The sequence below is a fragment of the Ciconia boyciana genome, chromosome 8, assembly GCF_034638445.1.
Source record: "Ciconia boyciana chromosome 8, ASM3463844v1, whole genome shotgun sequence".
NCBI classification, from domain to species: Eukaryota; Metazoa; Chordata; class Aves; order Ciconiiformes; family Ciconiidae; genus Ciconia; species Ciconia boyciana.
Genome location: NC_132941.1, coordinates 52,318,651 through 52,533,020, shown reverse-complemented (window position 1 = coordinate 52,533,020; position 214,370 = coordinate 52,318,651). Strand labels below are relative to the sequence as shown.

The 214,370-nt window shown below is 46.0% G+C and overlaps 5 protein-coding genes across 14 annotated transcripts; 1 reads left to right on the top strand and 4 right to left on the bottom strand.

Moving 5' to 3' along the window:
- Positions 1-779: 779 nt before the first annotated feature.
- Positions 780-129,656, bottom strand: CNNM2 (cyclin and CBS domain divalent metal cation transport mediator 2). 5 transcript variants are annotated; one of them, XM_072869817.1, is made up of 8 exons: positions 127,915-129,656; positions 31,017-31,160; positions 23,572-23,709; positions 21,296-21,465; positions 17,833-17,926; positions 15,267-15,332; positions 11,298-11,482; positions 780-9,074 (listed from the first exon to the last, which is right to left on the bottom strand). In XM_072869817.1, exons 1-8 carry the CDS (start codon positions 129,476-129,478, stop codon positions 8,865-8,867), a joined length of 2,571 nt encoding a protein of 856 aa, XP_072725918.1. In that variant the 5' UTR covers positions 129,479-129,656; the 3' UTR covers positions 780-8,864. The 5 variants fall into 5 exon arrangements, 4 of the variants coding, with proteins under 4 accessions (XP_072725918.1, XP_072725919.1, XP_072725920.1 ...); XM_072869818.1 differs by lacking the exon at positions 15,267-15,332; XM_072869819.1 differs by lacking the exon at positions 23,572-23,709.
- A 4,534-nt stretch (positions 129,657-134,190) lies between these two features.
- AS3MT (arsenite methyltransferase) lies at positions 134,191-138,509 on the bottom strand. Its single transcript, XM_072871034.1, has 11 exons — positions 138,472-138,509; positions 138,090-138,130; positions 137,467-137,594; positions 137,208-137,358; positions 136,999-137,135; positions 136,627-136,696; positions 136,306-136,387; positions 136,089-136,220; positions 135,824-135,966; positions 135,271-135,405; positions 134,191-134,381 (listed from the first exon to the last, which is right to left on the bottom strand). Coding segments are annotated over exons 1-11 (1,119 nt in total). The 5' UTR covers positions 138,473-138,509; the 3' UTR covers positions 134,191-134,282.
- A 493-nt stretch (positions 138,510-139,002) lies between these two features.
- BORCS7 (BLOC-1 related complex subunit 7) lies at positions 139,003-142,966 on the bottom strand. 2 transcript variants are annotated; one of them, XM_072871035.1, is made up of 5 exons: positions 142,784-142,958; positions 142,032-142,094; positions 141,548-141,591; positions 141,091-141,111; positions 139,003-140,624 (listed from the first exon to the last, which is right to left on the bottom strand). In XM_072871035.1, the coding sequence occupies exons 1-5, from the start codon at positions 142,922-142,924 to the stop codon at positions 140,573-140,575; spliced, it is 321 nt and encodes a 106-aa protein (XP_072727136.1). In that variant the 5' UTR covers positions 142,925-142,958; the 3' UTR covers positions 139,003-140,572. The 2 variants fall into 2 exon arrangements, with proteins under 2 accessions (XP_072727136.1, XP_072727137.1); XM_072871036.1 differs by lacking the exon at positions 142,032-142,094 and having other exon boundaries at positions 142,784-142,966.
- Positions 142,967-143,700: 734 nt separating this feature from the next.
- On the top strand, positions 143,701-147,247 carry CYP17A1 (cytochrome P450 family 17 subfamily A member 1). The gene is made up of 8 exons (XM_072870565.1): positions 143,701-144,012; positions 144,532-144,670; positions 145,229-145,458; positions 145,687-145,773; positions 145,882-146,091; positions 146,349-146,518; positions 146,601-146,704; positions 146,941-147,247. The coding sequence occupies exons 1-8, from the start codon at positions 143,701-143,703 to the stop codon at positions 147,207-147,209; spliced, it is 1,521 nt and encodes a 506-aa protein (XP_072726666.1). The 3' UTR covers positions 147,210-147,247.
- A 6,276-nt stretch (positions 147,248-153,523) lies between these two features.
- Positions 153,524-213,898, bottom strand: WBP1L (WW domain binding protein 1 like). Of its 5 annotated transcripts, XM_072870952.1 has the most exons (5): positions 213,761-213,868; positions 196,125-196,271; positions 168,358-168,460; positions 157,304-157,465; positions 153,524-155,854 (listed from the first exon to the last, which is right to left on the bottom strand). In XM_072870952.1, the coding sequence occupies exons 3-5, from the start codon at positions 168,443-168,445 to the stop codon at positions 155,115-155,117; spliced, it is 990 nt and encodes a 329-aa protein (XP_072727053.1). In that variant the 5' UTR covers positions 168,446-168,460; positions 196,125-196,271; positions 213,761-213,868; the 3' UTR covers positions 153,524-155,114. The 5 variants fall into 5 exon arrangements, with proteins under 5 accessions (XP_072727053.1, XP_072727050.1, XP_072727051.1 ...); XM_072870949.1 differs by lacking the exon at positions 196,125-196,271 and having other exon boundaries at positions 213,761-213,898; XM_072870950.1 differs by lacking the exons at positions 196,125-196,271; positions 213,761-213,868 and adding an exon at positions 195,984-196,040.
- Positions 213,899-214,370: the final 472 nt, after the last annotated feature.

Below are 214,370 nucleotides of genomic sequence, written 5' to 3'. Positions count from 1 at the left end.
CGTCAGAGCCAGCTCCGAAGTCTGCCTTCATATTAATTCTACTTAGACCCTGCTTGCAGCATCCCATCATCCTCCACCCGCTGCCAGGGACAGGCACACGCAGGGGAGCAGACATCCTCACGGGACCTGCCACTCTCCCCGTCCTGATGACACGACCTTGGGGAGCAAGGTCCAAGGGGATGGGGCCACCCCGCAGCACAGGAACAGGGACAGTGGCTGCACTGGGTGCAGCAAACCCCCACAAGGCTTGAGCAGATGCTGCCCAACTCGTTCAGCAGCTCAAGAGCTGAGCAAGGAAGAAAGCTCAGTGCAGGGAGAGCAGCTGGGTGAAATGGCTGCGAGGAGGACAGGGGTTGAGGAATGGCAGACGCATGAAATGGGTGCATGACAGGGCTGTATCTGGCACGCAGGAAAGGGTCAGCCGTTCCCCCGCCAGCATGGAGCTAGAAGCGATGCTGGGCAGGGGACTAAGCACAGGCTCGCGCTCCTGCTCAGAAATACATCTCTGTCACAGCAGGCTCCGCACAACGCTGCTGCCAAAGTCCCAACACTGGGGAACAGGCAGCAGCACCTAATGCAGGGGGACGGACAGAATCGCTCCACCAGTGGCTCCCGTCCAATGGAGCTGCCATCACCACCAGCCACGTCCCTTGCTGGTGACCCCCAGTCACGCACCGCCTGGCAGGAACACGCACTACAGATGGACAGACAGAGGGCATCTACGCTTCCGGACAAACAAACATGCTATATGGAGAGCAGGTTGTAAATAAGGGGTTTTTATTAGTGGAAGAAAAAGGCCCTCGCCCTTGAGGGAACTTCGGAAAAAGTCAGCTGCTTGCCATTGCCACCAGCTTCCCAGCTCCTGGTCAGCAAAACCACCAGCACAGCCCTCCCCGGCTCGAGGACTTACAAACCCAGACCCACCAAAGCGAAGAGCAAGACCTGGCTCTAAGGGGAACAGGATCCGGCCTCTCCGTGGCTCTCTGCAGCTGAAGTGGAGATTAAAGACCGCTGATGTGCCAATAGCAGAGCTCTGGGTCCGGGATCACCGGCATCAGCCCCACCACCCGCATGCCAAAGTCCGTCCCTTGGAAATGAAGGGGGAGCATGGAGGAGGGAAAAACGCATAAACTGGAATGTTCAACAGAAAAAAAATCATCATTTATCTAAAAAGAATAGAAATAAACAAAATGCTTTTAAACAAAATCACAAAATATACAAATAAATCTGGTACAAAATAAATAGGAAAGATTGGAAATCTACAACAAAATTGGAATAATTATAAAATTCATTCGTATGACAATCAGTATATGAAACGTATACACTTCATTCAGGATTTCAGTTGTGCTTATTCAGGTTTATGTACACACATGGAAATACTGTAGTCAGAATACTACAACTCTGGAAACCCGAAGTCATGTACAATATGATACAATTTGCAAAGACCATGTACGATGGCAAATAAGACACAGGGAAGAGCTGGCTGGAGTGGCTGAGCGGGTTCAGATAGCCACGAAAACGCACTGTGGAGGGAGAGCCGCCACGCTTCTGAGCGGGGGGGACCGAGGCCGAGCCAGCAGCGGCCGGGAGGAGGCTCAGGGTGGCCAGGAAGGACCCGACTGCAGGAGAAAGGTTTGGTGTGAGATCTCCGGCTGCTGAGCACCAGCCGCTCATGGCTTCCAGGAACGTTTCTCAAGTATTTGGGTTTTCAGATTCAGTGTGTTTGGCATCCGGGTGCCTGCCCCGTGATTCGGGTATCGAGGCTGGCTCTGCAGCTGTGTGTGCTGGAGAATGCACACGCCAAGAGCTCTGAGGTCCCTCACCAGGGCCCAACCCTGCCCACTTGTAGGCCACCCTTGTGCTTTGGAGAACGTGGATCAAATGGGACCGGAGCACTGGTGCTGGGGTCCTGGTGGGTTTCCACTCTCCAAATTTCACGCAGTCTGCAAGGAAGGCAGAGTCTCTTGAGCAGCATCTCCTACCCTTAGCATGAGGAATGAAGACAGGACGGCTGCAGCATTGCCCATTCCCGACTGCTGCACCTCCTACTCTTGCCTTCCTGAACAGTCAACCAAACCACAGCGAGAAGAGCAGAGGAATGGCCGCGGCTGATGCGAGAGCAGCAGCCACAGAAAGCCACATTGCTGAATCCAAGCCAGCACAATGCAGAAGGACAGAGCACGTACCCTGGGTAAAAACCCGCCGGCCAAACCAGCCCAGACCAGCCTGCTGGGACCTGAGACTTGAAAGCAGGGACGACGCTAGAGCTGATCTAGGCCCAGCCAGTCTGTCACTTCCGTGAACAGAGGAGCTCACCGGGAGTCCCCTCCACTCTCCCACATTGATCTTTGGGTGAATCCAGAAGGCATGCATTCAATATTGGCACTTCCAACTAAAAGCCTATGAGCCAGGCTACTCATCTGACACCTACAAGTTTCTCACTTGAATTTGGAAGGATTTAGTACAACAGGGATGCCCAGAGGATAAAAAAAACCCCACCTCCTTTTATAAAGCTCTGCCATCTCAAAACAGCTGAAATGGGATGCTAGATGCTTTGCCAAGCACTAAATGCTGGGACAAGCCCTTCCTCCCCAACAAACCCTGCTACCAGCCAACTGCTGCACTGCTTCCAGGAGAAGACAACAGAGACATCAAATCCACCTCTGGAGCACCTTGCAGCTTGTTCCGTGAGCCTTGTTGGGCTCACGACAGTTGCTAAGCCTCAAGCCCGGCTCTATGACAGGCAGCTTCTGTCGAGAACAGCCAAACCTCTCCTGCTTGGGGGAGGATTAAACATCAAGCACTTTGTTAACCAGAAATCTGCGCTGGAGGGGCGAGAGCAGCCAGGGCACCGTCCTCTGCAGGATCCCAGTGATCAGCCCTGCTCAGAGGAAAACAGAGCCCGAAGGAGAAACGTCAGGAGAAAGCAGAAAGATGTTTTTCAGCTGGAGACAGAAGACCAGCAGCTTTGAGTACCATATTTCCAAGATGCAGAACCTGAAAACACTATAGAGCCTGACCTCAGAATAACAAGAACAAGAAGATGTCACTTTGACTGAGTTCAGTGCTACCGATCTGTGAAACACCTTCCTCTGCCACCTGTACCATGCCACAGGCTGGAGGCAGCTTTCTGGCACCCCCTTCCCATCCCTGCAGCTCAAGGAAGGGCACTGGGATAACCTGGCATCCCAGGCTTTCTCCTAGGGAATGCTCTGGCCTCCCCAGGTTCAGCATCCAGCTTCTAACGGAACAGCAAATATGCACAACCAAACCGAAAAGCTCAACCGTACCACCCTGGACCCACAGCAACAGCATCCCCTTGCCTGGACATGGCCTCAAGGATGCGGCCGTGAAACTAACCGTGGAGAAACACAACCCAGCATGAAGCCAGGCTCCAGGACAAGAGCAAGACACCACGCGGGATTGTCTGGGGGGCTCTGTGGGAAGCTGTGGATGTCTCCGAGGCCCCCATGCTGCCAACGCATGGGAGTGAGGCCAGTATCACCACAGAGATTGCACCGACAAGAGACCTGCAACGGATGGACCAAGTATAACAACAGAGCAGGGATGAGGGTGGCTTCCCAGCCCACCTTGTAGTGTAGAGATTGTCCTCTCTGCTGGTCAAGTCAGGACGAAGGCTGCTCTCTCCTCCATGCCATGAAAAGATGCCTGGCTTTCGATCACGTTAGTTAAGCTCATCATTTCACTGTTGGGCCAAACCAACCCTCAGTATCCAAGGACCAGGCACTTCTTTGGGTCTATTTAGAGTCCCAGTGTAGAGCCAGGCAGCAGGGTGGGCAGCAAGCCCAGGTCCGTGCCACACCGAGCCTTTCAGCACTTGCTGGTTTTCTGCTTTGTACCAGCTTCGCACATGGTAGCACGCAGTACAGACACAGGAACCCCTCAACACTGGTTGGACACCGTTGGGATGAAGCCTCAAGTCAGCATCACAACAAGAGGTACTCTCTGCAGCATCCTTCCCCGCCCCCCAGCCCCAGTTTTCTACTGGTAATCCAGACACTGGATAACTTGACAACTGGTACACAGGTACTAGTTTTAAAACCACAGACGTGTGTATTAGGTATCATATAAAATATGGTACATCTTTCATGTGGGAATGGTTTCTATATATAGTGTATTTCAGCACAAGGAAGATGCATGTTCCAAGGGGTCCTGGAGAATGCGGCTGTGTTCTCCATCATGTAGGATACTTACACAGGATGCTCGTGAGGAGACAGCGCTGCTCTTTGCCATCCACACCCCCATGCCCCTCAGCTGAGCTCTGCAGAGATCACAGGAAGCACCACCGCTGCCCAAGCAGCCCCTCACACAAAGCTACCTCTTTGGTTTTCTTTGAGCTGATTTGAGCCAGAGCCTGACGCCACCAGTGCCAAAATCTCGTCCTCATCTGAGCTGGGCCCTGAAGGCTGAGAAGCAGCAACGGGTGATGTCCGTGGGCCATCATGGGCAACTCGCCCTGCTCCCCCTGAGCTTTCTCCAGGTCTGAGGTGAGTGCAAAGGGCCATATCCTGAGACTCCTACTCTTGCCAGCTCCACCCGCACAAAAAGGCACTTAAAGAAAAGAAGAAAAAAAAAAAAACAACAAAAAAAATAACCCTGCGGTGAGGAAAAGGGGCATAAGTCCAGGAGAAGAGAGGAGGAACAGAACAGCAAGCACAATGTGAATGAGTGACTAACCCCTCTTCCAGCGAGGCCCAAGAATTGCAAGCCTTGAGCTCCAGCTGCCCCACACAGGTCTTGGCATCATCCCATCCCTGCTCAGTCCAGAGCAGGAGCGTGCGTGGGGGCAAAAAGAGCGTGAGAGGGAACTACACAGGACTAGAGGTTCCGAGCAGAAGTGGAGAGCGGTAGAAGGACCTGCCCTGCGGAGCTCGCTCTGCTGGTGCAACTGGATGGGGGAAGCAGCTCGTCCTGCCATGCCAGCCTCAGGGCCCCTGCCCTCTGGCCAGCCCGGACCCCTGCCAGCATCCCTCGTCCCTCTGCGGGATACCTCGCCCTGAGCTCCTCCAGGGCAGCAGCCTTCAGCTGCACAGGGATTTCAGGGAGTGGACAAGCTGGGAATAAAACAACAAGCACTTTGTAAACTCTGGAGGGTCTGAGCTTGGGGTCTACAGAGAGGCCGAGGTTGGTTTGCTAAGCCCACCCTGAGCCCCTCTCCACTCAGAACTAGCGTGCTTCGTATGATCTCCACGTCACCAGAGTCAGTCTCGTTTGGAGAAAGATTCTCATTGGAGAGCAAGAACATTCCTTCACTCTTTACAAAGATTTGGCAATACACAGAATTAAAAAAAAAAATCATAGTTACAACAGATTCAGGTTCATTTCATTTAAAGGAAATTCAACCAACAGGAGTGTAAAAGTTATAATTCACAGTTGTGCATTTAAGATATTAGTGTTGAAAACCTCACTTCAAAGAACTCTTGTGCAAAATTGTATTGACAGTAGAAACCATGGCTAGATGCCCTCCCAGCCTCCCCCGGCCAACAGGCCATCGTCCACCCCTCTGCCTGCACCTGGAGGCAGACGGACGAGGGGAACAAAGGCGGCAGTAGGAGTTGACATAGGAAGATGCAGTATCCTTTCTATGAGTCAAAGCTTTGCCGAGGTCTGAGGTCAAGTCCAACGATTCCCAAAGCCACCAGCTGGTGCCCTGCGCCGCGGCAATGGCCGGCAGCCCTGCCACGCGTCCTTACGGCACTGCGGCACAGCATCTGGCATCTGAGCCCACCTGAATGCAGGCGGGCAGCCAGCGAGGCAGAGAAAGCAGACCTGCTCTGGCAGTACACAGACTCAGACACCATGGCATCTCCATCGCAGTCGGGAAAGCCAAGCCCCGGCGCCAGCAAACGCCGTCCGGAGGCTCAGAAGTGATCCTGAGCTGGGCACCGGGCTCCTCTGCTTGTGACGGTTCCCACCACGAGGGCTGGGAACCCCTTGCATTTGTTAAACAGTAAAACTGTAAATACCCTGAGAACAGGGAGACTGGATTTTTTCCCCTCCAGGGAGAGGATCATGCTTTGCTCTTCAAGCTAATTAGTAGTAGCAGCTCCTAACCCCTCTGGGTCAGGTACATATTTTCCATATGAAACACATCTATAATCAACTATTTTTATGGAAATTATTTTACTTTCCATTATTGGATCTGTACAAATGATGAAAAACAGTCATGCAAAAAATCGCCTGCAAATTTTGGAACAGTGCAGCATGGGCAGAAGCAGGAGGTATTTGCTTTGGGATCACATGGCTTTGGTTGGAAAATTCGGCGCTTTTTTTGCCCTTTTTTTTTTTTTTTTAAGGGGAACAGACACTGAAACAAATCCATAACCTGCCATAAGAAGCAGAATTCAGATCCAGCAAGCAACCTCGTCCCAGAGAGAGAGCTGCCTTGACTTGAACCTTCCCTCCTTCGGCAGGTTTGACAAAACGGATACTGCATCTCAAGTTCACCACTGTGTCAAACACTTCTGACAAACTTTTACATTCAGCAACGCTAGATAAAAACTGGCGAGGCAAGTCCCTCGCCGAGGACAAACGCTGTAACATCTCAACATTTTGCTTTGCGAAAAAGGTGCAATATTGGCAGCTCTCCAGGAACGAGCAGGGCTTAGGTCGGCCCATGCCGATGCTGAGCCGTGTGCTCTTGGTGGTGGCAGGCTGGTGCGCATCAGAGCGAGAATGGAGACTAAGGAAATGCTTTTCGATGGGACTCAAAAAAAGTTAATATGCTAAGTGTGAGAGCAAGGTTTTGGGGGCCCCGGTTCCTCCTCACTGGGTGCACAAGTTAGATACTGTGCAATTTCTACGCCCCCTTGTGGAGACTTCATCCTCACGGGTGGCTCCCAGGAAGAAGTGCACCCTTCCCATCAGGGAGGACAGCAAAAATCAGGGCTGCTTTCTGAAGCCGAAAGAGAGAGGAGGAGACACGCACACAGGCCCAATCGGCTCTGACACCATGCACTCCATTTTCCTGTGGGGAGATCCTGCAGCAAAATATTGCACCTTTCCAGCCACCGTTTGCAAAGACAGACCGCGGGAACTTGCGGCGAGTGCCTTCCCCAGCCCACAAGCAGGAGAGACAGGGCAGGCGTGCAGGCAGAGAGCTCTGGCAGTTGCATTTGAGGCTGGGGGCTTCTTTGAGGGTCAGATGAGATTATCTGGGTGTAAAGAAAGGAAGGGAAATGCTTCATAGCCAGGGGCCACGGAAGGGTCTCGAAACAGAGAAACCGCAATGCCTGGTTTATTAATCACTCCAGATACCGAGAGCAATGTTCACATTTTGCTTGAGACAGCACTGAAAGGGGAAGAGGATCGGGGTACACACTTTTTTTTCATTTGAGGACTTACTTAGACTCCCACTGTGGGAGTGGGGAATGTGTGATGCACAACTGCCACGAGGTGCCTCTTGCTTGCACCCAGTCTGCATTCAGGTTTTTGGGGTGGAGGAATTGGTTTCTGCTGCCTAACACAGGGTGCCCTGCACTAGCAGCAGCTGGGTGGGAGGCTCTCTGCTCTGCTACCATGGTAATCCCTAAAATGGCTGTTAAAAGGGGCAAGAGAGAAAGAAATGCACTAAATCCACTCAAAGGAAGGAATGTGGCTGGGAACAGCCTGGAAACAAACCTCTCTGAATCCCTGAAGTGCAATACACTCGCGTCCAAAAAGTTTTGTCAGTTCTTGGAGAGGAGAGGGTGGTCCCGACTCCTCAGCAGAGCCCATCCTTGCACTGGCAGAGGTTTACTGTCACCTGGAGGATGTACTTTGGGCATAATTGTAGCAGCATTTTTTGTGTTAATACTAGAGATTGAAGGGGGGACGGGGACTGATGTTCTCTGTTATTTAGCAAAGACTGCACATCTGCTCGGGCCAAGGTAACAGTGCAGGCCGCTACAGCACACAAGTGCTTAAAAGCTTGTCATTTTGGGGTGCGCACATTACTTCACCATGCAATTGCCAGGAACATCAATGAAAAATCACCCAGTTACTTCACTATGGAAAATTACGCACAGCTTTCATGTCACGAGACTGCAGTTCTGCTAATTAACTCCTTCCTCCCAGTATCATCTTCAACATACACAAAGTTTTTGGAGGTTACAAAACTGTAAGTGTAACAATGCTTTTGCCTGTTTTACAAAGAAACCTTCTGAAATTTGAGAGATCATTAAATACCAAAGTAACAACTCCTTCCCTGAAACTTCACTGGAAGAATGTAATAATACTCATCCCTTGGCCCTCCAGGTGGCTGAAACCAGAGGTTCCTTGAAGCTTGCTCATTCTTAGGACACAAATAACATACAAGTACCAGTTACTAACTTCTTCAACAGGGCAACAAAAAGGACCAGAGGGGTGAAAAGAGGCCTAAGGACATTGGAGCCAATTCACAAAACCACAACAGAGCCCATTTGAGGTTCGGGAGGGACAGAAACAATTTAAAACTCTGCAAAATACTTTTTAAAAACATGATCTCTCTTGAAAAAATAACTGGAGGAGCTTTTAAACTTCTCCATATGTGTTTGAGGAGGAAAAACCCAACAAGGATCAAAAATACAGATAAAAAATAAACATGATTCTACTTTGCAAGAAGTATTTTCATCGTTCTCAAGGGTGGCTCACCATTCCCAAAGTACGCTTGGGGCTTTAGTCTCTCTTGCTCTTTGCTCCTTTCTTCCTGTTTCTTCCTCTTCTGCTCCCAGAACGGACGCAAAAGTCTTTGGTCTCAGAACACTGGATGCAGCACAGTGTTGCAAGCACATACTAACGGTGTTCACACTCGGGGAGGAGGCAGGAAGAAGCGAGGGCTGGTCCTGCTGAGGAGATGGGATGGGTGGGTTGTGGGGAGTCAGCTCCTAGATCGCTCCTTCACTGTGCATACTGTGGTTGGGCTTGTTGTGAGTCACACAGTTCTGTTCATTCAGCAGGTTTGCTGTCTCGTCCGGCAAACCATCATGCAGCTCCGTAAGAGTCAGTTCGATTTTAGTGTTTTCACTGTCCGAGGACTGAGGTGTTTTGTCCATCCGGGATGCCATCAGGGCATTTTGGTACTGCTGTCTTGAGATCTGCTCCAAGAACAGAAGGAAGCAACAAAAACAGCCAGTCACACTTTTGTGTCTCCTGTGGGACACACTGAGAAAATAAAGTGCCCTCCCTTTCCAGATGATCACACTGCAAGCCTTATTTACCTGTTTCTATAAAACATCCCTGTGCTTTGCAAGCCTAGAGCATCCCAGCTCAACACACAGCATGGTGACATTTCCAGACAGGGTGGAAGCACAGAGCTGTGTGATCACCATGCTGTTCAAAGGCAGGGATTTATTCCTATGCAGAGCCAGATCTCCATTTCCTTCTAACCATGCACATTTTTAGGGCCAGAACTAGAGTTCAGTGAAGTTTTTCTCCCAACTTCAGCGAGCTCCTGGTGAGGCTCTAAGAGTCCCTGTAGAGGCAGAGGGTACAAGCCTTACTGCTGTTGTCTAGGCCAGCAAACGCAGCAGGAGCTACAGCCTTATTCTGATACATAAGGACACTGGATTCTAGAAAAGACTGGGATCTCCATAGAGATGAGTCCAAATTAGCAACCCATGAAGTCTTCCACTAGTCTCTGCAAGAGGTGGCTGCACAGTCATGCACAGTCTGCATGCACAGTCTGCATGCACAGACAGCAGAACAGTCATGACAGGAGCTGGCCTAGAGCACAGAGTGTTACTGCTCACGATGCCCCAGAGGCAAGAAGCCTATAGCCCCATATATCTGCATATGGTGGTAGAGGGGAGAATTCCTCCTGGAACTAACCAGCCCCGTAAACTCCTCCAGGTCAGCCTTCTCAGCCAGGACAGGCAGCAGGATGCACGTGCACTGGCAGCCCCGTGTGCTACAACAGCAGTGGGTTATCTCAGCAGGCAGGAAGGTGGAAAAGGTGAAACAAGACTTTTAGAAAACCTTAAGTCTCAGTAGCAATGCAAGAGAGGGACTGGAAATGGAGAGAGAGTCAGATGGACCAGGTCACAACTCCAAAAGCAAAATCCAAACATGCACGAGCAGGTCACAACCCTGGTTTACAAGGTGTTAATTAAATAAATGCCCACATGGCACAGTGAAAACACTAATGTTGAGTACTCTGCCCTATGTGTAAAGCAGAGTGATGCAAAAGAGGTGTGCAAGTCTGATTGCAGAGACACCAGACAGTTTAGCATTCATTAGCCTCAGTATGAACACAGTGAGAGTTGGAAGGACTCCACATAAACCAGCATAAGATGAGCAGCTGCTCTGTACAGCAGATTAGCCATTGAAATCTGTACTGAGAATCACTTGCCCAGTGATAATATTTACTGATCTAAACCTTGAAGGCCTGAACCATCGACCAGTACCCTTGCATCTGTCAAGTTTTGAATGCAAGACTGTACTTCCCTTTTAAAATTTGGCTACAGAATAATAGATTTAGCATTATAGTATTTCTACTCTATTCCACATTCTTAAATATTGAATTAACTTTGACAGAAGTTGAGTTCACAAATCATTTGAGTTGCATACAAAGAAACTGTGAACGTGCACTTAATTTAAGAACAGCATCAAGGTCAGCTTCTGGCCATGGGACGTCAGCTTCCCTGGACTCCCAGCTGGGCTGGAATTGCTGCCAGCATTAGCTGTTCCTCAGCTCAGCTATATTTCCTATCCCACAGGACTCGCACACATTTCAGCGTGGGATGCACCATGCTGGGGGACAGAGCTGTATTCATGCAGCAACTCACTGGTAGTATGAGACATGAGCCTAACATGTGAAGTTAAGATAAAGAGAAATGTCCAAGACTTCTCCAAGCAGAAGAAGGATGACAAGTCGGAAAGTAAGATCAAGAACCCCAAACTGAAACCAAAATCAAAAGTGAATAAAAACTGCAACCAGCAGAACATGTTTCATCCTTTAGAAAAGGATGCTGTCTGATAATGAAGGATCTCCATTTCAGATGGCTCCAAAGGCTTCACAAGGATACATCTTTCATTACTAAAAGCAGAGAGAGGTTATTTTCTACAATCTTTCCTCAAGGGACCTGAAATCCAGAAACTTATGTGACCAATCTACTTACAATCCTAAATGAGAGGAACAGTGAAGACAAATCAATGGACAGCAGATATTGGGAAAAAGTAATTTAAAGTGATTTTTAAATGTCTGCTTTCGTAATCTTATTTACTCACAGAGCAATCTAGAGGGACCTCCCTTCCCCAGCCTCTCCATTCTACCAGCCAAGCCCAGCTTCCCAGCGGGGCCTTTCCAGCTTTTTTCCTACCTTGACAAACTGAATGTCTGTGAGTGCTTTCACTGAGTAGTCTGGAACATACACTTGGAGGAAAGACGCGTTCAGCTGGTTGTTGCTGCTCCCTAACGTTGGTGTCACTGCATCAATGCGATCACTTCGGTTTAAAGAGTCTGAGTGATTCAAGCCGCAGGGCCGAGGTGGAGACTTGTTTTCAGCTGAGAAACGGGCAAGAGTGAGAGATTTCTTAAATCAAGTAGAAAACATTTAAGTCACCAGTTTCAAAGGGACATAATAAATTGCGATGCAGCACAAAAGAACTGCAAATACTTAATCCACTCATAACTAGACATGCAGCTAAACAACCAAATTACCCTGAAAAAGAGTACATTTTGAGTCCAGAGCTGGTAGCTGACATCACTGAGTATGCCTTAAACAAACCTGGTTTTGTTTATGCTGCAATGGATGTGCCCGGTGCGCAGTTGGTCACAGTGCTTCAGCTGATGAGTGGTAACCACCAGAGAAAGGTAACTTCCCAAGGCTCCCTTACAGGAGCTCTTGATACTCAGACCATGCTTAATCGATTTTTTTCTTCCTTGATTTATAATCGTAACTCCATACCAGACCTTTCACCCACAGTCAGTCCCAGCTAACCCTTACCCCTTTTTATTCCAGCCGGTACCCGACACATGCCTTGTTCCCTGAGTTAGAGCAGACATTTTCAAAATCATACGAGTGATGGAATCCTCAGTGGACCAGAATGCAGTCCACTTGATGATTACTTCAACGTTTCCTCTAATACCTCCCAGTGCTTGAAAGGGCAAAAACTCCATGAAGGAGACCAAGCTCCATGTGGTACATGTCAGCCAGCAAAACAGGGAAAACAGTCCATGCTACAGATAAAAACCTGTGCCCAGGAAAGGAGTAAACTAGAGACATCATTTTCCATCACTGGCCTTTAAGCATTGCAGGGTTTCACTTGAAAACCTCACAGCTGTCCCCTGCAAGTGTGATTGCCACAGTTTATCTCAAGTAAACATGCTTTCAGGAAGCCACAGACATTTTGCATCCCTAGCTTCCACCCACACAGTGACCCAGAAGACAGGAGGGCAGAAATGCACCCCAAGCCCTCCTGCAGATGGGCTTCTCCCTGGGTGCGCACACAGTACATACTGATCAAAGAGCTGTCTTTGGGACTGGTGAATTTTTGGATCTTAGTGCAGTTAAATTCCATTCAGCTAGCCCAAACTGAACCTTGATGTAAGCTATGCTACTCACCATGTGACCCCCATTCTAGGCTGAAAGATCATTTTCATATAGTCTTAAGATACAAAGCCTCTTTGAGCAAATCAACAACAGTATCCTTGCAAGCTTTACAAATTCTTTTTTGAAGACTTTTCTATATAAACTTATTTCTAAAAAAAAAGCTCCCTAAAATTCAACCCTACCTCTGCCACTTAATCACTATAAATTTAATCTCTTCTTGCCCAAATGACACAGCCTGTTCTACAACTCTGCATCCAGCCCTTCCTAAACCTAACACTTTAGATACTTCTAGATGCATGGCAGAATTGCCCTGTTTTTTATTTCCCACTTAAAATCCCTCTGATGTTGTCTTTCCTTCAATTTTAGAAAAGGGAACAGAAAAACACAGGTTCTGACAACTTGGCAATTTTTCTGCCATTTCTGCACTATGGAATTAGTATGGGTCCCTGTGGCAACACCAAGTACAGGCTTAGGGTGAAGCACTCGGAGCCCTCCAAGGTTTTCCTCCATACCAACTTGCCATCTTGAAAGCCACAGCAGACTGCAATAACTGCTGCCAGGAGCCAAGTCTCTATCTGCACACAGGGCTTGATGCTGTAATTCGCACTGGAGAGCAAGGAACTGCAAAGGCTGAGTGAATTTGTCCTGTCTTTCCCACCTGCATACACAAAATACGGCTGTGTGTGACAAGAACAGCATCACTGCTGCCCGGGATAAAGGTTTCCATCTGGAACAGCTTTACACTAGCGTGACTTGTATCTGCCCTTTCTTTTCACCAGGATTCTTATAGTACATTACTAATAAAAAAAAAAGAAGGACAGAGAGCAACATGACAAAGCATATATTTAAAAAAACCAACCAAACAAACAACACAAAAAAGGGACAGGTGAAATGAAAGGACAGAACAAAGAAGTAAAAGTACTAAAAATCTGAGGGAAAGGACATCACTTCTGGACCACGTACAAGTCAGGGAGGGAGAAGAGAAGTTAATGAAGAAGGAAGGATACAGAGAAGGCAGACGACAGAAGAATACCAGGCAGGTCCGTGTTTGCAGAACAGCACCCTGCCAGCCCCCTAGCAGGCCAGCCCACATCTGGACAGATCTTTTCTACCCAGGTTTTCCCATACTCCTCACCTTCCTATACAGGGGATAAAGAGCACAAACCACAAGATAAACATCAATATAACTGTATTATGAATTTGGGGTTAAACAACAGGATCCTTTCCAGAAGGACCCAGTAGGAGACACGAATTTCATCAAAACTGGTACCACATTGTCATAGTGACCAGGCTTACCACATCAGTTCCTTTCAAGGGAGATTCTTCCCATTATCATTTTCCATTATTGATTTTTTTTTTTTAAATTGAGGAAAAATCTAGGAAAATATGCTTGGCATTTATATTGGAAACAACTTGCATGTGCAAAGCGTACACTTATTTGTAGCAAGGAAAAGGAAAAAAAAAAAAAAAGACGACCTGGAAAAACAAATGAGCCAAGCTAAAAAAGATAATCAAAGCCGCTGAGCTTATAAAATAAAGCCATCAGGTACTTTAATTAAAGAAAGATTAAACTTCTCCCCCTTCTTTGAAGTTTAACAGCAGGAAACTTTAACAGGGCAGGAAAAAAATCCCCTGCAGGGCAACAACCTGTAGTTTGTTTGGAATGTGCATGAGACTAATTTAAGGACTGATGGTGAAATAGATTTTCAAAAGTGCAAAAAGAAGAGAGGGAAAATACAGGAAGCAGATGGTGAAAGTTTATGAAACGCATGATATGTATTAATGTTTAGGAGATGTTTCACTTAAATATGCATATCATTATCTCATTTGCTTTTAGGTCTAGGGAAAGACATTGCATCCAAAAAAGAAAACTTCAAAAGGAAGAAATATGTTCACTGTGGCCCAAACTATTTTAAGATTCTGCTCTTCCTACAGACTTTCTTGATGGGTTTCCATTTTTCTCAACTACTCAGTGTCTGCAAAGCTCAGTTCTTGACCCTTCCCAATTTTCAACCACTCAACCACATCTCAGAGCTCTTTTTGGCCCAATTTGTTCCCTCCTTGGTCTCTGCTCTCCAAAGGGATTTCTGTGTCAGTCAACTTGGTTATTCAGCAAGGAAAAGTCTTAAGCAAAATGGGAACCAGAAAACCCCACAGGAGGTCCCACAACCTTCTTGCACATTCCATTGCAAATCCATCCACTCAGTAAATCACTGTGCTGGTCCATGGCATTAACCTCACTGAGAAAAAGCTCAAAGCTTTTGAGGAATTGAAATGGCCGGACTATATACAAACCATAGAATTTACCCGTATGAGAATATAAGAATTCTTTCATTAAAGAAGTTCTCCTTTTATGGCAGTTTAGCAGCAGACATTCTCCTCTGTCAAATGCATTTTCTTCAGAAATTTTTAAGCCTCAGCTTGGGGAAGAATACCTTCTTTTAAAAAATCTCCCCCCCTAATTTTCCACCAGCATACACGTGAGAAACAAGAACAAGCACACATTACCAAAGACATTTTCTTCAACATGTTTTTAGTTCTTCCCATTTTGATGACTCTGTCATGTTGCTACCAGTTACCATAAATGAAAGTTCAGGATACCTACCTGCGAGGCATAACTCTGTGCTGGACTTCTCCCTAACGAGCAAAGGGGTCAGATAAATACAGACTGCAGCTGAGTTTTTATGGCATCAGGGCAGTCACAAGAATGGTGAAAATAGAAGCATGCGGATTTACCTGGAGAACCTGCTGCTAACAACTCTGTTCTGCTGACAACAAAGGTACGAGACAGGGACAAGGGAACTAGAAGAGGGAGAGAAAAAGGATGAGATCACGACCAGAAAGGCAGCAGCTATCCACACTCGACAGGGGAAGGAGCCAGTTCACACACTGAAGAACTAAAACCAAAAGTGCAAATCAACTGTGAAAAAGTAAAGGGTTAAAACAAAAGCAAAAACAAAAAAGACAATTAAACAATTTTAGGAATAAACCAAGAAACAAGCCTAAAGAATTACACTGAATTGAACAATTTTCACTTGCTAATTTGAATGGTTATCCAGCACAGAACAGTCCATCAAGGTACACTCAGTTTTAAAATAGTTCAAAAGGAGCAGTGGTGCCCACTCCAGTCTGGAAGGCAAAGAGTTAAAACAAGCCAGAAAGCTTTCACGGGTGCTGTTCCTTATGGGAGTCAGACAAAAATAGAAATAAAACCAAAGGACACTTCATAGTTCTTCATGTTTTCAGTAAAATGTCAAGCGAGGCTGTGATTCTCCAAGCGCATCCCTGTCAGGATGGGTACCGTCCTGCTCATCATTACTGCAAATCCCTCCTCAGCCGTACTTAAAGAAAAAAGCTCCACTCTCTTGCTAGGGGTTTTTTTGGTTTTGGGTTTTTGTTTTGGGTTTGGTTTTGTTGGGGGTTTTTTGTTTGTTTTTTTCTGTTTGTTTGTTTTGGTTTTTTTAATGCTTTGCTCTCCTGTTACTGACTTCACATTCCAGGTGGGGAGAGCAGGCAGATGAAGTCTAATTAGGACACACAGAAGAGCAGGAGTTTTCTCTTGTTCTGCAACAACTTATACTTTCACTATGCTTTCCTGCCTACACAGAGCAACAGGAATTTATTTTTATGAGCTCATCCTAACAGAAATCTCAGGATGCTGCAAGACATCATAAAACAAATTCTCTAAAACCTGGAGGGAAAGCCAGCAAAATGAGGGGTTTGCTACTGGTAAAAGCCAAGCAGTTGAAGGTAAACAAATCCAAAGCTGGCCAAGATTTATTTAAAATAGTGTATATCCTTAAGTTTGACATGACAAAATCCAGGATGGATTTCAGGGCATGCGAAGAGGAGATCATTTGACCTCACAGGACTTGGGGTAACTGGCACGGTTGTGGAGAGCGTTAGCAACACACACAAAAAAAAACCACCCACATGAAAATATTCAAACTGAACAATGCTGGCAAAACAGAGATGCCACAAGTGATTTCCAAGTGTAGGTCTGGTAGGAGAAGTGACCATGCCTAACCCAGCTCCGTGCCTGGCCCGCATTGCAAAAGCTGAGCTGCGAAGCTGAGGGTATGATGCAGCTGTACACATGTGCATGTCACGATTCCTCGTGAACAGTGCTGCTATCGCCCAGATAAAATCCACCCAGTGCTCTGCACACTTTCAAATCTGTAAAGCCTCAAAAGGTATAAGCTAGACTGATCGAATTAAAGTGCACATAATTAAGGAAGAGTTAGTCTTGCCTGTAAAAGTGACCTCACACGTCCAAGAGAACTGCTGTTGTCTGTAGAGTTTAATAAAGCTATACTCATAACTTACAAAATAATTTTCATTCCAGCGCCGTTCACTAATGTACATACACATAGGTACACATACGTAAAGGGAGTGCTCATGAGTGTACAATTAAAACAAGCTGCCTCTCAAGCAGAACATAAACCCTGCTGCGACAGGAGGACCCAATTTCAGCGTGACAAACATCTCTCCCTGCAGCTGAGCAAGTGGCTTTGGGTCAGCAGACAGCCAACGCCAGCACCAGCACCCCAGCTCTCCCCAACGGGGCTGTGGATTCCCAGTTGAGGTTGAGATCTTAGTGGTGACACTGCTGGCACCAAAATACATCACCAGATGTTGAAATACAGCACTGGAGCCTACTCTTGGTGGATTATAAGACAATCCCCCAACCTGCGCCTGTGAGCTGGTGGCTTGTGTGGCTACTGCTTGTGTGCCAGGAACAGGCTCACACCTCGGTGGGAACTGGCTCACACCTCGCCCTCAGACACCAGCTCTGCCCCCTTGCCGATTTCTTGGTTACGTTTCCACACAAGCTGCCAGAAGCAATCGCTTTTCTTGCACTGCTGCCCTCCTTTTCCTCTAGACGGCTTTAGAAACAAGACTGGTAAAGTGAACCATCCCCAACTAACCGGGCGTTGGTACTTCGCACCACTAGATGTCCCTCTGCCACTAATTATTTATTCCCATTAATTCAATCCCTGTTACCCTACCGTGAGCAAAACTACAAAGCTGTCCTCCAGTACCAAACACATCACTGGCTAAGGCCAACACTCGCATCCTCCGGGAGCTGGCAAACGGCTGCCAGCTGCTGGGTTCCAGAGTCAGAGCTGCCACCGGCCCGGTCCCCTCCCGGGGACGCTGTGCCAGGCAGGCAGTGTCGCTGGCAAGGAGGTATCCTTTACATCGGCCCCACGGACACGGCGCAGCCTCCTCCTGCCGCACTCACAGGACAGGCAGGCTTGTGCAGGAGCACATTCCAGAAGCAGAAGGTAAGAGGACATACCTGGCGATGCTGTGAGGGCCATCACCCCATAGTAGGAAAAAGCACCAGCTTCAAACTTCATCCCCTCTTTCCCAGCCTCCACTTCCACTTTCCCCTGTTAAGGAAAAGGAGAGAGAGCTGCAATTAAAAGGGACCATAGGTCTCGAGACACAAGACCAGACTTGAGCCCTGAAAGCTAGTTTTGCCTGACATTCCTAAGCAGTGTCATGGTCCCTGGGGTTTGTAACGGTGCCTGAAAAGGGACAGACCCTGGAGGGCAACACGCTCTTGTACCCTGAGCTATCCTGGTCTTTGGTGCCCTGTGGCCAGCGTAAGTCCCTGCAGAGGAGTGGGATCACCACAGCACTTTGGGGTGGTACTACTGCCCTGCTCCAAGCACTGCCAGGCTGCTCTCCCTCAATGTGGAGTGAAAAAATACTCCCCCAGTATCACAACAAGCTTATATGTAGCACAGTCATTTTGGGCCGCAGCTCACATTCACACGAAGAGTCCCCTCTAACACAAACATAGGAAAGGGAGATGGGAGACAACACGCGAGGAGGCTGTCTGCCTTCACCGATGAGATTCCCACAGAAACAAAGCCCTTATTCCTGAAGGAACAGTCTTGGGGCTACTTTGGTTTTCTTGGTTTCTAGCAGTTTTACATATTCCAGCACCCTTAACTTAAGATCCTGCTCTTTCGCACGGTCTTGCTTAGAAGGACCCTCAGTGCTTCCCAAGCTGTACAAAACCACACTACCACACAAGTGCACCCATTTCTGATGTGGGCTGAACCAAAAGTTTAACATCATGTCCTACAAAGGACTCTTGAACAGAACCCACCATATCAAACACAGCTGTAAACACCCCAGTTACTTTGGTACACAAGTAGCCAAAAATAACTGGCTTCTTAGTGGGGTCTGGTTTTCACATCCATCCATCCTTACTGGTACTGCACTGAGAGTTACCGCACACCACTGCAGACACAAGAAATCTCATGCAGTTTTCAGGCTGAACTACACAAAGGTTGGGATTTCAGGCAAACAACGTAATTACCTGCAATGCTTTCCCTCTGGCTAGGCTGTAAAGGACAGGCAGACTGCCCATCCCATGCGTACTAAGTAGACTGAACATCAACTAGACACAATCAGGTCAAAATGAGTCCAAAAGGTAGATTTTATTTCTATGTATTTATTTCATTAAGCACCATTTAAAATAAATAATCATGACTTTAACTTTATAGTACTGTACTGGGGCAGAAAAATGTGGAAGTGAACTCAACTTGCATGAGCCCTGATACCAAGTCAGTTTGTCAACTGTCCCAGATGAGGAAAACCACAAAATCTACCTAGCAGGAAGAGAGCACCTAGCTCACAAATCCACTTTCCTGCTATCACAAGCAACGGCTTCATATAATCCCTTTTAAAACCAGTTTCACTCCACAACACAAATAAGTAGCTTATTTGTTCATTATAAGCCTTCCAAAAGGTACAATTTCGTCACCCAGGCAAACACTGGTTATGAACAGAGCTCTCAACCTACTTACTGCTAGTAGTTATTCACCAGCCAAGACCAGGTCTCCAAAATACATACGCAACTGGGCTTTGATCTTCATATACAGTCAGTCTGGAGTTAGTAGCTAAATACAAACTGGTAATTAGTAGTAGGAGTTGAGTTTCAGTTCCAAGACCATTGCTCTATCAGCACACGCAGCACCTCCAAGCTTCTCAATGGTGGCCATATGAAGACCAGGCATGCTTGGCATAGTCACAGCAGCTGAAAAGCCATTAAGAATTCCCCATGCATGCTATTAGATGTGTTCTGCCCTGTTTAAATGCATGCACATGTGGTTTCTGGTTTTCCACTGTTTAATGTTCTAACAGGAAATTTGAAAAAACACCGTGACAAAAACAAATCTCAAACTGCTACAGAAGAACTTCCCATTAGCTAAGAGAAAAGCTGTTGCAAACAGGTGACATTGCAGCTAAAACAGTAACTCTACAGAGATTGAATTGGTAAATTTAATGCACAGAATATACATTTAATTGTGTTCTGGCATGTGTTTACTGTGAAGGCATTCTTGATCTCTCGACATCAGAGAATAAATCCAGGTCCATTTAAGTAACAGAAGAAGAGTATTTATCCCCTCTTGATCCTTGCAGAACCAACCTTGTTACCATTTTTATAGTATGTACCTACTGCAAGACTCACTTCTCCAAATACATTATAGAGCTAGCACATTATGTTTACTAAATATTTATTGATTGAAGAAGAGCTCAGAAAGAACTGGTTGTTCTTTTGTATCACCCATGTCCTCCATTTACATCTTAGCAGCATTACCTCATTCGGGAGCATTAGCTTGCCTCTGGAATATTTCAGATTGCAACAATTCAGCACATAAGAAAGAGCAGTTAAAGAGCTACCAGTGGCTTCTCAAACCCTTGAAAAAACTGATCCTTTTTTAAAAGAGAATTATGTTGAATCCAGAATATCATATTCCAGCGGCTTCTTAATTGTTTATCACTGACAGTGTTTAAAACCCCCTCCCCCCCTTTTTTTTTAAGGCCATGTTAAGGAAGATTTCAAACCCTGTGTAACAACTTTAGCTATGATGCTTGTGTTTCTATAACCAAAACTGATTTCAATTATGCAGGACAGAAACATAAGCACCTTTCTAGCAAAATCTCTCTTAAAGGATTGTTTCTGCACAAACAGTGCTAGATGGAAGCTAAGCTTCTGCGTAAAGCTTTACCCAGCCATTCAAGCATTCCTGTCAAGTAACAAAACCTGGGAGATATCAGCACTGGAAGCAATCCTGTACAGAACAAGCAGACAACAGTCCTTCCACACCACCTAGGGCTCCAATCTAAAAACCACCCAAATGCAGCAATCTTGGGGTAGGGCGAGTGCTTGGATGACAGGGTGCCCAGGAACCGCAGGGGATGTGGCAGGAGTTGGCATTGGTTCAGTAGATGGCACAATGCTCCCACTGAAACCTGCGCTTCTCACACCACCAAAGGTACAGACTTCAAAATTGCACAGAAAAACATCATTTCTCTAAACTGTCAAACTCCCCATGCCTCCTTTTGCAAAAGGAAAAAACGCATTAGAGAAAGCGTCCTGGCCAAACTCCTATGGCATGCCATTTTTTGCACCCCTATTTTCCAAGCAATGCCAGCTGTACACAGGGATTCCTTTGCATCGCCTATCCTAGTGATACCTAAAGCATAAGTAACTTTCAACGGATGACTGGAAGTGGGAAGTGCTGTCTACCCATCCCAACTGGTTTAACTGAAGCTAAAAGCAGCTGAGTGAGCTCGTCAAGGTTGGCAAGGTCATAAAGGAGGCAGAAGCAGTTCCCAGGAGCCATAGTTCCATTCCCATGTTTGAAAGAAGACAAACTTCAACAACTGGAAGAGGTATAGAGAGGGATACGTCAGGAGATGAAGGACTTTGTACATATCTACATAATCACATGTCTGACCTGTAAAATGAGAACAAAGTAGTCGACAGGCTTGTTTCGCTGGTAGAGGTAGTGTTCTGGGGCTTTCTTGTTCTTCTCATCGTATTTCAGCTCCTGGATGACGTTGGGATGTTTTAGCAGCCTGAGAAGAATCTTCTCTGACATCTGGGATGGACCAAATGCTTCTACTTCTATAACACAAGATACAACTTGGCATTACACTTCATATGCCTGGCAAGAAGTTAGCAATACTCGTTAATAAGCATTTGCCTATAAAAGACACACAGATGCAGAGAGATCCATTATGGAATTGCAGGCTTCCTGTCTTTTGAGACTGTTAGATTTGTAAGGGGGGAAAAAAAAACAGGAATGCCCCAACTTTCATTACTGAAGTATTTTTCAAAACAACAAAAAACCATGTCTTCATCTGAAAGGGAAAAGAAAAAGGCAGTCTTGCCCTCTTGAGAGTTCAGAGTCACAGTTGTATAGGCTCATTGGAGAGTTGTATAAATGGAAGAGCTTTACAATTGGGGCACAGAGAACCTTTGAATTTGTATTTTCCTTCCTCAAAAGGTATTAAAGTTACTGCATTTATTGTGCTTTAAAAAAAAAAAAAATCACTGTTTGGGGCCTAGAAAGTTGCTCTAGATAGGTGTTCTACATAAATCAAAGACACAATTGGGGCTGCCACGGTTCATATGGGAAGAGTTACTCAAAGTGAGAGACAGTGCAGGTCAGTTCAAACCATGTGGGATTAATGCCTGACACACAGAACACATCCCCTATCCACTTGCTCTTCAGTGTTCCCAACAGGAGCTGTTTGAAGCGGAAAAGCTCATCCTTGTGTGGGAGAGTTAAGCCAGGGACGTCGAGATTTACACATGCAAACTGATAAGCTTTCCTAACACCTCATTTCAGAACAGGACTGTTAATGACCCAGTACCTTTCATCTGCTAAAGATACTATTCTCAATTTAGAACAGAGAAACCAAAACTGTAGCTTTCATCTTATTTAGCAGTGGCTTCACAGCCAGACCTGGATTTAAGCTACACAATCCTTTCATCCACAAAACAAGTAGAGAAGCAGCACTGTAAGACTATGTCTGTTGAGCAGGTGTTTAGGGAACTCCATCGAGTCTTGTGCCACTACATGAACAACGCCTTGCTTGCTGTTAAATCCGCATCTTCCTGTTGAACTGCTTCCTTTCACCAAGGACATGCTCACATGCACATGAGCTGTAGGAGTCCAAGCCTTTTAAGGAATTACTGCCCCTCAGCTGAGATGTGATAACTGATCACATACATGTTTCTTTCAAGTCACAGAGGCAAAATAAAACATGAAGGCAGACTAGGAGCATCTAGGCAGGCAGTTACTGCATCTTAGAGGAGGGGAAGTACTAATTTCCAACTGGAGCTGGCAAACTTGAGACAAAACAACTTTATCATTTTCAACCCATGAATATATGTTGAACATAGCAGTGAAAGACGCCCGTCTGAAAGGCCTGCATGTGAGAAGTCTTTATATGTCAAAGAGAGACAGCACAAGCAATAGGAAGGTATGTTTTCCACAAGCTCTCCTGTTAACAGGTCTTATCTCTGAGGTGAAGGGACCAACTTTACGACGAAAGGCAATATCAGCTGCAAGAAACCATTCAAGGCCCTGGCCTCTCTGCCAGACTGCCCACCCAAGGGCTAAAACATCAAGGTGTTCTGGGATGGAGACAACTGTCCTCTGAAACCTGAAGTCATCAACGGAGGTCACACAAGCCAGCCAGAAATCCATTTTTAAAAGTACAGTTCAACCGCCTGCGCAGTCTGCATTAAAGTGTCAGGAGAGTTTTTCACTCGGAGTCAAAAAGTCTCATGGAACAGGTTTAGACCTTCCTGCAAAAAGTCCAGCATCTCTTTCTGGAGAAGGCGCCAGAGTGCAATTACAGTCAGCTGGCCAGTGGTATCGAGTCCTCTTTGGTTTGTTCCCTGAGCTCTTCCTAATGGGGTGTACTTGCTAGTCGTTAATCTGACGGACTCTAGACATGCAGTGCGGCACTTGGCATTCATCCTTACCTTTCAGACCAATTTAAAGTTACTGGTCCACCCCTGGTAAATGTCTCAGAGGGTTCATGCCGACACTGAACACAGGAGAGGAGAGAATTTAAAAAGAAAAACACAACAGTGGCATTATTTGTCACCCCACAATCCAGCCTCCCTTCCCGCCTGCACTGTCCCACCCACCTCACCGGCCTTTGCTGACAAACTGCCTCCGAGGCTCTGGCACGATCGCAAAAAAAGATAACTTGCCTGTTGCCAGGAACCGGTGCATTGCCAGGAGGAGCTGCGGTGATATTTTAACCTTCATCTCGCTGTCTGTCTGCTTGAAGGCAGAGAAGTCCTGCTTCCTGTCCCGATGAGCTACTTTCTTTTTCGTCTTGTTATCAGCTGGGGAAGGGAGGGTGGGAAAAGAAAGGAAGGAAGTGATTTCTGTTAGAACGGGGTTCAACATGAACCGCGCTGGATGGAGTCAGCCAGGACGGCCACCCAGAGCACAGGGTGCAGACAAACCCCTACTGCAGTACATGCAAAGCCCTGCTCATCGGCACGCAGCACAAACCAGCAACAACCAGTGAGCTGTGCTGTGGGCTCGTCTGGCCGTGAGCCCCTGTCCTGCAGAGCCAGGCACCCATGGTCTCTGTCACTTCACTATCACCTCAATGGGGGGAAAGTCTCTGCTTGCAAACTTCTAATTGCAGAGCGGCTCTGCATATTACACAAGGTGTGTGCGCATTTCTAGGTGGGGAGGAGGAGCCCTGCTCAGTGTTACTAATGATCAAAAGGTGTTGTTCTACAAGAATATCTGTGCTAGCTACATTTTTCATATACATTCCTTAGAAAATTCTCAGCAAGTACATAGACTAAATATACAATTACTTATTTCTTATGCTGTACCACGGCTTCACTGACTCTTCACAGCTTTGGCAAAATCCGCATGCCTTTGGTCCAAGTAACTCCCAATGTCTAGTGTATGCAGTTTCTTTTGTCCTGTCCAAACTTCAGCAAAGGCTGGCAAGGTGTACAGCCTGGAGGTAGGAATCTCTGGCCACTTTATAGGCACTGAAGCCAGAATGAAGTATAGAGTAGTTTCAGGAGTTCAGATATGGGAATTCGCCTGCCTGTGATCCTGGACTCGTGTCCTTTATTCAGCTAAATACTTGCCACTTGGGTTGTCTGTGTCTTAAAACAGCCTCTGTGGTGGGAAATCCCCATTTGTAAAAGACAACGTGACAGATGGAGTTGCAAAGGCACAAACAACCCACCTATTATCAACCACCCACTGAGCTAATCTGTTAAAATGTCTAGGAAACCAGGTAAGCAGAGAGCATGTTGGTGTACGGTATACATCAATTCCAGGGAGAAGAGGTCTCTGCTCAGATGGCAGGGTCTTACTCTTCTCTGCTGACACAGTGCGTAAGGTGGCATTGGCTATAAGCAGCAGAATGCTGTCAGACAGCTCTGAGCTCCACCGTGTATTGCAGGAAACCCAAGTCCTGAGGCAATTACTGTTAGCCCCTCAGACCTGAGGCACGGCTCAGGTTCTAGGGCCTTAGTGAGGAAAGATACTGAAAACACTATACCTACTTGTCTATCAGACCCCTAGTCATTGGTTTAAAATGACTGGACTTTTGAGGGACCACAGGCAGTTCTGGTACATTGATTCACTGCAGAGAATTCGGGCAAGCACACAAAGAGGTGTAGGTGAAGCTAACACTGTGGAATCTCACGCATATTCCCAGGTAGCTGTTGCCAGATTTTGGGTTATGCATGCAAAGATGATTAAAGTGATGTACCATAGCAAGGAAGCCACTGAGATCTGGAGTCCTGTATGTGTCCAAATATATGCTACAGAGTACATAAGGCTCAGAGCGGATGAGTTTGGGGCTTGGAAATGCACAATACCGGTAATTAACAGATTTCTAGAAAGATTTTCCCAAGTCACCTAGCCTTTTAGATACAAATACATTTAGATCCTGAACTTCCCATGGACAAGCCTCCACTGTAGGACTATCACAGACTCAACAGCAATACTGTACTGATAGTAATGTATCTACTCTAGATATCTAAAGCTCATTCTGTGAGCAGTGCAAATCAGAAAATTTGAGATACTTGTTCCCAAGCACATGGAGAAGAACGATGACGACCCATGCCCTTTTTCTTCTTTGAAACCAGAAGTCTCTTACCCTAGTAGTACTTTACCCAGGACCTGGACTACATCAGGGACTGCAGTTTCTCTTCCAAAAGCAGGAATAGAAACCACCCAAGGGAGTGGTTACAGACTAAAAACAATCCCAGCCTTAGGAATATAGTCTGAGACAGACCTTATCTGTACTTGCAGTTAAAAGAAAGATGGATATCAAAGCAATAGAAAGTGAACAGGACAAAAGTCTCCCAGAAGCTCTCACTAGGTCCTACCTCTTGTAAGGGGTAAGAAGAACAGAAACTGTGCTTTTTCTGAAAAGCTCAGAGAATGCTATTTTTCACAATACTGTGGCTGAGATGCTTTCTCACAAGGAGCTCCGTCATTGCTCTCTACAGGGAGGCAAAAATCACCACAAGTACAAGTTTTGGCCCTGGGACAGGGAAACATCTCTTCAGCAGGGCAGTAAAGCACCTCTGTATTTCTCCTGTGAATGAGCTGTACCACCGCAGGCTTCACACTGCACTTCTGGTACCTGAAAACAGGGCCAGCATCACACCATGGGAGGATGCCTTAAATCTTTCCATCTGCATCAGTCATCAAGGTGAGAGACCCAGGCTCTTAACCAAATGATGGGTGATTTCAACTCTTCCTACTGTTTCCTTGGCAGGTTGTCCAGAAACCTTCCCCCAAGAAAAATGTTACACAGTGAGAGCAGAGCCATATGGCTTAAAGCCATTATCTTGGGTTATTTTTGTAAGGGATGGTCTTAATTGTTCTTCACTATCCAAACAACTTCTGAGCTTCTCGTAAGACATAGGAACCAAGGATTGGATGCTGACATAAGTAACTGAATCTGGACCAGGTATTTCCTGTCTGTCCTTTCTACAATAAGTGAGATGGAGACCTGGGCGCTGAAGTTACTTTGGCATGCTGAAGCGATCTCTGCTTACAGACTGCCGTGACGCTGTTTGGTTCTGCAACATGAACAATGTGATGCATGAGGGATACTGTCAGTATAACTTTTGGTGAGACATTAACAAATATTACAACTATCTTCAGTAGGTTCTGGGAATATTAAGACTCTTCCTTCAAATCAAAGGCAGAAAGGCTGACCGTGAGCTCCTGGGCCGAGGGAGAGAACTCAAGAAGAGCAGGGGTCCAAATACAAGTAAGGTTGTGATCTCTCTTGTAATATTCCTGAACTTCCAGGCCTGATGCAGAACACCACAAATGATTGCATGAATTTCCTTGCAGGAGCCAGTTTGGACTGGAGACAGCTACAGAACAGGGAGTTCAAACCTCAGCTCACCCGTTCAGTTGGGTGGGCAGGCAGCAGGCTGACGGGCGCTGCAAACGCACCCAGACAACGTCCTGGGAAGGTTCTTGTTCTCTTCCTGTGCTCCTTTTTGTCCTTTTGCCTTTAGGACAGAGTAGACATCTGCAGTGAGCTCCAGACAAGAGAATGAGGACAAAAATATTTTATCAAATGGAAGTGTGGTTCTGTCTGACGCACACGAACTGTACAAGGACAGAGACAAGCAACTGCTTGAGATGTGCATCTATCAGATACTCCAGGAAAAGAAAGTACAATTCCCAGAGGACTAGACTCACTGACCCTGTGCCCATGCCCAGCACCAGGATGCCCAGCTCAAAGGCCAGAGTCTCACTCAGCACACACCCCACATCCCCCTCTCCCTCATCCCCCCAGTGATGCACACACCCAGGCTGGCAGCCTGTGCCCCACACACTGCACAGGTCTTTTAAAGATTGTGAGTTTCTTCCATTTTAAAAGAAAGGTTTAGGAATTAACTAAGTTAGTTTTGCCAGTTCTTTTTGTCCCTAGCCGGGAAAGCCAGGTTGCCCTGTCTATCACGCATGTTTTGGCAACTGACAGAAAGTCAGTAGGACTAAACCTGAAGCTCTTAAACAGCCTAAAATAGCTTCCCATAAGGATGCAGCTCTTGCAGCCTACAGGTGCCAGACAGCAGAAGGTTAGCAAGTCCACAGTCTTAATGGTCAACAAGGTAAAAGCATCATTTTCTAAGGGGTGGCAACCACCTTGGTATATCTAAAGATTAGATTCCAGCCACACAAAGCTCTGCTCTCCATGCTCTACACCATGCCAATATCTGTAGGTCTTGCCAGACAAATCGGTGTTGCACAACCTTTTCTATGTTGCTATACTTTCACTGGATGACAGTGGAAATACTTATTAGGGCAAACAATTTTTATTCCCATGGCTCCATGGTTTAAATGGGAGAAGTGACACAGAGTTTACTAGCACATATATTTAACATACCTGTTTTGACAGCTGTTTGGAAATAGGAATGTTTGGGTAAGATGTGGTCTTCCCCTTAGGGAAGTGACTTGCCAAGGCTAAAAAAAAAATCATTAGGTGAAAGCTATTGCAGCTGCAGCAGTGCAGCTCTGTAAAAAATGTGCCCCATGGCCTGGCACAGAACGTCCCTGAAGCATGGGCTTGCCAGGGGTCATACTCGCTGAGACAGACTGCTGAACAGCATGTGGGTGAGGACGTAAAAATGCAATGTAAGCTGATGCTTACAACCAGACTATTTATCTGCAACATGCAGGACACCTTAACACACCCTTGTGCATGTATTTCATTTGTAGAAAAATCCCAGATTTTACATGAGGCAAACCCTCTCTGAATCTGTATGAGTGAAAAAAAGAGCAGCACTCCAGTTGCACTGGAGATGATTAAACTTGTCTTCAGTTAGAAAGAGCTAAAGAAGACAGGCCACCAGTCAAACCCGGGTCAGAACGGTGAACTCCATGTTCCTCAAGCAGATCCGTGGTCCAAGGCCAACGCAGAACATACAGCTTTCTCTCTTGGGCCTCTGAGAAGGTTGAGAAAACCTTCTCCCATCATGGCTAGGGCCATGGGAGTGCAGGACAGATTCCTGTAGTGCATCAACCATGAAAAAATGCTCCAACTTTCCAATACTAAGAGCCAAACACACTGACAGCTCTTCATCGTGACACTGGCTGAGACGTAGTCAGAGCCTACCTGTGTCATGACAGAAACCTCTTCTTTCCACCCCACTGGCATCCCCAATACAAAGTCTCATGCTCAGAAGTACTCCATCTATCCAGATATTGATGTCAGACATATTTAACAATTTTTCTTGCTCCTATCTTCTCCTTGCTCCCAACATCTCTGCAAGCCATAAGACATAGCAGACTAGAGCAATCTGAAGAAATACCACACGTTTATTGCGCACGCAACCCTCAACAAATTCAGCTGCAGAGCTTCAGCAGAGAGCAGCTTTCAGCAAAAACTGTAAATATAAAATTGCTTCTACCCTAACACAGTTCAAATGGATTTTCATGGAAACAGCAGAAAGGCACAGCTCCAACACGAAGGTCAGCTATTTCATCAAATTTCAAGTTTCCATCAAAGCAAAACAAAACATTTTTAAAACTTCAGAACAAAGGCGTAACAACACTGCCAAAATTCTTCATAAGGTCTACTTTTAAGTAAACACCTAGCATAGAGCAAATCAGTCCAAAGGTTTCAAGTTGGCTTGGTCTGAGCCGAGCAAGCCAGCTTGGTTTTATAACTTATAAACACACAGCTTATAACACACAGCACCAGAGAACTCTAGTACTAGATGGGGTTACTAGCACTGACACACTGATATCAACATGAAAAACGAGCTGCCTTAACATATCGTGGACAATAAGGAACATTCACATCACTACACCAATTGGAAGTGGTTACAGCACATCAATCTGCCCAAATCCAAAACCTATGACATTTTCTGTGATCCTCGCAGCTTCTCTGGATTTCTGTTCTCTCCCTTACTGCTACAGTTTCCTTCAATCTAAACAGTGGAATAAACTCCAGTGCTCCATAAAGAAACTAGAAGTTCATCTTCATGGTACATAGCAGGAGTCACTCCCCAAAATTTCCTGCATCCTCCAGGAAGCCTAGGAAATGAAGTTTCCTCCTGTTCTGAACCAGGACTTTTCAATAGTAAAACCTTCCCAGGAAGGAGAGTTTCAAATGAACTCATGTTCACCAGCTCTATTTTGTTAATCTAGGAAGTCTTCAGATAGTAAAATTAAATTCTCATTTCCTTGCCCTCTAACATGCTATTAATGGTCAAAGCTTTTTTTGTCCTGAAGAACAACACAGCATGATCTATGTGGTTTCTCTTCACAAACAAGGGGAGAAAAAAAACATTGAAAAGCATATTCAATGTCTTCTCACTTGTAGAAACATGGAAATATCTCAAAGGTGATGAGACAAAGATAGGATCTTTTTGGAGTATAAAAGAAAGTCTGAATTCACCCTGTAAAAGCATTATGTTGTAACTGATTAGCCCAACAATTCATTTGTGAAGGTATGAAAAGAAATCGATACTAACTGGACTTCTGTGATTTGCATAGTAATTAGATTAGCATATCGTAAAACACAACTGTGATTTACATGAACCTTTGGGCACATAAATACTGGTAAAATTCTGACCAGCTACAGAAAGTAGTTCAGGCAATAACAATCTATTAGGAAAAGTAGAAGTATGTCTATCCCACAGTGTAAAGTGCTCATTTGGTATTTGGCTTGGAGGAAGGATAGAAGAAGCTTGCATTGGCCTGAAAAAGATGCTGTAGAAACATTCAGATTCCTTTCATGAGGAAAGAAAAAGAAAGCAAAGGACAGCTGAATAGTGTTAAAGATATTTAAAATTATTATTTCTCTTACAATAGGATCTAGAGACATCCTTGTGCTACAAGTGAACACATAGTAAAAAATAGCATCTGCCAGCAAGTGATCAAAGCACAGATAAGACAGATGAAGAATGACAGAAAGGAAGTCCCGTATGCACAGGCCAGATTGTGCAGATGGGAAGGGTAACTGGCCAAAGACCAGACAAACTCTAAACTGGGAAAGAAAAGCGTCCAGATCTCTCAAGTCCCAGGTAATGGCTGACCGGCAGCATGATCTCCCTTGACATATGTTAACACAAAGGAAGGAAGGAACTGTACTGAGCGATAAAAAGAGGAGTAATTTAGGATATGCTGGTTTTCAGCCCTGAAGACGACTTTCCATTCTCAGGTTTTCTGAATGAGTGAGAGAGAGAGACTCTGAAGAGACTCCATTCCCCTTCCTTGAGGCATGGTATTTGCCTGCCTTCTTGCTAAAGTATGGTAGTACATGGACTACAGGCTCTTGAGGCAGAGAGAGGTTAGGGGAAAACGTGGGACTGTAACAAAAAGGTTTAACAAGGCCACTCTGGTGGAGAACAGCTAGCAGGAGAGACCAAATTGTTGCAGGTGTAAACCTTCGTGATGGAAGGCTCAAATAAAGAAGCATGTCCTGTTTCTGAATTAATACAGCATGGGGTGAGGTGCCCATGCTGCAAAAACAAAAAATGCTTTGACCATCTGAGGGATCTGCAGGTCATTTGACCATCGAGATTTTAAATCAGCAACTTAACATCTCTCAAAACACAGCTATTAAACACAACTGCTCCTGGATGGAGTCTTCCCTCTCGTCTATACACAAAGTGCAAATATTTCTACTCACTGTATAGATCTGTTTCATCCAGAATTTCAGACTTGATGATCTCTTCAATCACATCTTCTAAAGTGACAATTCCCAGGACTTCATAAAAAGGATCCCCTTCTCCTTCATTGTTTACTCTTTGTACTATAGCCAGGTGAGACTTGCCTGCAAGGAGACAGATCAGCAATTTAGACATTTTAGAAATTCCAGAAAGATCAGAAATTATAGCAGAATTATAGACACACAGGTACAAATAAAAAGACAAAAAGGTTGGTGTCAGGCTTCAGGAAAAAAGAGGCAAAGTTTAACAGATGCTTAAAATCATAATCTGATTTCTGTCTGAGAAATGCATTCTTGGGTCACATAAATCCACCTAATGCACTAAAGGAGAACGGCTAAAGGGATCAGTGTTCTCCTTCTAATGTCTTTCCCAGTGAAACTGTCACCCTGGCATTGAATTCAACATATTATCCTGTTGATGGTTGTTCCACTTCTTGTCTCACGCATTGGCAGAGGACGGCCAGGCTGGAGCTCTCCTTTGCAGTGAGCTCCCGTGGATGTTCTCCCCAAGCTTGGAAACAACACTAACAATGGCCAAACCACAGAAGCACATGGACAGGGCAGAGCTGGGGAGAAGAGTTCAGCCCAGTCCATGAGTTTCTCTTTTTCTTCTCCCTCCCTCAAAAATAATTTATTTAGACATGCTCCATACAGGGGGGGGGGGTCTTTTTTAGAAATTAATTAATTAAAATATTCAAAGCGACAGTGTCTGACGAACAAAGAGAAAAGCTAAGATGAGATATACTAGTGGCTCTAAAGGTCCCTGAGCTGTGCATCATTCACAGTGTATTCTATGATTCCTAAAGTCCTTTCTGCCACAGGAATAATAATATCATGACCCTTCGAATCCACTTTGATATCCTTGGTTGCCATTTTCCTTAGCTGCCACTGAGAGCTGGTCCTTTGTAAAGCTGCATTAAAAGTAACATGCATTCAAAGGGTTCACCACATACAAGTGGCATTTTGAAGTATAAACACAGAGATATCAATATGCTTTCTGAACTATCAGGAGGTAAGCAACATTGTCTCACATTCTTCTTTGCTAGTCTCAAAAACGATACTTATCCCCATCCATGGAAGATAACCAAAATAGTTCAACTTTGCTTAGACCCCTTTATAGGCAATAATGTCTGCATGTTTTAACATTCAGATTATTAGACTAACAAGCATTCAAACTATTCCACCCCAGACTTACTCATGCTTAAAGAATGAAAATATCCCGAACAAATTAGACGAGGGAGGAAAACTTATCAACTACTGATATAAACATTGCATCAGGTCAAGTCAATTCACTTTGGTAAGTTTTTCACATCTGCTTTCCCAGGAACCCAACATAAGCAGTTAAAAACAAATTCTTGGTGAATGCTGTCTGTCGAAAGTTAAATTCTTTTGCTATTCCCAGCTTGTGATCATTTAAAAGGAATTTTCCAAAGCAGGGTCTAATATTAGACTCAAAATGAAGTTTCCATTCCACTTAGGCGATATTCTCACCAAAGTAACTACTGCATAATCTGATTGTCTTGGAGCTACTCGTTTAGATGCAGATGGACATACTTTAAATACCAACTCCACAGCACTGCTGAGTCTTATCTTGAGGAGACCTTATTCTACAGTGAATTAATAGAAAGATGATTTGTGATTTTAAAGGATCAACATTCATATTGTACTGAAAGTCTTTAACTGTGCCAGGTTTTATTTCTTTGCATTCCTTGCAAGACTTCCAGCTCTTTTTACCGCTCAATGAACAGCATTTCAAAAAAAAAAGATGACTTCATAAAAACATGAAAGATTTAAGTGCTATTATCACTGCTGTCCCCCTGTAATATATTACTCCAATTATATCCTTTCAATGTAACAATGTTCAAGAAGAACTGTGGCACAAAAAAAGTCAGATGGACAAACTAAATATTGTAATTTATTTCCCAGCGCCTGCTCAGATATTAGTATATTTGCTTTCCAGTCAAAAGGCATAACACTTTCAAGAGCCATTTCTATCACAGACCAGAGCAGCTCATTTGCCCATGCTCATTCAGATGCTAATTCCCAAGGATCACCATTCTCACACATTAGTAAGTGGTAAGAGTGCTCAGATCTGTACAAGTGGGTAAAATAAAAAAAACAACAAACAATGCTATCAACTCGGTGTTTCAGCTTTGATCAGAATCACCAAATTACAGCCTTCTCCTCCACTTCTGTACTGCCTATGATAAAGCTGAACTAGGTGATAAAATTTTACATTTTGAAAAGGACAGTCTTTCTAACACTGGAGTCCTGGACACATCTCCAAGCAATGGGAGAGATTTATGGAAATGTATTGGGGAAGGACCTGAGGGGCTGTAATACCGTGGGAAGTTGTGCACGACTTTCAGCCACAAAACCAGTTACATGCCCTTTCCATTGAGGTGGTCACCACCAAGAACTTAGGATCACTAAAATATGTTATGCTCTCCCCATTTTAGCAGCCGCAGCGCTCTGATCTGACCAACAGTACCTAATGTGAGACAAGTGACCAAAATCTGTACCAGCTACTGCTCTCTTATGCAAAGTGAGCTGATAAGGAATTAGTTATGGATGGGTATTGGACATTTTGCACTTTCTACAATGAAAAAGTAGGCTAGAAACATTTTTTCTGGCTCTGCCATAATCTCCAATTTTTAGGTTTTTATTTATCACCCAAAATATCGGGACCATTGAAACTTGTCATAGTCTCAAATGTCATTGGACTTTTTGGTGGGTAGCATCAATGTTCAGCTCTACCGTCATTATTAAAACTATATGTTGCAGAGAGTTTATCTGTTGAAAATAGATAAATTATCCAAACGCAGGCTGACACTAACCCTTCTTCCCTCTTGACTGTCAAGTTTTCCTGTTCCTGACTTTCATAAACCCATCACTTTGCTGGGGTCAGATGAATTTAAGCCAATCTAATTGGGCTGCCTCTAAAAGGCTGCCTTTTGCTCCCAAAGTCATCTCCTTCCTGTGCGTTGGCTCCAATGCTCATGCAGTCAGTTGATGAGACGGACCAGAACCAAAAATTACATTTCTTGGGTCTTTGCAAGTTAATTTTGATCCAGATCCAACAATTTGCCAGAAGTCATCACACAGTGGAACAAGCATCGGTGCTGATGATGGAGGTGTCATAAAGATGCATTCCCGGACCGGCTGCCCTCTCAGACTGCTGCATAGATGATTGCAAAATACCCTCCACGTATGGAAGTAATCAAGTCAGAAAAGGCTAAAGGAAAAGCAGAGCAGTGCAAAGACTTCTTTATACATCATAAAAAAGCACAACGCAGCATGTGCCCAACTTTAAAAGTGGCCTTTGAGTAAAATAATGACTCCTCCGAGTATTTTAAATAGAAATTGGCTACAGCTTTATTCAAAGACTTTATCAGGCCACTGGTATTTGTCATACTGTTTTATGCAACTGAGAAAGAGGTTTCAACTGTATTTTCCACTGCTAAGGACATACAATACATATCCAACAAGGAGCTGAATAAAGTAAACCTCCAGGTAAGGAAACCTGGACTGTCGATAGTATTCCTAGGGCTTTGAGAGCAGAACACAAATTAAACAGAGAGAGCAAGTGTGCATGGAAGTGATATAAATAATTTCTATACTTCACTGATTTTCTGGCCATGGTCTCTAACCACACTACATCTATGACATTAATCTTTCTTTAATCACTTGTTTTAAGTGTCGATAAAACAAGATTTAGCAAGCAGGCAGCTCTGCAGCACTGCCAGATCTGATGATAAAGGCAGAAATGACCGGAGCGATGTGCAATAAGCAGCACCAGGAGAGAGCTGTGGGCAGGGCTCTGACCCACAACTCCTCTGTGGCCATAGGCAGGCAGCGCTTGCTTTCTGCCTCTGCTTCCCCCATCTACAGTGACGGTCAGTAACATCAGCAAGAGCCTATGGAGCTTATACGTGTACATGGCTTGAGACACAAGTTGTGACAAATGCTAATCTCTCAGTTACATTCACGGGCAACTAAAGGACCAAGGAGTTTTGTTAAAAGAAAATCCACTCTCATTCCACTGCTCAAAATCTTGCCACTCAGCTTGGATTTTGCTCTGTACCACAACTTCTGATTAATTTATTAAGCTAATTAAGAAACATGAAGATGCTCAGTGAAATCTGCATGAGTCAGTGAACCTAGAATGAGCTCCTAGGAGTCCATGTGATTGACTGACCATGCAGAACAGCACTGGAAGAAATGCCTGAAATACTGATTCTCTTACAGTACCTTGACCATTCCTTGAAAAAGATATGGAAAGAAAATGTTCACCCGTTGATCCTAACTGAGGCATTTATACATTTAGAGCAAGGTCGTCAAGAATCTTGCCATGCAGTTCAAACTAGAGATGAAAACATCTGACGAAGTTCGACATCTACTCTGGTCAGTACAGAGGGTCTTGTCTACATGAAGAGTTTTGCCATACGAATAGAGCTGTACCCACCCCACTCTCACATGCCACTTCCGCACAGACACACAGGCGGAAGAAATGGGCTGACAGGAACGTTATGAAGTTCAATAAATGCAAATGCAAAGTCATGAACCTGGTACAAAATAACGCCCATGCATTGGTACTGGGGACTGACTGGCTAGGTCTGCAGAAAAGGACTCCGTGGTCCTGGTGGGCAAGCTACACGAGTCAGCAGTGTGTTATTGCAGCAATGAAAGCTAACTGCATACTGATGACATTAGTACATATGCAACTAGCAGGTCAAGGGAAGGGATTATTCCCCTCTATTTGGCACTTGAGAGACCGCACCTGGAGTACTGGTGCCCAGTTTGCAGTTCTCCAGTACAAGAAAGACATTGACAAACTGAAGCAATTCCAGTGGATGGATGCTAAGATGGTCCAGGGATGGAGCCCATGATGCACAAGGAAAATCAGAGAGCTGCATTTGTTCAGTCTTGCAAAGAAAAGGCTAAAAGAGGAATCTTAAAAGTCTTTACATACCTCATAGTAGGCTACAGAGAAGACAGAACTAGATTCTTCTTGGAGCTAGATACTGATGGGACAAGAGGCAATGAACACAAGTTTCAAAAATGGAAACTCTCCTTCAATAAGGACAACTTGTTCCTCATGAGCGTGGTCAAACACTGGAGCAGGGGCCCAGAGGGGCTGTGAAATCTCCATCTTTGGAGGTATTCAAAACTCAGTGACCTGAGCCAACTTCAAAAGGTAGCCTGCTCCGAAGAGGGGGCTGGACCAGATGATCTCCAGAAGTCTCTTCCTAAATTATCTTGTGGTTCTAAGAGACTTTGAAGGGAGGCCTGACTGAAATCCCAGCCCAAACTTCATTTCTAACTTTTCATTCCTGAATTTCTGCTTAGGAACCTAGAAAAACTGAAAGATTTTCAGTACATAAGGACGATATGTAAAGACAGCAAGTAAGTTTTATTGACCTGGAATGCCACAATATGGCCTCATATGTGACCAAAAGTAAAAGCAAAATGACACTACTAGCCGGACTATGCTGCAGAAAATTATAATACTGCTGGCATAGCTTTAAAGCAAAAGAGGGATCTCAGGAAGTAAGTGGTCCAACAGCAGAGGTGTAACTCAGGGGCTCTGAGTAGTGAGCAACAACCTATATGTGACTTGTGTAAGCTTCTATCACAAGTAAGCAACTAGAGATGCCTCTATTTCTGCAGAAGGAGGTTTATGAACTTAGTAACTGGGAAGATTTGTATGTTATTTCCCCCGCACAAGAAGCAGATCTCACTAAAGGCCCTCAGTTAGCTTTTATTAACAAAAAATCAGTGCTAAATCAAAGCTATGGTAGACATTTATAAAACAGAAGATTCCTGTTAAGTAATTTTGTGGTAAAACCAGAATCAGGCTAGTCCATTTTTGTTAAAACCAGTGATCTGAGTCCATTTGCTGTTGGTGAGTGCCCTGGAACATTAAGCTATAACCTCTTTAATATGCCCACAATGACATGGAGAAAAATCCCAGGAGGTGTTTAGCTGCCCTTGAATTTGCTAACTAACGATCTGTGCTTCTGAAAAATCTCCCAGTTTATTCTTATGTGACTATTTTGGTTTTGACTGATTTCTACAAAGGTAAACAATTTGGTCTGACAGTGAGATTCACAGGTTCAACAATACATTATGCAAAACAATCAATTTTAAAATGTGTTGTATAATTTAACCATTAAAACCATCTCCCTCTAGAATAGCACTGGCTTGCAAGCAATTATACGTAGGTAACAAGTGTTTTCCTAAATTTCTTTTCTGCAGCACAGTTCAAGGACATTAAATCTCTCTTCTATTAGCAGAAATTTGCATTCATGCTGTTTGCTTTTGCACTTTGATTATTTTCAATGGGGAAATCTACTTTCTTCCCCACTACCACTAACTGGTGTACGCTGCCTTTGGGTTCACAACGCAACACCATTCACAGAATCAAGAGAAACCCAAAACTTCTGCACAAACATAATCTAGATTTAGACTAAGCTTTTTAGATCCTGCTCTTTTCAGCAGCAAAACACGCAATTTTTTAATATATATTTGGGAAGGGAACCCAATAACTAACATTCATTTAATACAGCCACATGAAACTCATCCAGACCCTCAAGGAAACGAGTGAAAGTATCAGCGCAACCACAGGGAATATGGTGATTCTTCGCCTTTAAACCGGAGAGCTTACAGCCTCGTACAAACATTAACTAGAAACCACATCAGCCTTCACAGGAAAATAAAAAAGTAGCGCTTTAAATAGATTCTTTGTGTTAAAGCTCATTTTAGTGGAAGGACACCAAAAAAAGGAAAAATTAGGGAGAGTTTCAGAATGACTTCCTGACAGTGAATTGTATTTGTAAGGAATACTTTCCCAAGGGAAATGGCAGAAGCTCAGTTACTTGCAACTTTGAAAACTCGACTGGACGAAGCTCCTAGAAAGGACTCAATAATTCTCCGCTGCCCTGTGGCAGATGGAAGAGAAGCGATGAGCTAACATTTTCCATCTCCAGCAGCCTATCACTCAGTGTAGGCGCTCCAACTCAACTGCTGCTGCCTACTCTTCAATCCGTTCTGGTCAGACCTTCATGAGAAGCACGCTGTCAGACTTAATTTACTTTGCTGCTGCTTCTAAGAGTGAGAGCGTAGCTCTAGAAAGCTGCTACCTGCTGCAGCTTTACATGCAACTGAACTGAACCTGGCAACAAACTCGGATGAGAAGCTGAGAAGTCACCATAGGTCCATGAGTAAAAGAAATTAGCTGCGAACCAGAAATAACTTGAGAGTAAGGAAAAAGGTCATTTCAACTCAGAGCTCTGCTATGAAAGTGGAAATCTTAGGGAAGAATCAGGAGAAGTGAGAACATTTAGGGAAGACTATTACCAGGTGTAGGCAGGCAGCAAGACTGAAACTGAAGAGCGGCAAGGAAAAGTTTCAGAAACTCCTTGTACGTTAGTAATTATTCCCTTGCCATGGACAGTGTGCCAATGCTTCCCAGTCATGCAGTCCTTATCTGGTAGGGAATTTCGGCTGGATATGGCTGGGACTGACAACAACCAGGGTCCACGGGGGTATAAAATGCACACCACTAGCTGGGCTGCTCTCAGTGTTGGCCAGAACATTTGATTTCAGCCTGGTAAATGGACCCATTTGGGAAGCTGCTTCCCAAAACTGGAAGTTAATGCCCTAGAGAAGTGTTCGCTGGATCCGAAGTAGGAGACGAAGAGATGGAAAACGTAACACTTGAGAGAGAAAACCCTCCCGAAAGCAAAGTGTTTTTTGACACTCCTCTGAGGCTCTAACCTGAGTACAAGGTTGTGATATCAGGACACTGGTGGCTTGAGATTGAGAAACAGGCTGGAAGTTTAAAAAACAAATCAAGGAAGCACTTCAGGGAGTGCAGCAAACTAAAGTTGAGAGAAGGGGTGGCAACAAGAAGAGAAAACATTGAGTCTGGAGAGAGACCTATCACTATTTGGACTAACACAGAAAAAAAATTCAGATAAAATTTAAGGCAAGCAAACAGAATACTGAAGTCATTCTTGGTCATGGTTCAAGTCTTCCACACTAGATTCAAAAGATACTGAAGTGTGACTTTCGCTGATGTGATTTCCCTTGTGCCTCCACTTCCCAAGGCAAGTAATGACCTTTTGGAAAGAAGTATAAGAAATGCATCTCCTTACTGACTTGCACCTCCACAGCATGGTCAACAAGGATTTTTTCTTAGTGTTCAAGGACCCTAAAAAGGAGCCATGCTAATTTTACTACTTCCCTGTTTGTTCAAGATTGTCCCCACTGATTTCAGCATTCCTTCAGGGATGAAGAGCGGGCACCAGCCAGCAAAAATGCAGCCAGCAGAGGGAGCACAAAACCTTGGGTTTGCTAAACTAAAAGCTCCAGGTCCTCCCCAGACCTCAGTCCAGCAGCGAGCAGATGGAGAGGAGAGGTCCTGGATGCTGGCATTGGTGGGCTCTGGGTGCCGGCCTGCTGCTGAATCCGGGCAGATCTCCTTTGAGAGATGTATACTTCAGCCTGGGACTCCACAGCAACGACCAACATCTGCCATGGCCTGTTCAGTGTCTCCTTCTGTAGTTTTGCATTGCTGCTATGACTTGCGCCCACCCCACCTTCCTTCCTGTCCCCTACCCTAGGGGGGGAAATTTCTTGAGTCCTTTGTAAGGGCGCAGGAGAGAAATTGTCACCTCCCCCATCACTCCACCTGTCCAACAGGCTGCTGCTGCTAACCAAGAGTTAATCCACTAAAAAACAAGAACATCAAGAGATGTTTATGAGCAACAAAAACAGAAGTCGACCCAAAACAACGAACTCAAATGACTTTGATGTTCAGGTAACCAAAACACGACACCAACAGAAACAACAGCCTTGTTCTGTATCATCGCAGCCAAAAATCCTACTGATGTAATCCTCCCTCTAATCCTGCCTCCCTCAATTCCTAGAACAAACTGAGTTTAATTTGGGGAGCTTCTAGATTTTGGCATCTACACCATGAGATTTTAAATCCGACAAAGGTAAAGTCCTAGAAGGCACAACAGAAACATGTTTGGACATTAGGAGGAGGTTAGCTGAGGCCAGCGTGCTTACATAAGGACCTAAACTGTGCTGAGAGCAAAGCGTATGAGCTGAAAAGGAAGAGCAGCATCTTGGGACTGTGGGTTGTAAAAGGAACCGGGGGCTGGATATAGCCTCTTTTTTTTTTAATTACCATCATCAGCTCCTATAGTTTACTTTTAGCTCACTATTTAGGACATACATTTAAAAGGGTTCTTGTGTTACCAGCATCTTAGATCATTAATATTCTATTTTAATGACCTGTTTTACTTCAGGCCATTTATATCACATGCAGTTTGCAATTCCAGCAGATCAAAACCCTGGCTGGTCGATGGCACCATCAGATTTTTCAAGCTCAGCGCAAGGCTTTTGAATTTATACTGAGGCAGGAGCCAGGGGAAGCTTAACAAAAAGCTACCCTGTTAACTTTCTAAACTGGTGACAACATCCTTTACCCAGCAGGATTTATACAACCCCAGAACCACTTACGTGCGTGCGCTTCCACAGCAAGCGAAGCCGTGGGATAAACAGGCCCGTAAACACAACCAGCGCCAGTGACCTTGACTTCGCACGAGTGCAGGATCAGGGCCATGTGAGCACTCGCGCTCTGACACTCCACATTTGTTTCTCCAAAACATAACACGGGGCGCACCGGTTCACGGACTGTGCTGGGGTAACTGCCATTACAGACCAACTTCCAATCTCTTCAGCAGAAAATGAAGGATACCGCAGCAATTTGAAGGCACAAGAAACACAACCACCTTCTCCCGCTGGTCCCACGAGGTGTAACGATGCAAGAACGGCTGCTGCAGAACTGTGTTTCACACTGTCAGCAAATTCAACAGGAAGAGGGGAACATCCTCTGGCTGGAAAGTGACTCTTTCAAAGACTAAAGGTATGGCACATCTAAACGCACCAAAGTGTCAAGACAGACCCAAAGCCACGGATCAGAGAACCTCAACTGGAGCGACCACTTCAACCTTCTGAAGCCGCCAGCAGCATCTTCACTTTGCTTTGGTGCAATTTTAGCTAACAGCAGAGCTGAATCCTGGACCCGTGCCTCTTCATCGAGAACATGTAGAGATCAACAGTTACGGGGGCAGGGGGGGGATCATTTAAACCACCCAAAGACATGCTGAAACTGTCTGACACAACAGCAAACAGACAGAAGAGCACCTGTCATTTCAGAACTGGGCACTGCAGATACCTAACTGCCTGCAAACTGCAGTTTTTTTGCAAAATACTAATACAATAATGTATACAGGGGAAAACCCCCATGATTTTGCATTTTGCTAAGGATTTAAGTAGATTTTATCTTGATGTCATGTTACTTTAAAAGCCTATCATGCAAAGAGGCCAAAAGAACTAGTTGAAATCCTGACTCGGCATCTCCAGGAAAAGGAAAGATTACAGTAAGCTGCCTTGTTTGAAAGAGTGACAATACTGATGGTATATTTGAATGCATTCTTAATATTATTGAAGAACAAATGTAGAATGACTGGCTTTGTTCCTAGGAGTTTTCAATTACTGATATATGTAAGATTTTCAAGTGAACTAGTAATACAACATCATCTTTCCATCCACACAAGGCAAGATTAATTTTCTCAAAAATGGTATTACTGGGTCAGATTTTAGAAATGGAGACTTCAAAGATCAATCTCTGTGGCAATTACACTATGAATATTTGTAATTACTGACTTTATAAAGCAACTTCTTAAAGTTTCTGTTTGTGAACAACCATCTAATTGGTGTTTCTTTGGGCCACCCTGCATAGCCCTCTGGTAGGCTGAGTTTGCCCAGAGCTCTTTAAGGAGGAAGGAAGCTTCTCAGATGGAACACCAAAGCCTTGCTCCTTCAGCAACAGCCACTGGAGAGAACTGGAGACAAGGTGAAGAGGTAGCCTTGCCCCTTGAGCAACAAGACACTGGAGATAAAATGAAGAGGAGAAAAGGAATCTGAAGCAGGAGATTGTGAATTTGTGAACTTGCCACCACTGGTTTTGCTGTGATGAAGAGTTCTTTTACTCCAGAAGATTAAGGTTCAACAGGATCTACCCAGATTGTGAAGAAAATCAGTTTGGAACTGAGACCACAGTCCATAATGAGTAACCAACAGCAGCTGCCTTTCATAGGTCTACTTTACTATTCTTTTAAGCAACTCCTTGATTTATTCCAGGTGAACCTGTCCCCAAATTTTACTAAAATATTTTGCTACAGTATTTATCACAATTTTCCTAACCCAATGACAGAGACATTAAGTATGGCATTTGAGGAAGCAAGACAACAATAAAAAGAATTAGTGGAATGGCTGCTCACTGTTTTATTTTAAAATTCAAGCCAAAATTATTTCAAAGACGGCACATAAATCAGGGTAGCTCAACAGCTTTCCAACTGCTGGGTGTGGGTGACAGGGGACGACATGTGACTCACACCTACATTACAATATTATTCAAATTCTTCTTGTCAAATATTTACAATAAAGTGAAGAGATGTGATATTTTAGTGATGTAACAGGAATTCTGCCAGGATGGTATTTCTTTCATGATCTGCCTGTTTAGCTCAGGGAAGGTGTAGTGGAGCCAACCCTGTCTTCTTTGGTATTCTGCAGAAGTCTCTATCATTATTTTAGCCCCATCCAAAATGAATCTGAACGTATTTGCTCCGTATGGCTACGATCCACTGACCTGATGTACCCAACTCCTTCTGCAACACTCTGATGAGAGTTACGGTAAAGCACAACTCTACTAGCTAGGGAAACAACCTCAATTACCATGGTTGAACCCACTCGCACAGGTCAAATTAGCCTCCCTTGTGAGGGCAGAAAGTGAATTAGAACTCAAACAACCCGTACAGCTTTGCCCACAAATCTGCGTTCACATTAAGAGCGTTCGGACAGTGCACAATACCAGCATCCCTGCATCCCTAAAACCCTCTGACCATGGAAATGGCCTCAGAGCAATGGTGTCCTATTGTTGTGACTTCTGCCTTGCATTTGTTTATTTTTAGCTATGATTAGGCTGAATTCTTCTACATCCCCATAAACACTAAAGTAAACCAGCTCTAACTTCTGCTATAAAAGACATGGGCAACTAGGTCACGCAACATACATACACACATTTCACTGTTATTTTCTGTGACCGCTTGTAAATCCAAACATTCTGGGTATGCCCATACAAAAACATTAACATGAACCCCAACCAGAAAACCAGTCTACTAGGCTCTGAGGACTTGCCCTTAAATCTATAGTATAAACAACAGTATTTGTCTAGCATATTAACGATAGCAGAACGGATGTGTGTCACTATGTGGTTCACAGGAGAATATCCAAGGACTGGGGCATGAGAGAGTTTGGAAAAGCTAAAGATTCACAGCCATATATAAATATATATGTGTGTGTGTGTATATATATATATATGTGTGTGTGTGTGTGTACATATATATGTGTGTACATATATATGTGTGTGTGTGTATATGTGTGTGTGTGTGTATATATATGTATATATGGGGGGGGAGGAGGGGGGTGTTTGGTGTTTTGGTGGGTTTTTGTGTGGTTTTTTGTTTGTTTGTTTGTTTGTTTGTTTTTTAAAACAGATGGGTCTAGCATTTTGTACCTTTCCCCGCTGTAATACCCTTACCTTCCCCTGTTGATCTCCTACTGCAATAGCAACACATCTGCACCTTTCCCCAGACCCTTTCTTGGGGTCCGCAATGCTCTTGGGCTTCTTCCTGCATCTTCTGCCTCCAAAGGTCCCTCCACAAATGCAGCTACTGGCCAGGTGATGCTGCCTTCACAGAACAGGTCAGGGCTGAGCTCTTATCTCTACCTTAGAGGGAGCAACAGGAAAAGTTTCCTCTCTTATGCACACACTGCGTTTTCATGAAACTTACAGAAACATGGTATTTCTGACTTTTCTAACTCAATGACTTTCAAAGCTATGGAGGACTAGGACAGGTAAGGAAAAAATAAACAACAAACTGACAAAAATCAAAACAACAAAAAAACCTAACCAACCAACAAAACCAACCAGACAAAAAAAAAAAAAAAAAAAAAAAAGAAGACAACAAATCCCCCCCAAGCAACCTCCTCCACAGCAGTTAATAGTGCAGACCCTATGCCAGCCCTCCAAATGACAGGAGACAACAAACTTCAAAATATTTCTGTAATTTCCACTTGCAGGAAAGAGGTTGTCATTTCTTCATGACAAAGTAAAGAAAAAAACCCCAAATCTGCTAGAAAGCCATGAATAAAAGTGATTATATAAAACCCTACTTTATACTGTGCACAATTTCTTTACTTGAAATACCATGTATTTCCAAGTAGAGCTCAAATACACACTTAGTCTAATAAGATGGACTACGTATGATCTACTGCTCTGCATCTTTACGCACATCAGGTTAATACACCCGAAGGTCCCCATCCTTCCAGGCCTTGCAGAAGCCGGGAGCCCAGCTACGCACGCTGCATCGCTGTCCTTACAAGGGTTAGACAAACAGACCAGCAAACCCTGGCGAAAAGGAAATGCATTTTGAGTTCACAGTGGGGCTATCACTTGGCTATTTCTGTAGCGCCTGCATCTAAAAAAAGATCCAGTTCACACAAGTAGCTATTTTACCTTACTGTCCCACAAGATCTAAATGCATTTTTTCCGATTACACTTTCCCACCATAAAATACACGACAAAATGTGACAAATATTTTTAAATATTCCTATGAAAGCATTTTGCATATATATAGAAACACGAGTATATATGGAAACATACAAAACTCTGTGTTTATATATAGATGTCTCCTCACTGTATAACTAATATTAGTTCATGGAACTGAAGTCACACACGACAAAAAAAATGAATTAAAGTTCCAGTAAGCTTTGCCATAAAGTAGACAAAGCAGAAAAAAACCTCTTGGATTTATGATAATCTCTGTATGAAATGCTGAATGGTAAATTCCCTTGAGAACTTCTCTGACACAAGAAATACACAAGAAAATAAACAAACTAGGAGATGAGTCCAAGACACTCACTGAAGAGACATCTAGTCGACATCCTTTTTTTTCTCCTCCACTCCAGCAAAATCTGTCATGAACCACAAGAGAGGCACAAAGAGGTCTTCTTGGGGCCTAAAGCCCATCTCCTGGGAAACAAAAGACCATCAGCTTCACTAAGGTCCTGGGCATTTAAAGCTCTTTTAGGGGAAACATTTCAAATAACTACAACTGCTACAGTTGTGAGAGTGCTCCACACCGTAATGCGCCTCCTATATAAAAGAGATATACTTTGATAGCTACATGAAGGTGATAAAAGTTCTTCATAAGACTTATTTGCACAAGTCTGAGGGGTTTGAATTTTATGCTCTAATTACTCCTCCATGGTTTGGTGTCCCAAACACCACATTTCTTGCATTTAACCAAAAGAGAAATGTAAAATTGACTAATCTGTTTCAGTGTTTAAGATGAGGGAAACAAAACAAGCAGAAAATGAGAGACTTTTTTTTAACAGATAAAATTTAAATACTTTTTCCATGCCCCCAAGGGAATTAGTAAAATGGATGAAGAATAAACACCCCCCCCCTTTTTTTAAGTGAGCAACTCTCAATCCCATCGCATCTGTTCAAGCACTATTCTAAACCATGAGTCTCCATTCACAGCACTTATACTATAGTACTTAAAACTGTCACAGGAGCCTGTTTTAACATGCAGCCAAACACCCCTGCTTGAATGCCTTCCTTGACAAGTACAGAATCCTGGTTTTCATGAAAAGGAGAATTTTCAGCAATAAAGGCCAGGTACTTTTGTAGCAGTTTCACAACAATTACCATCAATAAAAAGAACCCTTGGATGACCCAGACAATAAATAGCTCAAGGTTCTTTCTAAAATACAATAAAGCTACTGATATAACAGCATACCCAGCTCTGAGTCTCAGGATTACAACTTTGCATAACGTGGTGGAGTCAACCAGACAAAGCAACCAAGAGAGGGGTCTGAGCGGGGAAAGGTTGGAGTAGGCACTGTCCGTAGAGCTTAGTGGAAAGCCTCACGCAATAGCCGTGTATAGCAGGAGTGGCAGATGGCTTTCCAGAAACGAAGATTAATTACAGGAACAGAATTTGCCTCCTCTCAATCTTTAAAGGCTGGTGGCATCTTGCTTGCTTACTTCCATGGCAACTGGATTCCCTTCTTATCAAAAAGCTGTTGATGTTAAGCTCTGTCTTCTCTCCTGCCCTGTAACTCCTGTTGCATCAAATACCCAGAAAAGCAAATGGGACCAAGGATGAATAAATTCAATTGCACAACTGAAGCAGTAAAATTTCAAAGTTTTCTTACAAAAACTTTACAGATTTCTGTCCCACTTCACAATATCATCACCTTCTTGCTGGCTGAAAATTAGCAACCATGTAACAGGTTCAGCCACACAGTACAAGGGAAGGATACCACCCTCTGATCTAGAACAAGACTAGATCAGTGTGGTGACCACAGTGTGACCACGGAAGACGACTAGTTCTAGGTCCTGGGACCAAGAACTCTAAAGCTACCCCACTTCACAGGAACATCAAGTTCTTTTACGACCACAAGTGATCAGATCTATTATTCATTGAGATGATGACATGTCTGGCAGAACAAAAGCTCTTGGCAGGACTGCAAAATATTTATGCAGTGTAACAACTCAAAGGAAATGATTTGCCAAATTGACTGCAACAATAATCTTCAACCTTTTTCAATTTGTGGACTGCTAAAAATGCTCAGTGGGAATGCAGAACTCTGTACAGCTGAGCTCTGTACTGACAAGAGGTGTATTGTTTTTAAGATACCTTTTATTGAAGAAATAGTCCTTGGACACAAGCTTAAAAAAAAAAATCATCACCAGAGCACATTTTTTTCTGGAAGTTTTTCATCCAAATATTAAGCAATCTTCCTTACTGAATACAATAACCAAGACTTAAAAGCCCGAAATCAAATTGTTACAGGTCCCTGCAAAATAAAGATATTCTTCCTAGTGACATTAGCAAGAGCTTACATGACAAATATGGAGACCAAACACCACAAAGTGGTCAAATGACAGAACTCAAAAGCTGAGAAGCCCCCAGGCCAAGGAGAGCACGGAGTGGTGTATCACTGAACAGAGCGCTCCGGGCTCCTCCGGGCAGAAAGTGAGAGCAGATGCAACCCTGGGAGGGACCCTGAGCGCTGGATCCCACACGGGTGTATTTCTAAGGTTGGCGACAGTGGTTTTTTTAAAGGCAGCATTTAGAGACTTATCAACAGAAACAAAATACAGGGAAGGGGGAAGAGAAGGAAAGGGAGGAACTCTGGGAATTGCAAATGAGATTCATGTTATTTCCACTGTGGTAGCACTTGAATCAGTGCTCAAACCACCATCTCTACCCCAGCTCATTAGACTACCTAGTAATTTGCCTGCTCCTGCACGGTAACCCACAGTGGGAGCCATGGCGATGCGGGGACGAGAGAGGCCAGTGTACCCCAGCCTTACTGGGGGCAAGGGAGGAGGAGGTAGAAGGACCGGGGAGATGATGGCAGGGACAGTATGACTGTCTCAAGCACTGATGTGTTTCATCAGATGTACCATTTCAGTAGATATAAAGAGCGTCAAGTTGGCCCAGTGGTCTGGCCATTGCAAAATGGCTGTTTCCTGCAGGTATCACAACAGAGGTGATCTGAGGGGAACACTTTGCAGATAATGCTAGGAAACGTTTTACGGGCAAAAGGAGCAGTGCTAAAGAGCTTGTGGCAGAAAGTGCAGCTGAGGTCGACACTGCTCTAGATGTGCAGGGGCGAGACATTTAAAAGGATACAAGCACAAATAGGAAGCTCTTGCCCACCCTGCATCTCACCTGTGATGGCAAGACCTCAGTTTCCACCCTCAGTCGCATGCCTTAAATTCCTCACTGCATTTGAGGCAGCATCACACTCTACCCTCACGCTTCCCACTTTAGCGCCTTGCTATGAAACACCCTTTCAAAAATCAAAACTGAAAACGGTTCCTTCTCCCCTTGCAATGGGTCTGAGCCAACCTCAGATGAGAGCAGAGAGCACAAAGTCCAAATCTTTAATCAAGAACAACCATTGATTTGCAAGCAAATATTACAGCAATTTCTTTGTCAAAGCTGGGGGAAGATGTGTTTTCCAAACACCAAGGCTAGTGAAACTTGATTAGCGTAGGAGGTCTGAGAGAAGATGGTGGTGCTCCTGGAAATTGGTTAAAAAATGGCATGGGAAAACATAGACAAGAAGAAAGTAGCTTGAGAAAGATATTTCACTGATCTGACAGGAGAAAAAGACATCTTAGGGCAGCCTACTGTTCTCAAAGGAGATAGGGAACACCTTCAAATGTTGAAGGGATTATGAAACGGTGACTGGAATGAAAGTGTGCAAACCTAAGGTAGAAAGGATAGCATGAATACAAGTGAAATGATCAGAAGTGCTAATTTCGGTGTGCAAGTTACACCAGAGGATGAACATAGAAAGTACTAAGAAGGAAGGCAAGAGCACACTAAGACAAGAAGGTACAACTGCTGCAGCAGTTATGTGCTGAAGCAAATAAGATGCTCCAGAAACAAGAAGGGGGTTTGTGCACAGAAATCCCCCTGGTCATACGAGAAAGTTGACCAGGGGGTTACACCAAGCTGTTCGTGAGAAAGTCTCCTGAACCCTGTGAACAATGAAAGCAGCCCTTTTTCCATCCATCTCTCCCAGAGTATTTAAAGATTTGAATTTTCCCATATCATTTTTGGTTCGTGTCTCTCTTCCTATAAATAGAGAAGCAGCAGTGCATCCATCTCTTCTTCATCTTTTTTGGTGGTCTAGCATTGCACACATGCTGGAATGTTTTTCTAGTAAACGATAAGCGATGGGAACAAGTCAAAGACAAAGGACAAGAGACCTTGAGCTCAGACAAGTAGGAGAGATGGGAGCCTTCTCCTCTTTCCCAAGAGGCAGGTATCTTTTCACTGGACCAAAGGGTTTTGTTTTGGAAACAAACGTATCTATTTCTGTCACTTCCTTTAGACATGTAGTCTTCGTGGGGCTGATAGTAAGACTGACTACAGTGTCTGAGAATGACAATTTGGCCCCCAAAAGAAAGCATTTCTAACCTAAATATGAAACCCAAAGGAAACACGCCCCTGCTGCTAAGCACACGTCTCAGTGGACTAACGCTGTGATCTGTGCTCTGCTCCCAGAGCCTTTACTTTAATCCAAAGTCCAATAATCAAGTTAGCGCTTTGCGAGGAGAGCTAAAGCCCCTGGGGTTTCTGCTGAGCGGCCGGCCGGTGGAGAGGCTGGGCGGGACATCAGCAGGTGGTCCGGCTGCCATGGGAAAACAAGCATGGTGTGGGCAGCCGGACAGCTGAGCGAGGAGCTGCAGGAACGCCTGTAGCTCTACCCTGACCCATAGGAGGTCAACCACACCACTGGATGTTCCCAAGAAAAACAAAAACATGAACAGGAGAGGAAGGGCGAGCCATGGCAAAGGGAGAAAACGCCAAGACCAGGCAGTTTGGGCTTGGAACTTGCTTCATAAGTCAACAAAGCCCACTTCTGTACTGAGATGCTTCAGCACAACGTGAAGGCAGCGCAGGTATCTCAAGCTGCGGCCCTGATGTACCACTGCAGCAATGAACAGGATGAGCCAGCCACGCTAACACAGCAATGTCTCTGATAGATGGGGAAGGAGCTGGGGAGGGGGTGGGGGGGGGGTGGGGGAAGCTAATGAATTCCAGAAGATCACGGTCTTCCATCCCTGCTTAAAAATAGGAACTGCGGTCAGGGGTTTGAGACAGAGAGAGTCAAACCTCAGCATTTGGATCCAGATTTTGAAACCACAAGAGGTCAGAGTTAATTGACGGTTGGTCATTCAGAGGTCCTGGGACAACTTAAGAATCAACAACGTGCTGTAAAGTCTTGTTGAAATTAGGCTCCTATCTCCCCTCCGAAAGACACAAAGATATCCCTGAAAACAGCAGCCCTGACCAGCATCCTTCCTAGGCTTACCTGCTCAAGACTTGGGGGAAACGAGCAAGCTGCCAACTCGCAGCAGGGTCAGGCAGAGACTAGTTGCAAGAGCTGCAAGAGGGAACAGCTTCCAAAGTAGGCAGCAGTGGGCAGATTCTTGTGGAGCTGGCAGGGCCACTGACTCTGGGATAGCCTAATCTCCTAACAGGTAAATCCCCTCCACAAAACATTCCTTCCTGCCTGAAAAGACTTATTTGGCAACCAAAGCCCCCTGCTTTAGAGTAAGAGCTGGGGAGGAATGTGACCTGTGGCTCCTGATGGGAGAAGGCCCCAGCACATGGAGTACCAGGCTGAAAGCCACCCAAGCCTCAGCACGTGGGGCTCTCCATTGAACTGTCCTGACTCCACAACTGTCCTGACGTACGAGATCGTTGCTTGGCAGGCCAGACACCGGGCGCTGAGTTTTGGTGCTTGCTGTCCTCTTTAGATACATGGACTAGATGACCTTTGAAGGTCTCTTCCAACCCAAACTATTCTATGATAAGGGACTATCTCTCCAGACAGCTGTATCTGCAGGAAGGAGGAATTCTGGTGGTTTTGGCAAATGTCATCCCAAGCATAAGGGTTTGTCCTCCTAACTCTGATGAGGACAATGCAGAAGGGAACTCAATGGCCTAAAATGAAAGGCAAATGAGAGACTTCTGCTTTGGACCCTGCTTCAACATGCTCCTACATTGCTCCTAGACATTGCTCTTACATGGAGTGAAAGTCCACGCTAGGGTCTTCAGGCAAAGAGAGAGAGGGCATTACAACTGTGTTATTGCGAGCTGGCCAGCCCTGGGATTCTCCTAGCTTATCAATTTTTGTTCTATGAAATGCAAGTCCTGTCTAACACCACTAGGTTAGCAAACCAAACAACTCAAATTTCACTACTGAGATTACTGAGGCAGAGGAACAGATCCTCTCTCTTATCCACATTAGAGTAGATGAAGTTTGGCACATATACTAAAACCAGGCAAAACAGAAAATGCTAGAAAATCCCACCTGGGCAAGTAATTTTTATCAGACAGTTTACCCCAAATGATGCAGAAAGATGCCTTTTGTTTTTTAAGTTTTCCAACATTTCTCTTCGCAGCTTTCTAACTGGAGAAGGTTTTGAATGCGGGGATATGACACACTGCACTCTAGCCACGCTGCTGTCCTTGAACGGAGAAGTCTTACTCTATGCCGAGGTACAGATTCACAGTGGTAAAGAGACTGCGGTCTGGTGTGGCATGTGCCCTGCATGATCATGCATTCATCATCCCAGCTTGTACCAGCACGGGCATCAATTCAAAGGCAGGAGCACACAGATCTGTCTCGCAAGATGTGTTGGACAGTCATGGTGGTTTTGTTTACCTGGAGTGATGGAACAGCCCCTTACCAATGCAAATGTGTGGTAAGAGTAGTCGCTGGACCTGCTGCGGCTTCTCAAGTGTGCAGAGATAAGCTTTGTTATCAGACCTAAGTCAGTATAAGATTCAACTGTTTCCCTAAAAGAATCTTCACTCATTCAATTCCACATCTCATCTGTTAGTTCACAGAATCACAGAATCGTATAGGTTGGAAAAGACCTTTAAGATCATCGAGTCCAACCGTAAACCTAACACTACCAAGACCACCACTACACCATGTCCCTAAGCACCTCATCCAAACATCTTTTAAATACTTCCAGGGATGGCGACTCAACCACTTCCCTGGGCAGCCTGTTCCAATGCTGGACAACCCTTTCAGTGAAGTAACATTTCCTAATATCCAGTCTAAACCTCCCCTGGCGCAACTTGAGGCCATTTCCTCTCGTCCTAGGAGCTGATGGCAACACGTTACTCCCCACCCCCCAAATGACATTTCTCAAGTGTTGAAAAACCAAAACAGAAGAGATTTTAGATTCTCCATCATCTGTGAAAAAAGATCACTGTTTTGACCCACCACTAAAATAGGTATGGAAAAGTACTGGGGGGAGGAGCAGGGAGAGAAGAACAAAAAAGGAATTTGATAGTTAAATCCAAAAAATATAAAGAGGACCCAAGGGTAGAAGTACACATACAAATACTTACAACCAGCCATATTTAAAATCGATGACTTCTCTTTACACATACCAGAATTGGATGCTGGTTTTATATTACTGTTCCTCCAAAGGAGGACATGTGGTAAGCTTGCAGTTAACCATTACCAATAATTTCCTGTATTATTTTAGTATCTGGGAGCACCAGACATGTACCAGAGGTGGTTACCATTTGCTCTGTTGTACGCATAAGATGCAAGTCCTTGTCCTCTAACAAGCTGAAGGAACAACTAGGGCATGCTTAGGACTCTCTAGCTTATGGGTACCTGCAGCTGCCAGAACCAGTGAATTAGAGAAAGACCTTCGGAGGGAAAACCCAAGCTATTGAGACAGAAACCCTTGGAGATCCAATTCAATCCACTACCATGGGTTTTGGCTTGGTTTTTCTGCTAAATTTTCAGGGAGAAGCAATCTCCATTTGGGGCTCTAAGAACATTCAAGAGCTGATGAGAAATCTACCATGGCTCACTTGTCTCTAACAGGATTGTACATACAGCTCCTGATTTTTTCCTCCCTGTTTTGGGGAATTTGAGCTGCATGTGAATTTCCTCTCCTTATAATCCCTCACTGGAAATGATCAGTACTGCTTCTCACAAGCCTATCGCATGGGAAAAAAACCAAGGCACAGAGGAGGTGGAAACTTCACCTCCCAGCAACAACGGTACTCACTGAAGAGGGTGCGAGGAGACAAAAGGAAAAGGGGGCTCTACTTGAGGGCTTGCAGGTCACCTCTTCACTTTTACTGTTGCCAATAGCCAGGCTAAAAACTGTACAGCTGCTCATGGTAAAGAACACACCTAAAGTGATAAAAACAGTCACACTGGATTAAGGGGAAAGGAGAAGAGACAGAAATCAAATAAAGGAGAGAAAGATCAAAGGAACAAAACCAGGAGCTCTTTCAGCTAGCTCCACTTCTCCAAAAATAACGCATCCCCCAGGTAAACTGAGATAGCAAAAGAAAGCCTCTAGTCTGCGTGAGAGTGACAGCACAGGAGATCAACCAACACAAACGCTCATACATTCCCTTTAGGAGAAATAGAAAGTAACAGAGATTTTAAGCAAGAGTACGTGTGCGTGTAAGTTTGCTTTCCAAATCCAATTTTCCTTCCGATCCCCTCATAGCTTCTCATCAGCAGTTTTCTATTTCTACTATGAAGGGCTCTAGCGCAATTATACTCAGTTACTGAAAGCCTCTTTACTCTAATCCTCTTCTTAGCCTCTGAAAGTAACAGCATCAACTGATACCTGTGAGCTTAGCCTCCTCCATGGGAAATACTCTAGAGTTCACAGCAGAGAAAAACACCCTCAGGCCATACCCATCTATGCCAGCTCCCCTGTTCACCTTACCAGTGCTAAATACCCGATCTTCTAACTGGGCCAAACCAAATTTTCAAGGCCAAAACTGATAATTTTGGTATTTTAAAGAAGCAAGCTCCAAGCAGAAAACGGATGGGAAATCTCAACTTGTCACGAGGACACATACTGCTTTGTCTTTTTTTTTTTTTAAATATATTTTAAATTATTTTAAAAATGAAGTTAGTTGCCATGAGGCTGGTGGGAAGGGGGTGCTGAAGAGGGGGCACTGTGCTGTTTGTTACATTTGGCAGGGCTGTTGAAACCAGGCCCTAACATGCATAATTATGGGGTAGACTGAACACTTCCCTGGTGAGTTTTCATCAACCATGAAGCTAAGGGCAAACTTAAAGGGAAGTATAAACAATTCTGCTTCAAGCAATGGAATAGAGACAAGCAAAAGTTATAAGCATCTTGGAAGTCCTTTTGAGAGGTATTAGACCTATTGAATGACTGCAGTTTTCCCTTTAATTCAGAGAGAGCTGCAGGTTTTTAAGTCCAGCTGTTTAACCCCTGCAATGCACAGCGACCTTTTTATTTTCCATTGCTCTTGCAGTTTTCCAGCAGTTTGAGCTCATTTGGGCTAATTACCTCAACATGGAGCCGCAAATGGAAAATGTTGCCGGTAAGTTGTTCCATTCACAACCATTTAGTTTTGCACCGCTTGCGTCAAGGTGCACTACCTGTTTTCCCTGTCTCCTTAGGCGGCGAGGCTTCAGACCTGGGGGCCATTCTGCTCCAAGTGGTCACGCAGGCTCTGAGAAGTCAGTGACCTTCCAGCCAGAGGACTCCACCCCGCGCACGGCGTCCGCATGTGCACCTTCCCTTTGCAGCCCGTCCTGTGCCGAGATCAGGTGAGGGACGCTGTGCCACAAGGCACAGGGACCACACTCCTTGACCCACCGGGGAATCTACACTCCTTGAATCTCACTATGGAGGAACAGCAGTCACTCCAGAGCCGAGATGTCACTGAGTTTCCATCATAAACCTAAGCTGACCCTTTCCTGACCCCATCTTCCAGAAAGTACCAATTTATGCAACATCCCATCAACTGAGAAATTGGTAGGTCTGACTTGGTAAAGGAGAAGAAAAAGCCCTTTCCCATGCAGATCCCAACCTAACTTGAAAGCCAGCTTTCAAAAAACAGAGTCTGTATGCTCAAATATCTAATTGTGGATTTGGACCCAACTTTGTGAGATACGTCATTAAAACACAGAATCACTGATGTTTTAAACTAGTATTTCTAAGCCCTTCTTAAACTAAGATGGAAAACAAAATACCATGGTAAGGCTTGCCTACCACCGACTGCTCAATACCAAGATTTCACTAAGGCGCAGTTTTGAGTTAACAGTATTACAGGTACCCTTGCCAGAGCAGTAACTTTTGGGTAATCTCAAGTGTCAAAAGAATAGCTAGAAAATTATTTTTATTTTATTTTCCTGGAAGCTAACAGTCTTCATCCTTCCCCTGAAGAAACTGAACCAAAGCATAAGCAGACTTCTGTCAACAGAAAGAGCCCTCCATTCCCACCCAAAGAGCTCCCACCTAATGTTTAGTCACCTTTACTTAGGGAGTAGAGGATTTCCCCCAACTGCTTCTGCTTCTCCTTCCACAGGAGTTTTCTGACGTCCACATGAACTCAGTCCTTCAGAACGCGACTCTGCACAAGGGTTGACACTGCTACACAAGGTGCAAAACTCCTCCCTTGGAAGCATCCGCTATCAGAGACCTTAGGAGAGCTGAAAGGGAAAGCAGGGGGTCCAGAGCTATCGGCTTCAGCTGGTCCTGCAGAGGTCTGGAAAAACAAATGCTCAATTACCTCACAGGGTCCAGGGGAAAGTCCTTAAGAGCTCTGACAGGAACTTGTCTGAAGCCACCTCAAATTCTCCAGGAATGTCAGGCACAAGAACTTATTTAATGAAGACAAAATGTGCCAGCTCAGTGCAGGTCCAGGGGACAGAGGGCTGGAGTCAAGCAAGGGGGAAGGATTGCCATCTTCAACACATCAAACATTAGAGAGCCAGGAAACCTGGGGTCCAGACAGCACCCATCCAGGTACTTAACTCCACCCTCAGCATGAGAAAGGCCATTTCACTACTCAGAGCAATTGCATTTAATCAGCAGCCACACAACTTGAAATGCCTTGGTTCTAACTGTAGACCACAGAGGCTACTCTGCAGCCTTCTTTACAGTTACGCACTGTACAAAAATTAAGATGACAAACTCCCTGTAAGACAAGACTACAAACAAAACAGTCATTTCCCAGGCCTTGTTAAAGAGTCCTGCCTCTCAAAGTGACGAGGGCATTTAATGCACTGCTTAGCACACTGGGACCAAGAGAACTCTTTAAATGGCATTAGACTTAAAGCTAACGTGTCTCTGTATCAACGCTTCACGTGCCCCGATCACGAGTTTGGAGGGCTTGCCTGAAAAGCTCTATACTTCTTGCTAGAAACAAATCTATGAGATACGGGTCATATTTGACATGTGTTTTCAGAACCTCATATGCAAAGACAATAAATAGGAAAAGAAAGCTGGCATCTGGGCAAATGAAAAAAATCAGGCATATTGTCTGGGAAGTACAGTCTTAACCTTCCTACATACCTATATATCTGAGGGGAAAGGGGAAAAGAAGTTATTTAGATGGTTGATATTCTTGAAAGAGAAACTCCGTCTGTCACTCGTGGTAGCAAAGCAATTTTTATTTCCTGTGTTGCTGACGATTTCAGCTTACATTCCTCTTTATTTAGCATCTTCTATACTTGTCGCAGCAGCACCAGGTAGAAACTTTCTTCCCTGGATTATTGTACCCATCAAATAGTTACAAACAGCCCTCAGATGCCCACTCAGCATGGACCTGCAAGGTGAATCAAAGAAACATGTGGGCTGTGTTCAGGCTCAGCTATAGGAACAATGCCACAGTCAGGACCACCAGTGCTGCACGGTCACTTGGGGGACCTAGCACACATATGGGGTTTCCCAGGGGACTTACATGCTTTTGCTAAGTTCACATCAGAACCCAGGCAGAGAAGTTAAATCTTTGCTATACAAGCATTTCACTTAAGTTATCTACACAAATAATTTGTTAATGCAACTATAAGTACTTAGGACTTTCAGCCTCATTTATCAATGCTTCAGCTCCTGACCACTTTGTTTTAGTTCAAGTTGGCTGTTGGGCTTTCACGTACCAGGGGCCAATAGGGGCCCCTGCTATCCAGGGGTATCCAGGGGTATCCTGGTATCCCAGGGTATCCAGGGGCCAATGAGCAGCACTGAGCCTAACAAGCGCTGCTTGAGGATAGGAGCGTGGTTCACTCCCACTAAAATCCAAGTGTGGATGTAATACAATGGCTGAGTGGGAAGCAGCAGGACATACTCCTTACCATCCGTATACATTACGTTACCTACACAGTCACTGCAGTTTATGCCTTTCTGTGCTTCTTTAACTACTTCCCTACAGATGGCACTGTACCACTATCCAAAATACCCCTTCAGGAAAAAACAAGCTTAAAACAACTTAGATTCATGCTGAGCCACCAAAGAGGAGCTAAGTGACCAGCAAAGTTCCTGCTTTCTCATCCAGAAGGCTTTCTGAGTAAGGACAGCAGCATCAAACAGTGAGAGAGCACAAGGCTTTGTACATCCAACCTTCTCTACTGTAGACCAGGATGGGATCTAGTGGGAAGATAGGTACATACAAATCCTTGCTCCATGTTTCCCTGAAGCATTTGGTCCCTACCACTCTTGAAGATGGAACGCTGGGTTGGACAGACCTCGGGTATGAGCTTGTCTGGCAACTCCTATGGGATGCAAGTGAGAAACCTCACAAGAAGCCAGTGTGTGTCCAAGGATTTACAATCAGGGCTGCAATGTCAGTAATTGGATGAATGCAATAAAATCCGCAGATTCCTTTTCCTCAGTCATGTGTGGTATTTCTATTACTTTCTCTGCGACTGTTTTACATCCAATAAAAACACACTGAATAGAAAATACAGTAGTAGAAGTTACCCTTTGCTCTTGGTAAGAAGAATAATTCATTGGTTTGGCACTTCCCAAGGCATGCGTGAAGGGGAAAAGTGCTTGGCTCAAACAGGCTCATAATTATTAGCAGCAAATTCAATCTATGGTGCGTTTCACCAGCTGCTGCTTAATTTCATTGCCTCTCAGCTGCACAGATTTATGTGATGAGCATTTCATCATAGCATCCCATAACTACTGAAATCTTTTTGCGTTTGATTCACTATTCTCATTAGTGAAGGGTGAAATTTTGTCCTTAGATGCACATACAGAATTTCTGCAGCTTTCCAAACAGAATAATTATGGCCAAGGCTTTTAAGTGTTGAGCTTGAGACCTTTAAAGGAAAATGAATTTCAGAAAGTACTAGAGGGACCCTTAGAGATATCTTTACCTAGTTGAATATCAGAGCATCACAGGCACTTAAATACTCCCGCTTTTAGTATTGCTCTCAGTATCTGCATAAAAAGCAGCAGTTTCCTGAACAGCGCCCGTCTAGGCTGTGCAACGGGTTATTATGAAGTGGAAACAAGAATGTTATCTACTGAAACTAGAGAAGAAAATTAGGATAAAAATGAGATTAGTATGTGGTTAGGATTAACAGAAATGCCTAAAAATTACAATCAGGACTTCCGTTTCAATCACCAGGAAAGAAGACCTCTATCAGCATTGTGTCTGCAACATCAGCACTGGCTAAACTTCTGACCCTGTACTCAGAGTAAAATGAGGGGGAAAATACCCACTCTACCTCCACAGCTCTGAGATTACTCTTGATCAGAAATAACTCTGCTCAGTTTTAAAAATCTAAAGACATCAGGACCTAGTGATTTACATCCACAGGTACCCTGGTAGTAACATCACAGCCTACCACTGCTTTCAAGAGGCTTTAGCAACACAGGTCAGTGGCCATATAGCCACTGCGCTTAATTAAGCAATACTACACTTACATTATTAAATACAAAAATCCATTCAAATTAAATTCCCAAAAGGCATTGTAATAGAACATTTTGCAGCACCTGGCCACCCTGCCCAGTTCTGTCTCATCACCTTCAGTTTGCCCAAATTTCATCCCAGTTCGTATAGATCAACAGAACTGGGATACGATGTGGTTTTATGCCTACACAGTAACCTAATTCACCACATTGTAAAACAAACAAACAAAACACACACAAACCCACAACCAAAAAAAACCCCCAAAACAAACAAAAAGGGGTAATGGTTTTGAACTAAAAGAGGGTAGATTCAGACTAGATATAAGGAAGAAACTTTTTACGATGAGGGTGGTGAAACACTGGCACAGGTTGCCCAGAGAGGTGGTAGATGCCCCATCCCTGGAAACATTCAAGGTCCGGCTGGACGGGGCTCAGAGCAACCTGATGTAGTTGAAGATGTCCCTGCTCATTGCAGGGGGGTTGGACTAGATGGCCTTTAAAGGTCCCTTCCAACCCAAAGCATTCAATAATTATGGGGGGGGGGGGATACCAAAAAACCCCGAAAGAAACCCAACCCAACCCAAACTCACACAAAACAAAACCCCCAAACATGGTATTGATCTTAATTATATATCCTTTTCATATAAACAGTCAAAAGGGAATGTAGCCCTTTTTCAGAGCACTACATAGATACTACTACTTCCCCCTCATAATATGAGCCGTACCAGAGTTACTAGACCTAATGAAACACGACTCTATGGAAAACCAGGCACGTTTCCATACATCCCCTTCCCTCACTGCTTGCCTCTGGTATTTTCTATTTCACACTCTCCCTCTGCTCCCTTCAAGTACTTTCCGATCTATATTCCAAATCAATATCTTCATGTTCATAAATCCTCCAAAGGTGGGAAAGGAACAGCATGTGCCATGGCTGTCTCAGAAATGTGGGCACTGGTCTGACAGCCAGTAAGATGAGCAGAACAAAGTGAACAGACACATGATAAAGTTGATGATGCCACCTTTACTCCAGAGGAACATGAAGTCTGCGGTTCCCCCTGCCCTTCCTTACCTCAAGCTTCCCAGAACTTGTAGGAATTTTACGGTTTGGAGACCTTTTTTCACCTACCAAATCTGCTAAAACAAAGAGTTTGAAAAGTTATTGGACAGAAGGTGATAAAGGATGAGAGAAGGGGATGAGAACAGCAGAGTGCCTTTCTCCAGGAAATCAGACTAAATGCTCTGATAAAGAAAGAAATCAGGTAAATTCAAAGCCTATGAAAACAAAAAAGCAACATTTTTTCAGACAATGAACAACTATATAATGAAACCCACTGCCACATGGCTCTCTAAGAACAAAGCTTTATCAAGAGTCAAAAACCAGGATGGATGCTCATCTGCCCAAGCAGAATATCCAATAATGTTAGACAGTGGTAATGCAAACAATATTTCAATAACCCAATACTTCAGCATTGTATTTATCACCTATTATTGCTATCAGCATAGTGAAAGGGGCAGGTAATTGTACCTCTACCTTTTACTAGGCTCTTGCATCCATCTCAAAAGGGTTTTAAGTAGTAATTACAGATGACAGGCTATTCACCTAGGCAGGACCCTGAGCCTCAGCTAAAAATGTGAGCTTGCTCCTACCTAGGAACTTATGAGCAGGTAATAAAGGAGGAGTAAGTGAGAGTATTTCCCAGCTCCTCCTTGGTAGGAGCAATAGGACCTTACCCTCTTCCTTCAGTCTATTGTTATCCACTGCTTGTGATCAGCTCTTCCTTTTCCAATATAGCTAAATTCAATGTTGGTCAACAGCTGCTTTTCAATCAAAATAATAATGCCTGAACCAAATGCCCACCAGGGAATACTAAATGAGCCTTGTCTTCCTAAGCGTTTAATCGCAAATATCACAAATGAATAAGCAGCCAAGCATAGCTCTAATGAGGTTGTGTTTGTCTGGGTATGCAGCTCACCCCTTAAGTAAAAAGACTACTCCCCATTTTCTAAAGTGATAACATTGCTCTAAAGACTGATTTATTTACGACTTATATCTTAGCTTCTCACACCGTAGCGGGACTGGAAAGGCTATTGTGTGGCATTTGCTACAGACAAATTGTTTTATAATCCCTTTCATAAGCACCATCGAACACCATCTTGCTGTGTTCTTGTTCCCGTGACTGACTGACACGCCATTCCAGGCCTGACTGCTGTAATGGTGAAGGAACCTTCCCCTCACTTCCAGTAGAAATACATCCATAGCCACTTTATACCAGCTCATTCTTGCTCTGTATTGTCCTTTACCTTACGTAGCTCTTCTCTTTTCTAAGGTTTAACCTTCTTATTCATTACGGAGAACAAATATATCAACTCTCACCCTTTGTTTAGCTGGACTAAACAAGGCAAGCTTTTAAGTTCCTTCAGATGAGATCATCTCTCCATCCCCACGGTCACCATGGTAATCCAACAGAGGCAGGCAGGATCACCAGCCACAGCTGCCTGAGAGTCACAGACGAGTAATAGATCCCTGGAGTGATGGAGCTGGGTAGCACTCTAGATCCCCCCACTAGATCCTGAAAGTTGCTTCTTGGGAACTGTCAAATCCTAAATCTAAGTTATTTCAGCTTATGCCAAAAAAATTGTGGCTCTTTAATGGAAAGCACATTCTCTTGGCACTGACTGAGATGGGGACAACCTCCATGCAATTAACAACTGAGTGCAAAACTGGAGAAAGCTTGTTTCTTGAATAAACTCTTGGGAAGATACCAAACCTGCAGAGCAGTTTATTCAATAGGAAGGGTATGCTTTCCCTATGTGCTTGTCAGTGTCTATACACTGACCACAGTCTAAGCCTGTGCCCCCCTACACCCAGGTGCAGTTGGCATTGGGATTTGCTGAACAGCAGCACCACCCCAGCTTTAAGCCTAAACTCTCCATGGAAACTGGGCTACTTCCAAAATTTCTCTAAGTACGTACTATGTTGCAACCCTAATTCCCTCTCACCACAGACCGTACCTATCTTTCTAGTAACTTCAGAGTTCAACTCTCTCAGCTCCGATACATCACTGCCCTTAGAAACCAAATTAATGTGGGTTCTGACTGCTCTACTGTGACCGGGTGAAATGGGAACGGCACACACTGGAGTGTACTATTATCCCCACATCACATTCCTGCATGGTGATAGCTAGCTCAGAGCCCATCACTAGGTTACTCTAGATCTTTCCTCAGTGAATTTAACCTGACAGTTTATCACTCACTATCACAAAGTCCCTCTGCATCGCTGTCAGATCCTGGTTTTTACTGTCCTTGATTAGAGGAATATTCTCAGCTCGGGCAAACAGGAAACTTCACTAATAACGCCTCTTCATTGAGAAAACCTATCATTTCGTCTTTACCTCTGATTCTTTAACTAGTTACGTAGCCATATAAGGAATCCCTTTTATTCCGCCGCCACTTACTACTAATAATTTGTTGTTTGTAAGACACGACTTCCCTTCACAAAAGCTCTGCAAAGCCTCCCTAACACACGCCATCCATCAATGGCTCTAGCTAGTGCAGTCCTTAGTTTCTTATCTGCCGGGGGGTTTTGCAGTTTTCAGAATCACGCCCCAATATCGATCTTCTCCACCCCATTTAGTTACCACTGGGTAACAAATCTGCTGTTACTCCTGCATGCCCTATCCTTGCTGCCTCTTCCACCTTCCTCGGCATGTTGCAGCCACTCTCACAACCACCTCTGGGGTAACTCTTACGCTACAGTTTCCCCCTTGAGAAAGTTACCTAAGGAAAAGGATGTATATGGGGAAGAAATTTTCACTTCCAGGAGCCTGGACCAGTGAACAGCGTATGTGCATGAACCACCACTACCTGATGCACCAACTCAGCTCTTCCAAGAGTGACATGGCCCAGTACTGAACACCCAGCGTGACACACACTGACAGCTTCATTGTCTCCAACAGGGCTGCATCATTTCTGAAGCTGTAGGAGTTTACTCCCATCTTTGACCCAACAGCCCTCATCCTTTAGCTCTGACGGCAAGGATTTACTCTTTAAAATGCAAAACTGAAGGATCGTGCAGTGACAGGTGTCAATAGAGGCTATGTCACTTAATGAGACACGAGTGCCCTGCACATTAGCTTTCCAGGCAAGAGGCTGAGATGACAGTAGCAGAGATGTTCCTCCACGGTGATTTCCACCCTCCCAGCCCCTTGCCACAGGCTCCTGCCTTTGCATGGCCCCCATCGCTGTACCGGTACAGAGGGCTGTGGGGCAACACGAGGAACCGATCGCACTTAAAAATAACCATTAGAGAGGGAGATTTTGTAAATCCAATTCCATTCCCCGACTCAGTTCGCAGTACAGCCCTACAGACAGTGATATTGGCACAACCAAGCAGACAGCAATACAGGCTACTGGGGCAGGCTTCTTGTCTCACTCTTGCCATTGAGAGCGGTGTCTCAACAACAGATGGTAGGACCTCTAGAGTCCAAGCATCAGAGTTGGGTCATGGTCAATTACCCTAACAGTAGGTGAAGTAGACTGAAAACAGCAACTTCATTTCCCAAAAGAGTCTAGACAGAGGGAGCTCGGTGGGGTTATAATTGCTTTCTCTCCAGTCCATTCTCACTGCAGTTACTTGCATGTTGACTACACATATCAGCCTCAAGCCCTGACCTCCTGTGCCAAAAGCTGACGGCACCATTACAGGATATATCCTTGTATGGACATTGAAAATGTACTTGCTTGAACCTATTATAAATCGTGTTGTAACTTTCAGCACACCTTCCCTGCACCCCATAAAAAGAAACCCATGCAAGCCATTGCATACCTCAGAATGTAAAGCACCAAGTGTTTCAAAGGGAGGCTGAGGAACATAATGAACACACTTCAGCAAGGCAGCACTTTCTGAAATAATTTTAACTAACCTTGCATTATGCATTTCCCTTCCAGAATGTCTTAAAGATTCAAGCAGCTCATAAAGTCCAATAATGCATATGGCATCGATCTTCTTACTCAAAAGCACTTTTACAGAATGCTTTCTGCTCTGCTAAAGCTTCATTAAGACCTTCATTTTAACAGTGGGGGCTCTAACGCAGCTCTGAAAGTTAATTTTACATCACTGACGTTTCTTTTCTTTTCTTTTTTTTAAATGAAGAATTTATCATTACTAACCTTGGGCTTTTTATTTCTTTGTAAGAACTCTTTTAATAATATTGAGAGGGGAATAAATTAATGGCACTATGTCTGCTAAAAGGATTTACGAGTGAGTATATTCTCATTCCAGCTGCAGTAGGTTTATGAAATAGATTTGGTGAAGGATGTTTAGGTCTCCTGATTTTTCTCTTTCCCTTTGATATCGTTTCAACTTCATCTAGAGAAAGAAACTGGACAATAGTCTAACAGTCCTTCCCAAATGACATCCGGCTTTGCTCACTGAATAGTTTGTCTCCTTGGATCCAAAAGGGCACCTTAAAATACAAAAGCACTGCCCTCCATCTCCTCCCATCCCTAGAGGGGAAGGAATTTCAAACAAGGCTCATATAACAGGTGGTCAACAAAATGGTGCCAAGCAGAACAAGAACAGGCACGGATGGTCCAGAACATTTATCTTTACACGCTGCCTTTTACAGATGTAATTTGTTGAGCTGTCAGAAAAACAAGTGTTTTAGTGAAGCTTAACAACTTCAAATTCTGTCCCAGCAGGGCTGTCAAACCATGCTTGTAGCCTGAAGATGTTATGATGACAAGTTCATGCAACTTTGCAGGAATTTCCTAATTGCAGGATCCTGTTTTAAATTAACTTTAATCCAGTTTTATTGGCTAGTGTTTTCATTCCACTGATGGGATCTGTCATTTTCATACATCTGAGGAATATTAAAGATTTTTTTGGGAACCTATGCAAGCAGTTGCCTTCCACTTCCCTCCCAACTTATTCCAGATAAATACATGGTTTAAATGGCTGGGGTTTGGAGATGCAGATTTTGCTGTGAAACTGGAAAAAGGGGTTTTCATCACTGAATTACATCAGAGTTATTAGTTCTGCAGCATTTCCAAAACACCTAAACAGGCATATCAGTGAGAAATTAATCCAGTGCTACAAGGCAGGTTTTCAGCAGTAAGCAGTCTTATCAGCACGGTTTTCTGTGCCATCTTCAATCATGGAAAGCGTTCACAAGTCTTTCATTTACCAGCCTTTGTCTCACTAAAAATAAGATATAAGCATGGGACCATTTTTGCACAAAAGTTGCACTGACTCACTGTACGCGTATATTTTTGAAGCAACCTAAGCACTCCTCCCAAACCCAGACGGTGTTTCTGAAGTAGTCATTTCAGTAAAAAAAATTCCAGCGTGGGATCAGTAAAACAATTTCATGTAAGTCAGAATGGGGAGGGAGGAAGTCCTGACATTGTTTCAAAGCTCTTTTGCAATATTACAATTCCAAAAACCAATTTTTTCCTGCTAACAGAATATCTTTTGCCTAGTTAAATACACATGACTGACCACAGGAATGAGTACTTATTTGTCAATTTTGTTACATTAGTCCTACGTGTCAAAATCCCACCATGTACTTGCTCTCACTGAGTTTAACGAGATGAGTACAAAGGACCGTGCTACGAAGGCTAAGGAAGCTATGTTCCCAGAGCTGGAAGTCCCCTGCTCCTCAGCTGGGACACAGTGACCGACCCCTACACATTCCTACTCCATTACAAAGCAGAGCAGTACGGGTCTGATAGCCTGCAGAAAAAGGAACATGAAAAGGACTTGAGCCCATAGACATGCTGCTTTGGGTCTCACCAGGAAAGAAAAGAATAGGAGAGCACTTGTGCTTTTGCCTCTGGGCAATTCATTTCTTTTTGTGGACAAAACGGTTTTGAATGGAGAGGCAGAAGATAAAGAGCAAAGAAAAGAGCTTACAGGTTTCTTACAGGCAAGCCAGGAACACCACATGTGAGAGCAACGCTGCAGGCCTTATGGGCCTCCTACTTAGCAGCATCATTTATTCAATGCCTAGTGCGGAGAAGCAGGGTTCTAGTTACACATCAATTTCTCTGGAATAACCACAATACTATGGGCTTCAGTTACCACACATTATTCTAACCCCATGCACCCCAATCTGCAATCTAAGACCCCGAAGGAGATGGAACAGACGGAAAGGACCCTGAGAGTATTGGCATGGCTTTTTTGGTTTGGGGTCTTCTAGGTATAATATCGTCAGTGTCAAACATGGATGTTTACAACCAGGAAAGCTAGAAGCTCTCTCAGCAAGATGTAAATGTGCATTAACAGTGCAAAAATATTCCTCCAAGTCCCACAAGTAATAATCGCATGCTCTGCAATCACTATCCAACATTCCTCTAGGTTGCTGAAAACCCAAACACACAGCAAGCAGGCACAACACAGTCTGAAACTGCGGTTTCCATGCGTACCCTCCCAGAGGAGCTCTTCCAACAGCAAAGAGGAACAAGTTAACAGAAGAGGTTGTCTAGAGAGGTCTCCTCAGAGGTGTAGGACAAACACTTAGAAAAGTAGCAGTGCTCTTCAGGATCATTTAAAGTGCTTCAGGTCATGACAAAAAGACATCAGACCTTACAATAAGGACATGTTACAAAGCATCTTGTTCCCCTTCTGCTCCACAGTTGAAGCAGATCAGGATTTTAGCAGACACCTTGTGAATTGTTACAATTTGAGATCAATGTTTCATACTATTTGGAAGCTGGGATTTCAGAGCTGCTTTCAGAGACTATAAAGCAGGGGTTTCTGGCTGCAGCAATTCACAAGGTATCAGCCACTATAATCAGGTTGGACTTCAGACAGAGAAATAAAGGTATGTAACTTAGAACTAAAATTCCTATTAAGAACCCCAGGAATTGAAACTTCATCTTCCTCGAGCTAAAGAAACACAGATATAACTTTTTCAGTAGAAAACTAGGTTCCTGTCATAGATGCATAGTATTTGCTTCCAGCCTGGTTGGCATAAAAAAACCCAAACAAAACACCTTGATCTTTAAAACTACTGGCAAACCCTCTGGCTGCGGTTTCACGTTTAGCAGCAGGGACAGCCAGGCTGAGCAGCCCTGTCCCTGTCCCTGTCCCCGTCCCCGTCTCCTGGGCCGGTTCCTGTCCCCACACTGCCGTTTCAGCATGCCCGTTCAGTGATAACACAAACCACATCTGTTTAAGGAACACGATAACCACACTTTACTCCTCCTGATTTCTTCTTGTGTTATGAAACAGTGTTAGGTGTTTGGGTTTTTTAAACATACATACAATTTGTATCAAACTAGAGAGAAAGTGGGCTTGAATTTACATGCGAAAGATGACAGCATTTAAGGTTATTAAAATAACTCATGTTTTAACTATATCAGATAAATAGTTTTTAAATGTTTAAGTTCACCTGGACATGATTTGCATTTTAAAACTGTTCCATCAAAGAGGAGGTTTTGTCTGCAGGGAAGGAAGTGAACTTGTCTGAAGTGTATGATAATCAGCTCTTGGAACTAGCAGATGCCATCATCTCACTCCTGCTCTTTTATTCATGGATGGGCTTATTTTACTTCTTTTACCCTGTTTTTTCAATTCCCATCTTGATTTCATTTGGTCATTAAAATTCAGAAATTGAAATAGTCTCTCTGTATTTCTTTATGTACCCACCTATGATGTTACGGTCATCAAAACTTGCTTTACCACTTCAAACAAATTCTGCTTCTGAGCACTCAGCCAGTGACCGCTACAAATTCAGTGGATGACTTTAAAACTTCAGCAGGATACGTGGACTATTTAATGAGCATAGATCTCATTAAGACAGCTACCACTATTTGAATATGCTGGACCACAACCAAAAATCCTACTTAAGTGCAACATGAAAGATTTGACTTTCAATTTTTTTTTTTTTAATAATATTTATGCAGCCTGCTCTGAATGCAATACAAACATTCTTTAATGAAAAAGCGCTTTATATAGAAAAATCCATCAGAACAATACCACAGGCAGGCAGCCAGCCACAGATTTGGCATATATCTTGGCAGAGTTCAGCAACCCTGACACTGCTGCATGTTGGTAAAGCTCCTTAGTTTGATCCCTCTACTCTAGAAAATCTGCCAGGTTTTTGCATAATTCCCCCTTCTCTCCCAACTATGCTGCCCTCATTCTCACTCCCTTGGTTAATTTTACGTCAGCCTCCGGGAGAAACAATGGTGAAACACCAGTGGGCCACAGCTCACTGCGATCACCGCTCCAAAGTGCCCAGCAATTAGCAGTTGACAAAAAGTTCAGTTCTGGCACCAAATCCTTTGATTAATGTAATCTTCTAAGGTACAAGGAAAATAGTAAAGTTGTCCAGGATGCTCCGCTAAGGCTTGCAACAGGTATCTCCTTGGAATCGAGAAATCCAAGTTCAAACATAATATCTTAGTTGTATAGGAGGGGTCACTTTTACCCCTACCTATCGTAAGTTTGATTGCAGTGCCCTAAAGCGTACTTCACCAGAAGCTTCTCCACAACGCTATCACTGCACAGAGCAAGGCACGAGTTAATTTTCTCACTGGAAGACTGATTCTTCTTTATTAGCCAGAAGAAAACTACTTGCTCCTCAAGGCCTGGGTGGTTTAGCCTATGCAAGGTGGAAGACAGCAATAGCAACTCTTGCACTGAATTCATTTTTAACTTACTAAAGAAACATTAACTCTTCATGTAAACATATTTAGTGTACCTGCAAGACCATGTACCACGTGTGTGCATACACACACACAGATGGATACAACTGCTGGGCACACACAGTGGCTGATATGATTCAGCATCCGTCTGGATTGAGACAAGTTAATGGTAAAAAAAACCCAAACAAAACAAAACAAAAACCCCAAACACGCCCTGTTCAGTTCTGTTGCAGAGAGGATAACAGGCGTGGCTACCCACAGACTGATGTACGGACATCTACAGCCTACTTTCAAAAGAGAACAGAGGTAATGGGGAAAGGTGATGTGAAGAAGGTGGTTGTGATTTACAACACTGAAAACATTTGACTTGAGTGAGAGACGAGAATATGCCATTCAACACCCTTGGTCTCCCCTTCAGCAGAAGTTTCAGCAAACGGGGCAGACATTTACTTGTCTGACTGCTCAGAGAAGGCTGGGTTCCTCTGGGTGAAAAGGAAGGCAGAAAAGGCTCAATTTTAGCCTTGCCCATCGCGAAAGTGTGTTTAATACCTGTTCTGTTAGCCTCTACTCTTAAGGCCGAAATGAAGAGCCTTGGTGGGGGCCAAAAGGTGGCAGAGCATTCCATGAACATGATGGCAATGGGGCAATACTCAATACTGAGATATGGTACTGACCCTTTGGAGATTTTCAGGGTCTTTTTGTTGAAAAATATATTTTTTTTCCTGCATCAAGAAGGATGGTCACTACAAATCAGAGAACTGAACTTTTCCACAATCCCAAAGAAGCTCTGACTCAGGGAAGAGCCCTTCCCCTCTCCTGGAGGGCTGGGCAGCACACAGAGCCATGTTCCCAGCAGCCGGGCAGCTTGCAGGAAGCATGGCTCTGGCTACAAAGACTGGAATGTGTAATTCCATGAGCTCTTTTGGAAATGAAGTGGGGGGTGGATATCAGTCATAGTTAAAATTCCCAAACAGATGAGCTCTACAGGATTAAAGTGACTCAAAGCTGGATTCATACATGCAATCATTATAAAAAATGAAGAGGGGATGGTCCGGCAATTAGAACGAAGGGCAGAAATCATGGGATCCTAGCTCTGTTCCCACTTTACAGATGATTCATCATCATCCTGGGGCAAGTCTCCTCTTCCCCAGACCCATGTTTTTCTGTCTATTCAATGCACCAATACCAACTTATCTTAGTACAGAACGTCACTGAACAGCATTCACAAGCTTGTGGGAGAAGTACCAGAAAATAGAAAAGCCTTAAGTCTACACAGGTGCTTGCAAGCTTATAGCCTACCCAAGGGATATTTGTAGTTGGCTAATGAATGAACAGTCACACCTAGCACTAACAAGTTGTCACCTCCACTGCAATATTTACCACTGGGACTCTCTCCTGACGGACGTGGCACCAACTGGATCAGTTATACCTCAGGGTCATTAGTAATAGAAGAGGAGAGTAAGCACAGGCAGTGTTTCTTTTGCTATTTAAATATATTAATCTTCTAGATGTATTGATTTCAGACAGGCCAGCGAGCCTCTCCCCCATGATAAATACACTCACTTCCTCTTTCCTTTTTTAAGGACTTTAAACATAAAAGACAGACCACAGGAACATATTCCGATTAACAAGGATTTTACTACAGGAAAGTAGGAAGGTTAAATCCAAGCACTGTTCCAGTCAATTAAATACTATTATTAGTGATGCTCACACACTAAGTTCTTGAAAGGTTCAACTGTGTAAGGTACAGAGCAAAGGAGTGAATCACTCAGCATCTCACAGGAGCATAGGGCAGCTTACAAAATTGTGGCCATGAAGACCTGCAAATGGGTTAGGGAACGCTGTATCCCCACCGGAATCACCATTCATTTTAATCAGCTGTGCACTATAATAAGATTAGAGGTGATTGGGTTGAGTAGGGGGATTAAACCCATCCACTAATCCCCAGAATTTACTATTCACAGCTCAAATGCATTAGCCCTTCAGAGCAGAATGGGCTTCATCCTCCTCTTGAAAGATGCAACATTCAGAAGTGGTATGAGATATTTGGTAAAAGGAAAGTGATCTTTAACACCGTTAAATGAACACCATTGATTCCTGCTTGCAGAGTATGTGTCACAGCTCAGTGGCCCATCCTACCAGGAGACTGCACAGAAGAACAGTGAGGTTTTACCTCCGACCTGTCAAAACTAACCAAACAGGCTGTTATTGAGAGGGAAAGCTGTCCATACAAGAAGATTACAGAAGTTGTCAGGAACAGGTCGTGGATACTTGTTCTTGTGCAATTTTTTTTTGCCCAAACATTTAAAGATTCCTTGAAGGATGAGGGTAAAAACAGAAAAAACACAGGCGCATTCAGGAAAATTTGCTGCAGTTGCTGAAGAAAGAGGTGACAAGGTACTGTCTACAGTAGCAAGCTATCCAAAATAATTCTGTATACCAAAACATGAAGAACCAGTAGGAAGGCATCTATGTAGAAATATAGAAATATTTTACAAACATAAGAACTTGTTTGTGAGATGGGGAAGAAGAGTGAATGGTTATATGATCAGTGAACCAGCAAAAAGTGATGAACCAAAATAGCTACCAAGAACACCTTCAGGCTGTTCCTCTAGCCCTTATCAAAATCCCTTCCAGTTACTTCACTAAACTATTTATGCCAACATATATCACTCCCTTGCCCCCACCCCCTTCCTGAACAGGAAAGGTTTAGCACCTTTTTGGGATGCCATCCAAGCACGTATTTCCTGTAGGCAATCACCTGCTCTCTGTTTCCTCCCTAATGAGCCACTAGTTATCACACTATGGAGTCATTTCCATGGTCACTTCTTGTACTGAATTTTCTTCAATTCTCCAATTATAAATATTCACTGTATTTTCAAAATACTGGAGAGCCTCAGACTACCTGGAGCAGAAGAATCATGCAGGATCCCTCAAAATAGCTGTTGTTATTTTTGCAACTAGACTGGCAGAAAAAAGTCTGAAGATTTACAGAGAAATAAAGCTGATTAAAAAAAATCCTGCCTCTCTAACATTATCAAAAAGATCTCCAGAGGGATAGTTGCACATACCAGCATTCTGCATTGTCCAATTTCCTTACTTTTCTTGGAACACTGTGCTCCTTTTTTGGCCTGAACTGCAGAGTCCTGAGAAGGCTAAGACAGGCTACTAACAGAACAGGTATGAAACACATTTCCAAGAAACCCACTTGGTCTGCTGTTGACCTTTCAACAACGAAATCTTTTCTTAATGCAATCAACTTTCATTTGGCTGGTGGATTGAGTGGGTGACACTGACCTAAGGGCCTTTATAAGGACATCAACAGAGTTTGAAATTTCAGGAACTAGCAGAACTCTTGCCTCTGCGTGAGTCACTGAGGCTGAAGGAGGCAGTTTGGGGCCGTTTTGTGCTCTGAAGACTGGGAAAGCAGGGCCTCTAATGTGGTTATTGCTGAGACACAACAGAAAATGCAATTAGCGTGCACGCTTTTTTCCTTTAAGTCAAAGGTTTATCTTAAGTGTCAAAGGTGCCTCCAATATTGCACGTACTGAAAGCTCAGAGAAAGAACCAGAGACATCGAGTATAAGCATCTTCCCCAAAGCCATGTAAGACGGGGTCAGAACCCAGCTGCAGAGATTGCCTCCCATTTTCTGGATGTTTCCCATGTACCAGTGCCTTAAGGTCAGTCTATAAGGCACAGACCAGGACAAAATGGCTGGATTACACAGCCTTTTCACATTATGGTTTTCAGGCTATAATTAGGGACAAGGTTCACAGAGCATGAGGACTGCAGGACTGAAGTTCAAGTCTCTGTATCAGCACCTCCTCCTGCAGCACACACTCTTATTCCGTTAACAGGGGAGCAAGCACATGCTCGTGCTGTTCCTCCAAAGGCCAGCCAAATCCAGCCCTGGGCACAACCACAGAGCCCACCACATCCAGAGAAGGGCACAGACCACTCAAACATACATTCTTGCACACAGCCAGCCTAATAAGGGAGGAATTAAAAATATGACACATTATCACGTTGTACAGCTACAGAGTCACAGGACAGCTACTCAACACCGCAGAGAAATGGAAACTGCTAACCTTAAAGTATAAGGTGCTGTTCACATTAATTATTTATTCCAGGGAGGTTGACAATGGCAGTTTGATTTTGGTACTCACCAGATCCAGCCTTCAGCACAATGCTCTCCACACCCCACACAGTTGCCATTGACAGCCCTCCATGCCTTTTCAAGACACTTCTAAACTCTCATTCAAACACATATTGTGAAGGTAAAATGTCAGTAAAACACACAAGCCCTGGCCTATCCTTCCAGCCCATCATTCCCTGCATGCAAAATCTCAGCACCCGGAATTTGTCACTCCAGAGAGTGCGACGTCTCCCCTACAGGACAAGGGGTCCAGACTTGGCACCCAACATGCCTGAGCACAAGAGGATCGCAGAGCAGCCAGCCTGGATCTCACGACTTCAGTAGGTCCTTCAGATCCCCAGCATTTTCACCCTCTGATCAGCAGTGTTTGGTCAGATGCACTAAGTCAATGATCAGTGGGATTTTTTTTAATTTATTTATTAAGAAGACTTTTCAAATTGCATCTCTGTAACACTGAAAAATTTCTTTCCTTTTCAGCTAGTCCAAGACCTGACTTAATGTCGCTACCTCTGCTGTTTATCTCCTGTATCTCATTCAGACTGAACAGTGATTTGCTTTTTGCCTGACAAAAACAAATGGCACTCAATAAAATAGAGGACCCTTGACAGTGAGGATAAATCCTATTTTGCAATTTGGAAACTGCAGCACCGAAACCACGTAACTAATTCCAGGTCAGGATGCTTAGAGGAGAGAGCTGGGAGTCTATTCCAACCCTTCTAAGCTAACCACCACAATACTATAGAAAGCAATTAGTTAGAAACTAACAGACAATTGGCATTTTAAAAAACCCAAAACAACTCTTCTTTTCAATAAAGTGACTCTAATGCCACTCGTAGACCAGCCTCCCTTCCCACAGGCAGCAGGCAGGCAAGCCAGATGGGCACCACTCGGGTTTGCACCCTCTGGGATACAGCAACACTCCCAAGCCATGGGTACTCATTCACCATGGAAAGAAGCTGACTCCTCTTTTGCTGCCCTCCAGAAGGGATTTGGCAGATTGGGAACATCGGCATTCGGTGGCTTGCAGGTCCAGGCCAGCCAGCCACAAACCTTAAGGCAACAGGAAGCGCAGGGATTTCTTTCCACCCCTCTCCCCCTGTAACACTGTTTTTCTTTCTCTTTTAGCCCTCCCTCCCTGAAAGCTGCACACCAATCCAACTGGAGCAGGGGCTGTGGTCTGCAGCCACAGCTTACAGCCGATTAATACAGGAGCAAGGGAAAGAAGTTTTTGGCCACTAGTTCTGTGTCAGCTCATGCCTGATGGCTTAACTGCAGTGTCACCAAGACAGCGGGGAAGAAGAGCGAGCAGCCTCCCAAGACAGCCCAGCTGCCCTCGCCATGCTTTCCCCACCTCCCGAGGTGTCCTGTGCTCGTGTAGCACCAGTAAGATCACTCGCCGATGACACGAGCTCTTTCGGAGATTTTGCACACTGAAATCCTGAGTGGTTCAGATGATCCAAACCAGAATGGAGCTCCCTGAAAGGAGATGCTTATCCCTTGAATACACAATGCCAAGCCTTTTACGTGGAAAAAAGCTGCTGTCAAATGGTACTACTCAAGAGCTAGAGATACCACAAGCAATTATAGGAGAAATTATATACTATAGGTATTTCTAGTCATTATTGTTAAATTCTGGTGCTGTAGAACATGCCTGGAGCCCCTAGCCAGGGACTGTGATCCTTCTGAGACCTCCAGCTTTCTTCTCCTCTACCGAAGTAGGTTTCTATGCAGTTGGCCACACGACAGATACCGCAGGACTTCTCCCCTGCAGCATGACTCAGCCTTGCTCACCTGCTGGATCACAGCTGCCCTGGGCAGGGAGGGGGTGAAGGGGGTGTCACAGAGCAGGAACGTGGCGGGGATACCCACCTAGCTGTCACGTTAGGAGAACACAAGGTAGAGCGAATTAGAGCACTTGTGCTCGACCCAAGAGACTTGCCAGACCTGCCCATCACACTAATTACTGGCCAGAACAGAGAAGATAAAGTCCTCATCCCCCAAACTTTCCAATTTCTTTATAATAAGGGGAAAGAAAAGGTGGTGGGAGGAGGAAGAAACAGCAAAAGTATTAGGAGAAACACAACAGGCAACAAACTTGCAGACAGTGTCAGTTGTGGACACTTCAAATTCATTGATTACTAAACAAAAGTATATGAGGTTTCAGCTTTTTAATCACCACAGTTACAGCTTCAGAGCACGTGTCATTCTGCCAGTCAGACTCTTATCAGTACTGCGTAGCACAAAGGCACAGGGAGACAGGCAAGATGTAGAAAGGGACCAGTTAACAAGACAGCAGCAAGGCAACAGCCACTGGAAAACACCAAACAGGAGTATATTAAAGGGCAGGGTTAGAGAATAGAAAATGCAAGGAAAGATGGAAGGTGTAGGAGTTAGGCACGAAAGAGATGGGAACAACAGTCCCAGAAGGGAAAGGCTGCAAAAAGCAATATGATGTTAACAGCAGAACTCAAGAAGGGCTGCTGCAGCTCCTGCAGGCAGGTTTCTGCTCAAGAGTTCATTACTTATCCTGAGTTTATTTGGCAGAAGTGAGGCAGAGCCACAACCCCAGCACAGTTCTAGACAGCAAAGCAAATCCAAATTTCTTCCAGAGGGCCACTAAATTTGCTAAAGAGATTCCACCCCCTCCCACCCCACCCCCAAGATGAGCTAGCACTGAGGTCAGATCCTCCTCCCATGAAGTTAACAAGCTCCAGCAATCCTATGTCCTCCCCCTCAAACAGAGTTCCTCTCTGCAGAGGAGGGGAGGAACCGGACAAGGCACGCATTCATCCCAGCCTACTTCTAACCTACTTCTCTTGGAAATGGAATGACCAGAATGAGGAATTTAGTCATAATCCAATCTGTATCTTTTTGCAAAGCTAGTCACTAAAGCCAGTCTGCTCCAGACATCTTTCAAGCCTGGTATTCTCACCAAAACATCATGCATGCAAGATCCGAGGCACAGTGAGGCCAGGCTAGATGCCACCTCAGATTCAGAGGCTAGTTTGAGAATATATACATGACCCTGCATGCAAAATGAGGGGAGCAGAGGTGCATGCTGACACTGAAAGGTGTCCCTTGCACCACATGTTTAGCCCAGACAGGCCATATGCATGGGCATCCCTGCGCTGGTGTGTAGGAGGGAAGGAGGTTTGCTATGCATCTCACTCCAGCTATCATCGGACTCTGAACGGGATAAGCGAGACCACCTGATGGCTCCATACAAGACACCAGGGTGTCCTGGCACCTTCCCTCCTCCCAGCCATGACAGACTGCAGAGAGGAGCTAAGCGGAGCCAGAGGGCAGCTGAGCAGAGAGAGGCAGAAGGCAGCAGCAATTCAGACAGCTTCACAGCTTTGCTTCTACTTTAATTGAACGCAGTGCCCTCATCTTTGCTTGTCTGCTCTCTCTTCTCACGTGATCAATCTTTCTGACCCTCCACCATCCCTAATTTTGATAACCATTGCTCCGAAAAGCCTCCTCACAACTATGGTGTCAAATATTACTGCCCTCTCCCCAGACCACTGAGATTGTACCCTGGGGAGCCAAGGTAGGTCACTACCCTGCATGCTGTACCTTTGCAGCATGAAACCTTGTCCTAGGGTAACCAACCCATGCTGCTGTAATAAACATGGCAAAGGTGCCCTCACAGAGGTCTTGGGCTCCTGACTTCAGCAATCCCTCCAGTATGGCTCTCAGATGCCAGGTAGCGAACCCAGCAGCAGCAGAACAAGTACACACATCGAATCAGGGGAGGTCTCAGGTGCCTGAGAACAACAACATGCACCTGGAAAGGTACTGTGGTCCAGCGCTGCCTCACGAATAGCTCTAGAGATAACAGAACTTACCTGGTCCAAGGCAAGTTTTCCTACTGAAACATAACCTATCTGGTGCAGAGGCCAAGCATCATCTTTCCCTTACATGCATCTGAGACCTCCCCCTTCTGCTTCCAGTGCCCGTGTTCCCCTGATGCTAAAAGAAGTTTACATACTTAATGTTGCAGTAGCTGCCAGAGGATGAAATAACATCCCGACAGCAGAATTACTACAAAGAACACATTCAAAATCCACAAAGAAGGCAAAGGTTGCTCAACAGAGGTCAAAGTACCCTGGGATCACGCGTATCATTCAGGGACAATGCTAGAGAAGGTGAGCAATAAAAGCACAAAGAGCATAGTATAATTTTTAAAAAATTTTTTAAAAAATTAAAAAATATATGCAGACATCCAGAATGGACAGGAGCAGGCTACTGTTTCTTCAGAAAACATAGATAAAACAGTCATTGTCAACTTTCACCAGAATGATATTTCCAGATAGAAAGAGGAGACATCTTTTGGGTTGCCCTGACTGTAATGTATGCTGGGTAAAAATACACAGCAGAAATGGTCAGCGAGAGCTTGACCAACTATCACCCTGAAAAATGTAGGATGGTGCCAGGCAAAGCAAGAGACAAATACATCTGATAACACCCACAGAAAGTTTATTCCCAGATCTTCAAGACGGGAAGTAGAGAAGGGTCCGCTGGAGACTGAAAACAACCATAAATTATTAAACTTGTCAGAACTTAACCCTCACTTTGAAGTTCATCAGAAAACCACAGGGAGACACAAAGTCTTGGGGGAAAGAGATGAAGGGAAATCATCATCACCACCTGCCTCCAGCCAAGAGACAAGCCCTACAACACCGTACTCCCAGTTGCAGATCCTATATGTAGACTGGAAGTATCCATGAGGCACGTGCAAAGAGCACGTCTAAAGCAGAAAACGGGCTACAGCGCAGAGACAACTCAACCCATGACAGATCTGCAAGACCCTGCAGCTTATTAGCCTAAGTACAGCAGCAGATTAACGCAAGTAGATTGGATGTGCTAGCTTCAGGCCCAAGGCAGTCACGAAAATCTCTGCACTGGGCTCTCCTGTATTTTGGGTTTTTAAGATTAGCCCAAGGAAAGTCGACTCAGCTCTCTCTGTAACTGCTGGTATAAAAATATCCCATCTGCTGTCAAACAATACATAACTAAACCCTGTTATAGGTTGTGTCATACTCCCTTCAACTATGGTCTTATGTCCATGGCCTACATGTTTTAAGGCAAGCAATTAAGTCCTCCAGGAAGACAATGAAAAGAAATAATGGCTAAGCAGGGAGAAGAATTTTTAAAATCAACTAACATTGATCTTAAAAGGCATGAAAAAAAGAAGGGGGAAGGAAATGAGTAAAAAGGGAGATAGTACTTATGTTCTTTTCAGAAAAGAAATGTTAATTTAGTAAGTGGAGTAGGTGAGGAGGAATTCAGCCAGACAAGCCAGGGTGGTCATGTAACTACAGGTAGACTGAATCAGTACAACAATGCGTACTGTTTACCTTAAATACTGAAACTACTCATGTTTGGATATTTGTTTAAAGCACAGCTTAGAATTATTTCTAAAATAACATTTTTCCCACATTCAGTGGTAATAGCACAGATTAACAAGGGAATCTAGCTGTCCACTACAGAGGTGTAAAGAAGCAGGCACTATACAAGCTGCAGGCTGAACCTATCTTGAGCCAAGATAGCTCTGTCACTTTAGATTACCTCCAAACCCTGCCTTCCTAAATGCTTTTCTGAAAGTAGTCCTATTTCTCTGGTGTTATTAAAATAAAGCATGCTGTAATTATGGTTACAGAAACAACATGTGTGATGCAAAGCATTAAGCCAATCTAACCAGAGCATCATTAGGTAAACTGTGCTCTCACTCTCTGAACTATGTAACAGCCTTCCTACCTTCTGAGTTTATCAAGGTGTTAACAAACCTTGTTTATTGTACCTCTGAGAACAGAGAGATACAGTTTTCAGGGGAGATTCCTCACAGGGGGAAAATATGCCTCACTGACAAATAGAAGGGACCAGCTTATTATGAAAAAACCCCACCCCTTTAATATCTGCCTCTACCTGAGGTCTACAATGCAGAGAGAAACAATCTAATCAGGCAAATGTGATACCATTTCCATCTTCCTACTGATCTCATCACTTGAGTGTCCTCACCTCTCAGTGCTGTCCAAAACTTCCCTAATTAACCTATTCCATTGCTCTATCATTACTTTTCCCTAATATGTAGTCTGAATCTTCATGGATTACATTTAAACCTTTTACTGCCTGCCTTAGGAAGAGAAATATATTGACACCCTGTTCCTCCAGCACAGTTATTTCAGGGTGCAGTCTGCCATTTAAAACCTCCTCTACAGCTTCAGGCCTCCATTATACCCTGTTCCTTATTCTGTCCTGGATGCAGTGTTGTTTTGCACTGTCAAACAAGCTTCACAGTTTAATAAAGTGAGAACAAAAAAAACATAAAACCAGGTAAGGACAGGGAACAAGAACCTGACAGAAGCAGCCAACTCCTGTGGTCAGCTGGTGAGTCACAGTTTTGCTGGTCCAGTTTCTCACTGATCATATGGTTGCACCATACCATCAGGATAAGCAGTTTGAATAAGCACTTCCAGATTCATGCTGGCTTCTGCAGGTCTATAAAAGCCAGTGACATGGAAAAAAGTAGAAAAGAAAGCATTTCTCATGCTCTTCTCCAGCAGAAATGATAAGGAATATGAACTGATAGCAAGGTCAAAACAATCAAGGAGGTAGCCACACTCACTGAAGCTATGGATGAGAATGTCTTGGCACAGGATACTGTGGGTGATAAAAATAAGCGAGTTAAAATAATGAACTGGATGGATTAAAGGAAAATAAGTAAACTGAAGGCTACTAAATACAAGGATGCTGCTTCTGCTTCAGGAAAGTCTGCAGCCACAGGTGCCTGGAGGTAGAGAAGGTGTAGTGGGGATGTACTACTATACACACACCCTGCTCTTTTATTCTCAAGACTTCTGTCCTCTGCCGTTACTAGAAACAGGACCTGAGCTGGGCTTCTGGTTTGACTCAGCAGGATGGCTGTTCCACACACCAAGACCTGGGAACATCGCAGCAGGGCAAACACATAAGATGCGTCTGACTGGATCCAGCTTCATCCAGCCACCCAGATTTATTAAACTGGTCCTAGTGGTGGTGGAGCCAAAGGCTGCAGAGGAGCTGGTCCCAGAGGCACAGAAGAGCACTTGTGCTTCAGGAGTGGGTCAGCTACAGAGCAGATGGGAACTGCAAGTTCACACTTCGCCATTCAACCAGATCCAAGCAAACCACTGCAACCCCCGGGCTACTGCTATCCTCCCCTCCCTCATCACCACCAGACCCTTCATCCTGGTTTTGAAAATCTTTTCCAATAAGGTTGGGAAATGTGATTTCAGCCTATTCTCATGTAAAAAAAACCCAGACAGTTACCCCAAGCTCAATGCAGAGTTAAGTAGTCATACCTAACCAGGCTTAAGAAACAGTCTGTGTCCCCACATGAAAATGATGAGTGCGTGTTCTTAAATCAGGCAGGTATTAGAATATGTGTTGCAACAGGCATCCTTCCTAGAAACAGGCATGTAAAGCTCTGGAGACAGAACAGTGCTACTTAAAAGGGGAAAAACGCTTTGAATCAGTCAAGGATTCACTGCTCTTTAAATAGGAACAGGATATAATATAATCTTGCCTGCTGGCAGAAGACAAATGTAGACTTCCATCTTAAAAAAAAAACCAAACTGTTTTTAAGAAAAACTGTCCCGATTGCAACAGAACACAGCTCTCCTAGAGAGGTTACACAATTAGAGCCATCGGAAGTTCAAGACGACCAACAGGCGACAGGAACAGTTTAACACCAGCAGAGGGTTTTATCTCGCCCATCAGCGAGACTGAACTCTTTGTGCTCAGAGCCCGTCAGATGCAAACCAAGAGCTCCTGATGCAGGGTACAGCCATTCCGATTGCAGGCACAACAGCAAAGCTACCTCTGCCCAAACCACCAGGTTTGCTGCCAGCTGCACTTAATTAACAAGTTGAAAGTGGCTGAAGGCAGCCTTTATTTTCAATGGTAGATAAAGGAAGGGGAGAGGAGGAGGAGATATCAATGATCAAAGAATACAGTTAGGAAACTGGCATGAATAATCATACCCAGCATGAGACACATCATGTCAGGGTGCTCCCACGTCATCCAAAACACAGTGTGAAAAAGCAACAACAGGTTCCCTGAGAGACTGCTCAACTTCAGGGTTAGAAGTTGTGGCAGCTTCCTCTTGTGAAGCAGGTATGACAGCACACATGCTCCCTCAGCATCTTGAAACCCCCACCAGTAAGGCACACCAAGAAGTGTACAGGCAGCAGATGTCCAAGACATCTGGCTAGAGCAGAGTTTAAAAAAAAAAAAAAAAAAAAAAAGGCTAACATAACACTGTGCTGGGAACTTGCAGGGAGATTGGTAGTGGTTCAGACTTGATACATGCTACTTGCAACATCATTCTCATAAGTCTATCAAAAAGGCTAATGTACACACTGACAGAAGGGCTGTGGGCTATTGCACAAAGCAGCAGCACAGCATTGGCCTTTCCCATGCTTATCAGACACTGTTGACACTAAGTCACTGACATCTCTGTCCTTAAGTTGCCCCTTCTGGTCATTTTCTAGCCGCTCTCCTGGCTCAGGACACCTGATTTGCAGACAGCTAATCCAGAAATAAGTGAATAGCTTACTCCGGGTTTAGTATCTTGAACTTACTTGTGGAGGCTGAGAACGGACTAAGTGGGATCCTGCAGGGACAAGGTGGGACTCTGGCGGGACCATCTCACCTTGCCTTACAAATTTGATCCTTCAGGGAACCGTGGTCTGAGTCCCAACACTCCACTAGGAGCTCCCCAACAGAAGAGCCACATACGGTCAAACCAAAAGAGGTCCACCTAGCCCAGCACACTCCTCACAGCAATGGTCAAGAGGTAACACCGAGGGATTGGTATGTCTTACCTCTTACTGATATTCCCCAGAACATATCTACAACTTAGGGACTTTCCTAGGAAAAGCTGGCATCCTTGTGAAGTGGGTACTATGGAAGAATTCTGCTCCTTCAGAAGGCTTTGCAACTGAAGATCTTGCCCCAGCCTTCTTCGTGCCAGCACTTAGCCAGCTGACTCTTCACCCCTCCCTCATCACAGCTTCCCATCTTGCTTTAGTACACTTGGAATAGTTTTCCCTGAGGCAGTGGGCCTGAACATTTAACAAAACATTTTGTACGCTTGGTCAGCACCTTGAACACTATGTCCAGATTGAAGTATTTTATATGAGTGTTAATACACTTTTTGCCTCTGAATACTGAGCAGGGTAGGCTATACATACAAAGCAAGCAAACCAGTAAATCAAATCTGCCTACAGGTTTAAATATCGAGTAAATAGAACCATATATTTTTCACTCGTACTTCCAGTTCCCAGGTTGACCCACTCTGCCTGTACTACTTGCAGCACTAGCACAAGATTGCAAGCACCAAGTTATCCAAAAGGAGCATGTGCTGCTTATTTTGCTCTTAATTTTAAGCAGATTCTGAATAGATTTTGAGAGACCATTAGTCACTTGCCTTGATCCTGCACAAAACAACAGTTTCTTGATGGAGAAACAGGAATGGAGTTGGGTTCTGCTGAAAGAGACTCAATTCAAATTTGAAGGTACCATTAGATCGACAAGCAGGTACTGCCCCAGGAACCCTGATGAGTTTGCCACAGCTTTCAGAGAAAAAATGGCATGCTTTTAAGAAAATTACCCTATAATTGAAAAAGGAATACACTGCTTCTTAGAACAGTTGTGACTCATATACAGGCTCCACTTTTGCATCAAGCTTATTACGCTATTTATTTTTAACAAATCTGGCTATCCTTGACATCACTTTTTTCTTTGGTGCTTTCCATCATCTGCCCTTGATATCTGGGCTACATTAGCCAGTACACTTATAAGTACGTAACAGAGTTTTAAGCATCTCACCTGCCCTGGGATTCTGATTAGTTTTGCTAAATAGACTTCCCTGCTGTGCAAGAAAAGTCTAAAGTCTGAGCTAAGTAACAAGGGTTCCACTTCAAACAAAGTTACTCTGTTCATATGAGGGTTGTTAAAATGCACAGACATGAAGATCCAAATCACCTACGCTAGAGACTACTCAAACTGGTAGTTTAATGGACTACTCGCATGGTATCATCATTATTCACATCATGCATGTGGCTTGCTTCGGAACAGGCTCATTTTAAGCACCAGAATCACAATTTTGATGCAATATATTCAAAAAGGGAAAATGTCCCTAAATGCATTTAGTATTCTGTTTCTCATAACAGACAGCAACAAAAATTACAACATGAATTACGAGGTGAACAAGTTTCTTCTATTAAGAAGGAGTAATCAAATGCATTATAATAAACAGCATCCTGAATAGCAGTCCACACCCATGCATCCCACTATATCCTCCTCTGATTTGGAAACCCGTTTTCTCATTAGCCCAATAAAGGCCTCTCAAAATAAGATATTTTTTAAAAAAAACACAACAAAACAAAATTAAAACACCCCACATGACAAAAGCCCAAACCCCTGCCCATGGCAGATTTTCAAACACGTGAAGAGTCAATATAGTACTGTAAGAGGGTTTTTTTATGTACAAACATATATTGTGACTTGTATTGATATTACAGCAGTTACAACATAGCTTCTAACACAGCAAACACCTAACATAGCTATGCTATTGTAGCCACAGCACAAATCCAGCACCCTGTGCAACCAAATATATTCTTACAATAAATATCAAAGGAAGAGGGAGTTCTGAGATGTGGTAAACTGCTTCTTCACACAAAACTATGCTTTTAAACTTAATGAAAGTGATCATTTCCCCTTCTCTCACCTAACAGATGCCCTTAAGGAGCTGCAATGATAAAAAGGTGAATTTAGCAATTCTAGGCCAAAGCTTCGTGTTTCGGTTAAAACATATACACCAGGAACTGAATTTCATTCTAAGGCCTTTTTGAGTTTTTAAAAGCATGTAATAAGTGGTTGTACTAGGCATTTGGCCTTTCTTCTTCTTAGCTATTTTATGTCCTAGAATTCTTTAGCCTTCAACAAGAACAAAATAGAACTGGTTTAAAAAAAAATGAAATCCAAAAAAGGTTCCTTCTTTTTTAAAGCTTTTTACAAATGAAGACAGACAATGCTTTTATGCATTCAAATAGGCAGTCTGGAATTCCTTCTGAGGGTGAATACCAACCCACGTCAAATTTAGGGAACTGTAATAGTAACTTTAGAGACAGACAAAATTAAAAAATTAAATTATTCTAAATTCACTCAGGGACAAGTGACTTCCATATGTCTGGATTGCATTTCCAATTTTTAAACCTAGGAGTATGTTCTGTTTAATGGTGTAGGATCAGAAAGCTCCTGAAGTTCTGCAATTCACCTACGTGCACTCTAGGTTTCACATAAAAAGAGTTTTTAGTTTTGAACTCAAGAATATTGTGACTGGGAAACAAAACTCAACATTCATTAGTTTAATGACATTCTGGAGCCAAATTTACTGTCAGCTGTTATGTAATCTTCCCTTTTGATTTCCCAAGGCAAGATGACATGTGCAGTCTGCCAAAGACAAACTTTCATATTACTTAACAGCTGGAATAATCCGTATGACAGGGATTGAAGGCAAAAGAGTAAATTAGCTTTTAAATGAAAAATAATAATGGAATAGAAGTTAACAATGGTCTCTGCCCGGCAGGGAAGTGTTGAGTTCTCCATGCTGAGTCACCAAAGAAAAGGTCAACAAGCAGAGCCCCCTCTCAACCAACTGAGCACCAAGGAATTCTTGCCTTAATTACATGTGAACTGAATCAAGTTGAACAAATCTTTACAAATGAGACCTTCTACAAAAAAAGGAAACTGAGAACTTGGTGCAAAACCAGCCACTGGCAAGAGGTCCCTTGACACGTTCATATTGGAAAACACTACTGTTGCCTGAAGACATCAAATCAAATATGCCCTCATTTGTTTTACAATAAATTTGGAAATGACAGGATGCAAAGCTCTGTCAGCACACAAAAATTTGACTCTGAAATTGTTTAGAGACTGTCAGGCTCACTTGGCCAAGCTAGACAACACTAAGAAAGATTATGAATGTTGACAATAAGTGTACTTCTAGATATCTCAATTGTAAACTTTTAAATATTGTGCTGTTCATAACAAAGTCATCCTCATAAAACAGCAGACCTTTAAAAAGAACAATCAAGACAGATGCATGCATTTACTGTGGCAGTGCTGTACCAAATGCTTCTGCAAGTTCTTCTGGTTACTCTGTCACTATTGCACTCGGGTACCACTTCTAACTGGAAACATTTTGCAGATTGGTCTCTTAGGTTGGGGGTGATTTAAGATTAAAGTTAATAAACCCACTTAATTCTGGCTGTAATTTTTTCAGAACACTAGAGACTCATTAACCAGTAGTGCAGTAATGAACATTTGTGCCGTAACTTGTTGCCTAGGCAACAAGGGACTGTATTTATCAAGCGTGAAATTAGCATTAGAAAGTAGCTCCTATGGAAATTAAGTAGAAGCTATTGTAGCACTGTAGCTTCCCACTGAAATCTGAACAGTTGTTGTGATGCCCTCTAAAAAGAAAGTGAATGCTTGCGGGGGGGATCTTTCCTCTGTTGCAGAGGTGAGTCAGCAGTAGCGCCCATTAAAGCAGTTACAGTCACAGTGGTGTAAATTCAGCAGGAGAAATGAATTAGTAATTCTGTAAGAACATACCATAATTTAAACAGTAAGTGAGAGTCAAACTGAAGGTCTGGAGGGGAAGGGCTGGAAGGGACTCAGTTTCTGTATATTAGGACAATCTATCATACCTGCTTTATCTTCTTCATTTTCCCAAACACCTACTCCTAGCTGAAGTTCAACACGTACCTTGCTTGAAGGCGTATCTGCAGGTAGTCTAGCAGGAGGATTAAAGCGTTTTGGCTAATTAGGCAGCGACGCTCTTAGCTCTTTTCCAACAGGGAAGCTTTGTGAACTTCCGCAGCAGAAGCCTTGCACATGAGAACCATTTCTCCATCAAAACACAAGAAATAGCTGAGCCTGCCCTGCTGAAGAATTTCATGGTTTGTCCTTGGCCCACCTCCAAGAGACTCAATAAAAAGCTCACATCAACTGTAAAATGAAAGACCTCTCAATTTCATCTAATTTTCATCGTCCCTTGGAAGTTAATGTCATATGCTTAATTCAAGACACAGACACAAAAAGCTCTATCTCCTTGTGAGCCTTTCATAGAGGACCTGCTTCTAAACCCTTCAACTTTTCCTAAGCATTCTTGGTTTCAGCACTCTGTGCCTTTCCTGATCCTAGATGACTCTGGGTCCTGCTCTTCTTCTATGGCTGAACTACTTGCCTGTTCGGATTTGTACTGCTGCCTGGCCAAATGCACGATCAGACTACAGAAAGTGCAATGGGGTTAGTTAAGAGGGGGGGGGGGGGGGGGGGGAACATTAGTGACTTCAAAACCTTCGCAGAATAGTTCTTCTCATTACTAACCTACTTGCAAAAAACCCCAAAAAAACTACGCAAAAGCCCCACACCCCCAAAGATACAAATCCCCCAGCAAAACAACACACAGGAACACAGTCTATAAAGCTGGACAAGTAGGCTTTCAAAATACCACACAGATCTGACAATAACTTGAAAGCCTCCACACATGCAACCAGACATAATTGTGGATGAACACTGCATACACCCCAACAGTCCTAGATGTTTCTAGATGAAAACACATTGCATTAAATGCATACAAAGTTAATATATTGTGGTTGTAGATGTCTCTCTACAGCTAGGAACCAGAATCACGTGAACTGGTAGGAGCAACAATTTCACTTTTCGCCACCAGGTCTGAACTGGAGTAGCAGATAAACATCTGCATTAAATGTTGTTAGGAAAGTTATTTTCAGTTTCAGGTAAAAGGGTTTGCTCGTTTGACAAAGAGGGGCTAAGAGGGACTTCTCATATATAAACCTAAAATTATTAAGATTGGCTTTAAGCCGCACCAAACATTTGTGTTTCTTGCTAACAAGTATGATCATATAGTCATGTAAGGGGAATACTGGCACAGATGTGACCCCAAAGACCAAAGAGTTGAGAAAGTCATGATGCATGCTACACCGATAGAGTCGTGGTGACACAAGCAATGAACTACAAGCAAGGTAGGTGTGCATTCACAGCTCATTAACTCCTCTGCAGTAACTGCCTATATGGAAACTCTTACCTCGCAGCACACACAAGGCAGCCAGCTCCACTTCTGCTGAAGGGTCAAGCTGTGTGGCAGTTAGCATGTTATTTATCCACTACGCTAGCTGCCTGTGTAGGCCTGCCATGTAGAAACAAAAGCCAATGTTGCTCTTAGTGTAACAGCTCAGGGTAGCAAATGTTGTAACATAAGCAAGATCAAACACTTTTCATCCTGTTCAACGACTGTTTGGCTTCAGTTAGGGATGTGCCAGATAGACCTTTTTTAAAGGAGGCAGCAACAAAATGAACACTTTTCCACAGACTTTGTTTAAGGAAATGCCAACAGATGAAGCAGTTGCAAGCAAGATAATTACCCACAGATGGCATGCACAGAGAAGGACATGAGAATTGACATGACAGACTTTAGTCAGAACGGAGCATGGCGATTACGGTAGGTTAAAGATGCATCAGAAAGGGCAGGAAACAGCTATTACTGCTCCAGTTGTGGATTCTTATTTAATTCCCGTGTCCTCCTCTAGAAAGGCAGCAATAATGAGCAAACCACCCCTCTTCTCCACCTGCACTGCCATCACAGCCTTATTTAACAAGCACATAACATCACTTTTAAACCACAATAACAGAGCAGAGTTATGCCTACAGCTTCAGCTTAAGCAGAGCTGAGTGCTTTCTCTGTAGAAATAGCTGTAAGAGGTGAGATCAAAGATCCCCCAACCCAGAACCTCTTCTCTTCCCAGGTCCAACAGCAGATGCCCAGGGAGCAAGAGCACACAGCGAGCACTCAGCAGCCTTCCCAAGGATGCTCCTCCAGCCCCCAGCAGCTCAGTTCACAGGCCAAGGTGATGTCTGGCTATTAATAGAATAACCCAGCCCACAAAATTTCTCCTGTTCCTTTCTGTAGTGTATTGCAAGTGGTAAGAGCAAATGCAGGTTCAAAATGCATGTTGCAGGCTAGCCACTGGCCAACACAGGTCAAACATCCCCATGCAGACAGCAATGGTTAAACAAGGTTAAAATATTTTAGCAAAAATTAGAAGCAAGACGTACAATAATTTCATTCAGTAAAAGCAATGACCACATCCATAAAGACTACCAAGAAGCATAATGACAAATGCAAACAAGGACCACTCCAAAGATATTCCACCAGGATTTGCTCAGCAGGGCTTGGCATCCTCATTTTTTATTAAAGTACACTGTTTTATGATCTATTGTCATGGGACTCCTTTCTCTTAACCACAGTAGTTATGCACAAGTTTTACAACAGAAATACTCCTTAGCTACGCTGTACTGAGAAGGCTTGATTTGATTCTGAGATCCAACCAGAATCTCATTTACTGAAAAGACAACACTAGTAAAACCTAGCAGGTGTTAAACAGATTTCAGTTTTGATCATTTCTTCCTCATCAACAATATCACTCTCCGAAATCAATAGGCTCATTACAGAAAACAATACAAATCTATTCTCTGCTGGGCTTGGGCTCCATCACGTTGTGAAGAACTATTAATCTAACTGCCTGTGATCAAGAATAGCAATAAGCTTACCTTTATTTTCAGGAAACATTAGCTTAAAAAGGAAACAAATCTAGGCTTAATTTAAAATCACAGTTGCCCATCCATACCTAGATTAGATGTGGCAGATACCTTCCACCATCACCAGCTCTCCATCAGTTTCCTTCCTGGTGCATGCATAACTATCCAACTAGCCTCATTTCAAAACACCACCTTGCAAGCAGCCATTCAAGTAATAGTCAGGGCTTAGATGGGCTTAGATCTTTGAAGCTGCAACACTGCTGAGAAATGCGTGCTCATGGGCAGGGGGAAGGGAAGGTAGGTAAGAGTACTGCCTGACAGCAGAAGGAAACACTAGATGCAAAGCCACGTTCCAAATATCAGGTAATCGCTTGCTTTATTTAGGTCAGGGGAATCATCTCAGTCACGTATTGTGATCCTGCTATTTTTGTACAGACCAGCTTTCACACTGAGCAAAGACACTATGCTTCCTGGGTTTTGTTTTTTTAAAAATAATCCTTAAGAAGACACTGATGCCAATTCCAACACTTAAAGCCTTACACAGGTCAGACCATCTGTTTCTTAACTTGGAAGGGAAGGAGAGAAGACTGGATAAAAACACCTTCCCCTACGCTCTTACGTAAATCTAAAGCAGACAAAGACCTTGCAATAAAAACCAAATTATCTAACATACATCTTCTGTGTTTCCTCCTATATCCCACTACAAAACACATTTAAAGAAAAGAAATTAACAATAATGAAAGTGCCTCAAGAATTTGCCCAAGAAAATTACTTGTCAAAAAGCCAACTTATAATTCAGTTTTTATTACCTCTGCAAAATTAGTTTGTCACGGTTGGGTTTTTTCTTTTCGTGGTTAGACAGGTACTGGGAGAGTTCTCAGTAAAAATCAAAAGACGAGCAAGTGGAGGGGAGGAGGGAACTTGTTGGGGAAAAAAGCAAGCCTAGCACCATGGATTAGTCTTCTTGTATCCTTCAAAACCTAAGTCTAGCACAAACAGAGTTTCTCATGGACTGCACACAAAGCAGGGTCTACGAGAGGAAGACAAAGCTTTTCTCATCATGAAAGGACAGGTAGCAAAGGGTAGTACTATTCTTCCCCAAGCAACAGCTCTTTTTGTCAGACATCAACAATTCAACACATGCATTAAAATAGCTCTTGCTTTCTCACAATTCATGACCAGAGAATTATAAAAAGCAGTTATCCTGTTTTGGGTTGTTTGGGGTTTTTTTTTCCCCCCCTCTCCTTTTTGTTGATGAATCCAGTGGTCAAGAGCTATTCATCCCACATGGTCAGAGACCATTTCCACAGCAGAAATCCAGAGAGCCCATAATCTCTACTAGCTCTCTAACTGGAGTCCCTGCTATCCACTCCGTCTTGCTTGATCTCAACAGCCACAAGAGGCTGTTAGGAGCCTTCCAAGACCCCTGGTATACAAGGATCCTGTTTATTTGAGCGGTGAGCAAGCTCATCCCACATTAAAGAGGAAAAACTAAGCTCCGCTGAATTAAAAGGAAGATTTGCTATCAACTTCAATAGGAAGAGATTTAATTTGACTTCTTAGTCAGGTACTGCTGCTTGCAGAAAATCAGGAAAACAACACTGGAAATAAAGCCAGCACCAGTGACGCTGAGCTGGTAAGACTGTCCTGTGTAAACACGCTCTTCTCCCCCCCTCCCCCCGGAAGATTCAGGTCAAATAATTTTCAAGTATATTTATAAGATGATCTTAAAAGCAGGGCCTTTTGAAAAGTAGGCTCCAAAGTCCTTGCTTCAACCCATTCAAACAATCATATTTAAACCAGATTGCTTAGAAAGCAAGTGAGCAGGCCATTTTTCCCACAGTTTTACAGACTGCTATGCAGGAACTCAATAGCATCTAGGAGGTTAAAAACATGTTTTCCATACACTTCTCTGCAACAACAATGAGGGCAGTGCAGAGCTAACCCAGGGCTGAACAGCAAAACAGTCATATCTGCAAACGTGCACATTCTTGGCTATAGCTGTTTACAGGTTTGTGATTCATAATTAATACCCTCAATGAAAACAACTACTCGTGTCTGAAAGCCCTAAAGCCACAACGAGCTAATTACTAATAAAGGCTCTACAGTCTCTGTTAAGCTGTGGGAATGTAACCAGGCACAGCAAATAGTGCAATGGTGAGCAAAGCTTAAACACTCTGGGTACTTTTTGATAAACTAGCTACAGTTCTGCCTCTTCCCCTTTCCTTTCCCCACAAAAATAAAACACCTTGCTCCCCAACACAACACATGAGAAGGAAGACAAAGAGACAGTCCAAACAGGAAAAACAAAACAAAATGCAAAAAACTCCCCACACCCAGGTTTCTCACCAGGACATTGGGGAGCTTCAGTGCAGCCATCACCTGTTGTCAGGCTCGCAGCAGCAGCGAGCTGAGCAAGCACAGCCACTATGCAGAAGGCACGTCGGACGTGCTTCTCTCTCCACGATGCATCAGGCAGGACACATCAAGATGTGCTGTGCAGAATGTATACTTGATCTACATATTGCTTTTTCCAGGAAGAGCTGACAAACTGGTTTGAGAGCTACAGATTTTGGTTTTTTAAAGGACTGTTAAAGTCCATTCTCCAATGGCAGAAAAGCCTTCCTGGTAGCACCAGAAGTGAAACAAAGACCTCCAGACATATTTTTCCTCAGTCTCTCACAAACCTCAAGTTTCTCACAGCACAAGCAGATAGTACAGTAAGTTTCCCCGCAATAAAACCTTGCTCAAATGGCCTTTTAGGTTTAAAAAACCTACCAAGATAGCTCTTATATCAGTAACCAGCTAGAACTTTGTTTAATTACCTGAGACTTCTCCTTAAGGGATCTGACAAAGTTAGAAACTGTATTTCACAGTTATATGGTGCAAGCTTAGGTGCTGTCTGTACACCACGGAAGTCTACTCCACTCAGGCTGCGATTGGGACTAATAAGCCACCCAGCTCCATGGCATGCCTTGTTGGAAGCTCAGCACACATAACTGGAACATAATTAGGTTTATAAAGATCAGTACGGTAAGAGTTTCAATGCAAGGTTTGCAGAGATTAGTATCTGCTGTCTTTATGTTACTGGGCAGTCAATCTACAAAGAGAATACAACAGCATCAGGATCATCTCCCACTTGGACTCCCCTTTTAAGCAATTTTGGCACTGAGAGAAGTGAATGGGAGCACGCACTCATGTACAGGGATAGCAAAGTATTCTTATCAACCATGAACGGCTGTCAGCATCAGGACACACTTCACTGAGCACACATCCCCGCCGCAGCACTCTGCTTAACCGAGTTACCAATTAGCAGTTACGTTGGCAGAGATGTTCCAACCCACCATGAGATGATTATTACTGCTAGATCATACCAACAGCAACTGTGTCAATTAACAATGAGGCTGACTGGAGGTGTTTGTTCTGAAATTTGGAATTACAAGGTCAGGACAATGCTCTATTAGCTTCAAATCTCAGAGGTCATCTTTACTTCCCTGCTGGCTTGTGTATGACCACTGCCAAGCTGGAAAGCAACGGTGCTCCCGAGGGGTCAGATTTGTACTTCAGTGCTGCTGCTGAGTGTTCGGTGGGCGAAGAAAAGGAGTCAGGAAGTAACATCAACCATAACTCTTCACAAAATTCAAATGATTCACAAGAACAAGCTGCTGTGTTTGGACGTACAACAGGGACAACAGACCAGATGCGACTAGTGAATATTCATGGAGCTATTTCTGTTTAAAAACAGGCCCTTAAGCACAATGTAGGTTGAGTGACTTTGATAAATTCCCCCCCTTTGGAAGAATAACCATTTCTGACATTTAAGAAGTTAATCTTGACCACTGAAACATTAGGACTTCTTTTCTTTTTGTTTTCTTTTAATCAATAACCATTGCTTCATGAAGACGAGCTGCTTTAAGTGTTTCAGAACATGCACATGAAGGGGGTTTTGTAAGCTGGGTTGTCAAAATGGCATAAGCTTGGGCAATCACAACAGAAATTGTCACCACAGCAATGTCAGTTATGACTAAAAGGCCTCCTAGCACAATAGGCTATGACTATGACCAGATCTAATTCTCTACCAGAGGAGGAATTTATGGGAATGGAGGGAAAAGAGCAGGTGGAACCTCTTGCCTAAGACACAGCATTGCTACACTCCACTCTGAGTAAGGCTTAACATTGAAGTATCCACACAAGCCTGTTGCTCATTATCCAATGAAAAAAAGAAGTGTTGTTTTTATTTCTCAGGAGCACGAGAATTTCACAAGCATAAAATTAACAACCCCTTTTCAGCAAGTGAGGATGTCCACGGCAGAAGGCAACAGAGCATTTTGACACGGCTCCCACACCAACTACATTTAGAACCCACGTGTCGGAAGTGAAGCCAGTCCAGAAGCATCAGGGCGGAGATTCATCACCTCCTTTCTCTTGTGCACAATCTTAAAATATGATCAGTATTGATTTTGCCTTCAAGTCAGACAAAAATTCAGACCGTCTCCAGGCTCCTAAGCAAGAGAGACCAAAAGAGCCAATCCCCTAGCTGCTAGAAATATAACTACTTTGCTAGTAGTTGTATTTCTAGCAGCTTCTGTCACAGCAGATTTTCAGCCCTGTTGAAAAAGAAGGTGAGGAGATTCGCTGTACTTGTGTTCAGAAAGGCATGAAATATGCCTTCTTCTTTGATGTGAGATATCAAAGCAGGGTTAATTTGCAAGTTGCCCCAACAGAATATGACCATGATCATGACCCCAGCCCAGTCCTAAACACGAGCACATGTGCATGACTGACATAACTCTGAGTGGTTTGAAAGAGCAGAAAACTGGAAGTAGAGAGAAACTGCCCTTATTCCAAAGTGCTGTGAATAGATGCAAGTCTTAATATGTCCTTCAGCACTTTTCCCCTCCTCAGTACTGACCTTCCCATTGAAGCATCAGAGCAATTTGGAAGAGCTGCCGGAGACAAGCTGTTAAATCATTTGGAGAACATCCCAATGAGTGAAGTACACAAGGTTTCACTCTCTCCCACCTTCCTACTCAATACAAGTTTGCAGGCAGTTTTTCACTGTGCAGGAGGGCCAGAGTGAAGCCATAAAGAAATCTTATAGGATAAAGAGAAGGAATAAATAGTTAAAGAGGGTCAGTTTTCCCTGTTTATCCCTTATCAATAGTCAAGCTGTAAGTTAAGGAGATGCACCCTTAACCTGCAGAGGTGACTGCCAGACCTTTTCCATTCTGAACTCTAGTGTGATTATTACATGAACTCATTCCTTAACATCATAGATACTATGCAGAAATAATCACTTCATTTAAGACCGCTTTGCTTTTTAGTGACCTTGCAGTCACTTGCTCTGCTTGCAGGAAATGACGTGAAAGTAGATTATCAATAGTCTGACAAATTGGTGACATTGCTATGGCTTTGATACTGTTCTTGTATGACACAATGCAGATAAAACAAATCAACAAAAATCCCTCATTGTTCTTAAGTACATTCAATTCCAGTTAGAGTTTATTTTTTCCTCAGCTTAGCTTCACTAGTCAGCATATTTTATAATAGGAATGGTTAGTGGTTGATGAGCTACTTAAAGGCTGCCTATGGAGTTCAGTGTGTTTGGCAAGAAAAAAGTTTGGACACTGCTTGGCAGAGACCTGATTGTGGTGTTCAAACAACACCCACCAAAAATTAAGACATAAATTGCATGCTATACTTTATTCCCAGACAAAAGAGAAAAAGTGAGTTACTTCTTTGCATTATTTTTAGGATGAAAAGGGAGTCGACTGACTACAAAACCTAGAGCAGAAAGATACTTCTGTTGAAGTATCAAAGACAGAACTTTAGTTGAAGACAATGAAGAAGTCTGCTGAGCAAGAGCAACTTCTTCATTCCTATGGGAGGTCTGACTAGCTGTACAATCTGGGGGCAGGATTAAGTCCCATTATTTCCATGGATGGGCTGATTATTTGCACACGCAATTCCATGAAAACCCTTGACCATATGATGGTCCCCTCCTACCCGGCCTTGAATTCAGTGCATGCCTTCATCACTGAATCAATGCATGCAGTTTACAGCACAGAAACTGTATAGTCTCACAGTAATTTTCCACATCCCCAATAAGCAGATGTCTTCCAAGTATTCCCCAAGCTCCTGCAACTTGCTCCGCCCCGCCCCCAATATTCCGTCTTGTATCCAGGATTAAAGGTGAATTTAAACCTGCAATATTTACTAACATTTCTAATTAGGCTTACCTAGGACACTGGCAAAGATCCAAGATAAGCAATTGGATTAAAACTCTGAATTATTCTGTCTTAAGTGGAATACATTAGTGTTTATTTATAGCCATTATATCAATTTTATCTGATGATTTATAGAAATCATGTCTGAGTCATCTCTGTGGAACTCAGAGTCAGCATGTATGTTATCAGCTTTGAACTTGCAAAAGAAGGACAGTTGAGTCAGTAGGGTCAGTACTTGCAAAGCAGAGTGCCAAGATGCTTGCTTTCTAGCATGGTAACAATTTAATAGGTGTGCTTCTTCCTAACTTTAGCCAAGGCACCTACAATGTTACACCATTTTATAGCCACCAAAGAATTTGTAGCAATGACCAGTCACAGAATGGTTGCCCCAAAGCAACAGGATTCCAAGTATTTGCCATTACAGAGGGGCAAGCGCCTTTTTCCACATCAGCAGCTTTTCACTCCAGTTCAAAGTAATTTCTGAACACTTCTCGTATGCATCAATTGCTGTGAAAGAGGCAAGCTGTACTCTAAGCTTTCACTTTGCAATGGAGTTGTTTAAGCCATATCAGAAACTACTTGCGCTGTACAGGATGCAAACACAAAAAATGCACTTTCACCCTCACTTAGACCCTGCAGAGGTCAGTGTTTAAGGAAGCAGTGTTAACTGGTATCATTATCACATAATTATACACAGAACACAATAATCTGAAGCTCTGGGAAAATTCCAAATACCAAGAGACAATCTTGCAAATAGGAAAAAACCAAAAGGAGATCCCCCTCGCAGCGACAGACGCTGCAGTACCACGGCCATTTCAATGGACTGCTGCATGTAGTTCAAACAAAACAGGCTTGTCTTGGTGCCAGTTTGTCACCTCTGCCAATCAAAACCCTGAGGCTTGACCTCTTACCATTTTGACTGGACCTACAAGCTGGGGGGACAAGGGACCATGCCAGAGCTGTGTAGGGACTGCTGCTGGCAAAGGGACAGTTGAATACCAATGGCTCAGAGAATATAAAATGGTTAACCCTGACAACAGGCTTTAAACCAACTTCCACCTACACGGACAACTTGCTTGATCTGTTTCCAAATAAGACTCATTCCAATACAGGACAGGAGAAGCACACTCTACAGGGTAATTTCAGCTAAGCATCCCTAGATGGCCAGCTAGCCAAGTAAACCAAGGAATACAATACATCTAACACAGAAAAAGCTTTCAACAGAGCTTAAGAGGAATGAATTTTAGAGGACACCTCTTCAAAATAGAGGCGAGGGAGCAGTTCAGTGAGAGTTCTAGTTTATGCACCTCTTTCAATTTCAGGTACGACAGTACCATGGCAAAGGCGTCGGGCAGTCTCAGGGCAGAAGAGTTACTCAACACTAGCCTGTGGGGATCACCAAAGAGAAGAATGAAGCCACACAACACCAGAGCTGCTTAGATCTCTCCATAGCAAAGAGGAAAGGTGTGTCAACACAACCTGACAACTACAGAGACAGCTGACAAGAACAAACAATACAAGAACGGACACCGGATCTCCACAGACTGCCAGGAGAAGATAGTTACATTTAGACGAACAGGCTCCAGACTACACCCAGGTCAGTGCTATCCGGCAGGAGCCAAGGAAGGTTCAGACATCAAGATAATCTCCCCACTGCCTTAAAAGGAATGGAATTAATGACCACCAGCACAAAGACCATAGCTTTGTGAAAGGTCAAACACATGCTTCCTGCCAAGCAACGGACCCTGCCCTCTAAGTGACATCAACAGCATCAAATGAAGCTTCCCACTAGTCTTTCTCTGCTGTAACAGGCCCAGTTCCCACGGGGTTCTCAACTCAAAGACACAAATGATACACGAGATGACATCTCCCATCCACCCTGAAAGGTCAGCTAAACTTATGCTAGCCACCAACGTGAATTAAGGAGAGGACACTCTCCTCACAATGTTGCTACTTGGCCCAGCAACCCTAGAAAGATTTAGTTCCTTCTCAGCAACACGAGAAGGAACCATTGGTGCACAGTTTCTCTAATTCTCAGTAGTCTTCTGCACTACTCAAACCACACAGATAAAATAACAGCACAGGCTAAAATAAGGGAGAGGAAAAGGCAGCTTTTCTCATTGCACCTTAAATCACATTGTTCTTCTATACTAGCCCAAGAAAAGTTTTCTTTGGGTTTTGTGCTTAATTTTCCTGCCACATTATGGTAACCACCTGACCTCAACTGCAGTTGCTGAATCTGCAGGCTCAGAGCTGTGAACGTGTCCACCTGAAGGATATCCTTGACCTCCAGGACTGTATCCCACAGCACAGTACCCTTTGCATTGTGGCTTTAGGTGCTTACTGGATATGTGCCTATTCAGAAAAATGTTTTGCTTACTTTCATAAAGGTGCTTTGCTGGGTATCTTGAGGGACAGAAATGTGCTGGATTTCTGCCTGAACCAGCAAGTGCTTCTGCAGGCCGTGGTCCCTGTGGACTATGTCTCTGCACTAACAGGAGCAGCAGAGAGCAGACATGGATGTCTGTGAGCACCAGGTACCACACTGGACACAGGCAGCCCTTACAAAGGACAGCTAGAATGGCCATTAAAAGTAAACAAAAGTCCAATGCATGCTTTTAAAAGTATCAGCACAGCTAAATAACAAAGGTGGAGATACTGTGCCAGTTTCTGTGCTTCCTTCTTATCTATAGTCTTAGAAAGAGGCAGGGAAGTCAACTGGATGAGAATCTTATTCCAAAAGCCTCTTAATGCTGCTTAAAAAAATGAGAGGAAACATAAGCAGAGACACTGTCAGACATCTTGAGGAATCCCCATCTGACTCAAACTCTTCTAGTATTAATTACCCACCTGGACTCAACTTTTGACAGGGTTTGGCAGAATTGTGACAGACAGTGAATTAGATCTCCTAGGTTAAATGCTGTGTTCAGTTTGACATTACAGTCCACAACAGCATTTCCAGACATTTAAACTATGTAGAAAAGAACAGCCCAGCATGCATAAACCTTCCTTATGTATTTTCATTGACCTTCTCAAAACTGGGACATTTGTGGTCTGATAAGTCACAGTAAGCCACAAACACAAACGCTCCTTTGGCAATACTAGGCAGCTGCATGGAGCTTTGCACAACTGGACATCCAGCTCTCTCAAAAGAAATGTGAGCACATTAAAACACTTTTCCCATTTGACAATCCATGCATCACCTGGCAGATGGAGGTCACAGTCCTGTTGAAGCACGCATTGTGCAAGGGTGTATTGAGAGCTGCTGAGTGTTGTGCAGGTAGCATGCTACAGCAACACAGATGAATATTTGCTCTGGTCAAGAAGTAGCAACAAGATCACCATTGCTCAGAGTAATGCTTTTGTTGTTGGGGGACTATCCTCAGTTTAAAGAAACCAGATAATTCTTGGCTTTGCTTTTATATTTTTCATAGACACAAAGAATTTAAAGTCAGAAATTGCTATAAAGTACCCTAGGTACGAGAACTGGAAGAAGCACTAGGTTGAGAGTATCTCTGTGAAGGAACTGAAATAGAACCAATACATAACCCATGCAAGTATCAAGTCTAGTTATTTATCTTTAAAACCCACACTTTCAGTAGCTGCACCCACTCTCTAGCCTGTAAAAACAGACAGGTTCCCCAGGATAACAGGTTCTGTCTATTTTAGATAATGGTTTATCAAACTAGATTGTGTCTGCATCCTCATAGGATATCCCCTGATCTCTCCCAATCTACCTTCTCCAGAAGAATTCTGACACCCAGCAGCAAAAAGCATGCTTCCTGACTGGTTGAACTCAGAAGTCCAGAGGCTCCACTCTGGTAAATACCTGAAGAAACAGAAAAATGCCTCTGCAGACCAGAGAGACTGCAGGAAGGGAATACAGCTCACAAATGCAGTGGCATCGATGGGGACGCAGAAGGTAATTCCACGCTTCTGCCTCATTCCACTGCAAATTCTCTTCATCAGCTAAATCCAGAGTGCAAGGACAGAAGACAGATAGTAAGAGAGAAGTCACGGCTGAAAGAAGATGCACCACAGAGGAACATCATGCCACGTCCGACTAGAAGCCTGAGTTTCCTTTATCCTCCAGACAGAGTGTCTACCTTCCCCTCCTATGTGGCTATGAAGGGATGGAAAATATTGAATGCATCACTGTAATTAGAGAGCACGTGATGGAGTTCTCTACCATGACTGGTATGTGGAGAGACACAAGGCAGACCTTCAACACAAAGACTGGCTACTCTACTCAGAAAAGGCATACCAGCAGAGAAAGACATGTACTCAATTCCTTCCTTATACACTAGAACGGCTCAGTAGAAGTCTTATCAACATACCTCAATAAGACACAAACCAAACCAACTGCACTAAATATTAATCTCCTCCCCCACTCTCAGGATTCAAAATTATTTTGATTTAGGAAAAGTCATTTGTAACAAATTGTAGAAGTCACTTAGAAACCCCAAGGCTCTAAGCACACAGTCATGACACCAGTCATTTGGCGGATTAAGGCATGCAAATACATAAAGTATGAACTCTCAAAATCCCTGCAAGAGCCTCTGTTTGCAAGGAACCAGAAGCACAGCATCTAAATAATTTGTATAAATCCTCCATCACCCAGCTATCAAACAACAAACCCAGCTATCTTAGTTTCAGCTGTGTGCTCTACTTGGCTATACAGCAGCAGTGTTTCTGTATTCAGGATGCCTGAATTATGAAGAAGAAGCAATCAGCCTTGAACCAAAGTCTGTTTCTTTCATCAGTTTCTAATTAATGACTACAGATAAAACAGATGGAGAGCAGCTTTTATCTTCATGCTGTGTTCGTCCCCCTCTGGTGAAGGCAACATTAAAAAGTTACTTTGATAAGCTAACAGAACAGACAGGGTACTGGGAGTCACACTAGGATCTCTTTCCACCAGGGGTCTTCCAATTGGATTAGAAGGACCAAGCACCACCAAAACAGGCCAAAACACCATCATCCTAACATAGACAATACACACACACATGCGTTGTCTTCTGCTCATGGACTAATGAGTCCAGGGCCCATTTCAGCAGTTATGCTGGCTTCAGTTGTCTCAAAACAGACATTTGGCAATAATCTGGGAAAGTGGCAGCTCTTTTAAATAGGCTTTACGTTGAGCCAAGTCACTTGACTGATAACTCAAGTTTTCAGTTTAGTGGAGGTGGCAGAGCTTGTCCTTTGCTGCACCGCTGGCTGTTGCTGTTTTGACCACAAAGGGATCACTAAATAGATGTCACATTCTTTAACATCTTTCCATTTCATGTTTAGGCATGTTTTCATTTTCACCTGAAAAACATCTGTATGAAACCTGATGCATCAAGAAAACCAGGTGATGCCTGCCCCCTTCCCTCAGTCTAGGAAGAAAGTTGCATAACCATCAGCTGAAATTCTGTCATTTCACATGGCAGACTTGCTAAATGTGTTGAGACCAACAAGGCAGTCTTCAAGAGATGGATTCTTTCTAAGACAATTCAAATTCTGACTCCTGCATGATTCACTTTGCACCTTTCCAGAAGGGCTGATTATATCACAATATACAGCATCATTATAAGAGACCAGATTCTAGTCCTGAAGTCCAGTTGTTTTAACTTCCTTATGAAGCATGCATCATTCCAGCTGAAGCATTCACAGAACCTCCCAGCCTTCTTTGAAATTGAGCTTCATCTGAGAATCAGCAGCATCCTGCAGCCTACCAGGTCCAGAGAGCCATCACAGGTTAAACGTAGCTTAACCACACGTCTGTTTTGTGCTTGCAGCTCACTAGTGGGTCTGCCTTCAGCTGCAGACCTGGTTACAAGCATACATCAAAGCCAAGAGTGATTGTTTGACACATCAAAAAAGAAGCCTTTGTCCATCATTTCCTATACACCATTTTCAGTTTCATAAATCATCCTCTGTGTTGTGCAAAACATCTTCTAGAGGAATCCAAAACAATGCCCTAAATATGTTATTTTAAGGTACTAACATCTGTGATGCACTTTGTTGTAATTTCAGTATTACAAATCAAACATCTGCAGGCATAAACAGTGGCATTCTGGCCATCTATAGAAGTTACTGCTAATTAGGAGCTTTTATGAGTAGCTATGTGACAGCTACTCAATCTATCTGCTTTTAGCACCTACCTTCTGATAACCTAAAGTTTTATGCAATAATATTCTTGATCATGCTTTTTTCTGAGAACTTCAGGACATTTCTGTAACTTTGTGCTGTAGTCAAACTGTTGTCCACCACAGGCAAAGTGAAAAGTTGTTTGTGAGGAGGATTTCTTATTTTATCCTTTTTAAACAGCAGCAGCAGGGCTATTTTGGGAAGGAAAAAAAAAAAGAAAAAACCAAAATAAAAACACAACACCCAAAAAACCAAACAACCAGAGTTACACAGGCAGGTAGCTGTACCACTGGCCAAGTTAGTTTCTCAGATTTCAAGAAAGTCCCTTCTTGTACTGTGGCTCATTTTTCAGATGCTATCCTGGTTGTTCAAACCGACCCCTCACAGAGAGACAGTCTTCCAAGCGTTAAGCACTTCCTGAAAACCTGGTACCTTTACTGGTTCATTGGACTACCAGAGACAACCAAAAAACGTCACTTGTCAAAATCCTGGTCTCCATAGTCCTACACATTCACAATGCTCAATACGTTTCCTGGTTTCTGAAATGTGCAGATTGCTTCCATACTGGTATTACCTCTGTTTACAATTCACAGTGACTCTTGTTAGATTGCGTTACTCTTTCTACAACACAAAGTGACAGATTAAAGTGATGTGTATCTCATTTCCTTCTCCTTGAGGTATGGTATGTTTGCCAGTTCACCACAACAGTTTTAATAATTCGTCTAACAGTATAATGCTGTACTGTTAATGTGAGAAAACAAGAGAAAGATGTGTTTTCCAGAAGAGATTCTCTGTGAACAGAACATACATAGCTGAGCCAAACCTTCTCCACAAGCGCCTTAAACCTTTTAATACAGCCACATTTCTTACTTGCTTGCCAAAAAAGTATCCGGGATGACAGAATTAAAAAACCACTATAAGTCTTTTAGCGAAGCAGGAAACTCACAACATATTTTTAGGACATCTGAAATCCTATGCTAGGACTTCCAAAGGCAAAATTACTTAAGCTATTAGTGGAGGGAAAAGAAAAAAAAAAAAAGAAAAAACCCACTAACCTCAGTGCACAATTTGTCTAACCCTGAACCTTCATAGTACAGGGTACTGACTATTTTGGCATGTTATCTCCCAAGAGGAAAAGCAATGGGAGGAAAAATGATTTGCTCTGTCATGCACGATGAAGCAACTGCTCATCTCAGGCAGTCACATTTTATTATGCTCTATCAAAGTGTAACGCTGCATTTTCAGCATGAAGAAAACCTTTCTGCTCTACTTTAAAGAGCCAGGAGACTCAGTCTTTGGTAGCCATGTGTTTAAGTGTTCAATTTAAGCCACGAAAGGACAATATAGAAGGCAATTAAAGCATTTTGGAAATCAGAAAGGATCTCCTCTCTGACATAAGGCAGATTAAAGTAATGTTTCAGGGTCAGACTATGATGTCTAACAGTGTTTGCATTTGAAGAGGACAAAGTAAGGACAATCCAGTCCTCAGAGGGAATTCTCTTCTGTGGCTATGTACAGGACCAGGACTTGGGCTAACACCACTCCACAAAAACATCTTCGTAGCAAACCCACTTCAGGATGCACTGCTCCCTTCAAAGTCCACGGGAATCAGGTACCTAAAGATTCTGTGTATTTGGAGCCAAGTAACATTTCAGAGAGCTTCCTCCCTCCCCATCTTTACTCATGCTCTGGCAGCGTGCCTGTTGTTTATTCTTCTTACTCCAACATAAGTGCTTTACCACAGGCAGCAGACAGGTATCGTGGGCCCTCCACTAGGCAATACAGAGATGCAGCTCAGTAAGACCCAGCAGAGTATAATTCAAAGTATAGTGTCAGCCATTCTAAAGCACAGCAGGGGTAACATCAGGTATAACTTCTTGCATGAGGAAAAGATCAGGGAATTGTCTCATGCCTTCCTAACATGCCATACGCACAAAGAAAGGAAAGTACCAGTATCAGACACACAAGATTAAGTCCACTGAGACCTTAAAGGTGACCAAAACTTAAGTTACAAGTTTTCTCTCATAAGCTTATGGAGGATGCAGACAACTGAGGTTACACTGCGAGGCAAGGACATCCCCATCCCATCCCTCCCAGAGCCCGCCTCTCAGAACACGCTCTGGCCATGCTGAGAAAAGCCTGAGCTGTGCCCTCATCTTTCACACATCCAGAATTCCTCCTAGGGATGTCAAACCCTGCAATAAAATTTGGTGGCAGGATGTCTGGAAGCCCAGGACCACAGAGCAGTTTAGAGACACAGAACTGAAATGCAGACTCCAGAGGCACTGAGCCGTCTTGTCCCCACAAAGACTGAGCCTACACTGCAAAATGTTCACAAGTCAAAAAGCTTTTGCAATGATCCCAGGTTTTATGTAAGTCTAGGTAATTTTACCAGAAATTAATCAATTGTGGGAGAAATAATTCTTCTCAAAGTGAAAACTTTTATAGATGCCACCTTCATGAGCCTAAAGGATTCCTGACTGTTTGCCGATTTCAATCATGGAATACTACTGATTTTTAATATCTGGTTAACTTAACTTTCCAAGCTATTTGCCTGTTGAAAGAAGAATAGTATTCTTCCATGAACAGCTAGTTTAAAAGAGACAGGATTTCTTTGCATGGCTTTTAGAATTCACCTATTCGAGGTGAAATTTGTCCAAAAGGGAGGGAGGAGGAAAAAAAAGAAAAGAAAAAAGATTTAGACTTTCTCCGTTGACTTAAGCAAAGCTAAAGACAAGTTTTTGCGTTATCTTTGGCTGTTTAACTTGTTGAAAGGCTGTGCTGATCTCTGTCCTCCTACATTAAAATATATGCATCTTCTTGGCGTCTAAAAAACTGAAGTTCTTAAGGACTGTTTAAGTGCAACTTCTCTATTCATTTATAAAAGGACTTTTCACTACGCATAACTCTCCTGTGCCTTTCCTGAGTTTCCAAATATAATTCGCTCTGAAGAAAACACAAATAATGTTAGTATGGCAGATGCTATGTGGCTGAAGGCAAGAGGGAAAGCATTTGAGATTGAGGCAGGAAAACGGAAAACCAAGTAAATTTTCTGAGAATGTTGTTAGCTACTGATAAGTACATGAAAAGAGATTTAGTTTTTCAAGTACCATGGAGGTTCAAGTCTAAAAATCAGCGGAATGGCAATAACATGATGCTAGAGAAAGTACTGAACTTTTTTTTTTCCTCCAAATAGGACCTTAAAAATTCTTCTTAAGAAATAATCTTACTGAAGACTTCCTGGCTTAGTCACCTGGAAAGGAGAACTGGTTCCCATTTTGAAAGGTCTCTTTCTCATATCCCTCATCTTGCTTCCAAATGGGAACAGACTACACTGCTCCAGCCTAACATCTACATCTTTGCAACCCACCACTGTCTCAATACTTATTTGGGAGGTGCAAACATATTGCCAAACACATTCACTGCTGATTCAGTCCGTGGCTTCCCTGCTCCTTCTGGGACGCATCTACCATCCAGTCCAAAGGGAGCTGATGCATTTCCCCGAAACTGCAGGAGCAGGGCCCAAGCTCCAGTGCCTAAAGCCTTTGCTGCCACTGACATGCCGTACAAAGATAACCTCCACAAGCTGCACAGTACCCAAACAGTTGCAGCACACCGACTGCCAGATCAGATACGTTCATCTCTATCACAGCCACCCACACGCAGCAGCCTGCTTCCAACAAACCTCTGACCAGCAGAGTAACATTTCCCTTCGTTTTAGGCAAAGCGAATAAAACGACTGTGTGCCATTTTTTAAAATATCTCTGTCCTTCAGCAAAGCCTGGGGAAAATTTAGGCTCCTGCTTGCGCAAATACAGGTGTGTGCAGCACTAGCAATGGCATACGGGGCCCCATGAGAGCACAGAAATGCAAGGGAATATGCAGAAACCTTCTCAAACCCAACCGTTATGAATGGCTTGCTGGCACGGGCACACGGGACTCTACAACCTCAGCTCAGCGACAGGCCTCCTGAAGCACCCTGAACACACCACAGGCACGTGTGGATGAAGAGGCCCAGAGCTCTGCTGACAGCTGGAAAGAGCTCAGGGGGAGGAAGGAAGATGGGAGAGGATGGTGAGCTGGTGCTGGTCCCTGACACCCCCTGGGGATTGGAAAGAAAGCATCAATTCCCCTACAATCTGGGGCATGCTTAAAAATTTTAGGCCTTGAAACAACTGGCAGTCCCACCCCACTGCAGTACCCGGCTCTCTGCAAAGAAAAACCCGAGCCGAGAACCGCCCTGGGGAGCAGTGGGGTCCTGCTGAGGCGAGCTGGGCTGAGCCGCTGCTGCAGCGGCCTGGCAGAGGGAGCTGGGGGGCAACCAGCCCTCAGAAGCAGCTCCAGCCCATTTTAATGGAATGTCCAGACTAACAGGGAGTCATAAGGGTAAAGAGAGGGTACAGCTCAAAATGATGCTGTCTTGGCCCTGCTGATGATGCAAAGAGGAAAGCTAGGGCAAGGAGCACACTGCCATGCTCACCTGGTTTTCACATTTCTGGGGCCTTCAGCAGGTCTCTGCTCTGCCCAAATCCTTTATCCGCAACCACTCAATACCCTAAACTGAAGCAGCCCATCTGGAGTTAGCAAAGCCTTTGACCAGCTTAGAGACAGTCTTGGCTGTTACATCTCCTCATTCCAGAATATTTCCATGACATTATTCAGTTATTTCTGCTCCTAACCATAAAAATAAATATGGGGCTGATCTCATTAAAGTCTCCCAGAGCTTTTGATGTAATTTTAATATATTACCACACTTCTGTTCCTACAGCTCTCTTGGGCTGAAGTGACACAGTTTTCCGACTGCTCTACCCAAAGCAGCCTGTAACACAGGTTGGCGTGAGTCAGCTTCTCCTTCCGCACAGCTTGGCTAATAGAGAAAGCGAAGCAGGGTGATCTTTTTTTAATGTTGTGATTCTCAACACAGTCTTCTCTGCTTAAAATTCACTATTTCCTCTATTGGGGAATAACAGCTGCAGGTGCTTTACCCAACAGGCGGCTATGCAAGAGCTAAAATCCTGCCGCTGAGCTGCTCTTTGCCAGCTTCTTACAGTGCCCTTCTTCTGCACGCCTTCTCACACCCCCCTGCAACTCTCAAAAGCATCACGGTCACTCCCTTCCCTTAGAGGGGAAGCGTGGGACCACAGCAAAGTATGAATAACCATGCTATTAGCCACTTAAAGGCAACACTTTGGGACCTAACCCTCCCCAGTTGCTCTGGTTGAAGTCAAATACGACGCTGAATGAACACCACTGCTTTGGAGCATTTGTATTCAGTCACCTTTTGCATTCTGCTTTGAACGCTCTGGAACACAACGTGGCAATACTCCACAGCTGTTTCTCCAAAAAAAACTTCTGCCAGAGGAAAACAATTGAAAACACCATTGGGATTTAACTGCTCTGAAAATGCAGTTCTCGCTTGTCTCTTGCAAAACATCTACCTTAAAAATTGTATCTTACTTAAAAGTAAAGACACCCTACAGGTGATGCCTAGACCATCCTATATCCCAACAGGACTTTAAGGTGAAAACCACACCTAAGGTTAACACACAAAATATAGTTTTGTGATATCAAAAATAATTTTTAAAAATCATCACCGGAAAAATACCATCAAGGAAACATTTTTAGGAAAAAAGAAAAACAACAGCAAAAGCTGACTTGCAGGCTAGCTAGCAAAGTCACTCATTGCAGTGCCACCCAGAAGGTGTGAGTCTGGGGGGAGGGAAAGATGCACATTTACAGAACTAGTTTGTTTGACAGACTGAAAGCATCACAATGCACATTTTCTTCTCCAGTTACAAGGATACAAGCGAGAAATGTTATGCTTGTTCAATTTACTTGATGTCACATCCCGCTGTTCAGTCCAGTTGTTGTCACTGTGGGCCATTACATCCTTCTAATTCCATTCTGTGGCTTGACAGTGGCCTGTTCTTCAGTTAAGTTGGAGCAAGGAGGCTCTGCAGTAACAAGACATTACCACAGTTTCCTTTTCTGCAAGGAAAGCAATCAATATTTCATGATGAAAATTCCTGGCTCCCAGTACTATAGCTTTGTACAGTTGATCTTTGCAGCAGTTCACATACTGATGCTGTTTCTGATTCCCAGTCCCTGTGAAGGGCAGCTAAATGTGATCTATTCCACATTTTTCAAATAATTCGGAATTATTTACTTGGGCTTCCATTCTGTGATGGGAAGCCATAAAGCCTCCAAACTGTCCAGATAGAAAATGATTCTAGACCTGAGGAGCAATAAACCACATCTTTTTTGGGGGTCTGTGAACAAATGCTCAGAAGAAAGAGAAGAAAAGAGAGAAGGGCTGACTACATGCATATGTGGAAGAGGAATCATTTAGCCAACAGATTGTTATATATCTGTTAAATACCCCTGAGCCTTGTCCCTTGACACAATCACGTCCATACTACCGAGGATGCAGCAGCATGGCACTGTGTGTGCCATATTCTAAGCCTAGTCCAAGGATGTTTCAATCCACAACTGTCCCGAGGCTAATGCTTTCCTGGTGTTGTTTTAGGGCACTGCTTCAGTTCAATTCACCTATGGCTTCTCTACATGTGACTCCTAGCTAGGGCTCACAAAGACCGAGGGGACATGCAACTCATCAGTAAGACCGCTCTTACGCTGGCTGAGCTCAAGCCAGATCTCTAAATGGAGAAAACGGAAACATTACAAAAACTTTGCTCATCTAACTGCATTTACACTAGCACAGACAAATATCATGCTGACCAATTTCCCATCACCTCAGCCTGACATGAAACATTAGCCACTTGCTAATGTCAACCAAGCTTAAAAGGTCACCAGTTACTTCCTCTGCATTTAAAAGGACCTCAAACATTTCACAAAATATTGCCATGCCTTCTCCACACAGCCCAGTAATGCATCAAATTTTAGCCCTGACACAAGATTTCAGAAGCAGGTTTTTTTGTTGCTGTTGTTTTTAGACAAAGGGTTCTTCAAGCAGAGATCACGCAACCTGAAGAAAATTATGAGCCAACAGAGGGTCTTCAGACTCAAAACACTGTTCACCCTCACTTCCGAACCAAGTTCTTCGGCTAAATCTCTGGACCCTTACAAATTTATTCTTCTACTTAGAATTGTGACAGAGTGATTTCCTCACGGTATTTTTTTTTTTTTTAAATAAAAAATTATGGAGAAGAAATTTGTACAAACAGTATGAATCAAAGTACCGTTTGGAGTTGTCAGCCTTTTCAGCCAGCTCAAAAAGGTTCAGCAGGCTTTCCCTGGAGCCACACTCCCAAAGGTTTCTCAGGCTTTAGCCTCTTTTCCTGCCGTGCCCTCCACCTTACCCCTCTGAGCTGCTTTTCTGCTCAGATTCTGAGAAAAATACTCACAAAAATAACCAACTAAATCTCTACATGTTGCAAGCCAGGGCATGAAGTTGTGGAGAGGAATCTGGTCACCGTCATGCAACTGTTTCCAGAAAAGGAACTGGATTCTTATATTTTAATTCAAGACCAAACTGTTACTTCCATCATTGCCACCCCTCCAAGTGCTCCTACAAGGCAGGTCAAGCAGGTCTGTACACAAAACTTTGTGAGCAAGAAGTTTTCTTCAGCAGCACCAAGGAGAACGAGCTGTAAACAAGGCACATTCTGCAAACCTGAGCTCCCTGCTCTTGGCACAGGGAGAAGCAGGCAAGGAACATCTTCTACAGATCAATGCAACTGGGCCACAGAAGCTAAAGTGAGGAGAAGCAGTTGAGCAGAGTTAGGCAGAATCATAAGACTGGAGGGCAAGAGCTCATTAACAACTCTGATAACTTTCCGATCCTCAGAGACGCAGAACGGGACCGACTCATTACTTCCTACCTGCCTTATTCCAAATCTCCCACGCCCAAGGAACCGATTAACTCTCACTTGGAAAGGCAAAAATCCCTACAAGGCAGGGAATGAGCTGGGGGAGGCACAAGTAAGAAAAAAACACAGATGGCTAGAGTCAAGTGGCCTACATGCGGATGAGATGAAGGTAGAAGTTTTAATTTTGCTTCCATGGATTTTAACAGCAGCAAGAGCCAGGGCTTACTCAATTGGGATTCCTAAAAATAGCACTTGCCTAAGTAACCACACAGGACCACATGGGGCTCTATTTTCCTTAACTAGCTTTTGATCTAATGGAATTCTTCAGTTAAGTAAAAGAAGAAACAGGGTCTTTGTGGTGAAAGCACATGACCAGGAGTTAGGAGAACTGGCTTCTCCTCCACACTGCTACAGATTTGTTGTTTAGTCTTTCATGCAGAACAATGCAGCTCTTAAAGTACGCTTCCACCTCAGACCAAAACCTGTGACTGCATTTAAAAGCTGAAACATCCGTGCCAGCTTTGCTCCTTCCAGCAAGCGAGCCAGCAGTGCAGCCAGAGCTCAATGCGAGCTGCAAGCTCTGTCCATGAGCCAGACAAAGACCCAAACAATTAGCCCGGTTGCACTCCACACAGTCATAGCTACACTGGCTGCAGCAGAGCTGACATTAAGAAAAGCTTTTGTACATCATTTGTTCTTCTGCACTGTGTTGTAGCACTGACCTCTGTACTTCACTTGCCTCACAAAGGAAATGCAAATAAACCTCCTTATAGATCTGCAGCATAGTACTGGTAAATACTATTAACATTAAGTACCGGTAAGATGTTCGTCTGTCAGCCAAAGATGCTCAAATACTGCAGCAAACCAATGAAGTTAATGCACCCAATGCAAGAAAGCAGAGCGGCAGTTCAGCAAGGCCGGAAAGTGCAAGAGCAGAGCGGAAGCAACACATGCTGGTACTACAAACAGCCAACAAGCAAGTAACCTGGTAAGACCTCCGAGACCTTGACCAGGATAGACAAGCTCTGCCCTGCCAGAATCAGCTGCTTTCCTGGGTTTGCAGAACCCTACCCGCTTCCCGCACCAGGGAGAGGGCTACAAAGGACGCACAGCTGAGATGCTTCCTCCCACCCTGCAACCTGCTGGCCAAGCTTAACACATTCCCCAAAGCACCCTTCCACCCTCCGCAGCCACAGCACGGGCCACTGCAGCAGAGGGGTCAGGAGCTGGGATTCCCCATGAGAGCGGGTTTAAGCAGAAGAGACTGGACAGCAAGACACAAGCTGGAGCAGACTGTAACAGCAAGTTAACCCCGTCTCTGGCTGATGGGAAAGTGAACCAAGGCTAGCACAAAAGGAGGAGACATTTCAGCAGCCACATTGCAAAGAAAGGGCATAACACACCTGGCAATACATTTAAACAATGTAAAACATCCTTTCCAACGCCTGCAGCAAGTCAGCTCCTATCCTAAAGATCTAACACACTTGGGCCCACAAGCACTTGCCAAGTTGTCAACATGGCCTTTGATATCAAAAAGCTTTGAAACCCCTGCCTTAAAGGCCAACACTTGTTTCTCCACCCATATTTGAAATGCAAGATGCCTGAAAGCTATAGAACTATTTTAACACCGAACATGCAGGAGTCTACGCTGCAGAGCGGACACGTTCGCTGGGAACTGCAGTTGGAAAACTAACAAGTCCCCTACTGCTACAATAACCGTAGCTGCGTAACGGAAGACGTGCCAGGGATCGCAGGAAGCTCAAGCCTTCCAGCGCTTTCTGTGATCTCCATGGAGAGACCGGACCAAGGAGCACCTTGTTTAAACCCATGTTAAATGCCAGGATAGCAAGGGATGCGGAGCAGGGAGGATAAGTTGCCAGTTCTTTTATTAAAAAAAAAAAAAAGCTTTAATCAAGTTGTACACAAAATTGAGGCCTTATTAGTGTTTTTTGTTTTCCTTTGGGGGGAGAAGAAAAGTCAGTAAAAAGTTATTTCCCCACATGTCAACACAAAACCCGTGCATCCCACCCTGCAACCCCAACGTTACAGCTAGGGGAGCGACCCTTCATGCATTTTTCACCTAGATGTAATCCATTCTCTATTTTACTTTTATTTCTTTTCTGGGGGTAATGTTGATGTAATCGTGATTTTCCAAAGTCAGAGCACATCTTCTCTGACCCTATGCTTTCTGAATTTCCCCCCCCTTGACTTCACAGCTGGTCGCACTACATCCCTGGCTCTTCTTCAGCACAATTCAGGAGGACTCCACAGCAGCTGAGACCACATAATGTGCCACTATCCACTGGCTCCTACCAGGATGGAGCCCCAGGGCACCAGCCCTCAAATTTACAGCCACTAACTGAAGTAATGATTTCACTCCACACACACCAGAACTATTCACCAACTGCTTAAAATACCCTTCTCCACAGACACGTACAAAACAGTCGCAGCACGTGTTTCAGTAGGAGTCTAGTCTTCCCCCTTTGGCACAGTAATTTAGGAGCTGTAAGACATGCATTAAGGCTGGCCTGATCCAGACTTTTACAAGCTTTACAATTCACGCTGATGTTTATCAGCTAGTAAATCATACACACTGCAAGCAAAATAATTTTTTTATATGCTTTTCCTGTATGTGTTCCTCAGAACTGAGTGTTCTGGATACATTAATTGTTTTCTGTCAGTCATCTTTCCAATTAAGATCTGCTCCTTCCATCCTAATTTTTCCAGTATGTTACACAAAATTTAGTTGCTGACATGTTCCAACAGGGACAAGAGGAATGATCAGTAGAGATTAAAGCATGCCATGCATTAGCCAACTTCTCAAACAACTGACAAAGGAAACACAAAGCATCTTAAAAGGAAAGGTTTACAGTGATGGCAGCTCTCTTATGATGGTTGGTACCAAGATCATCACCATTTCTGCCAGTTGTCAGAAGTGTTTTATGGTTGCATTTAAAAGAATGGCAATGAAATCCCCAAACACACACAAAAGAAGAGCCCCCAAATGCTATCTCTACATTTTGTTAAATCAAATCTGAGCAAGACCAATTGCTTCTTATAGGGTCATCTTTAATGTCTACTAAATAGTACTACAGGAGCTCTATTCCAGGTTACGCAGGGACAGGATCATCAATAAAACTAACATGAAGACAAAGTCAGTCGTGCCCTTAGCGATTACTTTCATTAACACAAGCATCCTAGCTGTTTTGCAGTCCTTATGCACAGGTATTTGTCAAGGACTCCAAATCAAGAGCTTGTCTAGTCATATACATCTGGGTATAGAGTGTGCTATTTCAAGAGACCAGCACCTATCGCACAACTCCAGATGAACAGTAAATGAACCATCCACTCAATCCTCAAACTGAGTAGCTAGTGGTAGGTTTTGTTTTTAAATAAAGATGCTACTGATTATACATCAGCAAGAAGTCAAGTTGCAAGGCATTAACTAGTATGCTCTCATCTCATTTTCCCACCAGCAACAGGATTCTCAGATCCAAGTTTTATTGCTCAACAGCCACAGCTTCTGCCAAAAATCACAAAGGAGCCAGGGGGAGGGGATGGCAAATATGAAATGGGACAACAGCTGTCAAGGTAATTTGATAGCAGCGATGGCTTCTTGAACCAGTGGACACTCTTGAGAATGTGAGCCAAGGCCTCCAGGCATCCACAGAAAAGCCAAGTAAGATAAAGAGCTCGGTGAGAGAGCTGATACAGATGCCTGAGACAGAAGAAAGAACAAAGAAAGCCAAGGCCATCTAACTTCTAAGAACTTCAGTTTTCCAAACAACAACAACAAAAAAAAAAAAACTCAGAGCAAGTGTCCAAATGAACCCTCCCAGCCATGAAGACAAACCATCTTTTGTTTCAAAAATGTTTGCAAGTTTTCCCAGTACCCTTTCCAAAAACATCTCAAAACTACAACATCCAAACAGAAAACAGGAGTGAAGAATGAGCTGACAGATTAAAAGACCAAGTCAATCATCTTCTATAGGTTCAAATCTAGCTCAACTTCCACTACCAAGCAGTTACCTGCGTTACAAGGCTCACATAAATTAAACTCATGACTACAAGTCAATTGCTAATAGACCAATGTCCACAGTCAAAAGTTTCCTTGCTGTGTCCATAACACAAAAAATATCCAAAGGAAATAGTTATCACTGGAAACCCTGACAATTTCCATACTTTTAGTTTAACTGCTCCACTAAATGAACCATCACTTCAGCAATGAGTCATATATCCTTTGGTGGAACAGTAAGAAGAAAGCTCATTTGCCTGTGTCTATGTGGCACCTGTTTTAGTAACATTAAATGGATCACCGAGACACACCAAAAACACAGGCGAGCACAAACAGCAAGTCAGGAACGTGTTAGCTGTGACAAGAGCAGCAGAGGGAGGTCAGATACTTCGGTGATTATTCTCATCAGTAGGTTTTACTCTTTCTACTTTTTTTTTTCTCCTATTTTTCTATGATCATTTTCATTTTCTGTATTTTATGCTTTAACCTTCTCCCATGCACTGAAAAACTGGAGTTCTCTCACTTTCCTTCTCTTTCCAGAGCTTCTGGATTCTCCTTGACCACCCCCATACCCAAGCTTGTCTCAGCAGTCTCGTAGGAGTTTGCAATAGCTGGAAGAAAAGAAAAAAGAAAAAAATAGAAGCAAACAAATGCTCATAGCTTTGTTCAGTATTATTGTCACCTGCTACAGCCGTGCTATATACCAAGAAGCATGATCATTGCCAAGATGCATCTACATGTACATGATGCAGATAAACTGTTTCTTCATGCTGAAGTCAGCACTTTGATGGACACTAATGCAGTCAGGTACTTATGTTAAAAACAGCTTATTCTGATAGGGAAAATAAGAAACACATGACTCTTGACTCCAAAAATTTAGTAGCAAATTTTAAATCAAACTGCAAACCTAGTTTAACGTTCAATTTCTCTAATAAGATCTTCAAACACTGTACTGAAGCACCCTCCCTATTGTGAGAAGTCACCAGCTTGTTCAATTGTGTGGCTGCACATTTCCCCACATGCATTGCAGCTCCCTTACCTGACCCTGGAGGCACAATCTACCACTAGTTTTCTAAGCACTTTACTAAAACTCCTCGCCCAATACAGGAGCTTTTGCCTTAAGCACTGGTCCTGCAGAGTGGACACAGGAGCTTTTGCCTTAAGCATTGGTCCTGCAGAGCGGACATCAGACCTGGGAAGAGGAGAGTGGCTTCTACAGGCCTCCTGACCCTCACGCGTGCAGATAAAGAGAATCCCCAGAATGACTGCCTCGAAGCCAAACAGGTTTAACAACCCTTCACCATCTCTGAGGCAGAAGGCAATTTGCTTGGTATGTCACAGGTAAAAATGTGCATGCGTTGGGGCAAGGGTAATGAGACATCTACCCCATGCCACTTCAAAAGGTTAACAACTCAAAGGTTGCGACACTCCCATCTCTCCCTTGCACAGCCTTCAAAGGCTGCCCTACCTAGTCCTACCATCACTCCCTTCGTCTCCCTGTTCCAACACAAAGGGATTAAAAATTAAGGAACAGTAATTTTCTCTGAAACTAGAAATCTATTTCTGTCACTTCTGGTAGCAACTTTTCCAATGAGATTTCTGAATTCACACTTTACCGGAGCACACCATTCACTCACCTCTTATTTTACTCAGTCAAGGGAAGAAGGATGAATTAGTCCCTGCCCACCCCTTCCCTGCACAAACTCCCAGGAGAGGGATGAGAAAATGGATCATGTCTTCACTGTTCCAGTCACATCCATTTTCTGAAGGGGACAAGCAGCAAAATTGTCAGCTCCTCCATCCTGTTCCTACCTTCTATGTCAAAGAAAACAATAAAGAACCAGGATGAACCTAGACGGATCAATATGATCACAACCGCAGCAAAACTCTTCACGCTAGCACAACACAATGGTGCCCTTGATTACGAGTCCAACACTGAGCTTCTGCAGTAACAGACACTTTAATCAGACGTCAGTCATTAACGGAAGCATGAAGAGACATAGTGATAATGGTATCAACAGGACACAGGTTCTTTCAATTCTGTGTCATGGAGACGAGTCCAGCCTAGACCCTGACCTGCACATGGGCCCAACACAACCATCTGCAGTGGCAGAATCCAGTCTCTGCCAATACACTCAGAAAAAGCAGGATGGAGTGAGTGGCATACCGAGGAGGTAGCCTGCACCACCCTAGAGCAGGGGTGGACTATCAAAAGGACAGATCTTGCACACCCCCTTAACTGTTGACAAATAGCAGGTTGGTGGGCTGCTACTTCCCCATACACACAGCATCACACATGGCACACACGACATCACACATGGCATAAGGGGAAAAGCCCAACTAAGCCATCCTTTTCATCCCAAATTTCACCAGCAGCGAGAACAGACTTGGATTATGTCACTGCATCCTTCTTACCCAGCTTGCTCAAGACTCCTTGGAATGGACGGCAATGAGGAACACTGTTGTGTTAGCCTCTGGTGTAACCAACCTGTCCATGGTGCAAGAACAACTTTCCAGCTGCACCAGGAACACAGCTCAAGAATTCCTGTCTCATGAGGGAGCCAAGGTTTTTAATCACACTTTGGTTACCACCTTGTCACGGACAAGAAAAAAAGGAGAGCTACTCGCATATTCCTCAAGACTGGAAATTTAAGCAATAACAGGCATGCCACTTAAAGACTTGCCTACTAGCTTTTCAGCCCAGCAAAACAGAAAAATATTTAGGTCATAATCAATCCTAAACTGGACATTACTTAAACTGTCTGAAAACAAAAGCCAAGCAGCATAGGATAAAAGGATAAATGGCACCTCTGACATAGTAATGAAAAAACAACAGATTTAAAACTCCCTGTGTCAGTAAGAGGTTAGAAAGCACCCGACTTCTAACTGTAAATGAACTTTACAGCAGCAATTTTAGTACCCATAAAACTACACAGAACAAAGCATTAACCAGTGGGGCATTCACCTTAACTGTGTCTCCACACACGTGTCTAGTGGATGGCCTCATCTCATCTGTTGCTACTGTCCCTAGTCTCTCTCGGATTTTCCTCACCTTCTGCCAACAAACAGTGCCAGGAGAACTACACATTGATCTGCAGAAAGGAGAGTGAAAACACTAAATAAAGACACTGACAGCCAAGGACCTCAGCGCAAGAGAAACAAAATCTGAGTCATTGGAGGGACTGTCAGTCTAAAGAAAGTTGCAGTTGTCATGCAAGGAAGCTATTACATGAAGATTAAACCAAACTCCTATTATATACCTTAAGTTACAGGAGAAAAGCTGAAACATACTGGCTCCCACAAACCCATCCAGTTGATACAAGGGAAGGGGACAAAAATTAGTCCTCATTCTAGAGCAAAGTAACTGAAGCACAAGGAGAAGGCATCACAGTCTATATGCAACTTTGGACAGCACTAGGAAATCCAATAGATCAAACCCTCAACTTTATCCTTGCCCAACTCTCAGCTCACTTGAAGCAGTTATGCCCTTGATTTCCTTGGGTCATTTTTCCATTTTGGAGAAAACAAACAAACAGGAATAGGAAAATTAAATCTCCTGTATGCTTTAAACTTAGTTTTATGAGGTTAAAAAAATAATCTGTTCCTATCTGCATCCTTTTGCATCCAGTCTTGTCTTCAGGTTTTTACGTCCCAATCCTCCTCAAAGCCACAGAAAACACCGAGAGATGCGATTCCTTTTGTTAGAATTGCTCATGAGCATTACCACAGCAAGAGGTCTTGCTCCCAGAAACTGCATGCTGCCTCTAGCTGTGGGAGTACATGTTTAATCACAGTACACACTCATTCCTTGTCACAACTACTAGCTGCAGCACTGGAGAGGATGGTTAAGAACCTCATTTGTTAAAAGAATCCCTTGAGTTTAAAGCACCTCATTCCCTCCTGAAAGAATGTTCACACTGAAGCTTCCTCTAAAATCTGGCAGGACACTGCTGTTTTAGTGCTTTTCAGAGGAAATAGATGTAGACCCAGGCTCAGCATAAATGCCACCCAAGTCCCCAAGCCTCCCAGCTTCCTCATGGTGGCTCTTTGCTCAGCATTGTCCTTTAAGTGTTTCAAGCACTTCTCAAGGCACTCAGCTCTTTCTACTAATCAGGAGGTAGATGCAAATAGAAAGCAGGGTACCTGGATGCAGCCTCCAATACTTCCAAGTGTGTTTTCAGCTAGAGGTTAACTGGACAGAAGGAAAATTGGCAAACTACAGAGCATCATCAATATAAACTTGGGAAATAAGAGACATTTTGTTCATTTCTCTACTCTACGCTTGGATTAAGATATTCCAGCATAGTTATCAGTTCCAGGATGGCTGCATGTCTATCTGAAAAAAAGAACATACTGATCTCGCTGCAAAGCCCAATAGTTTAAATGCAAAACTGTCAGGGATACAACTAGACAACTTCCCCCTTTCTGAATATTTTCCTTGGAACTTTTTGGTTGGAGCCTGTGCATTGCATGGGGCTGAGAGGGCTATTACTCTTGGAAGCTATACTCCCAAATTCTTTCCTTTACTGGAAGATGTGAGGTTGATGATTTGCATAGAAGAAATGTATTAAAGCCTCTTACCACTGGACCATGTTCAAGCAGCAGGCAAGCAACAAGTTTAAACCCAGTTTTCAGGCCAGGAATCAGAAATGAAAATGCCCTCGACACTCAAATGCATGTGCGTCTTCCCTCCACCCCACACCCTTCCCCAGTCTCTCTCTCAAAATAAAAAAAAGTCTTGTTCAAAGATTACAGAAAAAAATGGAAAATTCAAAACAGCTGTTCTGGAAAACAAAAAAAAAACACTAACAGAATAGAGCCATTGACATCAGAGCTCTCCTGGTAGACCTCTCATCCTATGCACAGCAGGCGTGCCCCTGCAGAGAGGAGGACGAGAGATTGGGATTCCCGTCTGTGGTGCATCACACAGTACAGGGAAGCCTTCATCCCCACCCTTAACCCTAGGGGCATTGGAGAAAGCAGGAAAAAAGAAAGCTACTGTATTTGCTTGCACATTGCCTGCACACACTACAACTGCAGTCACAGGTTCAACCCTACCATTGGCGTCAAGCAACAGATTGCTGTAGTTCTTGGAGACTGCATCCATTATGTAGGTAATTAAGTTTTTTCACTGCCCCAGCTGCTTTCCTTAAGCTCTAACCTCGGGGGATTCCCACGTTGGGAAGCTTCACCCCCCACCGAGACTGCCTACAGGGTGAGCTGTGCAACTTCTCCATTTCCAGGTTCTCCTTGGGAGCCTTCAGACAATACAACACAAGCTAGATGAAACCAGTAAGCTACTGGCAAAGCAATTCCACATTAGTGATCGTAATCCCCCCTGGGCCTTTGTCAACAGAACATAAAGACGTACAAAACTGTCAGTCCTGCTTATGATAGAGAGGCAGGCTCCATCATATGGAAAGGGAATAAAGCTTTAAGCATGTTGTGATCTCTGTAAGGGTCACAGGAAAACACAAATATGCCAGTATAGAAGGAACAGAAGCAGGCTTTCCTCTACACGTGATACAAGAAAGTCTCTCATTTCTCTTGCAAGTGAGCACTTGAACTTTTAGTAGCTGATGTTGAGTCTTAAGTACACTGTACAAGATTTTCATTAAGAGAGAAACAGACAATGATTTTGATAGGGATTTTGACTTCTCTGGGAGAAATCCCATTCACATAGCACAAATAATTCTTCAACACTACAAGAAGAAAAAAAATACTCCCAGTGAGCAGTGTGAAGTTCGTGAATTTAGCTACGGAGTTACCAGTGTTTTCAAGCCTAACCACTCCAAAAGGCTCCAGGCAAACTAGAATATCAATGAGAAGATAAAAGTTATTCCCCATGAGGGCAGGGAACCAGCATGCAACAAAGACCAGATCACACCTGAAGAGCAGCATAAATCCCATTACTGCTACAACCATGTAGTCCATATAGTGAGCTACTCACAGGACCACTGCCCCAGCCTCCGGTGAGGCATCCCTTACTCCTCTCTTCTGCTGGAGGAAAAGCAAGACCTAGGCAGCAAGTCTTCATATAACTGGTACCTTGAGAGACACTTCCTCCCCTCCTCTCCCCATACTACATCGAGACACTAAAGTAAAAGCTGAAAGTCAAAAAGCTTTATCTGTACACATACCTCAGTTACGCAGCAGGGGAAAAAACCCACACAAATTCACATAGCAAAACATATCATACTAATTTATCCACCTTGAAGCAAAACTTAGCAATGTCCCTTGGCATTCAAGTTAGAGCTACTGAATAGCTCTAATTCACAATTCAGGCCTACCTCAACTAGTTCAAAATTTAACTGAAGCCTCTTATTGGTGCCCTGTAATACCAACTGAAGGCCCCTGTCTGCACTTGCTGTGCACAGGAATTTTAACTGTAAGAGCTGTGCTTGCTTCCAATGGAAAGATGTCCCAGGCTAGATAGGAAGAACTAAGCCTGCAGCTTGCCTAAAACCCACAGCCACACCTACTTTCGATGCCAGATTGTAAATTTTTATCAAGAACAAGTTCACACGGGCAGATTTTCTTCCTTTTTTTGTAGGAGTCTAGAAATTGCTGACAAGCAATTCACAAGCAATAAAAGTGGGCAACTGATCATCCTTGTCCTCACATAACTGTTGCATGGAAAGGGGTCCTGCAGGCTCACTTTCAGCCAAGGGCTGCACTTTGAACCCCCCAGTGCAAAGGGCAGGCAGGACAATCTTCTGAAAGTAGGAGGTGGAGTACTGGCAGGAAACTAGAAATGGCAAGATCCTTCTTAAAATTGTTTGCTGGCAGCAGAGTATCCAACTAAGGCAGAGTCAGCATTTTGTTGCCCTCATTACCCATGGACAAGTGGGGAAAATAAAGCCTTGTTCACCTCTACAAAGATCAACAGTCATGGATGGCTCCGTCATATCACTGTAAGAGATTATACCACCATAAAAAACTCACTATAAAAAAAAAAAAAACAGCTTTCATTCACACTTGCTGCAGGAGAGAACCTCAAGCAAGTGGGAGCCCGGTCTTGATGGCATGGTTCACCCTGCAGAGAGCAATGTTACAACACCCCTCTCATTTGAAAAGCAGATCCTTTTAGGACTGCCAGCAAAAGAATGGTGCAATCCCAACGGAAAGCATTACAGAAGACAAAACTGTACAGATCTTTTGTACTAAATGTATGTGCTCATCTTCTGGCCCCAGTTCCTTTGGCTGGAGCAAAGCTGTTGCTTGGTTAATTAGTAACTGCAGCAAAATCACGTTAACTTGTAACTCTTGAGGCCTCAATAGTCATCAGGTTTCAGTTCCCAGATTGACAGGCATCACACTTACTCTGCCCTTCAAAGTACAATTCCTTGATGAGAAGGGCTGTTGCTTCATATTTAAACACTGAAATTATTATACCCAACAATTTACAAGCAAAATGCTTCAATACAGAGAGACAACAAGTAAGTCCCATTCACACAAGCCTTCTTAGCTTTGAGGTTTCTGTTCAATCTAAGGCCTGGGTATTTCAAGACAAGTTGGTTACAGGACAAGTTGCTTTTCTAGTATTCTTTCGCTAGTCCTCTCAAGCAGATATCATCACCACTAGGTAAAGAGCAAGTCTGACTCATGTCTCTAAATCACAAAAATAACCACAAACACCCATGTAAGAATCCTAATTTCCAACATGCCAGCCAACCCAGACAAAGTAACATCTCTTGCATTTACAGGTTGTGTACTAAAACAACACAGTCAAAGACAGACAGCCCATAGGATGTCCCATAGACAATACAGAAGTGTGGCAAATCCTGAAAGTCATTCTTCTTTTCAGTGAAAACTGGCTGCCTACTAAAATTCTGGAAGGCTCCCACGCAATTTTAACACAAAACACGAGAACAATGGCTCAAAGGTCTCCAAGGGCCCCTACTCATGACTCTCCAGAGTGGAAATCTACTACAGACAGAGCCATAAACAGGGAAGAGAGCACTTTTGACTAAATGAGGATGAAAAAGGAAAGAGTTAGTGGAGACAAGTTTGGAAAGAATCAAAGCCTCTTTGTTATTGGGGACCAGGAATGGAAAGATAAGCTGAGCCAGTCACTGTGTTACGCACACCAGTGCATGCAACTCCAGTGGCAAGTCAAAAGAACATCCAGTTTCTCCCCAAGCATGACGGATCTCTCTGCCATCTATCCTTCTCATATTGCAACTTCACATTTCAAGTTGGAGTGTCAAATAGGGACCTGGTTCCTCCAAGTCCACTTTGTGAAAGACACAGTACAGTTGCATGTCCTGGAGTCATAACATTAGTGGGGGTTTTGGGTGGGTTTTTTGTTGGGTTGTTTGTTTTTTTTTTAAGAAGCTATGGGAAAATTTTTAGTAGACTTCAGTTTCTCTGCCTCAACTCATAACAATATGTTTGGAAAAATCAGAACTTCATTACTCCATGTTGTACAAAAAGCCATTTAGAACACCAAGGCGCTTCTCAACTTAGCTGTTCCAGGCCATCCCTTTCTCTTCCCTACACCTACCTCTCTGTAAGAAGACCTACACTGAGGTGACTAGGTCATCTCTTCCCCTTATAGTTCCTTAACCAGCTTTACTTTTCATGCCCTCCTCACAGATGCTTTGTATACCATCACACTTAGCCCTAGTTTATTCCCAGCATAGCTTCTTCTACCAGCAACTATTGGGCCATGCTGATTTCTAGGCCAAGGGAAAAGGTGGATTCCACCAGAAGAAGGTTAACGACAGATTTATGCATCTCTTTTTCTATGATTATATATTGTTGAAAAGTGAAACAGAAACCCATCACTAGACAGTCCTGAAATGACTCAGTGACTTTGGCAGGAGCCAGGCTGGATCAACCACCTGATCTAGGACTGTTAGCCATGTTCTGTTGGCTGTAGCTCATTAGCACCAAGTATTTACACTCCTCTTTGTAGCTTACCAGCTGTATTTCAGGACCTTGTCAAATTAACAAGAGTGCCGGGTCATGCTCACCAGGGTATGGTTCAGAGTACTGGAGTACTCTGTGTTGAGGGCTAGTTTTACAAGCTCCATTAGTGAAATTGGGAGGGACTCAATACTAGAAGTGCAATTGGTCTACCTAGACTGGCAATTGCACCACAGCTCTGTAGAGGCACACAAGCTAATGAAAAAGTGAGCTCTTGTTAAGTATTAATGGAAAAAGCACAGCAGGATGAGACATAGACTCATTCAACACACTGCTCGGCCACTCCTTTCATTCTAGGCCTACTTGATGGTGCCTAAGCAGCTGTAAAATTGACTTATGACTCTTAATATTAAGCATACATTGCAAAGTGTTTAGAAGAGGTGAAGTAGTGAGACTTCAAATTCTCCAGCTCTTAGTTCCTCTGCACTAGAATGTCTGCCCTCCAAGTGAGCAAGACAAAATCTGACATTAGTCAACGCTAGGAAGATTAGTAGATCTTGTCTACAGTTTAACGGCATTGATACTCCAAGCTAAGTGATCTAGTAACCCCCCCCAATACTCCCACTCACTATAATGATTCCTTCAATAAAGAAGGGAGGGGACTGGGGCTCATAATATGTATGAAGTGTGAGGTGGCTAACTCCCTCATTTCCTCAATTACCAGCTAGAGTGATATCACAGCCTGCCAAAACAAAACCTACCTTTGGATGGCTTCATACAGAAGACACAATCAGAAATGCAACCTTCAGGTCCACCTTTTCTGCCACCAGCACTACAAACCTACTGACAGGAGATACCCCACTATTGGTGTTTGTCTATGTGCAAGAGCTGACAAAGGTCCAGTGTTCATTAGACACTCACAGAAAGAAATAAGCATCTAGGGCTATTTAATAAAGACAGTATGTTTAGTTCCAGAACTTCTTGAATCGCAGCCTGATGAGATCAGTAAGCTTCTGTGGGGAGCAAAATAAATTTGTTCTCTTCTAATACCTTCTCTAAGCAGCCATAGCCATTGTCAGACACGTACTACTGCAGAGGATTCGCTGTCATTGTTCTTACACCCTTAGAGTCAACTAAAGTTCACCGAGAACATGTTCTGCTCCTCAGAACCTCATGTTGGCAGAGAAATACTGAAACTTAAAAAAATGTCAGCCCTGGAAGAATACTGCAATGGTTAAAATACCTGATCATTTTCCTGCACTACTGAATTTGCTCAGAAGTTGACATTCTGCCTCTTCTCTCTATTCTACTCCAAAATTGGCGGTGAAATGCCGCTGGCTGCACAGACTGACCTGAAGTTTACATCTGTGCCTATTACAGATAACCTTTACAGACACAGAGAAAGCAGATAGGAACGTGGTTCACTTGTGGTGGAATTCACTCCCATCAGCTTCAGTGCAGGAAAGCATTTGCTAACTTAGCAAACAGTTGAGGGGAGGAAAAGGCAACTTCTTGTCTTTGTTGAATGACAAGAGTTGCTAGCAATTGGTTAAAAAGCAATCCAAGAATCATACCCAACACGAGCGTCAGATTCAAACCTCTACTGCTCAAGCCATTTAGTTTACTTACTCCTTTCCCTGCCAGCCACCTGAACCACGTGTTTCTTTCTACTCTCAGAAGCAGAACGGAGCCTCCAGCTGGGCTCCTCACCAAGGCCAGGGTGAAGAAGCACTGCTGTTCTCCAGCAGCGTCTCTTCTCCTGGTCCCTAAAAAAGCTTCACAGTATGGAGCCCAGGAAGAACTAGAGCTGTTGTCCGATGCATTTCCCTTGACGCCTCCCCCTCAGCATACCAGCAGTATGCCTGCAGTAACCCACATCTGCTCCTCTCCAGTGGAATGAGCACACATCCCCCAGGAGCTCTGCAAGGCCAGCAAAGCTCTTGGCAGCGCAGTACCTGCGGGTGCTACGCTGTCAGACAGCCAAGAAACAGTTTGTCACGAGGCAACCCCCACCCCCACATGCAATTTTTGTTCAGGGAACAAATCTGCAGGCATATCATGCTAAGTCTTCTGTATCTTGGTCGCAAATTCCCTCCCACCTACCACTCCTCTACTCTCTTCACACAAAAAAGTCTCCATGCTGGACCTCCTCAACACCCTCCCCTTTATATGAATTTCCCCGAAAGGATCAGAGGAGGTGCCGTTTGTTAGCCAAGCAGCCTTGAAAACGATATTGTTTTCCAAGAAGGAGTTTTACATGCCTTTGATAATCCCAGAAGGGATTTATGTCGTTTCTTCCAGTTTCTAGTAATGCTGCAGTCACAGGCTTACACAGACAAATGGCTCAGGAGACAGACAGCCTGCTAGATAAACTAAAAAGTGAGCATTCAGATCCATTAAATAAAGGTTATTCATGGGAAGTCTGGACTCAGATTCAGCAGGATGGGAACCCACAAAACCTGAAAGGGACCAGGAAAGAAGCCATCTACAAGCCTGGTTTAGAGCTGTACCAGAAAGGTAAGCGACCTAATAACAGGAAAAAAACCTCAGACCAACAACAGTAATGCAGAACTTTGGATCCTGGGGCTACCAATCACTTGCTGTCCTACCTGCTTCCAAAAAGAGGATCTATGTGCTCAAAAGAGGAGTAAGTAGGTCTGGGTATTCTTCTCTGCTCTCTCAAAAGTAAGGGTTTCAGGTTGCTGGGGCTTGGTTTTCTTTGGAGGGGGAAGAGGAACTAGAAAAGAAATGGACAAAGTTTTTCTCCAGGTCCTACGTCCACACTAAATATAGCCACCAAACATACACACTATTAAAAACAGACAACACAGGACCAACAGAGCATGAAGAGAAGATCATCAAGTTAAATCTGATAAGGTTTTTAGGAACGAAAAATCTTTTAAGGTCCAGTTGGCAATTATTTTAATAAGGAATCTAGGAATTTTCTCAAGGCTGCCATGTGATTGAGAAAACAAGAGCTCTGAACTGCTGCACACAGTTACTGTGACTCTTTGTAACGGGTTATTAACTCTGATCTTTAGTATAACATAATAGTGGAGACAGATATAAATAAGATCAAAACATATGACTCAAAGTCCCCAGATAAGGAGGACTCTGACTGAGAAACTGCTGCCCTCCGAAGACATCCAGGCCACCAGGAAAGCAGCTGTACAATGGCTCGTAGAAAGTGGGCCAATCTTAAAATATTAGTATTACAACATGAGGCTTTTCAAGCTGAATTCTTGTAGCTCTTGCAGGCAGGGAGCTAGAAATAGAACGCTTTGGATTTAGGATCACACACGCAGAGATCTGCCTGTGAAAAATACCAAAACCAAGTGCCAGAGACCATTTGAGCAGAGATCTAGGAAAACCATCAAAAAGGGGAAAAAAAAAAAGGCAAGCCCACACACTTGTCAACAAGAAAAAGGAGACCAGTGGAGACAGTTCACTAGCTTCTTTCCAAAAATGACTGTGCCCCTCATTCACTCCCTGCCGCAGCTTAGGAGCCAGGACACAAATCAATCCTAGAACAGGTAACGCCTTGCTCCCCTTTACAGCAATGGCCAACGTCAGATTAGCTGGGAGTGGACTTACTTCAAATGAGATATCTCTTTGCACTGAGCAAAGTCAGGCAGGTCATTTACTAGGCCAGTATAAAGGGTACCTTATACCTCCTTGCATTAAATTTGAATGATTGAATTCAAGTAAGTTAAACACTCAGTCTGCTCAACTTGTAGGCAAATAGATTTGACAGTGCTGGTAGAGGTTTAAGGTCTGTTGATGGGAATAGAAAATTGCCTCTCTTTCAAAAGCTGTTTATCTGTAAGTAAACAACACTTTTTAGAAGAGAAGCTTTTTTGCAGACTGCTTCAGAAATCATGTTTATTCACACTTTAAGAGATTACAGCAACAAGGGAGTGGGAATGTGCTGCAGCTCTCTCTTAAAATTACATTTCTTGCCTAGCAGCATAGAAGTGAAACAGATACTTACTTTGCAATTGTGGGTAAAGAACATTAATAATAGGCCCACCATCAAATCCTCCAGCTGTTCAGCCTAAGCACCAGAAGAAGTACAGAACTACCCATTTCATCTTCCACAACAGCGTAAGGACATAGATCCTGCCATGCTTGATGTTTAATCTCCTCCTCCTAAGCCTTAATTCTGTGTTTAGGTTAAGTATGTTTTGCTCCTGCCCAAAAAACGAGCTTCAAAACCCTACCTACCCAGCTAATTACCAAAATTCTTAAAAAAAGCCAAGCCTCTCTCCTTAAACCAATTAAAGCATTCAACTGACAGCACTATCACACAAGCTGCCCGTTGCACTGAAAGGTGGTAGCAGGGACCTGGGTTGGAAAAAAAAGACATACACGTGAGTTTTGAAGCAAGCCTACTGCGGCAGAAGGTCAATGTGGTGGGAAGGGAATGATTAAAAACTGTAAGCTTATTTATTTTCAACGCTCTACCAGAGAGTAACATGCAACTTGATTCTCACCCTTAATTTGTACATTCTCACGGGAATTTGGCAAGGTTGCTCTGAATAAGAAAGTTTGAAGAACTCTTGCAAAAGACACCGCGCTATGCCAGATCAAGCAAGCTATCAGTTATTTACACCCATTTCAAAGGACACAAAGGAAGCCATTTATTTCTACCATATCTGCACTTTTAAAGAGAAACCAGTTAGGACAGAGCTGGAACTAACACCAGGGCCTGTCAACACAGACCAACTGGCGTAGGTATTCTGGAGTAAACATTTAAGTATGATGAAACTACCCTGAATTAATTCAGAACTACAGAGACTATTCCAGGACACAGCGATCTCAGGAGGGAACGCACATGTTAGGAATTCATCCTAAACATGTGCTACTGGGACACTTCCTAGTGCAGGCAAGGGGAGTCCTCCAGCTACCAGGGAAAGTGATCTCCAGTCTGCACCTTCTAAGCCACCCAGGAGAATTTTTAAGAAGCCTATTTTAAGCACAAGTTTCGGGAACCGTAAGGAGGCATATTTGGCTTAGCCACACTTGCAGGATTAAAATGCGCTCCTAATTCTCCCAGCTATTAAATAAAAGGACTCCTATGTTAACACACAGGAGTGCATTTCATCTCTTTCAGACAGGGGAAATAAAGACACCAACATAATATTCATTTATTCAGACACATTGCTACAAACAATACTAGAAAAAACACAAGTCTCACTACAGGTTAAGAACCCCATCATGCTATCTGGAGTCTGAATAATGGGGGGGACAGGGAGAAGAACCCTATACCCGCTCATGCAGCAACATCCATCTTAAACAGCCAACAGTTAAGTGACATAATTGAGTTTCCCAGATCCGAGCTGCAGATCCCACAGCGGAGAAACCACAGCCGAGGGAGACTCTCCCTCATCCCTCCTTCAACAGCTCCGAACCCAAGTAAGATTTACGCATCACTACACAGAGGCAGAAAAAGATATAGAAAACCAGTGCTGCTCTGGTCAGTAAAAAGCAGGAGTATGTTCACCTTCTATCCATTAAGATGAAATAACAATGAGGAAACCAACAGGGTAACTCTCCAAATCCCCAAAACTGAGTTAAGCAGGAAGAAAGGGATCAAATGGCATGCTGTCAAAGCTCCGCATGTGGACAAAACAGCACCTGACATTTAAGTGGTAATTTAAATTTATTACCTAGAAAGATCATTCACCAATTTACAAAGTTCTTTCCAAGGTAACTTTTGCAGTTGGTAAAAGGTGAACTCAAATATTCCCCTTTAGCCTAGCTCTGGGGTCAGTACAGCTGTAAAGATCCCCTCTTTCAGCCAGATCATCTCCCAGGGACTGCGCTGCTCGGCAGTACTTCAATCAGATCTCCCCAGGTACAAACAGCTCCGTGGCACTCCAACGGCCTTCAGTTTTCCAGCACGGGAGTCCACACATGCAATCTGTTCAAAATTTCACTTAACTATTTCTTTGAAAGCACTTCCCTGCGCAGGCCACATAGCTTTATTATTTGGCTTGCAGAAAGGAACGGATTTAAAGAGAAAAACAAAAAAAAAGTTTTTTCCTTTCTCATAAGCAAAAGCTTCTAACAGGAATTAAGATGCATTTGTCAGGTCAACACCTCCTACAATTAAGATGGGGCCGGAAAGCCTCGGTCCTGTTCTGATGCAACTAATACACACGCTACACCAGAGCGGTAGAAAGGGTCACATCTTTGCTGAGCCTGTGGTCCTGGGGGCAGGGGGAAGCCTAGGGAAAAAGACCTGTAACTCCAAAGTGCAGCACCAAGAGGTGCTTTTGAATATATTTTAAGACCCTGAAACTATTTATGAGTTACAAGATGAAAGCGTCAATCAAAATAACTGGAACACGAGCACAGAGCTGAGGTCGGCCAGCTGAGCCTATGAATGGAGCTAAAATGCCTTGTTTATCTCAGCACGTGTGCGTGCACTAAGGCTGAGAGATACGGGTGACCCACCCGAGCAGCCCACCCGCTCCTCACTGTCAGGCCAGCTGAAAAAGCACGGAGAAGACACAGCCAAGTAACAGGCGCGGATTCCCGTCAGCGGTTCTCACTATAATGGACAGATGAGTGGAAAAAGCAAGAAAGAAAACAACCTTGCTTGGCACCATGCCCACACACACATCCCAGTGCAGTGGGGAAAGGAGGCCGGGGGCACATACCAGCCGCGTATCAGCTTTCTGGCCCAGGGAACGGGCAGATCCGGCAGATGCCTAAACACAGGCCACTCTCTGTCCCAAAGGCACCTTCCCAAACCCCTCTGCAAGCAGGAACCCGAGAGGACCTCTCTGCAGAGCTCCCTCACCTTCCCGGCCAGCTCGCCGCAGGAAGGTAGATGCTCACTGCCACCAAGCAGCACCCCCACGCCCCCACCACGGGCACGAGCCCACCTTTCTTGAACTCCTCCAGCATGGCATCAAGCTTGGTGTCATTGAAGACAAAGTGCAGCGGATGGTTGTAGAAGCGGGTGATGGTCTTGAGCGGAGTGCAGTCATCAGGGTCCACAAAAGCCAGGTCCTTAACAAAGAGCAGGTCCACGATATTGGAGCGGTCACCCTCGAAAACGGGGATGCGGGTATAACCGCTCTCCATGATCTCAGACATAGTGTTGAAGTCGAGCACAGCCTCGGCAGCGATCATGAAGCAGTCTCGGAGGGGAGTCATCACATCCTCCACTGTCTTGGTGCGCAGCTCCAGGGCTCCCTGGATAATGTTGAGCTCCTCCTTGACTAGATCATTGTAAGGGTCGGTGACCCGCAGCATCTCCAACAACTTCTCACGGTTATAGACCGTGCCGATCTCCTGGCCCAGGACACAGTCCAGCAACTTGCTGACGGGGTAGGAGGCCGGGAAGGTCATCATCATGAAAAACTTGGTGAGGAAGATGGTGTTGGCGCCCACGGCCAGGCCGTGCCGAGAGCAAATGGCCTGCGGCACGATCTCGCCGAAGATGACGATACCGATGGTGGAGACCACCACGGCCACCAGCCCGGAGCCGGCGATGTCGTCCAGCAGGATGGTAAGCGTGGTGTTGACCAGGACGTTGCCCAGCAGGAGGGAGCAGAGCAGGTAGTTGCCCTGGCGCCGCACAGGCTCAATGCGCTTGGCGTAGTTCTTCTCTTTGTCCGTGCCACAGTTCTGCACGATGCGCAGCTCCATGGGGTCCAGGGCCATGAGCCCCAGGTTGAGGCCGCTGAACATGCCCGAGAGGCAGAGGAGGAGCGAGATGAAGATGACCTGCAGCCAGAAGGGCAGCAGGAACTTCTTCTCCTCGCCCACGATCATCTTGGTGTCCTCGCCGTCGTGGTAGATCCAGGTGGTCTCGCCCCAGGGCGGGGGCCCGGCCGGCCCCTCGGCGCCCGCCAGCCCTCCAGCGGCCCCGGGCCCCAGGGCGGCGGCGGCGGGGGCCGAGACGGAGGTGCACAGGTAGTAGGACTTGCTCTTCTCCGTCTTGCGCAGGGGCTTGATCTCGATCTCGATGATGCCCGAGGTGCGGCGGTTGAGCACGATGTGCGGCAGGATGATGATGTCCGAGGTGCGGATGCCGCAGCGCTGCGGGGCGCCGCCGCCCGCCGCCCCGCCGCCGCCGCCGCCGCGCCCCGCCGCCGCCGCCCGCCCGCCCCGCCGCCGCTCGTGCTCCGTGAAGGCGATGCGCGACCAGGTCTCGTTGTTGATGTTCTGCCCGTAGACCCGCAGCTTCACCCGCGTCCGCTCGCTCACCCGCAGCGCGCCCCCCTCCATGAAGGAGACGTCGTCCGTGTCCTCCAGCCGCAGGCCGATGATCACCGTCTCCTCCGCCGCCGCCGCCGAGGGGGGGACGACGGCGGCGGCGGGCGGCGCGACGGCGGCGGCGGCCGGGGGCCGCCGGCCCAGGCAGCCGCCGAGCAGCAGCAGCAGCACCACCCGCGCCCCCCGGCCGCCCCCCGCCATGTTCCCACCGGGCAGCGCGGCCATCTTTAGTCAGGGCTCGGCGCCGCCGCGGCCCCGCATCGCCGCGCGGCGCCTGCGGCGTGCCCCGGCTCCCCCGGCGGCGGCGGTGGCGGGCGCGGCGCGGCGGCGGCGGGCGAGGCGGCGGGCACGGCTGCCCGCGGGACCCGACAGGCGGCGACTACCGGGCCGGGCCGAGCCGAGCGCCGCCTCAAGCCGCTGCCCTCCCCGCCCCTCCCCGCCCGCCTCGCGGGGGCGGGCCCGGCGCAGCGCGCCGCCAATCAGCGCCCGCCCCCCCGCCAATGGCGGCCCGGCCCCGCCCCGCCGCCCGCCACCGCCTCCCCAGCGCGGGGGGCGCGTGACTCCGGTGTGTACTCCAGGCGGGCGGGGGCGGGGCCGGCCGCGGAGCCACGGCCAATGGCGGCGGGGCTCGGGGCCGGCGGGGCGGAGCCTCGGAGGGGCGCGACCAATGGGGGTGCGGTGCGGCCGGCGGGCCGGGGACGGCGCGTGCGGCGCTCGGCGGGGCGGCTCGCGAGCCCCGCGCCGGGGGACGGGGCGGTCGGGACGGGGCGGACGGGACCGCTCCCCCCGCCGCCCCTGCCCGGCCCGCTGCAGCTGCCGCTGCCCACGCACCCGCCGCGCCGCGCCGCGCCGCGCCGCGCCGCTCGCCCCCCGCAGCGGTCCCGGTGCGCCGCTCCGCGTCCCGTAGTCGCCCCCCCTCCCCCGCCCCCGCCGCACCGGTCGGCGGTCGCGCAGCGCTCCCTGGTGGCCCCGCGCGGCGCGGCGCAGCCCGGCCCGGCCCGGCGGGGAGCATCCCCTCGCCCTCCCGCCTGCGCCTTTCCGCCGGCAGCGGGCCGGAGGTGCTCCGCGGGGCTGCCCCGTGCTCGGGGCCGCGTCCTCGGCACCGGGGCTGCTGGCGGCCGGGGGCGGTGGTTCTCCCGGCACCGTCCGGCCGTGCCCGCTCCCTGCTCTGCCCGAGCCGCCATCGGTGCGGTACAGTGCAACGATTAAAGATTCACCCGCCGCGCTCTGGCCCCCGGGCACCCTCCGCCCCGCCGGGCACCCCGCCCCGCGCCCCGGCATTTCCTTGGCTTTGTCGTTCCTGCCAGCGAAATTCAACATTAAATATTAAACATTAAATACTAAATATGGGCGAGCCGCGCTCCTCTCTCTCATCTCCGCCTTTTGCTCAGCCACCCGGGGCACCTCCAGCCTCATCAAATTAGACAAACCCCACGCCGAGACTTGGCACGAGTGGGGCCGGGGCTTTGGAGCTCCCGCCGGGGTGTTCAAGGCCTCCCCAGGCGCTTCGCTCTGCTCAGCTCGCCCTTACTGCGTGGATGCGCTTCGGGCTGACGGGCCCCGATTCAGGACAAGACCCGCAATTTAAGCGTGTGCTTATGTCCACCGTCCCGAGAGCCGGGCTCTTTCCGAGGCCTCAGCTGCTCTGCCGCAATCCCAGCGGGGGCAATAAACGCCCCACGGCCCAGCCATCATCACTCCATCAGCCATGAGCAATACACAGCGCAGGATGCAGTTTAACATCCCAGACAGCCAGAGACGAACTGCTGTGGGAGCATCCAGTATGGCTCGTGGAAGCTGAGACCGCAATTGCGTTCAGGGTGACCCTTTGGAGGAGGTAAAACAGCCTCCCCTCCATCTGAGTGCTTGGAAAATGGAAGAGTGGAGGATTGCGCAGGACAACCCAATACGGCGGGGGAGCAGAGCACAGTGCTCTGGGGCCATAGTCACGAATTTTTCCTCGTCCCAAGCCTCATTCAGCTCATCCTGGAGCAGTTCTGCAGGTGTGCTCCTCCAGGAAGGGGACAGGTGCCCCTGAGCCACAGCGACTCCCTGCTAACCACAGTGAGCAGGGACTCAGGAATCACTTCCCTTTCACTTCGGGGTGAATCAGAGCACCACAGCTTACGCATCGTCCTGCCCTCGCAGCATCCTCCCTGCCTGCAGAGGGAGGACACCGATGCTGCACAGCTTCATCACACTGGGAGAAGGGGATTTGGCCCATGTCTACAATCACCAAAGCACCCAGACCGGGGGGTTGGACAGATTGGTTTGGGGTTCCTCACGCAGGGTGGGGCTGCACGACCACCTCTTTGCTTGGGGGCTGAAAACCCCAAGGCATGCAACAAGCAAAGCCAGGCAGACCAGACACCTCCACATCCACATCCTGGTGAGGACCCCTACTCTAATACTCAAAATCAAAGTCAAATGCAAGGAAAAGTCCTCTCAGCTGCTTCCGCCCCCAAATGCTGAGAATTTGGGAAAAAAAATAGTGCTGTGCAAATGCAGTGGCATTTAGCTGTAGCCTTTTCCGTATGCATGCGAAAGGGGGACCTCGCTGTGGGCACCTCTCTCGCCAGGCAAGCCGAAAGGCCACAGCAGGGACTCATGCCTTTTTAATGAAGGGGTCTGCAGGTAGGACCCCCTGCCCCATCTGCTCTTCCGTTCACACTGGGAAGGCTCTCTTTGATAGCAGGAGCTAATTACTGCAAACTTCCCGGCATGGGCTGTTTGAGGACTTTGAGAAAGTCTTTGTAAGTAATAGCAGAAGAGGGTTATGCAGTGGATGGGGAATTAAACAGCACCTTGGCTGTGTTTGTGGCAGGTCCTTCCTGAGGTCCTTCCATACAGTTTCAGACTCCTCTTGCCTGCTGGGTCACAGCCGCCCCCAAGGCTGGTCTGTCAGGGAGCCCTACCTGAAGCCAGCCAATGCATGCCCTGTTGACTCCAGATAACACCAAGGATTTTTTTTTTAAATCATGTTATAGCTCTAAACCCAAGAACTTACAAATTTTTGTACAGCCAATAGGCCAGACTCATAGTCTCATCCAAAGCCAAAAGGACGGGGTGGCAAGGCAACTTTCCAGGAAACCATATTTATGGGCATCATTTATATGTTTAATCTCTAAATTGTGAATTAATCACTCCCCTGTTTTGCTGATGGCAGAGGGCAGGTTAAGCAGTCCGGAGCACATAGGAAATCCTTCAAAACCTTGTAATTCTTTTTACAATCCTCATTTTTTTGTAATGGTCCAAATTTTGTCAGGAGTTAACACCGGAGGCCCGATGAGCGTTCCTTGTCCTGGTACAGCTCTTGCTGGGAGCCACATTTACCAGGTATTTGAAAGCTTCATATACAAGTAGAAACCATCTCATGTCTCCCTTGGGACAGACGGTAAACTGCCTTTTCTAGCCATGTCACCCAAGATGGGGTATTCTGCAGTTTTGTTTCCATCAGAGAACAAGGAGAGCTATTGAACATCTCTGCCTTTCACATCTGTTTCTGGATTCCCTGTCTGTGCTTCAGTCAGGCGTTACCTAACTGCTCACGCTTTTCATTCCAGATGTTCAGGAAGTGCCTCCTTACTACCTGGACCCTCCTCAGTCACTGCTACTGCTACTCCAGAGCATCCTTGGCACTTGCCCATGTTTCTTTTTGAACCCAAATATTTTATTTTTTGCTCTTTATCTTCCCCCATGCCACAGCAAGATGCTGTTTAAATGGCAGAGAAGGGAAATTGGGTCCCTCCTGGAAAATCATCATGTGAGGAGGGGTGGAAACAGTCCCTCATTTCTAAGCTCAGCTGCTCACCCAAGGGCTCAGGCACCACTGCTGTTCAGCAGCCCCCAGCCTTTCCCAAACAGCCTCTGCGGGCCGGGACGTGCAGGATTCACATGGGGCGGCAGGAGCACAGCCCATCGCCTCCCACCGCAGCCTCGAAGCCCTCGCTCCTCGCTCCTCACCCTCTGCAGGACACAGCTGGCCGGATTTCTGGCTTTCCAGAACCGCTGCATTTCTCTGCAAAACTCTGCAGGTGCGACGCTTGCAGGGGACTTGGGGCTTTCCCGCTAGATGGAGTCCGGGGGAAAATATAAACTTAAGTAGCTATGCACAAGGGAAGGGAGAGAAAATACCCGTCTCCTGGAACGGGCTGTAGGGCTGCAAGCGAGACAAGGCATGGGGAGCTGCGCTTGGGGCATCCCCCGTCCTGAATGCAAATAATGTGGACATCCCTCTGCACCCCATGTGCCACATTGAGTTCTTCATGGAAAAGCAGGCCTGGCTGAGCCCTGGGAGGTGACTGGTCCTTCTCGCCCACTGCCTTGGGGAGATGGCCATTTGCAGCCACCTTACTGAGCTGCTCAGCCCGCTGCTGGGAGCTTGCATAGGATTTGCGTGTTGGATGCTCATGGTTCCTTGCATGTGGAGGGTTAGCATGGGGAGATCAAAAGAAGGAAAAAAGCAACTGGGCTGCTTATTGCTGTGTCTTTTGCTTCTCAGAGGCATTTGCATCTGGGCTGCGGGCTCCCAAAGACCTCAGATTGGAGCCGGGCTCATGCACAGGGGTGCATGCTGCAGGGTCAGGGCCTGCATGGCACCAGGGCCTCCTTTCGCACCCTGCTCTGCCAAGCTGCCTTCTGCAAAGGTCTCCGTCTGCTCCGTGGGCTCAACACCAGCACACAGCTGCTAGCAAACCCATGCCAGACCTGCCGTCCCACGAGTGGGGACCCACGACCCCTTTCCCACAGAGACTGTCCCAGCCTGTGTGTCCGAGCCATGTGGCCATTGCCAGCCCCATAGTGAGGGGACCCACAGGACAGCTGCCTGTCCTCACTGCAACCGGGCACAACCTGCCCCACCACCCCCAACAGGGAAGCACAGCACCCCACGGGCCCCATGGGCCCCATCCGTGAGCACACAGCCTTCAAGCTCAGCCATTTATTTGCTCTCCGGTGGAAGGCACACGCTGCTGGGGCCACATCCTCCTGTCCCACTCGCATCTGCCAGCGCGGGGGCATCGCTTGCCACTCAGCAGCACCCTGGGCCACCACAGGTGCCACCGGGACGGCAGGCAGGAACCGGGGCTGCCAGCTGCTCCAACAGCTGGAAGGGATCGCAGATCTTCTCCTGGAGGTCAGAGAACAACCCGGGGCAGGATCAGACCAGAGGGAAGCAAGAGGGAAAAGCAGCATGTCCCCATCACTCCCTCCCTGCTAGTGGGGCAGCCCAAGCAGACCCCCCCATAGCTAATGTGGGGGCAGCCCCCAGGTCACTCCAGCTGCTTTTCCCTGCTGCGAGGAGGACGCCAAGAGCTTCTCTGGGACATCAGCTCTGCTTTTATCTGAGAAATGCCTCCTGCTTGGACAGGGACCCAAGAACATTTCCCCCTCCCCAAGTACAAGGTTGTGTTTCAGGGACACGCAGCTGCAGGGCGTTATCTCCCTCATGTACCAATGATCCCCGCTTCCCAGCCTCTCCTGGCCTATCTGCAGGCTGGAAGGACCACCAAGGGGAGGAGGACAGAGGCTTCCAGCAGATAGAGGTGCTTTGTGCTGCAGGGTCAGGGCTGGCAGCCAGGGCCAAGCTCACATCAGCAGCTGGGAGGTGCTGGGAGAGTGATAGGGAGGAAGGAGCTGTGGGGATGGGCCATCACCTCCCTGGGGCAAGCTCTCCCCAGCCATCTCCTGGAGGAAGGATGTCTCCCCTTGGGAGACATCAAGTAGGTCCAGCTGTCAGCCTCGGCAGCCCCCATGGACACGTTGGGGGGACAGGGGGCTCTCACGCCTGGTGGTTAGAGCAGACCCCCCGTTTGGAGGGCTCCAACCTGTGCTGGGGTGCAGTTGCCCAAACTCAGGCACCAAGCACCACCCTCGGTGCCCCATGGGCTCCTGCCCAGAAGGACTCAGGTCTCTTGGTGTCATGCCATAGCCCCTCTGATACCCCAGGGCAACTCTGATGGCACAGGACACCCATGTCCCTATCCTTGAACCCAGCTGTGGAGCTGCCTGCTACCAGCCTTCGCCCTCTTGCGACAGCAGCCCTGTGGTGCATCAGCACTGTCCCCGCCGGCTCGGATCAGGAACTCCTCCGCAAACCTAGAGCTCCGCAAGATCGCGGCCATCTCGGCATCCACATCCACCACCTCTCCTTCCTGGGGACAGAGGGACGGTCACAGGGCTGGGGTCCGGGATACGTGGCTCAGGGGACCCCAGCCACACAGCCAGGTGATGGGTAGGGGGCAAAAGCAGGGGCACAGCCTGACCCAAAACCTTGAGAAAGACCCACAACAAGCAAGCAGCTGACTCCAAAGCCCCTTGTGAAGGCACCGCGGATGTCCTGCTCCCACCACCCCCCCAATGCAATGCATGGGTCTGACTCCCTTTCCCGTCCCTGTTTGCAGCTCCCCTGGTTTATACAGCCCCTCTGCTCCCACCCACCACCCCATCTACTAAAGCTTACCCCCAGAATCACAGAGGACGCTGCTGAGCAGCACTGCTTCATCAGCTCTGCCTCATCCCCAGCCCTACAGACCAGGACTGCCTGGCATCCTGGGGAGCCCCACCCCGCACCTTGAAGGTGAAGTTGGCGTCAAACACCAGCTCTCGCTCGTGCCCCACGATCCCACCATTGTAGATGACCTGGCCCGGCCCGGCCCGGCTGCTACCTGGCACCTTGAACAGGCGGAAAGTTGCAGAGACGAAGCGGCAGTCACCTGCAAGGGAGAGCTTGGTGGGTTGGGCACCAAGTGCCTGGGCTGGGAACCGGCAGAACCCAGGATCCCAGCACATCTCCCCATGGCTGCTCGGACCCAACAGTCCCCGGTCAGACCCTCACCGATGATGCCCTCCAGCTCCTTGTCGCCAATGGTGATGGGGCTGGCGGTGACCAGGCACGGGGTGCTGAACCCCACCTCCTCGGCGATGCTGTACAGGTCTCTCCAGTACAGGGCTCCCGCCAGGCACTCCCCTGGCATGAAACCGCAGACACAGGTGATGGAGACAAAGGTCCGGTTCCCCCATCCCACCCACTCCCATCCCAGAGCTCTACGCACCCCACAGCACCCTGTGCTTCCGGACGGCCTCGCTCAGGCGCTGGCTGGCATAGATGTCGCTGAAGTACATCTCTCCCCCAGGCTGGAAGACAGCGAGGGGTGAAGGGAGACCCCAAGAAGCAATGGAATAAAAGGGGCAGGGAGAACTGGGCACCTCCCAACGCCACCCTGCTCAAGACCCTCTGCAGAGGTGCCCTCCCCTGGCCCCATTCCGCAGCCCTACCTTGCTGGATCCCATTTGCTGCATCCCAGTGGCACCCCAACAGCAGGGCCACCCCAACCCCGCTCTGCTCCTGCCACGGGTGCTGGCCCTGGCGTTACCTTCAGCACGCGGTAGGCCTCCCGCAGCACGGCCCTCTTGTCGGGGGCAAGGTTGATGACGCAGTTGGAGCTGGGGAGGAGGAGACCAAGGCTCATTTGCACCCTCTCGCACGCTCAGCACCGCCAGCTGCTGCATATCCACCAGCTGCTGCATGTCCCATCGTTTCATGCAGGATTTGGAGATGCCGATTCGACCATGAAAAGGGCAGCTTCTATATTCCCAGGCTCTAGCCTAGATTCTGCCTTGGGATTTTCCCTTTCCTAACGTGTGCTCCTGAAGTGAGCAACCTGGCAGGATGTGGACCCAAACTCCAGCCCGTAGCCCTTGGTGGCAGCAGGACTGAGGGTGGCAGTGCCCTGCATGGTACCTACATGACAATATCATAGCTCTCATCGGCCAGCCCGGCATCACCCAGCTTCTCCATGTAACCCTGAAGGAATTCCACGTTCGGCTTTTGGTAGCCAAACTTGTCCATGTGGTAGGCAATGTGCTTCTTCGCCACCTCAACCTGGGAGGAGGAAGGGAATGACAGTGGGGGGATACTGGGAGGATGAGGGGAAGCCCTGGCTCCGCACTGTACCTGGCCCTCGGTCATGTCTATCCCAGTGACATGGCCCTGCTCCCCAACCAGCTGGCTCAGCAGGTAGCAGTCTCTGCCGCTGCCGCTCCCCAGGTCCAGGATCCGGCACAATGCCAGGCACTCGGGGATCACCAGACCGCAGCCATAGTACCTGCATGGATGCCGAGATGAGCCGGGCAGAGGTGCCCCTGTGGCATGGGGGTCTTGGGGGCTGCAGCCCACAGGGAAGCAGCAGCAGAGGGGAGACCCTGGGGTTTACCTGGCCAGCACCTCCTCGTGGACACGCTCCAGAGCCTCTCTCACCGATTTGGGAAGGGGCCTGGCTGAGGTGACACAAGCGTTGGTTTTCAGGTCCTCCGACTTCTGCAGCTCTTTGCCATAGTAATCCTGAGATGGGAAAGACAGAGGCCACCAAACTATGACAAGCTGCGCCCCAGAGCTCCCCACACACCATGCCTGCACTCAGCTTGTACGTCCCCCTGGTGTCCTCTGGCACTGGTGCTCTCATTTGCACCCACCTAAAAATTAGGCTAACATCAAGCATCCCTTTGCCCCCATCCTCCCCAGCTGCCCTTGCTTGCACGCACAGACGTGTTTGCACACTAGGGGATTTAATTCCCATTTGCAGTAACTTTGCGGGCTGCAGCTGCTGCTTCCCTGGCCAAGAGGGGCACGGGGAACGAGGGCAGGGGAACGCAGGGCTGCCCAGCCCCTCCATCCCTGTGGGAAACGGGAGCAAAGCAGCCGACTGCACCGAGCGTTTTTATCTGGGCCCCGAAACGAGCTTTGTCCTCTGACCGCCGCAGGCATCCCGGTGCGGCCTGGGCTCGGCCCCCTGCCCACCCGCCCCGACCCCCGCCAGCTCCCACCCGCGCCCCTCACCTGCACCTCCCGGCGGGTCTGCTCTCCGCGGGGGGCTGCCACTGCAAGGGGAACGTGGGGTAGTACCTGACGCCACAGCCATAGGCACTGCGCCGGGCCCCCCGAAGGCCCTGACCCCCCTCCTTCCCTGATGGGAGCACTTTTTGCCTCCGCCCCCCCCCGGCAGTCCCCAGGGAGACCCCCAGACTTGCAGCCGAGCAGGGACCTCCTGGGGGAGCCTCACAACGTGTGTGTCCCCCCCCCCAAAACCCCAGTCCCAGCTGGCCGGGAGAGACGAGCCCCCAAAAACTCCCCCCCTCCCCCGCTTCACAGAGAGCCCTTCGCCCCAGGGCGTGCCCCCAGCGCCCCCAGCACCCCCAGCCGAGGCCCCGGCCTGCCGTACTGCCTCCAGCCGCCGCGCTTCGGCCAGACTCTGCCCTGCCCGGGCCACGCTCCGCCCCGGCCCCCTGCACCGCCCCGGGCCTGCCGCCTGTCCCGGCACCGCTCTCGCCTGGCCCAGGCCCCGGGCACCCGGCCCCGCAGCCTGCCCGCAGGGCCCCAGGCGCAGCAGGGGCAGCCGGCCCCGCTCCCGTGGGGGTGACACTGCCACCACCCGCAGCCCACGCCGGCACCCACGGCCTCTGCCCACAGACACCCCCAGAGACCCGCCCTGCTGCCTCCCCCCCCCAACAGCTCTGCACCCCCATGGCGCAGCCCCGTCCCTGCTCACCCTAAACGCAGGGAGCCCCGAGTTTAACGCCCCAGGGCTGCTCCGGCCCCTGCAGAGGGCAGGACCTGGCAGAGGGGATGAGCCACCTGCAGCAAAGACACACTGTGTCTGCAAAGAAGCCCCCAGAGCTGAAGCATGATGGCGGACACCGGGGGGCAGGGACCCACCATCCCAAACAGGCTCCCCCCAGCACAGACTCTGCTGCAGTTTTAGGGCAGCTTTTATTCCCAGCAAATGAGTCACATCTCCAGCAGCTCAGGAAAAAAACTCGTTCCCCAAGGGCGGCTGCAAGCCCAGGGATTGGAATACCCCCAAGGCACAGATATCCCTCCATGGCCCCTGGGCCAAGGATGGCACCCTCATGGGGATGCAGGAGATGGGGTGCCACCAGGTGAAGCCCAAACAGGCAGTGGCACTGGAGGGGATGGTGAAATCCAGCCCAGGAGAAGGCTCTGCCAAACCCCCGCAGCACAACTCCAACAGGAACGTGGCAGGCCGATGCCCGCTCTCAGCTTGCCTTGTCGTATCAGCTGATGAAAAGCACACTCGGGCAAACAAGTGCTTCCCGTGCACTCCAAGTGCTCCAGATAAGTGACTTACCAAAAACAAGACACAATATTTATAGCCTGGGCGCAATCTTAGCTCTCCGGGAAGTGCACAGGAGCCCGGTCACTAGCCCTCCAACACAGAGCGGTGCACAACTGAGCACACCGGCTCATGATTGTCTCCTGCCTGCTTCCCGGCCAGGCCTTTGGATGCCTTCCCAATGAGATACAAACACACACACCACAGCCAAGGCTGCTTCACCAAGAGCTGGAGCAGCAGCCCAGGAAGAGGAATGCAGTCGAAGGCCAAAGGCAGTGCAGATGGGCTGGCAAGGGGATGGCGTTCCAAACTCTGGCAGAGTGGAAAATAAGATAACCTCCAAGCAAGATGCTGGCCAAACCATGTCCAGCTGGACCAGTGACAGAGGTGAGTGCCCAGATTCCCGCTTTCAGAAATTCTGGCCTGGGACTGGCACCTCGGTCCGTGCTGAAGCACCTCTCTCACCCACCCAGGCACTTACAGCTCCCACTGATTAACATGCCCTAAATAAATTACATTCTGTGACATCTCTGTGTCTAAATACAGACCAGCGTCAAACTGCAGGCACCTGTATTTAAAACCCACAGCTCTATTTTATGCATTTCTTGCGGGACTGGGGGGGAGTGGACACAACTTTGTATGAAACCCCTGGCTCTATGACTGCTGGTCCCATGCAGGCATGACCAGCACTCTTCCATCATTTCACAGGAGACAGCTCCTAACTGAGCAGAGGTTAGAGACAGGAAGGGAAGTCATCCTGTGGCCATGAGAGGCATGACTTTGGCCAGAAGGAGTATCACATGCCACGTGCTGGGCTGGCAAACCATCTCAAGCACACGGCCAGTGATCATTAGCTGAATGACTCTGCACGGGTGCCTGCAGTGCTGGTGCGGGCTGAGCACCTCATGCTACATGGGAAGTAAGCAGGCACAGGAATTGTTGGGGGGAGTAAAGTTTCAGGTAAGCTTGTTTCAGTTAGGTGCAGGTAAGCAGGCGAGCGTTCTGGAGCAGAGACGTAGATGGGGGCACGTGAGAGGGGCCCACGTGCTCAGAAACACAAACTCTGCACATATTCCAGCTGACATCCAGCACCATCCAGATACAGGTCTGAATCCCAGGGTCTGGAAGGGAAAGGATGCTTGGTTGCCCTCAGGGCCAGTGGAGATGTCCTCATGCCTTCGGCTACGCTTCATTTCAGCAAGTGATTCAGCTGGTCCTGTAGGTTTGACGACTGCTCAACGCTGGGGACCAAGCAAGAAGAGGTTCACAGTGAGATCTGCTCCCCAGGCTGCGCTGCGCTGCCTGCGCCCAAGGGACCAGAACAGCTCTAGCACTGACACTACAGAAAAGATAAACCCTGGGGTTCCCCAACCCACCTCCACGTCCCCACAAGGCAAACCTCATTTTGTGCACCCATAAGCAGACAGCTCTGCTCTACTCCACTCTCATCTCCTATCACAAATGATGTCATGAGCTCTATCACATTAAGGAAACAAATGGAAGTTTTGGTATAAATCACACCTTCACCCAAATTCTCATCTCTTCACAGTAGTGAAACACTATCCCACTGGGACAGCATCTGCTTCAAAGGCAGCTACAAAAACCTTTTAGCTCTGTTTCCTGCCCCCTACTCCATCACTTTTCCCTTTCCATCAACCCCCACAGCCCCACCAGGTCCTCCTGGCATGCCTTCAGCTGGGTACTCACTTCTTCTGAATTGCTTCCTGCCTAGATGAAAAAGGAGAGAAAAAGAGCATCAGAAAAACAAAATCTCAGCATCAGGGTTCATGTTATGTTGAAGAAAAGGGACTTGATCAAGGGCTCAGGAGGCCAAAACCCTGGTGTGTTTCTGGATTACATCCTGAGAGGACAACAGTGGCACGAGCTTCTCCCCCTTAGCCCCAGATGCATCATACGCTTACAGGAGATGTGGTGCATGGCAAACAGGAGGCAAAAATCTCAGCTCCCACCCCAAAACAGCCTGTCCTGTACCAGTGGAGCTGGAGAGGGCTGAAAGATCCCAGCTCCAGGGTCTGCCCATCTTTGAGGAGCCAGGCAAGAGGGATTGGTCTGAGTGGGCTCCATGCAAGGTCTTTAAGAAGAAGGGAAAGGGATCAAGGGATCCACTAGGCTCCCCACAGAGAACGTGGTGTCCCCTACTTACTGGTACTGTAGATGAGTGGTTATTATCGCCATTTTCCTTAAACTCTGTGGAGAACAAGACAAAGAATGAACGCCTGGTGGGAGCAGTTCAGCAGAATCACAGGGCAAGCTGTCCCAATGCCCCGGGGAGTTCCTCCAGCACGGCCATCTGCACCACTGCACTGCCTCCGAAACACCCTCACCGGTATCTGTCAGCGGTGGCACGCTCCCCTCGTCTTTCCCAGCAAGAGGCACAGACACTAAATGCTTTGTTTCAACCTACGGTGCTTTCTGATAGAGACGGCAGAGCCTAAGGGCTGGCTTTTGCTGCAGGATGCTGGAGGCCAGCAGCACACGTGGGTTTGAAGAAGCAGTAGATTACTCTGCCTGAACTCATGTATTTCATTTCAGGGCTCCAGTAACATGTCTGCATCCCCATTCTTATAACCCTCCTCTCCTCCTGCCCACTAGAAACGCTATTGCTCTAGCAGATAAACACAGCTTACATCTTCTGAGTGCAAGATGGCATCTTCTTGCATCACCATGTTTCTAGCAGCTTGACCCAGGAGCTAAAAGACAAATGCACAGACCAGGCTGAGAGGCAGCAGCTCTGCGTTTCCCGAGACGCTCGTGATGGCCGCTCAGCAGACCTGCACACCAGGCTGACACCCCGGGGGCCCGGGTGACACAGTGCGAGGCTGGCAGGGAGCATCGCGGTGCTGAGCCCACCCCACGCAGGCTCAGGGAGAGCCTGAGGCATCGCTCCAGTCTGTCACTCTGCGGGGATGTCACGGGATAAAGGCAGCCCCCCGCCGCCCACCGCCTCCCCGGCGCTGCCAGGGCGCACCCGGAGCCCGGGTGCTGGCACTCGAGGCCCAAGAGCCCCAGGGCGGTGCCCAGCCATGCCCGCAGCCCGGGCCCCGCTGTCCCCGTCCCCCGCCCAGCCCCAGGGATGCCCCGCCCGGACTACAATTCCCAGCATGCACCGCGCCCGCCACAGACTACAGCTCCCAGCACGCCCCGGGCCGCCCGCCCGCCCCCGGCGCCCCGGCTCAGCAGCCGGCGGGACCCGGCCGGGCCGCAGCTCCCCGGCCACGCCGCCCCGCCCGGACGACGCCCCCGCCAAGCACTGCCCTGGGGGGCGGCCGGGCCGGGTCGGGCCAGATCGCCCGCCCTCCCCCGCTCCTCCCCGCAGGCCTCGCGGCCGCGCTGCATGCCGGGTCCTGTAGTCGGCCGTCCGGCGGCGCCCGCCGCTCACCTCGGCGCTGCGGGAGCCCTTCAGCACCTGCTTGGTGAGGGCGATCACGTCGGTGCCGCAGCTCGTCACCTTCTCGGTCAGGAGCCCCTTCACCGAGTGGCCGAAGCGCGCCTGGGCGTCCGCCGCGCCCCCCGCCGCCATCTTACCCTGCCCGCGCCCCGCCTCGCCCCGACGGGTGCCGCTACGGAGAGTGCCGGGGGCCAGAAGAGTCGAGAAGGCGCAGGGCCCGCGGGCGGGCGGGGGTACCTCCGCGGAGGGGCCGCCTCTGCCCGGGGCCGGCCCCCTCGGGGCTCTTGTCCCCCCACCGTCTCCCCCAGCACACCTCAACCCGGACATCACCCCGGGCACGGGCACCCCGAGGCTGCCCAGCACTGACCAGTGCTGCCCGGGGCTGCCCAGTGCTGCCCAGGGCTGACCAGTGCTTGCCCAGCACTGAGCAGCAGTGACCAGGGCTTCTCAGCACTCCCCAGTGCTTGCCCAGTGTCCCCAGCCCTGTGCTGCCCATCCCCTCCCGGGCATGTCAAGGGGCTCCCAGGCTGGGGACAGACCCCAGTGCCCCACCAGTCCCCAGCTGCGCTCATGGCACCCAGGGGAGACGCTGAGGGCTCAGCTGCCCCTGCATCCTTCACCTGCCGCAGGGCCTCAGGGACAGAGCCCAAGGATGGATCCAGCCCTCAGTGTCCCCTGGCCCGCAGCCCGCTGAACACGGCTCCCCCACGGCCACCCGGTGCAGCCATGGCCCCGCTGCCCTTGCCTCCTGCCGGGTGCCCAGCTGCAGAGCTGGCCGTGGGCCCAGCACTCCATTCCCCCCATCCCCATCCCCCGATAAGGAGGCGAGCCCTCCTTGGGGTCAAGGCAATGACCCCGCAGCCAGTATAAAGCCCCCCTGCGCTGCCGCATCCCCACAGCCGCCCGCCATGCTGCTGCTGGGCATTCTGCTGCTGGCCCTGGCCCTGCTCTGCGCCTGGGAGCTGGCGCGCCGGCGAGCTGCCGGGGGGACGGGCTCCGGGCGCCTGCGGAGCCTGCCGGCCCTGCCACTGGTGGGGAGCCTGCTGCAGCTGGCCGGGCACCCCCAGCTCCACCTGCGGCTCTGGCACCTGCAGGGCCGCTACGGCAGCCTCTACGCCCTCTGGATGGGATCCCACTACGTGGTGGTGGTGAACAGCTACCGGCACGCCAGGGAGGTGCTGCTGAAGAAAGGGAAGGCTTTTGCTGGACGGCCCCGCACCGTGAGTCGGCAGCAGGTTTCGGGGGACCCCCTCCCACTGCGGCATGGGGTGAGGCGGGGGATGCTCCCAAGAAAGGCGCTGGCACCCGGCAGGGTGCGTCTCCTGTCCCCATCCTGCCTGCAGCAAAGCAACGGCAGGGGCAGCCCCTCTCTGCGCTGTTCCCCAGGGTGAATCCTGCGCATCCTCCGTCCCGAGGGTGCCCGTTCTTCCCCGGGGCTGGTTGCATCTCGGGGCCTGGGGACGTGGGGTCAGGTACCACCAGGCTCCCTGTACCCCCTAAGTTTCCTGGGCACTCCAGCCCCTAACCCTGGCATCTGTCCCCAAACCTCTCCATGGGTCCTCAGGGGGGAAAAGCAAAGCTCACAGCCCGGGCTTTGCCTGCCAGTGCTAACCACCAGGCCCCCCGGATCATCCCTGGGATGAGATGACCATCCACCCCCCAGCATCGCCCCTCTCCAACACACGGCCCCCACAGGGCTGCCCTGCAGCGGGGTGACCCCGGGGCTGCCTGTCCCACAGGTGACCACGGACCTGCTGTCCCGGGGGGGCAAGGACATCGCATTCGCCAGCTACGGTCCCCTCTGGAAGTTCCAGCGCAAGCTGGTGCACGCCGCCCTCTCCATGTTCGGGGAGGGCTCGCTCGCCCTCGAGAGGATCAGTAAGTGTCCCCCGCCGTACCCCGGGCTCCCTCCTGGCTCTACCTCCCTCCTACGCTTGATCCGGGCTGGACTTCTCCTTTCTCTGTGCCCTGATCCCCTGGGAACCAAGAGGAGACTCATCGGCTCAGCCCAAACCCCCCAGCACCCCCCCAGTTTTCCCAGCAGGGGCTTGGTCCCTCTCTCCATCCCCAGTACTGTACCAGCACCTCTCCCCATGCATTTTCTGCCCTGAGCTTTGCCTCCCCTTGTTCACAGCTGGGGAAACTGAGGCATGGAGCCAGCTCCCAGCCCCACGGGCTCCCCACTCCACCCAGGAGGAGCATCAAGCCGCACACGGAGACTTCCCTGCGCGTCTCCATCCTCTCTGCTCCTCCCCAGCATCCAGCATCGTCCCTTTCGCCCAGTCCGGCCCCTCGGGGCTCAGCCCTGGCTGGGGGTGCTCTCTGCAGGCTGCACACCCTGAATGAGTGGGGGACCCCTCCTTCCAGCCCCCAGCTGCCCCCTCCACCCCTCGGCTTCACCATCACCCCCTCACCCGCCTTTCCCCTCCACCCCAGTCTGCCGGGAGGCTGCGTCCCTGTGCGAGACGCTCAGTGCTGCGCAGGATATGGCCCTGGATGTGGCGCCCGAGCTCACACGGGCCGTCACCAATGTGGTCTGCTCCCTCTGCTTCAACTCCTCGTACCGGCGCGGGGACCCCGAGTTCGAGGCCATGCTGGAGTACAGCCAGGGTATCGTGGACACTGTGGCCAAGGAGAGCTTGGTGGACATCTTCCCCTGGCTCCAGGTGAGCAGGGACACGGGGACTGCCTGTTCCTCTCACCTTGGACGAGAGGAAGGAGCTGGGATGTGTCCTGAAGGAGGGGGCTACCTGAGCCCCCCGGGGTTAGGAGGTTCCCTGCCGCGGTGTCCCACAAGAGCCAGCATCTTAGTGGGCACGGAGCGATTGCCTGGGGGCCTGCAGAGGCTGGGCCGAGCTGGAGCCCCTTGCTGTAATGGGGCTTTTCTCCCCCAGATCTTCCCCAACAAGGACCTGGCCCTGCTGAAGAGATGCCTCAAGGTCCGGGACCAGCTGCTCCAGCAGAAGTTCACTGAACACAAGGTGCCACCGGGGCCAGGACAGGGAGGTGCTCGGGAGCTGTGGGGTGCTGGAGCTGGGATGGAGGGGACCGTGCCCAGGACAGCCTGGCTCAGCCATGTCCCCTGGCAGGAAGCCTTCTGCGGGGATGCCGTGAGGGACCTCATGGATGCCCTCCTGCAAGTGAGGCTCAGTGCCGAGAACAGCAGCCCCCCGGCACCAGGGCTGGAGCTGACTGACGACCACCTCCTCATGACGGTGGGGGACATCTTCGGGGCCGGTGTGGAGACCACCACGACTGTGCTCAAATGGGCTGTGCTCTACCTGCTCCACTACCCCGAGGTAGGGTCCGTGCCCCGTGGCGGCAGGCCTGGGCTCCCTCCCCAGGGACGTCGTGGGGGGCTTTGGGGAAGGCAGGTGCCGAGAGATGTCAGGCTTTGCGAATAAGCAGGGTCAGGCCGTGGGCATTTTACTTCTGCCCTGCACAACCTGCCAGGACCTGCTGGTGATGCTGGATGTACCCCACTGCCACGGGGAGCCCCCGCGCACAGGAGACCACCCTCCCCGGGCTCCCACCCCAGCCCTTGCTCCCCTCCCAGGTCCAGAGGAAGATCCAGGAGGAGATGGACCAGAAAATCGGCCTGGCGCGTCACCCTCACCTCAGCGACCGCCCACTGCTGCCCTACCTGGAGGCCACCATCAGCGAAGTGCTGCGCATCCGGCCCGTGTCCCCTCTGCTCATCCCGCACGTGTCCCTTGCCGACACCAGGTGAGACCCTGCGGGGCGCAGCCGGGACGGGGGCAGAGACCGCGGGAGGCAGCGACCGTCTCACTCTGCGCTCGCCTTGCAGCATCGGGGAATACTCCATCCCCAAGGGCGCCAGGGTCATCATCAACCTCTGGTCCGTGCACCACGACGAGAAGGAGTGGGACAAGCCCGAGGAGTTCAACCCCGGTGGGTTGGGTGCTCCCCAGGGGGCAGGGGGCGGCGGGGTGGGCGCAGCAGGAGAGGCTGAGCCAGGGGAAGGCTTGGTGGTGGGAGGTCGGATCCTGCTCCCCCCCGGCTGGGGCATTCGCGCCATCTCTGCTCTTGCAGCTCACGGGAGGGACACTCGTGTTATGAACTCGGGCAGGTCTCAGGCAGAAGGGACCGATCCCTCCCGATGCCGATGGTGCCCTTTCCCCTTGCAGGCCGCTTCCTGGATGAGCAGGGCCAGCACATCCACTCGCCCTCGCCCAGCTACCTGCCCTTCGGGGCCGGGATCCGTGTCTGCCTGGGCGAAGTCCTGGCCAAGATGGAGCTCTTCCTTTTCCTGGCCTGGGTGCTGCAGAGGTTCACGCTCGAGTGCCCCCAGGACCAGCCCCTGCCCTCGCTGGAGGGCAAGTTCGGTGTCGTGCTGCAGGTGCAGAAGTTTCGGGTGAAGGCCAGGCTGCGGGATGCCTGGCGAGTGCCCTCGTGATGGGGACTAGCCCTGGATCCTAGGCAGTGGTGGGGTGGGATGGGATGAGACGGGACCATAGAGGCTATGCCCTGCCTGCTCCATGGATGCGGGGTCGTCTGGACAAAGCTGTTCCCAACGCAGCATGGCTCTGGCTATTTTTTGGGCAGGCGATGGAGGGCAGGGGGAGCTGGAAGGGTGCTTGAGATGTATGGTGGCCCCACAACTTTGTGTGAGCACTGGGCTGAGCTGGGAGGCCCTAGCCCCTCTGCGGGGCTGCTAACACAAACAGCCCTTCACCCCTCCAGGGATGTGGGGGTGGGGGGGCCTGTCCAGAGGCAACCATGAGCCATGGAGACCAGCCACCCACAGCTGGTGGGGACGAAGGGCCCACCCCAGCCAGGTAAGGGGGGAAAAGTGACCAGCGGGCAGTTTGGGGGTTAGGGATGCCCAGGCTGTGCCCGGCGGCTGTGACCCCAGGGGGGTGACCTTGGCTGGCCCCTGCCTCAGTTTCCCCGCTGGGAGCAGGGAGAGCAAACGCGACATGGGCTGGGAGCTGAGCCTGCCATGGGGCAGGGAGAGCTCCCCCAGCCCTGCCTTCCCCTGCCCCGTCCCAGGACAGCGTGCCCCCGCCGGTGGGACCTCTGCCCGCTCCTTGCGGGGAAAAAGAAGGAAACAGCTTGGAGGTTCCTGCAGTTTTAGCTCCCACGCAGCTTCCTCTCCCATGGTACGCAGGCGCACACACTGCTGCTGGCACATGCAGGCGTATGCACACAGGTGCCTGCACATGTGTGTACTTACAAGCGTGTGTATGCACACAAAAGCACAGGGATGCATTTGTGCCTGCTGACACACGCATACATATGCGTGCACATATGTGCTTATATGCACACACGCGTACGTGTACACGTGCACAGACACAGCCCCTTCCAGATGGGACATGAGCGCCCTGTAGTGCCGCAGGGCTGTCCAACCCCATCCTGTGTGCGAGCCGCTGTGGGGAGGCGCAGGCAGCCCCAGCTCCGGCCAAAAGCAGGGGTTCCCAATTGTTCAGGGACACGGAGGAGCACCCAGAGGCGCCCGGACCCCACGGGCTGAGCTCAGCTGCGGCCCCCCAGGCCCAGTGAGTTGGGGGCTGCTGACATTCATCGTGCAGCAATGGGGCATCTCCTGCCTGCACGGTGTCCTGAGCATCGATGCTCACTGTCTGGCTGGATTACGGCTGTCACTTCGAGCAGCATAACCTTCCCGTAACATGAGGGGCCGTGTTTGCTTTTACCAAAACCCACTGTGCCACGGAGGGCAGCGTGCAATTAGGTTTCTGGTTCTCTATTACTTGACCTCTTAATATTTAACTAAATAGCAACAAAGCTATGGCTCAGGGCACCTGGATGGAAAGCAGCCAGGGCGGAGGGGAAAGCCCCACACAGCCCCAGCATGGTGCAACACCCCCAGCCCTGCACACCCTCACATTTTCCCCCTTTTCTATTTCCTCCTGCCCTCTCTTGCTAGCAGGCAGGAAAACTGACATAAAACCTCCCCACCACTCAACTTTCTACTCCGTGTGTCAAAGTGTATGTTTTCTTTTGAACCGCCAGCACTTTGCTTTCACCCAGCCTCCTCACCGCTCGGCATCTGATGCCAGATGGGTCCCATCAGCCCACGGCACAGCACGGGGACGATGAAGGCAATGCGTTTGCAGCCCAGCACAGCGCTGGGAACATCCTCCCTCCTCCCAGTCCGTTCTTGTGGGGACTCAGGGTGGCAGGGAGGAGCTGGAGGAAGAACCACCATGCACACCCCTGCCCCGGAGGCAATCCTCGGGGTGATTTGTGCAGCTGACCCACCAGAAGCAGGGCAGAGAAGAGTGCAGCAGGAGCCCAGCCTCGCTGCTGCTGCATGGAGTCTCTGCTGGCTTGTAAGAGCTGAGCCCCACACTCCTTCCCGCTCCCCTGCCCATTTCCATCACACCAGGGGTGCTGGCGGGTTTCCGATCCCTCCACCTCTGCCAGCACAGGCTGAAACTGGGTGGGTGAAGGGGGACTGGGCTCAGAGCAGGTTTGGGGAAAACTTGGCTAAACACAATGCTCTGAGCTTCCCAGGGGACTGGCACCTCCATGCCAGCCTGGTCCTTCCCCCCCCCAGATCCTGTCCCCAGCAGCACGTGCCGGCAGGGAGGCTCCTCTCCACTCTCCTGCAGTCACCAGTAACCACAGCATCCCGATGCCTCCAGGAGCATCAGTCCAGGACCTCCAGCACTTCTGTGCCCCTTTGCCAAGGCACCGTGTTTGCTCTTGGTAAGGGAAGGGATTTTCTTGCCAGAGTCAGCATGGAGCCGGCGCATTGCACACACGTTGCCATTGCCAAGGCGCTCGCAGCAAGGTGCGTGCACTGACAACAAGCGCTCAAGGCCAGCGCATACCTTGAGGCAGAAACGGGGACTTTGGGACTGGGGACGTTTCTAAACCGGAGAACGCCTCCAGCCGCAGACGCTTGCACAAAGCTCGCACTCCAGCTTGGTTCGCCAGGGCTGGCACATGCTGTCCCGGGGCCTGGAGACCAGCCACATGCTGCAAACCCCATCATGCCGAGCCCAGCCCTGCCGTGGGGCATCTTGCCCCCTGCCCCAGCCCACCTCCTCCCAGCCGGCCGAAGATGCCGCCGCGGGGGGTTCAGTACCCAGCACCAGCTGCCCGGCACCTTGTGAGCTGGTAAACAGCTGCCGGCATGGCTGCTCCCGCCTCTGGGAACGGGCAGAGACGCTGCTGAATCATCCGGCTGGTATTTATGTCCTGACAGCTGCTCCAGGGCCGTGCCGCTGCCCCCAAAGCCCTGACCCCACTAGACAGCTTCACCTGGGCTGCCAGTGGCAGTGGGGCAGCGCCAGATCTGGCCCGCAGAGACCCCCATCACTCCTTCTGCCCCCCGAGCCCCAAGACACACAAATTGGGGTCCCCTGAGACCCACGACACACAAATCTACCACCTTGGACAAGCCCTTTGGCTTCGTTCAGACCTGGCACTGGGCACCCTGGTGACCCAAAAACTGGGGGGATGAGGTGGCCATGCCCGCGGGAGAGCCGGGGGGGACCTCAGCATCTGCCACCAGCTTTCGGCCAGCCAAGCGTGCGCAGCCACTGGGAACGCCGAGGCTTTTGCCACTGAAATAATCCTGCTGCTGTAACAGGGGTCCCTGCCCTCCCTTGGGGGGCCGCTCGGGGTCTTTGCACAGGGGAGGACCAGGACAGGAGGGAGCGGTGCCGAAGGGCTCGAGGGGCAGCTCAGGGGGGTCAGGAACCAGCGGCTCCGTCTCCCTGTGGCAGAGGGGGTCTGCAAGAGAGGAATCAGTGACAGTGGAAAGGATGAAGCTTTTTCATTCACAGCTGTTCCCACACTGTACCCCGGGTACCCCATGAAGCAGAGGTGCAGCTCACCGAGATGGGACCCGAGGGCACCAGAGCAAACCCGAGCCTTTCCATTGCACAAACTCGTTTTGGGGGGGCACAGCCACCCACACAGTGCTGAGCCGACCCAGCTGCACTACGGGGCTCAGCTCAGCAGCCTTCCAAGTTTGAGGGACTTCACTTTGCACCAGGCACTGAAGGGCCCCGGGCTGTGCGGGAGAGCTGCGGCCGGCACAGGAGGAGCGGGCGACGCTCGGAATACCTGCGGGCTCTGTGGTGGGCACGGTGCCAGGCAAGCTGAGTAAGCACAAAACTCGGGACACAGCTGTTCACCGGCCGAAAACAAGTCGAGAAACAACCCAGCAGCCTGTGACCCCCCCCGGCACAGAGACTGCAGCGCTTGCACCACCGCCATGACGGCCCCAGTGTAGGCACCAGTCCCATCTGATAAAAACGGATCTGTGCTGCAAGGGAGGGGGGAACCAGCGCTGACGAAGAAAGGCGACTCATCCTGGCCTTCCCAGGCTGCCTGCCGTGGGATGCTGTGGGAGCTTGCCTTGAGCTGGGGGGGCTGCCAGACTGCCCACCCTACCCTCCCAGTCCAGGCTTTTCCTATATAAACAAAAGAAGAAAAAAAATAAGGGGGGTAAAAAACCTCCCCAGGATGTGTTGCACAGGGAGGGTGAGCAAGGGCCGGGAGGCAGCAGGCTCTGGGGAGAGGCAAGGGGAGTTTATTCACCAGAGCGGGACCACGTCCCGGCTCCCTGCCAAGCTCTGCCGGGAGTGGGTCACTGCGGGACGAGCCCAGCCGGGGCGTGCGGAGGAGAAGAGGATATTTGGCTGTGGGAGCCGGGGCTGCGCAGGGCAGAAAGCGAGCACGGCCCAGGCTCTTGCCGCTGATGCATGTCCCCGGGTGGCAAGGGGTGCCTGGGGAGCCCAAAGCTCCCATCGCCCTGCGGCACAGCCTCATGCTTTCAGCAGAGCCTGCTAATTTTGCTTCTGTCCCGGAGGCTTGCTCAGGTTACCTGCCCCAGGAAGTTTTCAATGACTATGTGAAACGCAGAAGCTTAACTGCACCTCAGCTTTCCTTAGCCTCGAGTTAGGCAGGTACAAGCTCTGAAAGCAGGCTGCCAGCAAACACCAAGACACACGATTCCGTCCTCCTCCTCCATCTTCAGCCAACACCCATCTCCTGGGTTGTACAAACACACGACGATATGCTCCAGGAAAATCACACGGGTGTTCCCAGAAGGGGAGTTTGCACTGTCGGAGCCGAAGAGTCCCTCGGGAACACCGAGGCGATGCTGCAGTACTCACCGGTCCCAGGAACCCCCACTGTGCCCGGGGGACCCTCTCGCTGAGCCACTGCGCGGTGCTCTGCAGCGCCTGTCCCCAGGCGACAAACCCCAAGCCCGCCAGGACGCCCGCTGGGTCCTTGCCCTCAGAGCCAATTTCAGCGGCCAAAAACGTGCCACGTAAGCAGCACCGCACTGCCACAGACTCTAGCAAAAATAGACTTCAAGTATTATTGGCATCAACACTTAAGGCACATTGTAAAGAAAAACACTGAGCAGTGGATTGACACTAATTTGCTCTCAATTGTGCTGCACTGTTTGCAACTCAATTTTGAAACAACATATTCTCACATCTCCCAGACAATACTCACCCCTTATAGCTGGAAATGGGTGTTTTTTGGTGCTCCAGTGTTACAGATGCACACCTGCCCGTGTCCTCACATCTCCAGCATTTTACACCCACAGCATGCATCCAGAGAAGAGCTCTGTTTGGGCCGTGTTGGCTTTCTCCAAAGGGATACACATGAGGATCAAGCACCTTTCTAAAGTTCCAGAGCTGGAGCTTTGGGAGTCCTCTGCCTGCCTGTGCTTTTTGCCCTGAAGAGGCACCAGCCGGGATGTCTCTGAGGAGCTCACCTGCCCAGTGTCCTGCCCTGCACCACTTCTCCTTCCCACACCAGCTGCCCCTGGTCCAGGTCTAAAAGCCTGAAGCACTGAGAGCTACACTGATAGTCCTGCTCCTCCTCAGGCACACGTGAGCTTAAGAGACACGGTCTGTGCCCTGTTTGTACGCCTTTGCAGTCTTTAAAAGCCTGAAAAACCTCCAGGAGTCATAAAACAGGCACACCACTGTGTCTTCCTGACTTTTTAAGATTAGAAACATCAGCTTGGCTTACTGGTACTCACCTCTATGTCCAGAGATGATGGGGGAGCGTTCTCCCTCCCTTAGTGGGACAGCAGGAAAGACAGCACAGAGATTTTTGTCTTATGCCAACAGAAATGTTGGCAGAGGGTACCGCACTGGCACAGGGCCGTCCCCAGGATTTACGGCAGTAAAACCCCACTCCGTAAGGACCGATGTGCTTTTTTAGCTTCCTCTGTGGTGCGAGGAACAAAGCCAGGTGCCAATACGTACAGAATTCCTAGGGGTGGCACTGGGGATCTTTAATTCTCTTCTCAAAAGATACACATGGTTGGTGAACACAGCTGGAAGCGACCAGTCCCCAGGTGGCCACTGTGCACAGCAGAGCCAGCCCGGCTCCAGGGCACGCACAGCCTCTCTGTTAGCACTCGGGCTCCAGGCATCCAGGAACAAGATCTCCTGAATCCAAATCAAAGTCCTCCATTCTTAAAAGCACCCTAAGACACAAACTGAAGAGCCGCCTTCTTCAGCTGTTCTGATGGAAGAGAAAGGCTGTGACGGGCAAAGGAGTGAGATTCTCCTAAACCTTGTGAGGTAAAAGTGCTCTCCTCAAGCGTGTGGGTAAAATACTGACATAAGCACCACTTGTCTTGCTCTGTCATCTGTATCCAGCACAGTGCTACGTATGTCCAGTTAAAAAAAACAAAACCAAACCACAAACTAAAGACAAATCTTGTTCTTAACTCAGAAAATGATGCACATAGACATGGGCAAGTTATCAGAAAAGGCATTATATTTTGGTTTCCACCTTATTTAAAACTGATTTTGGTTTTCAATCAATCAAATCTGAATATGTCTGAGTTCAGTTTTCAATTTTTTTTTCCCCCGTAACAGCAATGATCTGGACGACCACAATTATAAAAGGGATGGGAAGAAAACCCGAGAACAAGAGAGCAAGATACATAGTCTCAACTGTGCTCTCTTCCACACCAGCACTCTAGGGAATGTCAGTTTCAGCTCTTTGTTTTTTTTTTTTTTTTTTCCTTCAGGTTGTTACTAACAAAATCTCTACCGTTTATTAAAGCAAAGCTACAGTAAATTTTCTTGCAGTCTTACAGCAGGTTTTCATATTACCAGTAGGACTCGCATGCATGGATTGCAGTCACACACACACGCTCACAGACATTATACAGTAGCCAGTTGCCACCATTTAAAAAAAAAAAAAGAAAAAAGAAAAAGAAAACAGACATTCATTTCTTTTAAGTGGTCAACATTAGAATCGCACCAAGCTTTTGGATAAAAAAAAAATACTGCACAGGTCTTCCACATCTACATGGTAAGTCATCCCTTCGCAATGGACGGAGCTCTCGTCTCCATTTGTTCAACATGCATCACTGAAGCTTGAAGGCACGCTGGCCAAAGAGAGCCCTGTTCTTTTTTTGTCATCTTAACTCAAGTGTGCTGCTCTCGGGGTGCGAAAAAAGGGAAAAAATAAAGCCAATCCCTTTTGCAGCACACCGGGAAAAGGTCATTCGGAGACCACAGTACTTGGAAGGCAGCCCAGCTGCCTGGATTCTACTTCTAACTGTGCTCTTGGAGGCATTGAAGGAATACACTTGTCTTTAAAAATGACATATAAAGGCAAATTTCTGCAAACCCTTTCTTTTCAAACTGCTTACGGTAGACTAACACTCCTTCTGGAAGAAACTGGTCCTTCAGTCACCAGCTTCAAGTGGGAAATTTCCTACCTGCTGTCTTAAACACTGAAGCACCAGAGATTATAGGGCTGATGTGTTCAGGCATTCATCAGCTTCAGGAAAACTTAACACAAAAAAAAAAAAAGAAAAAGAAAGAAAAGAAATCCCCAATGCCTCAAGAGCACTATATCAAACCAGAACTCTTGGGCTACTGACTGCCGGCACTGTCAGAAGCTGCTTGCTTCTGGGAAGACACCTGGAGGTTGTTGAAGCCTTACGGTGATTTTGTATCCTCCCAGGGTGAGATTTGCTGAGCTTTACTGATTGCGAGATAAAGCAGTGTTTTGGAAAACTAAAACCAACAAACTCGTAATAACCATCACCAAAATCACCATTGGAAAAGTTCCATTTGTTAGAAGGTCTCATTGAGAAACATCAGTCCCTCCCTCCCGGAGCAGGACGGACACGATTAACAAAACCCAGAGTGACCCGTCCCCCACAAGCCGGGCCTTCGGAGACTAGTCCCCAAATTATATTGGAGGGGGAGAAAGAAAAATAAACTAAAAAAAGAAGGTTGTATCACCTTTTCCTCCTGTTAAAGTTTTAATCCTCTTATTCCACTTTTATTTCTTTGTTTTTTCCCCCGATTCTCTCTTCCACTCTGCCACCTTAGCTGGGGGAGTTATTGGTACGAGAGTTTGGAGAGTCCTGCTCATTTATTGTGTTCAAGAGTACACACACCGGCTGCCGGGGAAGGTGGTGGTGGCTGTGTTCACGGTGCTGCTCTTCCGTGGCATGGAAAAGCCCTTCCTCCTCGTCCCTGTGGGGGCGGCCGCTGCAGCTGTCGCAGAAGTCCAGGGGCCCGTCCAGAGCATCATCAATGAGCCCATCAAACTCCTTGAGGTCGTCATCATGATGGCCCCGGTTGCATACGCAGACTTCGATGCCCGAGTCGCCGGTGAAACGGCGCTGCCTGCCCGGCGTCTTGTCCTTCGCGTCGGGAATGGCGCTGCTCTGCTCTAAGCTCTCAGAGCTGTAACCTTTTAGCAGTTCCTCCTTGCACTCCGTATCCTTATCGGGACCGGCCCTCTCCACTAGCTCGGCTCCCATGGTTGTACCGCCGGGCTCGACGCTTTGCATTTTGGCCACTGCTCGCTCAACCAGCGTGGTGGTGGAGGGCTCGGGGTCCCCAAGGCTGGGGGACCCAGTGTTGTCAGTACTGCTGTTATTGCCAGTGGGTGCTGCTGAGCTGCTCTGTGCTGGCTGCAGGTTTCTCGGCGTGTCCGGGATTGTGCTACTGCTGCCTGCTGGGACGCACTGCTGATGTAAGGCACTGTACGGTGGGGGGGGTGTCGGTGGTCGGTTCACCACTTCCTCATAGGGAGGTAGTAAATAATTTGGCAAAAAACCTAAAAATGGGAGGCAAGGAGAAGAAGTTATTTCATTAACAGCTTATCTCAGGAAACGAGCCATTAACACAGGTTGGTACATCATTTGTCATCTACCAGCACCTTCCCACCAAACAGCTCAACGGGCTTTACAAGAAGTGCCAAAACTTGGCCCAAATGAGACGTCATGTTTTAGAGAAGCAGCAATCGCGGCACAGGAGGGCACCGTTACAGGAGGAGATGGACACAGTTGGGAACAGCAGCCTGATCTCCCTGCTCTCAAGTCTATGCTTAGGGCCACCAGGTGAACCTCCCCCCACCGCCCTGTACCCCAATACAGCCCCATAAACCGCACCAAGGGATGGCCTGCATTGGCTGGAGGGAACAACCTGGGAGATAACTCGCCAGCCCTCTCCAACACTGGCTTCTCAGCTGAGTTTCCACTTTCAAGAGCAAAGATTTAATCTCACAAAGCTTTGTGCAAATATGAAGAGACATGAGCAGTTACAAGGAACTTAGGATCCTGGCTTTTGGTTGTTGTTTTAGTGCTGGATTCAGTTTTTCTGGTGCAGTCAGAATAAATTGGCAGTACTGGCAAGAGAGTTTGGTTTATTGTACTTACAGCCCCTCAAATCTATGAGAGATTTTGTTTATTTCTTAAGAGACAACAAAATAGTCTATATAGACAGAACGGACTTAAATACTGGAAACATTTAAAGAGAGCACTGCAGTCTTCCATGTGCAATTGTGTATCCCTGGGGCTGGGGAGGAAAGCGCTGCTGGGGATTATTTCTGAGGTGGCTGCAAGAGACAAGCAAGTTCATACATGCAATTCAACAGTCCATTACAGGAAACTCAGTTGTGATACCTCCAGTCAAAAGGCCGAGACTCGCTGTTCTAGCACAGCGTAGCAGGGCACGAAGGAGAGAACAAAGCAATTGTACTTTCCCTGAGCCATGGGCAACAGCTCCTTTGTGCAAACTCCTAGGGCTGCTCACCAGCAGCGTAGTCTGGGAACCACAGCACAGGGCGGGAACCAGCATGGTCCCTGCTGAGGCACCACTTCCACCCAGTTTGTGTGACCAGATTTCGTCAAGTCACTTCCCACATCTCAGTCCCACCAGCAGCAAGTGTAGGCTGGAAAGGAGGAGCATCCATAAAGTCCTGAACGTGTTATTTTAAGAACCTTCCCAGAAAAGCACCCAGGGAATCACTGCACTCACAAAGCCAAATCAAGGGTGGGTGTGAAGGTGCTGTAGCTGGTGTGGTTCAAGTCCATACTCAAGGGGGCTCAAATACATCCAGCAGCTGGAATACGTCACCTCCTCCCTACAAGCCAAGGTTAGGCAGCAAAACTGCCCCCTGCCTCTTGCTGAGCCCAACCACTGCTCCCCACTTCCACCCAACATGGGAAACTCACTGCTGCCCTGCTCCCCACGACCTCCAGGAAAAATGGTGTGAGGTACATACGGAAATAAAACGGCAGGGCTGAATAGTTATGGGCTTCCCGGTAAGCGATCAGGTTGATCTCGTGTTGCCGCTGCTGGGCCTGGAGACGATGCTTGGTGCGTCGGTGATGGCAAACACAACAGCAGCTGAGGATTATGATGATGGTCCACACCAGCCAAAACCCTGCAGTGGGGGAGAGGAAGTGTTAAACACAGCATGAGAGCCACATCCAATCCCAGGAAACCTCATCAAGGCGATGGAGAAGATAATCAGAAAGCCTGGATCTGAACCCCGCACTGCTCTAAAGGCAGAAATACGCGGTGAACCAGGAGGCTTCAACACGGACCCGCCTGTGTGGGTGACTGCTACTCTGGCAGCCTTGACAGAATCGGGTAACTCTGTACACACTTTGGTACAACGTGGATCATGTTCAATAGGCACAGCTCTGGAGGAGAATGAAATATGGAGACACGGCTAAGCTCCCCCTCACCATCCCTTCCACCCTCAGATATAATTTCTTCTGGCCAAAAATATGAGCAGAGCTGTGAATAGCATTGAACTTGTCTCCCACAGCCGCTTTGGTTTGAAAATAACAATCAAGACACAAAAGACACTCTGCAGATTGACCACGGAAGAAGAGAAAAACCCCAAGCACTATGTTTTGCTTTTGTTTGCACTGCTCTTTAATTTCCAGCCCAAATCCTTCATTGTTATGCTTAACAAAAACATACGCTTTTTACATAAATGTCTCAAAATATTTTTAAAACTTATTTTTGTATTCAATGTCTTAAATTATCCAAAATTAAATTAAACTAGCCCCCCACTCTGAATCCTCAAGAAACCTAACTTCTGCTCCGTTTGTGGTCACGGCTGGTTTCCGTGCACTGTCGTATCGTATGTACACTGTTCCTTAAAATTTTAAAAGAGCACTTCCTGAATTTTCTCCGCTCCCTCCAACATGTGGAATAATGCCACCTTTCCATAAAACCCCCTTCACGCTTGCATGCACGAGAAAAATGTTTTCAAGAGACACTTCAAAGAGCTATAATGTTCACTCCAGATGAGGCTTTTGTCTCCTGCGACTACAGGAGACAATCTGAGCTCTATCTGCCTCAGAGGTGTCTGTAATCTCCATCTTTAAGCTCAGCTTTTGCAGCTAAGGATACCAGGAGAGCTCCCCCTTTAGAAACATGTAGGCCTAGCAACCACCCCTCAGCAGAGATCACAACACCATTTTTCTTTCAGTAAGACCTCTGCCACTCTTCATTACTCCCAAACAGACAAAATGAAGGCTCCTAGTGCTACAGCCCATTTTCAGCATGGCCATTCTGCCCTGTGAGATTAAACTGCTTGTTTCTCCCTACTAAAAACCTCTAGTCCTGCCTTTACAATACCTTGATGTTTTCAGCATCCCCTGCAGAGTTAGCAATGTTTTCTCTGCTAAGAGCTGGGTGGGGAAAGGTGAACACTTTAGGAATTTGAAGAATGAGAGGAGTATGGCTCTAGCTCAGGACAAAGTACAAGTGACCCATATCACAGATCTCCGAGCCTTGCGCTGGGCTGTTTGCAGGTGAACTGGATATGCCGTATCATGCCTCCGAGTACTTTGAGCAGGGACTTTCACCTCCCTGTGTTGTAACCCAAATTCTCCATGTATTTTGGCACAGCAAACCGAAATCTCTCTCTTGCCTTGCACAACCGATTTCTCTAATGGACTGGATTCCGCCTTATACCCAAACTTATCAAGACCTCCTATCAAATGAAGGTGTTACATGCTCCATTTTTCTTGCTTGGCTGGCAATCAAGGTTCCTGGGCAGTTTTTCTAGCCAGCCTGCTCAGCTATACCATGAAGGGCAGAGAGAAGACCGTGAACTTCGCTCCAGAGGAGCAAAGGATGAAGCACTCAAGATGCTCTCTGCACTTCCTTCAAACTGAGCTGAGAAAGTGTCCACTGCCCTCCAACCACCCTCCTGCTTCCAAAAAAGCCTTTTTATACAAACTATAAGGATTGGTCTAGTCCACCCTTCCCTCCAAAGCCAGGCATTTGCAACCACTGTCTCACAGTTTGAAGACTCCCACCAATACACTTTATTTCCTGATAAGATAAGGACCCTTGGCTCTTGCTTGCTGAGGAAGCAAGAACACACTCATCAAAACCAGGTCATTGGCACAGCACACCACCATGCACTGAAGCCGGCCTGCAGTTCATCTTCCAAGTACTCCTTATTTTCGAAGAGCATTCCGTGATCATGCATTCAAAAACAATGGAAAATTACACCCAGCTATCCAGGGATTTTAGCTACAGTTATGAAAACAGATGCTTTTTAACACATTTGATCATGTCTTTTCCCAAGGACTCTGGATGCAATGGTAGGAAGCAGCACTTAGTTAGTTAAGATGTCCTGGAGAACTGCCACTGTTAAGCAATCTCAGCTGTAGCAGCCGAATTTTTTCTGCAGGGAATAACTGCTCCCACCCAAGCCTGCATCCAGAAGATTTAAAAAGTATTTATTTAGAAAACTTCTCTACCCATTCCAAAGAAATCCCAAAGTGCTTTGCAGACAAACTGATGCACAAGCTCAGAGTAGGGGTCAAAGTAAGCTCAGCCATTCCTGGGAAGACGTGCAGCAACTCCGTAAACAACAGGCAGTAACAACATACAACAGTTTAGGATAATAAATTAATGCTGGATCCTACTGAAACCGCAGGTGGCATTTTAAGTAAACAGACCATAATTTACTGGATTGCAATCTGGCCACGGTGCCAGGAACAACACCTCCATTCTCGTGCAAAGGGTCTATGCACGCTCGCAACCACAAGTGGATGAGATCTGTTGTTTTTCATGGGAATTTCCAGAAAAAGAACCCACTAATACCACATTATTGCCTGGTTTCATTAACCGCTGACACTTCCTAGAGCTTCTAGGAATTACTCAACCCCTGACTCAGCAGGAGCCCAAGGACTTGCCTGGATGATCACAGGAGGTCAGCAGCGTGTGCCCCCCACAGCCATTTGCTGGCCTGGCTTCTGGCATCCTCTTTAATGCCTTTTCCCCCACCTTATCATGCAACAGCACATCCGAACTGCTGGGCTGAAAGCCCCCCCAGTGCATAGGAAGCAATAGGATGGGACCCCCATAGGTGCTGAGGCACACAAGGGGCTTCCTGGTTGTCGCTTGAGCATGGGTGCCAGTGTTGAGAGATGGAGTGGGTGCAGTCTGGTTGCAAGCCCAGCACAGTGCTGGGAGTCCAGGGCCTCCATAAAAGGCTCTACAACATGCCCTAGCTAGAAGTTTGGGCACAGCTGCAATTTTGGCTGCAGAACAACAACAACAACAAAACTGTAAAAGCCTAGCAAATATATAGAATGGTCATTTATTTGGAATAAAGCTTTGCGTACAAGGCCAAATGCAATTGTAAATATTATGTCTAAAAGTATGGAGCAAACAGTGAAGATGTTCAAGGCTGAGCTGTGCATTTTTACACCTAGTGATGCTTGGCTTCAAACCAGCAGCAGAGAGATAAACCAAGCAGACGACTGGCCCATGGACCCCAGTGACTCACTTGGCAGGAGGGGAAGGAGGGGAAGTTCAAATTCATCAAAGACAACACTACACGAGCAGGAAACGCGGAGGCTGAGCACAGTAGCGGTACATACTAACACCTCGTTCATGGCAAGAACAGGTAGCAGCTCTGCCTCATGCTGAAAACGGGCAAGATGTGCAAAGGCAACAGAAGTCTGGCATTAAAAGGCCTTTAGAAGCGAAGTAAAACTAGGCTTCTAGTTGCCTTCACTGCCCCAAAAGCCTCCCCCATGCTCTTCAACATGTGCCTCCTTCCCAAATGGATGCAAGCTGGTTTTCAGCTGCACTGTGCTGAGCTATCACTGCAGCCACTGGAAAAGGAGAAAAGGTTGGGAGACACTGGGCATCCTGAGCCAAGTTTGCCATTAAAAGTCTGATTTGAGAGAGAGAGAGTATTTCCCACTGCCAACCACTGGGAACAAAAGCTCTCGGCAACCTGAGGGCAACGTGACAGGCAGAGAGCAAACAGGGTCTTTGGAAAAACAACCGCTGAGGGACAGCATCAACAGAAGCGAGGCACCACTTCAGAGCTAAACATGCACTGGGGGACCGTCATCGGACTTGAAGGCAATTTCAGGCGTGCTCTTGGTTTATGGAAGAGTCAGAAGCTGAAACACTCTCCAGTCCAAAAAAGGCTGAGTCCTGAGAAACACTGCTATATCTTCTGTCAAATTCACTGGTGATGCCAATGGGTGGATAATGATGCAACCAAAGGGTGAATCAGACACAGCCAAGGAGCTGAGTTTTGCCAAGAGATTTCCCTGCCAGAACATCAAAACCTTTCATAAAAACAAAAAAGAAGTAGCAACCTCTTAGCCAGCATCAGACAGGCTCAGAGCTGTAAGCTCTACACAAGTGCCAAGCTCAGAGAGTCAGAATGGGAGCTGCAGAAAGACCCAGGAATAGAAGTAGCTCCCATGAAAGCCATCTCTCTCACAAGCAGAGGAAATACTGAAGAAAGAGAAGGCTGCTATGTTTACAGTGTCTTTGGGAAAGGGAGTCCCATCACAGGGTCACGCACCAGAGATGTTTTCTACCAGCTGTGAAAGAATATGCCAGGCTTAAAGCTTCAAGAAAAACCTTTCTGGGACACTGAGCATAGTTTTGCTCAAACTTAAAAATAATTAAGAATAAAATAATTTAAGAATTAAAAAAACCCCAGAGTATTCCCTCCTCATGAAAAAGGGGGGAGCAATGTTCAGTCTGATGCTGTACTGTATTCGCTGCCTGGGATGCTGCCATCAGCATTCCCGATGAGGGAAGCTCCTTTTATCCTGTGCAAAATGGAAAACGTTTTCTGGAGCGCTCCAAGAGTAGGAACAGAGAAATCTGCCCTCAAGTTCATGGTAAACTTGGGCAAATGCCATTGCTCTGTTGGCAGGAAGTTCCCTAAAAGCAAGCCAAAACATACTGCGAAGTGTTTTTGTGTCTGCCTGACAAGCATCTGGGTAATAGCTTTGGCTCCATGAGAGCTGGTTCTGAACAGAAGGAGAAGTGGGACAATTTCATTGACTAAAAAGTGATGTCCCAAATGGTGGCCTCACAGTCAGCCATGGCTGGAAAAAAAATTGTCTTTCACAGGGCCAACACTATCATCAAAAATAGGAGAGAGATTTAATTGGTACCACAACCTGGATGTACTTGGGTTTAATAGTGTCCGTGACACAGAAACCGCATCATCTCCTGCCACTTCAGACACAAGCCTGTACAAGTCAATGCTGCTCCTCAAGAATGACAGATGAAGGATCCAGACCATAGGCCCATGGACATTTTAAGAAGGAAAAAAGAAGCTGCTGAATGACGTGGTCCTCTCCTGCCTGTCTCTTCCATATCACCTCCTGCTGCCTCCTCCGCCTCTTCTTGTGCCAGCACAAAGTTGTGCGCAACTGTGGTTTGAACTGGTTTGAGGGAACCAGAGCAGGTTGAAACTCATCTGCCAAACACAACAGCAAGAGAAAGACTGTGACTTTCAGTGACAGTTTTATGTCAGTTTAAATCAGTGGAACTGCAGCCCCAGCCTGACCACACTGCAGGAAAAAGTTACTGAATATTTGTAGAGTACAATGACAAAAGAAAAAAAGCTGAAGATGACATCTCCAACTCTCGCTCACTTGCTCCCAGACTGGTAACTCAGACAAAAGGAGACGGACATTAACTGCAGCTGGTTTCTAGTTTTTAGAATAGTGTCCAGTATACATGGTACACCCACTGCCATGAGATAAGATGAAAAAAGACAGGTTTCAGAAAAATCCTTTGCTTACCTTGCAATGACAGTCAACTTGAGGCAGTAAATCTGCAGACACTGTTTTTATGCCTCTCTCCTGGGGAGGGAGCCTTTGAAGAGCAATTGCTCCTGTGCTCCAGAAGACACATTTGTAAGTCCAGTCAATTCCAGCTGACTTACCCCTCCCAAGACATCTATGTTGGTAAACCGCATGTTGAACAGTGGTCTAACAGAGATCAGAGGGGAACATCCAGCTGAGACCATGTCCAGAACATCTGGGAACAAGATCTGGAGAACAGCCTGCACCAACGGATCTGGTGAGGAGCCAAGTTGGAGGTACAGAAGGCAGGGGGTGAAACAGCACCAGCAAGCTCTCTTGCCTTTCCTTGCTGTTTAACACAGAGCAGGTGGAAGCAGGCCACATGGGGCAGAAGTCAGTGCCTGCACAGACTATGCAAGACAGCTTGCCTTCTTTAGATTTGTGAATTTTACCGAGCCACACCAAAGCAAGCTTAAGGTGATTCTGCTGTCTGGATTAGGCTACAAAAAGTACAAGGAAATCAGGAAATAACTCCCTCGGTGACCCTATTTATCATGAGTTTCTGCATGGTTGTGACATCTGTTTTGTTTGCCCTATACTTTCAGCTAGGCTTTGTCATGGGAGGGTTATCGCTGAAGCACCAGCTGAGGAGTAACAGCAGCCAAAGGTGAAGTTTGATACACCTAGGAAAGACAAAGCAAGTACAGCCATGTAGGAGGCTGGGTGAAAGGCAAGGAACAGGGCAAATCCCTCTCTGAAAAGGGATGTGGTTATACTGAAGGATAACACGGGGTGAGGAAGAAAACATGGGACTGATGTGTTGTTTGACTGAGGGTTTTGGAGACTGCAGCAAAGTCTTGGAAATTAATTCCTATTATAAAGCTGACCTGGAACATGTATGTGATACAGCAGTTGCTTTAGTTTTAGCAGCTAACGAGATCCTTGCCAAAATTTTCGGGCAGCACACTTTCTGGGGAAAAGAGCTGTCTAGAGATTCCAAGGGGAAGCGTGCAGAGATGAGCAAAATGTTCAAAATCAGCAAAACATCAACTGTGTTGCCTGCAAACAGAACACTTTTTCTTGTACAACCCTTCCACTAGGGCCCAAACAGTCAAGATATTTTTTTGGTTTTTTTTTCTTTCAGAAACAGAGGGGCTCAGTATCACTGCTAAAGCAGCCAAAATTAAGCAAAATAGGCACATCCAACATCTGACTACTCACTCATCACCAATGCTGGTTTGTACATCCTCCTGGGTATGTACAATACCTAAATGACCCAAGACCAGCTAAGCCCTCTAACTTTGAAATCCTACAACTGAGATCTTCTGCATGCAGTGACCAGCTGCCTGTTTCCATGCACCATGACTCCTGAAGCACAGCGTACTATTCTTCCAACCACACCATGCAAAATACTTTCTACAGCTTTGCTTGCTGTGTTCAGAGCCTCTGGAATCATCTAATTTCATGCTGATCCTCAATAGGCAAGGAGAGACACAAGGATGGATGTCAGGAGATCTGGATTTGGTTTCCAGTCCACATTATATGCCTAAACTTTGGAAAATCCAGAATGTCTGAGCCTTAATTCTTAACCTGCAAAATGTGGGAACTGCATTCCTCAATTACCTTCTCTCCTGTATTCAGAAAAAGTAATATTTTGGAACATTTACGCAGTAAGATACCTGTCAGGCCTGGACAAAGGCCAACATTGGAAAACTCCAACAAATCACAATCACATCATAACAGTCCTGAATAAAAACTGTTAGTAAGCAAAATCCAGCAGCTGCTGCCATTCTCCCAAGATCACAGTCTCCCTCTTGGGGACTGTGAGCTTTCTGGGGAGCCCAAATAAATTGTTAGGCTAAAATGCTGAACCAGCTCAGCCACCATCCAAACAAACACCTTTCCCTATGTGAGGAAATGCAACAGTAAAGGCCCTTCTTCCTTTTTACTTTTTATGATTCTATTCCAAGAAAATGAAAATACATGCTGCACTTTTTCCCCCCATATTACCAGCTACTAAGCTTGAGCTAAGAACTAATTAGACCTTTATATAGTTATTAGACCTATATATATAAATCTGGATATAGTTTTATTATTTGGCAACATGGCACTTTTTTTTTTTTTTTAATAAATAAGAGATGGGTGGGGAATCTGAACCGGACTGTTATCTAATTTTAAACACAGGCTGTCCACCTGCTTGGCATATCATGTTCTCCATTCCTCCACTCCACCCCTTAACAAAATAATACCTTGATTTTGCATCCTATTCCACTACCCTCAAGGACTGGTTTATAATTACTGCAACTTTACTTGCTGTCTAGAAATGTGGAGATCAGCCATTTTCAAAGACAAACTTCCCTCAAATTCTTGAACACGGAAAAAGATCCTTTTTACAGGAAAAACTTCAACTGGCCACAAGACAGGATCACATTTCAGAAGGCATGTCCAGCAAAGCCAGACTAGTTTTCTTTTCCATTTCAAATGCCACCCTCCTCTGCTTCTTCTCCCCATGAAGCTGTGGTGATAAATAAATCCAGGATTTAATTCAACAGGACTAGCGAGAAGGTCTGTTTTCAGGCACACAATAGCACTGGTGGTCTGAGAAGGTCAAGAGGAGCAGAAACTTTTCAAAGGCTACTTCAGTACATGCATACACTGGTTAAAATTAAAACATAGAACAACCATGAAGCCATACTTAAAAGGTGCTGCTAACTTAACTGTTCATTAACCAAAAGTTATTATTAACTTTTAAAAAGCTACTCTATTCCCAAGCATGTAAAGCTGTTGCTCTCCATACCATCAATCCACTGCTCCAGACTATTTACATACTATCACTGCTATTCACCTTTAAGGTCTTAAGAGTGCCTCACCACATGTACCTACCAAAGATATTCAACAATTCCTGAAGCAGCAGGTAAGTTCTGCAGCTGTGGTTGCAAGCTCCAGAATATGAATTTTCTTAAATTTAAAGGACATGCCCCGCTTGTGTCTCCCCTCCCAATCCCAGAAAGCTTTTTCTAACACTCATAATGGCAAAGCAAGCTTTGAAAACATTAACCAATTTTAAATCAATGTTGGGTGTTTGCCTGACTTTGCAGAAAGCCTAGAAGAATAGGTCTCATGTTTGCATTATTCCCCTCATCTCAGTGTAGTATATGATGCTCTCTGCAACGCAGAAGGAATGTGAATCTCAACACAGAAACCCATTCCTGCCGAGGAACCATTCAGAAGTGTGTGCCACTAATAAGTTTATTCCATGATCTCAGCATGACCTGTGCGCTCGCCCTAGAAAGAAGCCTGACATATTCTGCTTCCTTCTAACAAAATCTGGTTTTATCTTCCAAGAACTTTTATGATGCAGCCAGGCACTGCCAAGTATAAAAGTCCGTGCCATACTGGGAGCGCAAAGACAGTTAGTAAGATCATTCCATTAAAATGGCAGGGGGCTATTGTTCGGGCTGTATTGTTTGTATGCAATTCAGTTAAGCCTCTCTTTCAAGATGTCCATGGGAGAAACGTGGTGACTGTGCAACAAGCTCCAGTCTGCAGCTGTACTCCATGCTATTGCTCAATTTAGATCCTGCTTGCCAGCCAGTCTGTAAGCCCTTGCATACATGCCTCTTCCTCTACATTCCCACCCACACAAATCCAAAACCGGGTCTGACCTTCCCCACTCTGCTTTGTCCATGCACTCCCATATAGTCCGAACAAATTCCAGCCATCTGTCCTGCCTGTGTTGCTGACTGCTATGATCTGAACCAGGCAGTCCAAGGCAGCCACGCATTCATGCCTGTTTCTCAGCCTGCTAGGGTCCCTGGAGCTGCCCACCTGGTCCTGAATCGTTTCTTGAACTGTTTGGAGACTTCTGAAAATAAAGCTGCTGTAAAAGGTCTGCAATACATTCAAATCCTGCCATTAATATCAACACAGCCAGCCACTACAGTCTGATGCACAATATGTCTTGAAGGACTCTAATAGAGTCCTGTTTAATTTACAACCACGTCCTCTATGCTTCACTGGTTAATTTGAAAAGTAAAAGCATGTTTCTAGACTAAAGGATAAAGTGTCAGCTACTCCTGTCCTTGGATCCAGGTTAAGTGACGCTCTTTGTATGTATAATACATTTCCACACACATGCTACTTTGAGAAAGTGAAACTGTGGGCACAGCAGAGGGATTAAGTAGATAGCACAGTTGCATAAAAGCTACGAGATACCATTGGGTGTGGTAAGAAAACATCTCCAGTCTCTAATGTGGGGGTACAATATTCAGAGTTCCATATTTCCAAGTTCTGGGAGCACAGATGCCTTCTCAGCTGAGGCTCCTGGCAATACAATCACATGTCAACATCAATATTGAACCCTTTGTGCTCCTCCTCAAGACAGGAAGACACCATCAGATGAGCACAACTCTAAAAGTTTGCCTTTAAAATTCAGCATTTCTTACTTTCCTATCCTTTCAACTTCCCATTTTTCCATATATCTTTATCAGTTTTGCTGACCTGCTTTGACCTGCCTGCTGCCTTCTAAAGGGATTTAGCTATATTCACTCAACCACTCATTAGAAACATGGATAGTTTTAAATCCCAGATTTTGGGAAAGAAGAGATAAGAGAGGTTGCAACGAGCAATGTATGTTCCTCACAGCCCACAGTATTCAGCCACTGTCAGCCCACAAAATTTGCCCAAGACCCTCTCCACCCAAGGAGCTGTGCTCCAAACACAATGCATCCTGAAGAGAATAAACGTCCTGGCCCCCCTCCTTGAAAGAACAGCTTTAAAAAGATAAATCAGATTTAAACTGTTGTTCTTGCAAAGAACTAAAACAATAAGATGAAAGATACTAAATTAATTCTCTGTTTGAGTGTGCCAAACTCTAGTGTTGTGTGTATCAGCATTTCTCCCTCAAGCGTGGTTTTCTCACTCGCATACAATGTTGTTTTGAGTACCCTCAGTATTGTCCAAATCAGGAAGAAGACCAAACAACAAATCTCCAGTGATGAACGTGGCAAGACGACCCACTACTCCTCAAAAAGCAGGTGATGCCCATTGTAACAACCCTGTTTCCCTTGCCGTATGAGGTCAACTCCGTTTGTGTTGCAGTGAAATGCAATGGCAGTGCATAGCAAGGGCTGAATACAAAACCCCACAGGACACAAGCCAGACCTGTAGTATGGTATGAGAGCCATGCAGATTAGGAAGGTAAGCCATACAAAACGGAAGGACTTACACCAGAGTTCATAGTAGTAGTTGCAACACTGGGATTGTCCACAACAGTGGCCCGTTTCACATATGTAACTTTGATTGTTGACACCCATGCAGGTTTCCTTGTCCTAAAATTAAACAGACACACTTTTAAGATGCTTTGTCAGTATCTTCTGTAAATGTAATCTTTTACTCAATGAGCTGCAAGCATTTGAAAAGTCACAGTTTATGGTCTTGGGAAACTCTAAAATACATAAAGAGGTTAAAATACAGCTAAGGATCACCAAAAAACACAAAGGACTGTTCAGAAGAACACCCCGTATCTCCAAATTCATGAGTTACATTGCTTTAGCATCTAGTCAGCGCTGCTTTCTCATCATTCCTTTCCTTTTCCATTAAAAGTTATCACATTTTGAGAGCCAGGCATTCTCTTAAAGAAGAGATGTCATTTGTTCCACGGTTTACGCACTATCACTGCGTTACTGGGGCTGAACACCAAGTGGAAGAAATGCATTAATAAACAGAACGTTATAATTTGAGAAAAGACTGCTTGGATTCATTTAGATCTAAATGATAACTACAGTATGTTCCTGCAAGATTCCAATCTAAAATGATTCCTTCATAATTAGCCATGTGCTTTATGTAAGATCAGCATTCCTGTAAAACTTCTTCCTGGAATAGCAAAGTAGTGCAGGAGCAGAGCCAAATCAGCTGTACTGTATCACCCAGCAGGTCCTGAGGACACTTAAGATGGAAAAGGACTACTGTGTGAGGTCTCAGTCCCCCATGTGGTGCACCGCTTCACAAAAATCCATGTTTTTCTGCTAGTCTGAAAACATGGGTGGGAAAAATACAAAACGCAGGAAAACCGAAGCATTTTACAGGTTCTGGTTTGTACATCCTCTAACAGGCTTTTGGGCAACCTGCAAGTTAGAATACACTACACAGTTTCTTAAGAAACAAACAGATCTTAATAAAAAACATTGATGTTGCAAACAAACCTGTAACCAAGACTAAAATTTTCACTTTCTTTCACTTTAAATTTATGATAAGGCAAAGTAAATGTGTGGAGGTTTATACTGAAAGACATGTTGAAAGAATTCATTTTATAAGTACCAACTTTCAAAAAAAAAAAAACCCCAACCAAAACCAAAACTAAAACAAAGCAAACAAAAAAGCCCAACAAAACCCAGCCAGCTAGGAAGAGCAGCAAACCCAAGCAGCAGGCTACAGGAATGTACATCAGTGGATCCCAACACTTGAACTGCACTGTTCCTCTCATGTGAGCGCACCACGGCCACACTTCTCACAAGCCTCTATAGAGTCACCACACACGCAAAATACACAGTCCATTTCAAACCATGGACCACCTCACTGAACAAGTGATGTAAGGCAGCAGTTTCAATGCAGAAGAGTCCTGCACTAAGTTCTTAAGAAGACTCAACCTATTTGAGGATCTGGGGGAGCGGCAGCAATCCCCCACCACACAGCCCCCCAGTCAGAGCCGTACCTCCCCAACACTGGGCCTGTGAGTCCCTCACTTGAGCACCCATATTACAGCAGCAGTATAACTTCTAAAAGCAGAAGAACCTCCTACCACCTAAGGTTCAACAGAAAAGATCCCCCTCTGCATTCTTCTCCTAAGAAGTCATACCAACTTTTGAAAGGGTTTTGATCATGTGAGGGCACAGTTCAGCAAACACGACTCAGCATACGATATACCACTTCCCCTCCTTCCACCGGTATCATGATTTCCACAAAAGGCTCTAAAAAGCACCAACGGGCCATCTCCTTAAAATTCATCCGCAGAAGCAAGAAGCTGGAGGGGTACCTGCCTCCTGTTTCCAGGAAGAGAAGAACATTTTGCTGGACAGACCAGTCAAACTGCTTTACTGCAGGTAGCTAAAGCAAACATTCTATATTCTTGTCTTGAGATGCTGCATGCCAATAGTAGACACAACATTTTCCTATAGGGTAAGGAGGTGTTTTCCATCTGTAACTGCAGCAGCTAACAGCAACTTTCAGGAGACACTGCTGAGCTAGCACAGCATTTTCCGCTTCAGGCATGCTATTCATTCCAAAAATTATAATTTTAGCCAGCAAAAGAACTAGAAACAGGACACATCTATTCTCTTATCTGTTCTTATTAGTTTATTTACACTTTTCCTCATTTTTGTTGGCCTTGCAGAGTTAATGCAACTGACAAACAGCATAGATTTTGGCGCTCACATCAACAGAATTGAGAAATTAAGATCCCATTGCAAAATTGTAATCCTGTTGATAATGCACAAGCCAGAAAGTGACCGGCTGAGGTCTGTGGTTGTGACACATGAAGATCAATGCGACCTGTTGAACCAGCAACTGAATCACATGGAGCTGGTGAAAGAACAGAGTCCCACAGCACCATTTCAGGAACTCCTCTGCATCACAACACCGATCTGTCCTTGACCATTTGTGTTTACTCCCCAAAAATTTGTTGCATTCAGTGTTGCCTGCTTCAAAGAGTGGCAATAAAGAACACATAGCTGTCTTTTGGGAGCAGCAACCTATAACAGCTTCAACATCACTATATTTCTCCCACTTAAGAACTTGCAGCAGTCCTGTTTTCAGAGACTTTCATCACATTATCCTTTTATTTGAACTTCCTGACTCTTTCTTGACAACCTTTTGATATTTGAAATGACCTTTCCATAATGCCATATGCTTAGGTGCAGGGTTGCTTCTTGTTAGGCCAGCTGGCAAACAGGTCTATGAGGGAATGGGTGTACATGTTGAACAGAAGATCCTCAGCAGCTAGGCTGGTATTCTGCAGGTTGTTCCTGCCTGCTTTTGGAGATCAAATCTCAAGCAGCATCCTGCTTTCCCATCTAAAGTAGAATTCAAATCTTACTGTTCAGAGCTTCTCTACACATTGACCAAGAGCTATCACCTTCCTTGCTAATGCATAAGCGCTTGTACCTTTGAATAGTCTCGCAGTTAGCTTTCAGCTCCCACAGTTCAGAAAGTCCAGGGTTTCAAAGTCCTTGCAGTGCCAGCCACCAGCCATGCTCCTCGAAGTCCACGCAGCTCCTCTTGGGGCCTTTCTGCAGCCCTCTGCCAGCCTGGCCACCAATGGGTTTCTGGGAACATGGAGCCGTCAGACTCAGTGCCACGTGTCAGACCCAGAACTGTCACCCTTGTTTCCAAACAGTTTCACAGAATCAAGGAATAATTTAGTTTGGAAAGGATCCCAGCAGGTCACATGGCCTGACCCCTGCTCAGAGCACAGCTACCTTCAACGCTAGATTACTCAACCTGGCACAGGGAAAGAGATAAAACGTAAGGGCAACAAATTTTCAGAAAAAGTCTACTAGGCAAAGATTCCAGCACAAGCAGAGCATTGTTTTGGGACGTGTTACAGGTGTCTCCTTTGGATTATTTCAGTCTCCTTTCCTCTCCCCACTTAAGTCAAGACTCACTTCTGTGAAAAGCTGAGCTGCTGCACAGTTTCTCGCACTGTCTTGCAAGCCAAGGAAGAGGTTATGTGCTGCCATCAGTACAGGCCATGACTGAGACCGTGACAGTTTTTGTTAGGAATCTTCTGCCTACTGCTAAGCACTTCGATCAGGCTTCAATTTCTAATTAAATCCCAGCTTGCACTTTTCATACCGTCAGTGTTGTATGCCCATTCATCCTTTGTGTCATATGCTGCCAAACGGTAACTACTCAAGACATATCAGTAATATAGTTATCTATAGCCTAAATGTCTCCTGGAAACAATATCACAAGTGCTTGTGCTACAAAACCACACTATTTCCTCTTTCACACCAACAGGCATGGACAAGGCACAGGACTGAAAGAGTAGTTTTACAGGTAAAAAAAGTATATATGGGGGGAAAAAAAAAAATCTCATAGAAGCAAAATTGGAGCACTCGCATTTTATTGACCTGCCTTTGTTTCTAGTTTCCATTTCAAGTAGTGCTTGTAATGATCATTTTTAATCATTCTCAGCAGCATGGAGTTTCTAATCAAACTACTACAAAGAGGTGGTGTTGGTTTTTTTTAGGTAGTCTTACGAAAACAGGGAAGGGGGAGGGTTTCTTTCTGAAAGCACTTTCTTCCCCAATAGCCAGTGGCTATCACATTCCAGCGCAGGCTTCCCTGCTGAAGGACAGTCTTGTTTTCTTGTTGTCCAGGCAAGCACATCCCTCCTCACCAGCCTTTGTTCAGCTAACTGTAGACGCCTCCAGACAGGATTACTAAGCAGCATCTACACGGGTCTGCTCTGAAAGAGCGTTCAACTCCATTAGAGCAGAATATTCCTGTTTTGCAACTAAGAAGCCTGAACATGCCATCCGTTATCTCCCACCTGCAAAGCCTAGGAGATTTCCAGCTAATTTCAAGGGATTGGCTTTATCCTGTAAAGCAGCACATACTCTAGGCTGCATGTGCATCACTGCCTCCTTGGCATCATCCTAAGAGCTGACGCAGATCTGAGGAACTGGACTCACTGGATCCCTGACGCACACTCCAAAGCTGGGAGCTTTCAGGAGAAGGCTCTGCAGTCCTGGAGTCTGTGTTCTCTCCCCATCCAGTCCAATAGAGGCCATTTGTTATATCTGGTGCAGGCTCTTTCTCATGAAACCTGTTGAGTTGGGAAGACCTCATTTTGGTGCGTTTGGAGAGCCTCTTCATATTTTAGATATGGTGTTTTGGATTAGTTTTCACTTGTCATAAACTTTATGAAGCAACTTTGTTTGAATAAAAGATGTGGTTTTTACTTATTTTCTTGTTGATATTTGGCATTTGCGATAAACCCACAATCATGCTGGCAACTCCGCCAGCAGCACACTTTTGCTGTCAAATGCTTTTACAAATAATCCTTAAAATATCCAACAGTGGTAGGTATAAGAGAACTCAAGGCAGTGCCATATGTTGTCACATCTGAAGCTACAGCAAACATTAACGTCAGTGCCAGGGAAAAAAGCCAATTATTTTCGCCACCTTCCAGTTTAGGATTGGACCTTTGCTGGAGGTCTATGTGACAAATTAAAGGTCAAAATCTGGGGCATGATCAAGACAGGAGGCATTCATGAAGGTCTGTAGGTTGCCTGAACTGCCCCTCGCTGCAAGAAAGGATGGAATGGGACATCCTTATCCTACTTTTGTAAAGGTTTTCAGTACTAAATGGGTGGGTTTAATGCCCTTAAATCTGTTCGGATTTATTGCATCTGAAGCCAATGTAGGAAATGGAGGGAAATGAGATCTGATTGACAGTGGAGTATCATTACAATAAAAGGATCAAGGCACCTCACACTTTTCTACTCTCAAAGTCAGCAGGTAACCTGGGAACATTGTTGCTATGTCAAAAAGGAGAAAGATGAAGATGAGCATATTCCAGACCAGTGTGGCTATTTTCCAAGCTGAAAATTAATATGTGCAACTGCAGCAACAAATACCACAGCCCACGCTCAAAAGTGCATAGTTGGCAGTGAACCACCTACAAAAGATGACTCCTCAGCTGGCATTAACCAGGTAACCAAAACCAGCAGTGGCTGATATCGCAGAGATCTAATAACCATTTTAGCTTTTTGCTCTGTCTCCTCTTTCCACAGAAATCTGGCCTCCATTGCCCTAAATATGAGCACCTTGCATTTATGTGGCCTCTATGTGTCATTCAGCCTGCCAGAGTACTCATCCTAACCTTGGTAATACCCAGACACTCTGGAAAACACTTTGAAATGTGAATTGCATTTACTGGCAGCAGGTTATATGCCATTTGTCTCTTCTAGGATAGCCAGTTTTTTAGACCTACACTAATTTCCTGTTCTCTCCAAACTTCGGTACAGCATTTGTCAAGGCACTACATAGCAATTTACTATTTGAACTGGAAAAGATGAGGATTAATAACGGAATGACAGGGGTGAGCAAGGAACCAAATAACAGGCGTACAAACAGTGGGACACAGTGAAAAGCCCAGCAGCAATCTGAAAGGAGACTGCCAAGCTGGCATCCGCCGGAGGGCAAGATGCTACTGGTTTTAACAGGACTTGGGCTCAACCTGTGACCGCTCCAGACCTTCTGGTTTCACGGCTCTCATAGGGGAATTTGCTAATAAGCATCTATTTAATAACAAAAAAAAAAAAAAAAAAAAATCACGACCTAGTTATTTCACTAATCTCATTACTCGCAGGCAGTCCCTTGCTTTCAGTACTCAGCCGCACCCATAATAAAGCAGTACAGATTTAAGTGACACAATCTTCAGAAAAATATATTAAAAATATGTATTTTTAGTAACTCGCAATCAGTATTTGAATGATATATATTCTTTAAGCACCCAGAGTAACAGAATGGAAGTGATTGTGAGGATCTTAAACATGTTAGAGACAACCAACAGGAAAAACTGTATTTGATACCCACTATTTATGAGTTACCACTTGGCTTTTACTCAAACTCACATATCAGACTATCACTAGTGTTGGGTAGCCAAGCCCATCAGCAATAACTCATGAGAATGCAAACACAAAGCTACCAAAGAAGACGAGCATCTCTGTCAGATAAGAGACTCAAGTGGTAGTAGGTTAAAATTGTTACTGAAAATATTAGGCTGGAATGCCAAATCTTGACATAGGGTTTGCTACAATTCCTGGTTTGCCAGCTGCCCCCCAGTTCCTAACCAAAATTAATCTTAAATAAATAAATAAATAAAAAAATCACTAGATCCTTTCAGAGAAGGACAGCAGGTGAGATCTCAGCAAGGACAGGCAGAACTGCAGGGGAACCCTGAATCACCAGGGCAGCTCAGGACTGACGCCCACCCCGAAGCCTCTGGTTCTTCTCCCATCTTCATAAACACTACACTTGTTAGTCCTTTGGAATGTAAAAGCAAAAATCCACCATCTAAGCGAGTGCGGTGCCTTTGGTGGATTCAATTTAACAAAAGCACAAAAGATTGGTAAAGATGAAACCAGCTTTGATTGCTGCGAGTTACTGGAACCTTGGGTGCCAGCCCCTGCCAGCGCGACAGGGGATAAATTCCTGTAAGCCTGCCTTACGACAGACAACTGAGGCCAGGAAATAAATCAAGTCTGGACACTTCTTCATAAGACACCCACCACAAATTCTGTTTTGCTGAATGTGGAAAAAAAAAACGTGTTAAGTGCAAACATCCAAATACTTAAAGTATAATAAGTGGGGGAGGAACGATGCCTTTGAGCTGTCCCAGGCACAATAAAGATCTCCAAAATGGGAATTCTAATCCACAGCATTTATTGCTTTGCTAATGCCAGCATCAGGAGAATTATATTTAAATCACCATGATTAATCAGCCACAGCAGACCCATCTTCACCCCCAGCAGATGCAGAACCTCTGAGGTTTTATTAACCTTTATCTGAGGAACAAATTGGTTTGTTGCATCCATTTATCTTGGAGAAATACCCCAACAATCTTTAAAGGAACACTGTCCTTTCACAGATCCTGGACACTTTGATATATTTCAGTAGAGCTGGTTTCATTTTTATCGCAAGTTTCACTTTCAGACTCCAAGAACTGCACATTCGCATTTTAAGTGCCACATGAAAGTGTTTACTTCGTTCACGCCTTGCAAGAAGCTTCACAGCTGTAGTCCTAGCCCTTTCACATTAAAGATAGATGCTTCTAGGAAATTACAGCTTTGAGGAGGCTGTCTTGGTGTTTTGTTGTTTTAAACCACCAAACAGTTGACAACACTGAAAACCTCGAGCAGTTAAAATTAAAACTGAAAAGGTTAGGAATCCAACATTTTAACCTTTTTTTCTTTCCTTTTACATTTACACAGTGAACTAGATGAACATGTTCAAGCTTCCACCTGCAACTCTAAGAGGAAATGTTCACTTAAAACTGAAAGCTGAGATCCTCTACAACCATGTTTCCTGGTACGGGAGCTTTAAACACCCACACTGCACTTCTGTCAGATAGAGCTGACCTAGGTTTTTAGGCATTTAAACATCATCCCCACTGCAACAACAGCAAAAAAACCCAAACCAAACACCCTGTTTTTACCATGTGTTCAGCAGTCCATCTGGCTGCAATGCCACTGGGTCACAAAGACGACGTGAAGGCAGATCCAGGGGAACCAGTTGTTCAGTGCAGTGCAGCAGTGAGCAAGGGGTGCCTGTCCCGGGGCGCCGAGCTCTCACCGTGACTATTTCGTCACGCAGCTCACGGGAGGGCACCCCAGGATCAGCACCCCTTGTGTTGCGTGAGAACAGCAGCAGCAACAAGGGACATCCCAGACAACCAAGTGTTTACAGTCCGGGCACAAACGCAAGAGACAATAGAGGCGGATGCATGACAAGATGTTCCTGAGTTCCTCCCACACTTTTAATTAAATAGCACTGTTCACTAACAACCCTTTTTTCCTCCCTCTTTTAGAAGTGGAAAAAGAAATTTCTGAATACTATCTGTATGCAGGACACAATCACAAATATTCAGATTTTTTTTAAAGTCTAAAAATGATTAAAACTCAAATTCATTAAAACTAAGAAAAGTTCAAGCAGCTCCACAAGCAGCTCTTTGCCACTATATCCCTCATCAGTGGATAAAAATAGTCAAGAGCTTTGCTCTTGTGTTCTTGAGGCAACACCTTTTTTCTGCTTCCTGTAAATGCCTCTGTATCGATGCTGAAAAGTTACAGAGAAAAAAGTACCATCCAGCCCACTAAGATAACCAGACGTTTGCAGTTCAAGCAAGTGAAGCCAAATTACACCCAACTTCTGGTTTTATACCTTATGTAGCATGTAAACTGTTCAAAACACACCTCTCAAAGAAAAAGATTAATTTAGAAATAGGAACTTTAGAGAAAAACACACCTGTGAGACTCAAGCAATCTCAACATTTAAGCCAGCTATGTCTCACTGCAAGTTGAGAGTCACCTAAAGCCATTCAGCCTTCGTGTCCAAATTTCCCTCCTTGGTTCAGTTCAGAGGTTTTTAGGGAAAGTTTCTTTGCCCTGAGTGCTAACAAGTGAACTATTATTATAGCTATTGCATTCAATTACAGAAGGTCATCGTACTAGAGGTAGTTTCTTATGTAAAACTGTTTTCAGTTCAGCAGGGTGGGAGGGAGGGGGGGGAGCTGCATTTCACCAAAAACTGAACCGATAAGGAAAAAGAGACAGCACTGTTTACTCAGCAGTGTGCTGCAAGTCCTTTTGCCTTCATTTCCAAACAACTGAAAGTAGGTAGTTTAAAACATGCTACAGTCCAATCTTGAATTTTTAATTCTAAATTAGAAACTGCAAGCAGCACTCTGATATCATGCAATATCTATTTATTGTGGATTACAGATCCCAGCAATGCTGGAAAGAGTTTACAGTTAGATTCCCCTCCAGACGTGCCTCCCAGACCAAAAAAAGGGTTTGCTCTCCCCGAGCCTAAGAACACATAGTTGGCACCTCCTCCAGCGGGGAGCAGCTGGGCAGTTGCTACCGTTTCTCATTCCACCCGACATTACCAGCTATTAAATTATCCCAAGTTTCTTGTTCAAGCTCAAACTCTCCCTGAACAACTAAAAAGTCACCAAGCTGGGGGTCACAGCACATTGCCATTTTTCCGTTTGGTGGCCTTTGTCAGAGATGAGAGATATATAAATGTCTCTTTTTTTTTTTTTTTTTTTAAAACCACAGTTGAACACTCAACTGCCTGCACAAAAAAACGGTCCAAAGTTTGGCATGTTTTTAAGCAATGTAAACACAATTCCATATTAAGGACCGTGGAAAGTACCCTAAAACCCAACCAAACAAAAACTGCACAGGAGCACACACAAAGAGCCACCCTGCCGCAAAGCCTACAACAACAAGAGTTTCTTTCCCTGGCTCGCAGTTATTGCTCCTTCCTCGCCAATAAAAAGCGGCTCTCACGCTACCGCGCTCCCCGATCAAACACCATGGGTGGGGAAGCGCTGTTTGTACGGTTCCGTTTTGGGAAAGTCAGAAATCATGCCCTTGAGGGGTGGGAGATAAAAATAAAAGCGGTCAGTCACATCCCTCCACCTGAGCAAGCAGCTCCCACCGCACCGAAGCTGGTTACCTGTCTGAGACCCAGGAGGAAAGGCATTCTGCAGGCTCATCCTCCGCACCAGCGCATGGGAAGGCAGGAATTTAAAGCCCCACCGTGACCATTTCCTCATCTGCTGTGGGCAGCGCGCTCCTCCGATCCTATTTAAACCAGGGCTTCCTCGGCAGGGAATGCTAAGTAAACAGGGTCCTGGGACACTGCACGCACTCGCTGGCTCCCCCTCCTCCTCCTCCCACTCCCCGTGACATCTCTCAGACGCAGCCCAGCCGGGATGTTTGCAAGAGGGAAATGACATCAGGTCGGGCAGTTCTGAAAACAACAACAACAACAACAAAAAAAGCCCTGAACCTTAAGAGACCTGCTGGGTAACACCAGGCAGCTCCCTGCAAACGGGAGCTGCGTGCTGTTGGGCAGCGCTGCCTGTGCGGGACCCTGGCAGGGAGCCGTGGAGGAGCAGAAGGGCTCTCGTCCCTGCTGACTGCATGCTGCAAGTGGAGGGGAATCTAGTAAGAGCCGACAGCTCCTTAGTGATGATTAAATCTCGCTAACCAAAAATAGACATTTAATCTATTTTTGAGGAGAAAGCTAAGTTCGATGCTGCTTGCTGAACGGCACTGGAGCCCTAGGAGCAACCACCATGGTTTCTCCAAGTATCTCCAGACCCCCAGGGCCTGGGTAAAGCCTTCACAGATCCAAAGCACTCCCATGCGTTCTTCTGCCTACCACCACGGCTCCATTTTTTCTGAGCAACTCTTACACCACTGTTCAACTCTCGGCCCCTCTGGTTAACAGCCGTCCCACTAAAACAGCAGCAACCTCCCTGATTTCAGCAGGATCAGGATTGGGCCTCTCCAGCATCAGACAGGTGATGGGAAGACATTTTAATCCACCCCTCCCCAAGGAAAATGCGACTAGCCCCGACGGAAGGTTTCTCATTCTACTCGAGCTCGTTTCACGTTTTCATGCCAAGGGGAAATTAAGCCTTATAAACAAATTTATCATCTGGTGCCCAGGATGGCATGTCTTGTTTGTCCTCTCCCAAGCAAGGAGTACAGCAAGTTCCACAGTGGTGTGGAGATGACACTGCAGAAGGTAATCTAAATTTAACTCCCTTTTCTACCTCCACTTTGAAAGTTCAGCAACCCCTTTTTTTCCATGCTTCTCTTTAATCAGCAGCTGTCCTCGTCTGTCCGGGGGGGACTGGGACACCACCGCCACTCCCATGTGCCCCAGCAGCAGCTCCACGGATATTTGCCAGAGGGGCAACTCCCCTTGCTCTTGGCCTCTTTGGCTTTTGGAGCTCAACACATTAAAATATTTGACGAGGGAAGGAATATACTTTTTTTCCACAGAGAGTTCACTAAATCCCTTTTTTAGTAGCAGTTTTAACAATAATTTCAGGACTTCAGAAGAGAGAAACCACATATAATTCTTACAAATGCTAATTTACAACAGCAGAAAAAAAGATTAAAAAATTTAAAAAAAAAGAGGGAAAGAAAAAAACCAACCCAGAACAGAATCCCCCCGGACAGCCAGATAGCTTGCAGCAGTGTCAAAAAAAGACACCCATTTTCCACATGCCAAAACCCCTCCGTGACCACTGCTGCTGCCTCCTCCCAGCCCAGCCCAGCCCAGAGCTGTTTCCCAAATGAGAACCTCACTGTGGGTGTCCTCTACACAGTTAGGCTGTGAGACCATACACAAGTATTTAAAGCCACCATATAAACTTGCCGTTTAAGGTAAGCACATCTCTGTTTTTCCTAAGAGAAAACAGGCACATAAGTAATTTCCTGGAGGATACAAAACATCAGCATTAACCAGCATCAGCCAGGCAATGGGATTTTCCAGCTTTTGTGCTCTTGGATCAAACAAACTCTCAACCTTTGCGTTTCCAATTCTATGGACAAACACCAGTGATATAAAAGGGCAGCTTTCTGTTTTAGTAATCTGTTCTGTGGCCTCACGCTGTCCTTTGAAATATCTGATTTTGGCTGTTGCTATCCAGAGCCCTGGACTAGGCAGATCCCAGGGCTGAGCCAATGCAGCAATTTCTAAATCCCTACTGTCAGAAGGAATCTAACTTTAACCACCCGCCTCTCCCCCAGCACGTACTCAAAAGGCGAAGCGTCATTCCAGATCTAAGACAAGTTGTGAAGGACTATCAAAGGCAGTAACTTAGCGGAAAAGCAAAAGCATCCTAATTTATGTGTGAATTTAGCAATCCTGGAAAGACTGACACAAAAAAGGTGGTTTGCAAGCACGCATTACCACATTTGACTGCAGCAGCAGCAGCCACCCTCTCTTGCAGTCTGAATGACAGCGGCCAGTAACACACTCCACAAACTCTACTATACGTGACTATTGAAAGAGCCCCGCACAGGGGCAAAAAAAAGCTGGACGAGTTAGCTCATACCCTTATAATACCCTAATCAATACACCTAGAGCCTTTTCAAAACACCTAGGTTCTCCTAATCTTTGCAATTGCTTTGTATATTCCAACTGGTATCATTTTACCCCCTCCTCCTTTTTTTAAGTTCATAAGTACTTGCCCCAATGCTTTGTCTTGCGGTAACAAGTTTCATAGACAGTGGTTGTGAACAAATAGTTCCTTTCATCAGGAGTGAATTCACCACCTTCTAATCTGACTTTCATATTATTAGCAGGTGGGAACAGAAGTCCCCATCCATCTTCTCACCCATTCATTACTCTGTACCTGTTAGCTATCTTCTTATAAAAGATATCAATCTTCCCTATCCTCTTAACATAAAATCTTTTCCCAAAGCCTTCAGCTGCTCATTGCCCATTTCCAAAACCTTTCTAATTTTCTATTGCTCTCTGCTTGGGGGACAACCAGAGCTGAAATAATAATTATTTTAATGAAAGCAAGAGCAGCTCTAAGGCAGGCTCAGCACGGGTTTCACTTCCTTTATACGAACCTGGAGTTTAACATCTGCAGGCCACCCGACTATGACACAAGAGTGTGTCTATCCGAGATATAGCGAACAGAGCAAACAAGTTTTTACAGTTTCTGTGTAGATGAATCTCGAGGGCTCTGAAAAGCCAGGGCTAATGTCAGGACAGATTATGGGTTCTACATTATTTTGAAAATTTGCTTGTTTAGGCAGCCACCAACCATCCTTTTTTGGCATGTCGTGTGGATCCCACTACAGCATAACGGTGAGCAAGTTTCTTTTGCAAAAGAGGGAATAAAGACCTCTAGGCTTTATCAGTCTGTAGTACTGCTCTCCTGAACATGCCATCTGCCCCAAACATGATGTCAAGCAAAGGATGCTGCTTGACACCTTCGCAAGCCCAACACACACTGTGCTTTGTGACCTCAGATATTAGCATGCAACTGAAGTCAATGATGGAAGTTGTCTGTGCCATTTTAGAGTCACTTTCCACGTTTGATGGGAGATGCTTGCAAGCAGGTTTAGTAACCCAGCAAGATACAATATCCATTTTGATACCCCCTGAGGAGACAGCTTGGCCTTTAGATGATCCAGTTATGACAACACAATTGGAACAACAACTGAAGTTGCACAGCTCAAATCTGTCAGGCTTGAAGCACAAGGCTACTCTCAGCTGCTCCATTACTACAGTCCTAGGCAGGGAGAGGTTTTGAACAGTAAATATGGGTGGTGTGTAATATGCCCTCAATTAAACTTTAATACCACGGTTCTGCACCTATATATATGTATATATATACACACACACAGGTTGACCATAAACTTGGAACAATTTTGGAACAATGACTCTTCCATTTGTGCACTCTGTTATCTTCATGTTGGTAACAGGAGCATCCCTGGAGCATCAGCTATCCATTTTCATTAGTAAGCCCACAGCCGACTGAGACTACACAGGTCTGTCAGGTACTCGAAACGAAGCGTGAAAGAAGCAACCTGAATGAGGGTGACCTTATCTTTCCCCATCCTGGAGATGGCTCTGGGAATAAAGAAAAAAAGGGAAAGAAACATACAGAAAGGCATAAAAGCACATCTCTCTTTCTCTAGAGTAAGACAACATCCAGGAACAACCAAGCTCTATCTGCCTTGACAGCAAATGTTCTAAAGGGGCTTGTTCACTAGCAAAAACAGCATGAGACATCGGGAGATCACCAATGCTGGAACAGCAATGCAATGCTAGATCTGCCTGGAAACCATTTCTGGCTGGCCACCAGCCTGAAAAAAATCGGCCCACTTGTTGTCGATTCCTGAAGAGTTTCTGAAAGATGGCTTTAACCTTATTAGCAGATATACACTCTGTATCTTGTGAGGCACAGGAATGGCATTTTGTTTATGAAGTACCCAAGGGCCACTTCCCCACCCTAACAGCACCATTACAAGAACACGATGACTTTCCAGTATGGGGAGCAGGTGCCCCGGGTTCATGTAATGTATAGCATTGGCACCGCATACAAAAAACGTCATAAACAAATTCCAGAGGACAAACAGGAACAGGTCAGTCTGATAATTTCCCCAGTACCTACAGCACCTAGAGTATCTACTCTATTGCTTAGGGGACACATGGTCCAAACCAAATGTTTCAGACCCATTGTGTCTAGTACTACTGTATTATTTAGGAGTGGGGTAACATGGGTCCCCCAATTTGTGTGCAGTCCAACTACAAAGCAAGGACACTGAAGTCACTTCCATTTAATGTTTGTCAGGCCAAAGATGACTTAATCATTGTTTAGAGATAGCAAAGAATAACTGCAGGAAAAGACACCATACACATTGGAACTGGCTTGTGAGCCAGTGCTGCAACCAGTCTGCTGGATCAATAAATTTTAATGTGCAATGAAGCACAACAGCTTGCAGTGGTTAGAATCTGTCCTTGGGCAGGTCCCTCTTCCCTGCAGCCTGTCACTGCTTCTGTCAGCTCAGTGGTTTAGAAGTGCAAGAAAATTTTGCAGCTTAGTAAGTCAAGATAAGCAAATAGGGACAGTGCATTTCGACCTCACTGCTGTCACCTATCTTTGTCTCCGAGTAACCAGTTAACCAGGGAGGAAGAGACTGCGCACTTCAAAACATGCTCAGTGTTGCAGAGAGCCCCAATGGCAACAGCTCATACTTTATTCCAGTCGAATCTTGATTCCAACTGAATCCTGAACAGCAATTGTCAGCTAAGCAGACAAGTGCAAATATGTGCCACATCCTCCACCTGAAAGCCATGCGTGAGCCCTTGAACTAAAGGAGGGGGCATTGCAGAGGAAGCCACCACCCACTCTGTCACCTGGTATTTCAGCAGGAGCCTGTCCTCCTCTTCACTTCTCGTATGTGGGTGTAGAAATACCAACAGTAAAGCCCTTTCCTTTGCACCTTTGTAAAGCAAGCAACGTCTCCTCTGAAGCTGCTTTCTGTATTAAGCTATCACAAGAAGGGCACTCAAAAAAGGGCAGGAAGCAGACAAGGGGTGCACACGGAGGAGATACCCAAGTGGAGTCCTCTCCAACACCCATCTGACAGAGGAGACAGAAGAGGCCACATCCAGGCTGTTCCAGACACTCCTACCCACTCTGCCATCTAGCTGATGGGAGAGTGGTGGCAATGAGAAGTCCAGGCTCCTTCTCTGAGACCAAAATAGTTTTTGCTAAATGTAGCTTGAAATTTCCAGCTCTCAGTGACATTGTTTCCCACTGCTTTTTCCCCAAGGAGGAGAAAATGATGGCCACAGGTCCAGCACGTTTTTCTTCACAGCAGCAGAGTTGTGGCCAAGCCAATGTAATTCTAACGCCAGAGACTATTTGCATCATCTATTTTGTATGACCACTGTTTCAGTACCCAGGGCTGCCATTCAAGCCCAGAGGTCTTAAAAAGCTTTGAAGTCCTTCACCACTGAGGCAGAGGGGAACTAAAGAGTTGAAATTGCCCTGTTTGGAGGTGACACTAACTGCTTCAGTGGAGACAGGGTCAATTCTGACCGTTTAGCGTTCCCAGGTTTTGGGCACCGATGTCAGACTTCAGTTTTAGTCTGGAGCGGGTAATGAAGTCACTGGAAAGCCTACTCAGCTTTCTCTGAGCCTGCTGGGAAGGGGAGAAGGAGGGAGGGAGGGGGGAATTCAGCTGTTAAACATTTGACGAGACTGTCTCCAGGAGGGCTAGCGTGTCCGGGGTGGTACAGGGACACTAGCCTGGCTCCTTGCTTTTTGGCACTACAGCTCTTGTTTTCCTTACGCCCGTGTATGCAAACAGGACCTTTGGTAACGGCTCAAGAGGAGACGATCTGCTCCAGACAGGGAAGAAGGCAAAGCCTGCAGACAGTAACAAGATCCCCCAAACGTGGAATCAAGATGGTAAGCATCTGTTCTAGTTTTAGAGTCTTGCACCATGCGGGTACCAAAAATACAGTCTGTGTGTGTCCTTTGGTCACATCATCATAGGGAGACAGCATTGTCCCAAAGCTGCTTACCAGCACAACCTTGATGGAGATCTTAGATGCCCTACACTCTCAGAAGTGCTATTTCTCTCCAAATGACAGCAACTCACTATTTTTAGTGCTCATCTCATGTCTGCTTGGCATTTCCCTTGGGCCTTACCCTTGTTTCACAGTGTTGGTGCCAGCTCCCACGAAGTGTTTTTTTGGTGCCAGAGGGGCTGATGCCAAGTCTGTCTGTCTTGATGCCAAAATGGCAGCTGGCTTTATTGTTGAGACAGGATTTACCAAAGCTAACAGCACTAGTGTTGGGGTGACTAGCATTGATTTTAAGGTTTTCTTCTTCCTTACTCTTCTATTGCCTCTAGATTTCATAGGATAATGCTGCTCCAAACAACCCTCTAGGGTCCTAGGGGGGGGATTTCTTCATCAGGGTCTAAGGTAACGGACAATTATACAGCAGACCATCTTAACTTACAAGTCCTCAAAGAGATGGATACTTATATACATGAAGCAATTACCTGGGATGCAGCACTGCCACTGCTGGGCCCAACTACAACAGAAACAAGCCCCCCTGCAGATCAAGCAGGACTTGATCTCTCTCAGCCTGCAAATGTGTTTAAAAAGCACTGACCATAAAAACAGAGAACGCACTGAAGATAACGGCAGTTACGTGGCATTTCGTCACCAAGATATACCTAAGACAGAAGTCTGGAGCAGGAGAAGACTGTCAGGGATCAGCCAAATTGCACATCACCATGTGCAAGACGACAAAACCCAAGAAGGGTCATGGCCATTTGCTCCTTTTGCACTCTCACAAGTGCCACTCCACAAAATGCTACTGTTCAGATACAATCCAGTCTTGCACATGAGGCACAGACATGTTAACCGTGGGAAACACCCACAGAGATGTGAATAGATAGCACATGTGACAGGTAATCACACATGTACAGATGCATGTACTTTGAAGTGATGGTATCCCTGCAAATAAGGAAGTATTTTGATGTTAACCTCTGCTACTTTTCTTATAAACCTAAAAACCACACCTTGTTCAGAAACAGTGGTGTCAAATAGGCATCCGATTGCCCAAAGATGCTCAGCTCTGTCTTCAGGAATGGTGCAGTTAGCCATTTTAACCAATTGTGTACCTCTTGTCAGGTTAACTTTCTCATCATGTAAGATTTTGCCAGGGATCTGTTATTCATACAGCCTGGTCAGACCTTTCTGAAATTCATTGGTCTTCTCTGAGCTTAAGTTTACATCTTGAATGAATTTAGAAAAGCCCCCAAAATACCAGCAGTCTTGTTTTCCACAGCTCATTTTACAAGAAAGAGGTTATTTTATCGAGTTCTGAGAATTAAGTTTCTGTTTCCAGCAGAGCACCACTTCTGTATGGCCTGTACCCTTCTTGAGAGGAACAGATTTTCTGGGAAATCCTTTAGGAAAACAGAGAGACATTCGCAGCTGCCTCCTTCCGAGCACCCTGCTGCATATTATGGTTCGATAATGTTACACAGCAGAGCAATATTGCATAGGTTATACTGAGGCAAAGAAACGTCCTCAGACTGCCCTCCATATGTACAGCCTCAAGCACTTTCCTGCTATTATCCCTGGACTTTACACTCCAGGCCTTGCCGTGGCACCTACAGCCCCATCGATAGGTGGGTTCTGGGTTGCACAGATAATTGGGTTTGTGGTACACAAACCACAAACAACTGGTTTAACCGAGTCTTCTTTCTCTCAGAAAATACACATGGATCACAATACTGTATTCCCAGAATTAAGTCTGACAATTGACCCAATGGGCTGTGCAGTACCTAGAGTTTTACAGGATTTCTGTTATCTAGCAGAAAAATAAACTCATCTGAACTGCTACAGGTAGGCTGAGGCTCAGTTTGTGGTTAGAGCCTGGCACAAACATGAGGAAAGCCCTTCCACACAGCATGGTCTGACTAGCAAAAAGACAGGAAGACTTCTCCTTTTCCAAAATGAAGAGCACTAAAGATCACGTACATATATCTTCATACAACCAAAGCAAAGAATTAAAGGAAACCACAGGTTTAACTATTAAAAAAGCTCAATACCACAAGCATTTAAAAGATCACAGCACAACAGTATTAAAGATCACTTTTAAATCACTAGACAAAACTCTAAGAGAGCTATCAGATCTTAACCTCCACAGTTAAAAACTTCTTCAAACATGCAACTTTAGGGAAAACCACATCAGAAAACCCCATCTTAAACACAAGCTTGTCTTTTCTAACCTGAATTACTGTGTTGCTTAGGATCTCTCCAAGTACTTGGAAGAAAAACATGAACTCATCTGTATTTTGAAATGATGAGTAAACAAAAATAAGGAATAAACAAACCAGCATAGTGTATGGTTAAGTGCAGTTTCAAGCTGAGTTTACCCATGTCTGTGAAACAGCAGGGAACATCAAGACCTTAAAGCCTAATCACTCCCCTGTTGTAGTACTGGTTCTGCTTTGGCCCACATCTTTACCAGGAAGACAAGAAAAGTTCCCCAAAAGGCCACACACTTTGTTGCTCTGCTAACTGGAGGGGAGAGCTTTTGGGATTGCCTCAAACAGGAGAGCCCTCAGAAAGCATGATCTACATGTGCAGACAGCTCACAGATGTAGGTTTCCAGGTACAAATAAAGTTGGTTCAATCCAAGCATACAGGGCAAAAAAATTCAATGCCTCCCATCACCAGCTCCTCCATCCTGCTGCAGTTTCCCTCTCTGCAACTATTTTCCCTAACTGTAAAAGGGGAGTGTCAGAAAGATGTTTGAGATATTACAACCGTTGGACTCTAAATACAACTAATTGTTATTCTTTCTATGCCTAGCAGAACTGCCACCAGTTACCCAAATGTTTCCTGTTGGGCTCAGCTCATCTGGAGGCTGCCCCTGGAACAGCCAGCCGTTATGTAAGGAACAGGCAGCTGGGAGGAAGTGATGTCCGAGTGTCATGTTTCAGCATCGGCCATGGCATTACGCAGTTTGCACTTTGCTTAAGCATTAAAAGCGCTGGTGACACCTAGAATCACAGCCAGTTTCTAAACTTCAGCAACGTACCTGCAGACCAGGCGGTTTTGCCATTCTAAGGGCAGATACCTTCAACACTCTGCTGTCTTGCTCCTCCACCTTCATGGTATCTGTAGGGTTTCCCCCTTTGGTATATGGACAACGTGGGTTCCCCTTGTGTGCATAAGCGTGCTTTATTTCATATAGTTCAATGCCCAATAATTAAAACCTCATTTCAGCTTTATCTTGGGAAGAAATTCTGATCACCATAACCTGCCTTTACGGGTATTATCTTATCCCAACTGTTATAATTTCCATTAGTGCTTGTTATTCCACTGGCAGATAAAGCAAACACTCCCCTGGCCGTAGCAGGGCTGAAGGAGGACAGGGTGACCCACACTGCTTTACCTCTTTCACACATTTCTCTGCAGCAAGGTTGCAGGCTGCGGAAAAGAGAGAAGGCTAAGCGCTTGCTTTCTCCTTGCTGAAGTCTGGCTTCCAGACATGCATTTGCTCTAGATCACAATACCAGTGGCCTCTTACTCCTGCAACCATTGTTTTCTTTTAAATTCTCCCATAACATAAACCAAATAGTCCATATGCATCTGTGTAAAAAAATCAAAACAGATCAAAGCCTGATTGACATCCTACCTTTTTACAGGAAGGTAACCGGTGCTAATTAGCATGACTACAGTAAAACAGTAAATTTTAAAAACAAAAACAAAACAAAAAAACAAACCCCCCCAAACTGTCAGAAGCCAGTTATTTCCTTCTTCAAAATGTGAACAATATACATGTCATCCTCAGCACTTGGAAAGCTCAAAGACCTGGTCATGACTGTTGAATGAAGAAACTCCAAGGCAAGGAAATATTTTCAGTTTTTAGAAATACTCACTTCTGACACATCATAGGCTCCTACAGTAGTATTTTTCCCCTGAAGCAGGTAGTTTGGGGAGTAGGAATTCTGAACATCTCCTTTGGAAAACCAGGACCAACCCTCCTTTCCTGGAAACAAGTGAGAAAACTGCCCACCGATTTCATTGCAGAGACCCAACCTGCAGCTTGTAAAGTCATTAGACCATTGAAAGAGACATCTTCCAGGTAAAAATAAAGAACTTAGGGACAGACAGCAACATTTGTGAGCAGGATTTAATTACGGATTTAATTACAGACTCACCATTGGACTGTCCTCCTTTCAGCACTTGTTCCTTAACACAGGTTTCAAACGTCAGGGCTGTTCGAAAATGAAAGATGCAAACCCAGAGGCACCAGGCTGAAAGGCTTCTCAAAAAGCCACCCTGTCAAACTGCTCTGGGAACGATTAGCTGCACCTAAAGCATCAACATTTCTCTAACCTATTCTTAAGATGACTGCAATCACCAGCGTTCCCACTGCCTCAACAGGCAACGCGCTCCTGTGCTTGATGCTCTTTAAAAAATTAGGATGTTCTTTCCCATTAACATTAACTCGGGCCTTAGTGCAAGATAAGGCAGTAATTTCTCCTTTTCCACTAAAAACAAGACAAATGATCACAGTCATCTTCTTAACTTAGCTCACCTGGAAAATGGTTCCATACCTCTATAAGCTGCTTTCAGAAGAAAAAAAAAGTCTTTTTTCATAGACTACAAGGATTAAATCATAGTTTTACTGCTCTTCTCAGTCTGCAACTTAAAACCATCTTAAAATGTGGGATCCAAAATGGTGTGCATCACTTACTAGCACGGAGTATTACAAAATACCTGTATAGGACACTTCTGTTACTACATCATTAAAGATTTGATGGGGTTTTTTTGAGACAACTGCACTCAATTTCTGATACATACCAAAATCCCAGACTCCCTCTGTTTGACTTTCTCCATCCACTAAGTACTCTGCACTTTTCCATCAGGAAAAGTGAAATAGGCTTCAGACTATTTCTTCAAGTTCTTCTCCTGTCTTAAAAAAATGCACAACCCTCCATCTGCATCTCAAGTGCTTTCTCTTTGTCTCCCAAACTGTTGGCACAGAGGCAGAACAAACCCCTCCAGGACCCCAGTCACCACCACAGACTAACTATTCCTTAGCATATATTCCGGTCACTTAATGAACCCACTGTATTACTATTTAATCCTGAACACAGATCCCTACTCAGCATCCCAAAACCAATGTGCCCCCTCACTCAGGTTGGGCTGTAAAACATCCACTGAATCAACCAAATTAAATTTTTTTCCCCCCATGTGGTTGTTCCTGATAAATCCACAGTGCTCATTTCCTGTTGCCTTAGAGATGCTTATAAAGCCTTCAGGGATTTATTCTAGTACTTTACTAAAGACTGAGGCACTTCACCATTTTCTAACTTTTTCCTCCTTATTATTTTCCTTTCATTTGACCCCTTTACATTTAGTATTCATTTTAATGTGTGTAGCATTACAACCAGGATTTTGTGCGTTTTTTGTTTTTTCCCCCCGGAGAACCAAAAGAGCACCAAACCCTTTCAGTCTATGTATCAGTTACTGAGTTTACTCACTTTCCTCATTAAATTTTAGATCAATACTTTTTTTTTTTTTACATCTAACACTGTATCTGCAGAACCTTTTCTTAAGCCTTTGTGTATTCCTTGCTAGCTGCAATACAATTCTTACACCAAAGGTGAACTATACAAACAGTAAAATCTTTACTGTACCTTTCAGTTTTAGATGACTGAATTTAGTAGATGGTTTTAACATCAGCAAAAAATAATGAAGATGATAGTAAGTGTCAGGATCCCTTTAAAATGCAGGTCTGGCACAAGAAAGAAAAATGTTAAGACTTTTTAGAACATATACCCCATTTGTAGAAAGAATTCAGCATAAACTGACACCATGACTATCTTTTAGAGTGTCAGCACACAGCGGACTATTTACTGAAGTCTGAGCTCACACTGAGTTGAAGTCACCATGAGGAAAAACAAGTGACCATCAAAAATATCCCCAAATTCTTGGGAAATTCAAAGCAAAGTTTAAATCAAAAAAGCTAAAGCAATCTTTTGTAAATGTAGAAACTTATTAGTGAAATGGAACTTGTATTTGCCAAAGTGAGCCAGCAGAACCAGTGGTATTATTCAGTGTGTCCACCATGCACTGAAAGAGACCCTTACAGAAGCTTGAAGGATTCAGTTTGGAAACCAGATTAATAAGAGAAGTGAATCAAGCAGCTTTGTTATCAGATCAAGCACGCTGGACAAGGTTGAGCTCTCTAATATGGAGTTAGTGTATGCTTGAGCTGCGTAGTTAGAGAAAAGTCTTTGAGCTATTATTATGCCTTATAGTCGCGTAGCTCTGAACAGCTGAGCCTCTGTACTTCTCCTTTCAAGGCAGGCTGGAGGAAGCGCAATCCTGCTGCTTCCTCATTAGCGTAAAGTACTGCTGTCAAATTGTCTGCAACTAGCTTTCAAACTACCCTGAGGGATAACCAGACCTCCAAAACCCCAGCAAACACATGGAAAATGCTCCTTCCTAAACTCCCCAGGAGCAGAAAGACGCACCAGTGGCTCCTACAGTCTATAAACTTCTGTAAACTGCAACTAGCTCACAAGTGTCTGCTGCTTACAGCAGCTCTCGCCAGATTCTCGTTCAGGTCCTCCACTTTTTGCCTCTCATTTAGACAAGCTGGAAGAAATTTGGATGTCTGCAGATGCCAAGGATGTCCCTCGTGAGTTGCATCCTCAGGTATGAGAAACGCCACTTAAGTCAGGGGTTTGACAGAGAGCCCAGATCTTGCTGTAATGTGGTAATGCTGCCAGAGCCATCCTGCTGGGTCTATAAATCCCAATATTTTGCAAAGTAACAGTGGAATCTGAAATAAGATTCATTTGTGAAGGACAAGCTGGTGGTCTAGAGGTTTTGTTTTATTTCAGAGTGTTGCCCTAGGTCAGTTGACCGCACAAGCAAGGAGCACGGGCACACACACTGTTGATGTACCACTGTAGATGCCAAGCATTCAGTAAAGGCAGTAAATGCTAATGCCAGAACAAAAGACAAGACCATTTTCACAAGTCCAACAGAGTCCCCCACAGACCCAGTTTTACATGGATTGTGCCTAGCACAAAACAGCCACTTTTCCACAGTAGAGAGATTTACCCTTGGCAAAAAATTACATGGTGGGTCAGATCTCAGAGACACGCTGGCATCTTCAAGAAAGGTCAAGAACTTCCCCCCCATAAGATTTACTGAGAAACAGAAATGAAAGGACTCCTCTCTCTATTCAATAGCATAGATTCAGACATTCTGTCAAGATCTGAACACTTTAGCCATGTATTTTCCCAACACAGCCCAGGACTCAAAAGCATTCTTGAACATGAAGGTTGTTCATATAAATTTACCAAATTCAAGTCAGAAAGATTTTCCAATCACAACCTACATCTTAGCCAGCCAGCAAAAATATGAAAATCTGACAACTAAAAGAAACGGCATTACCTAGTATATTCCCCCCACATATAAATATGCTGAGAGTTGCATCAAAATTTGTTTTGTAATAATTTCTTCATGAGACAGTTGATCTTTAGTGATCTAGGAAGTTGTGGATAAACCTCTAGAACTTAAAATGTTTTTGGTGCATATTCTCATTTCTCCCCAGGGAATCATGACCTTCAGAGGAATATTAACATGAAGTATGTAAAATATTTTGTGGACTGTTTATAACCTAATGACTCCAAATGTATCCTTAAATGCCATTCTGCAAAGAGTTAGGCATGTTCAGCAAATTTGAGCAGAAGGAGAACGCTAAAGCCTCTCAGGCAGACAACTTCTATCGTTCTTTCTTTAGCTTTGTTCAAGCAATTTCACATAATACAGTTATCTTATGCTGATATCAGCAAAACACTGCTCAGAATCAAGCTGACATAAAACTCATGGTTGCATTATTAACTAGTAAAATCATTCCAAGGACTTGTGTTTGGAAATGTCTGTTCATGCATACAGCCAAATCTGAAAATTCAGCTTCAGTTCTTACTTAAACATTACTTAATGGTTAAAGCTATCATTCTTCTGGAAAAGAGATTTTGAAAGAAATACTCTAATCCTTCATTAAAAGACAAACGTGAAAAGCATATGGTTCCCACTGGGTACGCTTACTGTAAATAAAGTTACCTTTCTGGAAACTCGATATGTATTTGCTAAATGAAAACAAAACATCTCTTACGGCTTCACAATTAGAATTTAAAAAGCCAGATGCTGCAGGAGTTAAGGTTTTCTTCGCAATGTTAGTTTACCCAGTTATACATCCTGAAGGCTAAAAAAAGTATTTAAGGAGGAAAGAGTGTTACAATCTGTGAAGTTAATATTTGTGTTAAAAACACTCATGGAAAAATCTAGCTGTTTGCTTTCCAGAAGCCACTACTTGGTCTCTTCTATTTTTCAAATTAGAAGAGGCCTTTGCAGAATTATAAATAAAACACTGAAAGCTCCATGTGACTTTCCCATATGTAGTTTTTCAACAGCCAAGTGATTTCCCCTATCCCATCCCCACTGTTTGCATACCAAGGCAGCATTTGCCAAGTTTCAAGTAGAGAATTTTTAAGCCAAATTTGTAAAACCTAGATGATAAAGATTTTATTAATATCCTTTGATCAGAGATACACCTCATAAGAAGAGTTAAACTGTGGAAGGAAACAAGACCAAAAAAAGAAAGATCCTATGTTTTGCCATCAATTTACAAAGAATGTCATTGTCAGCGTAGAAGATGTGGGAAATGATGAGAATGCCAACATTAGCTTCTCTGAGTTTTTGAGAGCAGTATATGTAGCCATCCCACTTCTGCATGTGTTCCAAGACAGAAAATACTCTTCACTCACTGAACAAACAAGCAGACCTAACCCAAAAAGTGGAAGAGAAGAGTTAAGAGAACATCTCAGTTTCATTCCTTCAGGGCTACTGGCAGATGCAACAGACAGGACGATTTTCCTGTCTGCTGCTTTCCTGGTTGCCTTCATTCCCACCACAATATCCAAATCTCTGAAAGCCCAACATCCAAATGGCTCCCATGCTATGCATCATATCCAAAAAACTTGTGGAGGTGACCTGAAACCAGGCCTCCAGCTTTCTGAAGGGTGGGATACCTGGCCGCATCTACAAGGAGCAACAGGTAATTCTGAGCCAAGAGAAGACAGCGGGCAATGCTGAAGCACACATACTGGGACAACTGAAAGAATCCCCTGCCAGAGGAAAAAGCAGAGGACAAAGTACAGAACTGGCCTTCACCTGAACAAGCAGGGCAGCCCAACAAGGAAGAAAGTCACCTGCCACATAACATTAAGACTGTCATGTTAGACTGAATGCCCCAAAGCAGAAGTCAGAGACGTATTCTTCCCAGGACACCAAAGTATCTCTTTTCCAGTCTGAGCTGCAGCACAACATTCATTCCTACTGACCTCACTTTTCCCCTTGGATGAGGAACACACCCATGGTACTATCTTGATCAATGCAATCACAACAGGTCCTTCATTGCATGCAATAGTTCAGTAAAGCACATCTGGCAGCATGACAAAAACCCACATAGGGACACCTTGAAATTCTCACGTTCAGTTTGACCTACATCAAATCTTACTAATATCTAAATAGTCCTTTGACGCTGGGAGTGGAAGAACCGTGGCTGTGGGCTGGTGACAACCCGCAGCTTCACTCCACGTGGCCCACAGTCTATGTCATGAAAGCCCAGCACCAAGGTATTAAGACACTGCACACACACCAAAGGGGTTTGAAAAGCCTGCTCAGCCCTCATGAAGGAAGGTGTTCTCTGGTCCTACTTACAGCCTGAAAAGTGAGGGGAAAGAGGTTCTGTCTTTTTTCTTTGCAGTCTTGTTCAGCTGTACTTGACGCCTGCATGCCTCCTAAGTTTATGGTTACTTCCTGTTGACAAATATGTTCTTCTGCAATCTATTTCATCTACTTTCAAAAAGACAGATAACATTTTTTAACATTAGCCAGGTATTTTTCAAGACAAATTATGGCCTTTATATAACACAGAATTGGGACTCCAAATAACTTGTGGTCCATTATCAAACTGTATTGGACTTCATGTTTGGCAAAGTCACTGTTTTCTATTCTTTTATTTTCCATCAGCAGAATAAGAATAGAATTTAACGTATCAGAGTCATTAATGTTTACAGATAACATCTATTACTTTACACTATGCAAAAGATTTGACATGTTTTTTCATGCTAGTTCAGTGTATTAATGTTTGTATATGTATTGAAAACAACCAGAATTCGTACCTAAGTAAAAGATCACCGGTTTCAGAAATGGACATCCCATGATTTAGTTATTTGCCTGTAATTAGGGAAAACCAATACAAAGTCATCCCATTTGTGAAAACTAGCAATTGTTGATGACAACCATATTTTTAGGGCCAATCTTCAGACAACTGTCAGTAAAAAAAGTGGCACCTTCCTTTTATTTACCCCGTCCTAGACCAAATATATATTTTAAAAAACCCCAAACTATATTTTCTTTTAAGCTTTCACAATAACAAGGAGACTGAAAGCATAATTCACTCCAAGAATTTTCTGTAAAGGAGGATTTCATTGTTAACTATAGCAAGTAAACACCAGATTTAAATTTTCCCTTGCAACTTGCCAATCTTGTAATGACTCAGCTTAAAAAAAAAAAAAAAAAAGGTTTCCTTTGCGCTTCAGTAACTTTCTTCTTTTAGTCTCCAGCAAAAAGATGGAAAAAGATGGATGATAATTTAGAAAGATTCCTAGCCATAATCACGATTACAAGCCAAAGAGCAATCAGAGACTGAAAGTACAGGCAGAAATTGTTTAGTGGTTGGTATTCCTTTGCTAAGTCAAAACTTCGATACTACCTTTATAAAGCAAATCACCACCAAAAGAGAGGCAGAAATATGCAGTCAATGCTTCTGACATACTTGATTGTAACAATATTTGAAGTAGGAAGTCATAAATATATTGCCAACAGTCTCTGAGATAACCAGAAAAATGGTAGCAATAAGCAGCATCAGGAATGAAAACAAATGATCCAATTTCTCCCAAAGTGCCAAGAAGTCAGACCTCCACATGGCTGAAGACTCTTACAGAGCATACACATATGAAAACTTATTTTTTAAGACCCACAGGACTGGAATCCCCGTCGCAAAGTGCCATAGCGATAACTCAAGTTCTACAGGCAGTATTTTTTTTTCATGTCATTAAATATCTTTTTTTCCTGTCTGCACACCTCACAACCCACTTTTTGTACCTCCAAATATTGACAAAAGTCACCAGCAAGCTTCCCATGCATCTCGTGCCATGGAAGATATGCAACAGCCTTCGGGGTGGGGAAGCCAACTCGGATCCTAACTTCTCAACTCAGGAGCACAAAGAAAGAGAACACTTGTACCGGCTTTCACATCTCTCTTCTTCACATCTTGACGTCTCTGCTAACAGATTCTAACACCCAGGACACCAGAATTCATACGTCAGCATCTTCAACTTCTTTCCTGAAGGACTCCAGCTATTGATTCCTGATACGCTGCCAAGCTGGTCCCTGAAACAAGCCAGAGAGCGCTCAGGAAACATTCAGGAAAAGGTTGGAAGTAAGAGGTGGTTGCAGGCAGATCCCAGCACGCAAGAGGTCAGCCCCTGACCGCAGGGATTTGCAAGGCTTTCCATATCCCAACACATCTTGAAGAGATTGCAAGGATTTCCCAACTTCAGAATAAAAAAAAAAAAATCGACAAGGAGGAACCATGAAGCTGTGAAAGCCCATGTGGCTGAACTGAACCATTTCAAGCTCTCTACAGACTGGGAAATGTACAGTCCAATGAGTTATTGTTAAGTACTAGATTCTACTCTAAACTGAAGTCCATACTTCTTAATCAGAAACCTGAGATTAGAGGTCAGACTTAGAAGTGAAGCTTTGTATAAAGATCCTGACATGAATGCTAGAAGAAACAAGAAAAAAACCCCAACCAGCCAACCAACCATCATTCTTCAGAAGAGAAGCTGCCTGGAAGAATTTGCAAAGTACTTTGTCCACAAGTGTTTCAGTTGCCATTCAAAACACTCTCACATTGCATTTCCAATTTCCAAATCTCTTTCCCTTCAAAGTCTATGTCCTCCTATACTTTCTTCAAAGGCTCTTGCAATTTAAAAGTCATAGGAAAGCACACCAAAAATATGAAACTTGACTAATGCATACACTTCTCTGCTAGGTGAGGTCGCCTTTCTGCATTAGATCTTATGCAGCAAACCACACACTCCTCTGGGAAGATGCTACCTTTACTCCTTCTAAAGCACCATGTATGCTGACAAGCATATACAGATACAAGTCAAACAGGATTTTCTGCTGTAAAAAAAACCCTGCTTCTAGTCTTTATTCTTCACTTGAATCCATAATTCTGAATAGCAAATGCTCTGGTTTTAGTTTAAGCAACTAAACATAAATCTTGATGAAAGGCATTAGGAGTATAAAAATGCCCATTACCACTTTGGACTAGATTTGAACCGGTGACCTAATGATGTGACACTCGATAGTTCTTTAACTATCTGTGATCACAGAGATTTGCATCAGCAAATACTTAAATCCCAGGAGATTATACTTCCTGGGAAGAAAAAATGTTAGATAAATGAAATCTTCAGAAATGAAAGATTCTAGATTTGTGCAATGTTAACAAGCAAGAAAATAGAAAGAACAGTCACCAGATTCCTATGAGTTTCTGGAAGATCCTTATATTACAAGTACACAACACACAACTTTGTATCAAAAGTCAGTATTTGCAAAGCTCAGCGTTCACTACTAGGCTGGGGTAAACATAGCAAGTCCAAAGAGTCTCCCTCATGGCTTCAGAAATGCACTAAAAACCAAGACACATTTTGTATCAAAATGCACAAATAATTCCACTTTGAGTCAGTGTATTAAAAACTGAGATTTTTCACGATCTGTTCAACTGCATTATACCAAATATGCAGAGCCTGGCACGTAACATCTACCCTACCAGAACTATTCAGGCTCTTCGCAATCCATGCAACTTGCATCAATATCCTGGTGCTATGCCTGCGGAGGTAGGTGCAAGTCCCAATGAGGCAAGCACATGCCTCTCACCTGGTTTCAAAGAGGCATCAGCTGAAAGCAGCCATCAAGTTTCCTCTTGAAGTGAAGCATCCTCTAATATTTTATTAGGTTGTAAAAGTTTCATAATGGTACATCTGCCAGCGAGGCAGATAGAGCCAAAAGCACAATTAACAGTTCCCACCAGAGGGTAGATCCTGTTTAACATTTTTAAAGAAGCACTGCATATGCGCAGGTGCCCCATTTCATTGGAGAGTCTCCACACAAAGAAGTCTCCTGATCAATAGCAATACCTTTAATCTCCCTGATGAAAAATAATACTCCCTTGAATAGCCATCAGCCCCTCTCTCCCTGCACACATAAGTAAACTCAACCACAACTGTGACCAATCCTACAAAAAGGCTCTCGAGAAAAAGCATCTGTACAAACAGCTATCTGCCTGCCTGGGGGATGTGAGTCCTTTTGTTGGATTTGTTTTGAAGCTACAGATGTACTTCAGATGCCCTACACACATCCAACCACCCTGAACATACCAGCCAAAAATCTTATGCCATCCACATGAAGACAGTCACTTTCTCCAGTTTGCATTCAAGAGGTGTGCAATTTAGAGCTTGCCAAGAAAAGTTGCTTATCATAGTTAATTTTAACAATATCATACATACCATTAAAATAGCTTCAAAAAAGGAAATAAAAATGTAATATAAATTACAAAGGCAGGTAATAAATCTTCCAAAAGCATCCAAAAAGATCACAGTAAAAGCTTGTAAGGGTAAGCAACCTGGCTTCATAAAAATGCTTCTGATTAACCCTTTTGCAGCTTCAAAAAGATACGATCTCTGTTGTTCTAAGCATGTCTGCCAGAGCTTGCCAAGGAAAGCATGAGCAAGCAGCTTCAAAGGCTGAATGACGTACCTATAGCAGTAAACCCTAATCCTCACTGTGGAAACCACGCAACTGAACTTAGTCATAGAAAATGGATTAGAAATTCTAAAACAAAACAAGGGGTTGAAGGAATTAGCAGTCATCCCGAAATCATTTTGAAAATATTGAGCAATATTTAAATAACAACTGTTGTCAGGGCTGATAAAGAGGAGAGTAAAACTAACATCTTGCACAGGAAACCTGTAGCGGATGGGGATAGGAACAGGGTATCTGGGTCAGCCTAAAACCTTACACATGACCCTGGATGGTGGCTTGGCAAAGAGCAGAGGTGCCAGAGAGCACCCCAGCCATCACCCCTAGAAATTCAAGTGCATGGACCCCTAGCAAAAGGTTTCTGTGATTTGACCATAGGAAACATGGCATGGATTGAAGCAGACGGTGCTTTGACGATCGGAGTGATGGCTCATGCACCACATGCAGGGGCAGAGGGAGAGTCTCTGGGAAGCGGTTTGGGAAGCACGGTATTATTATTTCCACAGTTCATAATGTCATGCAAACACATGTATACAAGAATGTTGCAACTGCTCAAGAGACCGTCTTCACTAGCGTCATATAAAGCACATGGCAGAAATGCAGAGGTCAGGATTTCTGAGACAATTCTCCAAGGAGACACAGTTAATGTGACTTTCTGAAGTTCCCCATGTTTCTTGCACTGTAACTTCCTGGACAACAGCATTGCATATTTTCCAATGACCGGACCTAACCCAAATTACATGTTTACACAACCCACGTGAAATTCAGGTTTTGATGAATGTGTGTTTTCATTTTAGGACAAGAGCTGATTTTCTAACTCAAGACAATCTTTCAAAAATAAACCATGTCTGCACGTAGGGTCAGGATGCCTAGAGAGATACTAGAACAACAATTAGCTTAAGTGAGCTTCCCTGGCCTTCTCACTGCCAAAGAAGCTTCATTAGCACGTACCAAGTATTCAACTCCTGATCACTTCAACAGATAAAGAGAACACAAACACTTGCATCAGGAAAAGAAAAGCAGTGGCAGGAACAAAGGAGACAAGCACAGAGAGAAAATAATACCTTGAGGAAAAAAAAGGCAGACTGTCATGATCTAAGTGCTGACAAAATCTGCTCACAATCGATATGGAACGTGACCACAAGGCCGATGACAGAGAGCATATTCTCCCTTTGATCATTCTCCGGTGTCAATGGAAACCCACTGGGGCTTGAAGAGATATCAAGTCTTTGAGAGATGAATATCTAAACCTAGCACACAGACCATGAATGGAAGTAGAAGTGAGTTTCCACCCCTCCTCCCCAGGCCCAGGACTATCACTTCCATTTAATGAAGTCTGAGTGGTCAGATTTCAGTGACCTCCAACTACTTTCTCTCTGCCCAGGCATTAGGCTCTTACTTCCTTTAGAAAGGCCTCCATGCCTCCCTCTCACCAAAATGAAAAGAAAACAGGACAAGATAGATACTAGGTGCCACAGCTTACATGCCAAGCAGTAGAGCACAGGGCCGTCCAATTCATGGCAAGAGCAGAATGGCTGTGTTATCTTTCATTTACCATTGACATTGCCATGCGAGTCTTTTCTCCCTCGCAGCCTCACAGATTCCAGCAGAGCCCTGCAGAAGAGTGACCTTGCAGCAACAACCAACTGTACGATATTACCAGCTAGTTCCCAAACCAAATGTTGTGGCAGTTTTGAGTGGAGAACACTGGAAACTGCTTATCTAGAGTCCCTGCAGGGAAAGCACAAAGACACTCAAGGATCACCCCATAGAGCCCCTCTGAAACCTCAAAGGTAACAAAACCTGCTCACGGATCCAGAGAAACTATGCAAAGATTCAGTTTCCACCAGAGCAGTATCCTGATCAACAAGGAGAGCCTCTTTGCTATGCTTGGACAAAAAATTAAAAGAAAGGGAAGTTAGGGCATTTCACACTCTGCTCAGTCTCTTGAAAGATGAAAGCAAAGGGGAGGGGGGGGGTTGTTAAGTACTTGCTTGGAAGTTCAGGGGAAAAAAAAACCTCTTAGCTTTCCTTCTGTATTTAGGCAGAGACTTTTTCAGTATTTCCAGTGTTGCGAAACAGAAGACAGAAGAAAACAAATCTACTCTGACTACACAGAAGTGCCAACCAGAAAAAAAAGCCACAAAAGCTTGTATAAATACATGCATGTCCCTAAAAAACAGATGCACCTATCAAAGCATTGTCTAAAGTTTGCCCAAGTTGAGAGTCTAACTGAACTCTCTGTACTTGCTGTTAAGAACAATTTTACTCAAAGTAATAACCAGGATTCAAACTAAGTAAGAAATAATGAACTTGGTTTTAATTGGTTTGCAAGAAACTCTATCTGCAAATGCTACCCTTAGCCAGCTATTGAATACACAAGCTGATAGAGCCCAGAAGGCACTGTGATGAGTGACTTAAGTGGAGGCACCCTACACCCACCAACATTCCTGCTGAATGAATGTGAAATCTGCAATAATTGCTTTTATTTATCTTACTAAAAGCATTTCTTGGAAAGGCTGGAAAAATTTATTTCAGATGGATTTTTCAGCTGAGAACAAAGTTGTATTTATATAATTATGCACTCTCCAGTGTGGCCTGCCTTGCTGAGAAAGAACATTAAATTCAGCTGCGCACAAACTCACGGAAGTGACCTTTTGAATGAAAATGCTGCATCAAGAGACTTGCGGAGCATTCTCACTAAATAATAACCCACTGTCTGTGACTTGCAGATTAGTGCTCAGACCACTGATTTCAGAGCTACTTACACAGGCACAAGTCCACATGAGGTCAATCAGCTGAGAATAAACTGTGTTTGCTGCAGACTACAATATGGAGAACTGTACTTGGAAAACTATTCATAGTCTCCAGTCCAGTATGGTTTTATGAACTTTTATTAACCATCGTGCAGCAGCATAACCTTGCAAGGCACTTTAAAGAGGTCTTTTCTGCAGAACACCCACTATCTCATTTAAATAAGAGGATCAAAGGTGTTATTGACACAAACTGAACAAGCTCTCACTTTAATGTGAGCAACAAATGCAAGGATGAACACCCACCACCCACGCAGAAGTACCCTGGTCCCTCTTTGCAGAAGGACATGAGGATTATCTGAAAGGCTTCTGCTGTGTGGAAAGCCCAAGCACTTGGGGACTGAGGCAGGTTAGCACTAAATAACTAGGAGGTCAAGCTAGAGGGTTCATTTTATCACCTAAATAAAAGGTGCAATGTAAAATAGCAAGAGATGCAAGACACGTGCTTGTTTGGAAATGGAGGATTGTCTTTTTAGTATGCAAATATAAAATGTCCTCCTCAGACACATCAGATCATCTTACTCTTGGCAGAAAGGTTGGGTATTATAAAAAGTATCCCATCCTGTAAAGAACTTAAAACAGATGTCTGAGCCTTCCCAGCAGCTGGGTTGCTGGGTAGGCAAATTCCCCGCTGCCAAAGAAAGCAAGGCAAGCTTGCGTGCTGACGTCCACGTCTCAGGGGCACTTGGAAGCCACTCACTCTGCTTGCCCAGCCCAACACCATCCCGCAATGGACAAGACCTGCTGGCAACCTGCTCCGGGCTCCCTCTCCCCTTCACTCTCCAAGGTATGCACGGCAGGCTGTCATGGTTCATGGCCATCTGAAGATTTTGGTATGCAGTTCAAAGGTCTAGAAAAGTGACTACCCTGTTCTAAGCATCTAAGAATTTTTCAGGCCAAAATGCAGCTATCAAAACAGTTTGCGCTGCCAGTTTGGGTTATGTACTCCCTTTTCAGATTCTGTGTTTGCATTTCAGCAAGCTCGCTCTCATCTCACAGCTCTGCTCACTGAACCTGCTGGTTTAGTCCCAAGTCTGCATCTCTGCATGCTGTTGCCTCCAAGGGGGAATATGATACAAGAAATTCAACTTCTTGACTTCACTACAGAACCAATTAACTGAGAGTTGCGAAGAAGGAAAAGCTTTCACTTGGACTATTCATTTTCTATGCAGTAAACACAGTACATGCAATTTGTGAGGTGCACAAAAGCTTGATCCTTGTGTGTCTTCACACGTTGATTACTTACTGTAATGCTTTCCAGACAAATAGAAGAACAGTCCCCACTCAAGTACAGAAGAAGCCAAGAACAATAAAACTGTATCTCAACAATTAGATAAAGTTTGACCATAGTACTTGAGGGCATTGAAAACCTTTGGACCGAAACCTTGCAGAAGAAAACCAGGAGTTTCTTGGTTAACAATTAATAATTTAGACCTGAAGACTCCCATCCAGATCAACAGCTGAAGAGGGAAATTACATAGTATTTATATACCTGGTCCCACACAATCCCCCAGTATTTTGATACAAAAAAACCCACAGTTCATAGTACATTCACCACTTTAATGTCCCCATTTTAGATGAGAAATGTGAAATTCCTTTCTTAATATCATGTGGTAAGCCAGGATCAGAACCGAACTGTTCTTGCAAAAAGTTCTCATGTAAGGACTCAGGAGCACACTGTGGCTTTTAAAAATCATGATTTTTTATAATATTTATAAATCCACCCTCATAAAAAAAACCACCAACAACTAAACCCAAGAAATTTCCTTGCAAAACTGTTTTTTCTTCCCATTGTTTACCTTTGCACTAATCCTTTGGGTTAAGTAAACTATCAAGACACTTCACCCTCAAGAGCCCTCACCACTGTAGAATATGCAAGATGCCTGCTGTCAAGATGGGGAAAAAGACGACAAACACAGAAGCAGTGTAAGACCTGTAAATGAACAAGTTAATGGGTTGAACCAGATAAGAGCAGTATTTTTGAAGCCTATTTCTTTAATTAAAGACATTAGTTAAAAGCATAAACAAGTTTTACCTTGCACCCTGTCCTGAAGTAAAGGAAAGTGCCTTCAGAAGAACTGTTGGCAGGCAGTGCCTGTGCGAGAGAAGAGCTAGTGATAAAGAGAGCTCTCATAGCAAGGATACAAATAAACAAAATCTAGGGTCATTCATTTAAGAGTCTGCCCCAACTTGTAAAATGCCACTAGAACTTAAGGTTTCCAGATTTGTAAAATTTTTTTCTGTAGTAACAGCGTGATAATGGCTACATCAACAGCAGCAGCTCACCCAGCCGTCAGATTACACTCATGCAAGGCACACGGTTTCATGAACACAAACACACCCTCCATCCGTTCGGTTCCAGAAGATCAAGATGCAAGTGGCACAGCACCCAGCCAGGCCACTGTGAACATCTTGTCTAGTGCTGTTTTCCGCCCCTGCAGATCTCTGCGTTCTCAAGCCAAAGCCAAAATGTTCACTGCTTACATACACAAATTTAGTCCTGTTTTATTAGGACTATTCAATCCCTTGGTTGTGCTTCTAAAATCTTTTAGAGTAGGAGCACAGCAAGAAGAGTTTTGGTTACACACTGCTAGATAATGAGACACAGACAAGAAACCATCAGTGCCACTCTTTCTGTTTCCCAAAGTTTATCTGCTCTGTTAAAGGTTGGGAAAAAAGGGAGATTTATCTGGGCTTCATCCATGCGAGGAATTCAGCAAGCCCTTACACTTCATATCAGCCTGAAGCTACATGCCAGCAAAGGTGAAACAAGGCAACAACAGATTTGTCTGGTCCCTTAATCTAAAGTTTTCCTGGCACAATGCTTCTCAATAAATACATAGCATGCTGAAAATAAAGGAGGATTGCTTCTTCAGCTAGTCCAGCTAGAGAAAGTAGACTACAGGTTTCAGAATGAAAAACAATACCATGAAGAGCAAAATCACTCCAGACTTCCTGAATTCATCTTTTAATGCCAGGATGATCCTCAGACTTTGCAGTGAAGGGACGGGCCTAAGAGCACAAAATGGGTCCGAGGAGAAGAAAACTCCTGACTCTGTTTCCACAGCCTAACTGCTCTCTGGTGGTTTAGTATGATCACATACTCTGGGAAGTACAGAGATACAAGGACAGAGCAGAAAAGCAAGAAACTCGGTAAAACAATGAGCCACAAACATGAGAACGATATTTAATAATCAAGTATGTGAGATGCAAAAATTTCCTAATAAGATGGGCAGGAAAAAGGAGCAAAACAATGAGACAAAGAGAAAACAATACTGCTAGGAAAAGGAGAGGAAAATAAATTAAGAGCTCTTATTTTTGACACTGCAATTTAAGACAGGCTTTGTCTCGGAGTCCAAGTGCTAAGTGTCAGCAAATGAAGACAATCAGCAATGACAGACATCTGCAAGCCTGTTTTATCTAAGCTTCAGATCACAGGAGACTAGAGAGTCAAATGCAAGCTGTTTGTGAAGTTTGCTTCTTCTAAAAAGACAGAAGTAAAAACGACAAGGTAATTTGAAGACAACACAATACATGGCACAACCCTCCTCCTCCTCTTCAGCATTCACTGTTTGAAAAGCAGTCTGCAAACGAACAAATGAGACAACCAGTAAGGAAAGGAGGAATTCATCACAGAAGACACTCACACATGAGTCATGACCTTCACATGCATTCAGGTAGCTGCATTAAATGCTTTCCAAACACAGAGTAAAGGTCTTTCAGATTGTATCTGAAGAAAAGTCTTTCCTCCCCCCAAGAAGGGGAGGGGGAGCACTTTTGGTAATTTTCCCGATAAAATTACAATTGATACACAGGATGAGATGAAGTCAGCCCAGTATCAAGGCTCCGAAGATACACTGCCTTCTCAGAAGGTTTTGTCCAGTCTTTACAACAGCCCTGTACAATGCCCACCACCTCCTCCAGCCCTTCCCCTACCTCCTGGCTCAGACTGACCCCAGCCACTGTTTAACCCTTTCATTCCACACCAGTCACTCCCAATTCTTGTTTAGCTCATCCAGAGAGCTCTAAAAGGTGCTTCTGCAGCAGGTTGCTAGCTCCGTGGGACCGATTTTCTGCCCACAACCAGTGGGATGGCTGTGACGGGGGATATTTTGTGCAATGGAACAGCCTGATCTTCTGCTGGAGGCAGAAGACACACAGCTCCCATGGCTTCCTGTTGGCCATCATCCACCACCTGGGATTTAAAGAGGATCCCACATAGAGAAAGAGGTTTCAAAAAAAACATGTAACTACTGATACAGTATTAACAAATAAAAAGCTTATTATTCCAAAGAGTCAGGAATACAGAACTTGTCAAGGGTGAGTATTTCTGCATATTTCGCACTCTTTCCGTATCAGGCTTCTGGTGTGGCTGCCACAATTACACCATTGTTTGACTGAGAGCATTATCCCAGACTGTCTTGATTCCAGTTCCACATTAAGTAAAAAAAAAAAAAAAAAAAAAGTCTCTTGTGGACAACAGTACTTAACCTGCTGGTCATATCCATGTGCTAGGACATGAGAGAAAAGAGTGAATCAGTTCTGCTCACTAAAAAGCTTCTCCATCATCTGCTGGCATGCCATTAATGTTCAAGTTTCCTCCCTGCTTCCAACAGGCAACGCTCAACACCTTTTACAGAGGGAAAGCTCAAGATGACTGGTGAGATTCCTGGCAAAACACACTCTTCATAACTGTTTCTACAGCTTATCAGCCTTTTCCCCTTCAATTTGCTGTTCAGCCAGTGGGAGACAAAAAAGAAAAATAAAAGTAGTTCTGTAACCACTGGAGCTCCATAAAGCTGACCTCCCATCAATTTGTTCCACAAGGCTGACTGACTTTGCAGGCTAGCAAACTGTGAGCTCCAACTGAAGCCTTTCCAGAAGCTACGGCATATATCAAGTCAATCAAAAACGGACTCACGAATTTCCCAGAAACTCGCAACTGTAGCTTCTCACTCAGGGATGCTTCCCTGTTTTGTTTTGTTTTTTTAAGGTCTCTCTGTGCCTGTTTTCAGGAATTCTGTTGAAATCTTATGCCTCTGAGGTCTCTTCCTATCAAATTTGGTTCAAGTTGCCCAGTGGCTTCAAAATTAATTAATGGAGAGACAGACACTGATAACTGCATAAAGCTCACCTCCTTCTGTGAACTATCTTCTTTGCATCAACAAAATCCATTTTCCTGGGTAAAGTCACTCTCTGTCCCATTCCAGGACTTTTGGCAAATCAGTATCTTGACAGGCTCCCTCAGCCTCAAGTACAGCCAAGATACAGTTAGTTTTTGCTTTGATCATGACCCTTCCCAGATCTCAAAAAAATTGTGGACCTCTGCTCTTGTGTTGCCTGTGAAATTTCTGTCACTGCCTTGTGCACACCAGAACCAGACATGAAATAAAAACACACCACCACTAGCAGTAACAAACTTCCACCTCATAGTAATGCAGAAGATTAAAGAGGAAAGAAGAAGGGAGAATCCTTTTCTTTACTGCTAGCAGATCTTTCCTTCCTTTAGACAAACTCTTTCCTCTGGTAGTCCTAAGGACTGCACTCGGGGTCCTGAGGTCTTGAACCCCCATGAGAAAAGGAAAGGTCCCTGTTCTCCCGTCTTCCCTAAACCCAGTACCCTACGGCTTGTCAATACTGGTAGCTGCTTGCCATACCCACCTACACTTCTGCACCCCGTTATTAGCAAGAGGCTAGCAGCATTTTAAATGGCAAAAGCTCCATCCCCTGATGCATTGGGGATTTCTTCCATGCTCAAGCGGTCACTTGCTAGCAAGCCACCAGTACACTGTCAGTGGTTGGATTTGTTTTACAATATGCTGGCATAAAAGTGCTTGGGAAGAAGGAAACGTCAGGAAACTGCATCTGAATCTCCTATACAATCCAGCTCTCACATCCTTTTTTCTCTTGCTGGTTTGGACCGACCTAAGGCAATGCCGGGTAGATGGATACTGGCTCAGTGGAGGAGGCCTGCAAATCAGCAGCACCACAAGCTGCCTCCACACAAAATAAAGTCTCTCCTTTCTATTTGCAGATGTTGTTCAGGGCACAACATGCCAGGGAGCACTGGCCACACTGGCATTAAATGGTTTGGTCTGCTGCATCAGTCTGCCAGCATCACTTCACTTTGCACCCTCATGCAAAGCACTCCATTACCGTTTCACAAGCCATTGCAGAGACTAGAGTGGTCATCTAAAAATAATACTGGGGGCAGTGATCCCACTGATAATCACATCATTAGAGGAGAATCAAGTTCCTCCTTGTCCAAGCAGATAAACAGCAGGTCTCTGCAGCACCTTGAGCCTTCCTCTGCAGCCAAACAGTATCTGCGAAATCACGGAAAAGCATTATTTGTGACTGCCACACCAACACGCTTCTTGTCACAGGCAAGGTATGGGCATGCAATTCCTGCTTGGCAAGCCTGTTCTCTCCAGCCAGCTGTTATTTCAGGCGTGTTTGTTACGCGCACTGTTCACAGGCTCATCCACGCAGGCAACTGACTGTCAGAGCTCTGCTGCTACAGCACCCAGGTGTTGGCATCTCAAAACCTATCTTCTTAGCTGTGGGTTTTCTAATCACACAAGACAGCAGAGGGAAGGAGGGACCTGACTTCCCCATCAGCCTCTCTCCATGAAGTCATCCAGGAGTACTGTCCCAAACTCCATGCTCACTTTCTTCTGACCCGGAAGCACAGACCAAAACCTGGTGCAATCAGGTTGTCCTGCAATGTGCAATGAGCATCTCTGCCCTGCCATGACTAATGGCCCTTCTGAGATTGTCACCGGCCCTGCCTCAGAGACTGCTTTTGAGATGTCTCTGACATGCCGAGTCCTTTCCCCCATGTTGCAAAAACAGCAGTGCAACCCTGGCAGGAGCAGCCTGCCCGGTCATCTTGGATTCATGAACCCCTTGAAACAAATGCAAGACAGGAGCGTGTACAGCCATAAAGTCACCGGTTAAATGCATTAATAAGCTGAGAAGATTCCTATGCAGCTAACCGGAAAGGGCAAATTCTTACCCTGTACCCAAAACAGGGCAGCTCAAATTAGATGAACATCCCCAAACCCAGTACCAAATATGCACATTGTCAGGAGACAGAACAAAAGGCCACGGGTAGCTCAGCAGGACATGCCTGACAAGGAGATGTTTGCATAGGCACAGCCACGACCAAAGGGCACAGCACAGACAGCCCTGGATGGAGAAGTAGGCCAGCAGATCACTAGCCCATCACTAGCTTTTTGCCAGAAGCTAATGTGCGTTCAATCCTGCCAGTCCTCCCAATACTTAAAGTGAAAAAAAAAGGCAAAAAGAAATGGTGGGCGGTTCGCATTTACTAAATATACTGCCCATTACCTTGGAGGATGTCCATGTGTTTTCAGATTACAAAGAAACACGAACCGTTACCTACATTAATGCCTTACCAATACCACAGAAAGAAAGACAAAGGTGAACTTCAACATCACACTGGGTTAATACAGGCTGTCAGAGCTACGTAAGAGCACAGTTCCCACTTCTGCCAGCAGAAGGGCAACCGCTGAAGATGCTTAGGGGAGCAGCACTTCTAGGTATCAAAGTGAGGGGTCGATGGGTGTTTTAGCCAGGGTTGAGTAACTGCCATTGAAATGTGGCCAAACATAGAGTGCATCCATCCCTCTGCCTCACTAGAAGGGCCGATGGTGGTGTCACCACTTTGGGCAGGATCCCTGCTGACCAGCAGCAGCTGCTGCCCAGCAGCATTGCACCCAGCAGAGCCACCGCTCTCGGACAGTCAGCGCTGGATGCTGCCGCTAGCCAGACAAGGCTGACCTGGCCCGACCCTGCCTAGCTCGCGAGGCTGGGAGGATGGAAAAATCCCCAACCATATCAAAACAACTCTGGCAGATGAAACTTGCCAAGTTCCCCCACAGCATAGCACAACTCCTCAAAAGCTGCCCCAAGTTTATTCTTAAGGTAGTGTTATATTTTTGTTAATTAATATTTGGCAGGTGGCAGGGAAATTCTCAGAAAGGCAATGACAGGTCCCAGTCACAGAGTTGCTTTGACTACCCTGAAGAAAACTGCCACGCTCCTCCCCAGGATGCATCGCACACTTTCAGACCAGGCTTTCCATCTGCTGCACAGCTGCAGAGATGCAAGGAGAAATTCTTACCGCATTTTGTGTAATTGTGAGGGCAACTCACAAACAAAAAAATTTTAATTAGTGGGAAAGCGTGCTATACAGATGAGACACCGGAGTTCACAGTGGTATAATCATGACGGTACGAGCAGTCCTTAATCCAATCTGCACAGTTATTTAGAGGTTCCTGTTCTGAGCAAGTACAGGACGTACTTTGATCTCTGCTGCCTCCTGCCAAAACTGTGGAAATTAGCAAGCCAAAAACCAAGAGTCACAGACAAAGATATAATGGCAGACAAAATATATCCTACGGTTATACAAGCAGCTCTCCTCCTGAAGGGCCCCAATGCATTTCAGGAGACACATAAGTGCAGTTGCAACTAGTTACCTTTACCTTAATCAAAAAAGTTGTCTTAAATTTACAGATGAGGAGATGAGCCTCTCTTACACGAGGATAACTCAAACTTTGCTGTTCAGTTCACAAACTACCTGAAGCAATGCTCTGAAAGGGCCCAAATGCAGCCAAACTCTTGGATGAAGCATGGTAACTCCATATTGGTGCAATCAGAGCTGTGGTCACAGCTAGAGCACAGCCTTGGACAGAAACTCTGTGTTATGGGGGTGTTAGCCACAGCGACAGTCACGCTGAGTTCTTCCTTAAAGCAAGGATCTGTCCTCTTTGTCACATACGATGAATCATCCCTCAAGTCACAGTACTTCAAGCAAACTCTTTAATTTGGGATGAAATTGGTCTTTAAGAAGAGCATGCTTCTGTCAGATTTTGGCTCAAAACCACCTTATTAGAGAAAGGCAGATTCTGCAGACTTGTCACATAGTTAACATTCACTTAAATCTCTTGGTTTTAAAGAAAACAACATAGTTGAGAAAACTATGTGATAATTAAGCTGCAGGCATGGAAAGCAGACAGATAGTTAAAGTGGTCAAATAACCTTTACTCTGCCCTGTAGAGACAAACTACAATAGAAAAATGATTCATGTTTGAAGTTTTTTATTACAAATTTGAACAGGCTCATTTTAAAATACATTAATTTCTTATTTCCTCACTTCCTTCTCCCTCGAACCAAGAGGGGAGCAGCCAGCTAAGGTGTGCAGTGAAGGCTATACATCTACAGTCGGAACTAAACACAGCTAGATTTCTTCTTCCTGTGACATTTATCCTGATTTTATTACATAATTGCAATATTTCTGCCCATAATCTACAGATAAATGGTTCAAATCCAGTTAACAGAGTTTTGTGCTCTGATTACAAGTGAAACTGCAATGAATAGTCATGGAGACAGTTAAACAACTTGGCCTCAGGATGGGAATCAGCGAATTATCTTCATTCCCCTCCATCCACCACCCCAAACAAGTCTTAGTTAAAAGAAAGGTCTTTGAAGATCCTAGGCAGCCTGGACTTATTTCAACCTGAAAAATCAGACCCTCTTGCAGAGTACAGCATGTTCTCGGGAATGTTTGTTCAGTGCAGCTAGGCAGTACAGCTCCACCTCCCGAATTATTTAGAGGACACATTTCCTGCAGCACCTCCCAGACTTAGACCACCAGGTCTGCATGACAGTTTTTACAGGCAAGGAGACACGGACCCTGAACAACAAGCTCTCCCTGACAGCAGAAGCAAGCAGGGAATGGCAAATGTCTGCAAGGTAGATGGAAGTAGGCAGCAGTCACGAGAGGCAGCAACAGCAGCAACAATCTGGAGAGGACAAGAGGCAAATGCTGTCAGGGTTTCAGCTAGAAACACAGGAACCCTTGGTGTGGAGATCTTCCAAGTCCAGCACTGCCCCACTGCAGCTCTTCTCTACAAGCCCGTCAGCTCTGAGGAAATCAGGCTCTAAGGCAACACCGAAGCAGACAAAGTTTTGTTACATGCTCATTTTCAAGATCTACATTACCACTGTCATTTTTGAGTGGGTAGCTGTCAATCTCTAGTATGCAGTGAGATAATACCAGCCTTTTGACAGACAGAGTCTACATTTAAGATCTAAAATAAACCGCGAGAGTTTTATATAGACAAACCATGAAAAGAAAATGAGTAAAAGATGCATCCATATCTAAGTGCTCTAAAGAAAACACAGGCCGCCAAAGCTCTTCTCCCCCACTCTCATCTATTGTACCACTCAAGACTTAGTATTTTAGGATTATTTCTGGTGCACTGACTGGAGAGGATATCCACAAGTCATGTATGCAACTATTCCACAAGCAACATAGCTGTATGATTGCTTCCACGCCCTCCTCCTTTTTCCTTTCCTCCTTTTCTACTTCCTATTCCTTTCTTCTACCAGCTCCCCGACTAACGTATAAGCTGTACAAGGCAGGGAGCACCTTTCACAGTCTTCAAAGCAGGTATGGTATTTTTATTAGCACGTATGGGGTTGAAGACTTTCACAGCTTCTGTACAGATAATCCTACCACCTGACTACTACTTGCAGTTGGAATACCGCAACAACCAGAGAGCAAAACGGACCTGAGATGTGCTTATATATGCTTTATGTACCTTGGCTCACAGATGAAACGGAGCAAGCAGTAGGACTTCCATCTGTTAAAAGCAGTTGAGACAATGTGGAAAACACACGATTCAACACAATCCTGCACCTGGCTCCCTAGGGCAGCAACGGCCAATCCTTAGCCTTGGTGTGGCTGAAGGAGATTTGGGATGGCACTAGCAACAGGGAATTACACAGCTTTTAAAGTAGATCTGGTGCTCTCAGCACCCTGAAAAGAAGAAGGAAATTCAAGAGAGGGATAACATCTGTAGTCATAGACGAACTCCTCACCTCCTCCTCCTGCAGAAACATTGGGAAGTACTTCAATGGACCCCTTCCAGAAGGGACACTCCCCATCTGCACCCCTGTGACATTAAGCACCATGCAACCCACAGCATCTGTGACCTACAGTGACAGATCCGCATCTCACTGGCTCAGACCTTCAACAAATGCAAACTACATTTTGCACCTTATAAGTAATACACCACATCAAATCAGAAGTCGTCATATTCAATCTGTGTTCTACATAGGGTGAAAAAGACATCTTGACTCCACAAACAATAAGATCCAGGTCATGCACAGGCTGCTTAGCCTAGTACAGTCCTCTCCAAGTGACACTGAGCATACAGATCAAGGTGGGAGAGGTTCACAGGCATCTACACTGGAGGACCCAAGAACACCACTGGAGATCTGATCAGTACACATTACAGCATAGACATGAAACAGAGTAAAGAGATGAAGAAGAGAGAATCAACTTCATTAAAACCCTTTCCAGGCATGAAGAAGGTAGTAAGCAGGTGGTCAGAGCCTACAAAGGCAACACCTAATTCCCCTCATCCCAGTTGAGACACACTCCCTCTTCCTTCCCTCTGTGCAGAGGCTTGCACCGAACCTCCCCACCACAGTTACTGCCACGGGAAGACCAGCTCACCTGGCCTGTGCAGCACCACGCAAGTCCCATTTCGCTGCCAACCCACGTCCTCTGGCCAGCTGCCCCATGGCCACCCTTCAGCTCATCCCAAACCTCCTCCAGCCCCGTCCCCTCACAGGCCACCTTATTCCCTGTTGCCACCCCCGAAAGACACATGCACCTCCATCCACAGGCCCCTGTGCACCTGCCAGCTCAAGCCCTCTGCCCTCACTATAGCCATCTTTCCCATAATCTCCAGTCAACCACCACCAAACACCTTTCTTCTACGTCCTGCAGCCACCCTGCCATACAAAGCACCTCCAAGAGGCACTGCCACCCATACCTAGATCCCTACACCACCTCTCCATCCCCACAACACACAAGTACCCCCAAACTCAGGTCTCTGCATCTACCCTAGCTTCACTTAAGCCAAGGGGGCTCCCCAAACCTTAGGCGGGCCCCCAAAAGCCTCCTACCCCAACCTCAAGAGCCCCAGGCACCCCATGCACGCTCCCGCCCCTGCCAGCCCAGCCTGACCCCCCACCCCAAAGGCCACCCCCCTCGCCCCGGAGGGCACAGCCCCCCGCGCTCACACCGCCGCCCCCCAGGCCTGCGCGCCCCTCACAGCCGGCCCCCGCCCCAGGGACACAGCCCCCAGCACGGCGCGACCCCAGACCCCCCAGGCGGCCCCCCAGGGCAGCCCCTACCTGGGCAGGCTCCACGCTGGCGGGCAGCCCCTCGGGCAGGGCCTGGAACAACAGCAAGGCCATGGCGGCGCGGAGCCTCCTCGCCATCCCCCCCACCCCCCGCTCCCCGCCTCCCCAGCCCGACTGCGGCCCGGGACGGGAGCCGAGGAGCACCCCGCGCCCCGACCCGCCCCAGCCGGTCGCTTATTGGGCGAACGGCGCGCCGCTTGATCCGTCACTGGCTCAGCGCGCTGTCGCTTAGGGCAGAACCGGGAGGGGCGGGGTCTGCGCGCAGGGAGCTGCCATCTTGAGTGTGGCGCACCGGGGAGGGAGCCTGGCGTGGGGCGAGGACTGCCATATTGTGAGTGGCGGAACTGGCTGGAGAGGGGTGTGGGGGCTTGTCCCTTGGTCCTGCACCCCCAGTGCAATGCACCCCGGGGAGCAGAACTGGGCACTGCAAAAAGGGGGGTGCACAAGCACCCTCTGGCCTGCTACAGCCTCCCTGACACCCCAATGGCAGCCAGGCACTCATCCCCCATTCACCTGGTCACACCCGGTTGCTGTGGTCCCCGCTCGGCCGCATCCCCAATGCACCCACAGAGCCCCAAACCCAAACAGCCCACCTGGACCT

What these genes read in the sequence shown, in the direction of transcription:
- CYP17A1 (XM_072870565.1), top strand. Translation starts at nt 143,701, where the DNA reads ATGCTGCTGCTGGGCATTCTGCTGCTGGCCCTGGCCCTGCTCTGCGCC. An exon ending in ACATCTTCCCCTGGCTCCAG is followed by an intron (nt 145,459 to 145,686) that starts GTGAGCAGGGAC and finishes TTTCTCCCCCAG; the next exon opens with ATCTTCCCCAACAAGGACCT. An exon ending in ACCTGCTCCACTACCCCGAG is followed by an intron (nt 146,092 to 146,348) that starts GTAGGGTCCGTG and finishes CTCCCCTCCCAG; the next exon opens with GTCCAGAGGAAGATCCAGGA.
- BORCS7 (XM_072871035.1), bottom strand. Translation starts at nt 142,924, where the DNA reads ATGGCGGCGGGGGGCGCGGCGGACGCCCAGGCGCGCTTCGGCCACTCG. An exon ending in ACCACTCATCTACAGTACCA is followed by an intron (nt 141,112 to 141,547) that starts GTAAGTAGGGGA and finishes TTTTTCATCTAG; the next exon opens with GCAGGAAGCAATTCAGAAGA. An exon ending in CAGGAAGCAATTCAGAAGAA is followed by an intron (nt 140,625 to 141,090) that starts GTGAGTACCCAG and finishes CTTGGTCCCCAG; the next exon opens with CGTTGAGCAGTCGTCAAACC.
- CNNM2 (XM_072869817.1), bottom strand. Translation starts at nt 129,478, where the DNA reads ATGGCCGCGCTGCCCGGTGGGAACATGGCGGGGGGCGGCCGGGGGGCG. An exon ending in GCTGGAGGAGTTCAAGAAAG is followed by an intron (nt 31,161 to 127,914) that starts GTGGGCTCGTGC and finishes GTCTCCTTGCAG; the next exon opens with GCAAGTCTCACCTGGCTATA. An exon ending in ACTTTGTTCTCATTTTACAG is followed by an intron (nt 17,927 to 21,295) that starts GTCAGACATGTG and finishes TTTCCTTAACAG; the next exon opens with GGGAAAGTGGAAGTGGAGGC.
- WBP1L (XM_072870949.1), bottom strand. Translation starts at nt 213,847, where the DNA reads ATGGCGAGGAGGCTCCGCGCCGCCATGGCCTTGCTGTTGTTCCAGGCC. An exon ending in CCAGCGTGGAGCCTGCCCAG is followed by an intron (nt 168,461 to 213,760) that starts GTAGGGGCTGCC and finishes GTTTAATTTTAG; the next exon opens with GACAAGGAAACCTGCATGGG. An exon ending in CTACTACTATGAACTCTGGT is followed by an intron (nt 157,466 to 168,357) that starts GTAAGTCCTTCC and finishes CCCCCACTGCAG; the next exon opens with GGTTTTGGCTGGTGTGGACC.
- AS3MT (XM_072871034.1), bottom strand. An exon ending in AGACCCGCCGGGAGGTGCAG is followed by an intron (nt 137,595 to 138,089) that starts GTGAGGGGCGCG and finishes TTCCCATCTCAG; the next exon opens with GATTACTATGGCAAAGAGCT. An exon ending in CACGAGGAGGTGCTGGCCAG is followed by an intron (nt 137,359 to 137,466) that starts GTAAACCCCAGG and finishes GCATCCATGCAG; the next exon opens with GTACTATGGCTGCGGTCTGG.